The following is a 287090-nucleotide window of genomic DNA, read 5'->3' as shown; positions in this document are numbered from 1 at the left end:
GAAATGTAGAGTTTATCTGGCATTAGCATTCATTCAGTTCTGTCTCTGACCATCTGACAAGTATAAATCCAGTCTTTAGAGATATTTTGCTCTGTCATGGTCAAGTGTGAGCTGCAACATCTTCTGTCTACATTTAGTTTACGAGACCCCCCTTTTTCCCGGAAATAGGATATGAACCCAAATGTGCACATTTGTGTTGAAAGCAGGGTTAGCGAACCAAAACACAGAGCTTACAGAGGCAAAAAAGCTTAATATATAATAAAAGCTTAATAAAAGCTTGAGATATAATCTGGACAGTATTTTGGTGGGGCTATGATTGAAAATACAATTTATTTTGAAGCACAGCTTTAAAATATTTTGCGCTCGGGTGTCACAGTGGCACTTTTCATGGTACCTTTAAAGCAGTGAGCAGAGCAGCATGGCAGTGTCAGTACAGAGAGTAATTCAGGCTGAGTAAGAGAACAGAGCTTGCTTGTTCATGAACAAATTTGAGTGAAAGGTTTGGAAACAGTGGCGAAATGGATAATGATAAAGACAAAACAAATCAAGTTATAGCCTTCAAATACAGGCTAAAACACTGCTGTTGTTAGAAACATCTGCCTCATCAAGTGGCAGCCAGTTCGCGTACTAGCTAACATTGGAGACTATACACGTTGCAAAGTAAGGTACATGCGTTGCTACCTTAGCTAACGTGGCTCATGTTAGCAGGCAAACTTTAACAATGATAATGCAAGCTAACGTCAACGTCAATAAACCTTGCAAATGTGACACAAGCTGGCAAATGGTGCTAAAGTTAGAAACTAAAGTAAATTATGTTGCTACGTTAGCTAATATTGCTAATGCTAGCAAGCAAATGTTAACATTGCTAACGCCAGCTAATGTAAACGTAGATAATCATAAAGCTAGCTAGCTGATGTTAGGCCAGTACAGTATGCTGTAGATCTATAATAGCAAAGGGGTTACACTGCTGTTAGAATTCTTCCACAGGTCATGACAACACAACAAAACAATGTTTTTGTACACATTTTTCAACACATTGTAAAATGATAAATTAACATTCCTAATAATGTTTTAGAGGAAAACAGATGCTTTTATTCTTCAAAATTCTGAATACTCTGTAGATGTATGTAAAAAAATAAAATACAAGCTATTATCAATATGACTTATAAACAATAATATGCCTGTAGTAACATTGTATAGCCTGATGTTATAACAAAAATAACTTTCACATTTTGATGTTACATTCATACATTACATGCTTTTGCGTCAGCAGTCATACAAGTTGAGTTTTCTACTGGGCAATCCAATAAAACAAGATATTATGTAGGACTGAAAAGTAAGTAAAGTTAAGGGTCTGGTGTGTAGAATTCAGGGGCAGAAATGGAATATAATATTTCATTACTGTATTAGCACCTGAGACTAAGATAATTTCATTTTTGTTAGCTCAGAATGAGGCTTTTATATTTACAAAGGAAGCAGGTCCTCTTCCAATGGAGCCTGCCATGTTTCTACAGTAGCCCAGAACGGACAAACCAAAGACTGGCTCTTCTGAGGGACTTCTACTATTTTCTATTCTCTATTTTTCACATTTTTAGCACAGATACAAGGGCTGTTCAGTTGGTTCCAATTTGCAAACTCACCCCTAAATAGCACTAAAATCCGAAACAAGAATTATGAAGTGATTTGATAAGAGATAAATGAATTAAATGAATCTGGTATCTATTTAGGTAAAAGCCTTATTTTTGATGCATTCTGAGGGGCGGGTAGGTAATAACGAAGCTGCTTCCAGAAGGAGGAGGAGGGCGACATGGAGCTTACGCCCTTCCAGGTGACGCAGTCTCCAGCCTCGCTCAGGAGCTGTAAGGCCTCTGATAATGAACCTGATCTCCACACCTCGGTTGCCTCGGTTCTGATGAAAACCAGGTCAGTCTGTCGCTCCACAAGGGCTTCATGGATGACACTGAGGAAGCCCGCTCCTGGACCAGGATCTGAAGAGGATGGAACTAAAACAACCGTCCGGCTCTGCTGCACACAGTCTAACACAGCCTCCTGTACAGCTGCAACCAACCAGAGAACAGATTTCACATTACTCCATGCAGATGTTTAGGAAGACTTTCCTCAAAGTATATCCCTAAGCGGCTACAACTTTCATTTTTTCTGGGTTGATTCTGGCAGCCCCTGTGTCTAAAATTGGTATGAGCTTTTTTTGTTCCTTTTGTTAGGAATCAGTATTAAATCGTGACAGTCAATAACCAGTTAAAAGTTCCTCATAGTACATTAAACACATACCTCTACCCGGTAAGACGTCACGATCAAAAAGACAGAGGCTGTAACTAAATTTCTCCTCCATAACACTTTCTAGCCATTTTCTGTCATCATCATTCAGTCCTGCGTCCGTGTCACTCTTGTAACACATCAAAAAGGCGTCGTAGCTCTTCCCATCTAAGTGAACAACAAAAAACAACAGCTTTTTCACTGATATCACATTGCCCAAAAATGTATGAATATGTACCCCCTCAAAGGTCCAGTGTGTAGGATTTAGTGGCAACTAGAATTGAGGTTGAGGTCATATGTCCCTTTGTAAATGTAAAAGGCTCCTTCTACACAACCCCAACACGATTCTTAGTTTCAGGCGAGTCAACCATGTTTATGAGTACCATATTACATTTTTTCCAGTAGATCCTGCTATATCTTACACAACTGACCTTAAAACCCTCTTATAGTAAAACAAAGTCAATAAAAAACAAATACCTGAGGTTCTTCTGTGGCAGCCAAGAGTGTCTCTTAGGAAAAGAGTGATGTTTATCTTGAACTTCACATAGATAACCACTGTCGAAACCATCACCACCACAAAGCAGACTATCCCAAGAGACAAGGAAACGTAAGCAGGGCGAGCTGTAGGGAAATAACAGAGAGAATATAATTATGAAACAGTAATTTAACACTCATTAATGGTAGATAAAAAAGAAAATAAAAAAGCTGGATTAAATATCATGCTGAAATGATGAGTCAGTTAACTGATAAACAACATTTGACATTTGCAAACTCACAATTATTTATTCTGAAAATAAATTAAAAAACACATAAAAAGCAATTATGAGAATAATTGTTAGTTGAGGCCCCATTAAAAAGTGAAACCAGGTGAGGTGATTGAACAGGTTTGAGATTTAAAGATGTAAATGTATGAATTTCAGTTAAAAAGTTTTGAAATCGACTTCAATCCTAAACAGAATGTGAAGAATAATGGTTTTGAAGTTGTGATGTCTATATATTGTTTGCAGAGATCTACTGAAGATAGCATGTTAACCATCTAGCTCCAACCTGTTCATTTCCAAGCTCCAGTGCTTGCGGTGTAAAAACTAATTATCTTCCGGTCCCCAAGCTCCCTGTCCGTATGGTTGGCTGCACAGCTAACTGAGCTAACAAGCTAATGGCTGCTACAGTTAGCAGCAGTTCACAGTTACTCTGGTGGTATGCTACCCTCCGAAGTATGACTTTGCCAAGTGGCTAATTCTTACATCTTGCACCTTTAAGGTATTTAACACTTTTGATCTGTTCATCCATCATACATACGTTTTTGAACCAAGTTGATGAAGACATAGCTTGAGGGTTGGCTCTCACATTGCAGCATACAGGTGTAATTTTTTAACAGATCCTCTTTCGACACTTTTTTGAAGACCAGAGATGCAATTAGCTTGTTCTTGCCAGGACCCCTTTTTTGAAAAGGAAACCAGGGAAAATAACGGAGGAAACAAAAAGGGACAAAAGGGAAGTTATTTGAGTGTTGATGTGGCCCTCAGTCACATTTACATTTCCCAATGCAGAGAGGGAACATCTGTGTGAAGTGTTTACTGTGTGAAATTGTAGAAAACTGGTGAACTGTTGTCTCTTGTCACGAATGATCCGTCCATTAACCAGAACACCTCGTCAAACTCTGAGTACGCAACAGCTTGACAGTCAATCATCACTGTTGAGCCTAGGAAAAAAAGACACACAAGATGTAAAAGTACTAATTTACAAAGATAGTGAATACTCGTATGTTAAGTTGTGATGCAAGATTGAAGCTCACCAAGATCTACAGGAAACACTTCACTCATGCGCGGTGAAGTGATCTCTGCAAGTTTCTTAGGTTTTTCTGCTGGAAAAAAAGTAGACAACACTTTAAATCTTGTTTTTGTTTTTTGAATATGAACTTCCATGAAGATATCTTAAAAGTGGTTTCTCTTACTCTCTGGCTGGACTTCAAGCTTCACAGTAGAGGTCATGTTGTATATTTGACCATGATACAGGTAAGATCTGGTACAGGTGTAGACACCTCCGTCATTCTCCTTCACACTCGAGAAGTAACTAGCTGTTAGGGATGAATCTCCTTTCTAGAAGATGGAAAGAATGACCAAAATCAGCTTTTTCATCTTTTCAAAAATATGGTAAACCATAATGCTATAGAAACTAATTATGTATCATGCAAAATAAGCTTCTTTAACTCTCATGAACACTGTGTTTTAATACCTTGTGCCATATGGTGCCACTGGTGGTAATATTAGGGATGTTTTCAGCAGGTATATTTACATCAGGGCATGTCAATGTGCAGGACTCTGGTGTGTAACATGTCATTGGGATCGTTGTCTTCTCTTCATACTCTCTGGTCTGTGTTGTATATACCATCAGCTTGAACCAGTACTTTCTGCTGGCATTCCTGTCATTAAAGAAGAGATTATTATGAAGATTTAAAGGATAAGTTCACAGAAAATATTATTATCACAATATTATTTTAACATTATAAGGATATAAAACAAAGTCAGGATCATTGTTGGACTGTCGGCACCTTACCCATGAGAGCATGAGTAATTCCCATGATGGTTTACAGAGGCATTGAGAATCACAAGACTCCTTCCATGAACCAGCACGCCCATCTCCATCTGCTCCGCTGATGACATGTCACTGGTCAGATCCACCTCCTGGGTGGTGTGACTGGCCCAGATCAGTCTGTCATCCCCATGATCGTACTCGTAACGGGGGCACTGCAGCGCCACCATCTCACCTGCCCTGACATACTTCTCTTCAGGTCTCCGGGGACACACACCTGCGAATAAGTGTCACAAATGTTTGTCCGTTTTAGCGTGTAAAACTATCACATGAACTGGTTGGCGAAGCAAATGTTACAAATATCATTGCTGCTTTGTTGTACAGAGAAACAGAGACATTTCCCCAAATGTCAAATTGTTGGTAAATTGAGAATACAAAACCACTATCGTCGGAACGCTACACTAAATTTGTTATGGTTACAGAAAAAAGGACCGAATGCAAGAGACTAAGGCAGATAGGAATATGTAACAAAAAGCGAGACAGAGTATAAACCAGGATGACGTGAGGAACACAGGCAGTGACCCGGGTAAAACACAAGAAGCAAACAGGACCAGAGAACAGATGTGAAAAACAGAATGAACCAACCAATAGTGAAGAACAAACACAAAGTTAAATCCACACAGGCTGATTAATGAACAAAACACAGATGTACACATTAAACAGGGATGAAGAGATGAGATAGAAAGATAAAGACAGGAAGTGAAAGTAAAACATGACACATGATATTATCTACTTTATCAGTTCAATTAAAAAAACTTAATTTGTGCCTGGGGAGCAACTGAAGGACTTAGTAATTAGAACTGTATTTAGTACAATTTTGAGGAAGTGGCACTTTTGCTTGAGTAGTTCCATTTTTTGCTACTTTATACTTTGTGCACTACTTTTCGGGAGCAAAAGTGTGTGTCACATTTATTTGATAACATTAGTTACTAGTTACTGTGGAGTGGAGCATTTCTTTATTGCTAATTCAATAAAAAAATATACATAATTCTGATAAAAATAAAAATGCTGACTATTGAATCCAACAATCTGCCAACCAGATAATCCATAGAACAATATCAACATACAGGTTAATATCTAATTTAATTTTGATACCTAAGTATATTTATTGCCATTTATTACTATAAGAGACTTTACTTGGGTACTACTTGTATGGGTGACTGTCACTTTTACCTCAGTAAGATTGTAACACACTTCAAACTTGATCTTGAATATGACTTTCGGGTACAACATGTTCCCATCAAGCAAATCTTCATTTAGAAAGACATTTGCCGTATACTTTAGGCTGATAAGAAATAAACCAGACCAAATTTCTTTTCTGACTGAAAGAGCTTAGTGGGTCATATTTGAAACGAGCTGGGCAGATGATACTGTCAAAAGTACATTTGGGGGGGTGTTCTTAACCACATCCTAATTTCTAGGCGCCTCGAGTCTTGTGATTTCAGCTGATCTACTTTGTGGTGAGTTCTATGAGAGCTGAATATTACATCTTCGTGCCACAATGTTACATAGAAGCAACTGTCTGTGTTGTTGTTTTCAATTTTGCAAGAGTAAAGCGACATTAATGCATCAACAACTATAAACTACTATCATCATGTGAATTATTCAGAAATGCTTATTCTGCACAATTAGTTCTTCTACTTTTAGAACTTTAAGAAGCTTTGCACATAAGTGAAACATTCATGTATTTATTCCATCATCTTCTGCATATTGCTGTGTTAAATCCAGTCTATAGTGGATTATGTATTTAAATGTAATCTCCAATGTTAGATTGAATCTTTGGGGTTTTTTTGTTTTGTTTTTGGTTTCCTTCTTTTTCTTCTTCCTCTATTTTTCTTGTTGTGTCCAAATTGTGCATTTTTCTCCCTTTAACACCACCGAGAGCACTCTCTTACCTGTTAATGACGAAAGGAGGAGAAAGAGAGGGATCATCATCATCATGTCAGCCTGCAGCAGCGCGCACCAAACTCTCAGGAGCGTCGTCAGAAACAAACGCACCCCGGAGGAAGTCCCGCGGAATTAAAAGTGGAACATTTCCCCAATCTTGTCAAACCACATGGGGTGGTGATGACGACAAATGAAACTTAAGGAAGAGCGTCATACTCACGCGAAAATATTAACATCCCCTGAATCCACCACTGACATTTTTTTTTCTATCATTAGTTTCATCTTAAGTACTTATAGACGGATTTCAAATATAGCGTTCTTGATAATGATCTTTCCCCTCCAACATAAATGACATAAAATGAAACTTGCGCTCACAAAATTTTCCTTTGTAGTAGTCTCGTGGCAGCCAGGGAAACCCAGATCACTGCCCTGCGCTGGTGCGCGAGGCAGTGGGTGATGGAGGCTCCTCCTGATTGGACAGAGGACATTTACCTTCTGTCAGCAGAAACAAACAAGCTCACAGTGACCCCGCGACCCATCCTCTTAATGAACAAGGAACAAGTCCAGAAATAGTTGCAGTGATGAAAGAGAAAATAAGGATGTGCATTTGAATGTTACAACACAGTGGATCAGGTCAAAGGTGGCTGTAGAACTTTATATACTTTTTATATATCTATATCTATATCTATCTAGATATATACATATATACTTTTTTATGAATGTGTGCAATGTGTTGTTCATACAGCTGTTGATGAACTGATTTCTCATATGTAAGTAAAATAACCACAACATCAAAAAACTATACTTATCATCAGCAAAATGTGCATAGAGAACATAATGCAACTTTTTCACTTTAAATAACAGCTTCGCCTCACAATCAATTTGATGGTAGTGTGTCTTGTGATAGGCTGAATGGTGTCTCTGGCACAGCTATCACTTGATTCTGCACCATGTCACTTCAGTGGGAGGGAAGGATCACAGTACATGTTTACTTCAAGAAACGTATTACATTGTTATGACGTAGAGAGTTCTGTTTGTGGTTAACGCCTTTATCATCTTTGACAGACTGTTCCAGAACTGATATTTGTTTTTACAACAGTGGTGTCACACTGTAGTAGGAGGAGTACTTTATTTTCTTCTTTTTTTAAAACTGATCATATAGGTTGGACCAACTAGATCTATCCACGGCAAGAAGAAAAAAGGCTTAGCTTACCTGACTAAATCAAGAGGAGTAAGATTGACACAACTCAACTTTCCCTCACTTCAAAGTTTCTTTATTTCAAATGTTTCTGCGGTCCTGTGACAGAGGAGATTTACATTCTGATGTACTATTTAATATGTACCCCTGAAATGAACATTTCATCCTGTGTTTCAAAGGGCATCCATTCTTTGTAGCTGCACTTATGGATCCTTCCACTAGGTGGGAGACAAACATCAAATAAACTGACACAGGAACTGCACCCATGTCATCTGCTTGTAAGGTTCTTAAAAGGTGATGACCTACTTATTCAGGAAACATGGAGCAACAACGTGATTCCTGTCACCTGGTGAATATAAGTTAAATGTTCACCGGCCTTTTGGGTCACTTGTTGTTTCCCAAAATGTTTGGGGCAAAGCTGCTAAATGGATAACATGGATCACACTCAATATTATATTTGATTTTACTTGACGGGACACAACATAGTAACTTCTGACTACGTAATTAGTCATTTAAGTTCTACTTGGTAACTACCTAGTATTCAGTGTTGGGGAGACTTAAACTGCATGTAGCTGAATAGCTTAACTACAATTTGCTGTAACTTGCTGGAAGTTAAACTACATTCATGTTTTGTGCTGCGTCAAGTATTTCAACTACTTTTTGGGTAATTTTTTGTAGTTTAACTACTCAATTTACAAACTACATGGACAACCCTCCTGTTGCCCCAGCTGCACCCCCAAACGCGCCAGCCTAACCATGGCCATATTTGAGCATGTACATGTTGGATATGGAACCATCTACAGACACGACCTACGTGTTCATGTGTTCATGCCTAAGTGTTAGTGCCTCTGAAGGTCCTGTGATGTTGACCAAAAATGTCAGCTTTTGTTCTTTAAAAAAATAAAACTTGAGTTGAGAAGCATATTTCTGCTGGCATGTGAATTTTTTGTAGGCTATTATGTTTTGTTTCATATACACCATATGGTGATTTATTAAATGCTGAGCTAAATGAGTATAAGTCAGTGTGTAGTTGATAATTAATCAGGAACAGATCATTCACAGATATTTGTGAACTAATCATTATCCAATGATTCATTAACATTGCATCTCCCTGTCTGCTCACTAGTTACTCAGTATTATCAGTTTTTAAGAAATAACTCATTAATGATTAATTTCTCACTTGCTCCTCAGTAATGATCACATTTTTGTACACCTTATTGTAAAGTGTTCACAGTGATTTATGTGAATTTAACATTTTCATATTACTCTTACTAATTCCATTTGGTTAATATAAAAAATATTTACTCATGTAGGTTTAAAAACATTGGTACAACAGGATTTACAGAAAAATAAAAACATTTACTGTTTTGTTTGAGGGGCCATGGTGTCCACTGTGAAGACTGGAGACACTCAGTTCTGCATATTTTCAATCTGTCCCTCAGCTCCAATGCATGAAAGGCCCTTTATCACTCCTATAACATTTTGACATGTTACATTCCCATTTTGACATGCAGCCCACAGGAGCATATGCGTGACACCTGTCAGCAGAATCAACGCTTAAAGTTGTGCCCCCTGCACTCTAAAGGAGCACCTGAGTCTCCTCAGCAGACACAGTCTGATGGATCATTGTTTAAACTGAGCTTTTGGTTATTAATTCAAAACAGTCCTGCAGCGGAGTCTTTCTACAGTTACAGTGCGGACACTTTGCACAGCACAGCTTATGGTCAGAAACGATGATATGATTTTTTTTCTCAACAGCTTCCATGTCATGTGGCCCACTGACTTCCGAAAACAGATTCTGTTTCCAAAACACATATATAATAATAGAAACAATAATGGTAAATAAGTTCTCTAATGCTCAAGAGGTTAACATATTTTCAAGCAGCTATGTCAACTTCTACACTGTTTTGTCTCTTCATGTCTTAGATTTTGATTTTTACTAGTGTGGTTTTCTTTTCATACATATCGTTTGATCATTGTTGGAGGAAGCACAATATGAAAAAGGAAAATTATGAAGAAAAAACAAATAAAACTAGATTTGAACAATGTTAGGCAGGACTGTTCAATGATTTAGGCTCACTGAAATTTGATCACCAGTAGGTGGCGATAATGTAAATAAACTTGAAAGACAGTCACATTGAGCTTGGAAGAGTGAGGCAGTGAAGAAGACTTGCTTAAAATGAGGCGTTTCAAAAAAGGCCAGAGGTAAAACATTCACCTCTGGCAAAAGGCTGGAGGTAGGGATTCTGTTGTCAGGTCCTTCATTTTTAATGGATTTAATGAGGTAAATGTTAATCCTGAGCAGTGGTCCTCAATTACACTTGCTTTTGCAAAAACCACAAAAGGCAAGTACCATGATTGTTTAAAGTGGTTGAGGGTCATCTGGCATGAAGATAGAAGAGGAGTCTGCACAGAGGTACTTCATGCAGGTAGGCCTACAGTTGTAAATGTACTTTGTTGAGCCCCAGAAGCTTTGAAATATTAGTCTATTTTTTGTTAGGCTACATCAAAGTATAGTAATTTGAATGGAATGAATGAATTTCTGGCCGTCTGTAAAGGATTCATGATCTCTTTTGTTCAGGAAAGTGGATCTATTGTCATGTTGAGATTTATACTTTATGACTTAATTTACAAATTCAGTGGTGTTTAATCTCAAAGTATCATGTTAGCCATCGCTCCATTAAAACCAACAATGTCCTGTTTTTTAGAAAAGAAAAGGCAGAGAACAAGCCATCAGTGTACTGAGCAGGATGGAGAAAGGGAAAACAAGAAAGATGAAGGGGAAGAACAGATACCAAAAAGTGAAGAAGACAGGGACAGTACGGATGATAGAGAAATATGTATTCAAGCGTCTGACAATGAGACTGAAGAGGACAGAGAAGGTCCTGAAAAGACATCAGGGTACTGAGGAGGCTGGAGAAGGAAAAACAAAAAGATGAGAGCAGATACCAACAAGTGAAGAAGATGGCGACAGTATGGGTGAAGAAACATGTATTGTTCTCCCTAAAAGTAAAATTTTGAAAGGGAAAGGACCAAAGTGCACAAAAACAGATGGTCAACAAACAGGCTACAGAACGTGCAAAGTAGGGCTAAAAGTGCAAGTGCAATAACAAAAAAAAAAATGAAACAGGTTGAAACCCAAACATGGGAAGAACAATCTTCAGTCTCCCCATTGACTGATTTTATCATGAATTTTTGAAAAAAAAATGCATGTTGTACATTTGCTTTCAAATACCAGAATGTTAAGAAAAGGTATTGCCATAAAAATAATTCCCCATTTTTCTGTGCCTCAGCTCACTCCACATTTGATGGATGCAAGGCTGTCTAGTTTTTTTTTTTTTTTTTAAAAGCATGCCAAAATCAACGGATAAAAGAATATGTTTTAAAATGATGCGAAGAGGCAAGATTGCCAAAGCTGTAAGCAATGGTGTCAGCTATTATTATTACAGCATGTTGAAAAACACACCTGTCAAAGAGATCATGGCTGGCAACATCACTAGAGGCCTCATCAAGGATGTTTTTGAAGAAAATATCCTCTGAGGTGAAGAAGAGTTCAAGGCTCCATGATGACGTGATGCTTGAACTCATGCTGACTCGAAAGGTAATCAAAGAGAGTAGCAGTCATGCATCGTCAAAAGGCTATCTTCAGCACCTACAAACAGATCCTTCTGGTGGGACAAAGACACTGGAATTAAGATTTTAGCTGAACACTTAAAGGAGAACTTCGGTCGATTTAAACATGCAGCTTCATTGCTCAAGCTACCCTTGACTTGCGAGTTAGCATTGAACGCTAACTGCATGGGGTCAGAACTTTACACTGTGTTTTAAGCGTCTTAACATGCTCCACATCTCACACCAGAAGTTATGCAACATCAGCAGACACCTTAGCACACAGCACTGTAGCGTGTATGACTCAAACTGAATAAAAAAGTAGTTAAAATAGTGTGTTTGTGCAAGCAGCTACTTACCTGTTTGTTGACATCCGTGTGTTCCGGTAGCTAGACCAAACTAGTCAATCCGTCGAGCGTGCACTTACTCCCTCACTGGCGGAGACGGAAACGTATTCCAGCATTTTCGTGTGTATGTTCATAATGTACATGTCCATGTTACAACCTGTCATGAGCCATGAGCCTTACAATAGCCTGTTAAGCCTGTTAAGTGCACACTCGGTGGATACGCTAGTTTGGTCTAGCTACCGGAAGACGCGGATGTCAACAAACAGGTAAGTAGCTCCTTGCACAAACACACTGTTTTAACTACTTTTTTATTCATTTTGAGTCATACACGCTACAGTGCTGTGTGCTAAGGTGTCTGCTGATGTTGCATAACTTCTGGTGTGAGATGTGGAGCATGTTAAGATGCTTAAAACACAGCGTGAAGTTCTGACCCCATGCAGTTAGCGTTCAATGCTACATCTCCGTTCACGGAGCTCTGTAATGGCTGGACCAAATTTGTTCGCGTCTTTGGTACTCGCAAGTCAAGGGTAGCTTGAGCAATGAAGCTGCATGTTTAAATCGACCGAAGTTCTCCTTTAAGACAATCCCCCATCACCCTCTACCTTGATGCCACAGGTGGTGTGGTGTAGAAAATCCCTAATCAAAACAAACAAGTGTTATATGCTCTAGTTTTGCCAGCCATGGGCAAGGATAAGCCTCCATTGCCCTTCACAGAACTGATAACCAGCAGCCATTCCATTCCATCAATTTCCCATTGGCTCATTGAATTCAAGAGGAAGTTGTCTTACACAACAAAAAGACGAATGAGACAGGTTGAGACTGATAATAGTTGGGCCCTAATTTACAGTGTGCTTCTATCCTTCAACAAGGAGAATATTTCAGTGTACCTCACCAGAGCATTTGAAATAGTGTCGGGACAAACTGAACAGATTCCCAACTTCACTGTGCTGCATCTGTGCTCTGCCCATATCATGAAGGCTGTGTCACAAGCATTTGGCAAGAAAACAGGAGACAGGCATACAAGAATATGCAACATTTAGTTTTGGTTACCTCTTCAACTGCACAAGTATGCAGGTAGCCCTTGAGGGTTTTTATCATATGTGTGTGCATTTTGGTGCAGAGGAGTAAAGTCATTTGGTAAAACAGAGCAAAACATAACTCGACAAGTGTGTTTTGAAAACCCAGGACATGAAGCTGGAAGAAAGTGGACATATAATGGGAGAGGAGAAAAGCACCAGTGAGAAATCTGCTGGAAGTGCTGTTGGAAAGTCACCTTTTACACATGCTTTTCAACTCAGACGGTACCAAGCGGAGATTGACATCCTTTCAGAAGATGCAGCTGTCATAAAAAAAACATTACCTCTGTCCTGGTGTCATCGATGTGCCTCAAAACAGATGGAAGAGAAAAAAACGGGGATACCAACTGCCATGTTGAACTCTGGTTTGGTTTGGTCAAACACTCCATCCTGTTAAAGAAAAAGTACCTGAGACCTGCAGAGTTAATATCCAAAATGTTTGCCTCAATGCAAGGAAGATATTTAGAGCACGTTGGGAAACATAATCTGCCAATGCAGATTCTGGATAAAAACTTACCAAGTTTTCGCAGGCCAGATGATGACCATAAGAACAGTAGAACAAACGGGACAGCTCTACTGGTCAGCCCAAGTCCAAGTCAAAGTACTTCGGTCCACCTGAAAAGTTACCAAACCCCAGGAGCCCACATGCCAAAGTGAAGATAAGAAAAGTGGCTCAGGATAAACAAGATACAGATGCACAGGTAAATATGGTTTCACACATGAGGCAATATGTGTTTAAATTGTTCTTTAGATATATAGATATTGTAAATATTTCTTTGTTGTGCTCAAAATAATAGGCAATGGCAGTATCAGATTCAAATAAATGTGAACATTTTATGAAAGGCAAAACTTAACTTCCTGTGGTTGACATGGGAGGTACATGATTGTGTGTTTTCAAGTATCAGAAGTTTCACTCTGCTGTGACATTTACTTTTTCCAGCATTTTAAGATTCATATCAAGAGTGTTCAGATACTTGGATACTCTTTAAGTTGCTGGAAAGCTCAGCCAATTTTAGAATGTGTATTATTTGGACAATTAACATTATTATTTTTGTATTTTATTTTGTTGTTTTTGCCAGGTTTGAGGGCATTGAGGGCCTGTTCCATGTTGCTTCCTATACCTTCAATTTTGGGGACACATCTACATTCTGAATCATTACTCAGCAGGTGGGATTTTGTACGGTGACAGAACTGAGCTACCTCGTCACAGTTTTACCAATGGTAATGTGTGTAGTGATTGTAGGTCTGTTTGTGCACGGTGATGATGTGGGGTGTGGTGGGGTGCGATGGAGAATGAGTGTTCTATGTGTTTATCAGTAAGAATCACCTCATGAAATTTCTGGTTAAAGAAAATCAACCTGCTATTGGACATCCATACAACACTTCTATATAGTCCCTAGGCACAACAAACAAAAGTGCACAACAACAGTTGTCATGGGTGAACCATGAATTTGTCATTAGAAGTCTGCTTGTTTATATATTTATACTTTTTTTATTTTTTGGGTATTGTAGGTAAACTGAAAAAGGAGAGGAGAGATCTGGCTCTCGAAATCCTCAAGGCATCAGGTACATATACTGCAAAGCACACATATAGTGTAATTACAATATACTATGTAAATTAATAAATGCAAAAATGAATATTTTGTTTCAGTCTTTGACGAGTACACTGACACAAGCATGTAAACACATATAAATAAATAGCAAAATAACACATTTAAATAATAAATTATTGTTCTGTTTTTTCTTCACTTTATCAGGTCCAGTGTGATGACTGTAAATGATGGTTTCATGCCCAGTGTTTGGCAATGGACAGCAACAGTTTTGAAAAGACCAAGAAACGAGACTGGGAATGTATCTCGTGCAAATAGTGTTTCCATTTGCCAGTTCTCACCAGAACCGAAGAATTATGCTGTTCTTAATCTATCCAAAGATAGTTTCCCACTCGGTGGTGCCTGTGTTCAGAATGAAACTTTGCACTATGTTCTGTTCACACTTGATGTAAAAACTGATGTAAATGATCTGGTTTGTCTATATATTGATTTTATTATTGTTAAATAAACCCTCCAAAGTATTTCACCGACTAATCTCCTGGATGCTTGAGCTTGACTTGCTGGATATATCTCCACTTTGTGACCCACTCTTAGGCCCCAGAGAGTTTTACAGCTGTTTCTCAGCTAGAAGGTCAATATGCATGGTCTTGGTTTTATGGTTAGGTAAGACTTCAGAGATATTATTCCTAGTGTCAGTAACATTGTCAGTGTTACTATGCCTGAGTAAACTGTGCTAAAGAAAGGGGAACATTTACATTTTTATAGTAATATTGTGACATGTCTTACTGGTTGTCAACAATACAACAAAAACCAATCCGACCAATCCAAAAGCTGACCTGGTGTGGGCAGAGTGGGGCAACTTGGAAGATATGCAGCACTGGCGATCAGCATACACACCAATACACTTTTTACAGTTAATAATTAAAACTCAATATAATATTGAGTTTTAAGGGAAATAAGTTACGAAGGGATGGAGAGCATCAATACAGTGGAAAGAGTAGTCCCAAAGTCTTTAAAACCTGTTTACAAAAACAGTCAATCCTACTTTAAAAATGTTAAACTATTTAGCAAAACTAAAATGTTAAAACTATGAATTAACAGAATTAAACACACTATGTCATTTCTGCTGGTCGGGGTGTTTAAAATAAAAGAAGCTTGCCGTCTGTTTTTTTTAGGGGGGCTGGCTGAAATGAGGATAGAGCTGCTGCTTATGTGCTCACAGGCAGAGAATCCAGGGGCAGGGCCAGAACTTCTGGAGGAATAAACACCCAGATTCACATCGGAGCCATTTACTGACAGGGAGATCTGTGAATACTTTTTTAACTTTTGGGATAAAAAAATGGATTTATCTTTGATCTTCACTCCTGTATATCAGCCTGACTGCAGCAGCATTTTCAGTTGTTTATGAGGTGTAATGTTGTCTGCTGTTGTCGGCAGCTGGGGCAGCAGCAGCTGAATATTTTGAGTGGTTGACCTGAATTCAAATGCTTGACCTCACTCTGGCACAGATATTTAGGGAAAAGACAACATTTTAAAGTTTTATTCAAGTTACATTTAGTCTTGTTTGCCATTTCCCTTCCTCAACCGGTTGGAAACAGTTGGGATAAAGTAAGTTAATAACTCATCAAAATATATAACAATAATGCAGAAATGTACATGTTACATGTCATATCTCTAGGTTAAATAATAATTCTCTGATATAAATAGTATCAAAGCTGTCAGCCATATTGCAGAGTGAGCTTAAAAACAGTGTATTCATTGGTGTATGTGTATAGCATTGCTTAATATTTTAACAGTTCTCATCCTGGGTGTAAAAGCATCACTTTGTCTGCCCTTGAGGCAGGCAGGTAAATCTGAAGATCCTTCCAGAAGGAGGAGGAGGGCGACATGGAGCTTTTGCCTCTCCAGGTGACACAGTTTCCAGTCTTGTCGAAAAGCTGTGAGGCCTCGGATAATGAACCTGACCTTGACGCCTCTGTGGCCTCAGTTTTGATAAAAACCAAACCAGTTTGTTGCGTCACAAGGGCTGCGTGGATTTTCTTTAGCATTCCAGCTCCTGGACCAGGATCTGAAGAGGAGGGAACCAGAACCACCATCCGGCTCCGCTGTACGCAGTCTAACACAGCCTCCTCCACAGCTGCAACCAACCGGAGTCCAGATTAAACACTACTTCATTTAGATTTTTAGGTAGATTTATTCAGTGTCTCTTAAACGCGTACCTTTCCCTGGTAAGATGTCACGACAGAGACTGTAACCAAATCTCTCTTCCAAAACTCTCTCCAACCATTTTCTGTCATCTTCATTAAGTCCTGCGTCTGTTTCGCTCTTGTAACTCATCAAGAAGGCATCGTAGCTTTTCCCATCTAAGCAAACAACCAACAACAGTACTGTCACATTTTGATACAGCTAGAGAGGACTTCACTGACAAGCCAAAAACATGAATCCCACCTGAGAAGCTGCTATAGGAGGCGAGAGCGTTTCGCTGGAGAACAGCATTGCCCATTTTGAACTTCACACAAACAACCACTGTAAGAACAATCACCATCACAATGATCACAATGCTGAGAGCCAGAAGGAGGGAGAAAGAAGAAGAAGCTGTAGGGACATAAAGGACAAAGTTCCCCAAAAATGACAATCTATTTTAAGTAGGAGGCACCAGATGACTGGTCCCTGTAACTTGAATGTACAGATGAGATAACAGTAAGCCAAATCTATATCCATGTATCTTGTATACATTTTTGGGCCAAGGTGATGGTGACAAAGCTTGAGGGTCCAGATTCAGATTCCAGTTTACAGCTGTAAGTCTTTGCTAGATCCTCTTCTGACACTCTTCTGAACACCAGCGATGCCGTCAGCTTTGTCTCCTCAGCATTACGTTCACTGGAAAGGAAAGGATGAGGGAAGATTCAGATGGACAACTGTAAGCAATAGTGTCTATTGTTGGTGTGGCTGTGGGTCACATTTACACTTCCAAACTGTAACATCTGTGTGAAGTGTTTACTGTGTGAAATTGTAGAAAACTGGTGAACTGTTGTCTCTTGTCACGAATGATCTGTCCATTAACCAGAACACCTCGTCAAACTCTGAGTACGCAACAGCTTGACAGTCAATCACCACTGTTGAGCCTAGAAAAAAAAGACACACAAGATGTAAAAGTAGTAATTTACAAAGATAGTGAATACTCGTATGTTAAGTTGTGATGCAAGATTGAAGCTCACCAAGATCTACAGGAAACACTTCATTCATGCGCGGTGAAGTGATCTCTGCAAGTTTCTTAGGTTTTTCTGCGGGACAAAAAAAGAAGACAACACTTTAAATCTTTGTTTTTGTTTTTTGAATATGAACTTCCATGAAGATATCTTAAAAGTGGTTTCTCTTACTCTCTGGCTGGACTTCAAGCTTCACAGTAGAGGTCATGTTGTATATTTGACCATGATACAGGTAAGATCTGGTACAGGTGTAGACACCTCCGTCATTCTCCTTCACACTCGAGAAGTAACTAGCTGTTAGGGATGAATCGGCTTTCTAGAAGATGGAAAAAATGACCAAAATCAGCTTTTTCATCTCTGCAAAAACTATAGTAAACCATAATGCTATAGAAACTAATTATGTATCATGCAAGATAAGCTTCTTTAACTCTCATGAACACTGTGTTTTAATACCTTGTGCCATATGGTGCCGCTGGTGGTAATATCTGGGATGTTTTCAGCAGGTATATTTACATCAGGGCATGTCAATGTGCAGGACTCTGGTGTGTTACATGTCATTGGGTACGTTGTCTTCTCTTCATACTCTCTGGTCCGTGTTGTATATACCATCAGCTTGAACCAGTACTTTCTGCTGGCATTCCTGTTGTGTCATTAAAGAAGAGATTATTATGAAGATTTCATGTTACTTACTACTAACATTTTGCAGAGGCTCTGAACCTGAAAGTAGAGACGGAAGGACCAGTCTCCAAATAAAAAATCCTCTTCGCGACTAAGCTGTTTCTACATCCAGATAGTTTTGGTATTATTTTTCAAGGCCTGTGGATGTCTGCCATCAAAACTTTAGAACATAACTATTTGTCAGGTTCACAGGTTTATTTTCGGTTACTACTAGAATAGGCTTACATGCTTTAATGCTAAAGAAAGCAATATAACATTTGTTCCGTTAGGTACAGCATGTATTGTCAAACATATGGGAAAAACTCCATATATTAAAATGTAGTTTTTAATATATTACAGTATATTTTACATTTTATGCAACATATACATGTTGTATACCTTTTGCTACAACAAAATGCTTGTTCTGTAAGGGAGGATTGCTGTTACATTACAAATATTCATGTTGCAATCCCTTACTTTTCATTCAAGTAGCTTCATCCTGGGGTCAGATTTGACATTTTTCCAACAAGTTCCTGCAAATCAAAATTTGCCATCAGCCTCAGCGGTACTTTGTGAGTCAGGGGCTGAAAGCTAAACTAAGATGCTGAACTTTGTAAACATTGTCCACTTAACATCAGCATGTTGGCGTTGTTATTGTTAGCATGTTTGTGCTCTGACTTTAACTTTTAGCCGAAGGAACCTAAACTGAATCATTTGTGCTTCTTTTATAGTCTTGTTTAGCGTATGACTCAGTGACAAGCCTCTGAAGTTGAATTGTGATATCTCCCTTGTAGTAGATGAATGGTGTTTATCAATTCGGGAATGTCTCTGCTTTACCCCTGGGAGCATGAGTAATTCCCATGATGGTTTACAGAGGCATTGAGAATCACAAGACTCCTTCCATGAACCAGCACGCCCATCTCCATCTGCTCCGCTGATGACATGTCACTGGTCAGATCCTTCTCCTGGGTGGTGTGACTGGCCCAGATCAGTCTGCCATCACCATGATCGTACCCTCTGTAACGGGGGCACTGCAGCGCCACCATCTCACCTGCCCTGACATACTTCTCCTCGGGTCTCCGGGGACACACACCTGTGAATAAGTGTCACATATTTTGGTTAATGTTATTGTGTAAAAGTATAGCATGAACTGGTATGTAGTCACGAGAATAAAATGTCAAAAATATTACGTCTTCATCTGCCATTTTCTTGAATCTGTTGCTACAGTTTGTCAAGATGCTGCATGCAGGAATGGCCCTCCTGATCTCTGATCAACATTAATATTTATTAAGTTTTGCATTTCCATCTTCTATTTTTTACCTGTTAAAAGGTTTTTTTTCTCCATCAACATGGCAAGTTTTTCCTCACTTGAATTGAGGGACTAAGGACAGAGGATGTTGTTCACTGTACAGACTGCAATGTGATTGTGATTTTGGGCTATATAAATACATTTGATTTGATTTGATTTGATATGATTTGATTTGATTAAGTCAGTACAAGGTTTGATCCCCATTATTCACATTTCAGCAACACTGAAAGTAATAACAGACTAGAACACTGGTAATGGATGTATCCATGGATATGCACTTTTCAAATTCCAACTTGTATTCGGTTGCAGTTGTGGCTCTAATTTATAGCATTTTAACACAAAAACCTCAAATGTCATGACGCTGATGATTTATTATTGATATCATTGTGTGATGTTTTTTGCCAAAGCAAAGAGAAGTGAGAGAAGTGAGAAGCATGTGGCAATGCCAAGTATACTAACAACCAAAACTGTTGGCTGAAAGTGAAATGTTTACTGTGTTGGCTGATGAAACTAAAGACTTACAAAAAAGGAACAGATATCTTTAGTTGTACATTAATATTTCCGTGATGCCATCCATGAAAGCTGCAAGATTTGTATTTCATGTGCACTGTAATGCACACTACTTGAACTTGGTTCTTGTTGATGTGGTGAAGTCAGTGTCTGAAGCTATCGTTATTCTGGACACAATATTTTCCTTTATTAGTATATGGACCCCCTGATAAAGCCTTGCCCACCCTCTGGCCACCCCTTGGGTGAAAGTCTAGTTCCACCGCTAAATAGTGATGGTTGGCCCCTTGTGAGAGTAAATCATGAGGATGTGACTATTACGAATCATTGTGAGCAAAGCGACCACATCCCTCTTCTCCAGTGGCTAATGGTCTTGTGATTTCCATTGTGATCAGAATTAGGTCAACCTATGTGGAAGTACTCTGACTAATGAACGTTTATTCATGTTACTTGACATGTCTCATAACCTGCTGTATTTCCACAAGGGGATTTCCCAATGTGGGGTTGTCGATATTGTGTGTAATTAAGAAAACACTATGTCTCTAGTGTTCACTTAATTGAAAACTTTATTTTTTTTTGCAGTGTAATATCTGTGTTATCATGAAGCTGGAATGGCACTGAGTGGACAGCATACATCTGCCAACAGTCCCCTTTGATTCAACTAGGCTTAAACCAATATCAAATGAAACATAATTAAATCTGCTGGATCCAGATTTTTATTTGGATCAGTATCAATGTCAAATGGCAGTTTTTTTTTCTCAAGAAACCTGAGAAACGCAATGTTAAAGAAAGTGAGACAATAAATTCCCCAAATCCCATTTTTATCTTCTCGGCTGTATACAACAGTAGATTAATTAATTAACATGACTTGGACCTAGACAAGTATCTGTAAATGAATGCATGTGGTTGTCCGCCGGAAAACTTACTAATGCCTCCTCACGCCTGAAGGGAACTGAATTCAGTGTTTTTAGATGCAGATGTAATGGTTAATGAACCACTGAAATAATGAAAAATGATTCCATTATAAGTCCCAAACTACTATTTACATCAAAGTCACAGCAAAATGCTAAAGTCATTGAGCTAGAAATCCACCCCTGTCAGTGATGTATCACCTGATTTTTAATTTGATGCAATGCGCAAGTAGCATTACACTGCTGCAGTCAAGGCAGAGTCAGTGTTAACTACCTCATATAAAGTTCAATACATTAGGCTAGTGGTTTTCAACAGACAGTGCTGAATGGTTCAGTGAAAGATAAAACTAGGGGGGTTGTGAGATGATTAATGAGGGGTAGAAAAGGGAAAAAACTAAGTCCGGCTGCATAAATCTAATCTAATTTCTCTGAATTTCTCTGAAGAATTGACCATTTACTCCCTTGTGTGCGGCTGGGTGATTTATTTACAATGTAAGAGGATAAGAGGGGCGATATCTCTCTGGTGACAATGAAAATAAGTTGTGAAAAACAAATGTGAAAAATGGGGAATGAGTGGGAAGGTCGGGAACCACAGGTTTAACCTTCAAAGTGTGAGGATGTATATGTAAATCTTAATCAAATGAGTTACGAACAACACTTAAAATAAATGGGGTGAAGCAAAAGTACAATATTTCCCTCTCAGAAGCAGACTTAAAGGAGAAGAAAATAAAAAGTAAAGTATAAGTACCTTTCCACCACTGTGTATTTATATTTAAGTACAGGACCGCACATTCATTAACACCCACTTGATCCCAACTTTAAGTTTGGAATATCTAACACCATGATCAGTTTTGATTAGTCACAGCTGAGAGATTTACACAGAATTCAACCTGTCTGACTGCTGACAACTGTGATGAAGGTGTCAGTCACTTACCTGTCAGTAAGGTGAGGAGGAGAAGCAGAAGAGAGGGAAGTAGTATTGCTCCCTTCATGGTGACGTCTCACAACAAGGACCCGGACGTCTTATCGAGCCTTCATGGAAAGGACCCGCCTTTTATAGCCCGCAGGCTTCTGAGGAAATGCAAAGGTCATTCTAGGGTGTTTTTTTTCTTTTTCTTTCAAATAGTTTTTCTACTACAAGACAGCTTTCTGAAACTGAAAGTCGGAGGTAAAACAGGTGCACCCTGAATCCCTCTCTGCTCGACTGAGTTTGAAAAGCCCACACAATACATTTCGTGACAAGTGTTCAAACATTTACGAAACGGCACCAGCACATCGAAAAGCCTCAACAGCCCACCATGAATGAACGAAGATTGCTTTCTCATGCAACGTTTCATTCATGATATCTCAACATTGCGTGTTGTGTAAAGAGGAGGTCTTATCAGTGTTTGGCAGCTGCTGCAGTTTGCTCAACATCCTTCCAGTTCCAGCACCATAGCGTAAAGTTTCTTCCTGCTGTCACTTCCTCGGCAACCTGTACCGCCATTTCCAATAAGTTAAACATTAGGGTGATTTACCGTAGACACAGACAGTAACATGACCTTTACTTGAAAAACCGTGACGTTTCCTTGTGAATTCATAGGTACTTTCCAGTCTTTACTATTATCACTTTCATTTAATTATTTTATCAGTAATGATAGTTACAATTACATTAATATAATTATTAAGTAATAAGTCGTGCTAATTATCATAACCATAACAAACAATTATAACCACAATACGTGTAACAACAACAACAACAACAATAATAGTAGTAATAATAACAACAATAATAATTGTTTTCAATTATTAAGAAACGCCTCTTAATATGTATATAATTTTTTTGAGCCTCTTATTGTTTTGTGTTCTCCATTTTATTGACGACACCTACCAGATGAAACTTTTCCTGGGTCGATTGAATGTAACTAAGTATATTTACGCAAGTACTGCACTTAAGTACAGTTTTAAGGGAACTTGTACTTCACTTGGGTATATCTATTTTCAGGCACTTTATACTTCCACTCCACTGCACTGGAGAGGCAAATACTGCACGTTTTGTCACTCCACCACATTAGTTGCTGGTCACTTTTCACATCACTGGTTCCAGTAATCACTGTGTTATACTTTTGATACATTTAATACCAGATGCTTCAGGAACCTCAATCTAGTACTATTTGTATGAGTGACTTCCACATTTAGCAAAGTTATATTTTAACACGTTGTCTTTACTTGGACTGCAGTGTGACTTCTGGGTACTTCACTCAGCGCCGCTCAGCCTGAAACCTGCTCTGCTGTATCCGCAGTGACGGAGAGGCGCTACGACGCACCGGTGCGCTCTTCAGAGCCCCTCAGCGCATTGCATTGCATTGCCAAGGGATACCGATGCTCAGGTGCTCGTCTCGATCTCCGGCGATTGTAGACGAGCAGGAAAAAAAAATCGAGCAGAGACTCGTTTTGAAGCGTTTCACCCTGTGAGGATTCTTCCAGAGATGGCTGACATACTGCGGCTGGTGTCAGAGGCGGACGGACGGACTTTACCGACTCTCTCCCAGCTGTCTGAAAACGGTCCGATTAAAACTTCTGTCTTCTTTAAAGCAATGAAACTTTGTCTAACTGTTCGTCCAGCTGCTGCCAGTGTATGTCCTGTGTATACAGAGCCAAGAGAGTGCGCATGTGCCATTCACGATGCCAAATAACCAAACATCGTGCGTTTTTTTTTTTTTTTTTTCAGATATTAACTGTATCTGGGCAGATGTATCCTCCTACATTGAACGTCAGATGACCTTACAGAGGGTTAGTCTATCTATCTATCTATCTATCTATCTATCTATCTATCTATCTATCTATCTATCTATCTATCTATCTATCTATCTATCCACAAAACCTACCTACCTATCTTGTAGGGGGTCCACCTGGCAGGACTGGGGACTTTCACCTTCTCTCAGCAGAAGGTGGACACAGGAAATAAGTTCACAGTGATCCAGAGACCCATCTTCCTCCTGGCTGGGAAACTCGCCCAGTCTCTGGGTTGGAAGCAGGTCAGACCCCTGGCTGCAGGTGAGCACATTTAAAACAAATGTACAGCCTATTTGTTGTGATATATTGCAATATAGGCTGTATAATAATGTTTTATAATGCTTTAGGTGACCCTATTCCTATATTCATATCCTCTGGAAAATTGGTGGGAGAGTAATTGTAACACATGTTTCAGTGTCCCTTTGTAGATGGCATCATGGCAATAGCTCTCAGGTGGACTTCAATGAATAATTCCAAAATCTGGGAAATACAGTCATTCACTTTCTTGCAGATATTTAGATGAGAAGATTGATATCTTTCTTGTATGGTAAATATGACGCTAACACCTGCCACCTTAGCTTTGCACAGGAAGTGGAACCAGGGGGAACTGTTAGCCTGGCACGGTCCAAACATAACATCACATAACATGCATCGCTTGTCAATTCTGTCAAAGTCTTAAAAAAAACCAAATTCACCATTTTACTGGTCCACGACCAGCTGAGCAGAGCTTCAATACATTTAAAGCTAAATGTCAAACTTTTTATTAGAAGCTGCTGTAAGCGTTGTTTTATTATTAAAATAACTGTAAAAACTAACAAAAGTAACAGCAAAAGACATTTTCTGGTGTAACTGTCGACTCAAACCAATCAGGACAGAGAAATGAAGCGACGCCTGCGAGCCTAGTTCAGGCAGTCAACTCGAGCTTCACTGCCATATACACACGTGATATGCTTCTCTCCCCCGACCATCTCACAAACGCACCCTCTCTATTGAGCGGGTTATTTAAACGCTTGAATTTCCCTTCTCTCCCTCTGGCTCGTCAATGCTGCTGTTGCTCTGCACAAGCATCACCGCCCGCTCTTTCAGCCCACCACCACCCCAGCATCCACCTGCAGGCTCTGTCTAGGGGGAAATATATTTAATCATCACTCCCCAACATCTCATGTAAACATATCCTCGGGGAGTGGTGAGGTCAGAGCCTAGATGGCAAAATCTAACATGTTCTGCTTGTAATAAACATTTCAAACGTGAGTTGTCTGACTGAACTCCATAAAGTGGCGGTCCTGTCTGCTGCTGAACTTGCAGAGAGCAGGATCCTGTTTACCATCAATTGTGGAACACGGCAAGCTGCCAAATCCAGCGGCTTATACTACAAAATAGGACATGCAAAGAAAAAGGAGAAGAACAGGGGCAAAGAAAAAGAAAAAAAGAAAGAAAGAAAGGAGTCCTGCAAGTGTGGTGACGTAGAGAGAAGAGAGGGGATTGCTAAAGGCAAAGAGAACGGTAGCAGCGGCTTTAATTAGTCTGCAGATGAAGGAAGTGTTTGTTGAAACTTTTCAAGTATTAAAAGGGCAATATGTAAGAGTTAAGATACAACAGTTTTGAAATCATAACATCTATGTATTGTGTCGTAGAGACGTCTACTGCAGTTAGTATGTTAACCAGCTAGCCCTAGCCTGGCCTGGTTTAAAACTTCTGGGCTGGTAGTATGAACACCAACACTTCCCCAGTGCTCGGAGCTCCCAGTTCAGGCTGCTAGCTGCACGGCTAACTCAGCTAACTGCAGCTACAGTTAGCAGCAGTAAGCTGTTTCTCTGGTGATATGCTGCCCCTTATTTGTTTTGAGTACGGATTCGACATGTGGCAAATTCTCACATATTGGACCGTTAAAAACTGACTTGACAATAACTGAGGATGTTATGTAATACTGCAGAGAAATAAGAAGCCTTGATTTAAGTAAAAACAGAGAGGATACGCTGGAAAATAGCTGCCCTCATGACTATAGATGCTCATTTGAAATTCTGGGAGGTGGATCAATCACATTATCTGTGTATGTATGTGTGTGTGTGTGTGTGTGTGTGTGTGTGTGTGTGTGTGTCCTCTTCAGCAACACATCTACCAGTGGTGCAACTGAACTTTGCGGCTGTGTCACGAGAGACTCCGTTCAGTCGGGACGTGGTGGAGGGCTGCGTTAGAGAAACTCTCCTGCTCCTCTTCAGAGCTTTGGCCTCTGAACAAAATGTGTTCCTCACCTTACAGGGAATCGGACTTCTGTCCTTTAAGAACAACAAGGTGCTCATACTGTATTTCCCGTGCTGTGATTCACATTGTTTTCCGACCACGACCGCTGTTTCGTTAATCTCATGTGATGTTATTGAAAGGTGAGGATGAAGTTCAGCAGAGATTTTATAAATGCCATGGATGGAACTGGCAGGCTGCTGCTAGACTTTAACAACGTGAGTATAAAGAAGTGAATGGGTGTGTTTGTACGGATGTACATTAAGTGTTATCGCAGATCGTACATATTTTTGCCCCTCCAGAGACCTGGCAGCAGCGTGTCTTTAATGTCGGGTGGACTTTCGAGGCTTCAGAGGCCACAGACTACTAACCCCATCACCCTGCCAACTGTCTGCTCTCCTCTGCCGGACGACAAAGGTGGTGACAAAGGTCTGTGGAGCTTGTCACCAGCTCCAGACCAGAGGAATGCAGGAGGTGAGAGAGCTTTTGGCACAAGGCTGACAATTTGGGATTTGGTTGCAATGAATCTAAATTAAGTCTTAACCAAGTGTTGAATCAAATCCAAACACTTTGAAATCGCTTATCAACTTTCTGCAAAAGAAAAAAAAAGGTATTTGTTCCTCACTGTGAGGTTGAGCTTGAGGAGCAGTGGCAGTAGAAGCTGAAATAAGCATGGTGCAATGTACTTTTATACATGCTTATAAACACATTTTATCTTGTTTGTTTGATATCTAACAAAGAAATTTGACACACTCCCTGAGAGAAATCACTCTCACCATCCGAGCCACTGATTGGCTGTTCAGCTAAACTGAAAGCCCCCATACTGCTGTATCATCCATAAATACACCAGTGCCATAAGTTTTTATCAGACATATTCTCGATTAGAAGTGGATGAAACAAGTGGTTAATACTATGGCAACAACAAGTGTTAAGTGGCCACTTCATATTTGTCATACATTCATGAAGGCAGTAATCTATCTTTATCAGGAAAGCAAATATTTTTCAAAGTGTCAAACCAGTGTTTCCTCTACATTCATTCAGAAGTGGTAGACCACCACAGTAAGAACATTACAACTGCAGCTAGCTTAAATGGGACACTGAATATTACAGTCTAGATAACGAAACAGAAACACACATATAGAAGAAATGAAACAAAGTTTACCTCCTGACAGTACAGCTGCAAACAACTAACGACAAACAACACTGCCAACTACTCCTTTAAGCTGTGACCTTGCAGTTCAAGATCAAGTGGTTGCACCAGCAGGCTGAGGTGGAGCCCTGTTTCAAATAAAACGTCAAAAAAGCTTTTAGTTTCTATTTGTTGCATAAAGAAAGCTGATCATGGTGAAAGTTAGATAAGAGATTAGGTGAGGCTTAAACTTTGTACCAAGCTGGAGCTGGCTACTGAAACTAATCTCTCTTCAAAACACAAGTAACAAGATGTAGCAGGCTGAGATACAGAAACGAAAGTGTAACTATTAAGTGAGGAATGACAGAATCAGGAATGACGGGTGTGGAGCATGTGAAAAGCAAATAAGTGCAGCTACTTTCAGGAGCAGTGAACCCACTCAGAGTGTTGTGTGTCTCTACAGAAGTTCCCCAACGGAGCGAATCTAAATCCCATCAGACTCCGCAGCCTGCCAAGATGAGAGCTGTCAGCCTGACTGAAGAACCGAGTCCAAAACCCCCAATGGAGGCCGCAGACAAGTACTTCACACACAAAGACACACACAGAGAGACAGACGAGGACACACGATCAACGGAGAGGTTCAGTTTGCAGTGCACAGAGCTGTTGTTTGCAGGTGGATGAGTCAGTGAGAACTGAGAGCTCAGTGGTGGTCTTATATTGTTACTGGCCTGAGGCCCCTTCCAGCTCCATCAATGATGCACAACAGGCTGTGGGACATATTCCTTCTCTGTCATCACTTGTCTGCACTGTCAGCCTCCCCCAAGGTGCTTTACTTGAGTATTTCCACATTATACTTTAACTCCACGACATCTCAGAAGTAAATATCATACTTTTTACTCCACTACATTTGTCTGACAGCTTTAGTTACTTTTCAGATTACCTTCATGCCCAGTTAAAACCACACATCGTCAGATGTGTTGAAGTTAAATGTTAAATGTGATAACCTGACAGTGTTGTAAAAAAAGTACCCAAAAGTCATACTGGAGTAAAGGTGTTAAAGCATCTGATGTTAAATGTACTTAAGTATCCAAAGTATCAGAATTAGAATAATCAAATACATTAATTTAATTTTTTTTTATTTTGACTCTGTTGTAGCATGTAATCTCCAAAGTAACTAGTAACTAAAGTTATCAAACACATGTAGTGGAGTAAAAAGTATTAAGTAGCAGAAAATGGAAATACTCATGGGAAGTAACCACAAATTTTACTTAATGACAGTACTTGATTACATGTACATTGTAAGAGCCACAAGATGAGAATTTAAAATATGTTGCATAATTTATAATTTCAATTTATTTCATGTGCATACCAGGGAAACAATGTCAAAAGATTTAAAAAAATAAACTCATGTTGATTAATATAATTTATGCTCCCTCTCTGATAAAACGTGCATATTGTACCTTTAATTTGGTGAGTCATGTGCGCAGTTGACTGATGCTTTGAGCTGCGGCACGTACGGGAGCATATCGTTTTTCTACCGTGTGACGGACTGTATTTTTTATTGAACGTTTTAAAATGGATTACATCTGAAGTTACTGTGCCTACAGCTCAGGAAGTGGCTTTTTTGACATCCAGAAGAAATGCCACTACATACATGTTACATTCCATCGCTAAAGAAGATGACACCAAGCTGTATGCGTACAAAGCAGACACTGGACAGTTTGCAGTGGTAACGAACCTCTCTACTCACAGGCCCACCACCTCCATCTCACCAACAGAGGTTGCTCCCAAACCGGAGGAGCCTCGTGGGAGTGTTAGCTGCTCTGGCCACGCTCGAGCCGGACAGGTGAGTGAGTGTGTGTGTGTGTGAGTTATGTGTGTGTGTGTGTGTGTGTGAGTGTGTGGGTAGGTGCAGTCATATATCTGTCCTGCACCATCCTTCTGAAACCATGCAAACGATGTAAGTAGTTTAGAAAGTGGAGAATTAAGTTAAATCCACAGTAACTTCGGGAAGTAGAGCTTGACAGTACAGTGCCTTTATTGCTGTAATAGCTTTATTGCTTTTACAGGAGCACAGGTCTTTGTCAAAGGAGCTGTGGGGATGTAACCAAACAAATGCATTCTCTACAAATTGTTCACATTTAAATGCTTGTGCGGAAAATAATAGGAAATTGTTCTATAATTATCATTTTCCTGTGGCTTTCATAGGAGCTGTGCTGCCTGTGTATGCAGCGGGCCCAAAACAATGTTCCGGTGTACCTGAGGGAGCAGCAGCAAGCAGAGGAGAAAGCTCAGGAGAAACTCTTACTGCTTAAAGAACAACTGAGAGACAAGCAGCACATGGCTGAAGAACAGGTGAGATAGTTGGAACTTTGAGTAAATGCTTGTGCCAAATAGACCGCTACAAAAAAACAACCAGTAACAACCAGCGCGTTCCCAGGGTGAGGGTCACACACCGGGACCAGTTTAAATTTAGGTGAAATATACAAAATATAAAGCGTTTAAGGAGTATAAGCAAAAAACAGTGCCTAATGGAACAACGACAGCAGTTAAGATAAGGAGGTACCAGTGTAACTTAAAAATGAACTGAAATAGTAGGAAGTAATATTGGAAATGAAATTGAAAGTAATGTTGTAACAAAACAGCCGGAGATATCTCTAATATCTGGATATTGTTACTTGTTTGTTTCAATCAAATTCTTTTTAATATTCTTATACAGAAAATAAAATCACATGGCGTCAAACATCTTGTCTAACTACTGTAAGTCACCAGCTTGTTGCTCTTATAGTAAAAATGCACTGTGGGTTATATTCACCTCTGGAGTGACACTTATGATGGCAGCGGAGAGGATGAGGGGTCAACAATGCTAATGTCAGCATCCTCATAATGACAATGCTAACCTGCTGATATTAGCATTCAGGCCACCATCTGAATCGAGCATGCTAACATTTGGTCATTAATGCAAACACAAGCAGGCCTACAGCTGAGCGCCGAAGAAATGTAATTGGTTTTGCAGGTATTTGGTCATACACCAAATGTTGTTATTAAAGTACATGTGGATCTGTTGATGGCGACAAAAAGTACGGGGGTGACCAGAGCTGACTACAAGATGGAGCTACACTAGCGTCCCCAGAGCTATGTTGCTAGTGTGGTTAAAACTGTGATCATGTGGGCCAAGTGGGCGAGGGCTTTCTGACTGTAAAAAAGTAGTATAAAAGCACTTAAAAGTGCTCGAAAAAATATAGCCATTTTATATGATTTATATGGCTCTATTTAAGTACCTACTTCATGCTGTCTGCTGCGGTGACTAAAGGTGTTTTGTGAGTGACCCGGTGGATTTGTTAGGAGGTAAAAGTTGCCATAGCAACTGCTTAACCAAACAAAAATGTAAAAGATTAAACACCTCAACAATTGAGGAGTAAAGGGTGTTTCCACACTGGTCAGGGCCAGAGAGCTGAGCAAACAGCGTGTATCCCCTTGTGAGGACTGAGGAAGATGTCTGGAACATGTGGAATATTATAAATTCAAAATTAAACAACCTTAAGTGTACGTTGTTTTTGCCAACATCAACAACATTCAATAAAACAGCCTCAACAAAACATGGCGTCCTTAAGAATTGGTTAGGAGCCAAATAAAGTCATTTTGTTAAAACCTGTGATGATATGTTGTGTTCTCAATGTCTTAGAACAAATAAAAATAGAATCAAAGGCACCTGTTTCTTTGTGTTCATCTGGCAGGCAAAGCTGAATGAGCAGCGTGAGCACGCAAAGCAGGTTGCAACATTCAACCTGCAGATGTCTGAGAAGAAAGAGAAGACTTACTGTCCTCTTTACCCTGTGAGTAGAACCTGGACATTCAAGTTTCAGTCTTTGTCAAGAGAGGAGCAACTGTTTTATTGGTTTACAGTGCAGCCAAACACGAAAGACGCCAATTTGGTTTTCCTGCAACTTTATTTCATGCTGCACACAGTGCACTTTCAGCAATGAGAAGTAAAAGTGCTCCTAATAACAAAATGTGGTTTCTTCTTCCTGTTCTATTACTTCCTGAAACATTTAAAACTTGAAAAAAAATTTTTTTTTAACAAATGCTGAAAATGTCAATGTCTTGTTTTTCAAACACATGTTGTCTTGTCTGTTGTCCACACAAGTGTAGCATGCAAGCGACGGAAAACAGTTTACCCCGCGCCTTTGTGCAGAACATCATGGACTTGCCTTGCACGGTCTTTCACTTTTACATTAATTTTGTTGTCTAATGTCAGGCGTTCATTTCATGTCTGCATCCTCACAAGCAGAAACAAGGAAGTGAGTAAATTAATGGCTCAACATTTTGCAGAGTGGACCGCTACGATTGAAACTATGTTTTGTGGTCGATTTGGCAGTGATCGGACCAAATTGCAAGGCTGCGCTGGTCATAAGAACTGCATGAATTTGGGGTAATTGTTTATGAACCCAAAATCGCAACTTCCTGGAGGGATGGAAATACTTTGTGTTACCTGTGACTGCTTCACAATAAAGGCCACCAAAGTGCTTTGAATGTGAAGAAGCAGCAGTGGGACGATTGATTTAACCAAATACAGTTCTGATAGACTGTGGGAGGGTTAATAGCAAAGAGTGAGGGTGAAAAGTTTTAGGATTATGACTTTTAAAACATAAAATCGTACTTTAAATATTGCAGTTTGTTAAAATTCAGTGTCTTCTCTGTGCTTCTTGTGTTCAGACTTCATTCATCTTCCCGGCTCGGCCTCTTACTCCTGTCAGGACGATTCAGCAGCATCGCTACATGAACGAGCTTCAGGGTCAGATAGAGAGCCGGCGGCAACACGAGGTTCGAGACCAGCAGACCCGTCTTCTCATGGAGCATCTAGACCACGTCCAGCTGGTCCAGGAGTGAGTCTGTGACAACGGTACTGCTCAGGCATTTCAGATCATCATTTGTGGTGATAACTAGCGCGTCATCTGTTGTGTGTGTTTTAGGTTAGCTTTGCAGAAGGCCCAAAAGCTCCAGCAGAAGCAGGAGAGAACTAAGTACTACAAGAGGGCTCTGGACACCCAGGTACGAGCAGAGGAGGTTACGTAGAGAATATTTTTTCTCAGAGAACATTTCAAAAGTAGCCGTCAAGCCAACAATATACAGTAAGACATCCAGTTTTGTATTTTTCTCTAAAAGAAGACGGGACCAGCAGTTCTCGAGAATACACAGTGATTACTTTTCCCTTTTTTGGTTTTGTCCGTAATGAGCGTTTGGTTGATAAAACAAAGGCTGGTGTTAATATGCATTTTAAATATATATATATAAGGTGAATTTAGACTTGTATTTCTCTCTGACAGTGCTTATTTTTTTGAAGAATCTCACTTCTAAATATGGATGATGAAGGATGTCCAGATGTGCTGTAGTGTTGTTCAGGCTGAGGAAGGTTGTAGGTCAAAGGAAGGCAGCAGAGTAAAGCTACCGCCCATCCTGCCAGTCAAGGGCCCGAGTGCAGGCAGGTTGCCCACTCTTCATGCATATACTAGAATATAATGTACTTCTGTCACATATAAGGTTCTACGTTTAACATCAAACTTTACTGTCCAAATTGTTAAACAGGATGTGGTTACTTGGTTTGTTGCTGTGTTATGTGTGTGTTGCAGAGTTCGGGTCAAATAATCCTGTCCTGGAAACAGTACTAACTTCAAAATTAAAGTCATCAATTTCAGGGAGAACTTGATTTACAACATTTCTAAATATATTTGGAAATATTAACAAACAGCAACAACATTTTTCTTTGGCTTTGTTTTGATATTTTGGGTGAGAAAGGACTTCACGTCACAAGGCCACATCTGGCCAAGGGGGAGTTTTTTGCACAATCCGCTCTGTGTTAATCAACATCTAAAATGAATCTGTTCTGTCCGGTAGGTGGGAGATAAGAAGTACACAGACCCTCCAGAGTGCCAGGCTGACAACTGCAGGTTCAACCGCTGTGAGACAGCAGCCAGTAACACCGAGAGCCGAGAGAGGGCGCAGAAGGTCACCTCTGCTTCTCATTGCTGCCATACATATTGTTTTCCAGTCACAGCCTTATCCAGATGTCAGAAATAACTACAGTTGAAGATGTTTAATTAAATGAAAAGTGTATGCTTTGTTTTGTAGTGGATGGTGGAGTGGGATACTGACTGAGAGGTGCAAAACGTCTCAATTGACCGATTTTTCATACTTGGAAAAAAAAAAGGATATCACCAGAGTAGCTCAACATAACGTCAAAATCTTTTAAAACTGAAATTCTTACATATTGCACCTTTAAGTAAACATAGTAAAACCACAGTGTAGAAATACTCTGAGGTAAAAGTCTAAAGGTGCAGCGGTATTAACAACAAAATGTAGTAAAAGTATCAAAAGCAAAGTTAAACTATGCCAACCATGTTATATATATATATATATATATATATATATATATATATATATATATATATATATATATATATATATATGTATATATATATATATATATATATATATATATATATATTATATTGCTGGTATTATTAGCACTGATGCATCAACATGTAAGCAGCAGTTTCATGTTGCAACGAGCTGAGGTTTGGCCGTAAGACAGCTTAAACTTTAAACGTCCACCAGATTTGATTTATCTAAGCTTTGTATAAATTCTTAACCAGCATTTAGTGGAGTACAAAGTACAATACACAATAAAAAGGTACTCTGAAGTGTTGCGACCTTGAAATATCAAGCAGCATAAGTACAGTAACATGCTCATAGATATTCCTTAAATCCACATGGTTTTATTCTACATGACAGCTCTTCCAGGTAAACTTCGGTGCTGCCACTCAGAGGAAAAAGGAAGAACTTCATAGCCGTCAAGAACAGCTGGAGAAGGAGAGAGAAATTCTGAAACAAAGCAAAATGGAGTGAGTAAACAAAGTTGGAAGTGAAATAGATGCCAATGAGAAAGTGTAACTGATAGTAGTTTGAAATGTTTCCTGTCCAGGTTGCTACTGGATCGCATTAATCGCTTCGAGAAGAGGAGGGACATCAGTAAGTCGCTGGAGGAGGAGTGGAGTCGCAGTACGAGGCTCAAACACCAACGCGAGGAGGAGGAGAGGCGGTTTCTGAGGTGTGTGGATGTAGGCTCACCCTAAGCCACCATTATTAATAATGCTTTAATTAAAAGTTCAAATTCAAAGTTTAAATGCAAAGTTCAAATTCGAAAGTCAGAACTGCCACAACACTTGTGATCTACTGTACTTTGATCTAGAAGATACATTCCGTCCTTCATCATTCATGCAGGACGACATGATTTCCTGTTTTGTTCTGTCTCCCGCCGGTCAGGTCTGCTGGTCAGCTCCTGGTAGATAAGCTTGAGGAGTACAGGCGCTGCTGCCAGTGTAAGAGGAGGACCACCAACTGTGGAGAGACCAACATCTGGAAGGACTCCCACTACCTCTCTGGCTCCCAGTTCATGATCTGATAAGCAGTGGAGCCTTCAGCAGGACTTGAACATCGAAACCTCACAAACTAAACAGCACCTCAACCCTCGTAACTCACCATGTGACGGCAACTAATGGTTGAATTTGCAAGTCAAGCGTTATTGAAGCGTACTTGGATGTTTTGGTGTGTACTGTCCTCTCTTCTTGCTCTTCTCCTAAATCAGTCTGTGGAGTTCATGTTTGTTGCTCTGTTATTTTCCCTAGTATATGGTTGTTTGTGGTATTTGTATGTAGTCATCCACAACATATTCAGCCAATAAAATATCTGCACATACACACTGATGGTAGAGGCTTCTGTTTACCTGCTCATCGGGGGAAACCAGCGATTCCTATGTGCTATTTTCTTTCTGCCAAAGTACTCTAGAAGGAAGCTTGCATCCACTCATGGACCAGACATGGTCACTACTGACATGTATCGAGTCCTTCTTGATGGAGTTGTACCATCAGTTGTAACGTCAGCTAAGCGGTGATACAGAATGAAAAATAGTTCCTACATGAAACTGCTCACAACAAGGTCTGTGGGTTATCTTGAGTAACCCGGTCGTGATTTCTGGGAAGAGACATTGCTGTTTTACATACATATATATATGTTTTTAGAATCACAAGTGGAATGCAATCTAGTTGTATTATATTTAAAATAAGGCAGACATCTCCACTCAGATACTCACACCAAAACAATCTAGATGGATAAATAGCACCACCTACAACAAAGAATATATTTTCTTATTTCGGCAAGAACTGTCCCTTTAAGTATTTCATTAAAAAAAAAAAATGTAAGAAGAGATAGCATCATCAGTCAACAAGTAAAGCCTTATGTCATTTAGCATACACTCTGTATGCTGCACAAATTTAACAGCCTCAGTAGATTTCAAGTTGTATAAATAAAACTGACTTGACTCCAGCAACAGATTTGGCCAAAGCTCACAGCAAATAAAATATATTTTCCTCAAAACATTAAATGCAATAAGCCTCTTTTTGGGCTTTCCCCGCTCACCTGTTGTTTTCTGTATGTGTGTTTCTTTAGGTTTAACCCTTTGTTGCCCACATTTATGTTTCATTATGTATAGTGCAAACAGATAAGTAAACGAACAAAGTCCTGCGGTTCTCATTTAGTTTGGTCAAAAAGCACAGTGTGTCAGTGTGGGACTGCACTTTTGGAGGCAAAGTTCGGAAGAAGCTAATCACTAAGTAGCTACAGTAGCGAGCATGTAACCTGCATGAGGGCTTCCATGCAGTTTGCAACAAACACGAATTCTCTCTCAGTGCCGTCTATGAGAGAATAAAGAAGGCTGGGTCATGTTACATTTTTGACCATGAAGTTTTCTTCTCACGCAAACTATCATGGTGCGCTACGATAAAACAATGTTTTTAAATTCTGAAACGGTTTACAAATTTTGTTTTGTTTTTTGTCAGTGCCTGTCCTTGTGTTAGGACTTCACATACTTCGAAGGCTGGCTGTCCCGTTTCTGACCCTGACGAGTAATGAGGGAAGTTCTCTCTGCTAGAAGACACACATACAGACAAGTACATTATTTACAGAGAGATCAAATGCAAGAGGACCCCAAGAGGCCTCATGTTTCTGAGCACTGTGAGGACAGAAGAAGCAAAACGCAAGTCTTCATCAATCATTGTTGTTTTTCGTTATAAACGTTGATTGGATTAAAACAAATTGGAGCGAAGAGAAAGTGAAGAAAATAAAAGAAGATGAGGATGAAAGAGGGTTTGTGTATTTGATATAGCAGTGTATGCAATTTCTCTGGATGATAAATGTGTAGCAGGATCATGACAAGAGTCTTCTGGATGAAGTCCCAGTTCTCTGTGAAGCCAAAACTCCCCTTTTAATCAGTTCATGGAGGCATTTCGAAGGTCTTTGTACTGAAACAGAACTGGCCCACACACCAGCTGATTAATGTGTTATCTGGGAGTTGGATTGTGTGTATGGACGAAGCGATGTGTGTGTGTTTGCATGTGTGTGAGACATATCTTATATTCTTATAAGCTTATAAATATGATCTGATGAGCTACGCATGGGGAAATCCAGACAGGAGTCACAGATAAAGTCATAAATGTGCCAAAGAGCAAATCTGAATCCAGTCAAAACTCCCACGTCTCTGTGGTCCTCAGCCTCAAGTGTTTGGATGTAACTTTGTATGACCCACCCAAAGTCCAGTGAAGTGTTATTGTAGAGATTTAACAAGCCTTTGTTGACTCTCCCATAAGCATTGGCCCAAAACTCTCAAAACCTAAGTGGACTTGTTCGAGATGAACCCTTGAAGAGGGAGCGACCCTGTCATTGTGACCATACCTATGCTGATGTTTGGACTTGTGCTGGAGGAAAAGTGTGTTTAAAGGTCCAATTTGTAAGAAAGTAGATTTTTGAGTCTCATTCTCAACTCGTCAAATACTGAAACTTTGGGTTGGCAGCCAACCTGACCTTCAATCCAAAAGCGTCAGTATTTGACGCACTGGGAATAAGACTAAAAAGACTTTCTTAAAAACTGGAACTTTAAATGGACCCGGAAATAAGAAGTACATATTTTTCCTTTTACCTATACTGCTATTTATCTATCTAGACAGTTGATTCAAGTTGCAGAGTTTGGGAGATAATCGTGCAGCTCTTTTGGACTCTCCAAATGTTATTTGGAGAGTCCAATGAACGTATGCACTGATTTAAGTCTTTTCTGAGCCACAGTGCGTTAAGTGACGATGTTATTTCACAGTTTGGCCACTACAACAACTAGCTTCCCAGCCTAGCGCTCTTCCTTGGTGCTTGGGAGGAAGTCATTTATGTTTCCATCCAGCCCTGTTACGAACACATGCCTCTCCTCCATGAGTGGAAAGATGCTTTCTTCTGTGCGATGATACTGTTGGTGAGTGTAGTTCAATAGAAAGAAAATAGACCCTACACGAACCTGCTAACAACGAGGTCTGTGGATTATCTTGAGTAACTGGGTGATGATTACTGTAAAGAGACATTACTGTTGAGTTTTAGAAGCAGAGTATCACCTGGTTCCATCACACTGGAGAGAAGACAGACATCTTGATGGCCGATTTCTCCAAAACTACACAACTAACCCCAAAACAAGTTGGATGAATATTTCTAGCGGAGATCACATCCTCTCCTGGTCTTTTGGACTTCAAAGTTTTAAATACTGAGGGTTTAAGGCTTGGAATCAGTGACACAAACATTAGTTGTGTGTGAACTCATCAGGAGTGTCTTTGATTAGGCTCAGTGAGGGGATGTCGTCTAAGCTGAGTCATTGGAGTGCATTGTGGGGCCATCAGAGGGGTGGAGGGCACCGCCTCATAGGGCATCTGCGCTCCCCTCTGAGAAGCAGACAGCATGAGACCGACGGCAACATACTTTAAGTTGTTTGTCATGCACACAATGACTGTGAACTCTCACAGGGGGGTTATGTGAGGACGGGTAAAGTTACATTTGGCTGAAATGTCAACTTGTTTCCTCTGGAGAAAATCTGTGAAATGTGGGAAATTAAGGAATCTTGTGAAAAACTAGTGAAGACTGTCCATTTCCCTTTGTTTCTCTCGTCCATCACCCTTTTTTTGTGTGTGTGTGAGTGTGTGTGTGAGTGAGTGTACTTCCGTGTTCCCAGATTCCCAGGCCTAGTTGATATCCTTTTTAGTTTTGCTGGCAGTCAGAACGTAGTTGGCGTTTTGACAGCTAGTGTCCAGATCCAGATGTTCCCACCCTGCCCACACGCCAGCCCACAGTGACAAGAGCACAATCCCCGTTAGCCAAACATGTCGTGAGAGTGGGTGGGCCGTGTCACTGAAAGACAACCAACACATGGTCACTTGTTTATACTCTTAGAGACACTAATGGGGAGCAACATGTGTTTATGTCCGCTGTATGAGCAGCCACTGTATGGATCTTCCAATTTTTGAGGCAGTGTGAATGGGACTCTGGAGAGCAATACAATCAAAAACAAAAACACAAGAGCAACAGTGTATGAAATTGACTGTCTATGACTTCTTTAAACTGCAAATATTAGCATATCCGGATAAGTAGGATCATCTACTGTTGTAACCGAGGGTTACTAACAAGACCAAGAGCATTATTTAATACGTAAAAGAGCGTCCCAGTTGCCAGAAAGAAATGTTATCAGTTAATATTACTGCAAACCACAGACACATCCATTCTGACATTTGGACAAAACATGCCTTATCCGGTTAATATTCAGTGTGTATTAACTGACTTTGACATCAGGCGGTGGAAGGAACAGTGGTGGAGTTAGAGTTGATGAGGATGTCAAATGGGACGGCAGTTCGAGTCTGCATTGTGACATTTGTAAGCGTGACACCGCTGGTTATTTTTAAGGAGAGATGTTTGTGGCGACCACAAATAGGTGGTTTTTAAGGACAGCTCGGGACATTTCCAGCCGTGTTTGTGCCGTCCAAGAGATGTGTTTTAAGCCAAGCCATGATGTTTTCCTAAACCCAACAAAGTGTTTTTTGTGCCTAAACCCAACCAGAGCATAAGCAAAACATTGTGGGAGCAAAACAGAAAATTGAACCTAAACAAAAGTAAACTTGCAGCATAAAGAAATGAACAGCTTGAACTTATCTGGTGGTTTTGCAGAAAAGCACTTAGCTAACATTATTTATTCATAGGCTAAAAAAACTTGATCAAAATCTTTCTCACGGACAAAAGAATCAAAAGGGCTTTAACATATCAGACAGAACTGATGCAGATTAGAAAAGACAAAAGCCTTCAAAAGCCAGATCTGTTATTGATTAAACTCCTTTTTAGTTTGTCTGAGAAACAAAAGCCGTTTCCTGTGATGGAACCAGTGCAGACCAGAGCCCAGAAACAACCACGCCTGCTCCCTCAATCCCTGAACAGTGTGTTTTACATATGAACACGTGAGTGCGTGCAACACACTCACACACACATGCATGTGCACACACAAGATCAACAGCACACGACCAGAGGGCATGTCATGTCACCCACTCTGCATGTGAAAAACTCTAATTTCCTGTAAAAAATATACTTGTCCTGTTCTACTGAAGCCTCCCCCTTTCCTGTTCCTCTTCCGATCATAAAGGTACACTCTAATGGTTCACACATGAATAACCTCAACACACGTACACACACACACACACACCTACACACACACACACACACATATAAGCACTCAGAAGTGCAGCTCACCCCTCCCCTCCCGATCTCTATCCTCTTATCTACAGTATCCCTCTGCTTCTCCTTCTCGTCACCTCTTCTACTTTTTGACTTTGATAAATCTCTTCTTCCAGATGACTGCCGTTCCTCCTCCACCACCTGTCTACATATTGATCCCATCCTATTTCCATCTATCTCTTTATGATTGCCCATCCCCTGCACGTTATCTGTGGTTCCTGTCTACCTTAATGCAACACACATGTATTCAGTTATAAGCACAAAAACACAGCAGCTGCATGGAACCGATCTTGGCAGCGCCGCAGAGAGGTCAGCGTGGACGTGCCAAAGCGGGTGCACATGCTGTGGTTTTGTGGGACAATGCCACTGAATTGTACAGCACAGGGCGGTGTGTCATTAGAAACTATTTTTTAAGCTGACGGGTGATGTGTATGTGCATGTACTGCACATGCGCATGTGGATTCAAAGAGGGGGGGGTCGGCTACCCTACCCCTATTTAAAAAAAAAGAAAAGAAAAAAAAAAGTGCCCTCCAGGGTGCCCACCCAGTACCTTTTCTGTCTCACCATATATAGCTGGTGCCTTTTTTTATTTTTCTTGCCCCTGCCAATCAAACATCCCGAGTACATGATGTGTTCGTGTGTAGCTCAGAATTCAGCCCTCTCCCATGCCTGTTTATGGTCAAACTATGCTAGCAGGGTCTGTCAGAGCACAGCCAGAGGATATGGGAAGAGCGAGACAGTGACTGAGTGAGTGATGAGAGAAAGAAAGAAAGAAAGAAAGAACAACCTGCCTGTGCAGTACAGTTTAGCTGCTTTATGTAACCTAACCACAACTCCTCCAGATTTTTCATTAGATTTGTCCTGCCAAACATGAGCGAGCTAAAAAGCTAGCGATCAAATTTAAGGCTCCCACTCTTACTAATGATCTCACTCTGGTTTATACCTTATGTCCTGGCTTGAGGTCACTTCAGAGCTTTACACTTCCACAGGGGAAATTTCACAACATGTGTAAACACAAGAAACAACAATTGAAAAATGTAAAAATTACTCATTACATTGAAAAAAGTGATTGCATTACTTAACTAATTACTCAAACGACTCTAAAGCATGCACACCCACGTTATTACGTCTCCTAACGAGGTTCTTTTTCCACCCTGTAGGTTTGTTTTTTGGTTGGTTTGTCAGCAGGATTGCACAAAAACTGCTGCTCGGATTTCCAGGAAACTTAGATGGAATATGGATCTCGGCCCAGAATAGACCCCGTTGACTTTAGGTGCAGATCCAGGAATTTCTCAATTTTCTTTACTGATACAAGATTTTTTTTGCAAAATTATCAATCATTTCTCAGGGAATAATGCAGGGACCTTGATGACAAAATATCAGGTGTGTTTAGCTGAGTGAGTACAATTTAATGCCTTGGCAGAGGTATACGCTCTACTGAGAGATCTTCTAGTTTCATACATGATGATGTGGCTCATCAGCAGCAGAAGTACAGAGATCATTAACTAAGGTAAAAGTACCAGATACAACAGTCGTGAAAAGTAGTACCACTGTTAGAGTCTTGTATAAGTAAAAGTACAGAAGTATTAATGGCTACTATAAATGTACCCTGAAATAAAGTGCTCATTCTTGAAATTGGCCCCATGGCATATAATTATACTGCATATGGCATTATGAGATGGTTTACATTTGTATCAACGCATAAGATATTTTACTTGTGTAAGTCAGGGTCTGGTACCCTCGTTCAGAGGGTCACCAGATAAATGTGAGGGGCTTTTAAGATGAAAAAACAAAGTTTATGTCTTGGATTTGTGATTGTTTTGGCTGGTCGGATATTTTACTTTGAAAAATATTTGACTTCTCGTTCTTTATATGAAATCGTTCAAGAACATCAGAGGTACAGTATCTGAGTGTGAGCCTTTCCACAAAAACATTACTTAATACTATACCCCAGGCTAAATACATATCAGCCCACTATCTAACTCACGGTAAGACAGCAAACAAACCCCCAAAATATCTGATGCCGTGCTAAGGGGATGAGTCACTGTAATGTAACATCTGAGTTTCAAAATGAATCCCTCACACTGCTCGTCACATTACCAGAACACTCTGCGAATACATAACTGCCAAACACCGAACAACACTCACACACATTGACCTAACAAGCCTGCATGGAAAACTGTCAGTGACAATAAGGTTAACAAAGGCATGGAAGGCTCACACACACACACACACGCTGAATTGCATGCAGGCCAGTCCCCGTGTCATCGCTTAGTAATCAGCTACACTTCATTCTCTCCGATCCCTCTACACTAGCTCTGTGTCCTTTAATAACTGAGACAAAGGGTGTCTCCTGGTATCATGAAGGAACAGCGAGCTGCAGTTTCAGGTCGAAGTCTGACAGCACAAGGAGGAGATACTTTTGCAGCAGCAGCAGCAGCAGTTTGGCAGATAACAATGGGGAGGAGTCTCTAGAGATTTGATCCAGCTGCAAGCAGATCTTAGTAAAGGTATTGCAACAGCATGACTGATTACACCGCTGCTCTGCCTGAACACAAACACCACATTCAATGTCAGTGTGTGTCCATGTGCTAGCGTGTGTGAGCTTGAATGGGATTCAGTACAAAAAGCCCCCTAATTGCCTGCCGCTAATGAGTGGAGTCTTGATAGATGTGAACAGCTGGGAATGAAGGGGAAAATAAAGGAAGATGGAAATATTGTTGATAATCTGCCAAAACTGAGAAGCAAGGGCACTGTGTGTGTGTGTGTGTGTGTGTGTGTGTGTGTGTGTGCGTGCGTGCGTGTGTGCATGTGCACATGCACGTGTGTGTGTGTGTTGACAGGCTGCTGAAGAAGATGTCTCAAGTTGAGAGGACATTTGGTCATTCTCCACAGCGTGAACATTTTAATTCAGGGTTTAGATTAAAATTGTTTACGGTTGATTAAACTTGCACTAATCCCTTTTGTTTTGGCTTGATCAAATGTGTATGTGACAGTTGCCATTATCATCCGCAGTTACTCTCAGCTCATATTGTCTGACCCGCAGCTTTACTGTTTTAGTTCACTGTCACTGCCATACTTGTGTTAAAATATAAGAAGAGCGCTTTAGAGTGAAGCTTAATTGAATATTTGATATTGGTAGGTATCGAAATTGTCGATGGGGATCTACCCTCCAGTCCTATGGCAGAAAGTTGTTGGGGTTGTTGTCGTTATAAAAAAAGGATCCAAATATGAAACGTTAAGGTAGGCAAGAGGACGTTACTAAAAGTGATCGCTATTAATGCAAACCTGAATCCAAATAAGAATCAAAGGCAGGCAACATAACTTACAAAAACAGTCTGCAACGCAAGCACGATGCAAAGAAACACGAGGGGCAGAAAACACAGACACAGAAAACACAGACACAGTGACGGAGAGAGGGAAAAAGACTTAAACCCACAAGGGCTAATGGACAAATGAAATGCAGGTGTGCACAGAAAAAAGGCAGGAAAAAGACAAGGGCAGGAAGTGGAAAGTCACAACACAACACATGAGGATGGATTCTACAAAATAAAACAGGTAATTAAGTGACTAAAAGGGGACACATTTTTAAACTGGCCCAGGGAGACTGCTGTGGCAGACATGGAACAGGCTGAATAATACTGAATTGTGCCCCCTCAAATATGCTACTCGAACCCTTAACGTTACCCTTGAACATTTAAGATAGGCACAAGCACAGTTTCAAATGAGTGCTATCATTGTTCACTTTCAGCAGACACGTTTGCTATATCAACTTTCCAAGTAATAATGATGAAATTACAACTTGTTCTGCTTCTCCCCAGTGGCTGATAAATCGATTTCTGCTGTGTTAAAATAAGGGTTCGGCAGTGTGTCCTCGCAGCTATCAGAAAGTCACACTGTGTGTGTGTGTGTGTGTGTGTGTGTGTGTGGATTGTAGCTCAGGTCCAAGATCAGCATGTAACATAACATGATTACTCATTGACCTGAACTCAAGCCAAACTGGCTGCAGGCCATTTCCTGTTGAGCCCCTGATTCAGACTGTATGTATTCAATAATACAACACTTCAGCCGTAGTTTGATAGATTACTGTGAAAACATGAACTGCAATCAGAAACATTTCAGGCCCAGATCCTTGGAGGAAATGTTGGATTACGTCTGAATTCTACTGGGAGACAAACTGTAATGTGCGCATCGGTCTTTGTCAAAAACTGTCTTAAGATTCTGCCTTTTTAAGCGAATTATTTTGCCAGTGGGGAAAGTCTTGTTTCCACTGCAGTTACACTCTCAAGAAGAGTTAAGAACCTGAAATAAAGCAGGAGGAGAAAGGTCAATTGAGCCAGTTGACATTCTTTTAAAAATGTGAAATACCTGATGCGATAAAACAAGTGGAACTTTATACAATTTAGTGCGATGATCCTACTTTATCAAGTACACGTAGTTTTGAAGCAACAGAATAATGTCCACACTTTGGTATGTGGAAAACATGTTTAAGATATCGCACCAACAATAGACTATACATAGCCCAGACAGGAAAAAAGAAAACACCTGGAACATAAAATGTCCCGGTGGTGCTGTTCGTACCAGCAGAATAACATTGGAACAACATTCCCAGTGTCATAAAAACATGGAAAACCCCTTTGTCAGAATGACGCCGAGGTCTCCCTCCTGCTGTGACGCACCCCTTCCCACACGGAAGCTCTGAAATGCTCCACACTTCCTGCTGGTCAGCGACTGTGCCCTGGTCAATGGGTTACTATGGCAACAGTTGTGTTGTGGGAGCAAGAGTGTCTGGGTAGAGGAGCAGGTCAAATGATGGCTACAGAGACATGTTTGTCCGGTGTGGACACTGCAGCAGGCAGTATCGTAGCAAGTTATGTTTGTTTGTAGCTCAGCATCAAACAGCTTTACAGGAGTGATTTAAAGATCGGTAAATACTGCCGATATTTTCTTGTATCCATATCTCATTGATATGAAATATATATTTTTTTTTCTTTAATGTAATAAACAAACTGTTCTCAGAGGAAAAACAAGTCCCCAGAACACTGTTTGAAGATAGAAAGGTGGCAGGGTCCGCCAGACATACACAAAGTGAAATGGTATGAAATTGTGCCGTCCTCTAGGGTCAGTTTGTTGATTCAGTTTATTCAGTCCTGAAAACAATGAGCATTTGTTTATTTAGTATGAAACTCTTTCTCTTCTGATTACAAATTCTTCCCCAAAACTACAGAATGCACCTTTAAATTTCATCAAAATTAAATACTTTTTTAAAACAGAAGCTCTTCTGATAAAACTACAAAACAGGCAAACTCCTTTTTGACAGTGTTAAAATAATTTATACAGTCACTTTACACCCATGCTAACTGTTGTGTGAGGCTGGAGTTAAGGCCTTTGCACACCAAGTAGGTTTTTTTCTGTATATCATCTAATAAAAAAACATGAGTCCAATGCATTTATCATTCTGTTCAGTGCAAAACACAACATACATTCACGATATGAGATGAAATGGAGTTGTCAAGCGGCAAAGATGAACTTTTGGTTTTCTTACTTCTTGAGCAAATAAAGAAAGAAAGAAAGAAAGAAGAAAACACTGGGTCCTTTCAATCTTGAAAAAAAGACAAGAGCAGGGAGAGTTTCACCTGCTGATTAAGGAGCTGCAGAAGATTGAACCTGTTCTGAATATCAGCGCGTAAACATGGTTGACACTACAAAGTCATATTTGCTTTTAATCGTGCGGCAGTTTCGGAAAAAACAAAAAATAGATGGTGTTCAAAGGTCTTTAGACACAACGGTACTTGGAGCTAAATGCTAACATGCTAATGTTTAGCAGGCATAATGCTAACCATGTTCACAACCTTAAACCCCTTTTATACATGCACTAACTAGAAACTATAAGAGGACGCAGATCCTGATCTCTGGAGGGAAATTCCTGTAAGTGACTAACCCCGAAAAGAAAATCACTTTTCTTGCACTTTATATTACTGCCCAAGAGGGGCACTTTAAGGCCTGATGCTAGGGGGGTGACTACAGCGTCAAACATACAGCCACTGACCAGGCTGCTGCATTTGATGCGCTTGGAGTCAGAGTCTGAGTCTTTCAGATAGTTTCAATGGACCAACATGTACATATAGTGTCCCTGCAGCTATGTGTACAACAGCCCTGTGTAGCACACGTCTCATGTGGAGCAGTTGTCTGGCAGCAGTATCCTGCCAAACACCAGCTGAGTTAATTGTGTTAATAACTGTGAAAGCGGCCTTTATTAGGCCAAGCCTCCCAGGGACACGTAACACGTAACTCCCAGGGACACGTAACTGCACGAGCGCACTTCTGTTTCTTCTGTTCTTACAACAATCACATCATCAAAATAACATTATCAAAATAACATTATCTTTGGGAGGACTGCTGATGGCAGCCTTTAAAAAACAAAGTCTGCTGCCAGCTGCCTACTGGATGCTTGAAATGCTTGAAATATGAGAATTTAGGCTGATAGTCTATTGTTCTGTACTGACATTGTTCTGGGTGACCCTAACTGCAGAATGTTTGTCTCTCCAAAACCACTCCAGCGAAAAAGGAAAGCAAATTACTCAACTGAACTCATTGATTATTTCTGTGACATATATTTAATGGACTGACAGTGATGCCTTTCTTTGAACATAGATGACAGCAGTGGACTCCCACACGGCTGTATGGATGGCAACGGCCATTCGGTCCACCACTGTTGTCCAGACAGAAATATCTGATAAAATTATAGAACTACATGTATATGACTAAATGCAAGCTCAAATACATTTCCATCATCTGTGCTTTGTGTTTAGTGCTGATAGGACAATATCAGCTTACTAACAAGCTAAACCAATTGTAGGCTAACCAAAGAAGACGGCATCGCCCTTTTCCCACTCTCTGTGGCAAACACATATTGACACGTCATAACATGTTTTGTTCAGTAAGGTAACTGTCAGAGATGAACACCACTTTTTGAAGCCTAAATGCAAAAGCCAGAGGAAAAAAGGCTAATTTTAAGCAAAAGGTGAACAATCTCCAATTTCTTTGACACATGACCTATGTTTGTGTCTGCTCCACCGGACTGGCCTCATTCAAGTGAATAAAAGGGCTTCGTTTGTTCAATCAGAGCTGAACGGACCTGGCCTGGAAGTGACTCACAGGTCCCAAATCCCAACCCCCATCAGAAACATCCCCCACACCTCCCACAGACACACACACGCAGTACTGTGGAGATAATTGGGTCTGGACCAGAGAAATGGAGATCATTTCATCATCAGAAGTTCATAATGGGGAGATTGTGGTCTGCTGGGTGCTCATTATGGTCAGAAGTGATCTTGCTGGTATGCTAGTACACTCCATGTTCAAGCTTGTGTCGTGTGGTAAGACCACCTCTGCCTGGCTGGGAGAGTTTAACCTCTGACCTCTGATCTGTGAGGTCATCAGAAAGAGAAAAATAATGTCTACTGTCAGAAATGAATACATAACAGGAAACCTGCAGCTGAATAACAGCAATTGTGTCGATGGTGCTTTGGATTATCTGAGTCACACAGCTACAAAAATGCTACCAGGCACTGTCCCTGCAGCTCTGGAAAGGACATTTGAGAGATTAATACAGTGCCTCCTGGGCAACAGATGCTCATCTCCTTCCTGACACTGTTCCACACACTGAACCACTTGTTGCTCCCTAAAAACTCTACGAGTACACACACGGCTTGAACTGCTGTGGGGCGAGATATTATCTCAAGATGTGCTCGACTGTGAGAAATTAGTATCTTAATCACACATAACTGCTACGGACTCAAAGATAAATAGCTTTTGCTCAGAGAATGAGGCAATCCTTGGATGAAAGCCCTGAAAAATTCCTTTGTGAGGACTGTGAGGACAGGTTTAAAGATGGATTTGATTCACAGGAATTCCTGACATCTTGGGTCTCTCTGGAGCCGACGGACTGTCACTTTTCTCAGTGTGTGGTTGTTCTCTGAGGGATGGGTGGATGCTCGCAGTGACTCAACTTGGATCAGGATGGGAGCAACCAGTCCCCCCAGCGTCCTTTGGCATGCAGCACAGTGGGATTCATAAAGCATGTTGCTTATATGCTTTGAAAATGAATGTAAACAGTATGAATCAAGATGAAAACAAGATGAAACAAAAATGTGATAATCTTTGGAAGCGGGGTTATAATGAAAAGGTTTATAACTAGATTTACTTTTGTGTTTTGTTGTGAAGTATATGTAATATGCTATTCATGACATCCATCCATCCATCTGTTCATCCATCCATCCATCCATCCTTTCCTCCATCCATCTATCATTCATACATCCATCCATATCAACCATCCTCCATCTGTCGATCCATCATCATCCTTCCTTCATTCATCCATCCATCCATCCATCCATCCATCCATCCATCCATCCATCCATCCATCCATCCATCCATCCATCCATCCATTCATCCATCACAAACGTCTTCTGGTATGAAAGAGTACACTTATTTGCTTTTTTTCCTACATGTATGATCCTCATGACCTCATGTTTGTTTGTTGAATATGTAGCTGGAGTTAGGAAAACATGGAAAGCATAACAGGAAAGCCTAATCAGATCATTATCATTATGTCTGGGAGTAAAGATTCCAGTAAAGCTGTGTGTGTGTGTGTGTGTGTGTGTGTGTGTGTGTGCGTGTGTGTGTGTCTGTTTGTGTGTGTGTGTGTGTCTGTTTGTGTGTGTGTGTGTGTGTGTGTGTGTGTGTGCGTGTGTTGTTTCTGTAAGGTGGGTTTTCGCACTCAAAACTGTTGATTGGATGTTTTCAAAATGTTAAGGAAATATAAAAATAAAAGCCATGAATGCCTTAATTATACCTGTATATACCTGTATTAGGCCAGAAACATTATCTACGCAAGAGGCAAATGCAAGAGTGTCTCCATGACTGCAGTACACAAACATGGTGCCTGAAGGGAATGTGTTTTGCTGTACCTACTGAGTTGTAGGAAGAGAAAAAGGGGAGAAGAGAGGAGACAAAGTGTCATAAATAGGTCTATGCACACAGACAAGTTCAGCTAAAGCTTTATCAAACCGGTAAGCCATGGTTGTTTTGAGCGGAAGTGAACCCTCAGGCTCCAACACACAATTTTTGAGTGCGTGTTATCAAACGCAACTATGCGTGCCATTGATTTTGCGTTACTTGAAGCATCTTCGCTACATATCCGTATAATTTCAAGGACACTATTTCTTGCCTTACAGTTGAAGGTGTGGTTATTTTAGTAGCCACCACTGGAATGTTTTTTCGGCCTCTGGATTATTACCAGGTGCCTTGGTCAAGGGCTCTGAATGAGGAAATTACCCAATAAACATGCTTTGAACCAGAGCCCCCACAAGGAGAACATGCACACTTCGCACAGTTACGTCTTCCCCGAGCTGGGATTTGAACCCAGCACATTCTTGCTCTTGGGCACCAGTGCTAAGCACTCAAACACCCTGTTGTCCAATAAAACATGACAAGCATGAAGCAACTCAAACATATTTTACACTTGAAAATGATTATGTAGGACAAAGAATAATACAACTAAAGGCAGATTTAGCAGCAGTCACATAATTTGACATTTATTTCTTTAACCCAACCTCACACACACAGGACCTCTCAAAGGACTTGAAAGGGTCACATCAGCCCTAACTGTCAAAGAAGACGAAAAGAAACGGCACAAATAAACCTCAGCAGAGATGAAAAAAATAAAGAAATCTCAGGAGAGGCAATGCGAAGTGAGCCAGAAGTGCGTCTCCTCCTCATCATTCCCTCTGACTCATCTGTGATGTCAGATCATGAGCCTTTTTTGAAACAAATTGTACCCACGACCAGCATTCCTATTACTGAACGGTAAATACCACAGAACTTTGTATAATGAAAGGCTCGATGTTTTGATTAAATTACCCTCTCATCGGATTATGTGCCCTGGCCTTAGGAGTGAAAAATGACTTCAGAGGAGTTCAAATAATCTTTACCTTCTAGATGAAACCAAATTACGTATGCAAGGACATCAAATTACATCGAATTGTAAACCACACAAAACTTGCAACAGAAGACCACAACTCCTGCTGGATGTCGTAAACGTTTTGCCATATCTTTCACAAGGATGTGAGTCATTTTTCCAGTGAGCCAGAGTATCACATGTCATGCCAAGCCAAGGGTTTTACCCTTAGTCACGGTGCAAAACTCCTTTCCTGTAGGCGAAAAGCTGTTTAGAACGCCTCGGCCATCATGTGAACTGAGGACACTGAGGGAGAGAAAGACTGTACTGTACTGTGTGTACGTGCACTTTGACATTAAATTTCTTTTACTTCCTCTATTTAACTTGAATGCCATACAGTGATGTGTGCGTGACCTTTTGACAAAATATGATTACTGATGGAAATCCTGACACGTTGACCCCAGCAGTGATGTCAGACGCTGACCACACCCTGGAGTCACGTCTACATCACTTCTCAACTGCTGATTGATGAATTTCCGTCATACTTAATAATCGTTTCAGCGATGAAGCCCACAAAATATAAAAGTAACAAAACAAAAATGTAATGAGAATTGAAGCGTCTGCCTATGCCGACAATCTTTTAACTGTTTTTAAGTTGCTCTTTGGAGATTTCCTTCTCATCTCGCTGCAGTGATGTACAGGTGGCCTCCCCACAACATCACCGTTAGGTGTGGTTACAGGTGCAACAGGTCGCACCGCTGACCACATCCAACTCCACCTGCTGGGTGTGGCGAGACATGAAACAAGCCTGGAACTTTTAATCGGAGAGGGCAGCAAAAGACAGCCTGCTGTGAAGTTACTCTTCAAAAATGAACTGTACCCTCAATTTATGCAAGACCCATTCCTTGCATCATATCTTTTCAAATATAAGAGGGAGTGAGGGAGCTGTGACTGTAGTTGGCTACACAGTGTGTGACGTATATGTGGTGCGGGATGCATTGTCTGAACTGTAGAAAGATGGATTCATGGTGCTTTGACAGGCACCAGAGGTACATGTGTGGCCCTTTGAGAGAGTTACTATGAGTGCAACCGTGCTGCTGGCTATCATCTCTACTTCGAGATGTGTGTTTCTGTGAGGTAGAGCCAGCAGACAGTAGGAAGTTATACAGCTTCACAACATTACTGTTGGAAAGTGCTAAATATTTTGTTAAGCTGTGAATACAAGAAGCTCATCGGCGGATCATGTGTTGTGTTTGCTGCCACTAAGGAAGAATAAATCTCGTTCGTGTGTAATGTGATCTCTCCACCAGCACTTCTCAGGCATGCTAAGCCTACAGCTATGCAGCCATGTTTGAGAGGCAAACAACGCTCTGCTTTATATGACTGATACTGCAGTTATCAGGGCTCCAGACCAACTCTTTTCATCGGTCGCACTGGTGCGCCTGAATTTTTCATCTTGGTGCACCAGCACATAACCTAGGTGCACTGAATAATACGTTTGAATTCAATTCAACATGTCATGTGAATGACTGTAAACAGGAATAAAGGTGCATGCAAGCAAATGTTTTCAAACACATACAACAAGCAATATGCAATGAGGTTGCAATAACCTCAAATGTTAAGTTAAAAAGTGCTGATGTTTAAAGTGCTTGACAAACTCAAGTAAATCAACCGCAAATCTACAGAAAATATGTTTATAGACTAATATATGTTCTTTAAATAGTCCTGCCGAAAGTCAGTGTGACCATTAGGAACAAAATACTCTGTTGGGCCTTAAGGATGAATAGCATGCTAAGGGAGAAACACTCAATCTAAATCTAAACTCTGTTTAGAAGTAAAGCCCGTAGAGTCATTTTCAAATCTGTCTCCACCAAATAAAACGTACATGATGTCATGTCAACATTAGATCCCAAACAACAGAGACAGCCTTCAGACAGTTTGCAGTCAATGTGTAAAGCGAAGGCTGCACCGTGAAGTGATTGTTGGGGCAACAGGATGCAACTTATGTATGCAACAAAAACAGGAAACAGGAATTCACAGAATGGCATACGTTATACATGCATGGCAGAGGAAAGTCAATACTCCAAACAGTAAACTAGAAAATAAGTGGAGGAAAGGAGCGTCAAGAGTGGAAATTTCCTTTAGCTTCAGCTGAACGAAATGGTGTTTACCATCTTTTATATGAGGCGTTAAAATTTATATATCAAATGTCCTTGCCAACAGTTATATTATCTTCCTTTTGGCTTTCTTTGCCTTTAGCTTTAAACTTGGCTTTAGCTCCCAACTTGATTTCACAGCAAATAACTTCTCAAAGGAGCTCCGTGGCCACTCATTTTGCCAAACAGCTGTCTCATGGCCTCTTAGGGACGAGCAAGAGAAGAGAGGAGAGGTCCAGGACGGGAGAGACGATTCAAACGAGAGACAGAGAGGCACAAGGACGGGGAAATACAAAGACAGACAGACAGACAGGCTGACTGACTGAAAGGCAGGCCAGCAGACAGATAGAGGGACGTAAAGAGAGAAGATTCAAACATGTGAGGACAGCCACACTTGCTTGATTGTGTCTGTGGCCAGAGGAGAGAGGAGGAGAGTGGGAGGAATAAAACAATTAACATGAACAGTACTCCGGGGAATGTGGGTTTCCTTGACAACAGCAGCCATAGCCAAACAAACGGGCCCTTTCATAACAATTCAAAACAAACACAAATGTCTCTCTTAATAACACCCAGGCACTGGTAGAAAAGGGTATCCCTTCCTGTTGTCCTAAGGATGAAATAAATTATCATTTTTTTCCCCCAAAATTGTTCTTTTAATCTAATTTCAGCTTCTGAGGCCCGTGTTTAAAATGTGCACAGATAAAAAGGGAGAAAACAAATAGCAAAAACTGACCTGCTGGGAATGTAAGAAAACACCTCCATAGAGTTTGGATATAAAACTTCAGGTAACTTTGAGTTGATGTGAAAATGTGAGAAACCAGCAGAGCTTCGGAGGAGGATGAGATGCTCCTCAGAACGTCCTGCCCCAGTTACCGCTCCAGAGAGAGGTTTGTGTGTGCGAGTGCTAATTGTACATTTGTGTTGAGGGATGGGTGGGGTGTTGTGTTCTTCAGAGTGGTGTTTGATGAGCCAGCAGGTCCACCCTGTGTCCTGGCAAAGGTACAGGTCTATAATCATTTGCAGGAGCCCTTGAACAGGATTTGAACCATTTTAAAAGCAATAGTTTCTTTGCTTTTCAACACTGAGATGAGAGGATTGATATCACTCTCATGTCTATATGGTAAATAAAGAAGCGAAAGCCTGCATCTGGTTAGCTAGGCTTAGGATAAAGACTGGAAACAGAGAGAGACAGCTGGGATCTGCCAAATACTAAACAACATGACCTTTGAAGCTTACTTATTAAAGTGTGATCATTTTGAAAAATCTGTACAGAAACTTAAATGTAAGAACCATTATTCACCATGTTATGGATTTTACGTGCTGGACTATTTCTTAGCCAGGCACAGTAACTTCCTGAAGACGACCCCAGTTGCCTGGCAACCTTATAGTGATGAAAAGACTGAATAATGATGTGTTAATAATTTTAGAGGCTTCAGGCGTCTACTAGCTCAGTTAGTAGAGCAGGTGTCCCATGTACAGAGACCCTGTCCTTGCTGCAGCGGCTCAGGCTTGTATGTGAACCTTTGGGCATAGTCAAGCTAGCTGTTTCCTGTTTCCAGTTTTAATACTAAGCTAACGGTGCCATGCCATTCCCCTCGAGGTCAACAAGACACACCGTGGTATTACAAACATACACACTTAACTGATAAAAATAAATTCATTTTAACCCAAATTATGATCTTTCCCGAAACCAAACCAAGTAGTTCTGATGATTAAAACTTACAAAACTGCTTACATTTCAAAACTTTAACCAAACGTTTATTATTGTTGTCATGATGAAAAAAGTTAACCTGACTATTGTTACCACGACAACAGAGGTCACCTGACTTCGTCCTTTCCTGCACGCCCAAATACACTAAGACCACTGTTTTCTAATCGAAGTAGGGCAAGTACCAGTAGCAATCTTCCTCCAGTGGAATGTGGAGGAATCCAAGAAAATTTGTTTTATTTTGAAAGAGAAATAAGTACATTTCAAAAATATATATGGTAAAATACTATCAAAATACTACAGAATATCAAATAAGAATACTGAAACTGATATGTAATTTAAAATAAGCTTTTGTCTGCCCTCAGATAGCATAGCAGATGCTATCCATGACTAGTTCAAAGCTAAACTCAAACTGTGATGGCAAGATGGTAAGCGGAGGTTAAGTGAAAGGTTAAAAAATACTATAATTAAGGCTCTGAATGGCAACTAACGGGAAGACATGTGTAGAGTAGGGGGAGAATATTTTACACTACTGTATCTTAACGTCGGTCATAAACTAGAATATTGGACATACATATTTTCTGAGGTGGCGCACGATGTAAAAAGTTTGAGCAACAGCTCACTAAGATTTTAAGGGTATAAAACTCCAGCGAGAGTGTCTTTTTTTAGAACAAAATTCTGATCGGCCTTTGGAGGCTTGCACTTTTGTTTTAGGGATAACGGGCTGCTGGATAAAGGGGCTTTCGGTTAAACATTTTTCAGACTATTGGAGTTTGGAATAATAGGCATGGAAACAATGGGCAGTCCCCGAGCTAACTGCCTGGTGGCTTCAACTACAAATTAACCTCATGAGAGTTGCCCTCTCATCTAACTCCCTGCCAGAGAGTCAATAAACATAGTTTCCAAAATGTCAAACTTTTTGTACTAGAACACTCCACTGCATGGATATTCTGCAACGTTTTCATGACGAACTCCACTTATGAACAAACTGCTGCAGGATAGGGAGAGATGGGTGGAGGTCGGCTAACTGTTCAGCCATGCATGAGTCCCCACTCACCGCCCCCACCCCTCTTGTTCTTTCTTTCTATCTTTCTGTCTTTCTTTCGGTCTTTCTTTCTGTCCTTCTTTCTTTCTCCCTCTTTCTGGTGGCAGCCGAGCCTAATGAAATCATTACATGGCATAATTTCTACCACCAGCTTGCACATTTTCAGCATGGGTGGGTCAAGTGGAAAAAAAAAAAAATACTTCCGACACTGGCATCAGAGCCGCATTCTGCCCACTGAACTGGTTCCCAACCGAGGAAAGGTCGCAGCAGGAAAGAGGTTGCTTTTGAATGTAAACGTCATATTTCAGAGTGCTGCATGATCCGAAACGAGCTACGTCTCTGTTGTGAGATAAGCGGCTTCCTAGCAAGTGAACCGTGTTTGTGATTATGCCGAGATGAGTCACGAGGGCGAAGCCAACAGTGTGAAAGTTTGTTTAGGCAAAGCAGCGATGTATGTGTGCTACGTAATTATTTAATGAGAAGTTTGATGCCGTTTGTGTGAGTGACACAAAGCCAGAGGGAAAAGAGAGAGAAGGGGGGGTCTGTTCGAGTCCCCACCAGATAAAGAATGAATGTGGGTCAGTGTTTTGTGTGACGAGTGGGTCAAAGCATTCGCAATGTCGCAATTTTTTCCCTCAAACACAAGCACACACACACACACACACAGAAACACACAGAAACACATCCCTCCAGTTCCTTGTCCATCATCCTCTCTGCACTCGCACGTTTCTTGTCTCTACGACCTCGGCTTCGGACGGGCTGCACATGTTTCCGTCCAGCTGTTTTGGCCTGTCCTGTTGATAACAAAACGTCAAGCGGGCTGTAAACTCTGAGCAGCCCCTCAGAGGATCATCCTCTGTGAGACTAAAGCAAAAATATTGTGACGAGACTGTATTTATGTAATGAATACCCAGTGTTGGGGAGACTTAAACAACATGTAGTTGAACTACATAGCTTAACTACAATTTGCTGTAACTTACTGGTAGTTAAACTACATTCATATTTTGTGCTGCGTCAAGTAATTCAACTACTTTTTGGGTCATTTTTTGTAGTTAAACTACTCAATTTACAAACTACAATTTTGACCAATGACATGAAATATTTTTTATTCAAAAAAGACCTATATAATATAAATTTTATTTTATTTTTCTTTGAAAAAAGGCATGAAACATGTCATGACATGTCAAGCCAACACTGCCTCTGATTGGCTTGCCCTGGCAGCACTCAAATGCGTGGGTCTTTGTGCCAAGTAGGGGTGGGCAATACTGCAAATTATCGTATCGATCTGATACCAAGTAAATACAGGGCCAGTATTGCCGATACCGATACCGATACTGATACTTATACTTTTTACTTGAAAATTCCTGATCAATTAATGATTTTGTACTTTTGCCTTTAATTAGTTGACCATGATTATAATAACGATAAACACAGGACAAAGATTTTAGCCAAATAAGAAAATTATATTTAACATAATTAAATCTATAACCTATCTGCATGTAGCCTAAATAGGAATACTACTGTTCCTTCAACAGACACACAAAAGGGTTATTATATTCTTGAGGTAGGTTATATATCTTAATATAAGTATATATTTTTGAGTTACAGTTACAGTGAACCTGAGTGAGCGGAGTGAGAGAGTTGGAGAGGACCGCTGCGCTTTAAGGACTGAGAGAGACGCTGTGCTCACACAAACTCTGTGAAGAAATACAAGTGATTTGCTGAATTTATAGAAGAGAAACTACAACAAAAATATCGATCTAATCATGCTAGTATCGATCCGATACCAATACTCACCTTGGTATCGATACTATCGATATTTGGATCGATCCGCCCACCCCTAGTGCCAAGGAAGGCAGTGCTCATATGGCAAAGCACGTCATAGAAAACCCTCCCGCTACCACCGATGCGCCCCCGAACGCACCAGCCCAACCACGGCTATATTTGAGCATGTACATGTTGGATATAGATGCATCTACAGACACAACCTACGTGTTCACATGTGAGCCCTGCAAACCGAAAACAACAATAATTTTGACTTTTTGCGACTTTTTCCTCCCGAGTTGAGAGGCATATTTCTTCTGGCATGTGAATTTTTTGTAGGCTATTATATTTTGTTTCACATACACCATATGTTGATTTATTTAACGCTGAGTTTAATGAGTATAATGAGTATAAGTAGTTGCTAAAGCTACTTTTTTTAGCAGTAGTTTTACAAACTGCATTTCTCCAGGGGTAGAAATGTAGTTTGTTCAAACTACTGCCAGGCTGAACTACATAGTTTTACAAGCTATGCTTGCAAAGTAGTTTCCCCAACACTGTGAATACCAAGCATGACTTAGTATCTATACTAACTGTTACCTTTTCCTGATAAATGAATACATAAATAAAGGGTGTGTAAGGTGACATAATGATTATCTCATTACAATAAAGATAATGGTTAATAAATTTTTCAGTTACCTTTTTCTTTTTATATCAGTTATAAGCCACAAGAACAACTTTTTGGGGTGCCAGGTCGTGAAGAATCCTTGTGACAGGAGTTGAACCTCCTGCAGAGAATCTTGAACAATATCTATTTATAAACAACATATCTCCTTGTATAACTGTGGGTTTACTGGCTGTTGAAATGTTTTCTAAATTGATGTTATATATGCTATTTTGTCATGTTTGTTAACTGCTGTGCATGTTTTGTAGATTGCCCTGGCTAGTAATTTTGTAATTTTAATCAAATTTTTTCTATATTCTGTTCTGTTTTTAGGGTGACTTTAACATCTGTCTAGGGACTACAGATGAAAAATAGCCTCTTGGCTAATTCTGGCGCATTTACAGTAATGTTATTAATGTGCACTGTCCCTGTTTTAAAATAAACTAAACTTTAAACCTGAGATTTTCGGAGTTGATTACCATGGTGGAAAAAGAATGTCATTTTAGAAGTCTTGGTTTGTGTGTTTGTTCTTATACGCCCCTGAAATTGATTTATAGTCATATTTGTTGATTTTTTGTTTCCTGATCTTGTTTGCACTGGACTTAGACTTAGAGACACTGCAGCTGAATATTGCGTTCATTCATTTGTAGTATGCGACAGGTGCATGTGTTTGTTTGTATTGTGTTTTCTGCTGTTGTGCGCCGATGTCAAGCTACAGGCCACACTAAAGAGAAGAGGTTTTAATCTTTATGAGGCATTTACCTGGTGAAATAAAGGATACATTTAAGGATTTTTTTTAATGGATTACCAAGATTTAAAACTAGTACACAACAGCAAGAGGAATGTTTCCAAACCTGGCAACCTACAAGTGGTTTGGATCAATGGTTTACAACTGACTTTAAAGCACTGCATAAAATAGGTAGTTAAACATCAATAAAGCTATTAGTTATAAATTATAAATCTCTTATAAGACCTGCAAGAATAAACGTAACATATCATTCTGGCAATTTCTGTTAAGGTCATTGCTAAAATTAGTTGTTAAAACAGCCAATCGGTCATTTTTCATTTTGCAGTATTTGCATTGAATCACTTATAGATGTTCAATTATTGCTCAGACAAAGAAAGCAAACTTAATACGCAGTCTCGGTTGCTGGGAACTTGCCATGTCATTGTTTCTGAAATTCTATAGAGGAAACAATTAGGCCTCAATTCATAAAGGGGAAGAGATCCCTGAATGTAGCCCTGATGACATCTGAGTGATGGGTAATACCTGAAGTGCGTTGAAAATTGAAAATTGTTCTGAAAACAAATGCATCAGTTTTTAATATTCAAAAAATAAAAAAAAAATTAAAAAATTGATTCGGTCCTCATTAACCTTCCTGTTGAACCGAAGAGAGAGGAGTCGCCTGAAACCAACACGAGCGCCAGTAAGTGATGGGATGTGTCACATGACCGTGCTGGGATCAGCTAGACTCACTGTGTATATCCTCGTCTGCAGATGTGACAGTGTGAGCTCAGTCAGTCGGGAGACCTCCTCCTCCTCCTCCTCCTCCGGCAGCGCACGATGATCCAAACCATCAGCTCTCGGTCGACTCCAAACTGTGCATGCGGATGAAATAACGCCGTCTGCTCCTGAGAGAAGAGCCGAGAGGTCTCTTTTTGCAGCAGGACTGTTCACCAGCTCTACTCGCATCGCGGGCTCTGCCTGTTCTGGTTTGAGGGTGGTGGTGGTGGTGGTGGTGGGGGGATTGCCCCTCAGCGTTCAACCAGCAGCTCACCTGCAGATACCAAACAAAACCATGCGCTCCCCGACTGCGCTCCCGCGGTAAGTCACCTCTCAGTCGGGTATGTCTGTGCGTAACGGAGGATTTACAGAAGCTAGAAGAGTCCGAAAGCAGGGAAGAAACGTGCTCAGGGCATGAGAGTCGTTTAGAAGATGCAGTGCTAAATGAAAATGATAGATTAACAATACTTTAAAGGGGCACCATGTGGGTTTGGAGACGAAATTCAAACTCAGCCTTGGAATATTTACAACATTAATGAAGTAATAATATAAACTCTAGAAAATATTTATTTGTTTTCAATAACTGAATAAACAAGTTGTTCTCTGTGTTAAATAAGGTCCTCAGAACACTGAGGCTAGAAAGGTGGCAGGGTCCGCCACATGCAAACAAAGTAAAACTGTATAAAATTGTGTTTGTTTATTCAATCATGAAAAGAAAGACAGTTTGTTTATTTAGTCTGTTCAGGCATAAAAAAAAATCAGTCAGTGTAGATCTTTCTCTTCTGATTAAAATGACACAGTGCATCATTACAGAAAATGATTAGTAATTCCCCTACAATAAAGGAGCTAAACATGACGCAGATAAGTTGCAGATATGCCATTCTAGAGATTTTATGAACATGATGCTTTAATTTTTTATCTCTGCACTCCTTACCGATGTCTCCTAATTGAATATTGCCTGTTGAAGTGCGGACAGGGCTGTGAGGTGGGGGAAGTCTGGGGAAACGAAAGCGTGACTGTGTTCAAGACACCAAGCTTTAATCACCCATAGCCCATTTACAAATAAGTAAAGTCCATATTCAGTGCAACAAAAATGTTATTCAGCCACTCTTGCAGGCTCAAGGCCAATCCCTCAGGCCGCTTCAGGAATGTTCCATCGGAGCCTAGTAAGGCCTGATCCTCGCCCTGTCTGTCATGTTTGCAGCATTAAAAACAGTGGAAGTACACAGCAGCCACATTCCAGCGCAGATTAAAAAAAAAAAAAAAAAAAAAAAAAATTCTTAGGGTTGAAACGCTCTCTCTCTACTCTCACGCTTGTAAATCCATGACACTGGATTTGGAATGGGAGAGTATTTTCAGGGGAACCAGACATCCGGTCACGTTTAGCAGAACCACTTGAGGTCTGCAGCAGTGTTGGGTCTGACGATGGATGAGTCAGACACTCTGATGAATCACATTTCATCTGTCTTTTTCTACATCCACAGGTTTACCTCCCTCCTGTCTCTCCTTATCCCTCCCCTTATTTTCGCCTCCTCCTCTTCCCGACCCCAGTGGGTTCTCCAGCGTGTCCCTGTGGTCCTCCCACAGCAGACGGAGGTTCGACCAACCCCTCACTTCCTGTCTCCGGCCCGCTTGGATGTCAGCTCGCCCTGTGACCCTGAATGCCACAAGAAAGCCCCTCGCCCGAGCTACTGGGAGCTGCGGCGTCTTCTGGCCTACGAGACACTTAACTCTGATGGCCAGCTTACCGAGACTGCCATTGGGATCTACGGCTACAACCCCACTTCAAACACCAGTCCGGCTTCCTCTTCAGGGCCATCTGGGCGGGCTGAGAGGCCACATGTCAGGAGAAAGCGCCAGATCTTCGGCCACGATGGGCGTTTCAGCATTGCTGGGCAGGACTTTCTGCTTAAATATCCGTTCTCAGTGTCGGTGAAACTGTCCACTGGGTGTTCTGGTACGCTGGTGGGGGACCGTCATGTTCTCACAGCAGCTCATTGTGTTCACGACGGTAAAAACTATGTGAAAGGAGCCCAGAAGCTTCGGGTTGGGTTTCTAAAACCCAAGCAAAGAGAAACACAGTCGCCCTCCTTTTACCTTCACTCAAACTTCACCAACCATGTTAAGGGTGGCCCTGCTCCTTACGCCCCGCCAAATAACGACAAAATGAAGTTCCAGTGGATCAGAGCCAGACGCACCCACGTCCCCAAGGGATGGATTAAAGGGAACGCTAATGACATTGGGATGGACTATGACTATGCACTGCTTGAACTCAAGAAACCCCACAAACGGCGCCACATGAAGTTAGGAGTGAGTCCCCCGGCTCAGAGGCTGCCCGGGCGACGAGTCCACTTCTCAGGATTCGATAACGACCGCCCAGGTCAGCTGGTGTATCGGTTCTGTCGGGCCGGGGAGGAGACGTCAGACCTGCTGTATCAGCATTGTGACGCACAGCCCGGTGCCAGCGGATCAGGAGTCTATGCCCGGATGTGGGATGGGCGGCGCCGGCGCTGGGAGAGGAAGGTGATAGGTGTGTTTTCCGGGCATCAGTGGGTGGAGCGACAAGGGGCGTCTCAGGAATTTAACGTAGCGGTGAGAATCACGCCTCTCAAATATGCTCAGATCTGCTACTGGATAAAAGGAAACTTTGTGGACTGCCGAGAGGGGTGAGAAAGAGGCGGAGACTGAGGACGAGACACCATAGTCCTACATTATCATCAGACATCATACTGATATACTGGGGCCACAAGAATCTTCACTTTTCGTCCCACTCCACAAAGCACTGATGTAACTAGAGCTGCAACTAATTATTATTTCTCGATTTATCGATGAGTTGTTCGGTCTATAAAAATGGAAAAAAGAAAGGTAAAAATTTCAGTCAGTGTTTCTCAGAGCCCGAGATCCTCAAATGTCTTGTTTTGTCCACAACCCAAAGATATTCAGTTTACTGTCATAGAGGAGGAAAGAAAACAGACGATATTCACGTTAAGGAAGCTGGAATCTGATCATTTGGACCTTTTTCTTAAAAAGAAAAATAACTGAAACGGATTTAAACAATCATCAAAATAGTTGGTGATTAATACAACCATTGAGAACTAATTGATGAATTGTTGCAGCTTCAGATAATCAATATAAGAGCTTTGCTGCTACTATCAGTGAAGTAAAAGGCAGACAGATTCATTAATGACACTAAATTAAATTCATTTCATTTAGTTTTGCATTTTCACTCACATTTCAAAAGTATGAAAAGGCGACATTGGTGTTAGCTGGGGAGACGCTATGTGGTTTGACGGAACAGAAGCAGGTTTATCTGCTGCTTGGAACATTTATCTGGGTAATAAAGTTATCTGGAAGATCATCAGACCTGGAATGTGGACTTATGAAGAACAAGGCGCCCTCAGATTACAAGGAGCATGACGGTTCAAACTGTTTCACTATAGCCTTTTTTATCGTGCTCATACTAAAGATTGCACTGTTAAAACTCTTGAAGTTTTTCTACTGAAACTGATTATTTGTGTGGATGAATGTACAAGTCAGCTACCAAAGGTGCCAACAATTTATCATGTATCTCCCGTCACTGGACACGCTACTTATCTACAACCGCTGTGTACTCTGCCCGCTAAATTAACAGTGTTTTGGAACGAAAATATATTAAATGTTTGCAGATGACTCTTGCCACAGCTAAAGATTACTTGTCATATGAAGCACATGCTGTTGAATGTTGTACTTTAATGCTTAGCTCCCTCTGGTGGCAAAGATCAAACATTACAGGTGTCCTCAGTGAACATTATGCAGACTTAGAGTAGGCCTACATAAGCACTTTTTATTTTCTCCTCATTTAACATTTGTGAAAATGCATCACAAGACTGCGGCGATTTAATGAAATATATGCTTTGAAATAAGCAACTGCGTCCCAGATTTTTTCTCAGTCTTCTCATCCAACATATCACACACACACACACACGCACGCAGCACAATCTTTGTTTAAACACCATTTGTTTTATTTCAGATTTCAAAAAAGCATTTTTCAGAAATGCTGTGGGGAAACTGAACACTGTAAAAAGCCGAAATATGAGGACCAGCTCCTATGACTTCTCCAGCACCGACACATTCATCAACAGGCTCAACCATGACTCTGAAGCTACATCCTGGGATATGGCACATACAAAACAAACTCTGCGACTCAAATTTGACAACTTTTTTTATAATTATAGGGCAAACAGATCACAAACTTGTCTTTCAAAATTCATGGAGGCTGGAGGAAGATTCAAGTACACTTCGGGGCAATGTGGTCAAGAGGAGATAGAATGTGAAGTCTTTCCAAATCTCGTTTCATCAAACCAAAGAAATCAAGCACGCGTGTTGATGATGTTATTTGAGACTTGACATTCAAGTAATAACTGTCAAAGAAGAAGGATTTGTAGCAAACAATGCATCTTATGAAAATATTTAATTGCTGTGGATGTTCACAAATGAAGGATGGTGCTCCCAAATACAAAAACATGCCAATTCAAGTCAGCAGCATTCAATTAAAAGTTATGCTACATTCAAGTGGAAAACGGACGCAAACAAAAAATGTAAGCACCAAGGGGCCGATTTTGCAGAGAAAGCAGAATAATGGGCCCGTGTATGGTAGTTGTGATTCATCAAAGATCCCTCACACATCTGCTGAGGCACAGAGGAGCACCAACGATCTCATCTCAAAAGTACTTTCCTCCACGTTGTTCACACTCGACCTGAAACCGAAATCAAAACGGTCAATGTGAAATTTGCACCGGAAATGTTAGCTGCAGTGGAATAGTCATTTTTTTGTTGCTTAAGGTTTCTAACTGAGATGACCTTGAAGTATCCAAGTGGCAGCCATGATGCAAGCTCGCCAAATACTCTAAATGCTCAGGAAAGGAGATTCAATACTCCCTTTCTTATCTACTTCAATATAGCATACATGCTGAACCATTAAGCCGACAAAGCTGTACCACAACTTCTGGCGACACAAGTGTGAGTACAGTCTGATTCTCTTAGCACCGTGGTTGCCTTTTTCTAAATCCGTACTTATTCTCCTTCACGTCTTTTCTTGACCTCATGGCGATTTCCACTGAGGTCAAGCAAAAAGGTTTAAGAAAAGACACTCTACCTAATTTTATCGACTATCCGAATGCAGCCATTGATAATCAGATGTTCTTCAGCTGATCAGGTTTACAATAACCCTCAATACCGCCCCAAGAGGGATCTACTTGAGAGTAAGACGATGTTCAACAAGCGTGACTTAACAGAAAGGCAACAACATGCAAGGCAACCCGTGTGTAACACCATTCTGGTAACTGAGAATACATGAACTGGTAACAAGGTCTTCTTCACCCTTTGATTTTCATCGCCCATGGAAATGTCACTATGAAAATTTCCTCTGCTGTCTAATCCGAAAGGGAGCGTGGGATGATTGCAGTGGGAGAAGGGTTAGGTCCTGGGATGTACCAGCATTAATCTTTATTACTGGCCACATTCGTTCTGTTAACTACATCCAGTCCACAATGAGATAGACACCGTGTCATGTGGTCCCATTGTGGTTTACACATTCAGCCACCAAAATTGAATAAAATAAAAGTGAGTGGGTGACCTTTCAGAACATAAATGAATCATAGAAGATTTGAGCATGTCAAGTGTGGTACGACATCAGTATGATTTTGTACTTAAATTATCACCTGGTACAGCAGCAGCCCTTCAAAGTAATCACAACCAGGGCAGAAGGGCTGTGTGACAAGATAACAACACCTTCTGTTTTTGACATTTTAACCGTCAAACCGACATAGTTTAAGGTGTGCTTTGAGTTCAAGGATAGTATCTCAATCCCTCCTCAGTTGTTGAGGCCCTGGTGTGCGTTTTTAAAGGCTGGTACTGTAACTGCCCTCCAGATAGCCAATGGTGAGAGACAAGCAGACACTCATAGTAAAAACACAGTAACAAAGTGAGTGAGGAAGAATACAGCATTCTCTGCAGAGGCAGTGGACGAGAGTACCTAGGCCGTTTTTCCTACATGCTGATCTAAATAGGCCAGTTTGAGGGAACTTTTTAAGAAACCCCACTGACGCTCTGGTTAAAGCAAAGTTCAAAATCTTGGGAAGTACAACATTTTCTTTCTGGCGGCGAGTTAGATGGAAAATTTGTGCAGATTTCATCAGCACATCAAATGTGAAGCTGAAGCATGCAACTAATTTACTCATCTGGTAACAAGGGGAAACGGCAAGCCTGGCTCTGACCAAATGAGGTCACAAAATCTGCCTACCAGCACCTTTAAAGCTAACTGTATCAAGGGATCAAACATTTTCTATTTTACAGGAGAAAATGTATCATTTACCACATTAACTTAATGGAGTCTTTGTGGTTGTCTAGCAATGGCAGATAAACTCTGTAAAATTGTTACACTGTTATTTTTATTCGGATTAAACAAAGAAGACTTTATGTGTTAATCAGTGAGTTTTAAAGATGCTGTAGGCCGTTGTTTTCAGCATGGATAGAACTAGGCTAGCTGTCTCCACCCATTTCCAGTCTTTGTGCTAATGATAAATGGTACGCTTTTGTAGTCCTCAAAACATTTCTGGAGCTTATATTGACAGATAGTAACAGATATATTACACTGTAGCTGCTGAGCTAGAATTAGCAGGCACAGAGCTTGACTAAGGGTGTAAATAATTCCTTTTCAAATCAACTGGATCTCTGGTAATCCGCAGACGTCTTGCTGGATGAGCTGTATGGCACCATTTTAAGTTTTTTGTGAATCAGAACAAGGTCCCTGAAGCTTCTTCAGTTGCTTAGTAGAATTCTACTTGCCATTTTGCTGAGAAGCTCCAGAAATGTTTTTGTGGACTAGAAAACTTCACCCGACTTTTCATCGGCATGAAGGCAAGTAATTGATGATTACATTTTCATTTTTGTCCTTTAAGCTCCCTGTCTGCATGCTGTAGCCTCACATCTAATTATTCTCTATCCTCTCATTTAACTCTCAAACAGAAAGCAAACAGCAAATTTCCAACATATACTGCTTTAAATTCCCAAGGAAAAGGTGCCTAGAGCAGTGACAGTGTTTGCGTACTGCTAACATCAACCCAAACATCTGTTTCACTGGTTCTAGTGCCTCAGGGTTGAAGCAGAACGGCCCAATCAGGATTCAGGATCTCCGGCACAACTCCTTCCACTGCTCTGAATTGCTCGTCTGGTTGAACTGACTGTCAGAAGCCAAATACACTCTGTGATTGGCCACCTGCACTTAAAATATCTTTGGTGAAAGTCACCTCCTGGCATTCCCTGACCTCCCTGTCACCTAGCAACAACATAACACAACATGCTAATGTCGTCAGCGTGGTAATGCCCGGCGTAACTCGAAATAGTATACAAAATAAAAATATTCTTTTAAATAGGTATATATAAACATTGCATTAAAAATAGAACCGTATCAAAACACGATCAAGAGTTCACAGTCTGTCCCTTAACCTCCAAGCAAGAGCGCCAAATAAACCCCCCGATCTTTACCAGACCTCCACCCAGCTCCCCTCCACGTCCAGAGTTCGTAGGTGAGGTCTCAATGTGAAGAGCCTTTACTGCGACTTCAGCCCCAAACTGTTGGAGGACAGCGGGTATGAGTAGGCTTTGCCCAGCACTATACGGTCTCGGAGCAGTTTAAAAAGGACATAATAGTTGCAGCAGAGAATAAGGCCCAGAGACAACGTGTGGTTCCAGCGCTCAGAGCGCAGCAGAGAGTATAACTGGTACAAAACCACACTGGACTCGATCCAGATCAGCAGGTTCAGGATCCGCAATGGCTTGTGGAACAGGAACTGAAGAGAAGATCAGAAAAGAGAACCATGTCAAAGATTCAGTCATGTGATATGCAGGGGGTGGACATAATAACATGGACGCCTGTACTATGTAAATCACGGCAAGCTTAAACAGATTTATACAGCCAGTCACTGTATTCACTCTGTGAACAGGATGGATTAAACCCCAGAATCTGGTCTGGAAAAGCAGACAGTCAGAATTTATTATTATTGATTCAACAGACTGCTCACATTAAATTAAAGCTGAAATGACCATTTCTGATAAATAAGTTAATCAGCTGATCGACAGGAAATTATATAGCAACTACTTTTTTTAAAAAAACACTTTATTTGTGTCATTTCAATTATCATATAAAACCACCATATTCTCTATTTTACAAATGACCATAGAAAAAACAATCCCAACAGAAAAAAGACAAAGACAGACCAAACCCACAATCGACCTGACAAACTTATAACAGACAATGGACAGACAGAAAAGAAAACAGCAACAAGTGCACCTAACATTCATTATTACAGGTGTAAACATTCAGAGTTCCAGTTCCAGACCAGGTAAATTGTTTACATATGTCATTAGAGGGTCCCAGGTTTTGTAGAATCGGTTGAAAATGAGTCTACGTTTGGAAATATTCTTGCCAATTTAACTTTTGAGAATAGTAACCTGTGTGACACTTTAAACTGTATTAAAGCCTGTCTGGAACATATGGAATAAGAGTGGACTCTCGTAAGAGCCATATCCCATTCCTCATCGGACAGCTGGGCCCCACATCATTTTCCCACTGTTCTCGAATATGTGAAATAGAGAGGTTGCAGCTATCCATGATATAGGAATAAATAAATGATATTCTACTCTTATTCAGCATATTGACTAGGGGTGCACCGATCCGATATTAAGATCGGATATCGGCTCCGATATTGACAAAACGGCCGGATCGGAGATCAGTAAAATGAAACAGATCCACGGGCCGATCCAGTTTTTGTTGTTTTTTTCTCCGTCGCAGCACATCCTACGTCATTCTTCAGCGTTAGTGTGTCGCATGCTATAATAGCGCAAGTTGTTGTTTGACCAACTCTTTATTAGTTTATTCTTAGGTTCAGCTGCTACGTTTTATTTTGTATTCCTGTTTGCAGGACGTTACACTTACTCACGTCACATTTCTCCGCTGATTAGCTAGTAGCCCCGCCATCAGCTGTTAGCCTAGCAACGCTAACTTTCAAACCGACGTACTCAATACTCCGTGGGCTGTCCATCGTTGCTCCATTGGTCCTCCCTCCACCACAACCTCAGGGTTATTCACCGCCGGGCTGCTTTGTCTCCTCCTCTGCTGCTGCGGTCTCCCCGGCTCGCAGCGATGCTGGATGGTCGCCCCCGCTGTGTGCACGGAGCCTCCAGACGCTAGTTTGTTTACGGACGGTGCTACTGACTTAGTGCTAGTTTTCCCTCCGTGCTGACTGACAGGCGCTCCATTCATTCTTTGTTTTGTTTGTTCCACTTTGTTAGTGTGTCCTTGGGTACCCTGACAGGCGCTATATAAATTAAATGTATTATTATTATCATTAATATCATTATTATCATTATTATTATTATTACACATGTTTACAATGTTCGGTAACTGTTTGATTATTTTGTCTTAGTTAGGAAAGTCTGGTGCCTTTAGTCCCTTTCACATGGTGGAAGGTATACAGTTTATTATTAATTCAACAACGGTATCGGATCGGTATCGGGTTATCGGCCGATACGCTCAGTCCAGGTATTGGTGTCGGGATTGGATCGGAAAAAACTGGATCGGTGCATCTCTAATATTGACCCTTAATAAAGAGTCCAAACAGGAAGGAGGGGGGAGCGTAGGAAAGTTAGAAAACTATAACGAGTAAAAACTTTGAAGCCATTGTCCAGTAAGGATGGTTGAAAAAGATGGTTAGGTATTATTGGTGAGTGAATAGAAATACTCTGAATAACCAGACATCCTTTGAACTGATTTATGAAGCGTAGTGATTGAGTTACAATTATATTATCCTTGATACTGTTAACTAGTGGTGGTAGAGGTGCACAGAGTAAGGCAGGGAGTGAATGTAGGCTGCTTGTAACCTTTTCAATCTGGAGCCATGCAGGGATCCTATCATTCCAATCTTTTAACCACAGAGAGATGGCATTAAAATTCGCAGCCCAATAATACGTGCGCAAATTTGGAAGTGAAAGCCCACCTACAACTTTTGGTCTTTACATAAATTATTTTCTTATGCGAGCTGATTTATTATTCCAGATAAAAGGAAGAAATCATTTGATTAAATGCCTTGAAAAAAGACTGTGGTATGAAAACAGGCAACGCCTGAAACAAATATAGAAACTTTGATACAATATTCATCTTTACAGAATTTGTTCTCCCGATAAAGAGATAGTGGCAAAATAGACCATCTTTTAATATCTTCTTTGCACTGTTCCAACAGAGGAGTGAGGTTACTTTTAAATAGACTGTAATAGGATTTGGTGACTTTTACCCCCAGATACGTAAAGGACTCGGCGGACATCTTAAAAGGCAGATTGGGATATTCTCTGGCATTACTACTAATGGGGAAGTATTTGCTTTTATTAAAATTTAGTTTATACCCAGATATGTTTCCAAATTCCTACAAGACTCTAGGGTTGGTGATGTATAGTAACAAATCATCTGCATAAAGTAAGACAGTGTGAGTTAGGCCACCACGTGAGATACCTTGTACTATTATTGCATCTAAGGGCTATGGCAAGTGGCTCTATAGCTAAAACGAAAAGCAATGGACTCACTGGATCCCCTTGTTTCATCCCTCAGTGAAGAGGAAAGTACTCAGATGAGATACTGTTGGTATAAACTGAGGCAACTGGATCAGTGTAAATAAGCTTAATAAGGTGAATGAAGTTCGGGCCAAAACCAAACCTGTCAAGTGTATGAAAAAGATAACCCCTCTCAACCTCTCAATCTAACGCCTTTTCGGCATCAAGCAATATTACTGCTTCTGGGGATGGAGTGCTAGATTCAGTATAGATGATATTAAACAATCGTCTCAGGTTAAAATAAGCTCGTCTGCCCATGATAAACCCAGTCTTGTACTCTGAAATGATATGAGGAAGAACTGCCTCTAGCTGGAGTGTAATGGCCTTCAAGAACACTTTACCGTCACAGTTTGTCAAGCTGATTGGTCTGTAAGATGAGCAATCTAGAAGGTCTTTATTCTTCTTTAATAGCAGTGTAATAGATGCCTGACGGAGCGTGGGCGGAAGAATATTATTCTCCAGTGCTTCTGCATAGACTGAAAGAAGAAGAGGGGCAAGTTTATCTTTGAATTTTTTATATAAATCAGTTGGAAACCCATCCAGGCCAGGGGCTTTTCTACTCTGAAGGGACATTATTGAAAAGTTAATTTCTTTCAGCGTCAGACTAGGAAAAAAAAAGCATCAAATTGGTTGTGATCTGGTGCTGAATCTGAAGAATATAATTTAGAATAAAACTCTTTAAAGCAGTTGTTAATAGCCTGATGATAATACGGGACGCTGCTTTTTAACGGAGCTGACTAGGTAATAATTTGGAAGGTTTATCCCCCTCCTCATAGAATCGACTACGGGATTTATAGATGAGCCTCTCCACTTGGGTGGGAGTTAAGAGATCAATTTCAGTTTGTAAGCCTACTCTCCTCCTATTCAAATCAGGGGTCGGAGAACCAGATTTGAGTCCGTCCAGAGCCTTAATTTCTGAAGATAGCTCCTCAATATTCTTATACTTTATTTTCCTAATATGAGCAGAGCGAGAGGTAATCTGTCCTCTGAGATACGCTTTAAGTGTTTCCCAGAGAGTTGAGGCTGAGATGCCCTCAGTCCTATTTTACCTGCAAAAAGAAATCTATTTGTTCTGCAATGAACCTCACAAAGTCTGAATCAGCCAGCAGGAGTGTTTCAAGCTGCCATGTCTTTTTTGTCCTCTGAGTCAGGAGAGTTACCTTAATACTCACCGGGGCATGATCAGAAATAATGATTGGGTCATATTTACAATCTGTAATAACACTAAGTAAATAGGGGTCAACCAAAAAAAAATCTATCCTGGAAAATAGGGATGGGAATCGAGATGGGAATCGGTTCTTCAGAACCGTTGCCCAGTGAGCCAATTCCTCGGAATCGTTAGCATGCGTGCTAAACAATTCCGCTTATCGGTTCCGCTCGTTGCAAATGCGTCATGACGTCACACACGCGCTGCGTTGTTTGGGTTCAGAGCGCAGCAAACATGGCGTCGAGGCAGAAGCGCTCTAAAGTTTGGGTTTTTTTCACACGAAAAGACGACAATACGGTCACTTGCAACACTTGTAAAGTTTCCATTTCATCAAAGGGGGGAACTACCTCCAGTATGCAGGAACAATTGGCCACACAGCAATTCATTTGCAGGACTGTCGCGTGTTGATACACTACTACTTAGCGACGCAAGTGAGACAAGCAGCAGCAGAGCTAACGGGACGCCATCTGTTATTAATGCCGAAGGTAACTTTAAACTCTCCAGGCAGACCGGGCTCTGTCTACTTAGTTAATGTGAGTGCCATTTCAATGTGTAAACTTTTACTACACGAATAATCTCCTTTGTCATTGTCCATCAAATTTAGATGATGTTGACGGCCGGAGTCTGGCTGGCTCAGAGGCTGCAGCAGCTCTCGTGCACCTCTAGCTACTCCGTTCACAGAGGCAGGGTTACTCAGGTACGGCACTCTTGATCATCTGTCAAGGGACACACTAGCGGAGAGTTTAGATTCTCTGCCCGAGTCCGACCCGACCCGACCCTCGGGCTTGTTTGTGTTGCTGCGTGGGGTACACGTGAGTTTTCCTCGTGCTGAAAACGTGACTTGTGGCATACGTCACATCACTCCCCGAGTCGTAAGAAGAAAGCGAAAATATATATTTTTACTATGGAAAATGACAAAAAAATAGTAACGCACAGTGACTTGAATAAATAACTTCAATCTGATCACTGTTTTGGAAATATTAACGCGTTAGATTGCTTGTTACTGAAAAAAGTGGTCAGATTAGTAACGCGGTACCGGCATTACTGATTGTGTAGCTTAAGTGCAACATGGAGCTTGAAGATGTAAAGAAAAAAAGAAAAAACAGGAGGATTAACTTTGAGCAAGTTTGGAGGAAAGTCGGAGGTATGGAACCATTTTAAACAAGTGTTGGGCAGTGACAACAACTCATAATTACAGTTAATGTGTCGGGCCGGCCGGGCTCGGACACAACGTGCACAGGCTCGGGTCAGGCTTGATTTTTTTGGGCCCGATCTAAGCTCTACACTAGCATGCCATAGCATACTGGTTGAGAAACACTGCCCTAAGCTACGAGTCTCTCACTTTACTTTGAGAAGTAGCTCACCTACTTTTAGGTTTGTTCTGAGGTTGCTACACTTAATTTGTGTATACTCTGTGATGCGTCTTCTGATCAGATATTAAAAGGGAGTTAATACAAACAACCAAATTCATTCTTATTCCCTCACCCAATGAGAATCGATAAGAGAATCGATAAGGAATCGGCTCGATAAGCAATATCAATAATGGAATCAGAATCGTTAAATTCTCATCAATTCCCATCCCTACTGGAAAATCACTTGTGTACGTTAGAGTAATACGAGTACCCCCTTTTAGTGGGATGTTTAAATCTCCATGGGTCTGTAAGTTTATGTATATCTATGAACGACTGGATTGTTTGCACAAATTTAGACGGTCTTGGTACAAACTGAGAAGAGCAACCCCGGAGAGAATCCATCACCAGGTTGTAATCCCCAGACATAATCAAGTGATGACTATCCAGATTAGGGTTGGAGTTTAGCATCTTTTTTAAAAAAAGGATCATCAACAAAGTTTGGGCCGGAAATATTGACCAATACTAAGCGAAGTTGAAACAGCTCTCCCACAACTATCACGTATCTGCCATTTGGATCCAAGATAGTGTCTGATACAATAAAAGGAATCTTTTTATGAATGAGTATAGCTACTCCTTTACAGTTACGGTTAAACTGTGAATGGAACATTTGCCCTACCCATTCTTTATGAATTTTAGACTGGCCTCGATTTTGAAGGTGGGTTTCCTGTAGGAAAGCAATACCAACCCCAAGATATTGTAAGTGAGAGACAACCCTTTTTCTCTTGATTACCTGATTCAGACCTTTCACATTCCAGCTTATAATTTTCATATCATCTTTACCTGGGACAAGATGTGAATTACTCTGTGTCATTAGAACCACTCGATTCAAAAATACCGGCGTCTGCCCCATCTAGATGATAAAAAAGCCAGATAGGTGCACAAGCTGTATATAAAACAAATAGCACATCAAAACTACTACATACAACACATAAAAAGGCCTTAAAAAGGCTATCGCCCCTGAGAAAACTTCAAACTACTGCAAACCTGCATTTGCATGCTACCCGCAATGATGAATATTTTTTTTCCAACCATTGATGAACTTCTTGAACAGAATATTAAATGACCTGTGACATCATTTCTCATTATTGAAACCACAATATCCATAGGCCGTAGAAAGTCAATCTAACGAGACGTCGGTGATCATAAAAAGTAAATAATAATAATAAAATACATTTAAAAAAAACAATTTAGCAGGGCATAAATATGAAGCGTTGCGTGTGATGTGTACACACACATAAAACGTTCACTGCCACATAAATAATATTAATAAAATAATACTATCAAAATTGAAAATACTGTCAGAAAATATGTCTCTTTTAAGTGATTACTGGAGTCATTGTCCCGATCATTAATGTTACCTCAATCACCATTAACTGTAGCGTGTGAGGCAGAGCGTCCGTCATCAACAGTAACATTGTTATTAACGTAGGTCAGTGCCTCCCCGGCGTCGGTGAATTTAATGCGTTTCCCGTTGTGTGTGAACTGCCGAGTGGCTGGATAGTAGAGGCTGAACTGGATCCATGTGGGTGGAGCTTCTTTTTGGACTTGGAGAAGGCTGTGCGTCGTTTGTTGACGTCCGGGCTGTAGTCAGGAAAGATGTGAAATCTTGATCCGTTGTAGGAAAGCGGGCCCTTCTGTCTGGCGAGGCGTAGGATCAACTCTTTGGTTTGAAAGTGATGGAGCTTGACATTGAATGGCCATGGTCTATTGTCACCACCTGCTGGTTTTGGGGCCAGACTCCTGTTTGGTGATGAATTCTGTTGGTCTGCCTTCTGGTGTAGTTTTCCAAGTACGCCACCTTCTCCCTCAAGGCGTTATTCTCTTTAGTAGGGATGAATATTGTTAAGAACCTCACGATTCGATTTGATTTCGATTCTTTAGGTCGCAATTCGATTCAATATTGATTCGATTCCGTTGATTCGATAGAGGCTTGCACAGCAGTAACTGCATTCACCAGCGCTTCCATGCTGTTAGCATTAGCACCTGGTTTTGCGCTTACACTAGCCAAGGAGTTTGAGTCGCCCCATGTAGTTAAGCTGGTTTGGGAGGCATTCATCCAGTCATATGGTAGTAAAGTCATTTGGTGCGTATTTCCAACGAAATTTGAACAGTGACGAGGTCCAAAATGTATAAGTTTGATAGATTTCTGCGGAAGCTGTGGGAGACACGCCTACTCACTACTCATACTCAAGTACCGCCCTGCGCTTCACATTTTTTAAAGGAGTCATCACCCGGAAATCGCAATTTCTCTCGTTAAATCATGCATATTGGTGTTGGACCTCTGTTGAAACTTGCCTGAAAAGCTGGAGTCTGAAAGTGGCTTATTTTTTTCGCTTTGGCTCTTTTTCCAAACAGGAATAGCGCACAGTAGTGCGCGTTCCTAAAGCACGAGATTTTGACTCTGCTCCTGTGGTGACGTTACCACAGGAGGCTACTTGCATATGCATCGGCTCACAGCCGTCCTCAGCCAGAGTGAGCAAGCCGAATCTGCTTATTTCTCTGTCATTTTCACGCCATACATCGTCACCGCCAGCATTAAAACTCAGGTCTTACATGTAAAACACGAGTGTGAAAAGTAAGACGGAAAAAAAAAGAATTTACCATTCAGAGACGTCCTGCTGTAAACGTGTCTCTTCCACCGTCTCTGCCTCTTCACTCTCCCGTTCGGTTTCCGACTCTGTCTCGTACATAAATGCCTGAATTCCGTAAGGTTCATCATTTAGTGTGTGCGCCATGACAGGGGGCTGTTTATGTTTTGGAGTCTGTGTGTGCATGCAGGCTCGCCCCCCATTCCGGCTCTGTCCTTCCTGCGGCCAATCAACGCGCGCCTCATTACATATTAATACAATGCACATCCGGACCGGTCAAAACCTTGCGCATAATCTCGCGTGAGAAAGTCGCGGTATGAAAAAGTGTCAGAAGAAGCTCTATGTTTGATTTTTTTACTTTTTATTTTTTCTAATAAGTTTTAAGAATTGATCCAAAGCGATCCAAGAGGGAATGGATATGCAAAAAACCAGGTGATGACTCCTTTAAGCAAAAAACACCTCTCATCCTGGTGTTAGATAAAAGCATAAATTCCTTACCTTGGAGAAACTGTTTTATATCCTTATAAACTTTAGTTTAGTTTAGTGACAAAACATCTGAAAGCATCACCTTTGACTCTGGAAGACTGGGATTAAAATTTTAACCACTTCATGACATTTATGGACTGAACAATTCATTTAAGAAGAGACGAAAAAAATTATGAAAATAAGCATTAGCTGCAGCCCTACACTAAACAGGCTTGCTGGTCAATGTGTACCTTTGAACTAACTTAAATTTATTGCAGACCATATTAAGTAAAACTTGTGTTCAATTAGCAATTACCAAACTACCTTCAAGGAAGTGTTTGACCTGCTTTGCTGCTTGTTATTCTCTACTTTTTTTCTGCTATTTCTTTACAAAATCCCACTAAAATGGATTGATTGAACCATTTGATGCAACACATTGCTTTTATTAATCATTATGGAGTTGACATGATCAATGTCTAGGGTGAGCTAGAGTTTTCTGAGGATAAAATGATTTAACAGTAATTCCAGTGATCTTGGTGCATCTTCTCTTCTCTCCACCACTTTGAATTGATGATGCCATATCTCAAAATGAAAAGAGATATAAGGATAATAATAATACAATAGAATTGCGGGTTTGCCACTTGGTGGCTGAGACACGGCCCTCCAGCTTGATTTGTAAATACGGTCTTCAAAATATCTGTCCACGGCAGTTGACACCATGCATGAAAGGATGTGGCTGTGTGATCAAAGTACAATTCTGCTGACATTAACAGGAGTGGCCTTTCACATGTGTGACAGAACATTTATCCACTTATATGTTTCAGTCAAACACCTCAATGGCTGTGAACTGTACTGTAAGAATATTCTTACTATTGTGAATAATGTACAGGCTACACCTAAAGTTAATTTGATATAAAGCAGAGGTACTCACATAAAACCTTGCATGAGAGACATCAGAGGGCAGAGCGACATTATAGGGCCCAACTGCTTTATAAAGAGATCGACTGTGTCGTACCAACACCCCCTGAGGCCAAATGGTACTTTCTGACCACCTGCAAAACATAAAGAACCCGGTTATACACAAAACACTGACAGTAATTGTAAAACCTCTGTGTGTGTACAGAAAGATCCACTCACACATGCTGAGGTGCATTGCTGTATGAGCCGTGCTCCAGCTTCTGCCAGCGGCCCAGGTGAGCCGCTGAGCGATGAAGCAGGTCGCAGTAGCTGGGGGGCAGCAGCTGACTCATCAGCATCACAAACGCATTGATCCACACCATTATCAGATGCTCACATGACCAGCGCATGTCGTAGTACTGGGTGCTCTACGGAGACAAAGTGCAGAATTAGAGACAGATGAACTCAAGAATGTAGGAAGGTGGTACTGAAGGGATGGTGGAGCATGAAAGCAACCTCAACAATAAAATCTTAAGGGAGAAGAACCACAAGTGGCGGATACCAACCTTGACAAAGCAGAGAGGCAGGAAGGCGACATAGTAAGCACTGAACAGGGAGTTGAACAGCACTTCCTTGATCCGCCGGTTGAAGTCGCTCTTCAGCTCCTCCACCTCTGCACGAATCAACTCCGGCGTGTGCGAGTGTGTGTGTGGTGGACAGGTGTGAATAGGCATGTGCGGGGGGCTGGAAAACTGCTCTCTGAGGTTCTCTCGCAACAGGAAGAGGAAGTCACGTGGGCGAAAGAACGGGGTCTCCGTTAGTTCAGACTGCTGGTGGTCGGCTGGGTAATCGCAGTCAGAGGGCGCCGTTTGGCTTTTCCCCCCCTCCTGATGGAAACAGCAGAGCGGGACATACACACCAAATCTGGCATGGGAGAGAGGGAGGGGGGGCAGTGTGTGAACAAGGACAAAAGAACAGAGCGGTGAGTTTTAGTTTCAAATGACTGCAGGGTGAAAAGGAGGTGTATGATGTGAAAAAATCATGCATATTTAAAATGGTGGCACACTTTACAGGAGGGTCCACAACTTCCATTGCCACATAACTTATTACCTGTGAATGTTCTTTTTTTTCAAGTTTGTTCCTATTATGTGGAACTTTTTATGCTGCTTTCTTGGCCAGGGCTCCCTTTGTAAAAGATCATTTGAATCTCTGAATTATAAAATAAAGGTTAAATAAAAATAATCAAATAAAATTATAATTTGCTGACTTCAGTTCGATTCAAATTCAACAAAGATCACCTGGGTGAGGTGTTACGACAATTGTGGTTCATGTGCAACAAGAAGATTTCACATGTGGGTTGGCAAAATAGATTTCAATTTGGCTAAAATCCATACATGTGTATGTGCATGCAGGGAGTTAAAGCATCACCATCCTATATTCATAAAAGCATGGTCATAGTCCAACTCTGGTATAATGCATCAAATGGAAACATTTACTGTTAAATATTGTACATGGTCCCTCTACAAATAAAGATGAATTAAACTGAAGTAAATTATCAACTTGGAAGTGCCTGTCTCCACCAAAAATATGGGCAAGCAGGTGGAGCATCAAAGCAGTAACACCCACAGTTAGGCATAACTTTAAGACTTAATATAATTTAAAAGAGAGAGTAAGATAAAAAAAAAATTCCCCCCATACAGTAGTCATGAATGAGGAAATTAGCTATAGGCACCAGATCTCTTCTTCTTACCAGGCTGTAAATATGTTTATTTCTGCTGTCAAGTTGAGCTTTTTGACATTGGGGTCTTATCGGGTCAAATCCTTTTAGGAGCATTTGAGGAACTGCAGTTTTTTTGGAATTTTTGTGTTGGCTTCATTTTTCAGCCCCAGAGGTTGCAGCTTGGTCACTTTGCTTCAAATAATTTGCTTATTTGCTTGCCAAACAACCGACCAAACCCTACATCTGCACGAAAGTGGAAGACGGGGCTACATTCAAGAAATTATTTTCGAAAACAACAATTTGACATCGCTGCACAAAATGAAGAAGCAGAGGTGAGAAAGTAAGCAGAGGCTGAACTTCACACAACTCCTTCAGTTTATGTGAGAACAACTATGGTTACATTTATACCCATTTGTATGATTTATCTTACACCTCAGGCCTTTTGTCCCTTCAATTTGGGCCTGTACTGACAGCCTGTATAAGCACATCCTGGCCTTTAGAGGGTGGGGGTTGGTGGTTAAGAAAAACTCACGGGTATCCCAGGAAGAGCAGGTTGAGCACAGAGTGGTTCTTGCAGAGGTTGACCAGCGTCCAGCAGAGAACCCAGCCACACATGGTCAGCAGGCTGAGCCGAGCTGCAATCAGAACCACGTAGCGGAGCAGTGAACCACCGCTGCTCTGAGAGACCTTGGGGAGACAGATGATAGAATTAACTCAGAGCTTGCAGAGATACTGTGGCACTAACTCTGCCCTGAGTAGGGTTTGATTACCACAGTGATATGTGGACTGAAGTTGGTTAGGCGGGTGGATAAAGGTCTGTGTGTTTACCTCTGAAACTATTGTCCAAACAAGCCTCCTGGCTAACATGACTGTGATGAAAATAGCCAAGTGGTAGTCCATTAGATGAAAGTTCTGCAGGAGCAAAGCAGATTATCAGTTTTCCATGAAGACATTTTTAATTTGTACATATTAAACTTAGACTTGAATCTGCCTAATAAAAACCTTTTATGTTCCCAAAAAAATAAAAAAAAATCAGTGTATGGGATATTTTTCTAAAACTAAAAAACTGCATAGAAAGTGAAGAAAAAGCAGCTGATTTAGGTGCAGTAAAAACAAAAAAGAAAACAAATATTTCAGTTGTAATTCATAGCTTTTTAGAAAGACAAGGCAGTGATTTCAAGTCACCAGCAACAATATAGCTAGTGTGTGAGTTCTTACAAGCGAGGTAGAGGCAGCAGGGTGGCTGTATGGGTACCACCAGACCGTCCTGTAGATGTTGATGTACTGGACAAACAAGGCCACCAGCAAGTAGAGAAAGAGCAGGAACTCAAACAGCAGGCTGCTATCCAACGGCAGCTCGGGGATCCTCGAGTGGCGGACAGGCTCTGGAGTGATGAGGGCCGAGAGAGGGGGCGCGGACAGACCCACCGAGTTACTGCTCCTGAGAGAAGACATAATTATTACAAACTCATAGACAGATGTATCTGTGATGCAGAGTTTGTTTAGAACAATGTGTCACACCACACCTTCTGCAAGTTAAAATAACAAACATTTACATAAAAACAGTTTCTACTTCTCTAGCACTGTAAATTAATGTACTTTAATGAGCTCTTATTGTCAAAGGAATTAAAGGAACAACTACAGATAGTAGTTGTGTTTTCATTATCAATCAGCCAACTCACATGGAAATGATTAAATATGTGAATGCTGAACATGTGTAGGTGATGTCTGCTGTTTCCTCCCAACTCCCCACGAGGAAAACCCTTGCTCACCTTGGCAGGGAGAGGGGAAGGAAAACACCAACATCCCCCATAGGTGAGGATGCCTCGGGGCCTGCAGGTGGATGCTGGTGTGTAAGTGGAGCTTTTGAAATACTGAATGAACAGCAGCAGAGTAGCCACTGATGGCTAAAGTGGACTGTCTTGCTTAAACATTAGCATCAGATATTCAATGAGAAAAGTGAAACCTTTCAGGGTTGTGGCAGACTCAAGTTTGCTGTGTCAAAACCAGCCTGCAGGTTTGACCTTAGTAGTCATTTTTGTAATTTAAATGATTTGTGAAATCATGAAAAAAGCTTATAGTCTAAGGTGACATCTTTAAAAGACTTGTTCTGAAGGACTCAAAGATGGTTTATGATGGGAAAAATTAAAACAATTAAATGAATCACTTATCAAAATATTGTCAAATAAATGTCCTTTTCTTACGTTAATCAACTAATCATTCAGCTCGAGCAAGAATTACAAAAAGTAAGATTACTTAAGATTAATTAAATTAATACAATTTCTGAAACCTTTTTTTCAAACAAAGAGGACAACAAAGAGGATTAAAGCCTTACTGTCACAAGCTCTACAGTGTGAATTAAAGGGTTGGACTGTTCAGATAAATCGTTTGTCGTTATGAAAAATAATTTTAATTCATCGGTGTGCTCACCTGTTCCTGAGTCCTGTACCATTGCCAAGGTTGCCTCCAACAAGAGTCTGCAGGGACGGCAGAGCAGAGCGACTTAGCTGCTGTCTGCTGGGACCCCTGCGACCTCCTGGCATGGTCGCCAGTTACCGTGGCAACCTCGCACGCCGCCCACCAACCAACAGCCGCTGGGACTTCCCTCGTTCTCCTCAGTGAGCCACCGTGTACAGCCAGGCCACTGCAGAGGAAACCAAAAGACAAAAGAAGGAGTCAGAACGAGAAAAGATTAGATTAGATTAGATCAGAAAAAAAAACAAACAGACCTGAGGCTCCATCAACATTTACAAAACTACAGCGGATTTAAAAATTACGCATTTAGAGACCAGATCAGTCCCAACGCATTTACTTTACATGACAAATAAGTAAACAGTAGTAATTCTAATTAGGCAAGGATTACATAGCACTGGTCCAAGCTGTTTATTATTACTTTATATCTTATACTTTATTTAGTCAGCAAGGTCCCATTCAGATACAAAACCTCTTCCAGTGAATGCATTTGTTAGTCAGCAAAATTGCTTCAAAATGTATTAGATATATGAAAGGGGAAATTTACTGTACTACAGTACTACTGGGCTTTAACTTAAGCATCTGCTTGAAATACTTAACATGTTCCATCATCGCTGCTGTATGACAAAAGATAAAGCCAAACTGATTTTTACTGCGTTGTGTAATTTGTGTGCCCTTGAAAAAGGCATAGCACCTGTGAGACAGCCTTATGTGAATCTGCTGTATTCGGGAACACCTTTATGTTTATTCATAAGAGGTTTAAAGAAGCAAACTGATTGTTGGATTCAAAACCAAACCACTTGTCTTGTTTGGCACCGCTTCCATCAGTCCTTATCGAATCTACTTTGGTTGACAGACATGACAAGTTATCATGACATAAACCATGTCAGACAGTGGTACTCTCAACCCTCTTGAACCTGACAGGGTTTTCCCCAGGAAATTACTTATCAGGGGTGGTGAGCCATCCATATCCTGACGCATCTTGTTTCATGATCAATTTAGTTAGCAGATGACTGCCAAAAACAACAGTAACACTAATTTAATTCATGGTGCTGGTTGTTTAAAATGTTTATATTAGATTTTGAAAAAGAAGATTTATTTATGATGTAAGAAGAGGTTGTGTTTATTTCAGTATTTTACAACACTTGCTGGTTTTCTTAGCCATATATGACAGAATTTCACTGGGCTTTGGAGTGTTTGATGGACAGAACAAATTTGTGTTTGGTTTTGTTGGTTTGATTAATTGCCATCTTTCAATTAATAGTTTGATTTATTTTTCAAACATTTTCATTGTCCAGCTTCTTCTCTGCTTTTTTGTTGTCACATATGATAGTAAATTAAGAGTTTTTGGATTTCACAATTTTTGTAATAAACTAAATTATTAAACATGAAAATAATTGACAGATTAACTGATAATGAAAACAGTTAGTTGATGATTTTAGATCATTCACTCTCAAAGGCACCCAAAATCAACTTTTCAAGTGAATTGTAGAGATCCGGTAATAAATGTCCTCCTACTTCTGTCTCCAGTTACATGAATAAACCAATAGCGTGATGTAGTAAACTTACCTTACTTACTTATTATCTATTCTATCTACTTTTATTTATGTATTCTGAGTCCAGTACTTGAGTGCACCTGAAATTTTGTTGTATTTTGTACAATGACAAATAAAGTCTCTATCATACGGATTTATAAGTTGGCCAATATTGGCTGATCACAGTAATATATATTGGATAATATGTCGAATATTATGAGAAGATATAATAAAGAGACAGATGCATGGTTTTTCTAAAATGATCTAATTCCCAGAGAAGTTAACTCTTCCAATAATCTGTTATTTTGGACAATAGAGTTTATTGTTAGACTGTAAAATATCCTGCATCCATTTCATGTCTTTGTTATAAGTGTTTGATAACCACATTTAAGGTGTTGTTGCAAAAAAAAAAGGTGTTTATCGTCCAATAAATCGTAGAGTTTTACTCCCTAATGTCAGTATCAACATTGGCACCTTAAATCAACTATTGGTAGACTCTAAGGCTGACTGGACTAATTACTTTCTGTGTCTCATCCTTTGGTGATGTATTGTAAATAATGCCACATGAGGGAAGAGCGATCTTCGATGCAATATTCTCTTTTAATGGTACAAATGGAGAAATGGAAATCGGGTGCTGTTTAATTGGTTTGCATTTTACAGAGAAGTGTTTCTAGTCCAACCACACTGATATAAATCGGGTGGAAGAAAACATTAGACACTCCACTCAGTATAATGCATTAAAGCTCTATCACTACAGCCTCTAAATGGTCATACAGTAGAATCAACATCTCTTCAAAACAGTTTTGACAAACACTAAACATTTTAAACTCCATGAAAGCTCTTGAATCAGACTGCATTTATTTTAGCTCAGTGCTCGTAATAAACTGGAAACTGAGTGAACAGAAACTGAAGTAATTAACTGCCCCTGAGGTTTCACTTCATAGAGTCAGTGTACCAGAGAACAGTCCTGAGGCCTTCCTGGTGGCATCACTCCTGGCCAATGTCAAACCATCTCTTAACAAAGCAAATATACTACAGCTACCCAGAGTTTCAGGCCTGTGTATGTGCAGTCTGCCTGCTTAAGGCCACAGTGAGGTCCTGGAAGTGTTTAAAGAATATTTCCAAGTGTATGTCAACGTCAAATAACTGACAAGGAGTATGTTTTCATTCATTCAATAGCTAACATGTGTTTCAGTGCAAGAGCTGTGAAAAGACGCTGTCAGAATGTTTTTTGCAAGGATAACTGACCAAGTCAAATACTGAATGTGTCAACACTACCTGGGGATTATACCTCAGCCACTCCCTGGTGTATCAATAAATGTTAAAAACAGGCCTTCGTAGTCACGGCTCACATTTAACCTCAACATTAACATCAACAATGGCTCTTAAGGTAGTAAGTAGTCTTCAATAGTAAAAGTCAAGGTATCAATTCAACTTCTTTACTTGGGTAAGTGTAAGAATGTATCCCTCTGAAGGACATTTCTGTGCAAACCTAACTGAGCCTCATATCATATAAACTTAATTCAAAGGCTATTAAACTTAAAAGGTAGACTCAGTCCAAGCTGATTGTAAAAGCACCAGAAAGATAGTTGATTGCTGAGTCTCATTCCCAGACAGTCAAATACTAACATTTTAGGTTGTGAAGGCATTGGAAACAATCAATAATTTCCCTCAAATGTATTAAAAGTAATAAGCGCTGTAGTTACAGGCCTGTTTTGGAAATGTAAAGGGTAGAAAGAAATGTGTGGAAATATAGAGAGTGAAAGTTGCATGAAAATAAATACTAATAAGTACAGATACCTGAAAAATCTACTTAAGTACTGTATCTGTGCTATATTACTTTCAACCTCTGGTTTTTAGGCAGTAATGCCGACAAGTCTCTCGTTCCAGCTGCTTGAGGCTGAGGATTTGCTCTTTATGCGAAAGTGAACAGGACATTGTTGTGTCTCCTGGACTCTGGTGGACATTTATTTCATAATTTTCTGTCCATTTAATGAAAAAACTATGATGAAAAGAATTCAATACATTTAGTGAAGTTCCATCTGAACTAGCATTGCAACCATATGTCATGGTACTGCACAATAATATCATGTCCTGACAGACATGAAACTTAAGATAAATATGATTGATAAAAAATGCAAATAATGGATTTATGTTTTTGATAATGATCATATATCTGTAATTTATTTATTTTCGTAGCAGCAAAATGTATCATTTTCATTTCACCACACATATTGTTATTAGCTTGCACCGTTTTATTTCACGTATTGACCTATAACCTCTTGGTTTACCACACCTTTTAGCACTGTGAATTATGACCTGTCCCAAATATGAACTGTTGGACTTACTTTTGCACAGTGACCTCACTGATTTATGGGAAAGTGTTTGTGCAGAGTAGCACTCTGTGCTCACCGGACGCATGTCGGCTGTTGTGGGTACATCCAAGGCTGTCTGGCCAGCTGGATATTGTTTTCACTGGTCTGCTTTTCTTTTAGATTATTTTTTGTTATTTGTTTTTAAACTATTAGTCTCGTCTGTCATTTCTTGTTCTTATGTATTGGAAATAAACATTTCCATATCATAGCTCTCTCTGAACTAGTGTAGCTGTAACTAAAACCCATAACATTTGGTACAACCTCTTTTCATCACTGTTCAGTGGGTTTGAAAAACAAAATAAAAGTAGCCCTGCACCTAAAGTGGAAAACAAACCTGAGGCAGGTAACATCCAGCCTCTGTGTATATCATCATTTCCTATCTCCAGATAAGCCTTGATGGAGATGATACTACAGCATGCTCTGTAGACACTGTGTAGCCCAAATATTAAATATCAAAGTGGAATCTTCAACAGGAAACAGCCGTTAACACACACACACGCACGCGCACACACACACGTTGAGTTGAAAGTCAAGACTGAAAACAGGAACTGTGACATAGAGAAATTAACTACAGTGGAGGGATTGCAGGATGGTATTTTGCCATTTTGTGGAAGTGCAACACGTTTCTGGTTTTCACCACAAGTGCTTTAAAAGTGTGACAAAAAGCGACCGAGCAGCGGGAGAAAGGTGTTTGAAAACGTGGCTATGTTGAGCTGGTGTGTTTGTTGGACTGCACTGACTTTTCTTCGGGGAACACTTTGTTAAAAGGTGGGTTGTTTTTTGTTTTTTTTTGTTGCAGGGACCTGCTAAGACATGTACCACAGCTGCCTGTTTGAATCATGACATCAGGCAGCGTTGTCATTTTGTCCACCACGGAAACTTGGAGCACACTTTAGCAAAGACGATTAAAATAGACAGACTGAAGCTAGTAGCTAGCTCTTAGCTTGCAGAATCAACGCTAGGGAGTTTAAAAAGCTGTGTAAAGCCACGGCTACTCACACAACATCGACGGCATACGGAGGGGTGAGCTGAACGAGGATGCATCAGTCAGTTGTGTGGCTTCCAGCCTGACGAGTCCAGACAGTACCGAGCATTTCTCCTCCTTCCAGCTTCAATATACCCGACTGCACTGCTGTGGCGAGGAGCTACGACGGCACCGGCGATGCTGGAGGGTCGCTTTCTCTCCGGCTGTAAACATATAACGGGTTTAAAAGTTAGCCCTGGGGTTCACGAGCAACAGTGTAAATGCGTTGCACAGAGACCGACGTGGCAAATCCGCACCTCCTCTCAGTGCAACGTCATCAGAGCGCGACTTAAACGAGACTGCACTGCACAGTCGCAGTTTGACAAACCGCACACGGCTGGTCTGGAGTCAGTGCCGCTCACATCCTTTCGACTTTTAATAATGGTTAATATGTATTTATTAACAGTGACATTTATCGGCGTCTTTCAACTAGCATTTTTCCATTAATAGAAATAGCCAAAGTAGCATTTTTATTACTAGTTAAGCTTATTTGTTTATTAGGTATATCTATTAGTGTATTAAATGGGAAATCCACCAGTTTTACAGGTCTTGGGGAGTTCCACTGCATTATAAGCAAAAGTAGTGTAAAGCATTTTGTGGCTCTAGAGTAAGCTGCTTGTGGCTGATAAAGTACTATGTAACTTGCATTTGCTGTGCAATAATCTTTGTTAAAATGTGTCCTGCTCTCACAGTCAACATTAAAACGTGGTTCCCTTCATTTTGAATTTGGCTATTGATTACCTTTTCTTCTCTGAGGATTGCAGTCCGTAGACACATGATTTATTTAACACTCTGCCAAACTTCCAACGGTACCAGTGAAACCAGTTTAAGAAGTTAGTTTTGAGTCCTGATTGGCAGCTATTGTGGTTATTGATTCATCAATTTTACCTGAGGTGTACACACAGCCTTTACTGAATTAGAAGTACAGATACTTGTGTAACAGTAGAGGTACAGATTAAACTTCTTTACTCCAGTCAATAAGAAAGTGTCCCTCTGAAGGACATTTCCGGGTCATTTCTGTGCAAAGCCAACTGAACCCCACATCATGTACACTATGAAACTTAAAGGTAAAATCAGCTGCTCATAAACATTTATCAGATCCTTTTGTCCAAAGTGACATACAGTTATTCATTCACTGATGGCGGAGGGTGCAGATGCCACCTAGCACATCAGGAGCAGTTTAGGGTTCAGTATCTTGTCCAAGGATATTTTAACATGCAGACCAGGGGAACTGAACCAGCAACCTTCCAATATCAAGATGCTGACCCCTAAGCCACAGCTGATTTTTTGTCGTTTAGACTGTCCATAATGAGTCCAACAGTGTTACAGGAGATAATGCTGGAGTAGTGGACTGCTTTCTAAAATGTGGCGCCTACATCACCCACAATGCACCTTAGCTACCAAGTGACATCACTAGAAGCATTTTGTCAGATTTCATGCAGCTTCCTCTGGAGCCACAAGATGTGTTATACTACTTTTTAACATATAAAGTGGCCAGGATTTTAGAAATATTGAGATCCTGCCCCCCACCCCCACCCAAACATCAAGGATATTTTGAAGACTATAGTATAAATCTATAGATATCTCTTCATTTTGACAGGACCAATAATTTGGAGTTGCACTTAAAACACATAAATCAGGAATCATGAATCAGTTAACAAAATCAATATACAGTAAGAACTGTTATACAACAATAAACTCTGAACTTCCTTTTACAGTCTCTTTGACGTTTAGGCCTTTCTTAAAGTTTTAATAAAACATTTAAACAATCTGAATTTATTACACACACACACAAAAAATGTATTCAATTAATTAGTTTCATGTAATCTAGCTTTATAAATCGTTGAGGATGTATCGTGCAGCTTACATAGAGAAGATCCCTCAGTTAATACTCTACAGAGAAGTGCCTCTCCTGATTCTTTAAAAAGGAGGAACTAATATTCTGCAATGACTCTGAAACTCAGAGCTCACATGTGTCCTTAACGACTCTGTACGGAAACCAACACAGAGTTTAAAAGCCTGCAAACTCCCCTCCAGTTAGTTGGAACTGAAGCAACCTCCTGGGTGAGAGGTGAAACGTCTTCAAGAAACTGAAACAAGTTCAGTTGCCCACGATACAGCACTCAGAAATACCATGACCTGGATGACTGAGAACCTTCATCAACACTTCACTTGTATGATTAATTGTCAAAATAATTGAGCAACATCCAAACATTTGCTCAAATTTAAGGATTTGTTTTTTATATCTGGCATTTTCCCAATCCTCTGACAAACAGATTCATTAATAGATGACACAGATGATAAATAACGTCCCAGCCATAATTGACGTTAACTTAAAATCAATGGATGTGATGGATCTGTATCAAATTTCCTTGACAGTTGACCGTCTGTCCTACTAATTTAGACAACAATTTCTGCAAAAAAATAACAATGAAGGTAACATCTTGAGTTTCTTTGTGTATAAAAGTGAATTAATATATATAATATATCATAGTAATCTAGTTTGATGACAGTAAACCAATAACAGGTCAATTATTACATCAAAAACAACTGTTTGGTCAATTCTGCACAGTTGGTGTTTTTGTACCTGAGGGTGCAGAGCTCTGTCTTAAGCAGGTTGGATAAATGACGCCACTGAGTGTCAGTCAGGACACAAAACTCTACACGAAACAAAGAGGAAATACAATATGAAAATAGCTTAATTGACTAAAAGTGACTCCAAATGTAAGAATATATATGAGAAAGAATATAACAATATTTCTTGTAATAATCATATACCCACAGTGAAGTTAATTTAAATAAACACATATATGCACATTAAACCTGACAGCTACATACTGTAAAACCTTTCATTCAGTACGGTGTACACACAGCTCACCACAATTTTCTAGTACTGAATTAAGCTAAGGAGTACGCAGTGACATGTTGTGGCTTTAAACAGGCACGACAGCTAAGAATCGGCCAGGCAGTCCTTAATTAGCAACACTTAATTTACTACAGACTGACATGAGCTGAACACATGACACAATTTGTTTAGCCACTTTTAAACCATAACTCACATTTGACAACATGCTATATTCAATCTAATATCAATGCACACAAACAAAAGTAAGGGGGAAACTATATCAGTCAATAATATCAGTAAAACTGCATGATAATTAGCATATTGGCATTGGACAGATGAGGGCATTACCCCTGGTGGAAATAAGAAGGGAAGGGAACACCTCAACAGTTTTTACATGTAGACCAAAGAACAAGAACTACTTACCGTAGGGCATCCCCACCTTTCAACACAGCTAATGTGTAAAATAGGTGGAATTATCACCTTTGATACAGTCCAATGCAATGTTAATTTTTGTTTTGTTTTGTTTAGGATAGGTGTTGATTTAATTTTATGTTCATTTTAGAGATTTGAATAATAAAAATCGTAATCAAGAAAAAAAAAAAACCTTATCTACACAGTGTTTTTCAAAACTAAGTTAAAAAGGGTCTACAAGATTATGATCGAACCAGGAGGGAAACATTTCAGTCCTGCAATAAAAGAATTGGTATAATACAATAATAGAATGTAAATGAAATAAAAAAAGAGTCAATTGAAAACCTAAGGAATTTAGGCATATTGAAAGTAAAAGGCTGTACTCACATTTATGTCTTTAGAAGTGATTAAATGATGCCTTGATAGCCATTTAGGGTTAATATTGTCAAGATAACACTCACAGTGGGGATAGAAATGGAGAAATAAAGCCTAAAAACAAATCCTAACTGGTTAACATTCTCGGCTTATAGCTTCAGAAAATGCTAAAACTTGTCTTTGTTCAGACAGTTCCATGTTGTTCTCTATGTCGTTATCACTGTCATGTAGCAAACAACACAAGATAATTAAAAACTGCTATCAAAGTTCAAATGGTAATAAGGACAGTAAACAGTTTTGTTATACCAGAAGGTAAAACGTTTATTATCAATATTCGTCATAAAGACAAACTGACTGTACAGTGTAAAAAAACAAAACAAATGAAAAAAAAAACATGCTTCTAAAAACATCAATGGGACATCCAGCAAGTCAACCGCTTTGAATCCATGTGGATGTGATTTTTTTTCCACTGTTAACTTCTGAAATTAACCACGATACAAGAACAATGTGAAGAAAAGAAACCAGGTTTCCAGACATGTACACTAAAAAAAAAAGAACCCAACAACCATCGTGCTGACGTTTCAAAAGAGAAAGAAAAAAAACTTTTTAACACATTTATTTCCTATGTCAACACGATTCAACTTTTACTTATTTACACACTGTGTTTACAGTTTTCTTTAAAAGCACTGAGTATAAATACTTAAAAAAGGTTTAAACCACTTTATCATCATCTGAACAGAGGCTAACAATGCTAATTAACACCTTTTCTGAAATTACTGAAACATATACATTACAATCACTTCAATTTACCCAGGAGACATGAAAAATAACTATTTACAAAAATGATAAAATGCTACAAACTTATTCAAGCATTCACAAGAGTCTATTCATATTTATATGGGTTTAAACAGTAGTTGGCTAGTTTTTACTTGTTAATTAACTGGCCCTGAGAGTCAGTTCTTCTTAATGTTTATCTTTTATGGCTTCATCAAAAAGTAAGAATTATCTGTGTAACTGCATCACAAATAAGTGTTTTAAAGGAGAAAACGTCACTTCTAAAATAGACCAGAATAACCGGACAGGAAACTTTTAGTCTAAATCTCCTCTGAAAATTTTAATTACACTGATGAACCAGCAGAGGGGAATATTATCCCAAAAATTTGTTTAGTAGTCACAGTTTTCTTTGAGCAATATCAGAAAAAAATTATATTTATAGGCCACAAAATAGGTCACTTGTCAATCTCTCAATCTTACATTATATAAGTCCTTCTGCCAGCTTTTCACTTGTGATAAAAGATAATAAAAAAGTTGGCTGGTATTTAAATACATAAAAATTGTGTCATTTAAAAGTTTACCAGAAGCCAACAACAAGGCTCCCGGTTCTAGTGAGGTGTGCATGTTCTCTGAAACAGAGGTCGCAGGCGTTTCACAGCTGGAGGGCTCAGATGACGACGCTGGTGCCACTGCGAGAACTCTTGGCCTGAGAGAGACACACTAACTTTAGATTCACTTGACTTGGAATCAGTTTAACTCAGACTGTCTGTTGTAATTGCTGTTATTTGAATGCGTGTGCATTTGTCTTGATGTAAGTGCATTGCATGAATGTATGTCTATCAACTAAAGCAGGGTGTTTCTTACGGAGTAGCGTTCATTCCTCCGTGCACCTGGTTTGTGTCCAGGCTCGTACTCGCTGTAGGTGGGAGGATTATCAGACCACCCTCCACCTCCTCTCCTTCCTCCTCCCCCTCTCCTGCTGCTGTCCTCATCATCTGAGCTCCAGGACCCTCTTGAGCGCGAGTAGTTTCCTCTGGACCTGGTGTCAAAAAGGTCATCCCTAGAACGGGAACGGGGGCGGTCCATGCCTCCTCGTTCCCCATTGCGACTCAGCCCGTCCAGTAAATCCTGGCTGTGGCTCCTGGGAATGCCTCTAGACCTTGGTGGTGAAGGGTAACGCCTGCCTGCTGCTCCTCGTTCATCACGGCGGCCGAAGCCACTGCGGCTGCTCTCGCTTGAGCTCGGGGGGCGAGTTTTGGGTGCAGGTGGTGGGATTCTGCCCTGTTCTCTTATCGGTGGAAGTGTGATGACACGACGCTCCATTGGGCCATCATCAAGGGCAGAGATCATGCTGGGAGGGCCGGGGGAAAATGGGATGTTGGTGGTCATGTGCTGTGGAGGAGGTGGGATCTGCTGCATGTGGAGGGATGGAGGTGGCTGGGACTGATGGGAAGAAGAAATAGATAGAAATAACTCATAAATACAAATGACAACCACCACTTGCACATTTCAGTGAAATTTACAGGTACAGTATAAACTGTTTTGGCAGTTATAGGACAAAAAAATGCTGCAGTTTAACATTTTGTACCAACCGGAAATGCACACAGGAGGTCATAATCTATATAGGCCATCTGTAGTTTGTTATTTATTTTCATGAGTAAAATTGTTTCAGAACATCCCACTCAACCCCAGCAAATAATAATTCATATATAGACTTTTAGCTCTGGCTCTGGCAGTCAGAATGTTGCCATGGAAATGATGTAATGTTTTTAGGGATGAGCAAGGAACGCTGTCATGCTGATGTAAGCATGCTGTAAATGTCAAGTTGACCAAAATTACTTGATCGGAACCTGTGTCTCTAGAGCTTCTGGGAGAGGTCTGTGAACATTCCTGCCAGAGTCACATAGATGCTTTTTCATCAGCCAAGTTGGTTGTTAAACAACAAAGACAACTCCCATGATTCTACACTAACTACATCTTCTGTTTTTTGAATGAGAGATGACCATAGTGGTAGAAATTACATACTGTGCATTTAACATACCAATTTTAATCAAAATTAAATGAGAAAAAAAGGGTTTACATACAAACAGTTGTGAATGACAATGTGAAAAAAAATTTTGATTTGAGATTTGAGAACATCTTTGTTTACGTACCTGTAGCAGTGGACTGTTCATGTCCAACCCCCTCATCTGGCCCTCCAGGTAATCAAGCATCTGATTGGTGTTGGCAGGCGTGTGGTTGCCGTTGGGAGGGGGCATGCTGTAGGCTGAAGACTGAGGAGGAGGGAGGGGCATGGGCTTCATGGGGATACTCTTGCCTGAAACAGATCCTGGAGAGACATTCACAAAATAAAGTTAGGTGGTACCATGAATGTCCACCTTCAGCCTGAAAGTGTTAAAGCTCATTTACTGACTTACTGTGTAACATGGTGTGTGTGTGTGTGTGTGTGTTTGTGTACCTGCATAGAGCAGCGGGTTCATCTGAGATGGATGGCTCATTGGTGCATAAACCGGCTGTCCTCCTAACCAGGGAGCCATGGCCCTCTGAGCCTCCTTCATCATACGGTGCTGCATCACCGCTGAAAGATGAGGAAGCACAATATTCTTATTTATCAATACAGGAAGGTATTCTCTTAGTATTCATGCTACAGAGCGACATCTGCAATGTGACGGAAATGTAAAATTCAGCTGAAGCTATGAGCCTTCAGCAGTCTGAATCTAAGTTTCGTGTTTTATGTGCAAAATGGTTTCCTTGCTGAGCTCCAGTGGAGGATTAGCAACACAAAGAATGAATAATGTACTCAAAACACATTTGATTTGACTAATACAGACTCATGAAGACTCAACTTAAAAATGAAATTTTACACAGAACAAGGACTGTAGATTTAAATCACCCATCACTTATATTGAAATCATGTTAGGAAGTGATGTCAGGGCCAGTATGGACACGAGGAATGCCTACAACAATAAATAATTTTCATAATGTACACATTGTCATGTCAGTATTGTTTTGAGATGGAACTGTTAAAAAGTTAATTTATCCCTTCAATGCAAACAACACAATTCAGAATGTGTGTTTTTCCGCTTGAGAGTTGCACTTTTGTTTGTTGTCTATGTATTTCTGACAACAGAAGTTGTGAATTTTATGTTTATCACCAGCCCCATGATTTGGATGTTTTGAATGCCTTGTTCAAAATGTATAAGAAAAATTTATAAACACAAACATTTGTACATGTACATCAGAGTGTTTTAGAAAAAAAATATGTCCCCACATGAATTGTAAATGCCCATTTTACAATTCAGGATTTGGGGATTTTAGGCCTTATAAATAAAATTGACTTGTCATGAAAAAATGACTTGTTCCTCTCTGGTGTTGTGTCTATTGCCACCTACTGGCCAGGCCCAGTGTGAACACATTTTTTTTAAATAAGGAAACAAAAATATCAGTTTGGGAAAATCCCCATATGGATGGCGCAGAAGTGTTGGTACCTTTCTCAGGGCAGCAGCACTGCTGTGGGCAGCAGGGACAGCGAACATAGCAGCAGCATTTCTGAGGGCAGCACTGGCAGCAGCAGATACCGAAGAGGATGATGAGGAGGAGGGCACCGATGATGATGAACAACACCGTTAACCAATCTGAGAGAAAGAGGAAGAAACAGCATTACTGCAGTGTGCTCAAGAAATGGAGCGGAAGACATAGATGGGCATTTCTGTTACTTTCGTTCGTTTCTGTTACTGATTTTTGGTATAGCTCCCAACAGCAAACCACACATATTCGAGCCACTTTTCAGGGCTACAATAAGATCAGTGAGTGGATCTTTGACTATGTTTTTTCTTCTTGTTTCTTACGGTAAACAATGAGTTTGATTTCTTTGTCAGAATCTCCAGAGGTGTCTCCGGCAGCATCGACAGCGCAGAAGTAAACCCCGTTGTCCCACCACATCACCTCAGTGATCACCAGGTCTGCCTCTGTACAAACACACACAGTTCAAGTTAAACAGTGGCAAAGTAAACTCTAAAGCATTTTTTAAACAATCAAAGTATCTCCTTGTATTGCAATAAGCAACACATTGGTTAGGGTACAACTAGCAATTAAAATTTTTCATAAACAGTTTATATGTGGATACATTTCTTAAGTTGTTTGGTCTCCAACATGTCCAAAACTGACAATTTTCTTTTATTCGTCTAACTAACACTCAAAAAGACAAAAACATATTCACTAAACTAAGCAAGCAAATAAGACAATCAATGAATCTACTTTTCCTTTCAGCTCTATTGTGCAGTATGAACAGGCAAAAGTGAAAAACCCACTATTCTGGATGGTGATCCTGCGCTCACGGTACTCTGCTCCCAGTGTTGGCTCGTTGCTTCCTCTCTTCTGGATCACCGTGCGCACCGTCCGCTGACGATCTGGACAGTCATTGGACGGGTCCTGTCCCAGCTGTAGTGCAGACTGGTACGCTGCAAAAACCAGAGTCAAAGTTTTCATTAAAAACATAAATGACAATCATTCCGGTGATTGGCAACCACACCACCCTCTTTGATTTATACCTTTGTTCTTGGTAGGTATGATTATCAGAGCATTTTTACTGTGGAGCATCACAAAACACAACAGCTGCTATGGATGAGTTTTGACTATCCCAATAGTGACACCAGGGAAAATGATGGAAATGAGTCCAGGCAGATTTATTACTAGTTGGCTTTGGGGGCAATCTCAGTCTGATGGTCGATCCACAACTTTGGTCCAGACTGAGGTTGAGATGAAATTTCCATTCGTTGACATTAAAGAATGAATCCTACTGACTACAACTACCTACTTTAATGAGTCTCTCACTTTTCCTCTACATGTGTTTTTTAGTGAATTTCCAAATGTCAGCATTCAAACCAGTATGTGTTAGCATTTAACTCAAAGTACAAAGTACAGGTACAAGCCTCACAGAGATGCTTGCACAAAATGGTATTGTGTTTGGTGGATGGTAAAAACATGGATAAGGAGTGCTGATTAAATAAGTTAGCTGGTTTCAGCTTGATGATGTTTGTTTATATTTGTTTCTTTATACAAAACAAAGTATTCCCTCACATAAAATTTACCCCAGCAATGACTTTTGATTTGACATTTCTCATGGTGCACTTGTGTATATCTATATACGGCAATAATAGAGGTGAATCCTCATGTGTTGACTGTGAGTGTTTTTTTTTTTTTAATGGGAATGTCATTCTTTCAGATCAATCTCAGGAGTGCCTATGACCTGCGAGTTCCTTATTTCATCAGAAGTGTGTCATGTGAGTGCGGGACTTGTGGCACTGGTCTGATCATGGTCTTGACTCCATCTCAGTTTATGTGATCTTGACTACAACACTGATGTGTTTGACTTATAGCTATGCAGCTAGAAAGTCTGTTAAACAAGGAGGACTTTGTGATGCAGAAATCAGTATTTGTCATCATCATCAAGTGTTTACGATTGGCAAGAAGAGAGTTGGAGTCTACAGTTAACACATGGTCCAATTACCAAAAAGAAATCTAATATGCAGATGAGGCTGAAAACATACTGGAAGTTTTTTCCTGTCTAACTCTCTTTTACACAATGCTTTTTTCTGATGTTGCTCATTGTACCTGTGGAGTAGTACTCCAGCACAGGGTCCTTGCAGAAGGACTTGAACCTCCAGGTGACCAGAACATCCTGGAGGTTTGCTGAGGTGGTGAAGTCACAGCGGAGGATCACTGAGGCAAACAGAGCCGTGCTGCGCTCCTGCTGGGGAACAATCACCTGAATGCACACCGACACTGTGGAGGGACGAGAAACGTGTGTTTACTTCTGCAAGCGCGTAAGAATAAAGCCATCTCGAGAGTCCAAATTTTGCGGGCGGCTCACAGAAACATTGGCCTGTGTCTTGTCAAAATGCAGGGGGAGGAAAAGTCAGGTCAGACGGAAACAATGTGTGTGTGAGGGGTTGTTTCTCTCATTACAAAGTGGCAGAACCAGAAAAACAGGTGACACAAAGACAGGAAATGGCTTACTGTGAAACTACCACGCAAACATTCAGAGCCTGGAATGAAACCTGTTGAGTCAAACTACCCCTGACTGTGGACAGGTCACAGTGATTCACTGAAATATTTTGAAGGACAGAAATCTTTGGTTTTGGTTTAAAAAAAACAAAACACAACAGGATCATCTGGTACCAAGCTGTACAGCACTCTAAATCAAGAGTGGACATTATTAATAAAACAGAAGGGAAAACTCTGCAACAGCGGCCTTTATTGGCTCCATCTTAGCACATTTCAACTACACACATTAGCATAAGAGCAGGCTGCTATCAACAACACGTCCATCTCTGTGCCAGATAAACAAAACTGTCATGTGACCGATACCTGCTGTCTGGCTGGTGTCTCTCGAAATTTTGACAAAGCTTTTAATCCAACAAACAGACAAACAAGACGGCATTTTAAACCAACATGAGTTAAACGTGTACAGAAATGGAGATTACCTTTTAGAAGCGACAGCAGGAGGACCGCGGCAGGTATTCTCCGCATCATGACACGAAACTAAAGAAACAAAAACTCCTTGACTGGCGGTGAAAGAAGAGGAAGACGAAGCTTTAGCTCTAAACTGAGCTCAGAGCCAGCTGCTCGCCGTGTCGGTCTGTGTGTTCACCTGTGGGTATCTTTGCCTCATTCCACAGACCGCAGTCATCGTCTCATCTCTGGCCACACCCCGAAACAGGTGTATTCATCCCGGCATGTGACGTAGCCAGGTGCACAGAAGTCCCCTCCCCCCAAAACCAGCAGTGGATGACATCAGGAAGGGCTGATGCTAATTTAGTATCACATAAATAAATAAACAAACAAACCGCGCTATAACGAGGATTTATACTGTAAACATTCGTGTCTCTGGTCTGGGGCTCGCGAAGTTGTTTTGTGTATCGATGCTGCGGGCAATTTAGGCCACATTCACATTCCAGTACGATTAGGACGCATTCACGTTGCTTTAAGATATTGTCCGGTTAATTAGGATGAAATTGTTTAGCAGATAATTGTAAGTCCTAAACAGCAGATTACATTTTTCCAGTTAAAACTCGCATTTAAAACTCAAATTCAAACTTCAAACTCAGAATTTTGATATTTACAATATTAACGAGTTAATAATACAAATTCAGAAATATTGATTTTTTTCCATTATAGGATAAACAAGCTGTACTCAGAGGAAATTAAGGTCCCAGAACACTGTGTGAAGCTATGAATGTGACAGGGTCCCTCACATGTAAATAAAGTGATACAGTACTGTGGAATTGTGTCGTCCTTTAAGGTCAGTTTGTGTATTCGGTTTATTCAGACATGAAAACCAAGATAGTTTGTTTTATTCGATTGTTCAGGCAATTAAAAAAGAAAAAAAAGGTCAGTAAAGATATTTCTGTCTTTTGACTTAAGTGAAGAGGAAGTAACATGAACCGCTGACGTGTGTTGTTTACCTCTTCTCTGCTGTCATCGGCTGATGTGATGAAGCTGCTGGTTCAGTTTCAAGGCTGCCTCATATTCAGTTTGTACAGACGTGACAGGGTGAACATTTTTAAATCAGTTCTTAAAGCAGATTTATATAAAGCTTTTTTGACGCCTGATTTAGATGATTACTTATACCTATGTCTGCAGTTTGTATTTATATTTTTGTGATTATTTATGGGACTCTTTGTTGATAAGTAACATTTAAAGCACTACGTACCTCCGCTTTTAAATATGCTATATAAAAAAGTTATAACTATTATTATTATTATTATTATTATTATGAACATTGTGGGGGCCCTTGTTGCTGTCGGGCCCTGACTGACAGTCCGACTCCTTCACATGTCAGATTCATTTATATGCGCAGAGGCCAGGCTATATGTCTGTGTTTGTGTATTTGTTTTATATTTTTGAACAGCAACATTCATGCAAAGATGAAGCCTGAAGTTCTGTGCTGCTGATTTGACATGTAAAGAATGAAGGGCTTTAAAGGCCCCTGGAGGGGTCTGGGACCCAGACACAGTAGGTCATTTAAAACAAGCGTATAGAGCAGCATAAATGATAGAGATTTAATTAATCTCTGATGATCAGTTTCAAGAGCAACCTGTATGCCTATACATCAATTTCTTTGTGAAAATCATGTTTATGACATATTTAATGAAGAAATGGTTAAGCATAGTAAATATTTTCAGTTTCACTTTAAGTTCTGTGTTTATTGCTTAAAAGAAGAACTTTTACCACAACTGACAAAAATCACAAAAATCACCTTAGAGAGGAGGTCAGATTCATGAAACAAAGCTTAGAATTAGGCGTAATTAAACAATAAAGTATGACCTACATTTAAACATTGTCATATTCCAATTCAGCAGTAATCGACCAACCCTAGAATCAACCTTTAACATTATACATACTGAGTCACAAAGTATCTTTTGGGTGGGATAAACCTTTTAAACAAAAAACACTAAAATAAGGTCCTGAAAGTGCAGTCTACACTCTGCAGGAACGTAGTACTGGAGATGTTTTCTACATTCATCAACTCTTGTGTGTGTCTGAAGTATTACCACTAGATGTCAGCCTCAACGTGGTCTAAAACCAGTACTGGATCTGGATTATTCTGTCAATTCTGTTAAATTCTCTTCAGTTAAACTATAAAAACCAGGCAGTTTAGTCCCTGGAGGAAAGACGCTTTTCAACATGTCCTCCCTCGTAAACGTCTGGGCCCATCTGCATTTGAATCGCAGTACTCTACCAGCAAGTTGTGCTGAAGTACTTACCGAGTCCTTCAAATTGTCAGACATTGTTATCCCTCTGAGCACTGCACCCAGTCTGCACCTGCGGCTTTTCTTTCCTGGAAACTCTGCCAAGATCCACTTCTTCTCCCTTATATCCCGTCTGTCCCTCTGCTGAGGCCTGAGAGAACAAACACGACCTCACTCATTGTTCACTTGAGATGACTGCAGGCAGATGAAGTTTAAATTGGCCTAAACACTCTGCCGGCTCATCTAAATCCACATACATGCTGCAGCTACTGTACCTATGTGGAGTCTTATAATTAAAACAACTGTCACTTAAACATGAACACAAATCAGTGATTGAAATGTTCATTTTTTTGAATGAAATTAAATCAAACTTCATATTTTTTATGTCACACAGGTTTTTCAATCAAGAATCAAGGGCCTGCCCTAATTTAAAGAAAGTGGGAGATAACTAAGTAAATGTAATCAATTATTGTACTTGGGTACAGTATTTTCCTTTTCTGCTACTTAATACTGCCACTCCACCACAATTTGGCAGCAAATATTGTTAATATTACCCCACTGCATTAATTTGATAACTTCAGTTACTAGTTACATTTCACTTTACATTAATTGATTTATTTTATCTGTCATCTGTTTTTAAAAAAGAAAAAACATTCCGATTATCAGAAAAATGCTGAATATCAGATTTGAATAATTGTCCGGCTGGGTAATCGGTGGACCTGTAGTATGGAGTACTTACATACATGTACAACCATATGTATTTTCTAATTTAACTCATACTTTTGGTACTCAAGTACATTTATTGTATGCTGTCATCAGCAGTTGGTGGCGACCATCCTGACCTAGCATCCCAAAGCGTCAGTATTTGATGAGTTTGGAATGAGACTTAAAAATTGACTTTTCTTACAAATAGGAACTTTAAATGATTTGCTAATCAGCCATCAGGACTGTGTGTTTATGGTTTGATCTGGTTTTATCAACAGAGACCAAACAACCCTCCAAATATCACCAGATTTTGATTCAAACTTTAATTGCTGATAGGTGCACAGAAGTGCATGGCATCACGTTTGCCCCGGTGAGCCCCGTCCCTGTCAGCCCAGTGAGGGGAGCGCCAGCAGAAATACAAACAAACCTCTGGCAATATGGTATATGGTGATGTCATGTTTCCTTGCTGATGCCTCTGTAAAGCTCAGGAGGGAGTTGCTCAACAACATTCCTGACATACTCTCAAACTGTGAGTGGTCACTGTCTGAACCGATCCCTCCCATCACAAACAGACGCTACATGAGCTCACATGTACATACAGCCTCTTCTCAAACACACATAGAAGACTACAGATGAAACAAGACCCAAAACAATGAGTGTGAATGTGATAATAAAACAATTCCTCTTACAGTGGCTAACTATCAAATCGTTCCTGCCATGGTGGAAATAGGATTCAAGTCTTGAACGGAGGTAAAAGAAGTCATCCCAAGTAGAAGAACTGAACGGTCATCAACTGTTCCTGCTCCTTTATAAATTAAAAAGACAATTTAAAGGGGATTTAAAGGTGGAACTTCATTAGTTGCATTAAACTACTTAAACAAATAGTCCACAGGCTGTATGGGCAACCGAAAGTCAGGAAAGGTCTCATTTATCAGTTACAATCCGCTCACATATGTAAATTGCTATAAATTGTGATATAAAGCCTCTTTAAAGTCCCATCAGATTGATCTTCTCAACAATCGATGGTCCATGGATGGTGACAAATGACTGGAGTACAGTATAACACTCTTGGATTGTTACAACTTCTAATGCTTTAATATGTAAGCAGCATTTCAATGTTGTTGGTCAAACTGGAGTTGATTTTGACCTCTTCATATACTGTTGTGTAGTTGCCTTTAAATCAATATACTCTTTATCTGCAAACACTTCAACTCTAGAGTATCATGGAGAAAAAAACCCACAATATTTAAAGTAGCAATATAAAGTACCATGAAATTAATGCTCAAGTAAAATACAATTGTATTAAGAGGTGTACTTCTAGCTTCTAAAAGGAACTTTGATATTTTGCTGTTTTTGGACTAAAATCTACCCTACAGTTGACAAAATCAAAACCAAAACCACAAAATTTGATGTCAAATACCCAGTGGCTGTTTCATAACAAGTTAAGAAATCCTGACAACAGCTTTAAGTACAGTTGTTAAATAAAAGTGCTTAGCAGAATCCCACCTCTGTTTGTCACATAATTCCATGAAATAATTACCTTGGTTTCATGATTTATGCTAAGCTAATTTGCTAAGAGGACAGAGATATTAAACCGTTTTGGTCTTCATTTTTGCGTTATGCCAAACAGGATCTTGCCAGTTTAGTAAACAGACACTTCATGAACATAAGTGTTGTAAGAAATTATTTATGTGGATGACAGAACAACTGTGACAGATAACTGTGGCTGAGCTGGCAGAAGTGATATGTGAGTTTTGACACAGCTGTGCAGTAAAGACAGGCAGTCAGTCTGTGATTAAAACAATGAACAAAGCCATGAGTCATACTCAATTACACATTGTCTCCTTTACAGAAAAGTAAAGACTCATCTCTCTCTCTCTCTCTCTCTCTCTCTCACACACACACACACACACACACACACACTTGTCAGTACCAGACAGCATTCAACCCAATGAAAGAAAATTAAACACTGACATTACACTTTTCTCGAGACATGCTGACCCAACGTTGATGCAGGAATGATAAAATACTGCATGGTGTAAAAACAAGTCACACGACTGATAGAGAATCAGTACGCTAATGTGTGTTTTCTTTTGTGCTTGTGTGTGCGACTGCTTCGGATAACACATGAAGGAGTTGGTTCAGCTGTTGACTCAGCAGCGATAAGAAAAGACACTTCATCTTATGTACACAGAAAGCTTAGACAAACATAATTGTTTACAAATTACTGCCATCATATCACACTGCACACATAAATAGGTTAAGTTTACAAATGTTTTCATTATGTAGTACAAACAAGTTTTAAAGGCTGTTAAACACCTTAAATGTTTGTTTTTTTTTTAAATACAAAATGTCTTCAGGTTTTAGTCCCTTGGAGAAAATAGTTACTTTGTGCAAACTAACATGTTTTAATAGAAGATGAAAAGCTCCGCTGACATACAGGGTGGAGACAAAATAATATTACAGCTTCATGAATGAGGACTGTGACTTGGAAATCATCATCACTGCAATGCTGCAACACATGTGGATCATACAGGGTCAGAGGCCAGGCTGCAGTATTACCCATATCAATCTGGTACTTAATCAATGTAGTTTTGATTAACACTGCATGTTGTCATGAATTTCAAAATGATTCCCATGAACCAAATACATTTATGACTGGCACTTTGTTTGGGCACAAATTCATTTAGCTCCTTTAAAAATCCTCTCCCATCTTAAGTTTTGCCTAAAAAACGTCCCTTAACTATAAACCAATACACATCTAATCAACTGACTGAATTATTTTCTAGCTGAGAAAAGGTCATTTACATTTATGACTAAGTCACTTAAAGCAACATTAGTTGGTTTCAGGCCACACAGCGGCAATAGAAAAGCTGTAAACACGTTGGGATATTATAATCTTCTAAAGCTGTTAGGGGAAATGTTAAGGCAAACAGTTGCTTATTTACACATCCAGCAGTTACAGAGCAACATTATCATTCATTTGGAGTCATGATTCTGTCCACCTGATGAATTCAGGTCCAAAGTTAAATATTCACTTTCATTTTAGTTTAGTTTTGGAATAAATGCTCCACAGTTTTTACCTGCCAAAAACAGCAGAAAGACAAACCGCAGATCAGCTTCTTAACTTGGTCATGAAGCACTGCAGCAGGGTTATAGAAATCAGAGAAGCTAGTCTGCCTGAGTTATTCAAGATGAGACAAGCCAACTACACACAGAGACTCTCCCCACAAGTACCCGTTTAAAGGTACAGAGTGTTAAAACAAATAGGTGCAAGCGTCTGTTGTTGCCTTGCTGTAGTAGCGCTTTACTGTCATGCACTTTAGAAAGAGTGAACCAAAGTTGCAGGCTGCAAAATTAAAACAGTGAGCTGAAAGAGGCTATGACTCTCTGTATAGTTGAGGGGAACTGCATAAAACAGTCAGCACCGGTGATACTTGAAACATTTAAGAGTTACCAGCCTTTTCCCTGTCTGCATTATTTTGTCCACTTTAGATACATATCATATCAACATTTGGTCATATTAGTTACTAATTCCAGTGTTAGTCAACATTAAAATCTCCTTGCAAAAGCCTTGTGAATTAGGCCCTTTAGTCCCTGAATATGTCACTGAATGACACAAGTGAAGCTACAATATGTCCCGTACAATAATGGTGTTGTCATATACCTTCTGTTCAACCACTGAGCTCTTTAAAATGCAGATATCTCATCAAATGGAAATGAATGCGCTCATTGTGCTGGAAGCTTAAAGCAAGTCTCTCCGTCTCAGAGCCTTTTCTATAGAGACGATGGGAGACAAACAGTGTCCTGCTGGGTGGGACAGTCCAGGTCATACACCCCGTCTACATCGGTTCAGTGTTAGTCCAGCCGAGATACATATGAGGCAGTCGGTGACAGAAACTGAACAGTGGTGACTTCATCATTCAGCGACGTCACAGGCAGGAACCCCAGTGACAGCCTCGATAGTCAAAGTCATTAGTCCATGTCTTCATTCAGCTTTCCTTCAAAGTTTGCTGTTCTTTGCATAAATACTCCAAGACATTTCTATCAGCAGCTGACATACAGTTTCTGCAGAGTCTGTTCGAAGTGCTCAGTTTGAGCGGCTTTCAGACGATGAGGGAATCCCGGCTGAGAAGAGTGCTCTGGTGAAGATAAAAAAAACAGTGTAAGTGATCGAAACAAGACAGTTTACACCAAAGTATGAAGATCTTTTCAGTAAAATGAGAGAGTAAAGTGATAGTAAATATTAGCCAAACAGGGTTATATGGTGGAATAGAACCTGGGACAAACTGCATTTCAACTCCTTTTTTCAAATTAACTGAATATTTGATCAAAAGCAAGCGAATCAATTGATCTTATACAGGACACCTTTGATGCTGAAATCCTATTTGGCCCAGGTTTTATCAGGGAGGAGACAACCAGTTATGATTGTTATGGAGTAGTTGGATACAGAACAGAGTTTTCTACCTAGTATTCACTGTAGTAGCTTCTGAACCTGACCTGTCAAAGGTACAACAACAACACTTACTGTGGGCCTAAAAACTTTCTCAACCTTAGAGTTCACGATGAGTTTGAGTACTCCATTGTTTTTTAATATCAGCAGATTTAAAATACATCATCCAATCCACATGATGAAAATTTTAGGGGTCTCATTTTAGTTTTATTTTCAGAAATATTTTAAATAAGCACCAATTACATTCATTTGCATCATCTTGAAAAAGGGATTAAATGAAACGCAATCTTGGATCACATGTACATCTAAATGTTCAGAAGAAAGCCTGACTAAAGATACAGAACAAATAAACTTCCTATTTAAAGCATGTTTATACTTACCTGCAGCTTAAAGCTGTAGTTTAGTTTGTAGCAGTACGCTTAACTTTGATCACTTTGTGTTCTTATGTTAATTGACGAGCTAGGCCTCTTCCAGCTTACTTCATGGATGTCCACAGGACATGGAAGACCTCTATAGTGCTGTATAAATAAAGCTTATCATAATTACCACTAACTACTGCTACTTCGTGGAACAACTCCAGGAACATTTGAACCAGATTGTGTGCCCCTTTTGTGCATTCTTGTTTGAGATTTGAAGGCATTTGAAAATAAGACACTTAGATCTGTGACTGATAAAACATTGCCGAATTCTTTTGAAGAAACACTTGCTTTTTAAATTAAACTTCACAAACAAGAAAGCAACATCACAGAATAATGCTGTTGTTCTTTGTAGTTACTGTTGTGGACGACCTGTTTGATTAAGTTTATTTAAATCTGCTTTGAGCCGTGATGACACAATCAGCAAATTAAATTTTATATCTATGGTTTACTTGTTTGTTCTCACATCATTGCTCCCTCTCGGGACTGACTGCCTCTCTCCTTGAAGTAGCTAATGGGTCTGTGTAAACCAGTCAGCCTCCTGCAAGCGTCCCCCCAATAGTTCCAAAATCATCAGAAAACTACCTGTGGTGTCAGGACTTTTTTCTACCTGGAACTATCACGTAAGACCTAATATGATCTCTGGTTTTACAGTTTAATGCACAGTTTACTTCCTAAATTCCTCAAAATGTTCTTCAGGAAAGGTCCTAGTATACTCCCTTAAAATCACGGGAATACAACACTGAGTGTTAAAGACTTTGTAGTTAGCCTAGTGTTAACTTTTTTTAACATTTTCGTAAGCACCATCAACTTGTTTTAAATGACTAGAAAAGATGCAAACTCTACTCACTGCTGTTGATCTGCAGATAAGTGTTACTAGGATACAACACTGACAATAATCTAGAGGCCGAAATGCAACTCACCACTTTGCGGCTCTTGTCTCTGGGTTCCTCTCTGCGCCCAGGCAGGGAATGAGCAGGAGGTTGAGGTGAGCGAATGCTTGCCGGGGGCGGCCGTGGAGACGGCCTGTCAGGTCTGCTTCGCTCTGTCTCTGTATAAGGAGGCAGTGACTCCACCTCAGGTCTGTTACTAGGAGAGCGACTGCAGTGCCGGCTAGATTCCCCGCTGCTTTTTTTCGAGCTGCTCTTCGAGGGTGTGTCTGAATCATCCTCACCCCGGGTCCCACTCTTGCCCTGGCCGACCCCTCGCAACTTAGCCTTACGCTCAAGCAGGCTGTTTAGGAACGTGCCATCATAATCCCTTTCTTGAGAAGAAGTAGATGGTGGACTGACTCTGGGAGGAGCTGGGACAGGGCGCTCGCTGTCCCAAGTGCTACTCCTCTTTTTGGGTGATTGCAGTGGACTTATGGCATGTCCGTTTTTCCTGTTTCGTCTGGGATGATCTTCGCGGTCGCTGCTGTCTTCAAGCTCATTTTCATCATTATAATAATGCTGGGCAGGACAATTCCGGTAGGAAGGATATCGACTGAACTCCAGAAGCTCCATGTCATAGAGATCTCCCCTGTCTTCCTCTCTTTTCTCTGCAGCTCTGCCTCCTCTCTGATTGTAAGTGGCAGCAAACTCCTCCAGCTCATCCAGTGAGCCGGTTCGTCCTGCGGTACGGTACGTCTTTCTATGCAGATGCTCTGAACGAGGGTTCCACCTGCAAAACACAATGCCAAGAGAAAGTCAGTAAGTTTGTGATTATTGTGTGTGCCAAAAGAGAATATGTGCTTGCAGTCATATGCTGCTACACTTTCATGCAGGCAAGTAAATGGGTTACAGTTAACTTTTTCCAAGAAGTTGAATGCTTAAATGTCCTCTATATAAAGACAACTTGCTTTCTGTAATCTGGTAAAGAGTGGAGAAACATCTCTCCTAAAGAATGCTGATTTCTTGGTCACATATACAGGATTTTACTGTGTTTTTATGCAGGACAAATAATTAACTCAAAATAACTCCACTTAAGTCCAACTTGAAAGAAAAAATAGATTACTGAAACAGTTTTTTCCACCAATGAAAATGTGAGTATTTATAAAATTTAGAAACATTTGCAAAGTGAAAACTGTCCTCTCATTTCACCCTCAGTCTGCTCTTTCTTTCTGTACCTGTTGGGGTTTTCCTCCTCGCTGTGATTCTGTTGCCGCTGATTTCGTCCGGGCCTGCGCGACTGAGAGGAGGACGGAGGGTCGTCACTGTACCGACGTGGAGGAAGGGGCTCCTCCTGGCAGCGGCGAGGCTCCGAGTCAGGGTCCTCACGATATCGTTGCGGTGAAGGGGGATTGTCTCGATAACGCTGGGGCTCTGGGCTTCGGTTGTCTCTGTAGCGTTGGGGCTCAGGCTGAGGCTCGTGGTCTGGGATGGCAGGGAGAGCTTTCTTCTGGACGTTTCTGTATGTTTGGCGGAAGCCGGTTTCTCCCTCGTGGAGGGAGCTCAGCTCAGACATGCTGCAGGCTGGACGTATGAAAATGAAAGATTAATAAATGACTGAGAAATAAACAAATAAATCAGAACATTTCTCTGTGAGGAAGCACCAGATTTGATGAAATGAAGGGACGGCAGAAGAAGAAAATCCGAATAAAGGCCTGCAAATTTGAGGGAGAATTATCAAAATGTATCGTCTGCATGCACACCTGCTACTATGCACATCTGAACTATAGGAAATTCAATAAGCAGATTTGTGCAGAGAGGCATGCCAAGACAAGCTCAAGAGTGCAAGAAGGTAAAAGGCACTAACAGTAGTAGATGTGCAGCATGCATTGTCTATTGATTGCGCTGACATGCAACAGAAGATCCAGACAGCATTTTCAGAGAGTAAATCCACAGGATGTTTACAAGGCTTACACTGGTGGCTGGTGGACCTTGCAGGGTTGAAGTGAGCCAGTTGTTTCTCTACATACTGTAGCACCCTGAGAGAGTTCTGATCCTGAGGTGACGGCACGCGGTAGGGAACCCCTACAGCATGCATGGGCACTGCAGATATAGACTTGACCCATCAGCATGTAAAACTTGTGTTTGTGTTAATTGTGGAGCGAGGATCAACCTGTTTTTTTTTTCTTTATTTTTTATTCCATTATCTCATGCCAGTATTATTGTTTCTGGACAAGATTACAAAATAAAAGAATCAATACACTAGTAATAAAAGAATAAACACACACATCAATTTTTAACCATCGCATGTAAAAAAAAATGTGCGTAAAAACTCAAATGTGGTCTTTCAATTATGTTTAAAACACAAATTCGCTCGTTAATAAAGAAAAGGACCTCACTTGCTGTAAGTAGGCTGCCATCCGAAGGGGGGACAGAAGACATCTTGTCCACCAGGGAGGGGGGGGCGATGGGAACCATCGTAGGGACACCAGTGACAAAGTATGGAGGGTAGGCAGGTGATTGAGGGGTGGAGGTGCCCGTCTTTATACCCTTACCTGCCTCGTATACTACAAAAATCGCACACAATCCCATTCAAAGTTACTTCTTTCAAACAGCGCAAGTAATCTTTAGCATATCCGCGTGTGTGTGTGTTTATACTCACGGTGTCGAGGGCAGCAGCATGTGTCAGGGCAGCACCAGCAGCTGACGTAGCAGCAGCAGGAGTGGGGACAACACTGACACCAACAAATACCAACCAACAGCAGGAATAAGATGCTGCCGAGCGCCACCGCCGCCACAAACACCCACTCTGGAAGTACACACAACACAGAATCCTACATATAAATCGACACAGTAGAGCATTCACATACAGTCCCCTCCAAAACTATTGGAACAGCGAGGCCAATTCATTTATTTTGGCTTTACACTGAAAACATCTGAGTTTGACATGAAAAAAAAATATGAGACGAGAGATCAGGATTTCATCTTTTATTTCCACGTATTTACTTCTAAATCTGTTACAAAACTGAGAAGGTGGCATCATTTGCAATGGAATACCACTTTTTGAAATGAGCAGAATTATAGGAACAGGTAGACTCAAAATAGATTAGAGTGAATAATACTTAATATTTAGCTGCAGATCCTTTGCTTGCAATAAGTACATCAAGCCTGCGACCCATTAACATCATCAAACCTTTGCATTCTTCTTTTGCGATGCTTTTCCAGGCTTTTTCAGCAGCCCCTTTCAGTTGTTGTTTGTTTTGGGGGGTTTTTCTCATCAGTCTCCTCTTTAGCAGGTAAAATGCATGCTCAATAGGGTTTAAGTCTGGACATTGACTTGGCCAGTCTAAAACCTTCCACTTCTGTCCCCCTGATGAACTCCTTGGTTGTTTTGATAGTGTGTTTTGGGTCGCTGTCTTGCTGCATGATGAAGGACCTACCGATCAGTTTGGTTCCATCTCTGTTTAAATTGGCAGTCAAAATGTTTCTGTAGACTTCTGAGTTTATTTTGCTGCTGCCATCATGTGTTACATCATCAGTGAAGAACCCAGAAGAAGCCATGCAAGCCCAGACCATGTTATAACCACTTTGTTTCACAGAAGAGCTTGTGTGTTTGGGATCATGAGCAGATCCTTTCTTACTCCACACATTAGCCGTTCCATCAGTTTGGTAATCTTTGTTTTATCAGTCCATAAAATTTTGTCCCAGAAGTTATGAGCCTCGTCTCTGTACTTTTTTTTTTTTTTGCAAAATTCCAATCTTGCCTTCCTTCTCTTTTTGCTAATGAATGGTTTGCATCTTCTGGTGTGGCCTCTGTCCTCTTGTTCCTGAAGTCTTGCAAGTCTGCGAATGGCAGATTGTGATACCTTCACTCCTGCCCTCTGGAGGTTGTTGGTGATGTCAGTGACAGTTGTTTTAGGGTTTGTCTTCACAGCTCTCACAATGTTTTGTCATGAACTGCTAATGTTTTCCTTTGTCTACTAGTTCGACATCTGTTGCTGAGTACACCAGTGGTTTCTTTCTTCTTCAGGACATTCCAAATGGTTGTACTGGCCTTTTCTGGTTATGGCCAATGTTTGTGCAATAGCTCTGATTGATTTTCCACCTTCCCTCAGCTTCAAAATTGTTGCTATTCTCTGATAGACATCTCTCTGGTCTTCATGTTGGTTACACCAACTATAAATGCAGTCTGCAAACCCAAAGCTGAAACTGAAAGTAGACATTCAGCGCTATTTATTGTTTGAATAATTAGTGTAATAGGACACACCTGAGCAGCAAAAAAACACCTGTCAGTCACTTGTTGAAATAATTTTGCTCACTTGAAAAATGGGCGGGCTCAAACAAAAGGTGCTATCTTCTAAGTGTTTTAACATATCTAAATGTACCATGTTCACACCCGGAAATGGATGCTGACATACTGATATCTAGTCTCATATTCATCTTTTGGTATCAAACCCAAATGTTTCAGTGCACAGCAAAAATAAAGGAATTGGCCTCGCTATTCCAATCGTTTTTGAGGGGACTGTAGATACACACATGTTAACAGATTGATTTGATCAGATCACTCTGTATGTTGTTTGGCTTCAAAATGGCTGTTATCATTCCTCATTTTACACCATGAATAATGTCGGACTCACAACAGACAGTTAAAAGGGATTATCAAAACGGACGGAGAAGGACCTGAGATATCTTCTCTTTAATCCCACACATTCCTCTTCAGTGTCAAAACCTGCTGCCTGCATTACCCACAATGCAACTTGCTATTAGTTTGGTCAGTAGCAGCAATTGTATTCTCAAACTTACATTAGAGGTGGCTATAGAGGTCTGGTAAACTCACTTCTTTGTAACTCCACATCCCCAGTTTATTTTTTTGTAGTTTTCATATTGATCAGAACAAATTCAATCTTAGCTACGAGTTAAAAAATAGGAAGAGATGGTTTTGGTATCAGAGTGATCGGCTGTTGAAGTGACTGATACAGCAAGTACAACAGATAAACTACATGTATCTGTCTAGAGGGACAAAGCAAAGGAAAGGGAAGGAGAGGGCAGATAAGGAAATCTTTAACAATGTAAAACCAACAACAAACACACACACACACACACACACACATACACACCCACCCACACACACACACACACACACACACACACACACACAGGAAACCTGATTTTGCTACAGGAAGGAACTGGACAGTTTACACTGCTCTGTAAGATACTGACCATTTGGCTGTGACAACAAACTAGCTTGTAATGTGATCTCATCTGCAACTATTATGACCCCTACACACACACACACACACACACACACACACACACACACACACACACACACACACACACCCAAGAATTATAGCTAACACATTTCAAGGCACTGCACCTTGGAAGTCGATGTGGACACAACAACATGTACTTATGCTACACTAACACCAGAGATAAGCATGCAGTAACCATTCTGGCTGAGTGAATCACACCATGTCTTTTTGGTCGCCCTCCATACAATTCATTTATTCATCCATCCTTTCCCACAAACTCGCTGATAATTAACCCTAACTCCCCCACCCCTCCAGTCTCCAAATGATGTGGGATGACATGCTAACCACAGCCATAAATAACTTTAATGACCATAATAGCTGTTTTCCAGCACAGCTCATCTTAGTAGGAGTGAAGGCCAGCTTATTATCTGATGGGTGTGGAACAGACGGTTGGGTTAAAAAAAGCTCTGAATTCATTCTGGCAAAAAGTAGTTGAATCACATACAGGAAAATAGGTTAGAGAGCATCAGAGCTGTTAGCATAGGAACCGTTATACAACCAAAAAACATTTTGTCTCCCTCTCTTCATCAGATCAGTTGTCAAATGTCGAGGCCATTTTTTCTCCTAAATTCCCTAAATCATGTGCAAAAATCCATCCCAGAGTGTACCCCACCACCACCACCATCCGAATGGTCCTACACCCATGATTAGAGCAGTAAGTAGTGTTAGTATGAATGGAAGGAAGCAGGTGAGGAGGGAAATACATTATGCCCATACCTGGCATAATCTTCAAATCAAAGTCTGGCAGGAGATCTTCAGGCACACCTGAGAAACCTGGAGAGAGACAGCAGAGGTGACAAAGGGAGGAGAGGAGAGGAGGTTGATACAAATTTGAATGACTGATTCAAAGAAAGTTGCAGCAGCAGCATGCATGAGAAGAGAAAAAGACAAAGACAGAGAAAATAGATAAATAGATAAAGATAGCAGCATGCACCATAGGACGTCCTGGTCTTGTTCCAGAAAGTCTTCCTATCAGAGCAACTTCAGAGCAACTGAGCAACTAATAAGCAGTTTTATAATCTGGTTTCTGATTTTACAGTTATGGCTGTGAGATTATCTGTCTGGTAAGAAGACAGACTGGAACATGAATCATTCTCACAAAGAGAACATGACGAACAGGCAGGAGCTGTGAGTAATGTTACATGCAGAGCTGCAAAAATCACAGGTGGGAACATTCCTCATGTTCAGAGCCAGAAGCCAGGCTGCAGAGAAACATTTTGTTCCTGAAACTTTTTATTTGTCTCTGACTCTCTGTTGCCAGATGAGAGCAGTAGGTCCTGAGTGAGACTTGGACAACAATAAGTCTATTACTTCTCTTTATAATAGTTTTTCTCTACTTGACTCTACTCTACTTTCTTTTATCATGCTGGAGCATGTTTCTAGGGTTTGCTGTCAATTATCTGAGATAAATTAGATGTATTTACAACAGGAATGCTTAAATTTGAACTGTACATCATTTTAACAAACATAAAAAATGACTAGTTCTTGGCTGAGAACAGTGACTTCCTGGATCTTGCACTGATTGTCTGGCAACCGCACACTGGCGACAAGACTCTTCCTGAAGAGTCAAACTATTCTTTTAACTACAGTTCCCATGAGGCTTCGGCAGCATGGCAATGGCCGACATTGATGGAATATGTTGTTGAACGTTTAAATAATCATAATTCTATCATGGTTAAAACTATAAGGTGATCGTTTAACTGTCACTCCTTAAATGTATATTTATCTTGTGTTCATTTGACTTACAGTTTTGCTTCATGTATTGGTTTTATTTCTAAATTATCATACTGCAAATATAGACAATCTATTCTTTAAAATTCATTCTTTAAATGTCTGAAAGAAAATACTTTTAAAATACATTTTGGTAGAGGGTGAGATCGATTACTTCTACACATTCATGTGTTTCAAGACAGGAAACCAGAAATAACCCAAGCCGTTAAACACCATCACCACCTGTAAACTGTTGTCCCTGGTAATCTCTAGTGTTTTGTCTTTCCCCTTTTGTTTTCTCCTTAATTGCCTCAGGTCAGCAGATGTCTGAACCAAACATTAACATGACAGATGAGGGGCAGTGTGTCACAAGCTGGTATGAAAATGTTCCTCGGTATGTTTTGTTTGAGCATGTAATTTGAAGCTTTGTGAAAAGTGAAGAAGCCAGAGTGTGATGTGAGCAGACACTGGTGTTTTACCATTGATCGAGTGATTATCACAGAGGGTAGGTGAGGAGTGGAGGAGAAAGAAGAATTGTAGGAACAGAGAGCAGATTGGACTATCTTGGCCTGGCTCTGGCTGACAGTGCACATACCTCACTTAGTATCTTTCTGGAAGGCTAAACGTGTTCATTGCTGGATTAGAAAACAGAGAGTTTATTGTGAAGCAGCTGAATCACCACATGAATTCAAAAAACTTTAAGTCACCTCTATTTTACATCAGTTTTTTTTTGGCTTCTGTCCATCTCCTGCTTGAGCAATAAAAGGAAGCTCACTTGTGGAGTTCCCGCTTACTCATGAATTTGCCTGCAGGCTGGTGATTCACTGAGATTTATTTTCAACTATTTTGGGTTTGCTTCTCTTCCCCTATATGGTTAGCCAGGCGCAGGGTGGTGTTTGTACACTGTAACGTATACTCCTCCTCCTATAGAGATGAATTGTAAAGAGAAGGTGAGCCTACATGCTGGTATAGTTCTACAGACAAGGGGGTAAATAATAGCTTGTTAAAGTATTGGCCATGAAATAAAACGTATCAGTTGATCCCGAAGATTGTTTACATTTAAAAAGTCCTATCTGATTTAATATTGTTATTAGATTGAGTCCCCCAATATTTATATCCTCAAAAGTCCAGTATCTGCAGACTTTGAGACTGGATACATTTTTTTTTTTTTTTAAATACCGATCTGTTAAAATTGACACCACGCAAAAATTAAGTATTATGGTGGGAGCACACGGCAAATGACCTGGCCTTATACTCCATCATCCTCCATCATTCCCAAGTAGCTTCTGAGCTAAGACAACTCAAAAGAGAGAACAGAGTGAGGCAGAGTTCTTCCTTCTTTTTTCACAGCCACTGATTCCTCAGAGGTCCACATCAGTCGAGTGGCTCACATGGTGTCACCCTCCATCTTTTGTATCGCTGTGCTCTGCTGTCCCTCCTCTACATCATTAAATCATCCCTGTCTCCTTCGTCTGAGGCCGTTTGCTCAAAAGACAAAAGACCCGCTGAGCCATTCGCTGTGGCCCCGACTGTTGTTATGGAAACCCGACAAGTGCCTCACATGCCATATTAGTTACACCAGGACACCAAAAATACATGTTGGCACTGTGATAGACTTAGGGTCTCTCATGCCAGTTTAAAGACTGCACAGGGCAACTCATGTCGCGTAATCTTATCCGGTCTTTGCCTTTAACACGTCATCATAGCAAGGCTGTACCCAACATCTAAACAGATTCAGAACTCACTCAAGTCTTTGCAAACTGTAAAAGCTCACTGTCCAGTGCTTGTGTGTGTCTTGGAGTGTGTGATTGTGTGTGTTTGTGTGTGTGTGTGTGTGTGTGCATACACATAAGTCTCTGAGTGCCAGCCAAACAAAAGTTCAGCCTCACAGTGAATCAGAGCACCAAGAGCCACATAACCTTTCAGCTGTTTCCATGGTAACATTTGTCACGAAAAGAAAAGTACACAAACACTGTAAAGACACAAAACCCATCGCAACTTACTTATACTTAAACACACATAGGCTCAAGTGACATATCAAATTTAAAGTCAAAGACTTGAACAAGCGATAACTATTCTGCATTAGCTAAGTTTTAATATCTTGCTCTATGCAGTGACATACAGTATGAGTGAATGCAGTTGCTATGGCTACAGATTAAGCAATGCCACTGCTTGTTATAAATCAGCTCATTAATGAGCCTGTATTGTGCTGTCGGTGATGAACAAGTCAACGTATAAAGGCCTTGTTATGTAACAGCAGCTCATGGAAAATTCAATTTACACTAAATGATGTATGTTTTTGTCTCTATATCTAATCATATGTAAAGGATCAGTCAGACTCCCCCTCAGTCCTGATTTTAAAATAGGAAAATGAGAGACAAAAGTTTGTGATGGGACACAAATTCAATAGTCTGCCACGTAAATGTACACATAAAAGTTCAACAATGAAGAATGTGCCAGAGCTGACAAAACCTTGCAATTCCAATAGGCATGTTGGGAGAGTAGCGGCAGCTTACCAAGAACCAGCAGCTCCACAGAGGCTTCGCTTGGTCCCTCCAAATCATCAGATATAACCACTTTACAGATGTAAACGCCACTGTCTCCCCACTGGACCTCTCCTATGCGCAGGTCTGCCTCTGCAGGGAGAAAGGGAAGAGCTTATAAATGACAAGCAAAATCTTCTAGACTGAGTGTTTTTGTACCACCGACCACTCCAACAGAGCAAGCTGAACATTTCATGTCAATTTCAGAAGACAGACTCTCCAACTTAAAATTTCCTTCATGTCTTATCAGCAAATCAAGAGCGTGGAGAAGGGGAACATTTGATTCTTACATGCATCACCATTCTCGCTTGAAAGATCATGTCACAATGCAGAAAAAGTCAATAGTCAGAAATGTAAAGCCCAATTCTTGACATTATGAACACCTTTGTGCATGTTTGTTATGGCTGAACCAACTGGAAATTAAAACGCAACAGATGTAAACATGTGCATTGTGTTAATAATCTACACTGGGCTACATCTTTAATTTATTGAGGATAGCTGAGAATGATCAACCAAAATGCAAGTAAATTCAACTGTTTGTGTTTTATTACGAATCATTACTAATTAAGAATGTTTGAAGAGTAGCAAGTACTCCCACAGTGAGAAAATAACAATCATGTATATATGGAAACAAATCTTGAGCTGCCAAGAGATTCACACCTATCTAATTAGATTGACATTTAGCTCTGAATCTTCAGTATTTGGAGCAAGTGGCTTTTGGAAAAATAAGGCTTTTCAAGTCATTAAGATACTGTTATTCTAATAATGAAATAATTAAAATACATGTTTTATTCTTGGCCAAGTAGTGTAATCACATTTGCTCAAACTAGTGCACAAAATTACAACCTCAGTCATTTGTCATGTTTTTTTCTAATTATAGAAGCAAGGTTCCAGAGAAATGCTGCTTCACGTGACTGAGATGCCATAAACACAATTCAAATCTAATTTTGCCAGAGAATCCAACACACAGGACAACACTGGGCCACTGACTCCATTGTATGCGCTCAGACATGTAAATACAGCAGAGAGGAAACAGGTTGTATAATTCACTTCCTTTTCCTGTTAGCTAAGGAAGAGGGAGGAGAGGCCCGCTGACTGCACAGCACATCTGTGACCAGGGTCTCCTTCAACAAAGTGACACCACCAGCATGAAATCTGTTATTCTAAAACGGTCTACTTGATTTTCATTTAAAGCTACTTTGAAATAAATTACATACACATTCTGTTGGTTTCTTTTGAAACTTTTAAATGACCACGAGTGCTTGTGAGTGTGTTGATCTGTCCGTGTTAGCCATGTGATTAACAGAACACCCCCTGCCCGGTGCATGCTGGGACAGACTCCAGCCTCCCAGTGACCCTGAATAGGATTACATGGGTATGGATGACTGGGCGTCTCTAGAGGCAACACAGTTACAGCTTTCATTTTTTGCTGTGCTGACCTGTTTCAGCACAGGAGGTGAAGTGGGACAGAGGAGAAAAACAAAAAGTGAATGAAAGGTCTTACACTGAGAGAAATGGGTGTGTGGATGGTGGGATGCGAAGAGATCTAGAGAGCGAAAATAAAAGCGGGACATTGAAGTACATCAGAGGGAAGGAGTGAGAGGTCAGAATGAATGAGAGGACAGCGTGAAAACCGTTTCTTTTGTCTGTGTTCCTGGCTTGGGAAGAGAGGGTCGATTCTTCAGCCAGAGTTAGAGGTCTATAAATCTGAGGCCTACAAACAGGACTACCTCACTGTCTTCAACAAGCACACACACATACACAAACATGCAGCAACTTTTTGCCAAGTCTCACCTCCAGTATTTTGGGCTGTTTCTACTGACTAACATGCCAGGCTTCGCTATTTGATTGATCAGTGATTCTGACAGGATGGATTTAAGATGTGAGACCATTCTTCTCTCAGAATAAACCTCTCCATCCCTTCCATCTGACATCAAACTCTTTTCTACTCATGCCAAACTGTAGAACTGGATAATAACAGTTGAGTTATGTAACCCCGATTGTTCTGAAAGCTCTGAAGGTTTTTAGTAAAGCCTACCCTGCTTCCCTTCAGTTTGGGCACTTAATCAGGAATCTGTGGGAATAGGGGGGCAATGCTCCAATTTATGGCTCTCATAAAACTTGCCAGGCTTGGCTGCAGGTTTGGATCAATATGTTACAGAAAATTCAGAGAAGCTGCTTTTCTTTTATGCACAAAGTAAACTCTAAGCTCCGAAAAAGAACACCTTTTTGACTTGGTTTCATTATTCGTCTCAGGGGGGTTATTTGTGTTACTTGTTATTTATTTCTTGTCTTAAGTCTTTCTTTTGTTGTTGTTCTCTATTTTGTCTTTTGCATGAGAGGTCTAAAGTATTCGGCTTCAATCATTTTCCAATACAACTTCTAAATTGTAAGCAGGTGAACTGAAATTCCATCTAAAGCTGGTTCAGCTCAAGTTCAGCCTATAACACTTCAAGAAATGTGTTGGCATGGCTATATAGCTGCTGGTAATAAGGCATGAGGTGATTTTCAGCATGGACCCCAGAGAACCAGAACCACAGGTGCAGTTTGTACGAAAGAAGTCTTACTGTTGATGATGGAGATGTCTCTGTTCTTGTAGTGCTCCGACAGAGTGATTGAGGCACCAGAGATTGACGCCACAGTTCGAACCGTCCGGCTGCTGTCAGCGCAGTCGAGGTAGCTCGCCGTCATCCCCGTTTCGTACCCTCCACCAACTCCTCCGGTTCCTCCCGTGAGCCCACCTCCTCCCAGGCCTCCACTCAGGCTGTCGGGGAAGCTGAATGAATCCCGCGTGCGGTCGCGGCAGTACGACTTGTAGACCCACTGCACCACGGGGATCTGGGTGGACACGCTGTTGTACTGACACGGCAGGACCACTGACTGGAACAGCACGGCGTGTCTCTTGTCATCTCTCACAAACACGTGAACGCCCGAGCAAGGAGGGAGGACAACTGTGGGAGGATAGGGAGATAATGAGGAAGGACCAGTAAGGTGTGAAGAAGGAACAGTTAACGAAACTTCTGGCTAATCATTAATTATGTTTTACAACCCAGAAAAAGTCACACTCCTTTGTCTCAGAGTCATACTCTGTCAAATCTGAACACACAGACATGCAGATGTTGTTGGACTTAGTGTGACTTGAGGTTGTCACAACATTTAAACTAGTATACAATACAGTTTCAATACTGTCAAATTAATAATTGACAGAGATTAAGAAAGCATCTAAAATACATTTATAAATGACTTAAACTTTTTTCTTTAAGTTGATGTTTATGACTCCAGAACATGCCTCAGAATCATCACGTATTTAAGTCTATCTTGAGTATCAAACCACTCCAGTAATAGCTTTCTGTACACCATTGGTACACTGAAAATAGGTGCCTCTATTAGCCAATTTGGCATGGTTTTAATGATGCCAGTTTGTTTTTGTTGGGTCACAGGTATCTCAAAATATAGTATATTACACCACCGCTCTGGCAGGCAAGACAGGTAGTAACTGGGCTCGTGTAATGAGAGGGTTTTGAGGATCACTACAGCTGACAGCGACACACAGTGAGTCAGATGCTGAGTGGAGGATTAAGGAGACACCAGTACTTGTTTGCTAACCTTGAAAAAAATCTTACAGATCACATGCTCCACCCACATCATACATGATTAAGTAAAGAAGAATTATGTCAACTTGTGCACTGACTGGAAACACATTTTCTTATTTTCCTTTATGCTGGAATGTAATGAATCATCGTGCAGTTTGGCAAGATAAGTGTACAAAAACAAAACTGTTTGACCAAGTGAAATCTGACTGTGAGCTGAGTTGACCTGACGTTGTTTTGGAGCTTCTGGAGCCGCAGGACTCTGAGTCACATGGTGACCAGGAGCCCGAGCTCAAAAGTTTAACAGTAACACACACTAGAGGAGTGACCATGGGAGAAAAAACACACCCACACACACACACACCCAGAAACATCTGCGTATGCTGCTGTGTATGTGTGTGTTTTTGTCAGGATAAGCAGTGGGAGGTGAGACTGAGCTGGACCAGTGAACAGGGGTGAGGTGAGGGATGAGAGGAGGGCAGCTTCACTTATTCAAGACGAGGCCTGTTGAAAGAGCTTTGTTTTCAAGCGTTTCTAAGAATGTCATGTATACCAAGACTATTTTCTCTGGGTTGTTTAAAGACTTTCATGACTTACACATCAAAGACATAAACAGGGACACTATCCAGTGCTGAAACAATTAGTCAGTTGATCGATTAGTTGATCAAGAGAAAATAAAGCAACCGCATCTGATCACTGATTGATCAGTTAAGTCATTTATTCAGAGCAAATGTCAAACACTAGCTTGTTCTCTCAACAGATGCGAAGATTTGCTGTGTTTTTTCTGTTTTGAATGATTATGAATTGAATAGTATACTGTTATGGCTAATACAAAACAAGTCATTTGAAGGTGTTATATAAAATTCTGGGTAAGATTCTGTTTGGGTAAGATTCTTTTTTCCTATATTTGACATTTTAGTGACAAAGTCTTAGTCATTAGTTGCAGCATCATTACTAACCAAAATACTGGCACCATACAACCAAAGCTTTAGGAGAAACAACTGAACATTTCTCATAAAACACCACCTAACAATTCACAATTACACAGTAAAGGCATAAATATGTCAAAGCGTATCTGATAAAACACAGAATCAGACAGATCATTGATCTCTGTTTCAAGCTATTTGCTGATTCCATAATGCTGCACAGTCAGTTTATACTATGTGAATTTGGAAAATAAAACTTACATGAATTGACAGCATTATAAATACCCGTTGGGCATGCTGTTGAAAATACAAAGACATTGGGCCTCATTCATGAACCGTTCTTACGAACAAATTTGTTCTTAAGTCCCACTTACGAGGATTTTACACTCAGGAGTACTCTTACGCACATTTCAGTGCCGAAATGTTGGCATGGTTGTGTTTTCTTCTCTTGTGTAGTTCAATAAAATGCAATATTACAGTGATAATTCTGTCATATTTATTCATTTATTTATTTATTATATATTTTTGGTAATTTACAAAGAATTTAAATTCTATAATAAATTGAATGTGCCAATGATTTAAGATAAATCAAGTAAATTGGAAACATGCCATCAATAAGTAACCCCCCCACCCTATTTATACGTGGCATTTCTCCATCCAAGGCCCGCAAAACAATGGCATATATATTGCTCCTGCGGCTTTCATCAATGTAAGAACACAGCTGCGAACAATTCTGAGGCTTACAAACGGGTTGGTGAATCTGACTTAGGGTTTTCTTAAGGAACCTCTTAAGAACAACTTAAGAAAGAATCTAAGAAGATTCTTAAGAAGATATTGGTGAATGAGGCCCAATGTTCTTAAGAAGCTCTGAATGCTATCGTTCACACCTTGCATGGTAGTTTTGTGCTTTAACTTCTCTTAGTAGTAAATACTGGCATACTATATACAGTATATCTATTCAAAGGCTTTTGTGTGTCGTCAGAGGCCAATTTGGTTTAAAGTAAAAGTTCGGCTGGAGCCATGTGGCTTTAGGGGGGGAAAAAAAGAAGCATTGTTTGAATTCAGACCGAGAGGAATCAAGCCGACTAAAACATAAATTCCGCAGTGAGGACTTCAGTCGACGGCTTCTAGGAACTGGAACATAAAAAAGCCAGGAGGTTGGTCTTCCTGGGATCACAGGCTGTGGGGCGATCTTGGCTTTATTAGTTTCTCAGGGGAAGCCACCTCCAGAGGAGAATATGAAAGCAAGAGAGGGAGGAGGAGGAGGAGGAGGAGGAGGAGGAGAGATGGGTAGTTACTGTTGTAATATAGAACAGAGGAGCCTTACAGAGAATGTCTGGAAAAATGTGAGCATGGTATTAATGTTTTGTTTTCTTGATTTGTCTGATTTCATGTGGAGAGAATAATTTCATTTTCCTAAAACTTTTACAGAGAGAAATACATAAACACGCTCTTTCACTGACTTCTCACCTCTCTCTCTCTCTCTCTCTTTTGCTTTTCATAGAAGTGTTATGTGCCGCTCATGTGCATTTTCATTTAATACAAATAACACAACTCAAAGAGACCCATTATCAAACACCTAAAGTAGCCTCTCAGCAACTGTAGTATTCCTGTGCTGGGATACATTAGGACGCTACTCCTCCTGTGACTTCCGTGTCATATTTGTATCTTACATTTATTACTACGTCATGTTTTTTTTTATTATTTTATTTTTGCATTTTGTTTTGTTATTGTTAGAACTCGAAAGATCCTTGATTTTGGGGGCCAACAAAGACATAGGGCGTAAAGATACTCTGACATCAAGTAATTTTTTTTTTTTTGCAATGATACCTACAAACGTGGTGATCATAAAACATAAGGCAAAGATATGTAAAGGCAGGATATTGGACAGTTTAACAATGAACCTTATTGTCTAAAATGATATCAGAACACTAAAACAGTCACGTTCACTGGGAATTTAACGATAACAAATAACCCCACGCTTCTTTATAGCTGAATAGCTGCATATTCATTGTTTGCTGATTCTTCTATAACATCAGTCAGTTAACCTGTAAGTTAAGCACAGTCATGAATACAAATCTGGGGTAACATGCTATCATGTTTTGATTTATCTGTAATTAAACTTAATTTACTTCACAGGCGTCTACTATGTCTTTCATCGTTATTCAAAGTATTTTGTCTATTAAAACTAGAAGTCGGAGCTCCTAATCCACAACAGTGGGAGCTTGTGGTCGGATCATTGACACATGACTGAATAACAGTCGCCTGCAGGCTGCTAGCATACCGGACCTGAGGACACCGGGCTACTGCTGCTGCGACAACTTCCCAGTTAAATAACGCAGCTTTTTGGGAGAAAGGTAGTGAGATGATATCAGTAATATGTGGGGAAATCTTTCGTCTAAATGCTTAATTCGTCTGTGAGGTCTCAATCATTACTGAGCCACTACAGGCTGGCTTAATTTCCAGTGACGTTAGTTTGCACTCCAAACTTTAATCAGAGCTGAACAACCTGTTACACCCTCCACACACTCACTGGATTCCATCTTTTCCCCCCTCTTCATCCTCTCTTACCTGTCAGACCAACGATACAAATCCAACACGGAGGCGTTAGAATCATTTTCCAAATCCCGCAGGTGGGTTTCGTCGAGGTTTCGTGATGGACGCCTGCTTCTTTTCTCTTTCGCCTCATCCCGGGACGCTGTTTCAGGTTGAGGACGGCTGAAGTGGCAGATAACGGGACCGCAGTGAGCAGAGCAGCATCAAGCTCTCCAAAATAAAAGTCCACTTTTCCGGAAAGGCCTTTCAAAATTAAGGCTTCGGAAGTGAACGACTAGTGTTGGTGAGGAGAGGCAGAAAGCATCGAGCTGTATTTTACTCAAGGAGAGTTTTTATTTTATCTTTTAAAAAACATTCTAGAATGAATGTGTAGTACCTGTAAGAATTCCTTTTAAATACCTGCCCATTTCATTTGACTATTTAGTTTAATTAGGGGAGAACTGGGTAGTTCGAGCCAGTGGGTAAAATGAGCCAACCCTCTGGTACCCAGTGGTGAGCTAACTTGAGCCAAAATGATAACTGTTGTCATGCCAGGTAAATTCATGTTACTAAAACTGTTAAACCTGTATTTAAACTACTATAGATATTTTTTGGACACTGTCACATGTTCATTTAAGTCAGCGTACGCTATAAAACAAGGCCATAAAGAAGGTCATAATGTTGTGGTATAAAATGTGTCATTGACTGTACAAAAAAAAGAGGCACATTTAGACATGCATTCTGTCCGTAGCTACACACAAAGATTACAGTTTAATCTTTACTGAAAATGTAAATTAGCATGTTAACCAAGTGAACACAAACACGTGGTTGTGCTTAAAAGTATGATGTTGTGCCTTTGTTAGATTGTTTGCAATGATGAAGTTCCAAATTACCTAAAAATCATTTGAATTTGTGTCACTTATACATCAGTATATATCAGTATTTAATGGTGGCCGTTTACCCTTAAAGGGCTCAATCTACCCTGACCCCACTTTACCCCCACCTTGGGGCAAGTTGTGCCATAGGCCTACTTTCGTTTGATTGATTATTGTTCTGAAACCATCAAAATTAGGTCACTTGTTTTAATTTCCATGGGTACACAGTAACCCATTTATATATTAACTATGATAAGGAGAAAAAAAATACACTTTAATTGAGCAGAAAATGAATCATATATAAAACATGGCTCATCTTACCCAGTTATCCCCGATGTACAGCATTTGAGCACGTAGTAATTTTGATTAGTTATACTTTAACTGCACTTACGTAAAGGTCGCTGAGTAACCTGTTTGTGGCACATTATTGTAGGCGATAGTCAGAGCCCATGAACTGTCTTTGCAGTATGTACTCAGTGCTCGGTGGTTGATGGCTATGGCTTGCAAGTTTCGGCAGTCTTGAAATGATAAAGGGACGTTTTTGTAATCTAATTCTAATGTCACATATTCACTGCAAGTTATTGTTAGTAATCCTAACCCTTCACTTTTTAGTCTACGCTGTCTGCATTTATTTGATGGCTTTGTGTACTAATTGCGTGAAAGACATTCAGTGCAATGGACACATTCATCAGATGTATATAGTTTATCCTATCAACATACCTGGTGACTGTGGTCATAACAACAAACCTCATACAGTAATGTAATGAAAAATTAGATATTGAATACGGGCCGATATTCTGTGTAAGTAGGCTGTTTTGTTTTTAAAGATTAGACCCTTTTAAGGGCATGCTTCCCTACTTTTATATTATCATATTTCATTTATGTTTATTTCATTGAGGATTGAACAATCTAAATAAGTAAAGTGAAATGTTAATGGACAGGTTTTTCCCCCACTGAAAAACCCACCATTTAGAAAAACAAACAGACGCCTTCATTTTATATTGCAGTCCAAATGAACCCCATATCCGGTAGTGATTGTCTGGTTGTGTAACTTGACGCATGTCCAAAGACAATGGATGTGTGGCGGTGATGGAGGGGAGCGGGAGTCTGTGAGGAAACTATTTAACTATTGTAAAATGAACGTTTCAAACGTGCAGTAATCCCCCAAATTTTAATAATATGTAATTCTGCTACTACTAAGAATAAAAGTCCTAAAAAATGTTTTTATGTGACCTCACATGTTTGTCAGTGGATCTATCATGTGATGAGAATATGAGAATAAGAATATGAGAATGAATTTGTTGGTAATGTTGCCATCTAGTGTTCAGGATTCATACATCGCGTGTAATTCATTTCAATATATTGCACTATAACAGGACATTTTGATAAATCCCAGAACTAGACAACATTTGTACATTGTCATAATACATCAGTAATATATGTTGAAATATTTCAATTTCAAAAGAAATATGGCAACATTCAAAGTTTCAAGATTCAAAGGCTTATTTGGCACATGCAATTGTACAAGAACAGCAGCAGTGAATTGAATTGCAACTCCGTAGACTGTGCATAAAAATAGTGCAACCAGAAAATAACAAAAATAAGAAATAAACTGAAAAAGGCAATAAAATTACAGACTTAAATTTAAATTAAAAAAAAATATATATAAATATTTTGAACAAGAATTAGATTTAATAAATAAGTATTTACAGAAAAAGAAGACCGTGTGCAAGTACCAAAGTATGTGTATGTTAAAAAATTTGATATTAGAATTTTAATTTTAATTTTAGATGAAAAAAACAACAGAAACAAACAAACAAACAAACTGAGAGACATTATCAATCCTATCAGAGGAAGTTGTGTTACTAATCAAAATTGGTATGGGGAAATAAAAAAACGGGAAGCAGGTAGTAGGTAGTAGGTAGGAGTCCAGGTAGTTTTTCTCTTGAGGAACTGTAAAATGTTTGTGCGGTTTCTAATTGCTTGCTGACACGAGTTTTAGTACACACTAAGGGTGCTGGGCCAGAGTGTTTGTAACTGTTGATCTTACCCAGTTTAAAATGGATCGGATGGGCTTGGGGGTCACCATACTGGAATCATCTCAACTTCGTATGTCCTCCTCCCCATCGCCACTACGACTCTCACCATTTTTACGGTACTCTTCCTCACAAACTCTGGGAAACTTAAGTAAACACAAAACAATCAGCTGTTTGAATGTGAGTTTTTTTTTTTTTTATTATATTGTATTTCTTCTTAAAGCCTCCAACATAGTTTCCTTGAAAGATAATTTGCCTCAGTATCACAACTGATAATTGTCTATACAAAACAGGGAAATTAGCAATATTGCAGTAGCAAAAAGGATAACGAAAATAGAGAGCATCAATTAAAAACAGTCGTAATAAATAACTACAAAAAAGATTATACATACAGATATAAGTTTTTTTTTTTTTTTTTTTTTAAAAAGCAGTAGAAACAATATAAACCATATGAATATTGTTAAAAAAAAAAATTGCACATTGATGAGCAGGGGCGCTGCCAGGGATTTTGGGCCCCATGAAAAGCCGGTGAAAATTTGTTATGCTGTTTACATAAAACTGTGCATTTTAATGATATTTTTGACTATAATTTCCTATATGTGTGAAAAGAAAAACAGGACAGTTACTTGGTAGGGGAAGCACTGAACACTCAGAATACAATGGAATTTAGATTCATTGTCTGCAAGTCTGCAACTTTAATTGTTAAAATATAAAATTCTCTTAAATTAAATTACCTGAAAAATACTAATGCATGACATACATGAATTATATAGAATTTCCTGTAATACCATTTGAAATAGCATCACCATCACCAGATTCAGGTTTCCTCCCACCATTCTGTTTTACTGTCAGTGATTTGATCAAAAATAACTAAAGTAAATGTGATTTTCACAACCAGTACCCCACTGCTCACTGTCTCCCTCTTGTAGCCCTGCATTTAGGTCTAATTTATCTCCAAAATTACTATTATAGCAATACCACACAATTTCTCTTTCAAACATGCACATCACCCCCCACACACACACTTAGACCAGCCACTGCACTCAATGTAAAAACTGTATGCTGTCATACATTATGTTTTTGTTGTTGTTTTTATTAAGTTTGTAATATATGTGTGTACCTATGTACACTGCACATCTGTGGTTGAACTATAAAAAAGCCAGCCTCCAGAGACTGCAAGTGGCATACAATGACGCTTTGAGGATACTTTTAAAAAGGCCCAGATGGACCAGTGCTAGTGAGCTGTTTGTGAGCGCTGGAGTGAACACACTGCAAGCAGTTCTGAGAAATGTAATGCACAGGTTCATCTGCCGGTTAAATGATTCTGAGAATCAAAATGTTGTGGCAATGGTGAACATTATGTATAGTGACACGCGCTGCACGTCTCAGTTTTGGGGGCACTGGTTTAAGTGTCTTTTAAAAATGAGTCATTAGATTATTATGTTTTTATTTTATTGTGTGTTTCTTAATCCTTTTGTACTGTGTGTCTTGCTTTTATTTTTTGTATGGACCTTGAGTCTGAAAATAAAGCTTATCTATCTATCTATCTATCTATATGTTTATATTTTGTTAAAAAAAATATAATAAAATAATTTATCTCTAAAACTGTACGTGGTGGAATTAGAGTTGGGGTGGAAAAAAATACATAAATGAGGCTCTATGATCGTTGCGATTTAATATTGTTAACGTTTCTCTGATTGGATTGAGAGCAGTCACTTAGTCTGCAAGCACCAGAAAATTTATCCTCTTTTCCTACTGCAAAGCAAGGGGTGACAGTCCCAAACTACTGACCAAACATAGTATTTCAGTGAGTTTATAGTTCAGTTTCAGTGATAGCTAAATTTCAACAAAACAAAATAAAGTTATAGGCTATATGCTTTTTAAACCATTTAAATCATTCTGAAATAAATACAGACTATGTTTTTATTTCAGAATGATTTTTATTCATTAATTTCAATTTATCCTTTTTTTCCATAATAATAGATTAATTCAACACAGAGCTGCTCACCTCCTTCTTCAGTTGTGGGTAGGCCTACTGGGGCTGGTTCAGGGGTAGGGGGCTCACAGGGCTCACAGACAGCTGCGGCTGCTGCTGCTGCACTTGACGTGTCTGTTCAAACATGCATCATTTTTGACAGGAGGGGTGGTCAACTGATTAAATATGGGCAGCTTGCCAAACGTGAACAGTGAAATCTAAAAATCCAGAGTTTTCTTCCAAAATATGAGCTAATATGGGGAGAAAAGTGAGCTAGCTTAAAAACCACAAGGTTAAGATAAACAACAGACTCATGTGTTCCAGAACTTTCCACCACATGAACCAAACCCACCTTGTTTCTGGTAAAGCTGGGTGACATACTGACGCCCCGTTGCTTCTCTCTCTCGCCTAATCTTTTTGTCTTTCCTTTTTTGGCTACCCGACTTGAGACATGTTTCCAAAATAAACTTTGTGTTATTACCAGTGCATTAACTGATGTATATTTATGATTATATACTAACAAATTAGTGTCATATTATTTTTGTCAGTATTATAATTTTATTAGGGGCCTTTCTGGGCCCCTGTCAATGATGGGCCCCTAGAATCCTTCCCCTTATCCCCCCCTTTTCGGCGCCCCAGGTCATTGTTAGTAGGATACTATGTTAGTGTTACTATGTCTGAGTAAACTGTGCTAAATAAAGGGGGAAATTTACATTTTCATCCCAGACTAAAATGTATATTAGATTAGACAGTGGATAACATCATGATAACAATGATTACATGCATTGAGATCCTACTGAATTCATTCAGCATCTCCTTGACTCCAACTGTAGCAAAATATATGGGAATTAAGTTATGTACATTGATTCTACAAGAATTTAGTTGACCAGGCAGATTCTTCTTTTGGCCCAGTTCCAAATTGAAACAACAGATGCATTCATTCCTTTATTGAGAGCTCGATTTAATGGAAACAAACATGACCGGCTTGTTTAGTATAATCAAGTTTGACTGTGATCTGGGTTTAAGACACTGGGAGATAGTCCTGTCTTTAAGTCATATAATTATTCATTAGTTTGTCGACTTTACGCAGGCACCTGGGGACTTTGCGGTTGTTCAGAAGGCAAGCCCATTCAGATGTGCTAGACATAGCAATGTTTCTCCGGGATCAGTTTGACAGATATGGCATGCTCCACGGATACAAGATGATGCATTTGAAATGCATTCAGGCTGGCTATGTGGTGACTCAAGAGACGATCAGGAGACTGCTGAAAATATGGATCCGCACGGTGAAAAAAAGTAACTCCGAAAAATGGGGAAAATAATTACTCAGAAAAACAGAAAAAAATATTCAAAAAAGAAAACCAAAAAATAAATTACTCAGAAAAAACAGAGGTTTTTTTTTTTTTCCAAGTGAATGCAATATGCGTCTGTACTTTTAAGGTGCATTATGTAAGAATTGTGTGAAAAAGTTAAAAGACTGACAAAAAATGATTGGCAGAATATCAAGACAAATCATTTTGATGTTATTTAATGTTTATCTAATGTTTTTATTGTTGATTATGCTGTTTTTATTAATGCTTGTTGTTTGAGTGTTTTTGTACTTGATGTAAGGCAACCTTGAGTGCCATGAAAGGCACCATCAAATAAAATGTATTATTATTATTATTATTATTATTTTGACGTCTAGCATGCTAACCAGCTAGCCCTGTTGCTATCCAAAGCTCCCATGCCAGAGGCATCAACAACAACACTAGCCAAGTGCTCTGTACTCACCATCTTGATTTCTACCTGCACGGCTAACTGAGCTTACTGGTCAACAGCGTCTACAGTTAGCAGCAGTTAGCGGTTGCTCTGGTGATATGCTGCTGGTGATTTGTTTTTAACTTACAGGTTGCAAGTTCTTACATAATACAGCTTTAATGGAAAACAGCCAAACTTCCCAAGCTCAAGCTCCTCAGATGTGAAGACTTTCTGGGGTTCTTAATCTTCAACAATTTTTTCAGACTTTGTACTGTTTGTCAAACAAATCAAGACATTTAAAAAATAATGGGCATTTAACAGGCCTAGACCAAATGCTTCAGCCACTGATCAAGAAAATGATTTGATAGACTAAATGGTTGTGATCAGGCGGCCACACCTTGTGTATTCCTTTCTCATTGCTCTAAGGCTGTAGTGTTTGCGTGAGGCAAAAGTCCAAGTTGTCTTTGTTCGCACATGGGAGTTTGCCTTCAGAAATTTCTGCCAGAAAGTCAGGTGATGTTGTATAACAGAGTACACAAAGGAAGGATGTTGTGGTGCATGAATGGGTCAAACGCAGGACTTCAACTAGGGAACCAGTGTTTGTGTTCCCCCATTAAACACAAAAGTAAGAAGAAGCTTCCGGCTCATTATGTTCAATGCCATGGTACTCTTATCGATGTGCCCAAAAAGCATGATGGGGAAACAGTGGGAAATAACTTCTGGAGGCAGTGGTGTGTGTGTGGGGGACTAGCTGTGTGGTACAAAGCTGAGCACATTCAATTTACTTTTCCTGGTTTTACAGGTTTGTATGACGGTCAACCCCCCTCTCAAAAAACAGCTGCTGAACCTTTGCTGTTTCTTGCCCTTCCAACCCTGAAGCTAAGTAAAAAAGAACCATCCCCTGATCTCCCTGTTAGTTGACAGCCTCTGGCGTTCTGCCGTGGGGCTGAGGGGCATCTTTGAGAAGAGGGACTAAGGCAGTGGTACAGCTTGACCTCACAAGACATTAGGTTTCACAGGGAAGCGACTCCTACTGCTGCCATTTAAACCTGTGGGTTTGCTAAGAGAGAGGTGGAAGGATTTGCATCGTGCATGTTCAGATTGCATCCTGCAGCTTTAGGTTTGAAACAAGTCTGATATGCATTTAATATGCTTTAAGGAGATAAACTATTCCATAAGGGCAAGTCAACAGCATATTCATTTCAATGAAATTGATTTCTAGAGCTTCCATGATTTCCAAATTCTAATTTGCTTGCTGTTATGACCACCTGGCTCACGGCAGACCACAACAAAGGGGAGACTACACAGTTAAACCATTTCAATATATTTATTAAAAGTAGGGCCCTAAGTTACAAAGAAACTAAGGATCAGCATAAGTGGCGGCTAACTATGTGTAGTGTGATATGGACTGTTGCATTGAGAATGTGCAAAACTAACAAGAAATAAGAAGAACTGTTGGCAGTTGTCATCGCAGACAGGGAGGGAGAGAGAGAGGCGGCCCTGGAATCTTCTCCCTAAATACTCCCCCAGGCAATCAGACCCAGCCATGTGCACCTGGATTGGACCTGACCTGGAAAGCAAAAATGGGCAAGGCACCGGGGAAACAGCGCCTCCCCCACCACACAGGAGAAGGACACCTATCCCCAGGAATACCGAGAAACATAACACTTGCTTATACCACCCAACAAAGGATGGGTAACAACAAACCAATGCGACTAGAGAATAGACCTATTGAGAGCTCTGCAAACATGTGGCGGCTCTGCAAGGAACAGAGTAAAAGAAACAACAATGAAAATAGTGTTATTTCATACAGGAAAAGTCACCCAGACCGAGCCGAGTCAAGGTAGAGATCCTCCCCTCCATAGCCATTGATTCTTCTGTGTGGTAGGTTGTTGTTTTTTTAAAAATGAAACAGAAATCTTGGCACACATCTCCTGCCATTCAGGTAACATTCTTGACACACTCACCTGGCATGTTTCAGCTTGTCCTCTATGAAGTGTACCTGACTTGACGTTGGACACTCCTTCACATCACATATATGTTTCACTGTTTCCAAACCTGAACCAAAGAAGTCACAATCAAACGTTTTCATCATCAGCTCTAGCTGTAAATCATGTGTCTACAGCCCATAATGTAACTGATCCAGTAAAGGGCCATGTGGCTGCAGGTTTTCGTTCCATCCAAGCAAGAACACACCTGATTTGGATCAGGTGTGTTCTTGCTTGGTTGAAATGAAACCAAGCAAGAACGTTTCATTTCAACCAGCTTGGTTGAAATTTAACGTTCTTGCTTGGATGGAACGAAATCCTGCAGCCACATGGCCCTTTACTGGATCAATTTGACACCCCTCAGAACATAAAAAAGCAAAACAGAAATGCCCATTGTAAATTTGTTTATCTATTGAGCATATATTTCCACAATCTGCTTCACGTTGCAAGAGAGAGAGACAGACGGGGGCCAGAAAATAGGCAACCTTCAGACAACAACATACTGGTGTCAGATTAGGAGGCTGACATTAATTGTGACAGCTCATAGCAGCTGACCACCTGGCTGGGAAACAGCAACAACACTACTGAATGATTATGTTGGGTGGGGATGAGTTGTTGCCTGTTGTAGCAGAGCAATTTTTTCTTATCTGTAGTTTTTATAACAATATATTGGAGACAGGGGGAAATGAACAGACCTAAGGCTGACAGCAGGACACGACTAGTATTCATGTGCATTCAGCAGGAAGAAATTAGCACTTTTTTTATGCATTTATTTATTTATTTTTATTGATTACAGTGAAGATAGGAAGCTCATAGTGAAACTGGGGGCCGTCTTAAGGCTCAAGTCTAATTATTGCCTATAATTCTGAATTCTTCGATTTTGTCTGCAATGTTTGGGCTCCAAAGTGTCACTGCTCCATTAACCAAGAATATCAGTATTACATTTTAACATAACAATTAATTACTACTAAAACTATTAATATATTTGTGTATTTACAACATGCGTAGTGTCATGATGGTGTGATAATGTGAGAAATTAGTTGTTTGTAATGTTGCTATCTAGTGTTCAGTATTCATACAGTTGCAATAATCTTCCTTGTTCATTTTATTTAATCACCTTTATTGATTTTACAGCACATTTGGTGAATGGGATGGAACAGAAAAATGTAAATCTCACTGTAAAACTGATAACATTACTGTTACTATTGCTGAGATAAAAATGATAGTATATGTACATTGTCAAATTTCTCTGAATTTAAACATATATCTATTTAAAATTCGACATAAGAAAAAACATTTTATGCAAAAATCAATAATATATTATATACTGTTTGTCAAAATTTTTAGTTGATTAAAATTAGGAAATATATATATTTAAAAAGAACCCAGAGATCTGTTTTGACATAATCAATCCCAGCAATCAGAGGAAGTTGCAGTACTAGTTTCTAGAAAAACAAAAAAACTGGAAGCACTGACGTGAGCACAGAGGACATTGAAAACTTGTATAGTATTTACGTATACAAGGATGTACAGTACCAAACTCCAACAAGAAAAACAACTCTGTAAAGCATAAACAATGACACAAAACTGAAGCAAATCGCTTCGGTATCACGGTAACTTCCTGAAAACAAACTACCACCAATAACAGTACACCCAACAGCAGAAGCATCTAAAATCAAAGCGCGCACACAAGCGCACACACACACACAGCTTTGCATCCTTAGTAACAATACCAGCATATCGCTTTGATTCAACAACTCATTTCTGAATTAAACAGCTCCCTGAAGTTCTGTTAAATGTTTGTCATGTACCAAAACTTATCATACAAAAATAAGGATATAAAGAACTTTACAACACCAATCACTTAACTAACTGTGATGGAGCCAAGAAGGAGTGACAGCAACAGAAGGCAACGTGATGGCGGACAGCACGAGGCAGGGCAGCACGATTCCAGTCTGCTGGGTGCTACGACGCTCTCTGCTCCGCTGACTGACTGTCAGTGAAGTTGTTACAACTTCGTCCACTGCTGTCCACTGTTTGGGTTTTTGGCTCGCAGCGCTGTCAGCAGCCAGGCAGGATTTTATGACTGAACTGTGGGAATGAAGAGCTTTCTCTGACTGGGTGGAAATCAGATTTTTTTAGATAAGCAAGGCATTAAAATGAGAGACCTACGGATAAAACATGAGACTCATGTCAAAGTTTAGTGTGGCACTGAACTTAAAAACAAGAAGGAACAAATCATCGAATCTTCGTAGCCAAATGCAATTCAACCGAGAAAATTCTACATCTGGTTCAGTCCTATTACACTTCCCTCTTAATTTGATTAATGGAGGCAAAAATTGGACAACTGGACTAAAGTCACTCATTACAAGATGAAAACTAGAGATTGTGGCTGATACGGGTCAGTGGCCTTAGTCGTCGTAGTCCCTCCTTGTCGGCTTATTGGCGGGCACACGTGGTGGTTCACGATCATCATAGGGCTCGTCATAGCGGTCATCATCATAACGGCGGTCCTCATAGCGACGTTCATCATCATAACGGCGCTCACTGTCATAGCGCTCATTGCGGTCACGTCGGTCCGTGTAGTCGCTGCGGCGATCGTCGTAGTCACTGCGGCGATCGTCGTAGTCGCTGCGGCGGTCATCGTAGTCGCTGCGGCGATCATCATAATCCCTGCGGCGGTCGTAGTCGCGCTCACTCCTTTCCTCGTAGCGGTCGCCGCTGCCGGCAGGGCTGGCAGCATCACGACCTCTTGTGTCCTCTTGCCCATCGGCATGGCGACTCTCACCATTTAAAGCTGGCTCTTTGTCCCGGTACTCTTCCTCATGAACTCTGGAAAATCAACAAAAAGACAGTCAGATGTTTGTACGGATGCGCTCTTGACAGGTTGCATTTTGGTCATTTTGATAATGAGGGGGACATCCATCCTTCATCCCGCCTCAGATCACTGGTCATTGGACAAGATGGAGTAAATGTGGCTGTGAAAAAGGAACAAAGTACAAATATGTGAAGTGTGCTGACTTGCAGCTTCTATGTTCACAATATCCAACTCAGTTTCAAGGCAGATCGTAAAAAAGTGATCAAACTCAGTCTCATCCATTTGTCCACTCAAATCATCCATTTGTCGATTTTTTTTTCCAGTTTAAACTGAAAAATTGGTTGATGTGAAAATGTAATTTTTTCAGTATTTCATGAACTGATTTATTACAGAAATCTTCTCCTAACCAAACCAAAGTGAATCTCACAAACTGAATCTATGAATTCTAGCGTGATGATACTGGACTTTACTCCACGGCTGAATCATCCCTGAGACGCTACAAGCACTGTGTTTTATTCACTCAATGAAATGCGACAGTGACGCTGAAAGCCCTGACAACGATGTCAGATTCCTGTCAATGTACACGAATTACGTAGATTATATTGCATGACAATTTCAGAAACTGACATGATGGTATGTAGTAATGTCAGATGGAATAAAGGATTTTTGGAGGAGGTGTCTGTCTTGGTTTATTAAAATGCATGAAGAGGAAGTAAAACTGGATGCAACATGTAGACATCTGTTAGGATTATTTTTGATTTGTCCATGACGTGCTCAAACTTTCCCGTCTTCTAATAAAAACCTCAAAACTTCATTTATGTATCTTTATTACTGAACCAAGCTATATTTGACCTTGTGTCTATGAATAGTTGTCAGATAATTTCTCTGCAACACTATTTGTCTCCGACTATAAACCTAAATGTCCTGATAGACCGACAATTTGCTCACTCAGCCTCATGAATGGGACATATCAGATGTTGACCTCTGTTCACATCCTATCGGCTTGTTAATCAGTCAGTGTGAGCGCATTTGCATGTGTCTTTATGGGTAAAATAACTTTACCCCATGGCATATTCTTCCTCCTTCTTCTTCTTCCGGCAGCAACAGCAGTAGATGACGACGATGAGTACGATCAACGCGGCAACAACTCCACCAATGATTCCTGCAGTCGAGCCTACGTTCATGGAAGCTGCAGGAACGAAGGAAGATGAATTTGGAGAAGAAGGATATATATTGCTAACATATTTACTGGGATAACAGAATTCCCAGATTGTTAGTGGGAAGGCATAACGAAAAGGTTTTACTCACGTGGCATGACTGAGAGGGTTAAATTGCAGGTTGCCGAGCGGATCTTGTTACTTGAGGTGCAGATGTAGAATCCCGATGTTTCTCTGGAGATATTGAAAAGAGACAGGATGCCTCCCTCTGAAAGACAGCAAGACAAACACATATAATTGCTATCATGATTTTATAGATTTTTATAAATGCCACAGTGTTTCAGCTCATCAAAAAAATCAAAGGGTGCTCAATGAATAATTCTATTTATTGTCGTTCCTGAAAGTGTCATTATAGATTTTGGTATAACAAAGGTGTAGTGATGCAGAAGAATGAAATAGTTGGGATGCCCAAGACATTAGTAAGGGCCTCAGATTTTTGCAATAACAGGCAACGGGCTCAGATTTGTTGGGGGAGAGCCTATTAAGTGCCCCCCAATCATCAAATATGCTACTGACTCTTTGGTGAAGTGTGCTGGCCCTCAAAAGTAAAACTCTTAAGACTAGTGAGCACTTTTTTTTCTTTTTCCTTTTTTCCTCCAACTTCATGGTTTGGGGGGGGGGGGGGGCTTAAATGTCGTAATGCTGTACTCCTGGTTTCAAATCGTATAAAAAATTTGAAAATCTGCCAAATTGTTCTTGATTCGGTGCTTTCTGATGACCAGCAATTGAAAAGATAATGGACACTGAAAATACGGAGGCCCATTGGGCCATATTTCAAGGTAAAATAACATATTTGATAGCACGTAACAGTTAGCTTACGTTTAGTATTCAACCACTTCCGAGCCAACGTTACCGTTTGATAGTGTTACATACTACGTAAATGAAGTCTAAAATATCAACACACATCTGGGACACATTAAAGCCAGCAAGTGAAATGAACTGGATGTAATCAAACAGTAACATTAGCTAAGAAGTGGTTGAACACTAATTTTAACTAATGTCTTATCGGAGGTTGTTTTACCATGAAATATGTCCCAGATTTTCACTGTCATCTATTCTGGATTGCTGATCACTTGGCAAGTAAAAAATGTATAACAATTGTTAAAAGTTGCTACGTGTGTAGGGCTTGCAACCAAGAACACAGCAACATAAAATTATTCCAGCATTCAGGCTTCCAGCCCTGAGTGGGATGTCAGAGGAACTCAACACTCCCGTCAGAAACAGTGTCAGTAAACTCACTGTCAGTTGTTCTTGGAGCAGGGGCACGAGGCGTGTTCCTGACGTCTCGACTATCCCACTTATAAGTGGGTGGTGGCGAGCCTTCCTCAGACAGACACGTCAGGTTGATGTTCTGGCCGTACTCTGCCTTACCCTGGATCTTACAGGTGGGTGTAGATGGAGCAACTAGACAAAACAAAAGGAAATTTGAATAAATAATCAAATCATACAACTTTAAAACCTTAAAAAGCAGAATATTTCTGTGAAGGCAAATTAAATGTTACCTAGAACCACCAAACGTGCCGTGTCAGCCCGTTTGCCCTCATCATCACCCGGGATCTGGACACGACACTCAAACACCTTGTTGTCTGCTAGTTTGATGGAGAACAGTTTCAGGTTGGCCTTTCCCGTTGCAACATCTATGTCCAGGGAGACCCGACCTTCATACGGTGATGTGATGTCAGTTTGTTTATTCAGGGAATAATAAGTGAGGATCAGGATCTGTTAGAGAACGACAGCAGAGGAACATTAAAAGAGGAAGAATGCAAAGTTCTCTTGTCTTCTTATTGTTCTTATTCATAATATGGTCATACTGAATTATGCTCACGTTAATAGAGAATCACGCCAACATGCACATACAGTAAATACATATAAAGACAGAACACATAGTAGTAGTCTGACCTCTTTAGCACCAGCTTGTGCACCCTCAGCAGACCATGAGATGATAACTAGTTCAGTCCCCTTTAATGGGGTTTTGGGTGTGAAGCTGCAGGGCAGTGTGATGTTGTCACCTCTGGCATACTCATATAACTCCTGTGGGATGTTCACCTGGACGGCACCAACACCTGACAGCACTGTAAGATTTAAAAAACAGAGAATAACAGTCAACATTTAGCTACAGCTGCTGTGGTTGACTTGATGAAGTCATTATGTTAATCTGACTGCATTACAGCCTGTGTGTAAAATGTGCACATACTGAGAATGATTCAGCAGTGTGACCTGCATCTGTACACATACGATATCACCCCACCCTGCCAACCGCAGACACACACAGCACAGAAACACACTTTTTAAAAAAAAAAAATCTGTTATGTTTGGAGATGAACAGACAGAAAAGAAACAACATTTTTTTTGTTAATCTATACAGCAATAATGGTGAGTAATACCAAATTCCAGCTTGTCAGATGTGAATATTTCCTGGAGGTGTGATCTTCTATGTCAGCAAACTGAATATTTATGGATTTTGTACCATTTGTCGAACAAAGCAAGACCTGTTAAGGCTTCATATGGGCTCTGGGACCTGTGATGGGCATTTTACATGCCTAGACCAAACGCTTCAACCACTGATCAAGGCAATAATGAATAGACTTTTGAAATGGACAATGAAAACAATGGTGAATTGTACCCCTGGTTGAGCTTTGTTGATTACCACTCATGCTTTGAAACGAGTCACACACGCCTTTCATACTCAAACCAAGTTGGCGCATATGAGAAAGAAACCAGGTCGAGTTAAAAGCATATTCATATCTAATGAAGACGATTTAAATAGTTTCCCTTATTTCTAAATAACAATTTATTAATATTATAATTTTTTGTTTTGTATTTTGTTTTATTATTATTATTATTATTTGAAAGAGGTAACTTAATGACAAATCTAAGATACAGGTCACCTGCATTAACAGGCCTGTTGTGAAGGTGCGCAAACAGGTGTGGCAGCTCAGGCGCAAAGACAGAGACAAATAGAAGAGACTTCCAGGATTAACTCACCCAGACACAGAAGAGTCAATGCAGATATCTTCCCCTCCATGGTAAAGACTTTTATTATCTTAATCTAACCGTCAGTGATTCTTCTGCGTGTCGTCGTTCTCTCTAAAATGAAACAGAGATCCGGAGCCGTCCGGGATGTATTTGCATCGAAACCCCGATGGCATCTCCTGAGCGTTGCGCCCGATGGGTGTGCCCGTCACCTCTGCTCGTCTGACGGACAGCGCTCCCGGCCAATCACCGCAGCTCCTTCAGCACAGGTAACATTCTTGATCCGCTCACCTGGCGTGTTTCGGCCTGTCCTCTAATCAAAAGGAGGCTACCTGACTGAAAGGATACTCCCGCCATGAATTTTCTATGGCTTGTTTTTGGTCAACAGGACTGAATTGATTACCCTTTTATTTCCCTGAGACAGCACAATTAAACGTAACTTGATCTTGAGCTCTAGTTATAACTTGCGGTGTCAATAGCCCAGAATACCTACAGAGATACCATATAATATATATATATATATATATATATATATATATATATATATATATATATATATATATATATATATATATATATTTTTTTTTTTTTAAATATCCAGTTTTATGTTACAACAGAGAAACAGACAGGAGCATTAAAGGACAATTTGACACCACAGTGTGTGTGGGGGTGGTGCAGAGAACAACTTAGATGTGCTGCGGCTGGAACAAGAGAAGCATTTGATCCTGTCAGACTGGTTCTACGAGGATTTATCACCTCCAGGCAAACACACACTCACACACATAACGACACAGACTGAGCGAAACAAGGAGAGGGCACACTGTATCAGGCATATCGTCATCTACTGTCTGATGAGAGTTTGAAATATTTGAGTACAAGTCACTAAATGTTTTGGTACCAGCTGAAGGAGCCTCAAGTAAACAGATAGGCCCAAAACAAATTTAGCTATCCTGAGGTACAGGAGAAACATTTGACTTAGTTCTTTAAAAGGGGTTTTTCTTTGCTGGGTACGCCCAGTTTTGATGAAAACAGCACTCCAGATCGAGAATAACAACTAGTCCCTGGCTTCCATCTACTGTTGAAAATGGCATTGCAATTAAGTTCATTTGAATTGGGTTTAAATTTCTCACATACATGTTTAAAAAAGTTTTTTTTTTTTAAAGAAAAGAATACAGCGATCATCTTAAATGGCTCATTCTTGTGTTGTAGCCCACGGTCAGGCTTGGGGAGTAACGGACTACATGTAACGGCGTTACGTAATTAGGATACAAAAAAGCAGTAACTGTATTCCGTTACAGTTACAGAAAAAAAAGACGTAATCAGATTACAGGTACATCTGGAAAAAAAATGGGATTATTAGTTGGATTACAATTAAAATATATGATGATGAATGATTAATAAATATGAATGAATTAATCTAACACTTGCCAATGCGGCAATGCCATATGCACGCGCGCACACATTACTACAGTTCACTACAAGTCAGTCACAACGACGCTCTGCTCTCAAGTGAAGCCAGGCGGCTCATTATGGACTCGAGCGCTAGAGAAAAAAAAATGCTTTCACTGCGTGGAAATTTCGCCATTACTTTGTTTCTAAAGAAGTAAGAGGGAACAACATCACTGTACAGTGCAAGCTATGCCTCCCAGCTGTGCACACACTGTCAATGTCCAAGGACTCCACATCTAATTTAAAGAAACATTTGATGGTAAGCGAAACTGCGAACGTTAGCTAGCTACACAGAAATTCTGTTAGCTAAAGTTAACATTAGTTAGCCTGCTAACCAGGCTCGGGCTGTCATTGTTTCAACTACTGCTGCTGCTGCTACTAGGTACTACTGGGTAGGGCTGGGCGATATGGACTAATAGTCATATCCCGATATATTTAGGCTGAATATCGATATACGATATATATCCCGATATTTTTATGCAAAGTGAGAGCAAATGTTCAGTCAAAATCAAAGCCAAATATGACATGTAGGTGGGAATTTCGTCATTTTAGGGGCAAGTACATTTGGCTTTTACTTTTTTTTTTTTTTTGTCAGGGGCACCAAGGCCACATGACAGGGCACAAAGGCCACTGAGTAAAATTTGTTGATTTACCTTTCAGACTGATACCATAACATCCTAATTTATAATAAGACATGGATTATGTATTAAAACATTTTTTAAATACCAATATCAAGTTGATGTTACATTACAAAACAGTTTTTGTTAAGTAGGGTTAGAGTGAGGTGGGTTTTGTGACACGACACGGAATATTATTGTTACTGAATATTTCTCCCAAATAGAAATTCCCCAAAATTATGGCAAAGCACATTTTTTCCAAACAAAGAAATTGTAGAATAACCAGCAGGAGACCACTGATGTGTGGAGTGATTTTGGTGGCACTACACTCTGAATAATAGTGAAGTTATTGAATATTTTTTGTAGTATCTCTTTTCGGTGTTGCACTTTGTAGACGGTCCCTGCGCCCTCGTCTCACAGCTGGCTGACCATACAGACTAGAGTTAATGTCCAGACGCTCGTTTTGATTAACATACGGTTGTAGCTCGTTGTCTACCGTACTACGGTAGGAAAGAGCCGTCAGTTGTGTTTTAACAAGGTTTCACTTATGAGTTATTGATCCGGGAAGTTCGAATCTGTAAATATATTTCCAACTTTACCAAACTAAATCCTACCACATAAGTCAGTTACGTATCATCGTTACGCTGCGCTCGCTCGCTGTGCTGTAAGTTTCGTTCTTCTGTTTTGAAACGCTGCTGCTGTTTGAGAGGCTTTCACGTGAGATCATCGTGATGATGAGACTCCACCTGCGCGAACCGCGGACTCACTGAAGTTACTGTGAGTGACTACTGTACTATATACGCTGACCGGTGGCCGTGCGATGTTTTTTTTTTCACGGGGCATCAAGGCCAAAGTGCGGGGCAACGGCGGCCACCAAAGTGTTTGTTGAAGAGCGCCGGAGTGTCTATTCCAGCCCCTCCCTTCTCTGTGCATGAAGGTGGAGGGGCGGGGGGAGCAGTGCAGAGAGCTCCGGGTCAGCGGCTTGCCCGGGGCAAGGATCACAGCGCAAATTTGAACTATATCGATGTATGCGATATGGTCTAATTCCATATCACATTTCAAAAATATATCGATATAAGTTTTATATCGATATATCGCCCAGCCCTACTACTGGGTCTGTGGGTGGTGCTGCTGGTGACCGGGATGGTGCGTGTTTAGGGTTTTTGGTAGTTTTTAAGGCTCGTTTTCGTTCGCTCCCGTTTGCCCTGTTAAAATAAAGACATTACATTGTTAATACAAACTCAACACTTCCTGTGTCCGTCTCAAATTAAAAGTCCTCTTGCATAAATAGCTCAGTAGGCTTTTATTGTGAAACATTTGCACGGACTTCATCGTGGAAAACTCGCTGACTTTCGAGGGCCCCATAGACACTTGAAATGTAGCTACTGCCACCTTGTGAGGCTTGTACGTTATAAAATTGCCTGAAAAACCTGCAGTGACTGAAATGGGTCACTAACACTTTAGATCACAACAAGGTATTAAAATAGCATGATTATATTAGGAAATTGTATGGGTAATTTTGGGGGACAAATAAGTGACACACATCCTATATGTGGGGGTGTTTTACAACTGCTATTACTAGAAATAGGCCTAGTAGTTACAATAACACTAATAATAATTACTACCATTATTATTGTTATTATTATTATTATTATTATTGTAATATGTGATGTAATTCTTGAATACAGCTGAATAGTAAGTAGGCAAGGAATACAACTGAATAAATCTAACATACCTTACAATTAATTACATTTTTAATTTGCTTTATGTGTTCCTCAGAGGAAGTCTTTATTTGCATGTGTATTGAGGTAATCCAAAAGTAACTTAAAGTAATCAAGTTACATTACTTTAATATTGTGGTACTTGGATTACGTTACTGACTACATTTTTTAACAGGTAATGAGTAACTGTTTCGGACTACATTTTTAAAGTAACCCTCCCAACCCTGCCTACGGTTTATGTGTTGCACAGCACCGCTCAGTGGAAGTAACAGGAACCATGACCTCCATCCTGGCGCACACAAATGAAACAGGTCGAGTGATGATTAAATGCACCTCAACCTTAAAGGATATATTCACCCTACCATGAAAATTCAGCTATTGCTCATCTCCATGCCGATTGGAAAGCCAGGTTTCGTAGTTCACAAAACATTTCTGGAGCTTCACAGACAAACCAAGATGTAACAGTGCTGCATATACTTCATCCAGCATAAACCACGTCTCCAGAAGCCCTGAGATCCCAACTTGATTTGAAAAGACGCAACTTCCACCCTCGACACTCAGTCGGGCTAGTGCACCTTCTTCGCACGCCAAAACCTTTAGCTTGGCAGCTACATTGAAGATTTCCGCTTAAAAAATGGGTGGAAATAACAGATTTGCAAATCAATTTTGGATCTTGAGGCTTCCCGAGAGTTGGATTATGCTGGATGAGCTGCGTAGAGTTGTTTTATGCCCTTTTCAGTTGTTTGTAAAATAAGTCCCTGTCTACTTCAGTTCTTGAGAAGAATGTTGCAACACAGTTTTTTCTGTGAAGCTCCAGAAATGTTTTGTGGATGATGAAACTTCACCTGACTTTCTATCAGCATGGTGGCGAGTAGTGACTGAATTACATTTTTGGGTAAACTTATCCTTCACTAACTTTAAAGACGATTAAAATGCTTTCCTAGTTTGGAAAACATTCCTGATATTAATCCAAAGCTGGTTCGCATGAATGTCATCCCCCAAATCGGCCAAACTGGTAACCATTTTCAAAAGCTCTGGGCCTCACTTGTGCAGTGCTAGATAGAACAGGTACATTTCAGAATAATTCAGTCATGTTGTTCCTCTCTTATTTTCATTCATAGTTTTATTTTTTTTTTCAAAGGCACAATGCAGTTTAACATATAAAGAGTAAAAAACTGATGTGTTGCACAAAAATGATAGATATTGCCAATTTTGTTAAACGCATGACCTGCTACACTAACTTAATAGGAATATTTAAAAGCTGAACATGATGTTGACTGAGCTTTAAATCTCCTGGGAGAAGAAGGATGCATATTGTAATGCATTGCCCCTCAAACTTTTTTCTTCTTGCAGTAGCAACAGACGATGATGATGATGAGTATGATCAACGTAGCAATGACTACACAAATTATTCTTGCAGTGGGACAAGTGTTCATGGATGCTGCAGGAAGGATGAAGAGGGATGTATATTTTAATGCATTTTTGTCAAGATCATTTGAAAATATCAAGTTTGCAGATTATTAATGATGAGGAGGTGTTAAAGTGAGGTTTTGCTCACGTGGCATGACTGAGAGGGTGATGTTACAGGTTGCAGAGCGGATCTTGTTACTTGAGGTGCAGATGTAGTTTCCTGACGTATCTGTCGAGATATCGTACAGAGACAGAAAGCCTCCCTCTGAAAGACAGAGAGACAAACACGCATCATTGCTGTCATTATTTTATTGCTGTCGTATATTATGTCATACATTTTATCAATTAAATACTACAGAGGTTTCTTCTCATAAAAAAGTGCACTTGATGAATAATTGATGCTATTTAAAGTAGTCCCTGGGATTGTCATTGTAGATTTTGGTTATTCATTGGTGTGATGCAGTAGAGTGAGATGGTAGTTAGGTAGGTCATAATCAAAATAGACTAAATTGTGACTACTTTAATGTTACCTCAAGATACTTTCAACATCATCACAATATTTTTTTCCTTGTGTTTCTTCTGCGCAGCCTTATTCTGGATCAATCACCCCGGCCTCTTCAGCCTGTCCCCCAGTCTCCCCACTGCTCCTCTTTGGGTCACTCAACCTCCAGAGCCCCTCTTCACTGCAAAGTGTCCCTGGGCGGCAGGCTGCTGCTATTGCCCAGCTGCCCTGCTGCTACTCTGCCACCCAGCCTGTCTTGCGAGCCCAGAGACACTGCAGCTGCAACAGCCAAAAAGGTCAGTGTGTTTACTGGCAGGGCAACTACTGCTCACAATACGCTGCATCAGCTCTGCCTCTGGCCAAATGCGAGAAAAACCTCAAGTACAACCCATGAACGCCAGAGAACTATTTTATTTTCTCCAGACTCGGTAGTCCCATCAGAAATGGTGTCACTGATACTTACTGTTGGTTGTTCTGGGATCTGCAACATGGGGAGTGTTCTTGACGTCTCGACTTTCCCACTTATAGGTGGGTTGTGGCGACCCTTTCTCTGACACACACGTCAGGTTAATGTTCTGGCCGTACTCTACCATACCCTGTATCTTACAGATAGGCGTAGATGGAGCAACTAGTAAAAAAGAGAAATGGGAATTAATAACTAACTCATACAACTTGTTTTAACATAAAGATGCCAGCTGATAGATGATACTGACCGAGCTTTGACAGGAGAAAGAGGATGTTTATTTTAATGGATTTTTGTCAAGATTTATTGCTAATACTAAGTTTCCAGATTGTTATTGAGACTGTGTAATAAGAAGGTTTTGCTCACTTGCAGGAAGGATTGAGAGGGTGATGTTGCAGGTTGCAGAGCGGATCTTGTTAATTGAGGTGCAGATGTAGTATCCTGATGTGTCTCTGGAGATATTGTACAGAGACAGGATGCCTCCCCCTGAAAGACAGAGAGACAAAGATGCATCGGGTTAGTGGACACCTTATCTATCAGTCCAAAGTGTGATGTGATCTTGATAATGCAAATGTGTAGTGATGCAGATGAGAGAATTAGTTAGGTAGGTCGTAGTCAAACGCATCTGTTTCGGTTAGGTATTTTAAAACATAACATGTAGTGAATGTGGCCAGGCAACAGCCTCTGATTTTTTTTTTTTTTTTGAAAGTCTAGTGAGTGCCATTGAATCTCCAGATTTGCTCATTACTCTTTGTTGGTGTTCAGAAACAACAGTGTAGTCTTCAGCTTCGTGAGAGCTACAGACCATCCTGTGGTTCAGCTTTAAACAAAAATGCAGTTGAGGATTGACCCGAAATTGATTGCGAGACAGAGGTTAAAGTTACAACTTGTAGAGAGTGACATGACCCTCACTCTCATCATGACCACAGGTGAATAAACCTTTCTTATTGTCCCATCAGGGTATGGACACTGAATACGGAGGCCCATTGGGCCATATTTCAAGGTAAAGTAACATATATGATAGCACGTAACAGCTAGCTAACATTAGTATTCAACCACTTCTGAGCCAACATTACCATTTGATAGTGTTACACAATACGATGGAAAAGTCGTAAATGAAGTCTTAAATATCAACACACATCTGGGACACATTTATTTAAGCCAGAAAGTGAGACGAACAGGATGTAATCAAACAGTAACATTAGCTAAGATGTGGGTGAATGCTAATTTTAGCTTGTGTGTTATCGAATGTTGTTTAACCATGAAATATGTCCCATTGTGCCTTTAGATTTTCACTCATTTTTTCAATTGCTGATCACTTGGCAAGTAGAAAATTGATAACAATTTCTAAAAGTCACTACGTTTATAGGGCTTCCAGGAACACAGCAACATAAAATTATGTTGCTTCCAGCCCTGAGTGGGATGTTAGAGGAACATTTGCGCCTTGTTAATATGGTTTATGCAGAGATAAGTTAACCTTTTCTTAACTGAGAGTCAACTGATATTTTTTTCCTGACTCAACACTCCTGTCAGAAACGGTGTCAGTAAACTCACTGTCAGTTGTTCTTGGAGCAGGGGCACGAGGCGTGTTCCTGACGTCTCGACTATCCCACTTATAAGTGGGTGGTGGCAAGCCTTCCTCAGACAGACACGTCAGGTTGATGTTCTCTCCATACTCTACCTTACCCTGGATCTTACAGGTGGGTGTAGATGGAGCAACTAGGAAAAAAAAAAGAAAATCTAAATAAATAAAAAGGTCACCTTATCACACTTAGTTAGATAATGTAAAATGAGCGCTGTGACATAAAGATGCCAGTTGGTAATACAGTAAAGTAGGGACGTTGGCGAAGTGGTCAACACGGAAAGTTTCCTTTTTATAATCAACTTACATTTAAATACAAAACATACTGACCGAACTTTAACATTTTAATTAGATACAGTATAATACCTGATAGTAAATATGCCACACTAAAGTTTTTTATCCACTTTAAAACAATTATTAGAAACAAATTAAATGTTACCTAGAACCACCAAACGTGCCGTGTCAGCCCGTTTGCCCTCATCATCACCCGGGATCTGGACACGACACTCAAACACCTTGTTGTCTGCTAGTGTGATGGAGAACAGTTTCAGGTTGGCCTTTCCCGTTGCAATATCTACGTCCAGGGAGACCCGACCTACATACGGTGATGTGACGTCAGTTTGTTTATTCAGGGAATAATGAGTGAGGATCAGGATCTGTTAGAGAACGACAGCAGAGGAACATTAAAAGAGGAAGAACGCAAAGTCCTCTTGTCTTCTTATTGTTCTTATTCATAATTAGAGACAGAACACATACAAAGACAGAACACATAGTAGTAGTCTGACCTCTTTAGCACCAGCTTGTGCACCCTCAGCAGACCATGAGATGATAACTAGTTCAGTCCCCTTTAATGGGGTTTTGGGTGTGAAGCTGCAGGGCAGTGTGATGTTGTCACCTCTGACATTCTCATATAACTCCTGTGGGATGTTCACCTGGATGGCACCAACACCTGACAGCACTGTAAGATTTAAAAAACAGAGAATAACGATCAATAGTAGCTGCACCTACATCTGCTGTGGTTGAGTTGATGAAGTTGTTTTAAAGATGCAAATGAAATGTAAGAATTTTAGTTTAAAACATCCAAAAACACTTTCAACAGAATGTGAAGAAAGATTTGGTAAATGACACCTATGTATCGTGTTGAAGAGATATCTATTGAAGTTAGCGTGCTAACCATCTAGCCCCGGACTTGAAAACCACCATCTCTATTTTTGAATTTGTACCATCTGTTGAAAAGAGGAAGACATTTTAAGACTATGGGCTCTGGGAACTTGTGATGGGCATTTTACAGACCTAGACCGAAAACTTCATCCACTGATCAAGACAATGATAAATAAAATAAATTCTAAATAATTAAAAATAGAATTCAAGTAATGGTTGGTTGGCTTGCTGAGTTGTATTATTGCTCATATCTTTGCAACCTTATCGAATGTTTTGGTACCTTTAATACCAAAACATTCGATAAGGTTGCATATATGTGAAAGGAAATGGGTCTAGTTGAAAGCATACTAATAACTGATGATGTTGATTTATAGTTTCTATTCCTGAATTTAAAAAAATCCTAAAAAGAGAGACAAACATGTCTTAGTAATAGTAATAACTCACCCAGGCACAGAAGAATCAAGGTAGAAATCCTCCCCTCCATGGTCAAGACTTTTATCATCTTTATCTAACCGTCACTGATCCTTCTCTGTGCGTTCTTTCTCGCTAAATGAAACACAGATTTAATGGCATCGATTGAGCAATGGGCCTTGTGGGTGTGCCCCCAATTCCTGACTTGGCAGGATGTGTTTTTTCTTATATGCAGGTTTGGATGAAAGCTGCGCTCCTGATAGAGAATAAAAGCAAATCCAGTCTCTGGCCTCCATCTGCTGTTCACAGTGCCATCTCAGTGAAGTGCATGGTTTTGGTAAAATCTTGAGCACTCATATAAAAAGAAGAGAAGGTGCTTTTCAAAAGCAGAAAACAGAGATCACCTCAAGTGACTCAGCATCAGGTTGTACTGTGTGTCTGTGCTGTGCTGCAGCACTACCCAGTGGAGGTGACTGGAACAATGCTGTATCCTGCTGTACATGGAACAAGCCGACACATGATAGGAATGTGTCATTAACGCCTCACCCTCATTTCTAAGGAAAGTCAAGTGAAGTTTCATAGTCGACAAAACATTTTCTGTAAGGACTTTATATTATCTATCATATCATTAAAATAAACATTTATACATAATTAAAAACGTCAAATTTGTCGTTGATTAAACTTTATCCAACAGTTATTTCTCTGCTGATGAGCAATGAAATGCTTTATTATTATTATTACTTATTATCAATTGTTTGTTGGAAAGTTACAATCGATGTTCATAATAAGAAATACTTGCAACTAAAGTATTTAACCATTACACTTACTTTATACATGTTTTATGAGCCATGTTACTGCTGAACTATATATTTACCATGTATTACTGATGGTTATTATAAAGTGTTACCCATGTGAATGCTCTGTCTATCTATCTATCTATCTATCTATCTATATATCTATCTATCTGTCTGTCTGTCTGTCTGTCTGTATATCTGTCTATCTGTCTGTCTATCTGTCTATCTATCTATAAATCTATCTATCGGTGGGGGTGGGACGCATGATCTCAATATTTCTGAAATCCTGACTACGGCCCTTCTTCTGGTGTAATCCAAGTCTTCAGAAGCCCCCAAATTACATAGTCTTACATTTTACAGTGGCCCTTTCATAAAACTACAACACTTAATGAGTTTAGAAATACAATAAAAAACACACATACCACAACACATCACCACACATCTAACCAACATCAAAAATACAATTGACTAATAAGTAGACTAATAAACTTTATTGCATGTAACATGAGGGTTCATTTGGGGTGAGTGGACTACTCTTCATAGAAAAAGACAGCAGTATGGAGATGGATAACTTCTTGAGCAGTGCCTGTTGACCACTGATCAGGAAAATATTTAGTTGACAAATTCATGGTAAAGTAATGGTTGGTCAGTTGTAACCCTAGTTGAGTTTGATTATTGCAATTTAGAAACGAGTCTCGTATGCCTTTAATAAAATACCGTTCAATAGGGTTTCTTTTCTTTGTAAGACAAAATGGGTCAAACCAAAAGCATATCAAAATTTGATGATGTTGATTTCAAGAGTTTCAGCTGTGGCAGCTTGGTAAGGTACAAAGTAAAAGAGGGAAATATTTCTTCCAGGAATAACTCACCCAGTGACAGTAGAGTCAAGGTAGAAATCCTCCCCTCCACAGTCAAGACTTTTATTATCTTAATCTAACCGTCACTTATTCCTCTGTGTGTGCATTTTCTCTAAAATGAAACTAAAGAGATCTTGTGGTGTTGTTTGAGCAATGCGCCTTGTGGGCGTGCCTCAAAATGATGCCTTTTTTTGAGAGAGATCTAGCAGTTTTGATGAAAACGGTGCATCTTATAATGTAAATGTATAATTTAGTTATGCCTTAAGTATATTCATTTCCCAAAAAATACTTTTGATACTTAAGTACATTTAATATCATACTTGACTTTTACTGACATACTTTTTGTATAATTGACTTTCAGATTTACCCAGGTAACATTTTAACCCAATAACTGTACTTTTACTAACCTTGGTACTTTTAACAAATCTTTATGTTTTGGACTGCAAATGGTAAAAACAAAGCAATTTGGGGCATGGGGAATTGTGATAAGCATTTAAATCTTTAGATTAATCGACAATGAAATTAACAGTTATTTTTCTGCATTTGAATGCAAAATTGAGGATAGCCGTTGGTACTGCTGATATTGTTGTCATGGTATTCTGCCAAAGGCTGTGGTAAAAGCTCATGGTTTTACTTCCTGAAGCTATTCATGTTGAGAAGCAACCGCACTCTCTCGCCTCGTAACACCACTCAGTCATGTGAAAGATTAGCTAGAAATGATGCCTGTATTTGGAGATCACAAAGATAAAATCAATCATGTAACTTTCAATTAAGCTTCTTTTGTAACTAAGTTTCTCACTCTGGCACTTATGGGTCATCACAGACAGGTGACTCTGAAGGAAAGATGCAGCACTGTCTTAATCCTGAGTAGTCAAGGCTGAAGCCTGTAAACATTTATACTGCCATCCACCTTTTTATTTATCAGTTTGAAGGTTTCCTGTGAAACCTGCTGCCTCGTCCGTCTGACCACATACTGAACTTCTGCTGTAAAATTAAGATTCAAGTGTCTGACTATAGAGTGAGTGTCACAACAACATCTTTTGCTTGATATTTGTGTAACATTTTGTGCTTCAAGGGCAACCTTCTCTTTGTGTAAATTATTAATTTCCTTTATAACCCTCTTATATGGGTTGAAAAGTACAGTTGCCAGGATATGTTAGCAGTCAGTGCTATTTGCTTGCATACATGTATATGTATATATATGTATCATGTATGTGAATGAGACCATACAGGTTTACTTTATCCAGGCCGACCCTCACCTCTAGTTTCTTTTCCCTATCTCTCATCCCCTCCTTCTCCTCTGCTTAACACTATTACCAATTTAATCTCTTGTGCTCCTGGCAGTCTTATCTTGCCCCCACATAATAACTCCAGACACCTTTCATTCGCTATCTCGTACAATAAAAGCAGGCAGAATTGCTTGGCAGCTCTTGACAAACCACAGAGAATACCAGGGATTAGAGGTGTTCTTTCTCTATGGCGTATTACACCCTGCTGGATAACAGGCCACCATTCTTCCTGGGTTTGTACCTGCTGATGATACAATTCAGTGCATAGCCTGCAAGGGGTCTTAATGGATCGTTACTCCACATAGTGCATGCTGATGACCTGTCAGCCCTTTTTCATCTCTGGTACCTGTAAAGTGCATCACCCTGAGGCAGTCGTCCATAGATACGTCACTTTGTACAGGAACCCGCCGGGCTAAAACAGTATGTGAAGCTACTGGGAAATCAGGTAAATTGGATCAGTCAGTCTGTGAAGCCACCGCATCTCGAAGCCCCCGCAGGAGCACAAAATGACTCACTCTATGTTGCATGCACAGTTTCAAATGACTAGACCTGAATTGAGCTCAGATTTTCAGCGTGCAGTTTTAAACAATCTAAGACCACATTTCCTAAATTTTTCTGAAATGATTGCAATTAAATTCGGTACAGATATTCATGGTGCCCAGAGGATAAATCCTTTTGACTCTGGTGAGTTCCTGGCTTGTGTCCTTGCGCCACCAACAGATTAACATTTCTGTCTGGTGGATGTTCCCTCTGGGTTAAGAGTGCAAGTTGTTTCCCCAAGTGAAGAAGTGTGTCAGGCTCTTGAGTTAGGGTAACATGCAGAGTGTGTTTGAAAGACTGTTTGGTGTGGCCTCAGTAGGGATGCAGGTAATGCATCCCTACCGAGGGATGCAGGTAATGTACTGGGACGTCGTGGTGAAGAGGGAGCTGAGCAGGAGGGCAAAGCTTTTGATTCACCAGTTGGCGACCTTTTGGGGCACGTCCATCTAGAAGACAACTCCAGGGTTGAACACGATGGAGAGATTATATATCTCATCTGGCCTGGGAACACCTCGTGATCCAACAGGACATGCTGGAAACATTGCTGGAGAGAGGGCCTTCTCAACCTTGTCAGCCTGTTGCGACCGTGACCTGGTTCCAGGCAGGTGGTAGAAAATGATGGATAGACAGTGAAATATCTCAACACCTGGAATCAGTTGGCACAAAAGTTTGACTTGACCTTGAAGTTAATTTGTGTCTTTTGTGAAAGCTCTATCTTACCTTTGGAAACAAACTTTCATGCCACCCAATTTTAAGAACTTTTGTGATCACTTAACTCGCCCACTAGCACCATCTTCTGGACAAAATGACTGTCCAATATTTTGGTTGATGCGCAGAACAGTATACCTGCATCAAATAAACATCCACTATGCTTTGTCTTTGTTGATATTTAGCAAATATAAACGTGCTCAAATGTTAAACTAAGATGCTGTATATGGTAAAAATTATAGTCTGTAGAGTCAGAAATAACCATTTGCTTCTTTTTAATTAAAAATATTTATCCTCATCAGGGTCATTTCTAATGGTAGCTTACAATAACACAGATAATACACATATTGGAAAGCAAAACATGATCACTGAAAGGCAACACTGACCTTCAGCTGCAAAGCATATGAGGTTTGAAAGAAGCTATAAATAAAGATATAAGATGGATTCTTTTACTCCTCTTTCAAACCATCTGTCATCTCTGGCCAAGATGTTTACATTGCAGCTCTCAAAGGGAGGACTTTTTTCATTTTTTCACTACATGTAGTTTATGCTTTTCAGTGCGACCAGGACTACACAGATGTGTATACAGGGGAGACAAAACAACCTTTCCATAAATGAATGGCACAACACAGGAGGGCCAAATCCTCAGATAAAGACTCTGCCGCCCACTTACATCTGAAAGGGCAAAATCATTCCTTTGAATGTAGTGTAATGTATACATCTTGGCAAGAGAAGACAGATGGTTTGAAAGAGGGACAAAGGAATCTATCTATGTCAAACTGAAATGACTAAGGAGGTGGCCTACGACTATTATCACCCACCTACCATTCACACCTGTGCTCACCTAGCCCTAGCAACCCACATGAAGGCCAGTTAAGTCAACGACCCACATGAAGCCCTAACAACTCTGAAACTCAAAGCTCACATGTGTCCTTAACGACTCTGTGAGGACACTCCCACACAGAGTTTAAAGTTCTGTGCAGAGCTTTCTCACAAGCTGCAGCTAATGTTAGTTCTTGTAAAACAATGAAAAGTGGGTGGGATAAAAAGACATTTTCATACACATGGGAACCTGCAAGTAGTCCGCTGTTTAAAAAATGTGCAACTATGTCGCAATATTCTAATGTATGGTGTAATCTCTGCTGTAGATCCATTTTGCTGTACCGTGATTCTGTAGCATATTGCATGAGCCTTGCGAAGCTGCTTGTAATCAAATGGTGGCATGGTTCCTGCTGTGTAAGTGAGAAACAATTTTCAGTCTAAGGATATGTTCCGCTCTATTCAAGTAATGTCATACTCAAAGGACTGGGGATTAAATGCCAGGGGCCATTGCACCTTTTCCTGTAGATGTACAGGCAAAGTTGCCGATCAGGAAAAAAGCTAAAAACATGCATCGATTTTGATCCAACATTAGAAAAGAGAAAACTTCAGAGGTCAGCCAGGAAAGTGATAGTTTATATTAATGTTCTTGTTATGAGCATTAGTTAATAGGTAATAGGGCCCTTAGAAGTCCTTATTATATTGTTATTAACATGATTAAGGTGTTAATATATGTATGATAACATGTTTATTGTGAGATTATAAGACAGATATAAGCATTTATAAGACACTTGTTAACATTTTATAGACATTTTAGAAAGTCTATAAAAGAGTTTCTTACAAGCAGGAAATACAAACTGTTGGTCTTAATAAGGCACTGCTCTCACACAAGATAGTGGCAAAAAGTATACTCAACTGTTAGGAAGTGCATGATTAACTGCTTATTGATGCGTCATAATGCATCTATTAATATTACTAATGCAACAAAATAAACGTAGTAAATTAAGGCGTTTGCAATAATATTGAACAGCCTAATCATAAAGAAACTCATTAGATGTTTATCAACGTTATCAAGCGTCAAGAAACTGTTAACAACTTTCTTACAAGCGCTTACAAATGCATTACTATAATAATGAATTAATAACTTAAAATCTGAACTGAACACGATTATTGCGCTATTAGTAAAACCGCACAGGACATTATGTTATTTATGTCATGTTTGATTTCACATTAATAAGCATCTTGTGAAAATTAACCAACACTTGTAGCAGAGAACCTTAAAAAACCCAAACAAACATGGCAAACAGAACAGACTGTCTTTGAGTCTTTGAGCACGTTTTAATTAAACAAGACAAATCGTTTTTCATGCTTCACACATATTGATTGTTCATTATTGGTGCATGTTGAGCTCACTGGGTGGGTGGCAGCCCCTGCAGCAGACCCACCGACGAGGTCGCGCGCAACAACTCTGAAGGTGGACACGAGATTGTCACCAGAATACTTTCGCCTTCGGTCGGCATACATATATCCCTCTGAGCTTGAGGACTGTCTCTTCGGCGGTGAACTCTGTCGGACACTTGGAGAGATGGAGCATCTGCACCCAAACGCGTCGCGCAGCGTCACTGCTGCTGTCCAAAGCTCGGCGCGGACGATGTGGTTCACCGGCGTGGCCATCGCTTCTGTTTACGGTGTGATCAGCGTGTCGGGGCTGATCGGCAACATCACCCTCATCAAGACGTTCTGCTCTGCCAAATCCATCCGCAACGTGCCGAACCTGTTCATGTCCAGCCTGGCGCTGGGAGATGTTTTACTGCTGGTGACCTGCGCCCCGGTGGACGCGAGCCGCTACCTGTCAGAGGAGTGGCTGTTCGGGAGAGTGGGCTGTAAAGTCATCCCGTTCATCCAGCTCACTTCGGTCGGGGTGTCTGTATTCACGCTCACAGCCCTCTCTGCTGACAGGTAGGTATGCTTTTTTTTGTGTGTGTGTTATTATCACCATCTTTAACTTTATTGACCCTGTAATCAGTAACTTTAATATGGCTCCGTGGCATCCAGGTGATCCACATGTCACCTTCCCTCTGTCTCTAAAAACAAATACGCGCCATATGTGCCAGATTGATCATTATCATTCTAATGGAAAGCAAATATTAACTGTTTATTGATCAGGAGACTGTCACGCGCGAGGGAGCTGTCAGCCACTGATCGATTGTTGCAGAATCAGTTGTCAATTAATTGCTGTCAACTAATGATCCAACATGTGAGATGACTCTGGCCTGCTCGGGTAAATATCAGCGTGACAGTCTGGAGGAAATGCTTAATATCAGAATGACCGAGGTGATCGTGGATGTTTTGTGCGCCTAAAAATATGTCTCAGGTTGCTTTGATTAAAAAAAAATCAAACAAACAAAAAAAACATGACAAGAGGAGTTTGTTTGAAATCTGAGGGGAAAACGCTGTGGATCACCTGCTGGTGGGAAAATATTGTGTTAGTCAATTGTGCGTGACTGAATGACAAGCATGCACGTGTTTCCTCTCATGACCTCTCTCATTAACCTGCTCTTATAAATAATACATACTGGTGATGTTTAAATCCGAGACTCATTCTTGGAGTCTCATATTCGGTCGATGATTGAGTGTGGTGTGTCTTCGTTGTAGCTGCGTGATTTACACTCAAAGGTAAATCAGAGGTGTTGATTGCCACATGCATCCATCCATTTAATCATATTTGTCAGGCTGAGGCCGCCTCTTTCTTCTCGCAGCAGGAGAATATTATTGTTACATTTCACTGTCAAACTACCTTGGCAGAGCAGCAATTGTTTTTGTCAGTAAGGTAAATCAATCTGGGCTGAATGAGTGGATTACACTGGGCAGATGGTATTTTCTGGCCCCCTTCCCTACACCATTTGGATATCTGGTAACCAAACAAGATGACTAATCTGCCACACGATTATTATTATGCTTGTTTATTTAGTTTAGTTTATTTATTTATATGTTGGTGTTCATTACAGTTGGTCAGTCCTGCGCTCATTGGTGAAGTACTGTCCTTTATAATACAGTTCATTGTACATTATATACTGTATGTATATTAAAGGCGCACTCTGTAGTCATGGAGAAGAAATTCAAACTCAGAATTTTAATGTTAACAATATTAATGAGGTAATAATACCAACTCAGAAGTATTTATCTTTTCTATATCTGAGTAAACAAGTCGTTCTCAGAGGAAAATAAGGTCCCCAGAACACTGTTTGAAGCTAGAATAGGTGGCAGGGTCCGCCACATATAGACAAAGTAAAAGCATGTAATTGTGTTGCCCTTGAATGTCAGTTTGTTTAAAAAGTGTGGGCTGCGGTGGTGACTCACGCCGACGGCCAGCCCGTAACAATCAACCTGTTTCCCCCTCAAATCAAAGCTCAGCTCATGTGCAGAAAGTACTTTTGTAGCTTCTAACTGGATTTATTTAGTTTCTCTTGTCCTGTTTTTACTTTTCAATTATCTGCTTTGTTTTACTGTTTCATCTCTTTCATTTTGAGCTGTTTTGGGAGTCTTGTTCAGTTACTGCTGGTAAAAAAGCAACATTTTCCTGTAATGCTGCTTCATGATGAAAGCTTTTAAATTACCTGGCTTTGAGGAGGCTTTTATTACGAAGAAGTCATAGGAAAGAAGCTAATTAACCAAATTAGCGGAGCCACTTTGTTAGAGGTTTTCCTTTGATAGCACTGCGGGGATCGAGACAAGTGCATCATTAAGACACACCTTCAAGCAGATAACCAAGTGCAAAACCCTGCAACGTTGAGTCAAACCGAGCAGAGCCAGGCTGGCAGATGTGATAGAGGATGAAAAAAAGGGCAAGTTTAAATAGGCTCTATGTAATATATATATATATATATATATATATATATATATATATTTATATATATATATATTTATGTATTTATGTATTTATATGTATATATATATGTGTATGTATATATATATATATATGTATATATATGTGTATATATATATATATATATATTTATTCAGATTTAGATAATAGAAAAATGTTTCAAAACAGTGGAAACCTTGGGTGCTTTCTCCTGACCTTCGATAAGATGAAACCACTGAAATACCTTTTCCTGCTCTCTGATGCTGACCTTGTGTATTTTTAAAAAGAAAACACACATTAATAAATGGATATATGAACACTGAGATTTTTTTTAAACGTAACTAAAAGATATCTGTTAAATATTATTTAATGTAGACAGTTAATGTCTGGACCCCATATTGGCAAGGAGGCCCTCGGCATGTGCTGAATGTGCCTGTGCCTTTGGAGTTCAACCTGCAAACTCGTCACTGAGCTTAAATCATTAATGTGATTTGTCTGCAACGGTATATCAATATCAACACAATGATGTGTGTAGCCTTTCCAGTGCTACCGTGGGTAATCTCAGCAGGCACCACGGACACAGTTCTGGTTTCGAGCCCATCTTCATTTTGCTTAAACACACTCAACACAAAGTAAAGCAACTCAAAGGGTCCAATCGCATCTTGTGCGTCTCGTCTGCAGCTTCTCCCAGCTGCTCTCCCTTGCATCTCCCCTCTGAGGGTCCAGCACACTGCTGGATTTAAAGGGAGACCTCCATCAGTAAACAGGTGCCAGCTTTGCCAATCGCTCACCTGGCGCTGCTCTTCTGAGCCCTCTCCATCTCTCTCTCTCTCCCGCAGCCACTCCTCGACCGCGCTCACCTCAGCTATGTGGTTTCACTAATATCATTAACATGCAATAAAAGCACACGGATCCCTGTAGCCCTCAGCAGTGGCACAGGATGCTGGTACAGTGCATGTGTGGGAAGCAGAGCATTTTGTTGGTGGCTGACGTAAAGTAAGAAGTCAAACAAAGGATGTGTTTCTTTACTTTTCCCGCCAAATTAAGTGAATAAAACACATGTATAATCATCACTAGTCTTTTCTCTACATAGAATTGTGTCTTACGTATGAACCCATTGCTTATGTAAGGTGACTGAGAAAACATGTTTTTTAAATATAAAATGAATGATCCCTTGATGATTAAACACACACATATGGTCATTCTGCAGATACATTGCTGTCATACACAATTACAGGACTTTTGTTGCAAAAGATGGCAGCTCAGTCTCCAGGCAGAGGTACTAAACTCAGCTTGTGATGTGTTATCAGTTTATCTCCTTCATAAGATTATTGTGAGCAAATGATCCTTGAATCAAGTGATGTTTTCAAAGTGTGTTTTTCAAAGGTTTTATCTAAAACGTCTTAAACAACTGCCTTGAACACAGGCAAGTGGAGGACTAATTCAATTAAAACAAGATTCAATGAAACTGCGGAGGTGGAGAGAGGAAACATAAATGGACTTGTCTGCCTTTGTGTTTAATTTTGCGGATCGCTTATCGCATCACCAGGTTTGAATCTGCTGAAGATTATATGAATCATTACTCCCTCCTGAGATTCATAACACTGCCAGGTTGATGTTATGTCCAAGATGAGACTCATTGCTCCACACTTTCTATATTACTTCTTCAAATTCAACAGGACTAATGTATTTACTTCTACTGATTATCAGATCAGGGACATCAAGAATCAAGAACATCTCCTGGTTCGACGGACTGGGGAAAATATATTCGGCTGACATTTATTCCTGTTGGCTTTGTCACTTTGGCTGTAATTGAATCGGGGTGACTCCTCCAGTGATCCCTTTTAAAACACACATTTTTGGGCTACATGTACGTTACTTGAGTGTGCTTTCACGCAAATATTGCGTTTTTACTCAGCTGCCTGCATTTGACAACTTGCACTCTGCAGATTTGCTGCATTAGAACCCGAGCAGCACATTTTAATTTAATCTGTTTAAGCAGACAATCAAATTTAACAAATACAAACATACAAAACCACAAAAACACAGTCTGATGATCAGATAATTGGTGAATGGCTTGCATATTCAGTACATGTAATATCAGATACTTTAAGACTTTTACTCAAGCACTTTTAATATGATTGCCTTTTTTTTTTTTACATAATATTTGAACATATAATTTTCTTTTTTTACTCAAGTAGGCATATGGCGTTTGGGTACTTTTTTTTTTACAACGCTATTACTGCCAAATAGAGTCTTCACTGAAACAATGTAAGGCTTCCAAACTTGACAATGAAATGTCAAGAAATCTCACCATAGACATTTGGCCATGTTAAAGAAGCTATTAACAATATTTATGTATCAACAATAGATTACATGTGAAATGGGTGTTTGCAGTTATGAACTCAAGGAGAATAACCGTCAGCTCTGCTGTTTCCTGCAGCTTTATTTTTGAATGATTTATATGTATTTTTCGATTACTGTTCTGGTTTTGCTGCCATTACAAACTTTACTACAGGTCCGGATCACTCTCATTGCTCTCATCAGCCCAATAGCAAGCAGCTAGAGAACAAAGTGGAACAATAAAGAGCAAAATATTTTCCTTAGCTGAAACCAAAAACAGGACTATAATAACATTTGAATGAATATTAAAGGGCACCAAGTGTTGAGTGTTTGTCTAGAAAGGGGTGTGAGAGTCATAGTGGTTTCTCACATCGAGATACACTAATCTGTTAAAAAGTTAATCTCCCCAATATATCCACCAGGTACAGGGCCATCGTGAAGCCCCTGGACATCCAAACATCAAGCACCACTACCAGCATTGTACTGCGAGCGGTGCTCATCTGGGTCTTCTCCCTGCTCCTCGCTGTCCCTGAGGCCATCTACTCAGACCTCCACACCTTCAACGTCACCTCCACTAATGAGAGCTTTGTCACCTGCGCCCCTTATCCCCACGCTGGGGAACTGCACCCCAAGATCCACTCCATGGCCTCCTTCCTAATTTTCTACGTCATTCCCCTGCTGGTCATATCCATGTACTACACCTTCATCGCCCGGAGCCTGATGAGGAGCGCCTCAGACCTGCCTGTGGAGGGGAACGTGCAAGCAAGACAACAGGCCAGTGTTAAAACTGTCATTACCAGGGCTGTAGCCTGATTTGGGATATACTGAGGTCACGAGTTCCCCCCATCCCTTACTGAATTTTTTATCTATTAAGGTAACTGTTTATCTGATTTTTCAGATATTTCTTGTTACAATCCGAACCAGTATGGTCATACTTATGGTTCTAAACCTTCAGAACAACACTGACTAAAATTTCCAATGACTGAATCCTGTCAATTAGGTGCCCACCATCTGTTTGTAGTTTTTATACAACTTCATAACCTCAGTGACCTAAAGGTGAACTATAGCCCTGGTGATTAAGTGTTGTATTTTGTGTATGGTGCATTCAAGTATCTAAGTGCTTTCACCAAAATACTGCACTCAAAGGTGCATGATGTAATTTTGGGGGAAGACATTTTAATCAGAAGAGAAAGATCTTGATTTCTAAAGAAACGAAATAAAGCAGCTCTAATTGTTTTCATGACTGAACAAACAGAATAAACAAACAGACCTTAAAGGACATTACAGTTTCATACTGTTTTACTGTGTTTATATGTGGCGGACCCTGCCACCTTTCTACCTTCTAACAGTGTTTTTGAACCTTATTTTCTTCTGCGAACAGCTTATTTATTAGGTTATGGAAAAAGTAAATAGATCTGAGTTTGTGTTATTACCTGATTAACAACATAAATACTAAAATTCTGAGTAGTATTTTCCTCTCTCTTTTTTCTCTTTATCTCTTCTCTCTAATTAATCTGTAATAATAATCCAATAATCAAATATATGATGATCCAATGGTGTATTGGGTTATTCTGCTTCACGATTAATACCTGTCAACACATCCATGCCAAAACATCAGAGCATCTGCCATTACCAAATATGTATGTATGTATACGTGTATGTAAATAGTAACTTACATTACATTATGTCCTTGATGCAACTTGTTGATGAATTAGAAAAACTCACTGTGGACCTCAGGTTTCACACTGGACACAAGCAGCGGTCCGATTTAATCCTGAATAAAAGTCCTGTGCTTTTTAACCCATCTTCCATTACCGACCACCTTCATTTTATGGATTTGTCACCCTTTATACTACTTCTCCTCACTTTCGTCTTTCGTCTCTATGTTACAATGATTGCTGCAGACGCTTGGGGTAATAAGCTGCTCTTCCCTTTGCACTTTCTCTCTTTGGCTCCACAGGTTGAATCGAGAAAGCGCCTGGCCAAGACGGTGCTGGTGTTTGTTGGGCTCTTTGCAGTGTGCTGGCTTCCCAGTCATGTAATCTACTTATATCGCTCCTATCACTACTCCCAGGTAGACAATAAGCACTTTTCTTTGATTCTAATACAGTCAGTGTTGATCTGTTTTGATCAGTTTGAATATACTGCTGTGTAGCTTAGAGAAATCCGTGTCTTTTTACTTAAAAAAATATAAGAATTTACATCCACAGTAAAATGGAAGATAGAGGCTTCATTTACTTTATAAAATTGTTTTCTAGCCATTTGTATTCCTTATATTTATAAGTTTAGCTACTTAATCAAGATAGCATAACAGTTTATCATTTGGAACATCATATTTTGATTATGTCCTTAGATTATTGATTCATTGGCTGTGTTAGTGGCAAAGTTATCAGTCAGTTTAATGGGAGGCTTTGATGGTTTTAAAATACAGCCGATAAAGTAAACATGAGACATATCTATGAACATGTCTTTGTTGTGTTTTCGATTGAGTACATGTCAAAAAGGAATATGACAATCTGTTTTGTTCATTTTTTGCAAAGTGTCCCACATTTTGGAGGGAATCAGAGTTGTACAAGTTAGAATTTCTCTGAGCCACATTGCTTGATTATTCTTAAAAAAAATGGAGGATCGTTTCTGGGTGTAACTGAAGGCAACCCCGAGATGAAAAGAAAAGTGTCTAATGAATAACACTCAGAGCACATTCCCATCTGAAGGATGTCTTCGTATTTGTTTACACCCCCAGTATTCACACATCTCTATTTCCTTTCCTCTTATAAACCCTTTTCATAATCCTCTCCCCTCTCACCACCAGGTGGACACTTCCCTGGTTCACTTCGTCTGCAGCGTTATTGCTCGTATCCTGGCGTTCACCAACTCCTGCCTCAACCCGTTTGCCCTTTACCTGCTGAGCAAGACCTTCCAGAAGCAATTCAATCAACACCTTTGTTGCTGCTGTCGTGTGATCCTGAGACGCTCCTCGCAGAGCTCAACACATTATAACACACGGGTGACCTCTGTCCGCAGCACACATCACTCCGTGGCAAGTCTGAGCATGATCAACGGTGTGCGGCTGTATGCCGTTGATCATGAGGACCAGGAGGACTGTGTTTAAGTGAAGTGACCAACATTATCATAGCCTATCCCAGATAAATCACCGTTGATGTACAGTACTGCTTTGTCTAATTTCGGCCTGTGTAAAATCCTTTCCTTTTTACTGAACATAATACAAAAAAAGATGCCAATGAAAGGATTTTTCTTCTGTGAATATAATCATCTCTGTGCAGTTCGATTAAGTTTGAAGACGGCTGCGCCTCAAGGAGTTATAGAGTGCCTTTAACAAGGTTTGATAACTTTATTGATGATAAAACAAGGTGACATGCTTTTGTAACGATGTTTCCAAAAGATCCAAGTGAATTCAGTGTGCTTTAATACTGTTTGTGGTATCTATTTATATTTGTATGAATATAGTGTGTAATGTCCTGTTGCTGTATTATATTTTATATATATAAGTGTTAGATGCTGTGATAACTGTGACATTTCAACTGTATCTCTAGATATGTATTTTGAATGTTGGTTGTCCTTGGTTACAGGATGTTTATTGAGATGTTTTTGTACACAGTGTGAGAGACAAATCACATTTGTAATTTGTGGGTTCATATTTGCTGGTTGTTTTGACTCAATTTTCATGTAGTTCTCACAGGAATTAAACAGACACTGAGCCTGTGTCACGCTGAAACATATTGCATCATGCGTTTTTCTTTGCTACAGAAGAAACGTCGTACAAAAAAATCTATAAAAACGTCTGTCAAATTAGTGCGCACGACACTGATCTCTACATTACGTCTCATAGTGGAAGTGGAGCCTCATGTGCATCTTTGTACTGTCGTTATGTTTAGACTGTCAGTCCTGTTGACTGTGTATACACCACATAGTTTCGGCATCACTGTGTTCACTGGACATGATTATTCTGCACAGTCACATGCTACGTTTACATCACACCGCAATGTCCTAATTTGGTGCTTCACAGACAGAGAGGATCATGCCAGGTTGTGATGAGTGGGAGTGTAATTCAGTCTGGATACTGTTTGTTTAATTGTGGTGTAAGCGCCGTGCCAAATTTCAGTCCTGTGCGGTCTCAACTGTCTACTAAACATGTCGTCTTTATGGTCAGGCTCATTCTTCGGGAGGTCTGGAATGTAAATAAGGATTAGTTACTATCTTTTGAATTTGAGGAATGAAACACACACAAATCAAGGCTGATAAAAGGGACGAGAACACGTGTTTGAGGTCCCTAAATAAAGCCTGACAAGAATCCTGCAGAAACAGGGAAAGGACACCTCACAGTCCTTACAAAGACCTGCAGACCTCACAGATTCATGAAAGACATCTGTAGGTTTTTTAATTCAGCAGGAGTTGCTACAGGATGATTAATCCTGCACAATTCCTCTTATGTCCTTTGAGATTCCACGGCCTCCTTCAGGAACTCTCATGCTTGGATGTGTCTCATGCTTGAACGTGGGGACGATGACAGTTACCAATCAAGTTCATTAAGTGTTGTTTCAGACATACAGAAACGTCTGCTAAACACACATGAAGTTTGCCAAGACGACACAAAGCTTACAGCAGCTTTGAGTTAGAACCTCTTATCAGAATGATCTCAATTGGACTCCAGAAATATTATCAATATTGGCCACAATACAACAGTGGATCTGCCTTATTTACAGTCTGTTTAATCACAAGCGTGCACATGTGCCCCCTTTTCACTCGTTCAGTTTTTAGGGACTTGTTAAAGCGAGAGCCAGTCCAGACAGGTGAGATTCACTCTCACTAACATGAAGTTCAGTGAGATGTGAAGCTGGTTTTCCATTAGATGTGTCGGTCTCATCGAACGAAAGAAATTTAAGCAGAAACACCTCCAGCCGCACTGAGCCTCCCCTCAGACAGTCACAATAAAGGTCAGTATTGTGTGTAGATGTTGCACCTGTTTGCTGCTGGAGCTGAAATAACCAAATACAAAGTGTCAGAACTTTCCACGGACACCGGTGGATGGAAATGTCATGTTTTCTATGCAACAGTCGGTGTCAGTGTTGCTTTATGGGAAACTGGAACTCACAAGTGACTTTTACAATGTTTCATCTTGTAACAAAGCGATTAAGAGTTACGGCGAGATGTAACTTTTAAATGTTGTTTGAGTCTTTTAATTCTGATGTACCTCGTCTTCACTTACTGTGAATAGAGGATATGTTGTGCCAGATGTGGTGGTGGCAGAGATGTTGCATTGAGGAAAAATTGTTTAATAAAATGAGTCGATAAAAGTGCTGTGATGTTTTCATTTGATTTGTGACCTTGTCACATTGTTATTTCCACAGTAATCTTCTCAGCGTTTTTGTAATCTGCCGACCTTTATTAGTACGTTGCTGTTGGTTGGAACGAGGACGGTAAGCTCTTGTCTTTTCTGTCACTTTGATGTCTTTTTAATGAGTTCTCTGGCTTCCTTCCTTAAGAAAATCTGTTTGTTAACAAAGCATAATGTTTCTCTCATTGGGATGACCGGGGAAAATTTCAGAATACTTTTGTGTAATTCGGTGTTCTGTAATAAGCAATGACTAGTTCCTGGCAACACTCATAGACGTGGCTACTTGGGCACCTTGGAGACTTAAAGAGAACCTCTGTGACAATGTGTGAACATCTCTAACAGGTATTTCAGATGGACTCACAACAACACAGTGCCATAAATAGCGCAGACCTTTTCTCCAGGCCGGTGACACAAGAACCAGTTGTAGCCTTTTTTGAAAGGCTCCGGCCGTCACTTGTAGTTCATACACCATACAGCCAAAAGTATGTTGACAGATCTTTGTATTTTAGTGCTCAGTTCCAGTGAAGGGACATCTTCTACAAATGAAAATAATTTTTTCAGACAGCAGGTTGGCGAAGGCCCTTTCTTGCGGTGTAGAAGAACTTGACCCAGGATCAATTGGACTCCCTTTCACCCAACATCAGTGGCCGTCCGTATTGCAGCATAATAAACGTGGTCCAATGTTGCAACTATTTTTGGCTGAGAGCTGTGGCTTTCTAGACTCTTCACTGGCGGCCTGCAGACTTCATGGTGACAACAAAACACCCAAAGTCACAGAGTCACACCAAGAAATATTCCCACATATAAATAACTTATTTTAATTTGGTTTTGGTTGATTTAACAAACAAGATGTAATGCATCAGTGAGTTTTAGAGGTTCCATTAGATATATTATTTTGTTTCCCCCTTAACATTACATTATTAGACTTGAAGGTGCTTCCACACATTATTTTTCTCTACTACAACAGCATGTAGCATTTACTGTAAGACCAGAAGGGGAGATGATTAACACTTCGATCACTTTACTGTTTGTGTTCCACTCAAATCTACTTGCTTTTGTCTCATTTGATGGTCAGTTGTTAAACTTTTTTGAACATCTGGGTAACTGAAACTATCTGATGTCTCTATGCTCTATCGAGCTGTTTTCATTATGATTGAGCTCCTGTTTTAATTCAACTTGTGTGTGTCAGTGACAGAACAAAAGTTCTGCCAACAGTGTGACACTAAGACTAAAATACGCTATAAAATGGGGAATATACCTTAAATAAAACAGGAAATAACTGACCTAAAACCAAGAGTGGTAGTAAACACTCAATGTCAACAGTAATTGTATTTGTTTACAAGAAAACCTCAGACAAAGATCGTTGTCTCATACTTTTAGATAAATCTCTTAGTCACACATTTATCTCATATCTTCATATCACACAGTACGCTGAACAAAATACATTCAAATGTTCATTTAAATCTTTTGGTATTTGGGAAGCTTATTTCAAATTTGTACTTGAAGTTAGAGTGAGAAAACAGGAGTTCGTAAAGAGTGCAGCAAGAGGGAGACAGATCTCCTTGTAACTTCAGTCCTGTTAAGTATTTTGCATCACTATAAAATCTGGAATATGCTGTATTCAATAACCAGTTCAAATTTTTGCGTGAGATACACGCAAAACTTGCTTTGCCGGGACATGTTCAGGAGCTAAGAGTCTGAACCCATGTGAGGACTAAAAGGTGACAGTGGGTCTGTTTGTGCCTGTCGTTTTCAGTTGCTGCACATTAAACATTATTGTGGCTTCCTGACATTTCATGATTGGCGCAAGATCAATTCTGGTGGCGACAAAAGGAGGAAGGATACACTTTACACTTTACTGTTTGCAATGAATTGATCAGCAGCACTGCAGGGAGGGAAAAAAACAGAAATAAAAGATGGGAGATCAATACGTTCTCCCAGCAACGACAGTAAATGATGCACATTTGAAAATGACGCACGTGTTTCGTCTTCAATAAAGCAGAGCTGTTCCTGCTGCTGTTCTTCAAACATTACTGGACAGGCTCAAATAGTTTACATTAAATACATAACATATGGAAGCATAGATCTGTATCTTCTCTGTCATCTGGTGAACAGAAGGTCTCAGATACTGATCAGATACCAGCAGATCTCATGTCAGCTGCTTGTATACAAATATGTAAAAGTGTGTGTTTATTGTATAGAATGAAAGCAGATGTCACGTGTCTTTTTTACACTGATAAACATGAAGAAAATCCTTTTAAAATTGTGAAACTTGATCTTTACAAAAGTGATCAAAATTATTGACAGCTATGAACTGCTTGTCTTCACGCTCTCAGAGCACTCAGCAGCCGCACCTATGGCAGCAGCAACAGCTTTGACGCTGTGCGGAGACGCTGCAGCTCTTCGTTCATGCAACACTGCACTGCAAGGTCTTTCAGGTTGCATCACCTTAAGTCATCAGTGTTTATTGAAGTCCAATGACACTGTCTCATACACCGAGGCCTGACTCACCCACTCAAGGACACTGATGTTGTTTTCAAAGCCTTCCTGTCTCTTCTCATCGTTGGGCTCATCGATTTCACCCAAATGACAGGTTCCATGCAGACTGCGTCAGGTTTTCCTCTAGAGTTTCCACCTTTATTTTGGCACATTTATTTGCTTGTCTGCCCTCAAAAGCCCTTCATCTTAAGGTGTTTTTTCTATACAACAATCCATTTGAAATCCCTTGACTACTAACAGGTACCCTCCATTTCACTAATTCTGTGACTTTTAACACAAACTGGCTGCATTACAGATCATTCAGTGTGTCCTACTAATGATTTTGTGTCCCATTGAATACTCAAATACTAAATACTCAGGCAAACAAGTGTTTTGTGTTTTACATTTGTAACTTTGTAACTAGCTTTTTTTCCTTTTTCTTGGTTCATATTGACACTTTGTGTTTTGCCTTCTTGTTTTAACTTCATTTATTGTTATTCAGAGTATCCTGCTTTTGCTTTATCTGTCAAAACACTTTGTAAAGGCTGTTCTAAAAGAGTTGTTATAAACATTTAAATAAAGTTATTATTATTGTTTTAACAACAACAACAACAACAACAATAATATAATAATGATAATAATAATAATGATGATAATGATATTTTACATATTTTTCTACGTTGACATTTTCATTGTGGTCCCCAAACCCAAAGATCCTTTCCATCCTGCCCTACCTCATTCTTATTTCATGTTTTGAGTTGGTGTGGTAGTCATCTTCTGTTCTTTATAAATTCAAATGTACAAGTATTAAAAAAAAAGTGCAATGGCAAGTAAATAATTTAAATTAGTTTTTAACCTTTTTGTTTTATTTTTCCAACCTCTAAAAGATAAGCTCAGCACACATATGAGTTCTGTACTCAATCATTTTAAATAACTGGAGTGACGTGTCCACCAGAGGTTAAACAATAATACGTAAATTCAAAGAAAGTTAGTCAATAAGTATTCAAAAATAATCTTTTAATATCAGTGCACAAAGAACAAATGTACAAATAATACACATCATAAACTTTACACATTGATTGAAACATAAGGTAAGCATGTTAAAAAAAATCAATTAACACGGTCATGTGAGTTAATATCTTAATTAGTCAAAGTGATCGGCATAAATAGGATTGTAAATAAATTATGAGCCCTTTTTTCTCTGCCTCCAAACATCCTTGGAGAGCAGGTTGTCGTATTTCATTTCCCCAGTGGATTTCTACTTGGGCCATTTGCATCTGTGGATAAAGGAGTCAGAAGCTTAAATATGATTTTAAACACAGTAGGGCTCAGAACGAGATTTTTCATGTGTGAAACTGAGTGAAACAGAGCCTCTCTCCAGCCTACCTGCAGGTGGCGGGATCGAAACGTTGATGTCTGTGGTCACAGATGGAGGAGTTGAGTTGACAGCGATGGGCCGGTCTCGGCGGGAGAGGCGGCACAGGTCGAGGAAGACAGTCACAGCGCTCCACGTCTATCTCACAGTCGGGCATCCATGAAGTGAGGGGAAAGTCTAAACAGGAGGTAATAGTGGTGCATTTAAGTCACAAAGACAGTTTACGTACAATACATGACTTTCATCTTTGATAAGGAACGTGTCCTATCTTAAGTTCTAAGTTCTATTAAGTTCCCCCTAATGTGTCAAATCAAAGTTTGCAGATTTTTAAATGATACAATAAAGTGAAATTCATTTCTCTAGATATAACACACTTGGGTATTAGATCATCACATGGTTAGTGTTTTAACAAACTGCTCTGTGAAGCTCCGTTTTTGATCTAACTGTTGCACAATACTGCTGATGCTAATAAGTTTTACAGGGATTCGGTCTTAAAGCTGGCTAATGATTCCTGCTCACTTTTTTAAAAAAAAAAGTCTTTTGGTAATTGATTCCTTTTCACAAAGCACCATCATTTGTAATGTTCCTCATATGTTATGTACGTATATATTCTTTGTAAAGTAACTCTACGCTATGGGGGATATGTAGTTGAGTAAAAGATATTTCTCTCTGAAATGTCACAGAGTAGAAATATAAAGTGTGATAAAACCAACTTTACTCAAGTAAAGTGCAGATACCTCAAATTGGTACAGTACTTCAGTAAATTTACTTAGTTACATTCCACCATTGTCAAAAGTGTCAATATTTTGGCTTCCTTCAGCACATGTAAAGTGTAGTTGTTGTACATAAAACTGTGCTGTTTTTAAATGCTGTTGCACATGTACACACACACACACACACACACACACACACACCTGGTGTACTGGACGGGTAAGGTATGCATCTGTCAGATGAACAATCCCAGATCAACCCAGTGGCACAAAGTCTCCTGGAGTCCTCGACCTCTGACAGCTGGCCCATCGGAGAGCAGCTGCCAACGAACCAGATGGAACAGACAGAACAAAACAAACATTGCACCAAATGAAGTTGACTAATAAGACTTCAGACTGATGTTCTTAGACTCACCCACTGCTCCTGTGAGGCTGAGCATTACGTCGTATTATGGCGGGCTCCATGCACCTGCACTCTGTGTGATTAGCTACTTTTATTAGCACTGGTTCTGGTACAAACTTAAATGGAATGACACTGAGGACCTAAAACGCAAAAACACACACACACACAAAGACATTGGTGTAAGTGTGTTTGACTGCTGAAAACTAGTGCTGGATCTTGAAACACTCAAAACCTCAGCGGAAGGTTGAAACAAGGTAAATTTACCCACTTAAGACACTCACAGTTTTATTCACATATACAGTAGTTGTGTTTTTGCAGGTGATGCCCTCTTGATTGCAGCAGCCACTGCACCTGTCATTGAAAAAACAATAATGACTGTATGAATTATAACTGATAGTGTTATGAAACATGATTCCCTCTCTGAGATAAGAAGACCAATACCACTCTAGTGATTGTGATCCAGGATAAATATGTATCTACAGCCACTAGCACAGTTGTTTAGTCTAGCCTAGCACAATTATTGTAAACAGGGCGAAACAGCTAGCTCGGCTCTGACTAAAGTTAACAAAATCCACTTTATGGTAAGTAGATTTGTCAGATTTTAGCAGGGTATAGCTCGCTGTTACAAACTTTGTCTTTATGTTAAGCTAATCTGATCAGCTTCATATTTATTCTACAGACATAAAAGTTAATTTCTGCTCCCTTTATGTCCGTTTCAAGCCACATAACCGTTATTGCCCACATACTTCCATGCATCCTTCATCTGGGCATGGATGTTAAGCAATACAACCACTAGACATTACTTTAACAATATGATTAGAAAACATATTATAATAGCTTTACAAGTAGTTTGGAACTGATATGTAAAATATTTGCTGTATCATATTAAACACAAAATGCTTTTCCTCAATAAAGCCCCTCAGGTCAAATATGGATGTTGTTTCAACATCTGTCTTCACTTCAAGGTCTATTCAACATGACTGTAAACATGTTGATATCACAGAAACGACTGCTGAGATGTATTGTCAGTTTGAATGCCATTGAGCTTGGTGAATGATGTTAAGGTTCGGGTGTCATGTGAAACGAACCTGTGAACGGACACACAAGGTGGCTTGAAGAACATTGACGGGTCAGTGCCGAGCTCCTTGGCCACATCAACGCACGTTTCCCTCGGCATGCACTGAGTCCGCTGCCATTCTTCATCTATGGCTGAATGGGAGACACTCAAAGTTCATAACTGTCTCAACACACAGACTCACATGTACTTTATGTTTTAGGCATCTAACCTTTAAGTATCTCCAGGCTGTAGGACTCTGCAGCGTAGCGTGTAGAGCGATGTGAGCCTCCTGACGGAGGAGATGAGAGGGTCTCCGGCTGCTGCAGTCGCAGGCGACACTTCCACAACTTCCAGTCAGGAAAGTCTGCAAGCCTCAGTAGCTCATCCAGGCTGGAGGCTGAGCGCACCTGCCTTTCCCACTCCTTCATTCCCTGCAGGGAGCACAGTCAGTCAGCATTTTATTATTCAGCTGACATCACTGTGTCTGAATTTCCCATAAAAATTAAGCGTGTTAGCATTCTGATGTTAGCATTTAGTTAAAAACTCTGCTTTGCCTGAGTACAGCATCACATAACTGCTACTGTAGCTGTGGACTGTGGACAGCAAAAAAACAAATGACGTGCAAGATACAGGTTGGATCAAAACTACATTTGAAGGGGATTTAAAGATTTCTACAGGTTTGCCTTTGTCCGGACACTCTGCCCGCTGATATTGGATTTCAAAGTGTCTTTGGTGTCACTAGTAGTGCGAAACACAACTATGATGTCAAGTCCACAGGGATGGAGGTTAAGGTGCCTCAGAGCACCTGAGCAGAACCTCTGCTGCTATTTATCCCAAGCGGTCGAGGCAGATGGCCGTCCACCATTGAGTCCGGTTCTCCTCGAGGTTTCTACCTGTTAAAAGGCAGTGCTGGCTCACGTGGGAAATGTTGGGGCTCTGTAAAAAATGAATTAGGGGTAATTGTTTAGACCTGCTTAATGCTATACAACGATTGATGTATTGATTGATTGAGTCTATCAGATAAAGGGACGTTGTAACCAGCTGACTAAAATTATAAAGTGCGGTGCATGTTTACTGAGAATTGATTGATTGATTGCGACAAGCAGAGCTGTGTGAATGACAACACAGAGGGCAGTGGGCGGACAAGCAGGAATAAAATCAATTATTTGTCTTTGTCTTGTTAGAAAATAGTCTTGCAAAACAAGTTGAATATACTGAAAAAAACAGAATCGGGAAAAATGCAATGGACAATATGTACATGACTGATGTCACAGCCATTAGTCAGAATGTGATTATAAACAGCTGCAGCAGCAGATTTGTGTGTCAGCTCCGGTATGCCTTTCACACCTCTCCGTCTCTGAAACGTGCTTCGTAGTCCCATGACCCTGCTAGCAACGAGGACGTATTTTTATAAAAGGGTGACATGCAAACAGATTTATCAGATGATTAAAGTATCAAACTATCTCTGGCACGTCTCCACAGAGAGGGGACGAGCTGTGATTCAGGGGTGGGAGAAAAATCATGAAACCACCTGTCATTTCTACCAGAAGTGCAAAGTTCCCATGATGACACAAACCGGAACAAAATGGAAGCAGAATAGACAAGATGTGCGATGACAATGCAGAGTCATCGCTCGTTCCAAATCTAAAATGATATCCTGAAAGATTTGACTGTTTTGTTTGTGTTTTAACTCAAGCTGAAACAGAATAGCCAAGAGTGGGATTTATCTGAGAGCAGAGACGAGAGGTTAAAATCCACAACTTGCCAGGCTCGTTTTTGAGGCAGTAACTCCAAAGGCTGGTACAAGGTGGTAGGCCTACAACCAGGGCGGAGGCACATCAGAGGACAGTCAGTCATGGAATATTGCACTTGTCTGCACAATGTTTGCTAGATTTCCTCTGGACAACTGTAACGATCTGAGCCCTCTGATGTGTTCAGTATGTTGCAGAACAGAGGGTGGGGCAGTTTGGCTCACTGACTGCTTCCACTTAAATCAGAGAAGCAACAAAAGAAAATAGGGAGGTTTCCCCTCCGCAATTTCTACCAGGGGATAGACCCGCTAATGAGAAACAGAGAGGGAAAGCAGCAGAGGGAGAGCAGAGAGAAAGTGAGGAGAAAGTCAAAGGATAAGCCAACCAAAAAGGACATTTCACCCATTGGCTGACTGTCAAGCCGATGGACAGTTGGGTAAAGTTTTGTAGTCCACAAAACATTTCTGGAGCTGACTGATTTGTTTTTTAAAACAGCTTAAATGGCTCCATACAGTTCATATGGTAGAATCCAAGAAGCTCCGGGATTAGAAAAAATAACTTGAAAGGACATCATTTAAATCATTTTTAAAGCTGACATCTTCACTGTAACTGCTGAGTCAACCACACATCGAGGGTGCAAATTTTGTCTTAGGGCCATTTTATTTTATTTATCGTTTTATCTTTATTTTTTCGGTTGTTCTACTTCAGTTTCAGAAATGTTTTGTGGACTGTGAAACTCCATCCAACTTTCCATCAGCTTGAGGGGGAGAATTTTCATCTTTAGGTGAACTTACAATTTGATTAATAGTGGTGAATGACATCTATAAAGAAAATCAATTCAAATATTCTCTGAAGCAGGACTGATGGTGATGTGCATATACTCTTAGCGGCACGCAAGCGCAGACGTGATTACTGTCAGTTTTGGTCAAACGGTGAGCGCATGTGAGTGTGCTGCGCTGGCAGCGACCAGACAAGGAGTTGAGGTTATGAGATGGTGAATGAAAAGAGTTAAGAGAGGCTACAAAACACTGCAAAATCCTGTCACATCTTATTTATCTAAATAACATAAAACTAAAAGAACACATTAAATTACTTTTAGTACCGATAAAATCTGTCATGACATCAGCTACAAAAAGCAACTGCAAGAGGTTTCTTACACAACTACTTTGATATATTAAACACTCTTAAAGTGTCACGCCACACTCACCCTGATGCCTCCCTCCCTGGGCATGCTGTGGCCCACGTTTATCCAGCTCAGCTCCAACACCAGAGTCACCAAGCAGGAGATTCTGCACAGAGTCCGTTTTATCTTCATCATCATCCTCTCGGCTCCACTCGCTCTCTCTGAGAAACACTCGGCAGTGTGGACTTGTCTCTTTCGACTGCTGGCAGAAAGAGAGCTGGCTGCCTCTCTGACTCACTTTCCCAGACCAGCTGAGAGCCTCAGACCACACACACACACACTCAGTCCTCTTAGTGCAGGTTATGTGCAACACAGACTGTTGATCTTACAGCTGCACAGTAGAGAAAGCGTGAGAGTGTGTGTGTGTGTGTGCACGTGTGTGTGTGTGTGAGAGCTCGTTGTAACCTGTCACAGCAACCCAGACACCCACAAGCCAAATGGTGGAGGCCGAGGAGGCTTTAAAACACGCTCCTATTACTGCAGAGGCTTTGATGCAGAACCAGAGGTGTCCCGTTAAATAAAAAGGGCTACAAGAAGTTAAAAAGCTGGAAATTACCTCAGAAGACAGAACACAACTCAGGATTCCCTCTTGTCAGCACACTCTGTTCTATCCAAGTGGATCCTGGAGCCTGTGAGATTTTTCAAGGGCTCTGAACAAATTCCTCCGCGTTCAAGCTCTGCTTTATTTTATCACCTCCTGGCAGACTGCTGATGTCTTGCCTTTACTTAACCACTGCTAATTTCAGTGGTTACAATATCTGTATGTGTCAGTCCTCACTTCTCCAGACAAAAAGGCCCTGAGGTGCACGAGTAGCCACACAGTTCCTTCCTCCTAATTCAGGAAAAAGCCTTGTGAAGCTGTCTGTCTTGCTGTCTGCCCTTGTGTCTCTCCCACTGCTGCTGCCCAGAGCTCGCCCTTTTATTTGCTTGTAAGTTCCCGTCTTCCCTTTCTAATGTCTGTTTGTCAAGTGATCAAGTCCCCCGCCTGTTAAATCCCCTATCAGTGTCTTTTCCTCAGGAACTGCCAAACCGCACACAGCCGAGGAGCAGTAACATGTGTTTTAAATGTGATCCAGACCTCCGTAACGTGTGAGGGGAAATAAGAAGCCGGCACCACCCCTGTCCCGCCAACACCCCACCCACTTGTGCATCCAGGCCCATTTCACTCAGTCTGCGAGGAACATACATAACGGAGGAAGCACAAAAACAATACTTGGTATCTGTATGCAAATGAGGAGCAGCGGCTTTGCAAATATAATAATGATAAAACGTTCAAAAAAATGTTTTACAATATTTTAATGTGGTCTGTAAAGGTCCTTGGTTATTCAGGCCATTTGCTGTAGCAGCTGGAAAACCTTTTTTGTTTTACACCAGCTGGATGAATTAGGTCAAATTAGGTTTCATTAACAATTCTGAAGCAAACATATCAAACCCTTCATGCTTCAACTTAAAACAACATTATGTAGAAACACTTTTTACCCTGTCATTTTTGCATCATTTGATGCAACACCGCTGTCGTAAATACGAAACCCAGCTCTGTAAGAATTTCATTCTCATTACGTGTTCACAATGTTACATCCTGAGAACTTGTATTTTAAAGTAAATGCTGTGATCCTACACTCTCTACACTGAAGTTATATAGTGCACAAACAAGTGATAGCTGTGACAGAGACACCATTCACTCTATTACACTTAGACACTCCACCATCAACATGATTTTGAAGCTGTTATTTTAAGGTAAAAAAAAAAGTTAAATAATGTTGCTTTAATGGGGCAAAATGTATGAATTATTTTGATGATAACATTCAACAATAATCTATTTGTATCAACACAATGTTAAGAAATGACAGAGGTAGTGGTTTGTTTGTGGAGTCCAATTTCGCTGCTTTAATTTGCAATTCCATTACTAGTTTTACTGCAGCGAGTTGAGCCATGCAACGTCTGGGACTTGCCTTCTCCGTAGTGCGTCCAAAGTGCGCCTGCCCTGCTCCCAAGCATGCAAACCCTTGACAACTCCCTTCTCTCCCTCAAACGAACCTGTGTTGCAAGAATAAACTCATGTCTGTGCATGAAACCTGAGAGAAAGACGTTTTTAGTTTTTCTCCAGTGTCCCTGTTTGTACTTCAGATATCTGCTGTATTTTACCGATTCAAGGTTTCTACTTGTGTTCGTGTTTGACATAAATTGTAAATTGAACATTTAAATAAAGTTAGAAAAAAAAAGATGACTCCGATAAGTCGCCAATTCTTACATATTGCCCCGTTAATTAAACTATTTGAAATTGAAGAAACAACCTGGTTTCACAATGTCATGGTAATTCTGCAACAATGGTATTTTTCCTAACAGCAAAAGTAAAAATAAAATAAGGCTTAAATTCAAGTGTCTGGGGCTGCAAGAACATTTTAACCACACAAATCTATATTTTACATGGAAGAAGGGGTAAACTACAACACTGCAAACAATGGAGCGCGATATCCACTCCCACACGTAGCACTTGGATGTGTTACAACATTCTATAGCGGTAAGGAAGGCAAACATTTTCAACAGGGAAAAGAGTGTGGTGTTCAGAGGGAGTCTCTGATCTTGGACCTCCAGTTACCAGCTCTTTCGAATCCATTTCTGCATGTCTGGTAGTCACTGATAGTCTGTCTGATCTCTTCCTCTGTGGTCATTACAAATGGACCTGAAGGGCAAGACACAGCACACATTACAAGTTCAGTGACTTCTGAAACACATGAAGCAGCTCTTTTGTTAAGTAATTTATTGGCAACATGAAGGGAATAGCAAATGACGCACCGTGTTGTACAACAGGCTCTTTGATAGGTTCTCCAGCAATTAGCACAAAATGGGAAGCTTCAGAGCCCTGAGGAGGAAATGTCATCTGTAATTTTATGAATTAGTGGTTCCCAAGTGTGGGAAGTCCTCAAACAAGCACACCAGTAAAATCCTCAATTAGGATAACGGTAATTGGTGGACCACTGATCATGATATAGAGGAGTGTATCACCTTGTTTTGAACTTTGACACAGTCTCCATCTCCAAACACCACAGTGTGATGGGGCTCTACCTTCTGCTGCTCCTGATCTGGACCTTGAAAACAAGAGGTCACAGTTCTGTCCTTAAGCAATGCTTGAACTTTTGACTTATTCAGTTTTAGCTGAAATCTGCACCCACTTCACTTCATGGTGAATGCAAATTTGACTCAGCCTCTGGCTAAAATCAAGGCTGAGGCTTTAAACCTCGACTCTGTCAAGTGGCCAGCAGGGGTCAACTCCATCAGTTTAAAAAGGAAGTTCAATTGTACATAAGCTTGTGTGAAAATGACTCTACTTTTCACGTGATTTAACAGTTTCCTGATAAGATCATGGTCTCCACTGCTAGCTTGAAGCCTTCTCCAACAAAGTCTGATGTTCAATTGGTAAATTATGGTCCCATTTAGACAATTAAAGCTAGGGTCTGTAATGTTGTTCAGAGACACATTTTGTTATACTGGGTGAAATGATCCTGTTATCTTGAGAGTAGTCAATACATTATGTATTCAGAAAAAGGCATGAAAATAATCGGACCTCTGTGGCAGCTGCAGGACTGAGAAAAAGCTGACCAATCCGTGCCATCCGGCCCGGATAGCACGGGTTGGTCAGATGCCTTCATGTCTCGTTCTGTCCCTCCCTCCTCCGCGTGTGCACACATTACGTTTCACTGATGCCAGAAATATTCAGCACACTCCTCTGCAGAAATACGAGTTGCAGGAGAAGACGTTCATTTGGTTACAATGGCAGAGAAAATGCAGCCAGCGTTACTTGTAACAGTTCACCCCGCTAAAAAAGCAAGGAAAAGGAAGCCTGAGGCAGAAAAGGCTGCGACGAAAAAGGCTCTGGATAAAGAAAGAAGTCGGACAGAGTCATCATCGGTGCAGCGTTTGAGCGGTGGAGACAACTGGGGCATGTGAAGGGCCTGAAAAGTGATGCAGAGGTTGCTCTCTTTCTGTTGGACAGGTAATTATTTGTTTTGTTTCAGGGGGATTTGTTATTTTAATGAAATATGTGAGGTTTGCCAACTTACGTTTGTAGCTCATATTAGCCCAATGCTAACGTTAGCTTCTTTGTGTGTTGTTTTTAGCCATGAGAATGGCTAATGAGTCAGCCCAATTTCCACTGGATCGGGTTCCGCTGCATTGCGGCTCCGATCCGGTTTTGCTCCGCCTTCTGGCAATCCCCACCGGTTGCGGTTTGAGTCCGCCACTGCGCAGTATGGTAGACACTAAACAGCTGGCCTCACGATGTGTGCTGGTGTCAACACGGAGTGTTTTATTTTGAAAAGTAACCGGATGTAGTTTGTTATTTCGGCGCTTGACTTCCTGTCTGCTCCGTGCTAAATTCAGCTGAATTGCTGCGTCTTGCTCCGGCATCTCCTTCTCCCTGCTGAGTCCCACTGCAAGCACAACTCACCTCTGCAGCAGCGTGCTCGTCGTGGGGACGCTCTGACGAGTCAATTACCAAGTGCAGTAGAGTTCTGCAGCTCAAGGATGAAAATGTATGGTTATTCCTCAATTAAAATGCAAAGTTCATATGTGTCTTTCCTACCAGTTTATAACAGTTATTATCGAGAGTGGACAGGGAAAAGGACGGAATTGAGCATTTCTAACTGCACTCGGTAATCAACTCACCAGGGCTTCCCCACAACGAGCAAGCTGCTGCAGGAGAGTGGTGAGTTGTGTTGTCTTTTCAGTAGAAATCTGGCAAAGCTAGCAGATGTTTGATGCCTCGAACTATGTGCTGGGACCCTATTTGTACTGTTGCTGAAGTTTGGTGCTGTTCTGAGCTTTATTTGTGGCTATGAGTGGCTTTTTGATGGCAGTTTCTTGGTGGAGGTATAGACTGCAATGTATTGTTATCATGTGGTCTCTTCTGAGGTTGCTAAAATGACATAAGCTAGCGGTCAGAAAACTTGATCTCTCAAGGGGGGGTCTTACTCAGTGTCACGGTGTGTTAGACCATGGATTAAATATACACCGGAATATCCCTTTAATCCAACGACAGTGAAATGAGGAGAAAATTAAACATTTAATTTGGACAGTTCTTCTTATTCATTTCTGTCAAAATGGGCCAGTTATGTGAGGAAACAAACCACAGAACAAACATGTTGATTATGGTTTGAGGTCTTGGAGCTGTTTTTGATATACTTGTGAAAACAAATGGGACTCTGTGACTTCTGGGAGTGAGAGCTTCTCATTTGGGGAAACCAAAAAAAAAACATGATGGCCTAAAGTCAATTATGGTCAATTAGTGCAACGGGGAAGAAAATCGGATGAAACCTGTTCAGAGGTTTGTATCACTACGTAAATTTCCCCCCCAAAACTAGATTATTTGCAGTTCATGACGTGCATCATTGACAATAATGACGTTTGTACATCATGCAAGTATGTAGCTTAACAAACCCACTGAGAGTTAACCAGAAATACAGGCAAGGCACCTGCGTCTTTCAGACTTAACCTGGTTTAGCACTTTGTTTGCATGCTGCAACACTTAAAGTACTGACATTAAACGCTGAGAAAGCCAGACAACTTCCACTTGTGGTCGATGCATTCATCAAAGCCAGCTGGTCCTGATTTGGCCAGACGACACGCAGAGTCGAGACTTCACATTCAAATAACTTTAATCCGTGCAGCCATTTTCATCCGTCTCTTCTCATCAAAACATCTGCCAGCAATAACCACCAGTCTGAGAGATCCTGCGGTGTAACGATGGAGAGGAATCAAATCGTGATGAAATTTTATGAAATAATAAAAGGAGGGGAATTCTGACGGACAACAACGGGTTTGACCGAACTAAGAAAGCCTCTGAAAATGATTCCACTGTCTGGAAGGGTTTGTTCTCATGCAAGGGGAATTCCCTGATCATGTAACCGGGCAAATAAGCAGGAAATGCAAAATTTAAGCTGTCAAACGGACACTGATACTTAAGGCCCCCACACACTGCCCAGACGTCCAACTGCCTTATCCGACCACTCTCCGACCACTCTGTTGCCTCTCGTCTGACCCGTTCGGCACAAAAGTTGCATTGAACACACCGCTTCGATGTTCTGCCAGCTCCACAGTAGCGTGTACATTCTGTGCTTGCGCGAGATGCAATAAGCCGGTGGCTCTAGTGTTAAAAGATGCTGGACTAGAGGTTTATGCACGCAACTCTCTTTACTTTCGATCTAAACGAAACTCAACTATTTCAGACAAAAACAGCTGCATACTAAACATGCAGCGAGGCATTACCAAGTGAACGCAGATTAATTCGTCCTGAATGGACATAATATCAGCTAGTCTCGTGCCAGTACTCCAAAGCATGAAAACAAGAAATGACGGAACGGAGTGCGTAGAAAACCAATGCGCACACAGTATTCCGCCTCTCCCACACACCAGAGAATCCAATGGCTCAGACGTCCGACGGCCCACCTCCTCAGACTTCGCATGCTCAGTCGGATCCGACAACGTCCGCGCGGCTCCGAAAGCTTCCAACGCACTTGAACACACCAAAAATATTTGTTCCCGACCTCGTCCGAGACTCTCCAAACGCTTCAGACGTCCAACGGTTGGGCCGATGTGTGGGGGCCTTTACACCATGTGGGTCAGGTGATTTATATGAGGGCAAACTCTGAGATGGTCGTAATTTATATACAGTAGCACAACAATTTTTCCATAGATGTTGGGTAAACTTCAGATCGGACTGGAGTGGTCAGAAGTCTGAGGAGATCAGTGTCAATATGAATCCACCACGTTTAACACATGGGCCTTTTAAATGTAGAGGGGGGAGTAATGATAGGAATAAGATCACGCACATATCTGTAATGTGGACATAGCAGCATGAGGAGGAGCGAGGGAAGAGTGTAACGACTGTTGTGGTTGTATGGCTCCCCACATCAGTCAAGTTACTGTTCCAGAGCTGTGGCTTTGAATAATGGCCACAACAGTTTTTGCGCCGATGCCACTACGTTGTCCCACGTTACATTTAACCCCTGACCTTTTAGATATCAAATGTCATAACATCATAATTCTATCCTATAAGACATTCGTATGTCAAATTTTATTGAAATGATTAAGGGTCAACCAATATAGCTTTTACAAGGTCGATACAGATGGTGCTTATTTGAATTCAAGGAGACTGAAAACTGATATTTGGGACTGATATTCATCAGTGAAATGAAAGTCTTTGTGTCCAAATTTCTAACTTAAGAACAATTTACTTATGTACTGTTGTTAAGTACAATTTTTTGGGTCGATAATAGGTCTACCCAGGGTAATTGTAGCATGAATTATTGAATTATGACCAAAAATTGTGTTTTCTGAGGTCACGGTGACCAAATTCTAACCTGTTCATCTTTCAGTCATAGAGGACATTTGTACCAGATTTTGAAGAAATTCCCTGAAGGCCTTCTTGAGATATCACATTCACAGGAATGAGACAGACAGATGGAAAAACAATACGAAAACATAACGCCTAGGGCTATGGCTGTTGCAGAGGCATTATAATAGTGAAACAAATGCATAAATAAATAAAAGAAAAGCACATTCTAGCCAGATCAAGATCTTTACAACATGAATCAGTGGTGCTCACACCACATTTGTCCACAGGGGGCACCAGAATCAACAAAAAATGTAATTTCCATATAGCTGCTTTAACCCGAACAGCGACAGGCAGTGTCCCGTATGTATTCATGAGAGAAATAAAGTATCTCTTGGTTTGAAAGTTGGTATACAGTGGGCCTCTCTGTTTTGAGATTATGAATTAGACTCACCAACATGAATGGATCCTGATAGTGTGTAGATGAAGGCAGTCCATCCTGTCAAACACAGAAATATTAACTGTAAGTATGTGTGTAAAAAAGTAAATATCAAACGCTGCCCACTTACAGGTGGCAGAAAGAAGCTGGAGAACACAACACTGAAAGATCATCACCTTTGGCACAGTCCGATATTGAGCCCAATTTGTACTATTGCATTATGTTAAAATTGATTATTTAGATGAGAAGTAGCTTCCCCTGTTTCTTGAGTTGTAAAGCTCTCGCTCTCTCCACGTCACTCTTAAAATGCTGAGCTGTTCTGTTAGAACTGTAAATGTCTGCTGATAACATTTTATCCGGATTACATTTCTCGTACTCCTCTAAAGAATGCAGGCCTTGATAAAACTCAAGGTTGACATTAGCTGTTTTATCAAAGCCTGCACTTTGATAAAACAGCTAATGTCAACCTTGTGCATACTGACCTAGATACAAAACACGGTACTCTTTCTGTTGTCTGATGAAATGTGAAGTGGAGAAGAGTTATTAAGTAGAAGTTACAACTATTTCTTTTTGACCTAGTGCTAGTTTTGCTAGTTTTTGACCACGATGGAGACACGTTTCACACTTTTACACTGATCTACAAACAACACGGAAACAAACCATGGTTGTGTTATAAGAGCGGGTTACAGTGCCATCGCTTTGCAATTTTTGCTAGTGGCCACTTATTGGATAGCAATGAAAGTCCTCTGTGTCCCAAAAAGCATTTTCTCTTTAGACCACCATTGTGACATGAAGCCTCCAGCTATAAGCACGCTCAAATTTTACTCTTCTATTATTACTTTGTATTGGATATTTTCAAACCATGGGAGTTTAATCTTTGGAAAACTTTTCCAAAGTGGTTTTGTGCTTATTAAATATTTATTCTTTAAGTTACTTTCATGGCTGGAAAATCATGACTGATCATTTAACCTTCCACCCTAGAAATGCAGCTACTGCCTCCAACCTTTAAGTATCTTCAATTTTCTTCTTGTCTTCTCCTGGAGAAAAATCTCAATGAGAAAATGTTTTTTTGAGAAATGTTATTATAATTTTTTTTTATTTAGTTGCGCTGTAAAATTTACATCAGCTTTCTTTTAGAGATAAATGGCCTCACATGATATAACCTAGTCCCTGTCTCAGCATAAATAAATATCGATCCCATTTAGATCATGAACACTAGAACTGCTGCAACACAATTAAAAAGTTGAAGTTACATTAATTATGACTTGGCGACATACAGTAGTAGTCAATGTAACACCAGATGTAGACAACTATGAGTTTTTTAACATTAGCCAACATCAGCCACCAGCCAGAAGCTGCTGGTCATGCCAGGTAAAGTAAGGCTGTAGCAGCAGAGTGTGTTGGTTGAAGTGAGCGTTGCTGAGTTGTTGTTTTTTTTTTATCATTAAATTGAACTTTTTTATTTGGAAGGCGAACAGATAGTGTTGCTTTAAATGGTCTTTTTTATTTTTATTTTTTTATCTTTTCTGCAGCTTTTGACCAAAAAACAGGAACGAATCAAAAACTAACAAAGTAGGGTAAGCTGCTTTTCTTTTCCATTATGAGTGCCCTGGTTCATCTCAGGGAGAGGACGCTTGAGAGCAAACTAATATTTTCTACAACAGGAAAGAAAAATGAGGAGGCCATCAAATCAATACAGTATCTGCTTTTGATAAAGCAGCCTTACAAACCATTTAGAAGCATTTACAAAGACACTACGGTGCATGCATGAATGTTTCTCTCCTACCTGAGGGGACAGGCTGCACATGAAAAGCTCCTGCCTGCAGGGTGAAGTCAAGGTACAAGGTCGGTGTCCTCGTAAAGACCTTAGACTGAAAGAGAAAAAAGACAGTAAGGAAATATGCTGACTTCCTCTGACACAGCCACAAGCTTGAAATATTTTAGAATTTAACACTTGTGGCTTTGCGAGTGCGTGTGTGAGTGTCCAAGAACACATTGAATCTGTATAAGACAGAAAACACATTCATGCAAACTCTGAAACAGTGGCGCCAGTGACTGTCATGGTCATTTGTTTATGACCTCAGAACTATCTGCACGTCTGTTCCCTGTGAACTGCGCTGTGTGATCTGCTCTGTTTTGTTGGACATAATCTTGTTATCTGGCTCGACACTGCTAAGAATCACTTGGGCTTTCAAAGATATAATGTCAGAATCATATTGGAGGTCTGAGGCTTACGCTTCCTTCACTACACAACAGTTTCCTTGTGCGTTTTTATATTTAAATTTTTTTTACTGTGAGTGAGACATTTCACCAGAGAGAGTCAGTAATGGATGGCCTCTTCTAATCCAGAAAACGTCTGATAAAAAGCAGCACATGGCGCTGGTGAAGGGGCAGAGGAGGAAACAAGGAGAAAACAGCACTAAATGGGTGAAATCATGGATACTACACCTCTAGGCTCAGGGGGCTTTCCCTTTCTTTTCCTGTTTCTTTTTTCGTGTACTTATCCACTTACCTGAACAGCCAATCAGAGTGATTGAACCTGGGCCCTAACACTTGCACAACAGTAGCAGTAAAATATCAGCGCACAGACAGTTAGAGACTAGCTGGTGAACATAGCGGAGCATTTATAGTCAGAAAAGTCATATATTCCCTTAGGAGTTGGTTCTGAGACATGACATGTTAATGTTGAACAAAATTAACAAAATAATGACTAAACAGATGAAAACTGATGCTGGCTGCTGACTTTTGCCACTAGGCGCTGCCAAAGTTTGTCATTTGTTTATCTTTTACCGAGGGGATTTTAAGCAAAGTCTGTTTTAAAAGCAACTTTTAAGAATTTTGTTTCATTGGAAACATTCAATACTTCAAATTCTTTCTTAATTTGAGGGACTTCGGTTTAGTATTTATTATCAGATATAGGTTGCGATCTCAAGTTTATTTCACTTAACGTCATCTGCAGTTTGGAGTGTTGTCTTACTTTGGGGAACAACAACATTTTATATAATTACGGCTCAATGACCTGTTTTAAACCAAGAGTTTTTAATGCCAGACCACAGCTTGCTAAGTCTCATGCCCTGCAGTAACCTCTTCCATTGTAGACACACACCCACCCACACACACACACGCACATCTGCACTCCAAGTCATCCCTCGCAGGCCAGGACAATCTGCTTCTCATTTGCTGTTTCCTCTTTTCAAACAGACTCTCCTTACACTCACACTGGTCAAATAGTAAGGTTAATGGGCATTCACACACACACACACACACACACACACACAGGCATGCACAAATGCATGTTTATGTCATTGTTTGTCAGTTTTTCCTGTTTGCCTCGAGCATCCAGTGAATGAGCAATCACCATGAGACCAACAGCTACCAGGAAAGTATACATCATGTTCAGTTTCAAAGTGCTCCTCTGACTGCGGCTTCATTTAATGATGCTGCAGTGACATCACGACCCTGTAGGAGCTGAATTCTAAACACACACACACACCTTTACGCCTAAAGCCTCTCCGGATATCACAGACACCGTGACTCCTCCCTCGCTGGGTTTGGGGATCTCTGAGCCTTTGAGCTCCTGGTACGCTGGTTCCACCATCTTGTCTCGTCTGGGCAGGTTCACCCACAGCTGTAAGCCCACAACCGGCTCCTCCGACACGGGCATCTCCGCATGGACCACCCCCTTTCCTGCAGTCATCCACTGGTGGACAAGGAGACACGACTTACACACATAAGCCTAAATGCTGAGTGTGTTCACAGATTGTGCTATCTGTATTCGCATTGTTAATTGTTGAGGCGTGTTTGTTATTGTTTTAAGTAACCAGAGGTGAGGGGTGTTCATTAGCAGTGTATGTGGCACGGCACGGTCGGTGGACTGGTCCACAACTTTGGTCCAGACAGAACAAACTCAACAACATTTTGAGGATGACACTTTATAGACATAAACTGGTAAAGTGTTATTGCAACCCTGATTCTACATCTTGTGAGATCAGAACATTTTTTGACATCTACAAGGAAGTGCACACAGTTTGGTCACAGTCATACTGTAGTTCGTTAAGTAATACGTAATAACTGGGACAAGCGAGCACACCAACATCTGTATCTGTTCAAACATAAAAATTGTCTGTATTCATACTTGGAATGGGCTTAAACAAGAAGTGGGTGGTGCTTAAACAGGAAGTGGGTATGACTAACCAGAAGTTGTTCATTCAAGCCTGAAGTTGATACAGGTTGATCAGAAGTTGTTATTTGTATTATTTATTAGAAAATAAAAATGACAGAACAGCCTCAGAATTGAGTTTTGCATCCATGTTTTTGAGAAAGAAAAACTATTAACAGAACAAGTTCTTTTTATAAACTTGAATGAATAAACTTCAGTCAGCTACCGAGGGAGGATTTATCTTCATCCGGTGTAACGATATTGACGCATATTTTTTGATATGCATAAAGTATCTCTTGATTCAAAATGTATTGTGATTCACCAAGTATTGCAATTCAATATAATGATTTATTGCAGTTTTTGTTTGTTTTTCTAACACTACACCATGGGTAAAAGTTTCACTATACACTTCTGAAGACTGTATATCAAGAGCCATATTCTAAAAAATGCACATCACATGACAATTAGTCCTTCTGAGTTTTATTTCGGCAGCATCGTTGCTATACTGCATATAAAAGTGGTAAATCAAATAATCTTTGTGTGCTACATTTAGCTGTTCACGCTCACGAAGCCAGTGCTATTAGAATACTAAATAAAATGGAAAATATAAATATACAGTCTATAGGGATGAATTCTCATAACTGGTGAACAGGGTAAACATTATAGACTCTAAACATTGCCATGATGACACTGTGAGCATGTTAGCCTGCTGATGAAGCTCACAGAAAGTCTTTGAACACCTGTTGTTGGTCTACTGATGCATGTAATCCATTTTCAGCAGTATCATACAGAAGATTTGTTATTGTCACATTATGCATAACACCAGTCTGGACTTCTAAGTAAAACATGATAATCAGTAAAATAGAGTTCCATTTAGATCAGCTCCTGAATGTTGTGATATAATGACTTCTTAAACAGGCAGCTGGTTTCAGGGATGAAAGTTAAACTGCTTCCGCTTCTCCTTTAGGCCAGCTGTGATTTTCCACTCTCGTTAAAGCCTCGATTTCAGGCAGCCGGTCACTGATAATTCATCTGTGACTATTCATTGTGATGTTTGGTTTCTTTGATTGCCGAGTGCTGGGTACTAACTGTCACAGATCTATTGGGTAATAAAAAATGCAGAACACAAAACCATAGCTAGACACCCAAATAACAGAGGCAACACAGATCTGTCCAGTGTTTGATATTAATCCAGGTACATTTAAAATACCTTATGTTGTAATACACATGCAGTCTAATTTAGAAATGAGCTGCCTGTTTGGTTACATAAAGACCTGAAAAAGATGGCCAGTGTATGTGAAAATATTTTGATATTCTTAATTTTGATGTAAAAAGTGTGTGATTTAAAAAACAAACTAAAATGTACATACAGTACATAGATTGAGTGAATTCTCAAACAATTTCTCTGCCACCCATTTCCTTTAATGAAACCCTGCTCTTATCTGAGGACTGTCTGAGCGTTCCCTGAAGGACCCACATGACGTCTACAGAGGGTGCACGTGGTGTGTTGGCGTTAAATTCAGCTGAACTGACTGAACCTCTGCTGTGGATTAAAGCTGAGTCAGCAGCCTGTGTGTGTGTGTGTGTGTGTGTGTGTGTGTGTGTGTGATATACTTTACTACTTTAAAAACAGGAAACAACCCTCAGGGCATGATATCCAATTAGTGTGAGTGCACAACATTTTAATGTATATGTAATGAGTTTGTGGGAATTTGTTTGCTTATGTCTGATTCTGCTCTTTTATTTACAAGTGGGCTGAATGCTTCTCATTAATGTTAATGACTGCTACTTTACCATTAGAGGAGTACATTGACACATGTGGACAACAATAATGCACTGTGAGATAATGTGTGTCTCTTCAACATTTGACTTTGCTCCTCGCTCTCTGACGGGATCATCTGCTGTCACCTGTGTTTCATCAGAAGTTATAGTGACATTACCTTGAGCAATGTTACGGATTTCTCAGGGATGGAACATCTTTGGAAACATTTGAGAAAATAAGTCCAAATCTCATCAAAATGTATATCAAAGCTCAGAGATCTTGTTTCCCCCTGTTTCCCGTCTTTGTGCTAAGCTAAGCTAACTGATCAGGAGCTTACTGCACAAACATGAAGGTAATATCAATCTTTTTAATCAAACTCTTTTCTAGAGGTCATTCTTTAAAGGTCCTTGAAATTAATCACAAGATGAACACAATATGCAAAAATTCAGTACTTGCAGATCTCCAGGTTTCAGTCGTCCTGAATGACCACAGAAGTCTTCATGGGCCGTGACCCCTTCCAAGACATATGTTACCTGTTCGAGGAAAGATGCACATGTCTTCAGCTATTTCAAAATTGTATGCGCTGACCTCAAGCAGATGACAGATGAAATGGGTAATAAACTTTCTTTCGCATCAGTGGTCCAAGTTTTTCTTTAACTCATGCCATGAGCTTCCAAAAGCATGTGTGCGCTCGTTTCACCGCCCCAGTGGTCAAACTGGACAGGAAGAGAAGTGCTGATTGTGAGGTCATCGGTTCAAAGGTGAACATCTGTCTAAGGGAGGAAAGCTGGGGCCCCTGCAGTGAGCTGCCTGTGATCTGTCTCCACAGCTGTGTGATCTCAAAAGTCATGCGAGTGCGGGCAAACACACCTGCTGAAAGGCATGCTGGGAGTGTAGCCGAGTCCTGTCCACCCACACTGGGAGATTTAAAGTTGCATCTGCCAAATAAAATACACTTGGAGGATCGTCTGGCAATCTAAGGACAATATCTGGGTTTTTTAAGATACAAATCCAACCTTAACCCGTTAATCACTGTAGTACCAGTATTACTGCTAAAACCACACTATAGAACTAAAGAATCATTTTTAAAAAAGCATAATAGACTTGTGGAGAGTTTCATGTACAGCATTAAGATGAATAAGAAGACAAAAACCGTAACAAGAGCAACCATTACATTATCCATTCACAAAGATGAGAAGTTATTAAATTAGGCAACACGTCTCTTTATTCAGACACACTGAATAAAAAAGTGAAGCCCAGGCAAAGCTCAAAGACTGTACATTTCTAAAGATGCAATTAAATGAAAAATGAGTAAGTAGTACACACACACACACACACACACACACACACACACACACACACAGCATGTACTAAATGAATGATTGAAGCAACTACTCGCTTTCAGAACCCTGCTCAAATGTATCGGCCCCTTACTAAAAGCATCACTGATTGATTTTGCCACATCAGGGAAGGGAACAAGCTGTAAAAGGAACACTTATAAGGAACACTACTATCGGACTTATTAGCGCCTCATGAAGTCAGTTCTAGCATGTAAGCCAAAATCATGATTCATCATTTTTTTAGAGAATTCAAACGATTAAACATGTATTTACAGACAATCAGAGATCGACACAAACACATCAAAACATATATTTTCATACTAGAGAAATACTTATCAAAGTACTTATATACTGGTATGAGGAAATGTATTTCACTGAAATACAAGGGACTTTTAAAATACAGATAAACATTCAGTACAAACTGATATTATTCATTTTCATCCATTTAGTAACTCAGTATTGGTTGGATTTTGTTGGCCCAATTGTTGGACAGCATCAAGTAACTCTGTGTTTACTTTGCTCTTCACATATTGTTCTTTTGGCTTTCTCATGGATACATGTCCAACATATTTTATATATTATTAATGACTACCCAATACTCGATTCTTTAAGAAAGCTCAAACCTCAGTAAACTTTAAAATGTGCATTCCTACTACCAATACTTAGAGAAATGTCTGGCATGTCTGTCATGTTCACCAGGTAGTCGCTAACTTTGGCTGTTTGGTGCTTAGAGCCCCAAAAACAACATCTTAAAATTATTTCATTTGTCTGACACACAGCCCCCAAAATGTATATGTCTGAACAAATCTTACATTAAGAAGCTGTAACCAGCAAAACACTTTTATGACATAAGAAGTTGTTTTAATTATCAATCTTGTCATTAAATACTCCATTAGCATTAAATAACCGATTATTTATTTTCAACACTAATCTAAAGTCCATCGAGAAATAAAGACAGCAAAAAATTACAAAATACAGGGAAGGAAAAGTGGAAAATAAAGACAGAAGGGAAGCTGTGGGTTATGAACGAATAGAGAAAGTTATAAATATGTCATAAAACACATCATGTCATGGAAAAGGGGCAATATGAGTAGAAGTCTGCGTAACATAAGTAATGTATGCAAGTATGTAAGGATTCAAAAACAGACTTTCATCAGAAGAGCAGAGCGTTGTTTCACAGGGAGAGAACAAAATAAATGTAGAGATCAGTTGTTTTTCTTAAAAAAGGCTGCTGCAGTAATTATCATATTTCTGGGTCCTACATGTGTTTGAACTCTCAGTTTTTAATAATCTGACCAACATGTCAGTATGTCGGAACAATGGTCAGGGAAGACTCTCTCTGGTGGAGACATGACGCAAAAATGCCAAACTCCTACAAGAACAAACAACCACAAGACCAAAGAACAGGACAATTCCTCTCTTTCAAAATAGGGGATTTTTAAAAAAAAAAAAAAAAACATTATGAGTTAGGTCATATGTCATCATCAAATCTTTAGTCTGAGGCTTTCTGGGTTGGAGTTGATGCTAGGCAAACTTAACAGCACCATCATTTGTAATATACCTGATACATTTGACTCTCTGCATGATTTCTGAAGTCTATAAACCTGAAGGCAAAGTGGCAGCACAGCTTCTGTCCGCACACCGTCGCGCTGTCTCCATCTAGTGGTCAAAGTAGGAGCTTCACCCCCTGGGTATCAACTCTGGGTCCTGTGCTTGTGAACTCATGCTGCTTTGTTAGATCTTTGGTCAGAAGAGCTGTATTGGTTCAAATTGTAATGCAACGCCTGTGCTACCAATCTTAGATTCTTCTTTGGCCTGAGCTGAGTTGTGAAGTTTGAAAAATGGGGATTGCATCCTCGATAACATATTCTGCAAGTGTGGCTGTCATTTCATGAGGTTTCAATTAATGATTTTTTTTCTTTTGATTATTTTTTGGATAATGTTCTTGTTTGGTCTATTTAGTGTCTTAAAAAAACAGAACCTCAACGCCACCGAGGGAGAAAAATATAGGTAGCATTTTGTAAAAAGTATTTTTAAAACCTCATGATGATAACATGGTTAATATGCTGTACTTCAGCACAGCAGAACAGATCTCAGACAGCTAATGAAGGCAAAAAATAGCCCAAATTTCTTGGTGTAGTCAATAAAATATGGTTTCCAGGTAAAGGAAATGATTTAACACCCACTTTACATGTGTTTAATAGGCTACAGACTCAAATGTTGACGTTTCTCCAGCTTTTATGAAGATTTGTAGCCTCAATTAATGGTTTGGAATTCTTAAAATCTGAGTCAATACTTACTGTCTCAAATCCTCTGTGAGGATGGTCCGGGAAACCTGCCGGCTTGCTCACTCGGAACTCATCCAACATCAGGAAAGGATCCAAGTTTCTCAGCTGGAAAAAGATATGTACAGTTGAGTTTCCATTACATGGTGTTGACAGTTGAATTATATCAAAATAGTTGAGGAACTCACCTCCTTTCTACCGATGCTCCTGCGGACATGAGCACCAACTCCCTCCGTCTGCTCCACACTCAGTACTGTCCTCTCCACTCTCCTCACATTCATCGTGCTTGGAGATCTTTCACTGGTCACCACAAGAACAGAAAATATTCTTTAATGTTCCTTAATCAAGGACAAACTCTTTTTTGAGATTGAATTTTTTTAAAAAAAGCAAAACAATTTAAAATGTTGAAATTGCCAGTCAAAAATGAGAGGAAATATCATGTCAAATTTGTGATTAGCACCTGACAGAAACCCAATTTTTGTTATAGATAGATGTTGATATTTCAGCTGATAAACACACATTTTTTTAGTGATCCCCTAAATGTGGTTCTCAAACACCAAGAAGTGACCATGACATGTGACGGAGGCAGGATATATTACAGTTTAGTCATAAACTTTAGTCTTAATCTTATAATCTGGATTGCAATATATTCAAAAGATTATTGTAGCTGGTGTTTTAATTGCTGTATTATTAAAGTGTTTTGTTATAAGCAGACAGAAGGACATAAACTTGATGAGCAGGAGAAACCTGAAAACAAAATACTGCAAAGTTGTGTGACGCGACAAAACAACCGGTAATGTCACACAATCACAGGGTTTTCCCGAATTCAGGACACTTCCTTGATAAAGAGGAGGGTTGCCAGGTTGCTTCTCTTGCATGACACATAAACTGATCTGACAGCTGTGCGTGAATCAGCATAGCGGTCAGCTGAGCGGATCAGATGCTCGTCAGCTGATCTCAGCGGGCTGGACTCAAAACATTCGCTAAAGTCATTACAGGGGAACTTTGCTTGAAATGTGTCACAATTGCATCATCTGTGAGCAGGGATTTTACTTGCTTCGTGAAACATAATGAGGTAGACCTGATCCCAGATCTGTTGATAATCGTCTGCTCCTTCATCATGGTGTTGTATTAAAAAGGTGCCGAATCCTTCATTGTTCATAGTACAAGTGAAGCCTGTTATTCAGCTTACTTTACGTGGAAGAACAGCGTTTATGTCAATGTCGAACGTTAACCCACATTGTAAAACACACCCACCTACCTGAAAGTATACGACAACGAGTGTTTTTTCCGTTTTGTATGACGATATTTAAATAACTACCAGTTTATTGTCGTGTCCTCCGCCGTCTCCACCTCCCCAGGTAGGATTACAACCCGGAAGTCAGGCAGAGGGCGTGGCTAAAGAGAAGTCCACAGTGTGATGGACAGAGCTGGAGATTATTCAACACAATCAACAAATAGTTCAAAATAAATAAATAAATAAATAAAAAGTTCTAACCAGGACCAGACTGGACAATCAGTGATCCAAATATGACCTTGGATTAACTCCACCACCTGCTCAGGACTGGAGCTGAAGCTCACAGTCAGTCAGCTGAATCAAACAGCACAGATTCATTCATTTATTTCAGACAGCTTCACAGTATGAGTCAGTCATCATTCCACCTTTGATTCAGATAAACAAAAACTCTATAAATAACATATTCCAATGTAATGCAATGTTTGCTTACATCCAGGGCTGGATTACATGAGTAGATATGACGTGGTAGACTGTATATTTATACAAAAAAGATATATATGTACTTAAATGGTTCATGATTATCATGCTCATTCATTTAGTTAGTTATACGTTTTAGCTTGTGTATCAATATTTTTGTATACAATTGGTTAGTCTCTTACTGAGATTCTGAGATTTTTTGAGGAATCACATTTTTTAAATATTTTGATATACACTGCTCAATATTAGTTTGGGATATTGGGATATTTTAGTGTTTCACTTGAATGTTTATTCTGTGTTATTTTCATTTTGCATTCTGTGAATAATTTGTTCTCCAAAAATAATTAGACATGTTTCATTTGACTTTTTATTACATATCCTCCAAATACTTAAAAAAAAAAAAAAAAAGTATGCTGGAGTTAAAGCCATAGTAGGCCCTGCATGTGTTGAATATATTCCTCAGTTGTCGATTTTTCCGGACACAGCTCTGAACACTCTGCATCGTCCTGTCGCTGACGGCGTCTGATGTTCTTGGCGATTCGCATACTGGCAGCCTGCCCGCCAGCCAGGTTGACTGCATGAGGTCCAATCTTTGTGGAGAAAAAAAGGTAATGGACACGTTCTCTGTCAATGCATTGTATAGATTATTGTTGAGACCTACTTTTGCAAAGACGTACCTGGAGAGCGGTGTACTGCCCCATTAGGTAGAGCGGGCACCCTTCTGCCCACTGTAAGCTTTCTGATATGCACGGCCAACCATCCATCACCTTCAGGGCAGGATGACACAGACACATTTTTAGGAATTTATCTGCATGGGTCAGGTTACATCACGAAAATAGAGCATGTGGGTTGGTCTGATTAATACATTGCTCCCATCTCACCATCCTTTTTTTTTTTAACCCCACCAAATATGGATATTTTGCAGCTATCTTTGGGGCAACATAACCAGGTATTTTGAGTCCAAACTAGATCCTTTCCTGAAACTAACCAAGTGGCTTTTGTGCCTAAACCTAAAAAAACAAAGCTTTGTGACAACATACAATAAAAAATGTAAACATAAAAAAACACTGGAATGTTTCAACATATCTGTACGACAAGAAAAGTTCAAGTTAAAAATACGATGGATGGGTACAATTAACATACAATGCCAACTTTTATCCTGGTGATTGGGTCGTCTATGCACACAAAATAAGACAACACGTTTGCTTGTCTAACCCACCTGAATGGGGAATTCCTTCATCACCGCAGAAAGCAACGGGTCTTGTCTGACATCAAGTTTGCAGCCAGTGGCAAGCCAAATCATATCTCCAGTCCAGCGCTCTCCTGTGCTGAGGGACAGACTCCAGGCTTGGCTCCTGTAGCACCATCTGGCTTCACTCACCTGCACAGTTGCATGAGATTCAATTACAAACCTTCTACATACCTCACATGTTACATCACCTGTCATGAGATGACCTTATCTCACCTCTTCGAAATTACCCCATCTCAATACACCCTCAACTCATGCTCATGTACCTCACAGTAAGTCTTGACATCCACCTGTCCGCTCAGGATGAATGGCTGCAGGTGGATGTAGGCCTCTGGGGTGACGGCCCCTCCTTTCCTCGCCTGGCGGATCATAGCCAGCCGTTTGTGGAGACTCCGCTCGTTATAGAATTGTCGCAGGTACGCTTGGCCGTCCATCTTGATGCCGTGCTCCACGTGGGAGTAACGACCCACCAGGCTCTCCACATCGCCCACGTCAAACTGTTTTAACTGTTGAAGAACCAGTGGAGACGGATACATGTGTTGGAGGCAGACGGGTGTATCTACAGCAAGTCTTTATTGTTGGTCTACATGCAGTTTCACACTGTCACTAGACCTGCAGGTGCTTCCTCATGACCCATGTCACATGGCCGGCACCTTGCTGCAGGGCGATTGAGACGACATGAGCGCTGGTCAGACCTCCACCAACTACCATTACTCTCTGCCCTGCCTCACACACTCCACACAGTTCTAGACACACATAAGCAAGCGAAAAGCAACGGAAAAGAAAGGAAAGTGTTGCAGCGAGGATGAGGGATCAGAAGCATGGAAAACTCAGGTGAAAGCAAAATATTATTGTCAGGTCAGTCACCAGAATAAAATGCCGGCATTGTACGTTTCTGCAAACCAGAGGTGCATTACAATAATTTAAGCAAAAACATTATGTTTTCCTAATCCTAACCAAGTGGTTTATGTGCCTAAACCTAACCAGAGTGAAAGCACAGCATTATGACAAGAGAGAAATAAAAAATGTAACATAAACAAATGCAAAGTTGCAACAGAAAACATTCAGTTATAATCTGTGGTTCAGTAGAAATGCACTTAACTAGTTGCTAGACAAGAGGATGGTTTAGTAGTTGTTATATTCTAACTTGATATCAGGACACTTTACAGCTGTTTGTAGCGACACAACCAGGTAAGCAAAATGATGTTTTCCTAATCCTAACCAAGTGTTTTGTTTGCCTAAATCTATCCAGATCATAAACAAAGCAGTGTCAGAAAACAAGTCAATATAAAATAAAATTGAATACTGAACATAAAGAATCCTGAAGTTGTAACATATCCATAGATGCAGAAATCACATTACAAACATTAATTATGGCAACTGAGAACAGTGTTTCCATGCAAAGTTTTTTTGTATTATTGTGATTTTACGTAAAAATGTCTCACCTTGAGTTGAAAATGTCTCACTCTCTCTCTGACAGTCTTGAAGTTGCTGCCGAGCAGTTGTCAGGCGGTGCATCAAGTGCACCGTGTGCTGCAGACGCTCCTCTGGGTAGCTTTCTTCGATACTTTTCACCCATGAAGGGATGTTCGCCATCTGGGCACGGGTTGGACCTGTTGCCATAACGACCTGATTGGCTTTTAGGACGAGGCCCTCTTGAAGTTGGACTTGAAAATATTTCACTCTCTTTCTCAAACCGTCTCCACTCCTTTCAGTCACTCTCAGTTCACCCTCTGTTTCCCGCTCCTGTGTCCAGTCATTTTCTTCTTCCATCACAGGTGTGATATGCTCCACTGTTCCCTTCACCAGCGCTCTGTCCAAGCTGTATCTCTCCACCTGTATGTTCAGATTCACCCACATAATCATCTGGGAGTTAGCAATGTTCTGATTTAGGGGCTCCTGCTGCTCAAAGGATAATGTTGGCATTAGACTCACACCAACAACACCCCTTTATTCGTACAGAAGACAAACCTTTTATGATTTTGGAAGTGACGTATTGCTTTGAGTAATATATTGTTTAATGCAGTTACTCTCAACCCTTTTGAGTCGTGACCCCCTAGAAGGCTGACTACCATCCCTTGGCAGATGTGTGATTTTCTCTGTTTTTCCATTATTTGAAATAACTAACCTCAACATCGAGGTAAGAAATAACTCTAGCAAGCACAAAGCAAAATTCAAACTACAGCAAAGGTTATTTAGATGCAGGCTGCAAGCTATCTTTTCAAGCCATTTTATTGAGCATATTGTAAAGACCTGAGAGTGACGTTAGAGAGACCAGTAATTAACACAAAATTATTTACAAACAGGTCAAGTCAAGTCAAGGTCAATTGTTTTTAGTATCATAGTCCATGTGACATTAAACATACCATGCAGAACACACACACACACGCACACCTGCTCTTTAAAGAAATCCACACTTAGTTTGGTTCCTGGCAGACTGAAGGATAAACTCTTCTTGAGTGTTGATGTGATGTTGAGCCGTTTCCTCTCCTTCTTGCCGAGCCTTGTGTCGTTAAAAAACGCATTGTCGTCCAGAATATAGACCTGGTCTGGAAGACTGTGAAGTTCGGCTGAGCGATTATACTTTAAAACAAACTCCTGCAGAGCTTTCTGTCAAGGAAAACATACACACACGTGTTTCTTTACATTCAAACGAAAGCAAGTTCTCTTTGTCTGTTTTTATACCTTATTGAGAGGATCTGTGTGCACCAGCGTGTGTGAGCGCAGGTGAGGGATGTTAAGAGCTGTGAACTGGCTCTCCCACAGAGTGGTCCACTCTCCGTAGGAATCTACCACTCGGAAACTCAGCGGGGGGCAAACAACCCTCTCTAATGTCGCTGCCTGTGCTAGTTGCTCCTCCAGTGCCACACCTGTAGAAACCAACAACAAACCACATGTGAACTGAAATATGATCTATGAAAAACACAATATTCAGACTTACTTAAATGGTTTAGCATTATTACAAATGATGAGAACATACTGATTCATAATTTCTGTGCCCAGTTTATAATTTGGATTATGACTTCAAAATGATGATTTGAGACCAATTTCAAAACAGGATGACAAAAAACTAACAAATGACAACCTGTCCTAAAAGTTTGTCCTTAAAAAATGAATCACTGTCCTAAAACTGAAACCCAATGAGAATGACTCATTATATTTCCCTTAAGTCATTTTTTTGCCACTAAATCACAAGTTGAATTATGAGTTACTTAATTTCATATTGCACTTTCGGATTAATTGTGCAATATGTACAAAAGAATGAACACTTTTGACTATTACGTCTGTGTATCATCTTGCAAAAGTCAGCATGCTAACAAGCTAGCCCCAGCCTGTCCCTGTCTTAAGGTCCTGTGCTGGCAGTGTAAACACTGACGCTCCACTGATTCTCTGGTGGCCAGTTCTTACATACTGCACCTTTATGACTAGAAATATGACATTTTTCAAAATTTAGAAACATGATCTTGAGAATATTTGTCAGTTTCACTTACAGGTGCAAAAAGTGATTCCAGAGACAGCTGGTTGATTGTTGTCTAATTCCCATGTCTTCAAACACCGATTTTTTTGGGCTTATGTCAAACCCTAAGTGTCAGAAACTGACATGGTAATGAGGCACAACAAGCAACTATCTCACATATTGCACTTCCATCAAAATAGCTAGCTGGTAATTTTCAGCCCTTCAACAAACCAATTAATCAATGAATTTCTTTCAGCTCAAAGTTGAGCGTACCAGTTGTTGCTCTCCTCTTCTTCCTGCCCCTGCAGCGTTTGCTGTCGGATGTTTGCGGGTTTGCCTGAAGCCCCAGAGGGTCCGAGCAGGAGGGGGAGTGGGCTGAGTCATGACCATGGTCTGAGTTTGGAACAGGGTCAGAGTTGGATAGCAAGGTAGCGAGGGTCAAGGCATGAGGGCCTCCCCCTATTATTAACACATCGAGTAGCACCATCTGAAAACACACACAGAGACAGTACAGCAGAGTGTTAAACTGTATGCAGTTAAAAATGAGTTGTGCTCTCAAAGCCTGGTTTGTAACCAGATGGTTCCTTAAAATGCAACTTTCACTCAATGGTGGTTTACTTTTGTGGATCAGTTGCTAGTTTACTCATGGTTAGTTCAGTGTTCATTAAAATTCAAAAGGGGATGTTAATAGATGGCATAAATTAGTAGATATCTATCTTATTTTGTTGTATTTTCTATTCATATAAGTCAAAAACATCATAGTTTGTATTCCAGTGTCCTTTAGATCATCCCACACATTCGAGCTCTAGTTTCACTCTGTTGAAATCAATGAGTTGTTCCTGGAGAAGTTAGGTTGTGAAAAACCACAGCAGTGAGTCACACACATCATGCACAATGCACAGTACCTGGCTGAGTTTTGATCGTCAGCTCACGCCAGCCTCTGAGATGACGTTGGAGGGTGGTCGGTGTCTCAGCTCAGTGTGTGCTGGCAGACCTGAAAGTTTGCGACAGTGGCGCGCGCCTCGTATGTAACTCAATCCACCTCAGCGTCTACAGATTTAGCAGGACTTCACCAGCTCGACAGGGAAAGCTGGAAATAGCTTCAGTGTGTGTGTGTGTTTGTGTAAATTTAGTAACACAGCCCATCACAGTATAAAGACAGTAAAGGCGCTGCACCAGCTGATATGTTTGCAGGCTAGAAGTATCATTGGGACTGAAATATACAAGACAACATATTTTAAGTATTACTATTAAAACAATAAAAGACAGAAGAAAGGACTACAAAGCTGGGGGTTGGTAAAATTGTTGAAATCAGCAAGTGCAAGCTAAATTTTCGATGTATGTAAGAAAATCCCACCCCTAGTGGTCAGTTTTTTTTTACCAACCGCCTCAATTGATAAAAAGAACAGTTTGACACTTTATAAAATATGCTTATTAAAGGGGCAGTTTGCAGGATTCAGGGGCAATATTTAAAAGTAAGCTGTCATCAGTATATAATCATCTTAACAACCATTGTGTTCCTTGAGAACAGTGTTCGGCAAGTTACTTTCAAAATGCAATATATGAATTATTACTAGTTATCTTCATTTTACAGTAATTTATCACCTTGCAATATTACTGTTTGTAAATAAATGAATAACTTATTACGCTACTTTTTAGTAACTTAAAAAAAAGCTCAATACAGACTAATTAAATAGCCAAGATTTATTGGAAAAGGTCCAATAACTTTTGAAATCATACTTAAATTTGAAAGAACGAGCCTAAGGAGAAATATGTATCCAATATATTAACCTTTAAATTAATTAGCTCCAGTGATTTTATAATACACAATAACACATCAACTGCACCAAACTGACCGTTACAGTTTGTGAAGAGCTGTTAGCTATTCCTTCCGTTTCTTGTTAGATGGTCGATTGTAGAGCCACACAATACATAAACACAAGTCATTTACACCCAGCTGCAGAGTACATTACAGTCACAGAGGAAGTATTCATGTTCCAGTAGTTCTCATGTCTAATGTGTAAAGTGGACAGCAGTCATTTCCTCTTTTCTCTGTTCAGGATTTTGAGTCTTTATGCTAATGTTTGACAGTAAGTGTTTGTGTGTGTGTGTGTGTGTGTGTGTGTGTGTGTGTGTGTGTGTGTGTGTGTGTGTGTGTGTGAGAGAGAGAGAGAGAGTGTGTGAGAGTGTGTGTTTGCTCTTGGCGTTTGTTTACATTCAGTTTATCACTCTTCCTAAAGACCCACTGCAGGTGATCATTATTCTGCTCATCATTGCATCTTTGTGAAAAAGGTGGGTCATGTCAGTAAGATATAACATGACATTAAGAAGTGTTTTCCATTCGTTTATGTAACTGGTAATGGTAACATGCCACCACACATCACTCCTTTAGTCAACTCGTCGTTGTTTGGATCGTTAAAGTGATTGTGAATGCTCGTGTTTTTGTATGCACTAAATCTGAGGAAAACACCTTTAAGTTTTGTTTGTTGGTTGGTTTGTCAACAGGATTAGACAAAAATTACAGAATGAATTTCAGCAAAACTTGGATGGAGGACGGTTCTCAGCCTGGAATAGACCCAGTTCACTTTTGGTGCAGATCTGGATAAAGGGACAGAACCAGAAGTTTTAATATTTTTGTTAGGCATCTCTCAGGCTCTCAGGCAATATTGGATGGATCTTGATGAAAACTTTTATCAGAAAGGGCCGATCGCATTTTGAGTCAAACCAGTGCATATTTGATAGGACATTTGCAGGATATTTTTGCCAGTTTATGTGGTGTCGAAAGCTTGTTTTTTTTAAGGAGACTTGCAGACATTTCCAGCCATTCCTCTGACTAGCATATCAACTATTTTTCATCTCCCCCTAATATCTTTAACCAAACCATGAATGGTCGTACCCGAACCAATGTGTTTTTTTGTGCCTAAAACGAAGCAGAGCATAAGCACAGTTTTGTGACAAAAAAACTATTGAACATTTTACCTACACAAACATAAAGTTGCAACATAAAGAAACGTCCAGGTTTGACTTATCTGGTTTTGTGGAAACGTACTTTGCTAACATTTATTCTGGTGATTGGGTTGGACGGGGTCTGTTGAGGGATGCGCTCTACTGAGTTCCATTCTAGTTGTGCTAATTACAAAAATACACAAAGCACAACATTCTCTTTTTTTCATTGATAAGTCTTTCAACCATGCTGTTTAAGTAGAGCAGAGAATCCACAGGAATTGACAGTCTCCTCTTAAGATTTTGTTTTCTTGTACTTTCGCATGTTTAATATTCCTTTTTCAATTGTGAAAAAGAACAAACAAAGCAAACAAATTCCAATCTTTCTATAAATGTAGATGTTACAGAAACGACAAGGAAACAAAAAGAGAACTCGCACCTGGGAGAGAAAGGTTCTTCAACTCGAAGACCTCTGACGTTGAGTGGTGAAAGCCAGGAGCTCCTGGAAGCCCCAAGACTGACAACCCTTCTTTCAACCGGGAAGAACATTATCATTTGAACCTGGAATGTAAGGACTATGTACCAAGCAGCTCAAATAGCAGCAGAGATGAGAAATTACAACCTGGTGCTACTGGGAATTAGAGAGGCAAGATGGACACAAGCTGGTCAGAAAAGGCTCATGAGCAGAGAAATGCTGCTATATTCAGGCCATGAAGAGGACAATGCCCCACATACCGAAGGAGTTGCTCTCATGCTATCCCAATCAGCACAGAGAGCACTGATAGGGTGGGAAGCCCATGGGCCAAGAATTATTACAGCGTCTTTCAGAACAACGAAAGAGGATATAAGCATGAATGTAATCCAATGCTACGCACCAACCAATAACCACGAAGAAGAAACAAAAGATGAGTTCTACGACAGACCCCAGAACATCTTGGACAAATACTCAGAGAAAGATATGACCCTCCTCATGGGAGAAAAGAACGCAAAGATAGGAGAAGACAACATCGGATATGAAGAAGTGATGGGAAGACATGGACTGGGCGAAATGAACAACAATGGAGAGAAGCTTCTAGATATCTGTGCATCAAACAAACTTGTCATTGGGGGCAGTATATTTCCCCACAAGAACATACATAAAGCAACATGGGTAACGCCGGATCATGTCATGGTAAACCAGATAGATCACATCTGCATTAACAAGAAGTTCAGAAGAACACTACAGGATGTGAAAGCAAAACGAGGAGCAGATGTCGCATCAGACCACCACCTGCTAACAGCCAGACTAAAACTCAAACTAAAGAAGAACAGGACAGCGCACACGGGAAACGGAAATAAATACAATGTGAACCTGCTAAGGGAAGAACAAATTCGGGAAGACTTTAGCGTGAAACTCTTCCACAAATAAGAAACTCTGCGAGATCTACTGGAACAGGAGAACAGCACTGACAAGCAGTGGCAACATATCAAAGACACTATAACATCAACGCGCCAGGAAGTCGTCAGCTACAAGAAATACCAGCAAAAGGAATTTATATCTGTTGAAACATTACAAAAGGTCAAAGTAAGGAAAGAAAATAAAATTGCATTTACAAACAGTCGCACTAGAACAGCCAAAGCTAAGGCCCAAAAAGAGTAGAGCAATGCCTACATAATAGTGAAAAAAAGCATCAAGTCTGACAAGCTGAACTACATCAACAAACTAGCAGAGGAGGCGGAAGAAGCAGCAAGAAACGGAAACATGAAACAGCTATATGACACCACCAGAAAGTTGTCAGGCAAATACACCAAGCCAGAAAGACCAGTAAAAGATAAAGAAAGCAACACCATCAAGACAAAGGAGGGCCAACTCAATCGATGGGCAGAATACTTTGAAGAGCTGCTTAACAGGCCCCCACCAGCAAACCCCCCGGATATCCAACCTGCAGGAAACGATCTCCCCATCAGCTGTGACACACCTAGCAGAGATGAGATTCAGAAAGCAGTACAGAAACATGAGTGTGGCAAAGCAGCAGGGCCAGATAATATTCCAAGCTTTAAAGGCTGACTTGGACACTACTGTAGAAATGCTATATCCACTCTTCAGAAAGGTATGGGATGAAGAAAAACTGCCACAGACTAGAAAGAGGGCTTTATTAACGAGATCCCCAAGAAAGTTGACCTTGGAAATTACACCAACTATAGAGGAATCACACTACTCTCGGTGCCAGGGAAGGTGCTAAATAGAATAATACTGGATAGAATGAAAGAAGCAGTGGACTAACAATTAAGAGACCAACATGCAGGATTTAGGAAAAAACGGTCATGTGTCGACCAGATTGCCACCCTTCATATAAGCATCGAACAAACCCTAGAGTGGAACTCCCCGTTGTATATCAACTTTGTTGACTACGAAAAAGCTTTCGATAGCATGCACAGAGTGACTGTCTGCAAACTATTGAGAAACCATGGAGTGCCCACTAAACTTGTGAACATGATCAAAAGCTGCTACGAGGGAATGACTTGCAGAGTTATACATGAGGGACAACTCACCAACCAGTTTGCCATCAAGACAGGGGTTAGACAAGGATGCCTGTTATCCCCTTTCCTGTTTCTCCTAGTCATCGACTGGGTAATGAAAATTACAACTGAAGGAAGGACACATGGAATCCAATAGACATTATGGACACAACTTGAAGACCTGGATTCCACTGATGACCTGGCACTACTGTCACAAAATCACCATCAGTTACAAGAGAAGACGACTCTACTTGCAGAAACATCAGCCAAGTGGGCCTTAACATACACAAGGGAAAGACAAAAATCATGAGGATGAACGCAAATTGTGGGGAGCCAATAACACTCGAAGAACCACAACTGGAAGAAGTGGAGTCTTTTTCCTACTTGGGCAGCATCATCAACACATAGGGAGGGACAGACGCAGACATCAAAGTCGGAATAGGAAAGGCAAGGACAGCCTTCATTCAACTGAAGAATATATGGCACTCTAAAGAAATATGACAACAAACAAAAATAAGAATCCTCAACTCAAATGTAAAATCAGTCCTATTCTATGTAGCCGAGACCCAATGAAGACCTGTGGACGAGGGCAAAGCAGACACCAGCTAGAGACGAAATCGGACGAAGAAGATGGAGATGGATTGGGCATACCCTTCATAAACCAATGTCAAATACCACCAGACAGGCTCTGACGCGGAATCCCCAGGGGAAGAGAAAGAGAGGTCAGCCTAGAAACACCTGGCAGAGGGAGTTCCAGACAGACATCAAAAAGATGGGATGCACCTGGTCAGAAGGTGAGAAGAAGAAGAAGACCCTCTAAAATCTCAGTTGAGCAGGCCGGTCAGTTTAAAACCATGATTACAAACTATTAACTGTATTCTGATGCTTCTTTGTTTCATCATTAATTATTTTCGTGTCTATCCATTCTTTATTAATTGTACTCTCAACATTATCGAAAATGTGGTCATGTGCTTAATGATCCTCCAAGATTTCAAGCAACATTATGTAGAAATGTAGCATTTCGTGTGATGCGTTGCCCACCACAGTTTCTGAGTGCGACACCACTGTCGTAAATACGAATTGCAGGTCTGTAACAAACAAAACTCAATGCGTCATAACATTGTTATGTCTTGAGAACTTGTGTGTTGAAGTAAAACATGAAGTTGCTTTAAATAAAGGCTCAATGAATAAGAAATGGTGAGGAATGAAATGAATGTAACATGTAATAACATTAACAATGCTTTATTGATAAATTCTCATCTCTTATTCCATTCTTGTTCCAAGTTCTGTTTTCGAACAAAGTGACAGTGTGCACCGGGTCCGTTTTTTTATTTAGGATTCGCTAATCCTTATGGACTTCCTCTTCTGACATGAGTTCCCCGTCCACGACTGTGTAAGTGACCCCTCACTCTTACTTCCCCTTCTGTTCATGCAAAGCAGAAGCACAGACACACTGAGGGTTTAAAAGAGCACCGCAGTCACTTCTGCCAGCTTCAGTCGTTTGCTTCATCGGCAGTGAGCACAGCTGGCACCATGGATCTGAAGGTGGGTGACAAAATCTAACTGCCTTTAACACAAAACACCACTAATGTGTAAGACGCATTTTAAAGGCCTGTTTATTTATTCCAGGATTCTCTGGTAAAGGGAGGTGTGCTGATCAACCACCAAATTCATGAGGGAAAGCACCAGTATGAGGTGGAGAATGTAGTGAAGTACAAAAGAGCGAGTGGAGGAAAGCCGTTTGCCAGGTACATGTCAGACACTGGTGCAAATACAGACTGGTGTATTTCCGTGGCTCAAAAAACTGTACTTTACTGTGAGAAGCGCAGACCAGTGTGTTTCCTTCAGGTGCGGGCGAAAACACATTTAAAGAACAATGAATAAGTAGATTGAACAAACACGTCACACAAAACATAGGGAGGCTCAATGACACTGAAGAAAATCGGTAAATTAGAAAATCACTAAACTCATTGATCAACAACCTATAAATAAACATTCATTCACGTTAACTGCGGACCTGAAACTTGTGACCTTTATTGCACAGAAAATAGAAATACAGAAGTCTCTAATGTGAAATAACCCAAACTATTCCCACTTTGGCAGCAAACAGTGTGAATGTAGGGGCCCATTGCCTCATAAGAATTGTTTTAAGATTAAAACGTTGTAATAAATGGGTTTTGAGCCACAAGGATGCGTTAACTTCTTGACTATAAGCGACAGAAGCAAATCTATCTGTGTTTGAGATACATGGTCCCATCTGGGTTCCAGTGAGACATGTTTCGATTAAAGAATAATAAATGGGACTTGGAGGCACTGTCGCTTTAACTGACAGTTACTTTATGACTTTCCAAACAAAATGTTTCCTACTGCAAATTACTGTGTTATACAACAGGACAGAGAAGTCAAACATCAATCACAGTAGGGGGTTGCTGAGCAGTCAGTCTATAGAATGAGGACAATGTAAATGGTGCAATATTCATGTTTTTGTATTAATATTAATGGCCAGGCTAGCTTATATGTAATCTGCATTTATAATAATTTGGAACAATTTGAGAACATTTGTTCAACAGCGGACCATTATCTACAGCAAGGAGATAAAAGGAGATAAGTTCCCCAGACTACCTTATTAAATAAGTAAGGAGGAACTTTAGAATTGTTGTTTAACTGCTTTTATGACAAATTCTGAATGACTTTGGCCTTTTTGTAAATTCAGCATAAGTTGCATATTGTATTCTTTTTTTTCTCGTGCAAAAAGCCTTGTGTCTATTTGTCCCAGTGATGTTTATTTGAATCTAGAGCAGGGGTGTTTTTCCACTAAAAAATGGCTCATTATATTAATATTCTCATAAGCTGTAACTAATGTATACGCCTTGATGTGTTTTATTTCTCCTCAGGAGAGGAGACAAACTGATGCAGATAAACGGGATAGACGTGCAAGATCTTACACCTGAGGAGTTGGCACAAATGTTAGCTGATGGTAATCCAAAGCTGGTGAGTTCAGGGACTTGATGTGTCGCTGTATAAAACTATTCCTCATTATTTCACAAGAAAAATTGGTCAAACAAAAAAAAAAGAAGTTCCTTTACACGTGTCCAGATAGAATCGTTGTTAACTAATATGGATCCTCTAAACAAATTAATAAAGAAGTTAGTGATTGTATCACCGGCGGGCCTATTTATATTGTTCCCCCTCCTCCCCTCTTCTGGTCCTCAGACGGTGCACAAGAGCGGCAGGATGAAGGAGCAGCCCGAGCTGTCCTCCCCAGCTGAGGAAACTTTACGTCCATTCTCCAAAGAGTCCACAGTGCTCAGTTTCAGCATGGAGATGAAGAGGGAGGAAGACCTGGAGGAGGATGTAGAAGGAAGAGGGAATGTGGGTATGGAGGATGCTTGTAAAGATGCGGAGAATGGGGAGGGTACATCTGATCTGCTCATTGTCACCATGACGCAAACCAGCATCTCCGTGGTGAGCGGGAGGGGCTGCGAGGACGGGAGCCCCTGTCAGGGGTGTCATGGATCAGGATGCACCTTGAATGACGTGGTGGTGGTGGCAGAATCCAGCACGGTGGTGCTTGGTGAGTAAGTTGGGTTTTAGTCTACTCACTTCACTTCATTTTACTTTTCTCACTAGAGTTAATAATCATCAGATAATTGTTTTGATTTCACAATTTGGAATTCATTATGCATTCTAATATAGTTATTGAAATACAATGTACCAATATAGATCAGAATACAGCAGGCATTTGGTCCGAGTCTTAGGCTAGATGAGTCCTTACTTAGACCAGTATCTGATCTATATGAAGAAAATCGACAAAATATAGGTAGCTGACTGTCAAGGAAATACAATTAGTGAGGACCCAGTGACAAAAATCCAAACAACAAGAAATAAAAAGGAGAAAAATAAAAAGGCTGGTGGCACTAAACACAAGACAGGCAGGGGCATATCCATGAAATAAAGAAGTAAAAACAAAAAAAAACTAAAACTAAATCGAATACAAACCAAAGAAGCACTGGGAACACAAACAAGAACACAAGGAACACAGGAATGAAGTGAGATACCTCAGTGAAATAAGAACAAACAAGGATCAAATCAACCTTGATGAAAGCATAGTTATATTAATTTTTTTTCCCAATCCAAAAACTATTCCCTCCTGTTAAATATTAACATACTTTCAGCCAGAGTGAAAAAAACAAAAAAACAAACAAACTGAGAGCGTGGAATGAACACAGACAAGTCATTTGAGTCATCACGTCTCAGTCATGGGTCATGGGTCTCTAACTCTAAAGCCCAAGTTGAGTTGCATTTTTCGTTAAGTCAACAAAACAGCAGCTCTAGTTGACCTCTCTGTATTACAGTATAAAAGTATGACATTGCTGGTTGTCTCTGACCAGGAGTCTCTGTATATGGGAAATGTTTTTTTGTATGTATATTTTGTAATGCATTTTTCAGAGGAACTGTTTATTATGGGTTTTTGAAAAGCCGACCTCTTAAGATAAATAACCGTTCAATAATCTCATGAGAAGTCGACCTCTTGGAGTTAAGACAGATCTGTGTACAGTGGAACTCTGCTCTACTGGAAAAAACTGCAAATACTCATTGAGGAATTAATCACCTGTGATAAAGTCAAGATCTTTATTTTCTAAAGAAAGAGGATCTAACTGATGAACTATATCCACTCTGTTTGATTGTTCCCTGTGTCACTTCAAGTTCCAAGAGGAAGTGGAAGTGGAAGTTTCAGAGTGGAGAAGCCGTCTGACGTAGAGATTGAACATGTGGCCACTCACTACTACCTCAGAGGTCTCTGCTCTCAAAGGGCCCTCTACGCTTCACCAAATCCAGGTTTGTCACTCAGCGCAGTGAGCAGCAACCTGCTGCGTACCCATCAACTGAAAAATGAAACTATCAGCCATCACAGATGTGAGACTCTCCTCAATCATTCATCATTATGTCATTTTTGATTCTTTCGCTTTCAGAAAAGATCACCATCTACTCCTACAAGTCAAACTTTGTGGAAAAGATTTTCAGAGGGATGCCAGTGGTCCTTAACTTCACTGGCTCCAACTGCTTCGTCAGGTGCTGCAAGGAAGGAGACAGTGTGCGGCTACAAGTGGAGGTAATTGCTATTACTGAGTCATCAGCCTGTTTTATACAGATCTAAGTTTCATGGACACAAAGTTTTATATTATATTTTTTTATATACGACACCTTTTGAGTTTTGTACGCTAACCTGTCAGCGTCAAGGCTATCTGTTACCACAAACGTTGTTTGGAAAAGTAGGTCTATATGAAAGTCCTGCAATAAAAACAAACTGTTTTTGACCTGATGATGGTGCTCGAGAATAAATTCAGGTGATCACCAAAGTCAGGAGGAAAAATGTATGTCTATATAAAATGGTATGACAAACTGAATGACCAACATCCAGCCTTAGAACTGGACAAATTAATGGTAAATACATGTTAAATGGATGTATGTTGTCTGGACTTTTGTTTGTCATTGTGAGTTTAACTAGTTGATCGATATTATTGTCACATGAAGAGCAAATAAATCAGGGCACTACCAGGATGTTGAACAGCCACAGGTGCTCTCTGTGATAAATACCACATCTTTGTTGTTGTAGACATGTGAGAAGCAGAGCCTGATGCAGATCTCCAAAAGTGATGCGAACGCCCTCTCCTACGTCTTCTACATGAAGGCTGACCGGTCAAAACAGAGGAAATTTGAGTCAGCGCTGCATCTCGGCTGGTTCATCCAAATTGTCAACACAGACTTCGTGGAAATGGGAACCCGGGATCCAGCTGAGGGAGAGCGGGCGTTCCTCTTCATCATCAAGAAGTGACAGAGGGTCACAAATCTTCATACTTACTGTCAGTTCTCAGTCAGGTCAGTATAAGGGGAGACACTAAAGGTGAAATCATTGTTTTTTCATGCTCTGGGAAATTTGAAGTTGTTGGACTATTGTCTCGTCTTTCTTTCAAAAATACACATTTACGTGTTTATTTTAGATTATATATGTTTTATGGAGCTTAGCTGTATTTAATCAGACAGCCTTATTTGCAAATGGAAACTTTCTAAATTATCAGAAAAATAATTGGTTTAATGTAAGGAATCAACTCTAGTTTCACGGTGTAGTGTCTCCCCTTAAATTGTTTAAATCTCTCGTGAATTTTGACTTGAAGATGATGTCAAACAAAAAAACAACAGACGGAACTCTTTAGCATGAGCCACCCAGTCCAGTGATAGAAAACAGTGTCACTGTGTCAAATTCTGCTATTGCAGAAGAGAGTAGATATGTATCATACAACTATATTAAATAAAAAAAAATGTTTTGCGTATGTCCAGACTTTCATATGTGATGTCACTCTTGGTAATCAGTTATGTTGTTTAAAGTGACCCTCCAAGCTAACTGTTTTTTTGTTTTAGTTTTTTTACAAACATGAATATTTTGTATTCAGGATATAACTTTTATTAAACATATACTGTATTTTCAAAACAGGTAGAGCAAACAAGGGATTTTGATAATAACTTTATTTAACACTTTCTAATGTACATTTTGGGGGATTTTGTGAACACAATTAAACTATAAACATGAGTCTGAATGACTAGTTCTTTGTTTTACACTGGAACAACGGGGAAACTGAATTCTTTTACTTTGTGTTATTACATTTTCTTATGCTTTGACAACATTTAATTTGACATTTCAAAACAAGTAAAAGTATAAAACAAGTAAGAATTATGAAAAATGTCTTTTACAGAATATTAAACATTAAAAAGTTATATTGACAAACACAATTCTTGTTCCGTTGATTGATTGTCCAGAATTGTAGCTGCATGTCACTTAAACATCCACATCACAACAATGAGAGGAACGGTACGATATTTAAAAGAAAAACACAGTACAATCTAAAGAACTTCTACAGGAAACATTTACAATTAAATAACTTTTTTATGAAACTATTTTTAAACTTAGTGTTTACATTAAGTATATTAAACTCATATTTGCAATTTATTAAACGTTATTAAACGTGTATCTATATTTGTCATAATATGTTCAGTTCATAGGTATAGATTTGTAAATATACAGAAGCACAAGGTAAATGTCCATCATTATTACAAAAAGTGTACTTAAATACACATAATTCTAACTTAATGATGTCTCAAAGTAACACAGTTATAGCGCTATATATTGTTAAAGGTGCAATACATAAGAATTAGCCACCTTGAATTCGTGCTCAACAGTTAGGAGCAGCATAAAACCAGAGTAACTGCTAACTGCTGCCAACTGTATATCTTATACACCAGTGACTGTGGCGAGCTTGTTAGCGCACTTAACTACCGGGGATATGTTGGTGTTTAGACAGTTAGAACAGCAGCTTTGGACTGCTGGGAGAAAGAAGTTTTTAGGCTCGGGGCTAGCAGGTTAGCATGCCAAACTTCAGTAGATAACAAAGAAACACAACATGATATGGCATACCTGTTATTTCATTACATTCTGTTGATAATTTTTTTTATGTTTTGACCTAAAATTCTTACATATTGCACCTTTAAAAAATAGCACACTTGTTGGACATTCACATGGGAAGTATCGTTAGTATATTACAATTAAGTACAATTAGGTCTACCTTTCCACAACCTAAATTCACTATACAACTGTCTGTTAGGGTAAAAATCTCGGACAAACTAAAACTTTCACAAATATACACATTAAGCAGTTACACTGATGGTAAATAAGAGGCCATGCAGCACTGATAAACAAGGGAACAGCCTTATCAGAGCTAGAGTTTTAACGTAAGTGCTGAGGACACCTTCGCTCTGTTCCTCAGAATCCAGTTTGTTCATCGTCACCCTCCTCAAAGGCTTTGTTAGTTTGTCCTTCAGCGGTCTCATCATAGGGATTCTCGACGGTGGCCTTTGCAGGCTTCCTACAAACACACAAGAAATACAGCACATCTATAAGTTATGCATGTTTTGAGCATACATGTCGTATATAGGTCACAGTCTCAAGGGCAAACTCACTTTTTGCGCTCTCTGATGCCAGAGAAGATGAGGTAGGCGCCCAATAGCACCACAATTCCCATGACCACCCCAAACACCACCAGCCACACCTCCACTGGCTGCTTCACGGGAGAGGCCAGTGTTGGGATGATTCCCTCGAACTCCAGCGTCTGGTCATCCAATTGGAAGGCATCGTTGATTCTGGCTCGAGATAACCTGGGATCAATATTAGAATGGGTTAATTATTGCTCACATTTATTAAATGTCTCAACAGAAAGGACACACACAATGAGTTTAACATATTGTTTTTAGCAGGGGCAGTTGAAGGAAAATCAATAAGTTAGTAAGGCTCTGTTTGCAGCTCTGTGAGCTAATTGCTAACATCAGCATGCTAACATGCTCACAATGGCAATGATATGCTGATGTTTACCAAGTATTATCAGGGTTCATACACATTTTTTAAGGTCAAATTCAAGCACTTTTCAAGCACTTTTAAGGGTCATTTTTAAGATTTTCCAGCAACTTATTGCTGGGGTGAAATACGTATCTAAAGGAATATATATACTTGTGATTTTTTTCTTCACTTTTTATCACAGTTATGTACATTGTATCATGCTGTAAACATCTAAAATTATATTTTATAATAGCAAAAACTTCAGAAATTAATTATCCAGTCTGATCCCAATTTTGTGAAAGACACAGAGTTATAATGTCAAGCACTTTCAAGCACTTAAACTAAAATCCAAGCACTTTTCAGACCTTGAAAACACAACATTGAAATTCAAGCACTTTCAAGGATTTCAAGCACCCATACGAACCCTGTATTATGTTTCTCATGCTCATTGATTTGGTTTATTGTATCATGTTAACACGCTAACATTTGGTATTTAGAACTAAACATAGTGCAGCTAAGGTTGATGGGAATGTCAATAGTTTTGCAAGTATTTGCTAATATACAAATGTAACTTTTGCCCTGACAATGGCACTTATGGTATGTTAAGTCTGGAGTCTTTGACCAGCTTAATTTGACAACTTTGGTGTTCAGATATTTCAGTTTGGACCGAAGTGGTGGACCAACAGACCAAAATCTAGCCAACCTTAGAGCAAGCATTACTAAAAATAATTTAAAAACCAATTAACTTGGCCAGTACTGTTGCTCATGGTGAAACAAAAATGAGTTAATTGCAGTCAGTGTTGTGGAAGATGCTGTAAAATAATCAAATTACACTTTTGGATGTGTTGAATAACACCACAGCCTCACCGTATAGCAGCCACCACAACATCCTTTGGGATCAATTCGTTGAGGGTCTCTGGGTTTTTGACCATCAAGTAGAAGGAGATTCTAGGAGTCCAGGGAGTTGTGACGACGTCCTCTGATGTGAAGGAGTGGCTGATATTCCATTGGGCGTAGTACTGCCTCAAAGCATACGCAACGTTGGCCTTGAACAGGTACATCTCATTGTCATTCCAGGGATACTGAAACATATTGTAGTAGATTAGTATTTTCAATTAGATTGCAGTTCACTTCAAATAAGCAAAATGAAGTTCATGTGTAGTTACATCATCTTCTAATAATGGTTAATAGTACTCACAGCATCATCGCCCAGGGCAGCCTTCAAACTCAGTCTCACTTTAATTTGATTCTTTAAATCTGTAAAAAGTCAAATCATGAATTCAGTCTGATAACATTTGTTGCTTCCCATTTTTCATATTTCATCAGATCAAACGTGGCAGGTGACCGGTCGGCTGGCTCCGGACAACATGCGTTTGTTGTTGGATGTCACCAACAGTTTGTCTATAACTGGTTAAAAGAAATTGCTGCTGTGGCTAAATACACATGAACTGCCATAACTCTTAAACACATCATCCAGATGCGACCAATTTCGGATACCATGTACAGACAGGTGTATAAAGTATAAATTGAAATTCATGCAATTTTTAACATTAATACATCAAACTCAAATTGTCACAGTCCTGTCATTTTGGCTTTATTTCTTGGTGTTGTGGTGTATTTTGCCCTTTTGTCTTATGTCCTCACCAGCCCGATCTTCCCTCCACACCTACACTTCATCTCCCTCATTACCTCATTAGTCTTTCCCTCCTTCCAGTGTTTTTCCAACCTATCGCCCCTTTGCTGTTTTGTAGTATTTTTCCGTTCATGTCCCTCACCCTTTAAAGGAGATATAGTCAGCTAAATTCCTGTTTAGTACTTTATAACCACCGCTAACATCAACAGAGCAGCTGTGCCAAACCAATTCTTACATGCCAAACTAGATGCTAGGCATAAATTATGCAAATGTGTGACATGGTAGTGTAGTGTGATGTCACAAAGTCACAGCATTAAAGGCAGAGCTACTGAAAAGGCATTTTGGGACATTTTTCTGTAGGAGAGAGGAGCTTCTCTTGGCGTGGCCTTTGACCTTTTTTAACTTTCACGATCTTTTACAGGCACAAGAACATAGTTTATAAAAACACTTATGGAAGGGATAAGAAAAAAGAAGCATTAAAAGGTCTCCTTTAAGTCATTGAATCTGGGGTACAGAGTAAAAACTCATCTTGCTCTATACCCCAACTGCACGCAGCAGCAGTTTGCAGCCATCACAGGCTTTCTCTTCAGGAAAAGTACTCTCTAGGAAATGAGTGTAGTTTGAAAATGAAAACACTGGTGACTTAAGTCTGTGTTTTTTCTACTTCCTTAAAAATGCCTTTAAAGTCAGTATCTTACTTTCAGCGCTCTTCACCAACTTTTGACAATAAGGCTCCAGTAAAATACTGACCAAATAATAGTCTCCCCACAATGTGTTGTTTTGATATTTTGTTTTTCGTAAAGGTTAAACAAACAAGACATTGGATTGTAAGACCATACAGACATGAGAAATATTCCTGTAAGAAAACTGATTGTTATTTTAGTGTCAATAAGATTCAATATGGGTATCTTTACTCACATGGAGATATTTCTGGGTTCCAGCCCACCATCCTGTTGTGTTTTGCGTTATCTGCCTTAAGCCAGTCATGAAGCTTTTGGAAGTAGTCCAACAAGGGCCTAGCGTCCATCCTGGTGTCACCAGATATCGTATGCAAAGCCTTGGTCCAGGACTGGGACCTTCCCAGCTCTAACATCTCCCTAACAGAAAACATTGATGATAATAATGAGATGTATGCATGTGCACCACAATCACACATATAAGCCACACTCCTGAGTTAAAGAGGAACAGAAAGTCGTCCATACCTCAGCTTGGTTCCTGCTTCTTTGGAATTCGTAATGTCACATGTGGACAAGGCTCCTGTATGATTAGCAGCATCACAAAGCGCCTTTTGGAACTGAAACTGGTAGATGGTTCTTGTAAAATACCTGCATTCACAACCAGGGACAATCACACACACACAAACACACACACACACACACACACACACACACACACACACACACACACACACACACACACAAATACATAAGGGGTGATGTCTCACAGCGGAAATGGGTTGAAAGACGTCATTTTTACACATGTTACACTGCTTTGTTCCAAGACAAGTGAATCAGCACCTGAAAAGTCATGGTTTGTGAAAACCCAGCAGGAAATGTGTCCAAGTTGTGCGTAGAATTTTAATTTTTTTTTCCTTAAGTATCTCAGTAATGTTAAGTCAGAAGTGGTTGGATACTAACTTTAGCTGTTGTCTGATGGTGGCTAATGGGTTATCAAATTGTTTTACCTTGAAGTACGGCCCGGCGTCCCTTCAAATGTTTACTGTCTATTGTCTTTTTCAGTTGCTGATCAATCAGGAATGTTTGAATGTGCAAGCACTTCTTTTCTGCCCTCCAGCTTTGGTTGCCTGTGCCATGCGAATGGCGGTGCAAGTGTTTAGATCGTGAAAAATTTTGAAATTAGATGTAAATAGGTGACATTGTGATTGAACATGTTCAGACTAAAATATCCTGTTGGGTGTCTTTGGGGTTTAGTGGGTAACCAAAAGACGGGTTTTACTATAAGAAGCTAGAACTGGCAGAGCAGAATAGAATGATGTGAGTTTTATTTTAACAGCACATGTGAAACTGCTTCAACACAAAGATGGCAACACAAAACTTGGACTCTAACTAACAGTCATTTTTATTATCGATTAACGCAGATTTTTTTTTTACGATGAATCATTTAGTTATAAAATGTCTGACACACAAATTGCTTCTTTTCTCCATCCAACAGTGTCCAGCTCAACTCAGAGACTCTTCATTTACAATCATTCATAACTTAAACTTAACTTTCACTTAAATAGGTTTTACATATATCAAGCCATCCAAAAACCAGTCTAAACTCAAACAGAAAGTCCATGTGGCTAGAATTAAAGGGTAAATCCACTAATTTGCCACATTAAAGGTGCAATATATAAGAATTGGTGTCTTGTCAAATTCATACTCATACTATTCATACAAATACATACTTACAAATAGGGACAGCATATAACTAGAATAATCACTAACTGCTGCTGACAGAAGCCATCTTTAGTTTATAAGCTCAGTTAGCTGTGGTTAGCCAGCAGTCTGGATTAGGAGTGTCTGACTTTACAATGCTAGCACAGGAGCTTTGGACTGAGACAGGCCAGAGCTAACTGGTTGGCATGCTAATTTCAGTAGATATCTCTACAAACCAATACATGGAATTTTTAATGCGAAAACTTCACATGCCGTTGGTAATTTTAATTTAATTTTTGGATGTTTTCACCTAAAATGTGTACAAATTGCATCTTAAAAGTGTGCTTACAGGTCTTGGAGAGTCCTACGTATGTAAAAAAAAGTAGCCAGACTGAAATCACTAGAGGCTAAGTGTACATGCAGTTTTCTCTGGATCCACAAAAGGCTTTATTCTGTTTTTTTTTTTTTTTTTTTTTACAGATGCAGTAGTACTCCCTAAGCCCAGCAACCACACTTTTATGGATGAAATTGTTTGAGTTACACTTTAAGGTGTCGTGCTTTTATGTCTGTGAAGTGCTGTGCTTTACAGCAGGAATGTTACCTGATGAAAGAATAGTCTCCAGACACATGGAACAGAGCGGGCGGGTCACAGTAGGTCTCATCTCTGGGGTACGGCTCCGCCACCCCGACCAGCTCCCTCCTGTTGTGACAACAGAGAGTCAGCACTGACGCAGGCCGATGCCGTAACTAAGAACCCGCAGCGAAGCAGCCGCTGAGGTCACACAACATGAAAAGTCATGATACTTTCCACTCCTGATGTCTCGACCACATTTGATGACATCAATATTAGATGTTAGCAAGTCTTTATGCAATTAACCTGTGAATTATCACGGGCTGCGGAAGCTAACTGGCTTATTAAGAGTGCTTCATGTACGTCTCTGCTTACTTCATCTCCCACCACTGCTTCATCCATTCATCCTTGGGGATGTTCCCCTCAAACACCTGCCACCTCCACTCCTCAAGCATGTAGGTGAATGGCAGTGTGGCCACGATGGTGAGCGCCTGTTTCAGGAGGAAGTTGATCTCAGTCTCTGCAAAAAACAAAAAACACAAAATAGTTGAAGATATATGAAGAGAAAAGGTCAGGGAGCTGACTGCTTCTGCTCCAACATACAAGACACGTTAGCGTTTTGTTGATTCTGGTGACCCCTGTGGACAAAAAGCATTATGAGAACCACTGCCTTGTGTCAAAGAACTCCAATAATTATACAGAATTAGCTAATCGTCTTGCTGATGGTCTTGTTTGCTTCAGTATTAAATTGAGACTGTTTCATAATCAGTTAAAACTTCCTTGAAGTACATTAAACTGTGTCTGAAAAAGGACATTGATTCCTCCTTTTTTTTTCAACAGCAGACAGCCCTGTTGTGTTGCGATGTTCTTTTCTGGGAACATTTTGGTGGGTTTACTGCAAGACCCAGAAGTTGACGTGCTATTTATGACACCTAAGTCAGACACTGTAGCTAGATGACAGTTTGAGTAACAGTTAGCAGAGGGGCCCAAGGTCGTGTTATTCCTCTGGTCACTGAAGTAAGCAGGTGAAAAAACGAGTGTAACATCATCTATCCGTGTCATTTGAGGGCAGTAACTCAGACATATTACTCATACTTTGACTACTACTCTGATTCGGCCAGCTCTTTCAATTCATTTGTCACTGATGTGCATGTAGCCTAGGAAAACAAAGACGGACTGCGTTCAGATAAGTGATATGACAAACCAGAAACAAGACAGTTGAAATGACAGTTGTAACATTGATATTGGATGGATTGTTATTATAAAACTACTGATTAAAGCAACCTTTAAGCATAAGGTCACCCATTGACAGAGAATTCATTTATTTTCTACTTATCCCCATGCCGATGGAACGTCGTGTGAAGCTTTGTAGTTCACAAACAACAAAACAGTGCTGCAATATTCTCCTAGACAACTGAAGGAGATGGGAGTTTGTTTCGAATTGGAAAATACAACCAATCCAAGCCTCTGGAAGCACAGAGATTCCAAATTGATCTTTTTTTTTTTAAATGTAAGTCTAAAACTGTGCGTCCTCAATGCGCAATTGAATTTGTTCCACGACTTCAGAGGAGATGGGTGCTAAAGATTTAAGCTAAGCAACACAGTGAAGATTAAAGGGATATTCCGGTGTAAGTTTAATCCATGGTCTAACACACCGTGAAACTGTGTTAGACTCCCTTTCGAGAGATAAAGTTTGCAGACCGCTAGCTAAAGTAGTTTTAGCATCCTCAGAAACGACCGCACGACAACAATACATTGCAGTAAATGGGTCCAAACATAAAACCGCCATCAAAAAGCCACAAATAATGCTCAGAACAGCACCAAACTTCAGCAACAGTACAAATAGGGTCCCAGCACATATTTCGAGGCATCAAACATTTGATATAGTTGCCGTATTTGTCGGAAAATATAAACAAATCTCACCACTTGAGAAGCCTTCCTTGTTGTGGGGAAGTGCTGGGACCCTATTCCTAATGTTCCTGAAGTTTGGTGCTGTTCTAAGCATTATTTGTGGCTTTTTGATGGCGGTTTTATATTTGGACCCATTTACTGCAATGTATTGTTGCCATGCGGTCGTTTCTGAGGATGCTAAAACTACCTTAGCTAGCGGTCTGCAAACTTTATCTCTTGAGAGGGAGTCTAACACAGTTTCACGGTGTGTTAGACCATCGATTAAACTTACACCGGAATATCCCTTTAAGTCTTGAAAAAGGGTATAATCAACAACTTTTCAAATCAATTTATGTTCTTGGGGCTTCTGGACACTTTAATTACGCTGAACAGGCTTTGTGGGTTTTTTTTTTTTAGTTGCGTTTTCTGTTTAAAAGAAAGTCCCTATCTGGTTCAGTTGTTTAAGAGAATGCTGCAACACTGTTTTGCTCTGAAACTTCAGCTGACTTTCAGTTCATATGGGGGTGAGTAGATAATGACCGAATTTGAATTTCTAGGTGAACTTATCCTTTATCCTTTACTTTGGTTCGATAATTGTCAGTGTTCTACATCAATAGCTCCGTTCATGCGAATCGATACATACGCTCATCATAAGCAAAGTCAGGCGCTAGGAGCCCCAGGCTCTGCAGGTGTTTGGGAGTCGCAGCAGAGAGGGACATGATTTCTCCGACAGCCTCGTGGAAACCCTCGTTGGCTCCGTCCCTCAGGAGGTAGGTCAGGTTACGGTAGGCCATCTGGTACTGGTTGTGACCCATCTCATGGTGCACTGTGAGGAAGTCGTCCATGGTGACCTTGGTGCACATTTTGATCCTAAAGAAATCACAGTAGAACTGTTGTTGTCAGCAGTTAGAGTGTTAGGCACAGACATGGCACAATCATATCAGATATACTGCACCAATAAAAAAGTCAGTGCAATAGCATGTTTCTGATGAGTCAGATGTAATAAACACTGAAGCCCAAGTCCAAAAAAATTAAATAAGTCCTTTTCTAGGGACTGAAGGATTTCTTAAAGAATATCTCTGTTGCTTTTTTTTTTAGTATATATCACCCAATCTGATACTAGAGGAGCAATAATAACTGACTTTTTGAAAGAGTAACATTTTAAATTTGGACAAACTTTTAGACACTCAAACCTCGAGTATTGGATCAACAATATTGATTAATATTTGACTTTGGTTATCTTTATCAGCGGGAAAAAATGACTCAGAGAGACTGATCAAGATCATTGTTCCAACTAGTTCATATTTATGGCCCTCATGTACTGATCTACAGATTACACTTCTCAACGCAGCACAAAAACTCCAATAAATCATATCACATGAAAATATGATTTATGATGACAATTAATCAACCGCTGATATAGATTTGCCCATCGAAGTTTTATCTTAGAGTCAGCGTTTTCAATATCACAGAGTCGCCTGGATTGACAATGTGACATTTGTTTTCAGCATATTTATGTGTGGATTTTTTTCCCTACCTGAAGTCCTCTCTGTTTCCCATGTCCCAGGCGGTGGGGTGACAGACCACATTGCGTCCATCCGTAGGCTTCGTCAGCATGGAGTTATTCCAGAAGTTCGGGAACATCTCGTAAAGACCCACAGACATGAAGAACTTCTCTGCTTCTTCGAAAAACTGAAGCTCCGTCCAGCCCTGAAATTCAATTTGGCATCTGGTTTCAGTTCCAATATAAGTTTTTTTTTGAACTACAATAGAAAGGTTGATTTTGTGTTTCATTTTGAGTTTTTATCATGCAAACAGGGGCAAAGAATCAACTAAAGTGCACTGTACCTTATCCACCATGGTTTTGCTGACGTCAATATCTGGTTTGTCAGGGTAGGGGATTGACAGGCGGTACAGGTTGGTCCAGAATCTTCCCCACATGTCACCTGAGGGATCGACACAAATGTGAGTTTGTTTTTTTTTTTCACTGGCGAACACAGTGATGACCTTCCTACAGCAGAGTTTAGTTACAGCCCTTTCAAATTGTGTCATTATATTACAACTGTTTCAACTTCTATCTGTATTTTTTTTACCTTTAAACAACTGAAAAAAGTCAATAAGTAACATTGTCCTGAAGGGCAGGTGTCTGTCTTTACCAAGAATCAAAAACAGAAGCAATTTAATGATTCAGAAAAAAATATATAAAGCTTGTTTCAGTTATGAACAGACTGGTAGTAATACGATGTGGACAGTAGAGGGAGCCAAACATGAGTTCTGGACTGTGATTAAAATTTACATCAACATCCAAATCCTACCTTTCTTCATATTGTCACATTATAAAGAATACCTATAATGCACTGTAATGATATCATAACACTGTTGCACACCTGACTTACATGGGCTGGAAAAGGGCCTGAGTACAAGATGTGAGTTTTAATATGGGGCAGAGATTCATGTTTAGTGGTGTGTGTGATCTTGGGTTGGTTCATCAGTTATAATTAAAACCTCATAAAGTAAAGCCCTTTTTCCCAACACAGGGATCCCACCCACAATGCCAGTAAGCCTACGCTGGAGAAACACAGTAAAGAAAGAAAAAGAAAACCAGGGGTGCAAACAGGAAAGAGACAAAGAAAAGATGATAATACCACAAATAAAAGAAACTGTGCAGAAACTTAGGCAGATGTCTCAAAACTTGAGATATTATGAAGGACATCAAAATGACAACAACAAAAAAAAACAACAACTTTCTTTTAGACCTGTGTGCTCTATGGATGATAAACAGAGAGGACAGCAAGTGAAGAATTTAGACATTTAGACATCATAAAACTATGATGCATTTCTGTCATAACCTCATCAAACATAGAAAAGAAAAGAAAAGGAAAGGAAAGGAAAGGAAAGAAAGGCAAAATGTAATATATAGAACAGTGATCGCAGCAGGGTTGATAGCTGTAGCTTGATGCCTCTGATCTGATGCCTAGCTCTGAACAGAAACCTCCACATACCCAGCAGGTGGGCTGGCAGAGGTCCCTCTGCATCAATGTCCCCTTTGTAGACCTCCATCAGCCTGGCTCTCACATAAGCATGCAGTTCCTTGTATAAAGGCATAATCTGTGGAAATGACATCAAATAATTGTAGTTAATCACTTTGAGACATACCATCCACTAATAGGGACATTTATTAGACGTACTTGTTTGTATACGGTGCGGACGTCCGCCATCAGCTCATCTCCAGTGTAACGGTACAGAGGGTCCTCGTCGATGGTCTCATAGTTATATCTCCAGTAAGCTCCATAGTCTTTAAAACCTGCAAGTGTGTGTGTGTCAGAGGGGGTTAGGCTCACACTACCATTTGTGTGTGTACAGGTCTACTATAGTTCCTTGATAACTTAATAAATAGCCTGAGTATTTCCACGTGGTTTTATGGAAGTGCAGGATTGATGAAAGCTACATTAAGTTTCCAAGCAGAATTAACAAGGACACCAACCCTGAGGAACACTGCATCATCTCTGACATTTACACACTAGAAACAGTAGAAGGTCTTCAAAATAAAAGCCTAACAACATCAAGTGGGATATTATGTTTGAGCATTACCGTTAAGTTTGGAAGCTTCATTCTTCAGATCCACGTAGTCTTCATACAGAGGCCTCATCTTCTTCCCCGTCTCTCTCCTCCAGCCCTCCCACACATGCAGACGCTCAGAGTAGTCTTCGCTGTTCGCCATTACATGTTCCAGGCCTGTAAACAGACAAACACGCAAGTCAGATCACATTAAGGTCAGATAAATATTTGGCTTTCCATCGAATCAGCCAGAAACGTGCAAGGAGTTAAGTTAAGACTCAAATAAAAATGATAGAGCAGAACGAAGGACATTTAGTCATACAGTAAGTACAGCATATATACTATTTTATGATAATTCATACTGCTATTCAACTACATTTTGGAAAATATTTATATTGAATATTGTACTTTTTACTCTAATCTATTTTTCATATATCAACTGTTAAACTACTCCACAGTCTATAAAGCTGCTAAAATTATCTCCACTTTGATAACACAGAAATCTACGTGTTGTAAAATAGTACCTTAAATTCATAAAAGTAGCTTCAATCCAAAGTAAAGATATTGTGTTAACACATTACTTTCGTAAAGGTGAAAGTCACCCGCACAAAAAGTACTTAGAAGTCAGTATCGGATATACAGTGTAGGCTACTTAAATATCAAAAGTAATTTTCTGGCAATAACTGTACTTCAGTATCAAAGTACAATTTATTTACAAGTCTGTATATATTGTATAATATGAGTTCATCGATTAAGTATTCGATCAAATTTTTTCTATTTTTTTTTATTACCAGACTGTTTTTTTTCGTTTTTTTTTCCCTCTCATTTAAATATTTATTGAATTCTTAATAGCAGAGTATATGAGTACAGGGTTGGTCATACATTTCAGAATCTTGGCATATGACATGAGGAAAAATAAAACTTGAAAAATAGAGAAATATAAGGGGGAAATGGTGTGTTTTCTTTAGTTTTAGGGTTTGAGTTGTTGTATTTGTTTTATTACTGTACTTGAGTAAATGTATTTAGTTACATTCCACCAGTGAAATTTTATTATCATTGACAATAAACATGGTAATTAAAGTGCTGTGAATGGAGCTATATTGAATAGATAATAGTTTTCCAGTACATTTTCTCAACTTTTACTTTAGTGAAATTTTGAATGAAGGATTTTTAGCTCTAATGGAATGTTTTTACATTGTGGTACAGCTGTGGTATATACAGTGTTGGGAAGATTACTTTGGAAATGTAGTTGGTTACAATTACAAGTTACCCTGTTGAAAATGTTATAGTAGTGTAACTATTTCAATTACTTTCTCAAAGTAATGTAACTAATTACATTTGATTACATTTTGATTACTTTTCTTAATTTTGAATGAAATCTCTCAACTGCTAACCATTTTCACATTTTAAGACCTATAGTGTGATAAACCTTTCAGTTCAAAGGTTTAACCATATATTATGAGTCTGACCATAGGCCTGTACTGCGAAGGAGGCTCACTTCCTCACTAAATGGAGCGACAACGGGCTGATTTCAGCCAAGAGGAGCAGGTTGTTTTAATGGAGAGACTATGAGCGATACAAAAAAGCCTGATCACAGCTGAAGCAACAGTGGTGCTGCAAATATGACAAGAGGAGGCTGATTTTAATTTCTGACAGCTCTGCATTGAGCTGCTTTTAAATATGAAGCTTTAGAGCAACAACAACTGTTGTTTTAAACTGTGTTTTATATTGTTTTCATATATTTCACTGATCGCAATTATAAAATGCCAGTGTGTGTTTTATTGAAAGCGAGGCTGGGTGAGCGTATGAAAATAGGTTACAGTGGGTTTTTTAGGTGCTGTAGCTGGGGCAGCGGGCTAATATGGCGAAAGTACAGCAGCTATTGTTCTACTTTATGTTGATGTAGCTATTGTAATGAAAAGCACGGGCGCTGGTGTATTGATTAACTGATATTTTATTCCAAAGGTCGTCAAAAAATAAAGGCAACCACCACATTTAACAGCCTGGAGGGCGGAAGTAGATAAACCCGGTATAAAGAGTGCCCGCCCCGCAAAGAAGCGGGTGTAATCTGATTGGTCAACAGTAGCCGGCCTTCTATTGGTTGACAGTGTTGATACACAAGAAAAATCCGTGAGCAGAGGAGAGATCCGAGAGCAGAGGCCTGTACTGCGAAGGGGGCTCAACATAGCCAGGCTTTGTGCTCATGATGCAGCTCAACAAAGCCCCAAGTCCCCAAACAGAGTTAAACGGTACTGCGACGGTGGTTATCAACTTACTTTGTCAAGTCCGGTTCTCTGCTTTGTGCTCTGCGCGCGTACATGTAAAAGGGGGCGTTTGACGTCATATTATTCTACTTCCGTGCGAAAATGGATCGATCCCGGGCCACATATTTTACTCAAGATGAGCAGATTCTTATTATGCAGGACTATGAAGAATTCAAGGACACAATCACGGCAAAAAGTAACACTGTCGCCGCCAGTAGAGCGAGGGAGGGCTGCTGGCAGAAAATAGCTGACCGTGTAAATGCGTAAGTTAACAATGATTAATATTAAGATAAATATTATATTAAGCCCTTAGTGTTTTAATTTCTGAAAGCTCAACATTGTGCAACTTTTACATATTAACCCTCATCCATTTAAAAAATAAATACACTGAGGTGACAACTATCTTTTTTCATTTTTGAATGATGTCTATATTGTTTTCACATTTTACTGATCTCAGTTATAGAATGCGCGTGTGTGTTTTATTGAAAGCGAGGCTGAGTGTGCGTAGGCTCGGTGTTTTTTTTTTTTTTTATTACTGTGTCGGGATGAACAAGCAAATGTAGCGACTGTCCCTGTACAATGACAATAAAGAGCTTCCTGACAGTGAAAATCGCTCAAGCCTGTAAGATTTGTGTTTGGGTGTACACTGCCCTACAACGGGTGAAACATTGATCAGTTCATCAGTTTATTCAAGCCACATCAAAGAAATAATTAACTTTGCTCATTATCTGTGACAAATAAATACTAGGTTGGCCTAATTAATATTTCATATTGCATTTTATTAAGATGTGGAAGCAGCAGTCGGACATGGCAGCAAGTTAGAGCCAAATACAAACACATCATTCAAAGTGGTATGTAGCCAAGCTGCCCCATCATTTTGTCAGTGTGGATAACATACTGTTTCCCATTTTATTTTAATATATCACTATCTTAAGCCAACAGGAAGAAGAATGAAAAGGGGAAGATTTCATTATGCAAGCAAGTAATACTGATGATGTAGAGGGGTATGAAAGTAGCTTACATTACCAGATATTTTATAGAATCCTTCCTTAACAAGCATTGTGCTCAAATGACTTGGGAACACTACAAACACGCAACACGCAGTGTTCTTGCTCAGATTTGCTGCATCACCAACTGAATGTAAAAAGGTTCCCGTGGCAAAAAAAAATGAAGGGCTACACAAACAGTTTGCCTTACAGTGAGCGCACAGCTTCTTCGAGTGGCATTCCTGACACTCGGCTCAATAAGTGAGCAAATGTTCCGTATTCCCTCGGCTGAAAATCTATATCGCTCATAGAGAATTTCATCAGGAAATGCCAGCGGATCAGCGCGATCTCGAAGAAGCCGCTCACATCGTAGTGCTGCCAGAATTATTCTTGCTCCCAGGTCCACCGGGTTCTCAATGAATGGTGACGCCATCTCCGAATGATTTACACAGTGAAACAGCGGCGCTTTTATAGCCGATTTTAAGCTGAAACTCTGAACATAACCTGGTCGGGACCAGGTTATGAGCTAAGCATAAGTTACCATGGTGATCTAGCCGGGTTAAAAGAGAGCCACCTTTGTAGTACAGGGAAGCCTGGCTTTAGACTCAACATACCTCGCTAACCCACTAAACTGGCTTCGCAGTACAGGCCTCAGAACTTGACCTGTGAGCAGGTGTGTGTTCTGAGCGCGTGCACTTTAGATCTGAGCGCGCAGAGGGCACATTTGAATGCGAGCGAAATTTTTGTGTGCAAGAAGGAGAAATGTGAACACGGGCATGTGATTTTTGAGTTCAAGCTGACATTTTGAAAGAGAGCAGAAGAAATTTAAATGCAAGAACAAAATGTGAGCATGAGGAGAAAAAATCTGAGCACGCGAAAGAGCTGTGTCACTGAAAAGGAATGAAATCATGCTCTCAAACTGAAAATCTATGCTCTTGATTAATGACAGGATTTAACTTCCATAAGTAAATAGGCTATAGCCTAATAAATGACCTCCTGACGCGAGTCGGATCATCAGCTGAGCAGCATATCTCCTCAGCTGAACATCTGTAGGCGGAGACCTCAGAGAGAAAGTAAACAGCAGCGGATCAGCGCGATCTCTCCCTCCGTTCAAATGTTCTGATCCAGCTCCACTGGACTTTCAAAGTAAAGGTGACGTCAGCTGTAAATGAGTTAAATAGTGAAACAGCGGCGCTTTTATAGCCGATTTTATGATTAAACTCTGAACAGAACCTGGTCGGGGCCAGGTTATGAGCTAAGCATAAGTTACCATGGTGATCTAGCCGGGTTAAAAGAGAGCCACCTTTGTAATACAGGGAAGCCTGGCTTCTGTCTGTATGAAGTGTTTTTTGTATTTCCAGCCCAGGCACATCTTGTGCGCCGCCGACACTGTTGCTGCTGAGTCTGACTGCCGCCGTATGGTTTGTCGGTTGAGTCGAATGGCACATGACCAGAGAGAGCCAATCACAAGCGTCAGTTTTGGAAGGCGGGTGTTAAAATGAAAAAAACTAAAAACAAACATGAATCCAGGGGGGCGAAAAACTATTTGATAAATCCGAGCTTTTGCGGCGATTTTTCAAATGTAACTTAAGTTGTAATCATTGAAATTTCCAAAAGCAACTGTAATTTAATTACATATTTTCTCCCAGTAATGTAACGGATTACAATTACGTACATTTTGTAATTAAATTACGTAACGTCGTTACATGTAATTCGTTACTCCCCAACGCTGGGTATATACTTTGACTTACAAAGTACTTTTTTAACAACTGTATGCTAGAGGTCTAAAAGTTATGAATGTAAATGTTTTCGAAATAAGAATACTAAAAATGGACAGTGACAGGTATAACTAGTAAATGCCATTATTAGATTTTAATAATGTTGTAGCAGGTTCAGGTGGAGTTAACTACTTGACGACTTTATATTCAGTTGAATACTTTACATCACCGCAATGGACTACATAACCTCAGGTCTAAAACTTGAACAAAGCCATTTCTATTTTCCTCCGTTAATTATAAACTGCTTTATCTGACTGTGGCTGACAGTAGCAGGCAGCCACGTCAACATAACCGGCCCTTATTAACAGAGTTTACCTGGCTCCAAAGTCTGGCAGTTAGATGGGTCGTCCTTGAGGCACACAGTTGCGGTGCTGTAGATTGTACTCATCTCACTCATGGCCTTACTCAGCTGTGAGCAGATTTTAGAAGATTATAGAAGATAGTTAAAGACACATTCAAACACATATCTACAACAGTATGAAATGAAACATGGAGTGATTGTCTTACATGTGCAGCTTTCTCCGGGGATAGGGCACCAGAGCCTTTGTCTTGCAGTGAGATGAGCTGTAATTTTAATTCTCGATCTTTGATCTGGTCGATGGGGAACGCCTGGGCCTCTTCTGACATCTTGCTGTAGAAATTGCCCCAAATTTGCCCCTCTTGTGTCTGGGTGGAATGAAAACAGACGGATCAAATCATGAATTTCAGTAACATCAGGCCTGTATTTTAAAAGTCATCGAATGCTTACCAATTTGTCTGAGTTCTCCTGAGTGATGTCGGTATTGTACGCCCATGATGCCAGCGAGTACTGGTACATAAGTTTGGTGGCCTCCTCGTCGAACCTCTGAAGGAACTCCCTGGCTCTGTTCTCCAGGTCTGACTGGGCAGAAACAACGCAAGACACAGCCAGCAACGCTACAAAAACCCTAGGAATCATCTCGGCTGCTTCAGCTCCATCAACATGCACGCACTAACTGTGAGGAGGACGGGCTCTGCACTCTGTTATACAGTTTCAATAACCTTCGCTGCTGCCTTGGCCTTTGGACAGTAGAGCCATAACTGAGGGTGTATCCGAGTTTTCATCTACAGATAGGATGTTTATAAAGAACAGCGAACAGTCTTGACATTCAGTGTTAAGCTTTGAATCGTTATCAGATACAAAATAGACACATCATCTATTGAGAATGTATAAATCACAATACATTCAATGTGTCCACACAAGTCAAACATGGCACCCTGATAAACACCCTGCACCTTTCAATCCATCTGATGAGTGGTGCACTGGATCGGGGTTAATGTTTGGGGTAACCAGCGACACATCAAACTAAAAACTCACCAGCTCCTAGGAAGTTTGGGCCAAACGTCTACAATTTAACACAGGTGTAGTAAACATGTTGTAAAAGGTGAGTGGTGGATTTTCATAGCTGTAACATGGAGCAAGGTCTTGTTAATACTACTCAACAATGAACTACCGCAATCATGTTTCTCTCATGGCTAAGCTGATGTAGCATAGGTTGTGTTTTAGCCCCACATGAAATCAGTACATTGTCACAAACTAGTACATGTTGCCTTTCAAATGAGTACCCATGAAAGCATTTTGGCTTTGCAGTTCTTCTGCTACAAGCTGTATTGTATCTGTATGTACATTAATGTGATTTTAAAGCGGTTAAAGTGCAGAAAACCTATAGCAAAATGATATTTTCCCTAAAAATATAAGACAATATCTTATCAAATACTTTTAAAACTATTTTTATCTTTCATTCTAATTATTTTTCTCAACTGATGGAGTTTGCTGAGATTGGTTTGAATTATTTCAGCTCATTGTATTTCTAAAAGGGCACTATGTAGTTTGGAGACATAATTCCAACTCGGAAATCTATTATTTACAATATTAATGAGGTAATAATACAAACTCGGAGATACTTATTTTTTCCATAACTGAATAAACAAGCTGTTCTCAGAGGAAAATAAGATCCCAAGAACTTTGTTTGAAGATAGGAAGGTGTCAGGGTCCGCCACATAAACAAAGTAAAACAGTATGAAATTGCGTAGTCCTTAAAGGTCAGTTTGTTGATTCAGTTTATTTAGACATGTAAACAAAGAGAGTTTGTTTATTTAGTTTGTTTAGTCAGTGAAGATCTTTCTCTTCTGATTAAAATGAAATTGTAAAATGTCAAATGTAATTTAATTAACCTTTTTATTTATTTTCAGTCAGTGAAAATAAAGTTAGAAGAATTATGATCTGAGCAACAATAATGTGAAAACATGTTTTGTGCTAATGTGCACTATCTATTGATATTCCCCAAGAGTCATTTGTCAAACAAACATGACCCTTTGAGGATATAAAATGTCAAGGAATCAGGAAACAAAAGCTTTAGACGAGCCTCCAACCTCCTTATCTGCTGGAGGTGGATTTACCAGCAGCAGATAAAATGCAAGTCACGCACTGTTAAGCCCTAAATGCTGATAAGAAATCAGCCACGAGGGCAAGGTTTATTATTGAGATTTATCATCAACACCGAAAGGTTATTTAATACTCTCTCTCTCTCTCTCTCTCTCTCTCTCTCTCTCTCTCTCTCTCTCTCTCTCTCTCTCTCTCCATTAAACCACCAATAAAAAAACAACAACATTGAAATGATTCATTTCATTTACACAGGCAACATATTTGTGTTTCTTGGTGTCGATCTTTTGTCTGCGTTTCATATTGGGTCTCTATCTCGGTGTATTTCCAAGAAAATAATTTGAACTATATCTATTTTGTGTACTTTTGCATTGCCACTATCCAGACTGATCAGAGCAAAAGACACACCAAGAGGAAGTTTAAATGTTCAACACCTATAGGAACATCACACAACAGCGCCTTCCTGTGGAGGTGGGTGGTACCATCATGCTCATTAAAGGACAGACTCACATTGAAGTAATTACACCTGTCACGTTATCAAAGAGGAGCAAAATGTACGATATACTACTCAAAATTAGTCCAAATTTTCAGAAAACAGAAATTCAGATGTGTCACAGAACAAACAATCAATTGAAACACTGAAATATCCCAATATCCCTAACTTATTTTGAGTATAGCGTGTCTCTGAAATGTAGTGAAGTAAAAGTACAAAGTTGCATAAAATTGAGATACATGAGTAATGTAATATACTACTACTACTTGAACTCAAGTGTCAGCTGACTTCTCCAGACATCTGAGACTTTACATGATACAGCAATAACACATAACACATAAATAGTCTAATTAGATTTAAAATGTCTCAATCATAGAATTAAATGAGGCACTATGTCGTTTGTTTATTTAGCTGGTTTAGGCAATGAAAAAATCAATACAAATGTAATCCCCCGAATTACAGAGTGCACCTTTAAAGTACTGATTAAGCTGTCTCACAGTCATGACAAAGGAGGAAGGTGAAAATGTTCATGTAATGAAAAAATGTGCAAAGACTTTCACACTGTCTGTACAAGAAACTAATACTATCCCAATATCATTTTAGTTAAGTTTAGTTTTCTTGCTTTTTTTAATGCTTAAACAAGAAAAGTTAGGAAAAAATGTTAAAAAAAAAAGTCAAATACATGTGGAGGTATTAAGAAACCCATTACGGACTAGGACTTTATATGTATCTATAGGTGGGAAGAGTGCTTGCCCATACAACATCACAGTAAAACATTAACATTAGCTTTCATTGGCTGGTTATGAATCATATCCATATGACGTTTATTGTTTGCTGGGATGTAAATGGGGGCTATTTTACAACTTGTAGCAGGCTCGTCTTCTTGGCAGCTCAGAGTGAGGCCCGTGACAGGTTACTGTCAATCTGTGCTGCCTCAAATTCGCTGCAGCAGCAAGTTTATTGCGGACATGTCTATATACAGACTGAGCCTGGAGGCTATAGGCTAATCACTGTGAATGAAACACACAGCGGCCAGGCTTAGCAACCTGGAAACTCACATTCAGCAAAAACAAAAACAAAAATCTGTTCGCTGGACATCGTTCAGCTGCAGTATGGGCTCCTACTGTTAATGAACTCTTCAGAGAAGATTGAAATTAGAGAGTCAGTGTTTGACCGGGTGGATGAAGTGTCTCACAACATAAACAGTTTCCTGTAATTCTGCTACATTACATTTTATTTTGTCCCTTATTTCTATTTCTATATCAGTGAATTTAAAACTGTCGGTGAGCGAGGCAAACAGATTCAACACAAATCTCCTGACTGTGTTATTGTTTTGTCATGTACATCACGGCCCAATATCACGGCACCTGTTAGATAAAATAGAAGTGTGTTGGTTTATCAATGGGTGTGGGGACCATCCTTATTTTTTAGTTTGGAGTCTGTGTGAAAGCCGTAGAACCCAAATTGATTTGAAGCGCTGTTATCAACACCCTTTATTATGCGTACATGCCGCCTGAGGTGGGTGCACCAGGTCTCCCTTGTCTTCAGGTTGTAAATGATGTCTTTTCAAATCAATTAGGATGTCTTACTTCACATGAGAATACAATCAATCATGCACAAACTGTTATACAAGTCATTGTTAAGTTCCTACACAAGTTATTTCTCCAACACCAAAGTTGGCTGAGAGATGTCTTTAGTGCTTGTTTTTTCAAACAAAAAAGTACATGACAATGCAGATAACAAAAATATAACATCTTAACACAAAATTTGAATTTCTTTATAGCAGGATGCTGTGAATATAACATCCCCCTGCCCTCCACTTTAATACACGATAGTCCAGAATATTTGGATTAAAATTGCACTTGCAAAGGGTAAATATAGAATAATTTATCAATCTATAAGGTAAAAGTGTGAATTTAGTGTCACTACAAAGTGTCTCTCCATTCTGTCTTTATAATTTTTTTAAAAAATTGAAAAAATAGAGCATGTGTTTTTTTCTTTTTTTCTTCTTCTGAATATTTGAAAAGTATGGAGAGATGTATTGAAATAGTAACTCTCCTTTTTGACACCAAACATGTCACGCACATTTGATGAAGGTGACAAAATACAGAAATAACCACAAACCATTGGATCACAACAGGTGATGATATTTTTGTTTTTTTTTCTGTGTTACACAGGCTGAAAAACCCCCCAAAGATGTGGCTATTTTGTTTGCCACAAAGTAAATCACAAACGCAGATGTGTATAATATCTTATCCTTCGAGGTGGTTTTATTTGACTTTGAATAGATCAAACTGCTATTCAGACCTCTTAATAACAAGCTGTGTGCCTATAAAACTCCAAATTCAAAGTTTTAAACCTGAGCACTTTGAACAGCAAAGAATAATGTATTATTTAATCCTAAGGTATTTCAAAACCTGCAGAAAAAACATCACAGCTTCCAGATTATATTGGGAAATCAAATTGGTTATATTGAAAATTTCATGATTAAAACCACCTGAAATTCTCAAGTTAAAGTTGATTTTGGTTGTCTGCTCCTCTGAACATATTGCATAGATCAACCGATCCAGGGGTTTGCTTCTCATGCGCAACGGTTTGATACTGAACCCTATTCTAAAATATTTCAATCTATCTTCCAAACTGAAAACTGACCACACACATCAGGGTTAAACAGCAGACTGATTTTCATCTCTGTAATAAATGAGCCCTCTGTCAGATTGTCTTGACAGGATGAAAAACTTGATTTTCACGACTCTTGCCTCTCTGCACACATCCACATCTCTCATCTCCAGGTTTTTACCTCAGTATTCTCCCTCGTCCTCTCAGCCTGCTCGCTGCTCAGGCAAAAGAGCCAGGCTGCATCAATCCCTTCCACCAAAACAACCACAACAGGACCGGAAACGGAGGACACGTCTAAAAATTAAAAGCCTAACTCGTGCACTGTAGTCCAGAAACTATAGATGTGCGATAGAAAGGAGCCCTTTCAACGTGGTCTGTGTTTTTGCGTTTCTATGTTTCTATCAGTCTCGCAGACCTCGGTATTATTTTATCATACTTCTACTCCAGCCCAGGTTCTTATTTTGAAATTTCCAAGCGGCGCTTCCTTTTCGCTCCGGCTGGCTTGACGCTGCACGGAGGCAACCCATGATCGCAGACTCAACACGCATCCTCACACCACTGACCTGAGCTTAGCTGTGTCCTGCATGTGTGTGCATGTGTGTGCGTGTGTGAGCGGGAGTGTGAGTGATCCCCAGAAACCAGCAGCAGGATGGAGGATCTCAAGGAGAACCTGGGAACTTTGGATTGACGCCCGGGGATAACGCGCGGCTCGGCCTGAACCTCACCGGGGTTTCTCGTGGATTTATATATTTGGATGTTGTCTGTTTCCCCCTTTTCCCTTTTTCTTCTAGGCAGTGGGAATTTACGCTTGGCTTACAACTCCTCTATTATTTGTGGCGTTCAAGATGCCATTCGCCAAAAGGATTGTGGAGCCGCAGCTTCTGTGCAGGCACCAGATCCCCAACGATGAAGGTCTGCTTTTCGAGGACCTGTGTGCCATCAGTAACGTGGTTCTGTCCCGGACCTTGCGACAGCTGTCCGACCTGGCCCGACACGCCTGCTCCTTATTTCAGGAGCTGGAGAACGACATCATCAGCACCAACCAGCGGGTCTGGGTCCTCCAGAACAAAATAGGCCAGATACAGCAGACCGCCAGTGCCCTAGACCCTAAAAAGGAGGCAGTGCGTAAGTAGAACACCACAAGTGTATAAACCCAGTCTTTAAAAAAAAAAAAAAAAAAAAAGAACAAGAAGAAAAAAAAAAAAAAAACAAGTACAAGAAACCCCATTCTGATTTTACACTTGAGCAATGTGTGATTTTTATTCGTCTTTCATGTTCATGCTTCGAAGGGCGCCCACCTCAAAATTATTTTTACCCAGCTGCACGCACGCATGCACGCACGCGGCCGCGCTCTCCCCCCCACCCCTATTGAAATGTGTCACACGGTTACATTTGCACATTTTGCCATCCAGTAACATCGAGACGCGTTTTCACAGCTCAGGGTGCTGTTGACTGCTCATTCATTTGGCGGTCCAGACTCGGATGTGTGCGTGCCCGTGTGTCGACGAGGGAGTGGGGACGTGTGTGTGTGTGTGTTTGTGTCTGACAGTGTGTGCTCATAGGCAGCGCGCGGAGAGGAGCGGAGGGGCGTGTGTTGCCGCTGCATTGGCTCAGCATCGCAGTCTCGTTACTGCGGGTAGCGCACACCTGAAGCATGTTCAGGCGGTGCGTTCAGAGCCACACAAATATAGCGGGGGGGGGGGGGGGCTCGCTGAATCGGAAGTGTGAATATTTCAAGTTGAGCCTGTAGGGTGTGTTTAAAAAAAAAAAACCCTCTTTTTGAGACGTGTGTGCGTGCGTGCGTGTTGGGGTTTTTCACAGGCGACTCCCCGTGCGCCAAACCCACCCTTTCCACATGCAGCGGCACCAACACAGCATCAATAATGAATCCAGATGTCGGTGTTGCGGGGGTAAATGTGGACAGATCGGGACTAGATCTTTCGGGGGGATATCGCTGAAAAAAAAAAATCGCCTCACGTGAGAAATAAGCCCGACTGGCATCAGTGAGAGTCGCTGCAATCCCGTGTAACAGCGCGTTCTGTACGGCAGCTACATATTATTTATGTCCTCTGCAGTCCCTTCAGTGTGAGGCTTCTCGCTCCAGACGATCCCTTTTAGTGCTTTCAGTCCGATTGTGTGCAGCTGGATTCATCACAGCTGTAGGTTATAATCTGGGACAATCAAAGAGCATTTTGGGGGCCTAAAGCTACTGTAGGCTCATGAACTCCCTCTTTAGACTCAACTCCCCCCCCCCCCCCCCCCCAACAACACACACACACACACACACACACACACACACACACACCAGAGCATATGTGTCAGCGAGGATGTCTTCATTGGATAAAACAGTGAGGCCTGTTACTGTTGTGCTCTGCTTACTGCTGCTGTGAGAAGGGTTGTTTTGCATTTGGTCCAGCAGAAAAAGGGACACACTTGTAATTTCTCATGCTGAATCTTTCACTTTTGAACGTCTCCTCACACAAAACACTCACTCGCTTGTCGCCATTCTGAACTCCCTAAACCTGCCAGCGACGATAGACCCAGAAAACCTGCCTGTCTTTTACACCTGTTGTGCTCAGAAAACCCTGAAATATTGATTTGTTGAGTGGATTGCGCCTCCACATCCCTGCAGCCGACTCGAGACATGCAAGATAAGTATCACATAGCACATGCTTTCCCACAAATTCTTGTGAATCTTAAACCAAAAAGTAGTGAGCTCACCAATCAAGATGTCATTTGAGCGAACGCTTTTTTCTTGAGGCTGTTAGATGAATGTAATGGGTTTCCCAGGTAGGAAATTTGAAAAATAAATAAGAAAATAAATTCCTGATACCTTAAATTATACTCATATTTCAGGATTTTCTCTTATATTTTCTTTTCTCTCTCTCTCTCGTTTTTACCTTTCAGGCCTCTATTCAAAGGAAACCATGCAAGAGCTTAAAATCCCCCCTTTTAAGTGTGTTGTCAATCAAAAATGTTTGAGGCCGATATCACTGTCAGCACAAACCACTTTTTTGGCAGAAAACCTGAAAGTCTGTCCTGCAAAACACATGAAATGCAATTTTTGGATCTAAGCGACGGCGGTGGTCTGAAATGAAATCTGTTTTGGATTTCTACAGATACTTCTCAGTGTGGACGCTCTGGCTGCTCAAATCTGGCCGTGTCTTTTGTTGTCTTTTTCTTTTTAAAAGTCCTCTCGAAATTCTACCTTAAAACATTATTTGGAACTGCAAAACCTTTAACGGGAACATGAAGTGGACAGAATTCCGTTTTCTCTTAACGCAATGGGTCGAAGATGTAATATGTAGGAATTCTGCATTCAAACATCTTAAATCAACTTGAACTTTGTTATGTATTTTGTGGAGGTGTGCACTTAAAATATTCCACATGTCTCCAACGATGTTCAAACTCAGAGAATTCTTCTAGTTAACTCAAGACTGATTCACGTCTGGGATAGGGCAAACAAAGCTCAGCTCAAAATAATTAAAACGTTAAAACCTTCCCTCATCTTTGAATGTCAAGTTGAGTCACGTCAGATAGATTTTCATCAGCAATGGTAGTTGTTTGATGGTGTATTCCCCACAAACAAAGTGATCATTTGTGTTTATTTGGGTCACTCACGCAGTGTTTATTGGCCTCAAAACAGCCAGATTTCTTTACTACGTTAGCCATAAGCTAACAATAGTGAGCAACCTGCAACCGGCTGCAGTCAGGTTGATAAACAGGACTGAACATAATCCACTTTTTAATCACAAACATTAACATTCTGAGCAGCGACTTTTCCCAGAACCTATCCAAGGGTTAGTGTCCAGACTTCACAACCCACCTGCATGGGTTGCTTTGGTAAAAACAAAGGCGTCTTTCATTATCTATGTACGCTAACGGCGCAGCTACCCAACATGAAGAATCCTCACGTCATCATAACGTCACAAAGCGGATCATTTATTTCAGCGTGACTACCAGTGGACGGTTGCTCTCTGTCTTATCTTCCATAATGCTCTGCTAGTAGCCGCCTGGATTCTGCTCAGCCGCTCTGACACACTTCCCAGAGCGTCCTGCCTGAGACGCCTTTGTAGAAATCCGGTTTGAATTGTATTTCAAACTCCCTCTGATTGTGGCTCGGATCTGATTTGCAAAAATCTAATTTCGTGTGATTTTTGGCTGTCTAGACTTTCTATAATCTATCTGGATACTACCTGAAATGCAAAAATCAGATTTGGGCTGGCAGCCTCAAACATGTCCACCATTGGCCAATTGACATGTTGCTGATTTTGTCCTGTTTAGATTTTAAAAGTACAATTCAACAATTATCAATCATATGTGGTACATATGTCTAAAGGTTCGGTAATACAACATCTGGGATCTTTAGTCTAATCATGCATTTGTATTTTGGCTAGCAGATATTTGATTCATCACATTGTCATTGTCAAAATAAGATAAAATAAACCTTTATTAATCCCACACCAGGGACATTTGCAGTTCTACAGCAGCAAAGGGGATAGCATAGTTACAAAAAGCATCAGTAAAAAAGCAAGATATAAAAAGTAAGTAAACAGACTCAACAATTGAATTCACATTATTGCACATGAATATTGATATTGCGCAGTTTAGTATACAAAATGAAAATACAAGTAAAGTGAAAATAAAAGCAAAGTTGAGAAAATACTCTTTGGTTGTCTGTGTGGGACAGGGAGAGTCTGATTCCTCTGTAGACCAATGCTCATACTTGGATACCCACTAAAGTTTTTGCTATTTTTATTCAGCTTTCAAAAGGGCTATTATCTTCTCTCTTGCTCTCAAATGGCAGCAATAACCCCGAGGAGCTGAATATCTCAGTGTGTACACACAGACTGAGATAAAATGTCAGTGACAACAGAGTTATCCTCACTTCAGTGCAGAGTGTATCAAGATTCAAGGCAGTCAATATGGAGCTAACTTGGATTGATGCTGAACATGGCAGTAGGCCGTGTTCAGATGGTGTTGAGACACTTTTGTCTGTCACATTCATGGAAAACAATGTGTTGTGTTGGATATCCATCCAAAAACTTGTTTGAACAATCTGTTCTAGTAGTCATCTCTTAGCACTAGCAGTAGTAGCAATAGTAGCTATCTATCGACACATGGTGTTAACAGTCAAGTATAGTGCATGTTTGATGATTTTTTTTTTATGTATTGCAGTGGTGCGGGGAAATATACATGTTTTTTTCAATTCAATTCTACATCAGCATTTATTTTCTGATACCTAGCATCAAGTCTAAGATAATCAGTGCTACATTTAGGACTTAATACTTTGGGAAGACCAAACAACTATTCTTAGTTTCAGGTGATTATACAATAATGAAGACATGATAATGATTATAAAAGATGCCCTTAAACGTCAAGTGTATAGGATTGAATTGTATGGCAGGTTGTGAGGAATACTGGTTACAGTTTTAGTTCCGTTTTGGGTATCTACGGAAAAAAAAGATATCAAATTTGTTATCACAGAAGTCTAAGAAGACCGGCTACTATTTTTATTAGGGGGCTGTGGCCAGAGAATGTCCTGCTCTTTTGCTTTTAAAGATTGTAATTAGGTGCCTGTCAAAACAGTGGCAGCACGGTTCTCTGTTGATCGACTGGTTGATTGGTAACTGTTTCAGCCAACCGATGGCTGACCACTGTCCCAGCATTAGTCAGACATTAGACACTGACATCATGAGAACAAAACCTCTGACAGGCTGCAGATTACTCCAGGCTTACCTCTAAACACAAAAGACTTGTTTGGATTTTCTACATGTTACTGTAAGAGCACAATGCACATGTGGTGATCGTCCCACTTTTCCTCTAGCGTAAAAATTTTTGTTTTTTTATTGAAACATCTTGACAACTAACGCATAGATTGCTGATTGGTACGACATTTATGTCCTCCAGAGGATGAATTGTGCGAACCTTGATCAGCTGGTTGCATCAGCAAGTCAAAATATGTTCCATGTTAAAAATAGCAAATTTTGTTATAATGTACCTCTTGTCTGGCGTGACGACGGGGCTGGAATTGAGTGGTAACCAACAACACAACAACAGCACGGTATCCGTTGCTCGGTATCTGGCCTCGTTATTTGTTGTTGCATAATTATATTTTGTTGCGTAAATTAAGCTTAATTACTTACATGCGAAACTCTGCTCATACTCAGGAGTTCAGGGGCAAAATTACACACAGCATACACCAACTCATTGCACTGCACGCATGCACGCACGCACACACGCATAAATGTGCACACACACGCGGTGGAATGGATTTTAATGTGAAAATATTGGTCTGCAGCAAATATATTGTTCTGCTCTGGCAACACTGGCTTTTCCTGATATGCCATTAAAGCAAATTTGACTTTGAATTTGAATTTGAGAGAGTATGGCCTGTGGCAGCGGGGGGACTGCTCTATCTCACTAGTCTGCATAGTAACAGGAGAGAGAGGGAGGCCTGCTTTAACCTTTCAGCTGAGTCAATCTCTCTGTCTCTCTCTCTCTCACTCTCTCTCTCTCTCTCTTGCTGGTCATACGTTTTAACTCTGTATCTTTTCTAGAAGAACCAGCATTTTCTTTTGCATGCATCATACAGTTGAAACAGTTTGTTGTGGACAGAATGAAAAGAGATGAGAATAGAGAGAGACGGAGAGCCAACTGTGCAGTGTGTGAGCCTCAGTGGTGTGGAAGCAAATGTGTTTTTTCTTTCTGTCTCTCACTCGCAAACACACAAAACGCTCCTGCAGTAAAAGCAGATGCAGAGACATATTTACCAACTTTATATTGTCCATCTGGCCAACAGGCTCATTCTGTTCGGTGCTTGTTACTCCGTGTGGTTCGCGGATCTGATTTCAACCACATGAGGCAGGTTAGGATGCTCTCTGTCCAGGCACATCGTGTCCGTCTCACACCTAGCCACAGACACACACACATCTCACACACCAACATCATCAATTCAGATGTTTTCCAAATCCAATATGTGTGATGATTTATGGGCTCTTGTGTGTCTCTCACAGCTTCTTCAATGTCTCTGCCTCCGCCTCCATCTGTCTTTCCCTCCATCTATGCATATCTGTGTCCATTCTCCTCCTCCTCCTCTCCATCCATACCTCTTCCCTCACTGCCCTACTTTCCCCACCATCATCTGCATGGAGAGACTTCTGCCTCTTGACAGCGTATTTAATGTTTAATGCACTTTGATTTCCACCCAGACACTTACAAGCCTTAAAGGAGAGGAGAGGAGGAAGAAAGTTTAATAACAGAGTGAAAAGGGGAGAGACAGAGAAAGATAAGGGAAGGCCATGGTTGTAAAGGCTTCTGATGTGAAAGGAGAGGAAAAAAATACATTCTGAAAATGGATAATCTTGACAAGAATATTAAAGAGAAATGCCTCCTTTTTTGTTTAAACATGCCAACACAGAGTCTACAGCCATGCTAGCCATGTCACACTGCTGTTTAACAAGTAATGTTTACCATATTCACAGTACTCAGTAATTAACACCAGACACTCAATATAGCTGAAGCTGATGGAAAATTTCACTTTTCCAACTGTTTACAACCCCCAATCAGCTTTGGTCTGAGTTCTGCCATGACATTAATGGTGCTATTATTATGGATGGGAAAAAATACTGATATGGAAATATATCATATGAGAGATTAATTTACACAGAATAGAGTGAGCTATAGTTGTACATTTTAACTCCAGAACTGTCCTGCACTTCAGTTTGATAGTTATTGTAATGTAACATTAGATCATTGTCTTGCTATGTTTCAATTATTATTCAATGGGAATGTATTTTGTATTGTATCGTATAGTGATTTACTCCATCACCGCTTTTTCGACCGAGGCGTTTCAGGTGACCAGAAACACAGCTGTGAGTAGAAGAGGTTGGTGTGTTTACTGGGAAAAGGACAGCTGGCAATCGGCTCTTTCACCACTGCTGGAATTCTTTGTCCAGTAACTGACCTCTTTTCAAGTTTGAGGCGTCCGTTAATGCTTTCACAGACATTAAAATGGTGATAAATAGATACAATGCTTTTTCGGCCGCATGGCATTTTTTCATTACAGTAAAGGAAGTGGCTACCGGGACAAATTGGCATCCAGGCTGTTTGAAAGCACTGACTCAAGCTCTCCCAATACATCCTTGCCCACAGACAGTCAACTGTTAGCGCAACAGTAAATAACAGGATTTACACTGACCTTTGGTTCTTACCAATAGTGGGCCAAAAGCACAATACTCAAAAAGTTTCATCCCCTTAATATCTTGTGCAACTTCTATGGCAATATGCTCGTTAGATTTTGTTTGAACATTTTAGCCGTGGAGGATCCAAGCCCTTAGGAGCAGTTTTGATGTAGAGGCCATCATCTTCACTCCAATAAGAACCATTAGGCCAATTTTTTAAAAGAGACCATTCATTAATGTGGGCAGTGAGCCACTCTGCCATGGCAGCACACTGACTTCTGTGTGCACTGGATGAGCAGCTTTAACTAAAGTGAACGGACACCTCATTTAATGATTAATACATGCATGGGAGTATCCGAGTGAAAGGGGCTCATCCTCTGGTGAGCATGAATGTACTCATTAGTGCGATTAACTGACTGCACTAACACAGCATATGTGTTGATAATTTTGAGACAAGAATTTAGAGACAATTCATCAACAGTGTGAACACTGTGAAGGGCTCAAGTTGGGGTAATCTTGCCTTATTTCTCTGTATTTATTACCCATCTTGTTTCGCTGTGTTTATAATGACAGAGTAAGAGAGAGAATTACACAAACGTCCTCGACCAAATCAAAGCATATGGTCAGCATATGTCCACTTAGGTTACCACAGAAACATGTGGGCACGACATGTGGGGAGGTCACAAGAGAGGGATGTGATGACATTGCGTGCGCAGGGATGTAAACCTACACTGTTGCACATTTTATTATTACGAGCACAAGACAACAGAGCACCCAGCTGCAGCGCTGCTTGATTTACACACAAACACTATTCACTTATGTCATGGAGAGTAAAAATCATCACTACAAATTTTCTGTTCTCATGGCCCAATTACCTCTATGCTAATTTGGGCCAAAGTGATTCCACTGCCTCATATACAGTAACACACACACAGAGAGTTGACATGCTTTCGCATACAGTAAGCCGTCCACGAGCAGCAGGTAAACACTCGCATAGCAGTCCACACAAACACACTTGCAGATGAAAATACACACTCACACAGGGGCATCACATGCACACACAACCCGCTGAACTCTATCGAGCCTCTTCTTTTGGTCTCTCATGTTATCATTTGAAATTCCGCTTTAAGTGCCCCTGTCTCTGTTGCTGTTGCAGCCTGCTATAAAACATGCATGCAGTGCAGAACCGCTTGGTCTGTACATCACAGCCGGCTGGATGGCGGGCATGCTGGCTTTGTGGAGATGATTCCTCGTCTGTGAAAGCTGGCCCCTGGCTTTTTTATGTTGTCATAGTTCTGCTATAGCTGAGCAGCTATGCCAGAAATAAACAGATCCACCTCAAATTTTGGCTCGTATCATCAAGGACAGAATACTGGCCCTATCCACCCAAAATGGCAGCTGCAAACTGTGTGGTAAAAGACATTAACAAGAAAACAGGTATATGTATTGTATTTATTATTGTTATATTTATTGTTATGTGTTGATGTCACATTCACATGCAGTCAACAAGGCATTTAAAAAAAAAAACAAGTCGAAATTGTACTCCTTATCTCGAGTTAGTGATTGCAAATGTACTTTAAAATGACAGAATCAGGTGTTGGTGACACTTTTTTGCTTTGTAAAACTTGACGCTTACAGCTCAGTTTGCTGCTCCTTTTAGTGTGTCTGTGTGTGCATCCAATATGTCTTTCCATGCATAAATGCCTCGCTGATGTGTGTGTGTGCACATTTGTGTGTCAGCCTCCTGTGACATGCTAAACTGAACTGTCCTGAACTGCTGTCATCTCTGTCTGGAGACCCCATCATCATCACTATTCCCCCAAAAACCTTTGACAGATGGCTGGGGACCAAACAAAAAAGGAAAAAAATGCAACTCAGCAATCTCTCTGGGTCAGTGTGTGTATGTGTGTGTGTCCGTCAGTGTCTGTGCACTGAGTGGACGTCTCTGTAATGTTGTGACTCCAGCATGTAGCATAGTGTTCAGTGTTCTAATTCCAGAAGCAGCAATGAGTAACTCTTGTCCTCGTGTAATATTACGTAACAATCGACCTCAAGAGTCACTGCACTCGGGGATAGAGAGACTGACAGAATCACATACATAGATGTTGTCTGTTCTCACATTAACAGAGTCACTAATGGTTTGCACTTTGCAACGACAGTGTATCTGGTGTTTAAACAATATAAATAGGTTTATCATTGGCTTCAAACTTAATTGTTCATCACGTTGGCAAAGAAAATAAACTGTTGGTGAGTTAGCTATTTGAGTTATGGCTTTACTTGAGCAGTAAACAAGGTTTACGCTTGTCTCAGCGTGAATAATAGTATTCAAGGGGAGCTGAAAAAATTAATTCATCAACCGAAAATTAAACAGTATCAATTTCCATAATACATTTTTAAAATTGTCAACAGAATATCTTTGTGTTTTGGACTGGTTGAGTTGAGCAAATTAAGGCACATGTAAATCTTTGAAGACTCTTCAGCCAGTAAAAAAGATGCTAGGACGTGTGCCAATTGGCCAATATTGACATTGACTTAGATTATGTACCTGAGTTCCAGTTGACTTAAATCTCCCGCTGCTGGGTGACGTACTGTGAGTTGGGGGGTGCTTTGTTTTGGCTCTTGGGTCCATTTTAAATAATGGTTTGGTTTATAGTTGGTCAGCAAAGCCTAACTTATACAGTTTGTTGAGAGTTTGGTCAGACACCCCTCACTCGATCCAAGACAGAGGGGGATGACTTTCTCAAAATTGGTAGAAGTTTGTATTTACTACCAAAATTGTAGTGATACAAAGCTGGTTGAAAATGTAAGTTTAAGTTGCTCTTCGACTAACACATAAGGATTAAACAAAGATTCTGAGATCAGTCATCTGATCCACTTCATACTACCTATTACCACTTCTTCACCTGAAAAATGCAGTGACAGAAAGTCTCACTGCCCCTGCCATCGCTGTGCCAGTGGTTTGTTTCAGCTTTAGGTTTAAGCCAAAACTGCATTCAGAAGGTATTATTAAAGTCAAATGAAAAGCCTGCAAATAAAAGCATTTTTGAATTGAGATATATTTACAGTATTATGGATGGCCAGTCGTAGTAGACAGACAAATAGACTTCCATTCTCTTCATCTCCCTCCCTCCCTTACTCACTCAGTGATTTCCTCCCAGCATCACAAGAAAGTCCCACGCAGAGGCTCTCACAGACGGACGTTTTTGTACTTCACAGGGGTGCTGTTGGCAAAGAGCAGTCATGTTAAAACAGACAGAGATGAAAAAAAAAGAGTGATGCAGAAGAGACCGAAAAGAAAATACGAATATGTGGAAAAATGAGAGTTCATGATGAGTGAGCACAAAAGAAGGGCCAGTTTCAGTTAATCTGAACATTAGACATGAACTCCATGGACTTAAGACTGATTACCGTTGTTCTTACACCAGATTAAATTAGATCAACACACTTGAACTTGTGCCTACAGGTTTTTTGTAGATGTAGTTATTTCTCTTTTGGCTCAGCAGGACTGTTATTACTATCCCTATAGCTGGAATGACCCGAGCTGTCAGTTGTTGTAGCCTGGTATTAGCAGATGACAAAAATAGGATGGGAAGCCAATTATATCAATAATGTAGTGACCATGTGCTTTAGCAGGGTTCAGAATATGGACAGCAGAGATTATGAGTATCAGCTGGGGATTTAGGGGCAAAGCATGGACAGTTGAGATCATTTTCAACGGACGAGCTTCTGGGTGGACTTAGTCAACTCTCAGCGTAAGGTGGAAACAGATGGAGTCAGAAAAAAGCTTAGGAGAGGTTGTCTGCTGCTTGTTTTAAGGACTGAGCTGTTCTTAAGGAGTTCCTTAGAAACAGATTGTCTTTTGTAAGAACCTTAGTGTGCCATAAAGAAGAGCCAGGCTAATTGGACTACTAGCAACCCCTGCCTTGAAAGGTCGACACGCTCACAACGCGGTGCAGACATGTGTGTTTGTGTGTGAGAGAGTGCACATTGTGCAGCTGTACAGTTTGTGAACATGCATTGTAGATGAAACAAAATTTTAAACCCACTTCTATCTAAATTAAAAACAAATCTGTGCTTGTTAAAGAAACTTGTGATTGGTTGAATTCCATGGCTGATACAGTGTATTAAGGCAAGGTAAATTAATCCAATTTCACAGCAGGCTGGTGAGAGGTGAGGACAGCCAAGCCAAGGCTGCACTAATTAGCCATATATCTGTCACTATCAATTGTATCAGGGAGCCTACCAAAGCCAACCACTTTCTTCTGCATTGCACACAAACACAGACATATATATGTACACACACACACTTACACACATGCACTGATCCCAAATAGGCACTTCCTTTTTTAAAAAAACCTCTGATATCAGAATACACATTCCTGAGCCCCACACAAACGCTGCAGTGAGGACTGACACAATAGTGTGAGTATGTACTGTGTGCAGGCTTTGCATGCTCGCTGTATGTCCTGCTTGATGAGCGCACTAATGTACCTCTGGATGACAAGCCAGAGATGCGTTAGCTAAACGCTGCAGGCAACCACAGCTGTTACAAAGGAGAGGAGGGGAGGGGAGAGCAGAGGTTAGGTGAGGATATTAGGGGGAAATGATTGACTGGAAAAAACTGTTAAGCTATACAGTAAGGTCAGAGATGGAGTCGCTTTTAACTGCACCCTTGCATGCGCAGAATGGCTGCCTCGCGTGCCACTGTTGCTAAGACGCACAGGTTGATGGCAAGCCAATTGAAAAGTGAGTATTTCTCCAGCCTTAAAAGACAAAGAGTCTACAGGCACGCTAGCAGCTCTGTGAGGATGTGCTTGGACACTAATGCCAACATGCCTGCAGTGATGATGTAAAAGTGCTTAGCAGCTACTATCTTTACCATGTATGCTAATGTATGCTAAGCATGCTAATTCTATCCTACAGCTGGTGGCCTTAAAGGCACCTCTGTTGTACTTTTATGCTGTGCTGAGAGCTTGTCGTTTGTTTAAGGTAACAGATTCCATTTCAAAACTAAAGTTGCTACTGTTGCTCTCTGTCAGCACGAGAGAGGCACCGAGATGAGGAACTCAAGAACATCATTCGACCTGAGTCCTTCATAGAAATCCACAGTCCAGCACCATTACACAACTTAAAGAAAATGTCCACAGGCTTTTTTAGGCAACCAAGAGAGACGGAGAATGTCCCATGTTTCACATGATGTTTCAATCCGCTCACAAACGCCCAATAAAAAAGGGATTGATACTTGTCAATTGCTTCAAATCTACATACAGTTAAGGAATCTCAACAGGACCACCGATATTGTTGCCCATGCCCATGCCAAGATCGTCTTCAAAGGCCAGCTTATAAAATTATTTTACGGGTGTTCACCAAAGATATAACAGTCAATCCTAACTGGAACATGAATGTTTGAGCCAAATTTGATTGTAAATAATTTAGAAGTTGTCCTAGAATATTCTCTAAAAGCCCCAATGTCAACGTGATTATGGGACTAGACACAAAGTTGAGGGATCAGTAAGATTCATCTGCTGACCATGAATTTCAGTACAAAAACTTATGCCGATGCATTTCTGCTGTTAGCGCTAGTGTAAAAGTCAGGAGATCAGCAGATTCATCTGCTGGGCACCATCAACGTTTTTAACAAATGTGATGATAATCCATCCAATAGCAGTTGAGATATTTCAGTCTGTACCAAAGAGGCATAGTGTCGGTCAAAAAAATGGAAAAATCATATCCACGGTGAGGAGAGGAGTGAGAGACTGTTGTTCTTCCAATATTACGCAGTACTACTACTCCAGATACAACATGTGTAAAATAATTACAGTATCCTGACAGATTCTGCTCCCATTCTATGATCCAGTAATTATCACCACACAGTCGAATAATTACAGTAGCAAGAAATTACAATTAACCAATTGTGCGACTTACTGGGGACTTCCCAGCACTATTGTGTGTGTGTGTGAGTGAGTGTGTGTGCTTTACCCAGCAGATTACTCCACTGAGGCCAAGTCCCTACAGATGACATGTGATAGCAGATTAATAGCCTAACATATTAAAGTCACAATCCCTATTATTTCCCCTTGTATCGGTGCTTAATCAGTTAATATCTAACAGCTGAGGACTTCTGCACCACTCGCTGCTCCTCTGCGTCACCTTCAGCATAATCAGAAATTAATCACAGTAAATTGGCATATGGTTCATTTTTTACGTTCAGTTGTTTTCCAGTTAAGGGTATAATGTAATTAAATGTGCTCTAAAATGTTCTTATTAAGAAGAGAACATTTCACACAAAAGGCATAACAAAGTGCGTAACATAGTGCTTTAGAAATGAATGTCAGTTGTTAAATATCATTCACAGCAGAAATGTGTAAAGACAGCATTGGGAAAGAAAATGAAACCAAAAGATGGTCATTGCAATATCTAATACAATATGAAAAAATGTACGTAGTTTTATTCTATTTCAGTTTAGTTTTTGTTTTATAATTCCGTCAAATCAGGGAAAATGTGAATCTAGATCAACTTTAAATGGTGTTTAGAGGGAGACTGTGTGTGTTTACATTCCATCGTTACAGACAGGTAGCAACCATAACAATAGTAATCATAATGAACTTAATTTCTATTGGACAATCTATGCAAACAATGCATTGCAACTTTATATATTAGAAAAAAAGGGGGAAAAAGTTGATTTTGATCAACACATTTGATCTAATTGTGATCTCAGTTTAATTTCCAATAAACCCAAAACTCCTTTTTGTCTAATAGTAAACAGATTGACAGTGACGCTGTTACTGTGTTCAGTCTGTCTCAGCCTCGAGAAAAATAGGAGATTGACAGCTCAATACACAACACACCAAATATCATTTAAGTTTCTGAAAAGCAAGCTGAAAGTTTATTTCTTAAATTATATGCCATATTTGTAATAAAAGCCTGAAATAACTGTTCATAGAAGAGAACTTTTGCTGTTTAATGTAAACAGATTGTGGTTTGGGGTTCAACGAGACTGATGATAAAATTGTCTACCAAACAGAAAACCTGAACCTTCTTCTAGCTGTCTTATTCATCAAAGAGAGTGGTGGTTTAAATCCCATCCCAGCATCACAGGATACATCTTATAATGGACATTATTATTAGTATTTTTTGTACAGATTTCAACATAGTAGCAATAAATATGCACTATTTTAGGCCTATCTTGAATATATGTCAATTCCGAAAGCAATGCATTACAACCAATATTTACATTTGTTGTTAGGCAGAGACATCTAGCTGCTGTAGTCATTACTAGGGCTGCAAAGAAGGAAGCAAGAAGTAGTAGACCAGTGTTCATGACCAGTGTGAAAGCCATTTCTTCTAACTCTCTAAGTAATAACGTAACCTAAGTTAACGTAGGTACATCACTAACTAAAGGTTAAGTAAGTAACAGTTATTCAAACCTAAACCACAGTGTTCTACTGAACCTAACCAAGTAGTTTTCCTGCCAAAACCTGAGACCTCGTTACGAAGGTCTGGTAAGCTTATTGCTGGTATGCTGCAATGGTCATCTTGTTTTGGGAAGGGTGGCAATAGACTTATTCAGTCATTTAGGTATGAGGATGTGTTATCTATTTAGCTTGTGCATTGCGGTGAAAATCAAATCCCTTTCTGATAATGAAGCAAAAAAATAACAATAAGGAGCTGCATTTATGCCATTTGGGTTTTGATTGGGCTATTTAGTGTCAGTCAAATCTGGCAAAACTGACTTAAATATGTTCACATTTAAATTTTTGACTGGTTGCCATAATTCATAATGAAAAAAATAAATAAAGAGCTGCACATACAGTGATACTGGCAGATTCAAATCAAGTGTCCATTGCGGGGCAAACCAGACCTTTAATCCATGCGTGTTAAAGTGAAGCGGAGCCATATGGTTTGCGGTGGATCAGAAGCAGTGATCCCGAGGATGATACTGCCCCAGCTGAACCTTTGTGCAGCGCATTTACACCATCTGATGTTTATCGTTGCAGCGTGGTCACAGCCCTGATAGCACTGATCTCACACAATCACATCGCTCATTATCACAAATGGAAACAGCTTATGCATGTTAATGTAGTTTCTGCATTTTGGCGCTTGCACCAAAATTGCAGTATCAAGAAAACAAAAATGATGTCTACATGAGGGATGGTTTCTTTTCCTCATGTTTCTCAAAGTGAGATCTCTCACGAGAAGAGACCAGACCCTTCTTTCTCTTTGTACACAGATGTATAAAAGATTTTATACAAATACACTGAAACATTTACATGCGTGAACCTACACACAAACACTGGTACGACATGCTCAGACAAACACAGAGATGCACAGATCCATGACCAAGACTTGGATGTCCCACAGAACCTGGCCTTCCTCTCATCCTCAGGATAAAAGGGGAGATAATGCATTATACATTTTCTTCTCTCTTCAATGGCTCATTATGGTACAGTCAGAGCCTGTGCCTGAAAACAGGTCGTTTCTAATGAGAAGAAGCTTGCTACATAACCTGTTCCCTATCATTCATTTAGAGTGTAACTCTAAAATGATTTTCTGGGTGTGTTGTTGCCTGCTTGTCCTATCCTGCACAGATGCCACTGATGTTCACTCACAATGACCGAGTGGGTTTTTCTGTTCTTTTTTTGTTTTGTTTTTTGCAGATGTTTCAGAGCATTTTTTCCCTCAGCATTTTACTTCTGTAAATTTAGAATAAATGTACGACTGCAGTGTACAGAGGGCTAATTATTTATACCCCCTCAGCCTATAGACTGTGAGGATCGCTCTCGTTCCATGAAATGCACTGAAGAGGTGAATCCAGGTAAAAGCCATTAATCCTCCCTGATTTATTACAGTAAGTCTATACCCATCACAGACATAGATAAAGAGAAGTTGATGAATCAGGAATGGAGTTTTAAACTTTTAGGATTATTAAAATTAACATTATGCAGAATGGGCTGCTGCTCAGTATCAAGGACGGGGTATTTAGTTTAATCACCGACTATCTAAGGCTCAAAATGAATCGCTTTCAAATCTGTGGGTACGTACAGCACATACAAAAGCGGCTATGTACTCAAGTGCAGTTGGGTTGACCAACATAGATGATGGCTTGAGTGTCTCTACCAAAAGTTACCTGAGACTTGTGTTATACTAGGGGATGTCCCTATAAAATGTTCTCACCATGATTCACGGTAATGGGAAATTGTTGGCAGACAGACAAAATATGATCCACAAAATATTTGGAAGTGGACAAGCTGGGCTGTCTTTTGCGCCTGCGCCACGTTCCTTTGAGTGAATGAAACACAACACTTATGAAACTTGCTGGAATCATAGTGCGGCAGTGGTGGTGGATCAGCATCCAGGGTTTTCACTGAGTCTGTGTTTAGGTTGAGGGAACATCAGAAACTGTGTTTAAGGTTGGGAAGATTTATTTTCAGTTTGCGAAACAGTCACAAAAAGAAATCAGTAAGATTTACCTTGGTTAAGGTGAGGGAGAGATCATGATTTTTGGTTTTATGTTAATCAGGGACAGATTGGGATTTTGGGCATATGTTAATCATAATCAGTCTGTAAAATAATGAAGAAATGAAATCTTTCGGCTTTATGTAAAATGGACATGCTTGTTCCATTTAAAGTGTCCATTTTGGTGTCACAAAAACAAATAGATAATATGTGCCCATATGTGTGAATCCTAGTGAAAAAAATATGTTAACAAATATATCTTTCACAAACTGATGTGATACTGAGTCAGTTTTACGTGATTCTTATTGCAATGGATTATCTTTTCCCCTAAACATTTGCTAGGATAAATTGTTGGCAGTTCATGTTTCAGGCCACTGACCGCTGTTCAAGACTGCGTTTCAGCATTCTTTCATAATTTTCCAGCTGTATTTGTGAAGACAAAGGCTGGAGTTTTTCAGGAGAATTAATGACATCTCCAGCTAAAACATGCTCTTTTCCAAACCTGCCTGAAGCTAACCAATAAGCACAACGCTGTCACAACATAAAATTGAAAATCGAACCTAAAGAAACACAACGTTGCAACATTTAGTTATGAGCTGCTTTTCTTTACTCCACTGTGATTCTGTAGTTGCCTTCCTTTGTGCTGTTCGGCAACTTAAATTAAAAGAAGCATCTCAGCTGTCAATGTTCATACATTTTTCCAAATACTGAGACCAACAGAGTCTCTCCATACACATTCATGGCTAGACTCCATATGGTTGGAGTTTAGTGAGTTTATGTTCTTAAAACTGGGGTGATATGTAACCAGGGCTATGGTTTCAAAGCCTTTGAACAGATTTAGACTGTAAATACCTTGCTTAACTCCACAGTAAACAGATAGATTGGATAGGACTGACACTGATCTCATTATGTTGTGTCCTTTCGCAGGAGAAGCAGAATTGAGAGCAGGATTGAGAGCAGGATTGAGTTTACAGCCCGTTAATACAGCTGCATGAAAGCATACTGCTGGGAGCTCAAATGTTTTTCCTTTTGCTTTACTTTTGAGTCACAGCATTCAACATTTGATACTTTGATGTTTTCACCTGAGCTAGTTCTTATTCATGCTTTTGATTTTTTTTTTTGATTGTGACCCACATGTATGGTAATACATTATTCTATAATACTTTATTTGCACATGTTACATGTTGAGGTCTATTGATGAAGAACATGGCAAAGATTTCTGTGATGTGTCCATTTGCGACAAACAATGACTAGCAAGTGGCCGTCACAGTCTGACACCTCTGGTGAAATGGGGATTTCAATGGGACGTAAAGTCCCTTAACAACACTTTCTTATTTTCTTTGTAAATTGAATGAATTAAAATGACATTCTTGAGCACAAGGACAGTCTAGTGAATACACCCTTTCTATTTGTGTTATTCAATATCTGCTGTACTAACACTTGTGCAGCTATGTTTCCAATTTCTTCTCTTTTACTTCTTGTGGTGTGAAATTGAATTCCAGTTAAGGACTGTTAGCAAAGTAAGCACTTAATTTAATTAAAGCAATTAAAGCATTTAATATCTGTGGAACAGATGGTAATTATTTTATAACCTGTAAAATCACAATTTTTAACACTATACCTAATAAGTTGTCCGTGGATCAGATAGTTATCTGATCTAGAAAAGTGTAAATGTAAGAAGCATTCAAGGCAACATTTAAAAAAAAATAAATTCATCATTCAGTTGTTTATAAAGGTATAATTGCATCAGTCTCTGCAAACTACACAGGTTATCTTTACACCTGGTGTAGTCTAACTCAGTAATTAGTCTACAGACAAAAGCCACTGTCTGATTTTGTTAATACATCAGTGGTTGTTTACTCCTTGTGACAATGGCAGCAAGCTGAAGAAGAAGATTACACATTCAGGTGTAGTGTCTTTCACAGCATATAAACATGATTAACAAATTAACAAATACATATGTAAGCAATATATGGATATATGGTTGCCAGTAGTCCTTATTCTTTCTAACTTCAGCAGTCCTAAAGGCCACACTGACCTCAGCTGCCCTGGTGACTGATGCTTTTTAGATTCCTTGATCAAACCATCTGCCTTCAAAATTGCAGATGACGTGCAGCATTTAAGCTGCTTTTTTACTTACCGCTCTCATGTAACTAAGCTTCCAAGTGAGAGCACTTGAATTGTCTTGAATAGTTTTCAAATTGAAAGTCCACCGAAAGAAATTTAGACCTAAAATGTTTTTGCCATAAAACGGAAAAAACACATACAGAGTTACTAAAAGATTTGATTACTAGAATTTTCTTTTCATTCCAATTTTCTATAGATATCGCAAAAATATAATTATCGGAAATGAGTTGCAGGCCTAATTGGAAAGTTTATTCTTTACAACGAAGATCCACTTAGTGGCTGTTGTGGAGCATTCGATTGTGTTGGCAACTGTGCAAACTCTATCTGCTGAAGATCATCATGTGATATGATTGAAAGTACCAGAACAGCTGCTAAATTGACCTTATGGTGAGATTTCTGCATCTGCATTCAAGGATAGGGATGAACTTTCAGTCTTCAAACTGTCAGACTCAAGATTGTCAGTTTATCAAATTCGATGCAGTAGAATAAAAGAGTTTGTATCAAAACCTGACCTCCAAATGCATTTAAACTGCTGATGATTCTGTTGCAGATTCAGGTGCGTTATGCTTGCCTCAAGAAGTGATGAGGAGTGAGTTGGCTAATGATATCTGTTAAGTCCACGCCCTGAGATTTTCATAATTTTGTAACTTTAGTCTTTATATTTATTTTAAGTAGCATCATGTGAGGCAATTTATCAACTGTATAAATTTTTTCAATTTCAATAAAAGCCTATATGGACCAGAAATCATCAAAAAAATGAAATCTACAGTTCAGCGCGATTATTATGCGTTCAGACAAACTGAATGGAGTGTGTTGAGAGTGTTTTGTTCGATACTTAAAGACTTTCAAAGCTGCGTTAATCATTCCTAAACATCATGGATATTTTCATATGTAGCATGCCCCATTTTATTCCACTGACATCTACTCGAACTCTCAGGGGATTAAATGTGAATTAAATCCCCTCTTGTGGTTTAAATCTGTGTTTGTATCTCCATCTTCTTCAAAGCTGTCAGAATTGTTCAGTGAATTACAAAGGTGATTATCCATGTGACCATCCTCAGCCACATCTTCCTAGACTAACGCTGCTCTCTTTGTTTTCATCTGAACTCGGAGGGGTTGTGATTTCCTTTCAAAAAAAGACCTTTGAAAACACATTTATTGAGTTTTAATATGGATAAGACAACGATGGCACATTTATTTAGGTGTTAGGGTGGTGTGTAGTTCTGTTCAGTGCAGCAAAGACTGTTATCAACCATTTCATGTGCTTCTTCATCTTCTGTTTCTCTGGACTAAACGAAAGTTCTCTTGTCAACTTGCTATAAAGCTAGTGAGCTGGAGCAGCATACACTATATTACCAAAAGTATTCGCTCACCTGCCTTCACTCGCACTCCTATTCTTAATCCATAGGGTTTAATATGACGTCGGTCCACCCGGTCCACAGCTTCAACTCTTGTGGGAAGTCTTTCCACAAGGTTTAGGAGTGTGTTTATGGGAATTTTTGACCATTCTTCCAAAAGCGCATTTGTGAGGTCACACACTGATGTTGGACAGGAAGGCCTGGCTCGCAGTCCCGCTCTAATTCATCCCAAAGGTGTTCTATCGGGTTGAGGTCAGGACTCTGTGCAGGCCAGTCAAGTGTATCCACACCAAACTCTCTCATCCATGTCTTTATGAACCTTGCTTTGTGCACTGGTAATATATTAAAGGGGTGGCTCAGGGAAACAAAAAACATGTTCCTCGTAGCAAGGCGAACCCATGATAGTAGCTCTGTATCACAGCTGATATTTGAACACACACACAAACATGACTGCAGTGATTACACAGTAGAAGCGTGTCATTCACAGTGTTAAAACCTAATGAAATAGAAGTTACTGGGATGTAACTCCAGGTCCATGGGTACATGCACAACACACTGAGTAGTTTTCACATGATCTACTCTATGTGGTTCTGAGTGGATCATCTAGAACAACGAGAACTGTTGTTTCTGGAAAGAGATGTTGCTGGGAGCTGTGGCATCTGTTGGTGCTGCACTGCAGGTTTGCTCACACATGACCCAACAGTGACATGTGTACCAGAGCCTCGTCGTACAGTATGGTCACAGTTTTGGTAGTTTTGGCAAGAAAAAAGTTGTTAGTTTTGGAATAAAAATCGTGGTTTGTGTTCAAATCACTACATTACATGTAACTTCCATTACAAAAGAACCTATGTTAAGTATGTGCTGTTATTTCACTACATTAGTAAGTTGTAATATTAATACGTACTACAAATGATTTTTCAATATGGTCCTTCATCTAAGGAGGACAGGCTCAATGTGAAATCGATGAACCTACAGCGAAATATTCCCTGAATTTGCGGCTCCCCTCAGCTTTACTGCGCTTTATAGTGTGTTTCAGCTTATTGTTTAGCGCTCGGACCCACAACTTTAATGTTATGGTTCATTCACACCACTCTTATGCTGTTTAGCTGCAGCTGAAATCTAAAAAAAACAACTGTAGACATCCTGCTCATCACAAAACAGCAGACAGAGCTAGTGATTTGGTGGTGAACAAGGAGGTTCAGTAATTAGCATTTCTGAAGCTTACGACAATGGCTGCAACCAACAACTGCCCATTTTGTCCTACCCACATTTCAAAACACAAAGATGTTCAGGATAAGACAGTAGAAATCTAAAGAGATCGAACATTTGCTTGAACACATCACATGAACCCAGAATTTCACTCGATGAATCCTGAGCTACCATTCAAAAGCTCCAGAAAAAGCTTTTTACCAGGCGAACTTTGAGTTAAGAATATCTCATCACACGGTGCTGATTGGCTAAAAGCCACTGGTATTCTGTCAGCTGAGGAGGCGGTGCGGACACAATGCAATCATCACAGTTGGTTGGCCGCCGGGATGCAGCCGTGTTGAAGCACAGAGAGAAGAAGAAGGGGCGAGGGAATAAAGAAGGATTGGTGAAGGGAACAAGAGATAAAAGGACGGCAAAGGAAGAAGATGACAGAAGGAGATAGAAGGGAAGGAAACTGTAACCATTGTACAGTGTGTGTGTGTGTGTGTGTGTGTGTGTGTGTGTGTGTGTGTGTGTGTGTGAGAAAGTGAGAGACAGAGTATGTTATGGATGTGAGGGGGCAGTGTGTAAGAGAGGAGCAATAAGGCCGGGGTTCCTTGAGGAGACTCACTCTCACAGTCACATCGATCAGACTACAACATCACAAACACTCACGCACCCAACACCCGCTCTGCTCTTTCTGCGCTCTTATTAAGAGCTTTATGGAAAATATAGAGAGGAAGTGAAGCTCTGATGCTGTCTTAAATTCAATAGATTTGTTTTCACCCTGAGATATGGCTTTAAAAATAAAAATCACAATATTGTTTGGCCATATTTAGATAAATGATATACATGTTGTGTTAATTCACTGTTATGCAAACCAGGAAAAGACAACATTTACGCCATATCACGATGTATTTATCCAAATTCAAAGACGATATACAGTATGTCTCTGCAGACGTTTGATGTCATCAGCCAGACAACAGCGTGCTGCACATTTTCCAAAAACACTGTCTTGTGTTTATTGACAAAACGCAGATCAATCTTAGAGGATCAAGCTGCCACCTTCCTATCGGAGTGCACAGATGCTGCACTCGTTAAAGCACCAATGGGTAGAAATTGATTTGTGTGATTTGGCGCCCCCCACAGTTTAAGTCAAGGGATAATATACATTTCCCTTTAAGGAGACAATATTTATTGTGCATCACTCAAAAATAAGCTTTAAAATAGATATGTTGACCAGCCCTATAATGACTGAATATGTGGCTTGGGAGCTGTCCTCACTGGGGACAGAGAGAGCTATGTTATGGTAGTTCTTTCTTAAAAGTTTAATAAAAGACTGCAAAAGCCACAGAGTCACTTATAATGAGATAACAAATGAGCAAATGGCTGTTTGCAGGGACATAAATAGTTTTTTCATAGGCCTAGTTTTGAGCTGAAGGTGACAGCTTGAACCTGCAACGTACTGTACTGACGAAAGTCAAAGTATAGTAATAAATGACGATGCGTTCATTTTTTGTAAGTTAATTTGATGCAGTCAGTTAAAGACAAAACAAAGTCAGATTTTACGCTAAAATAAGCTAGGTAAAGGTAAACTAAGCTAAACTAAGGTAAGCTAACTGGCTGAAGCCTTTCACTGAATGGACGGACATTAAAACAGCATCATCTGACTTAGCAAGCAAACAAATAAGAAACATTTCAAACTATTCCTTTAAGACAAGATCATTTGGCCAACTTTGTTCTTTTTCCCACTAAAGCCTCTAAAGCCTGAATCGTCTGCTGCAGCTTGCAGCTCTTAAAAATAGCCCAGGTAGGAAATTCATAAATAACAGCGTCAAATTTTAAGATTCGCACAGGTATATGGGCTCATGCAAAAACTGCAGAGGTGGGAGTGTTATTTATAATGCAATGACAATATGGGTACAGAATATATTATGCTTGTTGTCTTTGTTCTGCATCAGCTCCTGGGAGGAGATTTAAAAAGGGGGCTGGGTAGATGTAAAATAAAGGAGGCAGGAATTTTTAGTTGAAAGGAAATATCTTGTCTTTCAAACATGTGCACAAAATATATAAATAATCACAAACTGAGCATACACATTAATTTTATAGGCACTGGCACACGAACACACACACACACACACACATTCGCACAGGGCTGCAGGGTGTGCCCAGCATCAGCGAGAGTACTCCGTGTGCCTGCTCTCTTCCTCCTGGTGCCCTTATTGGTTCCTGCCCAATCCGGCCATCCAATCACATCAGCGGAAGCGAGTCTGTGCATAGACTTGCAAATAATCTGCAGTTTTACAATAACACCCCACCACCACCACCACCACCATTATCCCTATTTCTGTCAGCATTTTCATTCTGTAATCCTTCAAAATAGTGAAGAATGTCATGTGGTGAATGTAAATTACCTGCCAGCTTACACTCCTTACTGCTACATATAACTTATATCCTTTTGCGCCTCCTTTTGTACACTACATATACATATATCCTATCTTACATAAAGGACACCCTGTATGTGACAGTTTTCTATTTATGTGGCTATGCAAAATGCATCTGTAAAAACTGTTGTTGTTTTCCTGAGCCTGTCATTTAGTAGAGTAGAGGCTTATAAAGCTGTAGTGAATTATTAAGCAGGGTGAATTATGGGGCTGGAGTGAGAGAGAGAGAGACAGAAAGAGAGAGGAGAGAGAGAGAGAGAGAGAGAGGTCTGGACAAAAATAGGTCAACCTAGCAGTGGCAACCCAGGGAAGTAGAAATGATTTTCTCTCTGAGGAGGAGCTTTGTTTGTGTGTGTGTGTGTGTTTGTGTGTGAGGGGAGGCTGCGTATTTGTCAGCAGCTCATGGTGTAATGCTAATTCATATCCTACAACAAAGCAATTTAAGAGGAAAGGTTCCCCCCGTAAGCAAAGAGAGGTAAATGTCAATACACAAGTAGATCTTGGCTGAAAAAATTCCGCAAACATTAGCACACACACATAATTTGAGTTAGGACAAAATTAGTATTAACGTAGTATTTAATTTTAGGGCAGTTTTTATAACTTTTACAACCCCCGGTGGAAAAGTAGCCAATTAGTACCTTGAGAGTTTTGGTTGGGTGGGGCAGTGCTTTAGTTTCTGCCCAGCCCCTCTCACACATGTTATATCTCAACTGTTATGATGTGATTTATGAAATTTCACGAGGACTTTAGAAAATGATTTTTTAAAATCTATTTTGGATCAGTACAGCACCATAGTCAAGTGTGAGCCTAACTGCCAGTTAGCCCAATTAGCCTTTTTAGCTTTAATGTTACCTTTTGGCTGTGAGGTACTGGACTGATATTTAGTCAGTTTTACTTCCTCTTTGTAACTTTCTTTTCTCATTCACTATTCCATTGTCATTGAGGGAGTACAGACGTTAGACATACTATGTCAGTAACAATAAATCTTAAAATGTAAACAAACAAACAAAAAAATGAAATGGCATGTGGTAATGGCCAAATAAATACGACACAAAATTTGAATTCTAAATCTGAATTTATTTCCCACAAGAGCTGAGGTCTGCTACTGGTGTTGGGCTAGTCATTCAAAAGATCTTGGTTAGGTCAGAGGCATATTCTTCAGCACCAAACTGGGAGAACAAAACACAATTTTAATTATGTGTTAATTTGTGCACAGGGTTATTGTGTAATGTTGAGACAGGTACAGGGTGTTGCCCAAACTGTTGCCAAAACATACTGAAACATGCTCTTGTCTAAAACATTATTGTATACAGATGCATTGAGATCTCACTTTACTGTAGCTAAGTGGCCTAACCACAAAAAGCAGCCAAAGGCCCAAACTATATATAGTTTCTAGTGTGAATTTTAAGTGGGATAAACTAGAACTAGTGGCAACCTCTTGAACTCCATAAGGGAATAAAGTTCAAATGAAGTCTCCTTATTATCAGGGCTGTTGACACCACTGAGGATGGAGACCAGTGATATTTCTGGAAATGTAGGGACTGATAACAACATGAAGAGGTTGTATGATTGATTTTTATCTTTTTTTTAATGAATTTGACAGCAGACCATGCAGCAGACATAAGTATTTTTAATGTGATTTTTTTTTCATATGTTAAAGAGTTTTGTTGTCAAAGAGTTAATCATTTTCTTTGCTGGATGGGGTTCCACAGGATAAATTTGGACTCATGATTGTATTTCTTAAGATCCACCAGTACCTCATAAAAATAAATACATCTCTCTAATATAAAATTAATCTATTGAATCATTTTCTAAATCCAGGCTGACTACTTAGTTCAAGTCTCTCATTTACTGTGATTTACCTGATTTACATATAATCTGCCGGCTTCTATGGCTGCTGTTCACATCAAAATCCTGCTTGTGCTGTACTGCAGCAGAGACAGAGGCAGTTCAACAAGGGTTCAGGGGAAGGCAGAGGGAGTGGTTTTTTGTTTGTTTGTTTCGGCGTGAATTTACTCCGTAATCAATTTTTTATCATTGGTGAAAATATTGGCTGCAGTGAAAGAATCCCAGCATCTTGTGAGCCGTGCGTCCTGTGGGGAACAGATCCACCAGTTGTTACCAAACAGCTGAGAGTGTTACCACCGAGCAGAGTGCCACCCCACCCTGACTGAGACTGAATGTCTCTGTGTGTGTACGTGTGTGCGCGTGTGTGTGTGTGTGTGTGGGGATGGACTGAATTGTGTCTGAATGGGTGTTTGTGTGAGTACACATTTGTGTGTCTGTGGCTGTGTGTGTGTGTGTGTGTGTCTATGTGATGAAAATACACTTTCTTATCTGTTTCCTGTGCATGCGTGTGTCCGTGAAGGGGTGAAGAGGTTTATGTATATGTGTGTGTGTGTGTCTCTTAAAGTGAGAGAGAGCGAGAGAGAGCGAGAGAGAGAGAGGAGAAGCATGACCTACATTTGGCAAAGCTCATCGTATGAGCATGAAACTGCCTAACATCACCCCAGAGCTCCTCAGCACAGAGCCACCCGATTGGCTGCTTTCAGCTCCAGCCTGACAACAGCACTGGCATCACCCAGGGGGAGGGGGAGGGGAGAGGGAGAGAGAGAGGAGGACATGGGGAGGAGGTACATACATTAAATCCAAAGGAAGAAAAGATGTAGTTGATTGGATGGAAACCGAAAAGAGGCAGAGAGTGTGAGAGTGAGGTACAGGCTACAATTAGAGACAGTGGTGCTCATGAGTTTGTGTGTGTGTGTGCGCTTGTGTAACTATGTAGTATATGTTTGGTCACTACCCGTTCGGGGACAAAAAATAAAAAGAGTTGGATTTTAGCCATGCATTACAGAAGCCCTAAACGGCCATGCATTCATGTATTTTATTTCCTCCGTTTTCCCATGATAACGAGGTAATTTCCTCCGTTTTCCCGAGATAACGGGATAATTTTCTCAAGATCTTGTGATAACGAAACTTTGTTTTCCCGAGATAACGGTTTAATTTCCTCTGTTTTCCCGAGATAACGGGATAATTTTCTTGAGATCTTGTGATAACGAAACTTTGTTTTCCCGAGATAACAATATAATCAATTTGAGATATATTTTCAATCAAGGCCTGACACAGGCTGATATAGCATTATGCCTTGCTATTATAGATAATATTCATATTAATGTGCGTAATCTACGGAAGCCCTAAACGGTCATGCATTCATATATTTTATTTCCTCTGTTTTCCTGTGATAACGAGTTAATTTCCTCCGTTTTCCCGAGATAACGGGATAATTTTCTCGAGATCTCGTGATAATGAAACTTTGTTTTCCCGAGATAACGATATAATCAATTTGAGATCTCCAGAAAACAAAACGATAGTGTAGTATATTAAATCATTGCAGGAAACATTATTCAGTGTAGCAATGTCAGAGGAGCAGGAACATATCGATCACGCATCACATATATTTTCAATCAAGGCCTGACACAGGCTGATATAGCATTATGCCTTGCTATTATAGATAATATTCACATTAATGTGCGTAATCTAAGAAGATGGTTAGCGAGGCTTCAGCTATATCGGTGGCGCAGTCTAAGTGGGCCTGATGTTGTTGTAGCATCCCCGCTGAATGATGGTCAGACTCTCTAACTGATGGTCCAAAGTGTTTATTACAGGAACCTTGTACACTCGAACACACCTTCGGACACACCGTAAGAGCTTGTACCCTTTATCAGCCAGGTGCACAGTAAATCATTTCATCACGTTCAGCAAAAATCATGCAGGCACACTTCAAACACGCACACACACGATTCACAGGAACACAGATGTTCTCGGTTCAAAATAAAATAAAAGTCCCGCATTTAGTGTCTAATATAATTAATGAAATCATAACCTGACTTCAAAGAATATCAGTTAACTAAATGAAAACAAGATGTTCTTATGAACAATTATCACATTAAAGGTCATTTACAGTCGTTACACTAACTGACTGACTCATTCACACACACACACACACACACACACCTTATTATATCGTTATCTCGGGAAAACAAAGTTTTGTTATCTCGAGATCTCTACAAAAATTATCCTGTTATCTCGGGAAAACAAGTGAAATTAACTCGTTATCACGAGAAAACAAAGTTTCGTTATCTCGAGAAAATTAACTCTTTATCACGGGAAAACGGAGGAAATAAAATGTATGAATGCATGGCCGTTTAGGGCTTCCGTAATGCATGCAGCATTGGCTTTGGGACCGGAATATCAGTCAGTCAGTGGTGGGCCCACTGCTTTGGTTCCGACTGAAATATATTTCAACTTCTGTACAGACATTCATGGTTTCCAGAGGATGAATCTTAATCACTTTGTCAATCCCCAGACTTTTCCGCCGGTGCAACCACAAGGTTCACATTTGTGAGTTTGACTAAAATATCTCAACAACTGTTGTGTGGGTTGACATGAAATTTGGTCCACACATTCAAGTCCCCCTCAGGATGAATTGTAATAACTTTGGTGAACCATTTTCTAGTGCCACCAGGTTTAGGACTGTACACCTGCACTGCACTGCACCTGAACAAATGACAGTCCTGTCAGCATCAACAGTACTTTGTGTTTCGTGCTGACCGGCAGATGGAATACTATTATGCTAAATATACACAACTTTTACACCACAATTAGTGTACATATCCAAGTTTTTTGAATGCATTAAAAATAAGTGGGACATCTCGCTTAGTTGCACATGCGCAGTACCGAACAGGCAGCTGACAAGCATTGAAGACATTAAAGTGAAACTCTCGCCAGAAAGCAACCGAGGCTTTATTTGTGATTTAATATGAGTCAAACCTTCATGTAAAAGCATAATTACGACGAAAGAGGCACTTTTAAGATTTACCATAGTTTCGTTTCGGGCAAGCTAATTTTCAATGGAGTGCGGGGGCACTTTTACACTAGCATCAAAATCGCTATTTTTAAAACATAACAACATAAAGAAGGCTCGACACAACATGAAACTTTGCTCGTATCACCAGGGTCTCTACACATGAACACAAGCATTGAGAACATTGTTTGTGTACACAGAGTTTCCAAAAAAGAACGTTTTTGGACAACTCACGTTAGCAGTAGCATCTCCAGCGCGTCGCCGTCATGGCAGACAAAAAGTGTTGGTCTCCGTGTGCAACCTAACAGGAAGGCTTCAGGAGCGGTCCACCATTACTCTCCTGCCTCCTCCTCCATGCTACTGCTAACGTGAGTTGTCCAAAAACCTTTTATTTAGTAAACTCTGTGTACACAAACAATGTTCTCAATGCTCGTGTTCATTTGTAGAGACACTGGTGATACTACGAGCAAAGTTTCATGTTGTGTCGAGCCTTCTTAGTGTTTTAAAAATAGCTCTATTGAAAATTAGCTTGCCTGAAAACGAAACTACGGTAAATCTTAAAAGTGCCTTTTTCGTCGTAATTATGCTTTTACACAAAGGTTTGACTCATATTCAATCACAAATAAAGCCTTGGTTGCTTACTAGTGAGAGTTTCACTTTAAAGGTGAGTACTTTTTAAGTATCTCCTTCTTTAGTTCTGCATTCAAACTCAGTGCCGACTGCACGGATTTAAAAGTATTAGTAGGCCACCGTCAGTATAAGTCATAGCATTGCGCCTGAAGAGGGGCAAACTAGTACGTTCACCCGGGTGTTTAGGTGGGATCACATCTGATTGAAGCCAGAGCTGATATAAACACCCGTGACTGTTGGGAGTAAATGCTGATTATACACATTCACATTGAAGACAAAAGCCAGATGTTTGCTGTTTATGGGATTTTTTTCCAGTATGAAAGGGGTAAACTTTACCTGCTAAACATCAACATGCTAGCATTTTGAGCATGTTAGCATGTTGATGTTAAGATTAGACTCTTAAACTAACACTCACAAAGCTCTGGTTATTTCCTTCAATGAGACAGGATACAATCGACTTAAAATGACTGTGCAGTAGTTGCTGGTGTTGATTGGCTCCAGCTCTGATGCGCAGAGATGAAAAACACAACATCCAGGAAGACACAGCCATTTTCGTCCAATTACCAACTTTCCATTTCCATTTCATCAGTGTTTGGACACTGTTGAGTCGGTGTAACGATGTCAGTAACCTTGTCAGTGCACTCAAACATAACACACACACCAATAATAACAAGAAAGGCAAACTCCTCTATTTGCAATAAGGATGAAGTCAAGACCCACGTCAAAGAAACCGCATATGCATGCTAATGTTGGTGTAAAAATTTTAGAAGTCTTGATTGATTGAGGTCTAGGGTTTAGTTTTGGTTCATGTTAGTCTATGGGTTGGGGGTTGGCATTAAGTTTTTATGGTTAAGGTTAAGTTTCCAGGGAATTATTCTTGGGAAGTCAATGCATTGTCATCCTGAGGGACACAAACACGCTTCTGTCAGTGTGTGTGTGTATGTGAATGTTAGTGTGTGCACATACTACACTTGTGTGTTTGTGCATAGATGCTGAGTTTGGTATCTTTGGTCATGTGAGCTGTCACGATAGAGTGCAGATTTGTAGCACAGCACCTCCAGAGCTGACAAACACACAGTGGCACACACATACACACACGCGCACGTGCGCGACCATGCACTGCCTCTCCTGCGTCCCACTCTGTCTGTCTCTCTTTTCTCTCTCTCTTTCCCTTAGATCCCCAGGCACAAAGCATTATGGGAATCACTCTGGCATGGCTCTCGCTCTTCACAGCTTTAATCTTTAAGTTGTTTCCATAGAAACGACTACGTTCACTCAGTTGATAACTGTTGGATGGTTTCTAAAGCTATAGAAAAATGCCCTCACCCAACATAAACCTCCCCCACAACCCGACGACAGAGGAACGTCTTAGTCACTGTAGGTTCATTGATCCATTAATTATAAATAATGAAGAGTCAGTATTGATGATGCCAGAGACACAGGACCAAAATGTACTGCCTGCCGTAATCACATTATTGTGTCAGTACAGCGGCAAGTTCTTCAATGGAGGTGTCATAGTTTAGGGAAAAGGCTCAGTCACAGCTCACCTGCATGTCGGAAACAAGGCAGGTGACATTTGTTAGGTCGTGTATTTAGTACTCGTAGCCCAGCCCGGGTTATTTCAGGTTGAGGTAGCAGAAGCCCCCACCACCAACCCACCCACCCTCCACTATCAGGTACAGCACATTGGTGTTTCCTCAGTTGCCTCAGAAGCCCTTTCCCCTCCCTCTCCTTCCTTCTGTCTCACTCTCAGGTGTGACATATCTCCACACACACACAGATGCCTCAGACACTGTAACATACTAATATAAAAAGAAAGGCTTTTTATTTGAAAGACTGTATTAACACATGGAAAAAAAAAAAAACAATTAATAGACTTATACACAGATGTGCATGGACCTGTACACGCACGCACACGCAAAATCACTCTATGACCAGCGGCAGGAATCTTCCTCAGCACACGCACAGCAGGAGATCACCCCCTCCCCGCATATGTGCTGGTTTCCATGGAGACACGCAGTTAAAAATAACATGGGCGATGGCTTGTCTCGTGCCATTCCACCAACATGGCTGAAGCATTCACAAACACACACACACGCGCATACACACACACACACACACACACGCTCTGAAGCCTGTTTGACAAGCACACACAGAGAACAATATGAAAACACACACACACACACACACACACTGTCACCATCATTGTTGGCATGATAGTGGCGTTTATTCCCACCCTCCTGCTGCTGGTCTATACAGAGATGATATCCGGTGTTATGATGGAGGGAAATGGAAACAAGACGCCTACTGCAGAGCTGTAAACTAAACTGCTACTTCAAGCAGAGTTATGTTATAGTTAGGTGGGAAGTATGTTGTTTTAAAGTTTTAAGGATAACACAGACAGTAGTCTGTATTTTCTTGTTTTTGTTTTGTTGTCCACAAACCCCATGAATAGGTCAAAACAAACAATGTGTTCCCTATGTTTTTTTTTTTGTTGTTGTTTTTTTTCGGGGGGGGGGTGTCCATGATCATTAACTTTAACTTAATGAGTCTGTGTTTTACATCAGCCCCCAGCCCATTCATTCCTACAGAAGATGTAAACTTTTGAAAATTGCTCACAAATATATTTCGTTTTCAGAAATGGTTTCAGTAAAATCTAGAGTAAAGAGTGCTTTTTCGGGGGACTATTTTCAGATGCGGATTAATACACGTTGAGTGAATATTTATGTCAGCAGGATAGTGTATGCATGAGTTACTCAAAAATAAACAACAGTGCCTATGGTCATTGTAATGAAGGAACATGTCAGCTCATCGATATGATATTACCGGCATTGTTTTGGACAAAAACTGAGCTCTATGGTGGCACAGAGGAATAAGATATCCAGACTTATACCACACTGACATTACTACAAAACGTGGCACATCGCGTTCACATTACATTTTCATGACCTGACACTCATATCTGGAGGTGGAGGGGATGGTGATGGAGTTACAGGCCAGAAGTCTGCCAAGCCAGCGACTGCAGTTTGAGACTGCATTTAGACATGTTTACCAAAACAGCTGTTTTAGGCCAAAACACGATAATTTCGTCACTGATCTGTGATCAAGCAGTTATTAGTGAAGCTAGACACTGGGAGAACCGAAGGATTTATTTCCTCCCCTGTAGCCATTAATGGTTTTTTCACTTAAATCCATGTTAAGTAACTTATGTGAGCAGACGAATGTACAGCGTGCCATTTACCAGGAATAACATTTAATCCAAACACAAAGACCCCAGGTAACCCTCTTGTTAGCTCAGACACTGTGTGTGCTTAACAATGTGAGTGTGTGTTTGTTTGTGTGTGTAAATTATTAGTAAAAATGAATACAATGTTCAAACAAAAGAGTCAGGACTCATATAGACCATTTTATTTAGTTTATGTGACTCTATTATTCCCGGTATTTTTATTCCTGTTAACTGCCTCTTTAGGAACAGTACTGCAAAATTGATGAAGTCTGGGGAAATGCAGACGCTTCAAAACATATGAGCAAGGAGATGAGGTCCAATGACAGCATGACATGATAAAACATTGATCTCCTGCTGCCACTTATGTCCACTGACAGAAACATATTAGTCAGTTAATGTTTCTGTTTCTCACACAAATTGCAAAATATAAAGGTTCCAACAGCTAGTAAATATGTTTCTTTTTTAAACTTGAAAAGTTAACCAACCACTTTTGTTATTAACTTTTGATTTTGCCTACTTCTGCATCTGAGCCAAAGCAACAATAATTTATTTGGATTAACAGAACATGGCAAAGGCTTTTCTTACCAATTGTACTCAATATTTACTTCTCTATAATAATAATGACATACTTTTTCACTATTAATTCCATGTGTGCACCACACATATTGCATGTGTAAGGGAAAACTTAAGGTATATTGTCGGGTGTGTATTGGATCAGGCAACAAACTTTCTTAAGAGACTACCATTTCAACACCATGTGAGTCTTCAGCAGACTCAGAAGTTAAAAATTGTAAAGTGAAATCGACATTTATGGGAAACCAATCTAAATGCAAATAGTGTCATTATTCATTATATTGTGTAAACAACATCAATTTCATAATTATAACAATGAAGTTAAGAGCAAAAAGCTTGTCTTGCTAGTTTAACACGTTTTTCTTTATCCGAAATTAGGATCTAAGTATACAAGGTTTCATATGTTGTTGCTATTGTAAAGTCCTCTGAGACAAATCTGTGAATCTGGGCTATAAAAATGAAATTGATTTGACTTAAAGAAATTGTTTCACATCTTGGTAAATGCACATACTCACATTCACCACTCCCATGTCCCCGTGTTAAAGGACTAGTTAGAGAATATTTGGAACGTGTGCTTATTCCCTCTTGCAGAGTTATATGAGAGGTTTAATACCACTCTTATATGTGTACAGTAAATATGAAGCTACAGCCAGCAGCTGTTTAGCTTAGCTTGGCTGGCTAAGACTAGACCAGGGAAACAGCTGGGCTGGGTCTGTGAGAGGTTTTAAAAATCCATCTTCCAAGACCTCCAGAGCTCACTGAGTAACATGCTTTAAATTGTTTGCAATACACAATATAGTTATACATTTTGCATTTCTTTTTTTTTGTGTTTGTTTTAGCACCAAAGTGTAAAACGAACACATTGTGTTGACACAAGGTGTTTACGTGTCATGCATTTCTTGGCTTTATCATTTCCAGCCTTTGTGCTAAGCTAAGTTTACCTATTTACTTTACAGATCTGAGAGTAGTATCAATCTTCTCATGTAGTTTGACATACCCAAAATTGTCAAAGTACTCCTTTAATGGAGAACAAGGAGGTTCTATTACAACGGCTGTTCAATATTTCCAGCCATCATTAAGAAACATGTTGTTTTGTTCCATAGTGACCTTATTTTCTCAGTTTCAGTGTTTCTCATACGACAAATACTGCAGCTTTTTCAACTGGATCATCCCTTCTCACATGTATACACACAACATATAGAAAGCAGGTGATAAACATTTAGCAGCAACCACAAATCCACCGAGCGCTTCAGTGATGTGACTTCGAGTCCACACATGCAGAACAGACAGCATTGTTGTCTCTTGCTGTGTGTAGTGTTCATGCTGTGCCACTAAGGGGCAGCACAGGAGCACCTTGAGTGGAGTCTGTTAATATTGAGTAAACAGTGTATGCAGAGCCAGGAAATAATCCCTTGAACATTTAACCTGCTGTTATGTTGTTGATATTTTCTCTGGCTCGCCGGGCTCACTGTGACGTGGTCGGTGCTATAAATAAGACTTTTGGGCTCTATTGTAGACACTGTGACTCAACTCTGCTAGCATTTACAGGGAGGCCTCAAACCCTTATAGACATGTACACACACACACACACACACACGCTTGTTAAAACATGAATGTTGTGCAGGTCAGAGGGACTGAGGAGGGAGCCTGAACAATAGTGCAGGTGTGCAGCTGGGGGAAGAGGGATGAGAAAAGGGAATGAGGGTAGCATGATGTATTCATTTTGTGAGGAAGGAGAACAGAGACCAAAACACAGGAACACATAAAGAAAGGAGGAGGGAAAAGAAATAGAGGAACTGATACATATTTATTCATCGTCATGGCTACATTTATTACAAATTCTCCGGAGATCAAACTGAAATCTAGAAAAACAATTGAGCATGATCCCTACATGAAAACCTGCCTGTAAACGTGTTAAGTGACTTAAAAGATGATACTGAACCTGATTTGACCTAAGCTCCTCAGGCAGGACGAGCCATAAGGGTCCTGTCCAAGAAGCTCAGGTTACGACGCAGCTCATGTGCGGTTGAAAGGTCTGTGATCAGGCTCTGATGTTTCATAGATCACTCAATACCACAACTGACAAACAACCCCAGGGACCACAAGCTATTAAAGGCCGCCCAGCAGCCCTCTTCAGACAAACTGCTGTAAATAACTGTGCCAACCCAAGAGAAACATCCGTACATTTAATATTCACAAGCACGTTCTCCTCTGTATTTGTGCTGATGTTGACCACTGCGGCGAAGCGTGTGTGGACACGTGGTGGGGTTAGCATGTGTGTGCAGACATTTTTTCAGTGTATGTGTGTTGTTCCCAGCCACGGCGGGAGGCTGAAAGCTCCTCGAGCAGACTGCCAGCTCCACCAGCTCTACTCCAAAGTCAGTGAACTGCCAGAGCTCCAGATTACAGCAGATTACCGTGCGGGGTGCTCATACACTTTCTCTGTTTGACTGAGAGTGTGTGTGTGTGTGTGTGTAACGCTGTTTATTTTGCAACCACATGGGGATGTTGAGTCCTCATAATCAGTGTGGACAAAGACAACGTTTTCTTTGAAAAATTTGCTTTAGCTTGAATTTTTTTTTGTTTGTCGGAATGGTCCAATTCGTACTTGTTTTAATGTTCATACAATGTTTGACTGTAAAAATGAATGCTTTTGTGCAAATACAAAGTCAGGTGTTATCACATTCGTTCACACTCACACACACCCTTAGATCATTATTCTTTGGTGGCAGCAATAGAAGGATTGAACACGTGATACATATTCCCAGCATGTGGTGGATTAATACATTAATACTTTGTGGCTGAACCCCCCCACCACCCCTCCCTCCACATATTACTGCATCATAAAGAGATTACGGTCAGGGACAGGCCATGCCCAGGCAGGATCCTACCATCTGACATCAGCCGACGGGGGTGACTCATGGAGATAACAGTGACGGGACAGAGAAGTGTTTGACTTTGTGACGAAGCGTAGGTGCATAATTCCTTGTGAGTGCTGTGTAGCTCTCGGCGAGTCCAAAGTCAAGCACGTCAAAACGGACATAAAAAATGTTCCTTTTCCAGTGACGTGTTGGGTCAGCTGAAGGGAGGAGAGAGCAGGGGACAGCAGGTGGATGGGTGGGTGGCAGAGGAGATGGAGGGGGAGGGTCTGTGTCTGCAGATGTTCCTCGTCTGGATGCAGGACTTGCACAGGAATGTTTCAGAAAGATCTGTAAGAGTGGAAAATGTGGCACTGAGAGACAGATGACAAGGAGTCTGCAGAGGAAAGACAAAAAAGAGGGAAAGAAGAAGGAGAGAAAGTAAACAGCTGCAAACAATGGCTTTGGCTTGTCTCGGTCTAGGCTGCGTCCCTGTGCGATCCAAAGGTACTGTGTGCAACACCAGTGTGTTCCTTAAAACTTGTTATTACCTGTTAGCAGTACCTGTTTTTTTCCTTACAATGTTACATTACTTTGAATGAAGACAGGAATATGACTGCAGTGTCACTGTGATGATGGTATCAAGCTTTATATTTTTCAATGAATCACTGTTGGATCATTGTTTGTGCACACTACACAGTTGCTGAAGCGATTTTTTTTTGTATTCTGACTGAAATAACGAGTGATGAAAAGCCCAATCAGAACATTTGCATAGAACATTTAGGGCTGAAATGATCAGTCAATTAATAGATCAGTTTATGGACAGAAAATTAATCTACTAGCTTCATACTCTAATGAGAATATTTTCTGGTTTCTAAAAAGTGGTTCACAAAAGCAAACTGGATACTGCCCTTTTCTGAAACAAGTTAACACAAGCATGGGGTATTTTATGTCTGGAGCAAAACATGAAAATCTCTTAACCTTTGTTAACCATAGACCTTATTTCGGGCATTTAACCGAAAATCCATTAAAAAAACAACAACAAAAAAACAACACTGACTTCGAGCCGAGGACTACAGCAGCTGATTTAACAGTTGAGGGCACATAAAAAAACAAAGATATGGAGACTTAGCTCCTAACACACACTTTCAAAGACTTCCATTGAGCACATATCTACTGAATGAGAGTGAAAATGACTACTACTACAAATTGTATTTACTGCACGTTTCACAAACACACTATGTGAAGTAAGAATTGATGAAGAGGTACAAAGTATTTGTTCATTATGTGCAGTAATCTATTTGGGTTTTAGATCATTAACACTTGAAGACACCACCTTGTATTCTCGGAACTTGTAAGTTTGTTGCAATTTATTGACAAAATGAGTGCTTGATCGATTAACTAAACGTGGAATACATTTTTAGTGGCAAACAAATAACCAAACAGCTACAATGATTTATGACACTGTCAGACAGGGTTGGAATACTGTCCTTTGCACAACCTCAAAGCTAGTTAAGAGGAGCGACTGTATGTTAACTGGTTAATGTGTCATGTGATTATTATGTATTTTGTCAGCAGTCCTTTTCCAACCTGTATGCCCTGCCAGTGGGGAGTTTGTCTAAAACTATTATTCCTGAAAATCAAAGTGTTATTCCTGCAAAGTTGGCAACAGTTTCAACACTGTGGCTGGAACATGACAAATATAAAAAATGAATAGCACTACCATTGATGAGATGAGGTAGTGTGTGGTGTGACTGCTGAGCCGTTGTATGCCCTCTAACAGAGCTAACAGTGCACAGTTTTTTCCTCTGCAGAACTGGCCAGCCAGTGCTTCTTATATAACAGCTGTCTACTATGACAAGATTCTGCAGCTACTGCCATAGGGAGTGTGCTGCCTGACCCAGATACACCCTAATACATTCTCCACTAATGACTTACATTCACTCACATCTGGACCAGAGAGAAAGACAGACAGACAGAGAGATACAAAATCATATATCTGTACCAGAACGCGAAAGAGCAGTATCAAAGCAGTGACATGTGGAGAGTCAGCGTCCTCATTGCAAATGTCATGGATGGTTGTGCCTGGTTGTCATGTTTTTATTGTCTGTTGGCATGGCTTTTTATTCCACTATAGTGTAACGCTGGATCAATTTTGTTCTTGTTCCCTCATCTCCTCTTTCTTTCTCGTCTGCTCTAAATGTTTGGGGGTCTCAGAGACCATAAGGATCACATAAGCCAAGCCTCCTAGATATTTTGACAAAACTCATCCACTTGGATAACGAAAATTAGACCCACAGCCAGATGAGGTGATAGTGATGCCATAAAAAAAACACTCCTACATTTTCGCCAATGACTGAACATGACACATTTAAATCCTCTGCATTAACAGTGACAGTTGTCAGTTGAGATTGCTCTCCTCACACCACACCACATAAATTATCACAAATTTAGGCTCATCGGGCTGTCTCCTCATATTTGATGTGTTTTGTCTTGATCAAAGATTGAATGAAGCGCATTTGTAGCAAAGAAGATTTGAATATGTTGACTATATTGTGAATTATCTATATTAGGGTGAGTCTGGAGGGATGTCCTTACTGGTTGCCAAAACCAGTAAGGCCACCTGGCCCTCTTAGTGCAAAACAGCAGCAGTTTGACACAAAAGTTCTTGGAGTTTCTGTACTTTCGATTTCGAGTCAGGGTGATTGTACCTGTCAGCTCAATTAGAGTGTTCTGCACAGGACAGCCAAGTTTTCACCTTTAGACTTTGCCTGTGTGGGCTAAGGATCAGCTTCCATTAGCAGCACTTGGTCTGGTTTTGGGCCAATGTCAGCCTCTGGGCTGTTCCTCTAATCTTCTGGAGTCTGAAGGTACCAAGTAGGATGCAAGCTGATATTGCGCCAAAAGGTATAAGACCACCAGTCCACCATGTCACTGTCGTGTTTGGTCTACCCATCAAAACATGTTCTCTTTCCGGGGTCAAATTAGCAATAAAATATATGCAACACCCCCTTACACTAAAATAAAGGCACCAAAACTACGATCATGATTCGGCTTAAAATGACTATTTCCTTAATTTCACATAGGACTGGAAGCCTTCCAGGGTCAAAGCTCTGTGACTGACTGAACACTTACAGTCTGTACCTCCTCCCTGTGCAGACTTTCTGGTGTTTTAATACTACATTCATCCTTTGCCGCATTCATCACTGTCGGCTGGTACTGCACCTTTATACATGTGCGTACTTTTTGTGCATAGGTGAGGGAAACCACTACCATCGCACGCTGACCTGTAGTTGTTCACCCGGTCTATTACCCACTTTGGGTAGAGTGGCACGGAGGCAGAGTAGTATGACTCCATGGGAGTTTAAACACACCTTGCTGCCATAATACTTGGGGTATTCAAGAACAGAGCTCATTTGTACCACACGTCGACAGATAATATGGAAAGGCATCCATTTTCATAGTAGGGCTCGAGACCAACAGTGTCTGGTCTTCCTGGGGATGATAGAAAAAGGGTTGAAAGGGGTTTTTGTATGTGTAGAGTACTTATGAATATCACTTAACAAATTATAATAACAAACCGAGCACCAACAATAATGCTGCTTCTCATGCTGTCTCACCGCTGCGCTGTGTCAGGGCCAGCTGCTAACACTGGCTCGCAACTTAGCACGAGACTCAGTAAACTCACCGATTATGCTATACTGTAAACGACAAATACGTGCTAAGTCTAGGAGAGCTAGGTTTTTGTTAACAGTTAACGGAGATAAATACACAACAGAGTTTGTGTTCAGAGGAGGATGAAGCATAAACAGTGACCTGCAGTTTAACGTGACAACACAGCAAGAGAGTTTTACATACATTAACACAACCTTCTAGACTCGAGTGAAGCAGTAGATTAAAAGAGCGAAACTAAATTGCCTCTGTTACTCTTAAGAAGTCTAATTAATTAGAAGATTAAGTACTTTCCATGATGTCTTTCCTTGCAGATTCTACAATGTGATGTAGTGTTTTCCATCATTTGGTCTCCTAATGTTACAAGCTAGCTTCTTTCTTCATCCTACGTGTTGCAATCTGTCGCTACATGTTTGACAGAGTCTTGAGTCTGGGTTTATAGCTGCCAGTAACAGCAAAACTCGGAGGTCATGAAAAGTTAACCATTATACAGATGAGCAAGAGTTGAAAATTAAGTTTAATCGTGGGGAAAAGCTAATATTTTTTCAGACAGTCTTTCCTCTAAGATGTTCATAGTGTTGTACTCGTCTGTTCATATGAAAAGTGACAGAAATTGCTGTGTAAAGAATAAAAGAAGAGACCTTGAAAGAGATATTCAAATGCTGCCTCACAACCACACACCTGGCCCTGCACAGCGTGAAGTGAGCATGACCGTTCGATTGTGACAGACACACCCGTATCCACCATTCCACCGTCAGAAAGGTGTGGGTGGACTGGAGTATACTTGCACCTTTAGACACCTTTCCTCAAGCATCTGCGTGTACATTTCTTTCAATTCTTTATCCATCCCATCCATCCATATCGACAGAGTGTGAAGAAACAACTGAGGTGCTGTTATGTCAAACATGTCTATGTGCTGCATTGCAGAGATGTTAGCATGGTAACCAGCGAGCTCTGGGCGCGTCAATTCTTGTAATAACACTTTCTACCAGCACCACAATAAACTCACACAATGTCAAGAAATGAGATACTCTTACTACTCTTACTATATTCTAGCTTCTCTCTTTTACTGAACTAAGACAAGTGTAATTGCGTTATTAATGCTCTTTGGTCAAACCCGCCATAAACAAAATCAAACTCACCAAAACGATAAAGTTCATACACAACTTAATCATAAACATTTGCTTTGCTTTGGTGTAATATTTGAGCCCTTTTAGAACGCATGTGTGCTGCTGCAGGACTCCCCTCTCTGTATTGAACTGCATCTCTTTTACTACATAGTGTTTCCTACCGCCGTTGTCTCCTCTCTTCTCCTCTCCTCTCCTGGTGCTGTTGGCAAGTCCTGACGACGACAGTAGAAAGTTGCTGACGTTGCACCTGCAGACTTCAGGATGAGGAAGAACAAAGATGGAGGAACACAGTAAAGAGTGGGATGACAGGTGAAAGACAGACAGAGAGCAAGGGAGACAGGGTGTGTTTTATATGAATGTGTACGTGTGCTCAGCCATGTCTTGACTGGTTCTGGATGTTCGTGATGGGTAACTCCCAGCAAAAGCTTTATTACAATCGAATGCAGATGATGAAGAGGAGGTGCAGGACAGTGACAGCGAGGCAGCAGCAGGGCAATGCAGGTACGGAAGAGAGGTGAAACCAAAAGATGCTTAATATCAAAACTTTGTTACATGCTGCTGGTCATTTTTTTGGAGGGGGGGGGGATGATTTGTATTCCTGGTGGAGTCTCTGAGATATTATATTGAATCCAGCACTGCATTGTTCATGTTTTGCTGAGTCTTTTTGCGGCTTGTGAATTGCTGCCAGAGTTGGTGAAGTAGTGAGCCGAGTGGTAATGAGGGAAACGTTACTAGATTGAACCAGTTTGATGTTAAATATAATTCATTTTTGCAGTAATTGTACACATTATTGGTATATATTCAAGCCCTCCAATTTGACTCTGCTTATTGCTGTTCCCTTGGATGTTTGCGCTTCCCTGTGCAGACTGATCTATGTGGAGAGTTTGGTGCTAGAAAGCTGTTTTCACATTCATCTGCTGAGGGATCAAAGTTTAAGGGTTTAAGGTATTTACATAAAAGCATGATTTTGTGACATCACAAGGTTTTTGGAGCCAAACATCATTCAGTATGCAACTAAAACAAGAGTGATATGAAAACATGAAACCATGAGCACACAATGGACTCTTCGGTTTTCGCATACTCATGAATTCTGGATTTTTCTTTGTGGGAGAAGGTGCAGATCTATCTGTCTGTCTGGCTCTCTCTATCGATCCATCGTTCTATTGATTGATCTCTGACGCCGTTTTAGCACTGTAATTTGAGGACAAGGATGGGAAGACACATTCATACTCTGGCGGCAGCAAGAGGGCAAGAAAAGGTACAAAGAGGAAGAAGAATGGGGCAATGAGAAGGTTATTACCAATCACAGTCACAACCGGGAAGAACAAAATATTCAAAGCGTGTTTTCACAGATTCTGCGGATCTGTCAGTTTAATAAGAAGAATAGCTCTATGAAACAAACTGAAGATCTCCCAGAACTTTCTTAAACATCCCATCATTTCAGCTTTTAGAAAACAATGTCACAAATGACATTATGCTCATTTTCATAAATTTCTAAATTAGCTTCAGTGTGTCTTATAATTGTTGCTGTTTAACCTCTACAATAGTGGATACAATTTAATCTGCCACAGGAGTTTGTACAGCTCTTGGTTGTATTTTATGAATGTTATCTTCATCAATGTTAAAGACACGAGGTTTGATGTGCAAAACAACAAAATGACTTTATCTGTATGTGACAGTCTTTGGGGCAGAAAGCTGTATAATTGTTTATTTAGCTCGAATAAGCTAAATAATAAGCTAGCCTGCCGTGCTTCTTTAACTTTGAAGTTTAAATTGGCCGATTGCTGCTGATGTGAGTTCGCTGATTTAATTGCAGACAAATATGAGCCTTGATGCGCAATGAAAGGTTGCCTGGCTACTGATGTACTGTGTGGCTTTCAAGGACACAATTGCATTTTGAGTTCTGAGTTAAAAGAGGGGAAATAGAATTTATAATAAGAGCTAAAGGGGCACTGAGAGCAGATAAGAGAGATGGATGATCACAGTCCTTCTCTCTACTCGTCTGTAAATCAAATGTTTTAATCCTTGGAAATGAAAGTTAGAGATTCCCAGTTGTACATCATTCATGATGACAGGCCTGTTGTGTTTTCTGATGGTAATATGTTGTGGTGGCAGTAAACATGGAGGACTGTGAGAGATGTGCAGTGGTCTGAAGGTATATGCAGTGTTGAAGTAGTGAGTTTAGCTGCCACCTGCTGGTGTGTCACAGCCTTGTCTCACATTTTATTTTGCAGAGGTTTTTGATGTTCCTTTCATCAAACTGTCCTCACAGTTTTGTGTGAATCAACATTGTGTATTTGCATGTGTTAACTGACTTCAGTGCGAGGCATCTTTGTGTAGGTGGGAACTTGTAAAACCCTGGATCTAAGCTTATTGCCGTTTTCTCTCTGATGATGGTAGAACAGGCATGCTTCAAGAATAACAACATTAACATCTCTGGTATCTTCTCTCTAGAACTACTATGATATTATATTAATGCATAAACAAGATTGGACTTTTTTGGGAGGAGAATACTCACGACTAAAGGGCCTCATGGTGGATCCTGCGTTCACTTGAGTCCATGTCCTGTAGAGGGGTCATATGTCAGAATGTAGTTTAAACATATTCTTTTCATAATGTAATGTATGTAATAATGTAATCATATTCTTCACATTAAAAATATTGGACTATTTGATATGTACAAAATACCTCAAACTAATAGACGTGTGGCAAAAGGCAGAGTTCCAACAAACGTACAGGTTTGTTTCAGGAGCACAGAATGGATATAAAAATGAGAGCAGGAAGAATTGGGGTCATGTATTTTATTTTTTTCACTCCAGCCTGCTGGTTGGTCAATGACTATGGGTCTTTAAGGTTCAAAGATATATTCTTAGATCCCATTGAATGGACAAATAACAGAAATGTTTGTAAGTTTGGAACAGGGGCAAGACAGACAGATTAATACAATGTACAGTGAACATTGAATATCTCAATGTGCAGACCAGTTGTGATTTATTTGAACCAAGAGTCCATAGAGATTTAACACGTCCACTCTCTCTCCTCTCTCATCTTAGCGGTGTCGAACCTGGATATAGAGAGTAAGCTGTCACTTCACTATCAGGCTCCATGGCACCAGCAACACAACGTGTTTCATCCCTGTTCCCGACCACCATGTCTGGAGGAGCTGCACAGAAATGCTCAGCTCAGTCTCAGAGCCCTGCATCGAGGTGAGAGAGACTGATACCACCTGCATGGTTGCATACACTGTGTACAAATTACATGGATTGTGAGTTTTCAAGTGCTGGTGTTTGGGTTAACAGACGAACAACAGCATCACCGCTCCACGAGTCGGGAAAGGAACAGGGTGACCATCTCTATCTCTGTGGCGCCCCCTATGCCCACCTTCCCCTCACCACACTCCATCCGGCGGCAACAGAGGAGTCGCCTGGCACGAGCGGTGAGAACAACACACTGTGCACAAGGGAAAATATGATATATCTCACAATCAACCAATCAGGGGGTAGTTATCTAGGAACAGATTCTTATAAATGGCAGGAACTAAAACTGTCTCATGTAAATGTAGTTCTCATCAAGCATTTCACACTTGTGGGTCAATAAATTCTTGGTTTGTGTCACTTTATGTGGCTCAGGTTCCCTTGTTCATGTTTAGTGAGGTAGGAGATAGTGAGGAAGACAACAAATACAATTTCAGTAGATAATCACTGAAATTAATCTTGAATTTTTCCAATTCACGTTTTTTTTATTTTATATTTTCTGTGCACCTTTAGTCTCTTCTTGAATATGTGTTATAATAAACTGACACAGTATCTCATTCTGATGTTGCCATGCAGCAAGAGAGAGCAGAGAGGGAACGAGAGTTAGACTATCAACCCAGGAAGGTAAAACAGATACTTGTGTGTTCATGTCCATTAATGTCGCTTGTGTAAGATTTATGTTATATCCTCCTGTGTGTACAGTTACTGCTGTATGTCTGGGGTTTCATGTAACACCGTCCTACAGCACTACATTAGATACCACTGTCAACATATTTTCCCTTTTATTATGTTTGAGTGTGTGTGTTTGTGTGTGTGTATTTTGGTACCTGTTGACTGTATGTGTCAATTGTGGTAATTTTTTGTCTAGAACTTTTTTGGTGCACCAACTTTATCATAATTTCTTCTTTCTGAATCTCTTAAAGGAGAGGACTGTTAGAGAAACAGAGATCCAGACTATTCAGAGAAAAGTAAGAAAAACTCACTCACACATACAGAATCACATCTAGTCTCTTAGGTAAATATTTTACATGCTAAGCAAGAAATGTTAATATATGTGTGTTTCCTGCTGCCATAGGAGAGGCCAGGGAGAGAAGCAGATATTCCGACGATCCAAAGAAAGGTAAGAAAGCCTTTCGAAAGGCGCAATAACAACTATATCAGATTCTATTGTCATGATACTCTGGTTTTCCCTAGTGTTGTTTTTAAAAGACGGGGTAAATGAGCGCAACAAAAGCATTAAAAAGTAGTTTCAAACATAACGTGACGATGAGAATATGTGATGTGGAGTGGAGATTGTTTAAAATAGTTTGAGAGGTGAAACTGGAGAAAAAACAATGTTGTACTCATTCATTTCATCTTTTTAATTTTTTTGCTTTCCTTTAATCATCACAAATTATTTTATCTTTTGAATACTCATGTCATCTGTTTCTTTTGTTTTTCTTTTTTTGTATTTTGTGTTCATAGTTTGAGTGCTTTTACTCACTTCACCCTATTGAAGGTTGCATCTTTATTCCATGGATTAGAAAGGTATCAAGAATTTGTGTTCTTTTAACTTTCTGTTAATCCTTTATTCACACTATTTGTCCAGCATTTTCTTTTGGATTTAATTTTCGATAGCTTCACTCACCCTAACCCTTCACTACCTTTGGTTGTGTTTTTGCTGTGACACAATACTAAAATAGTGACTGCTTCATGTTACACTGCACCATTGTAAATAATTCCTTTTAGTCTGTGCAACTAAGCAACTTGTGTATTAAAAATGTAGGACTGTAACTACCACAGCACCTACCATATAATGTTGCTGCTGTCTGCCTCTTTCTTCCAGGCTACCTCCACAGGGGAAGGCGAAGGTGGTGAGGTCCTTAGCAGCCACAGAGCCAAGGCCTCAGCCCCCAAAGCCCCCTCGACCCAGGACAAACAGACAAACTGGTCCAAGGAAAACCTCCCACCATCAGATCAGAAGTCAACTGCTGATTCTCACACCATATCCTCCTGCATCATTCCCATCAACGTTACAGGTAAGACAAAGAAGAAAAAAGGAAACAAACGAAAGAGCAAGGTTAGCCCTAATGAGGATCAGGTTATTGCGAAGTAACATACATTTTTTTTGTATTTTGTATATTTTTTCTTTCTGAAAATAGAAAGTACTGTTACCCTCTACTGCGTAAAATAGTCCACTGAATTCAAAAATATATTACACTTTTTTATGGCTTATGTCATCTGTGTTGTCATTGCAGGAGTTGGGTTTGATAGGGAAGCAAGTGCTCGTTGCTCTCTCGTCCATTCCCAGTCAGTTCTTCAGAGGAGAAGGAAGCTGAGGAGGAGGAAGACTATCACAGGAATACCTAAAAGAGTACAACATGACATGGGTATGTTATAGAGCACACCTGGTCATTTAGTGGGAGATTTAAAGACAATCTACTGTATGTTTGTAGGTCTGGCAAATTGCTAGTGGTTTTATTAACATTTCACCAGTTAGAAAATTAAGATCCAGGGATGAGGTGACTAATACAGCCATGAGTTAAGTGGGGCAATCTAAATGAGCAGCAGCACTCGTATGCGGACAAAAAAAAAAACATGGCAGTCGATTAAATCTTCCCAACCCAAACTGTACTGGCTACTTTAGATCTCCTGAGTTAAATTCAACCCATATACCTGCAGTTACACATACATGCAGTTTATAAAGCAATGGACAATTGTCAGGTACATTTCAGATTATTTTGTTTTGTTTTTGGATCCAAAATATATGGATTCAGTAAAATGGCTTTGTTAGCTCTGGATTTGTTTACAATCTGATCATGAACAAGGGAGGTCCCGATTCTTAGCAATAAAGCCAGTGTGTAAAATGTTACCATTACTTGTACAACTCAAGGCCATAACAACAAAAATAAGATTTTGTTGTAATAAATAGATGAATAAATCAATAAATACAATTTTCTTTTAAGCCTTGTTGTTTAGTGGTTCGCCTTTCAATGTAGGGACCACGTTTGGTAATCTTTTCCATATATCCTCTCAAGAAAAGTTCTGTACATGATATTTCAGACACTCAGCATGCTTTGTCTCTTTGCATTCAGACTCAGATGAATCACCCGTAGCAAGAGAGCGCACAGTGATTGTCCATGCCAACCCCCACCAACTCTCTCTCTGTCATGAAGACCTCTCAATTAGTGGTCGTCTACATCACACGCGTGACTCTGGCTGCCAGACAGATGATTTCCTTATAGCATGTAAGTTTCTGAGAATGGACAAGTATTCTTGTTTTTTATTGCCGTTATTTTTAGCTTATAAGGCTCCTATATTTGTTCAACCAACTTTATCAAGGAGAACTGATCTGATGATTTGTAGGATAATGTTTGGATCTAATCCTTCTGCCATTCCTAAGGTTGCACAGGACAACCATATGAGAGCTGCCAATAATATCAAACCAGTAGTTTCATCTTCATTTTAGATTCATCAAACTGAAATTCAAATTATTCATTTATGAAAACTACATCAATGTGAATTAAGAAATGTCTTGCCCTTTTCCCTCTCTCTCTTCTGTCTCTCCCTTCTCAGGTACAGCTGCTCCCTCGAGAAGGCGCATCAGAGCTCAACGGGGCCATCAGGGAATCCCTGCCTCTTTATCCCATTCAACCGGAAACATTTCTTCCCTGGGTGACCAGTCAGACTCCACATATACCAGTGTTGCAACCCACAGTGGACGCTTGCGTTCTCGTAGCCTACCACGAGAGGGTGGTCGTCTGATGGACAGTGATGAGGATGACGATGATGACAATTATGATGATGATGATGAAGACGAGGAATTATCACCATACGAAGCAGAGGACTTTATTCCACCTGGCCCTAGTCCAAGAATGAAGATGATGATGATGAAGGATGAAGAGGAGAGTACAGATGACCAGGCAGCTCCTGAGCCACTGCAACTTGGAAGCCTAAAAAGGCTGCAACGATCTGGGGAAAGAGACAGAGGGGGTGGAGGAGGAGGAAGCCCAGAGCACAGCTGGATGGAGAGGGGCCGTTCTCGTTTGCCCCGCAAGGCTGACATGGGCAGCTGTGAGATCTCATCAAGTTCAGATACTTTCAGCAGCCCTATTCACTCTGTGTCTACTACAGGAGTTCTTGGCAGCCATGTGGACCACAAGGAGGACCACCAGTCATCAAGCGGGAACTGGAGTGGTTCCAGCTCCACCTGCCCCTCTCAGACATCTGAAACCATTCCCCCACCCTCTTCTCCACCACTGACAGGCTCATCCCACTGTGACTCAGAGCTGTCACTCAACACTGTGCCCAATGCCATTGATGAGGGATTCTCCCTGGATCCCTCATACCACTCTGACCTCAGACCCCAGGGGCAAGGCCACAGGTCAAGCTCATTCACATCCTCAGCCACAGACCAGCTGGACGATGCAGGGGTCAGTACGGCCAGTGAGGGGGAGTGGACATACCCTCCGGACCAAGACCAAACTGACCCGGACCATGACCCTGACCAGACCCAAAACCTGGGACAGAGCCATGGGTTAGCCCAGGAATATGGCTCCAAAGGTCTAGAAGACCAAACCTGTTTCAGTGAAAACAAGACCACCAACACTGAAAAAGAGCCTGGCTCTCATTACCCATCTGATACAGAGGCTTTCTACTCCTCTTCTGTGCATTTTGGGGAGTGTAACCAGAATTACAGAGGATACATGTATAACTATGCAGACACAGGACCTGACTGTGGCCAATCCAACACTGTGGCAGTCCCACTATCCCATGGAGTTTACTCCCAGCCCTCAGCTGACTTCAGGGCAGGCACTATGACCCTGGGGAGGACTTGTCGTCCACTGAGGAAACCAAAAGCAAAACCTCCACCACCTAAACGGACCACCTCGCTGAAGGAAACCAGTATTAGTGTTGATGTTGGAACAGATACACAGGCAGATCAGGATCAACCAAAGACGGTTAGTGAACAAGAGCTTACCTTGTCTTCCACAGATATGAAGCTGGAACTGGAGCTAGAGCTTGGAGGTGCTCCAGAACCATTACAGACATCTTGTCTAGTGGCAGAGCCATTGGGAACTTGGGGAATGGGACTGAGAGAAACCGTGGACATAGTAGAGCCCATGTCCTTCAGCTCTGCAGATACACACTCATTTAAGGATGAAGGTGCTGTGCAATCTGACTATGCAGACCTGTGGCTTCACAACACTGAGCTTAAGTCCAGCAATGGAGAGTACACATCCATGTCCAACTCAAGCACAGCTACAGGCACTACTGTAATGGAGTGTATTAAGTCACCAGACAGCTCTTCCTCCTCCACAGAAGCCCAAACCCAGGCTCTTGCCCAGGCTTCAGAAAACAGGGCAACTAGTCCACCTCTCCCGCCTGGAGACTTCAAACTTGGGTCACCTGAGAAGCTGGCTGGTCTAGCCTCACCATCAAGTGGCTATTCCAGCCAATCAGAGACTCCTACGTCAACCTTGCCCTCATCTTCAGCAGCATTCTTTCCAGGACCTCTGTCTCCCTCAACTGGCAAAAGAAAGCCGAAGGTGCCCGAGAGGAAGTCTTCTCTCTCGTCACTGCAGCACTTCCCCAGAGATGGAGCTTCTATTTCCTCTGGTTATAAGAGAGACCCAGACTTCCCACCTCCACCATCTCAACTTGATCTCAATGTTCTTCATGGTGGTTATGTCAGACACACACTATCCCATCGGACATACCACATGCACACGCTCCACCACAGCAAACACAGAGTTGCAAATGTTTTAGCCACTGGAACAAAGTTGTTGGCCCCTGAGGCATCAAATACCAACCCACCACCACCAAACATTGCTCCGAAAATTTCAAGCTCTAATCTATTGGTGATAACTCCTTCTGCTCTTCGTTCAGTGCAGCTCCATTCTGTTAGCCACTCTACAGAAAGTGCTACCGCTCCAGATCAGGAAACAGCAAGTGGAGCAGAGACAGTTACGAGACCCAAATGTCCTCCAAGTGCTTCTACTCTTGCTCCACCGCCTGTTAACACTAGGCCTCTACCACCGCGTAGACCACCTCCCAGACCCCCAGCTCATGACAACACCTCCTCCCCTGAACACTTGCAACCACCTCCCCCTGGCCGCCACCCTGATGGGCCTCCATCCTATGAAAGCCTGCTACTCAGACAGGACAGATATGGACCTGGAACCTTCTGGGCAATGACAGCCTTCAGAACCCGGATGGACCCATCATCAGAACTCTCAGATGAAAGTTCACCATTGCATCGGCCTGTGCCACGTGCTCCTCATCCTTCGCCTGTGGATCTCCACACGCATATCCACTCGCACACAGAGTTCAGAGGGCTCACACACTCAGCTCATGCACACTCTGAGTTTAGGGTTTTGGGAGAGCGTTCATTCTCCCAGGATGATGATGATGATGAAGATGAGGAGGAGGAAGAGGAAGAGCAAGTGAAAGAGCCACCGAGGGTAACATGTTCCAGAGGAGGCATGCGATCGGACCACCCTCCACCCCCAGCATATGAGTTGCTGGGGGGATCCCACTTAGACTCAGGGCCCTGGGCTAGTCCAGTCAAAGTGCCTGGTACCATAATGGAGACATCGCATCCTTACCTAATCAGCGATGCAAGGAAAGGAGGACAAGAAGATCAGGAAGAAGAGGAGGAAGTGACATCAGGTGCTACCAGAAGTGCCCATCAGCATCAGCCACATGAGAGCAAAGATGACTCCACCACTCCTGACACTGAGGATTACTTCAGTAAAGGTAAGATTTTAAACAAAATTTATCTGACAGAAGTAGAAATCATTTCTAAAGATTACAGAAAATACATGCTGGTATGTATTTACATAAAAAAGGAGCCGAACTGCAATAGCTGATAAACCATGTTGTAAACTTCAATCATAAATTAAAAGCTTGGTTAAAGAATGGTTATTTCACCCACTGTATACTAAATGATCAGACAACCAGATGACATGTGATAGGGATCTTGTGTGCTGCAGATTCCACGCCCAGTGATAATTCACTCTCCCCCCTGACGGATGACACCAAAGTGGATGATGACGTTATCATAACATCACCCAACAAGTCCCGCACAACTGAAGACCTGTTTGCCATGATACACAGGTGTTGTAAATTTTGTAGTGGTGGTTAATCTGTGTGACTCTCCGTCTACAGTATTTTTCAGATTTTAGTGCTAATGCTCATCCAATGTCTGTCTTCTTCCTCATTCAGATCCAAGAGAAAGGTCCTGGGACGTAAAGATTCAGGAGACATAAATCAGAAGTCTCGTCTCTGCCCTACAGCACCAGTGGCTCCTGTCTCAACTGTCATTATCCCACCAGCCCCTCCTCTCAACATACCAGCCACCTTACCCACTGCTGCTGGGTCACAACGTGCCCCTGTGCCAATTTACCGCAGCGCCAAGAAATCCAGCACATCAAACGAGGAGTTTAAACTCCTGTTGCTGAAGAAAGGTAGCAGGTCTGATTCTAGCTACCGTATGTCAGCTACAGAGATTCTGAAGAGTCCTATAACCCCTAAAACCCCAGGGGAGTCCATTCAGGAAGGGCCCATAAGACAAGCTGAGGAGCCACTCTCTACACTCCAAGAGCCCCCTATTCCTGGCCTGGACCCAATCCAGATACCGGGCCTTTTCCCCAGGGCCAACTCTGAAAGTTTTACCCCTAAAACCTTGCCTATGTCAGCTGCATCGCGACAGGGACGTTCTCGGATTCCCCCTGTAGCCAACAGCAGTCGCTACAGTACACGCAGTCGCCTCTATACAGCCCCCATGCAAGCCATTTCTGAAGGGGAGACGGAAAACTCAGATGGGAGCCCCCATGATGACAGATCCTCCTAAAATCACCTGATGAGAGATGTCCTCTACTCTTAGCTGTGTTCTGCATTTGAAAAGGCCCCTCTGACTTTTCTAATCTTTGATGTGTCAAGGCCACTAGCGTAATTCTTTTGACACACAAAATCTGACTGTTGCTATACTGCACTCTGCTATTCTACTTAAGGGTGTCATAAAGAGTGTTGTGAGATGCTGAATCATAAAGGGATGATTATGAAACTTTGAGGATATACCTAAATACTGTATCATCAAAAGAATGGCTCCTTCATAGTTGAAAGAGCAAGACATAAGACCTATTTTGATTGAACTGTCTTTTTTTTAAAAAGAAAAAAAAAAAGTCCCAAATGTTTGCTAAATTATGATGATAAAATACATTTTGTGGAGTATGGAAAATGTGCGTGTGCATGTACAAACACATGCAACATCCACTGATATTTCTACTTCTTGTGTTTTGAATGGTGTGGGTGTGTGTGTGTCGCTGAGGAACTGCTTTGTATTAAAATGAGAAATTCTTAAGAAATGTAATATTCTTCCAACTTTTGGTGCCCAAAGCATTGATCAGACTTCCTAGAGTCCATACTCAATATTCCTGCCAACAAGCAAGGGTTTGTTCAGTGGTGGAAGTTATTAACAAAACAGCACCAACTTATCTATTATATTTCCATCAGCAGACCTGGCATAGAAAGTATATCACACAGAGCCAATCATATATTTCTTCACATTAATTATATCCAAAAAGATAACATGATGCATGTATTTTTGTAAAACTGCGCCTCAGAACATGATGATAAAGTTTCACCATGTTGCATGACCCTATATGGAAACATCCCCTGGATCCTGGTTTCTGTCAACATTTTTGTGGTTCCTTTGTATTATAAGAATGATTAGTCTTTCACTGTGAAAGGTTTTATTGACATTTGTACCACATTGACAGTAATCTAAATTAATTTGTCTTGGATTTGAGTGTCTAGCAAGAAGGAACAAGGGCTAGTGCCTAGACGGGGCCCATCTGATAAAGATACAGGCTAATTTTGGACAATCGCACAGTGGCCTTTCTCTACTAGAGGTGGTTGTAAGCAGGGCATTAAAGCATCCCTGCACATAAACATGGACCTACGCCATGTTCCACCAGAGTTCAATCACATACTATTTTAACCCAACCTTGAAATTTAGTATGTTTAGACTGATTAAGCTTTTCCAGCAGCTGGCCAGTCTTGCTGTGCTGACTTGAAGTGGGAAAGTGCATTTTAAAACAGTTTTAAAGATACCATTGAGTGCAGACGGTGAAAATGCTTTAGAGGGTCCTCAATCGGTTTGACTAGAGGTTAATTTGGAAAGGTTTCCAAGAACCAACCTCGCTTTTGCACTTCATGATTCTTCAAGAATATTCCTTGAAAAGAAAATATATCTTATAATGAAATTGCATATGTATATTTGTACTGAATATAAAAAGTAATATCTATATAAAACAACAAGCAGAAATTTTATAGGGAATCAACCTGAGTGTAGCAACGAAGAACAGGTCTCACTGATACTAACATTACACATGACTCTTAACAATGTACACTGTACTCCTCTCCTTGTTGCCTCTCCTTCATTTGCACTGACCCAGTAGCATTAGACAGGTGAAAGCTCAACCCAGTGGCTGGTGTACACCATTTTGTCTTACCCCTCACACTTCATATCACAAAATCTGAAAGAGAGGAGGCAAGAAGAGGATAGGACAACAAACCACCAACAATTGTCAGCAGTGCATCCACTGCATTGCTGCAGCCTTTTCTACCCAACACCAGGGTTAGAGTACGATCTCATCCTTCCAGTTAATGTTATGCATGTAGAATATCCAGTGTGTAACAGAAGCAAAGATTGAACTCTCACCTGCCTACCACAGCAAACACAAAACATACTTCTTACATTCAGAGACCGTACTTCAGAAGAAACCATTCACTGTATTCTGTGAATACCTCAGCAAGCATATTACTGTTTTATGTAAATGCTATAGATAGATAGATAGATAGATAGATAGATAGATAGATAGATAGATAGATAGATAGATAGATAGATAACAAAACCACAACTGTTTGATACTCAGCGAATCTGAATTGCAGAACTGACACTGTGTAAGATGGAGAGCGTAAAAAGCTGTGAAATGATTATTAGAATTTTACATTCATCATACCCATATTGCTGATGCGCACTTGTTCCTGTTCATTGTTTTATTTGTTGTGTTTTCTATCGCATGCAATAAGTAAAGAAAAAAAGAAGAAAAGAAAAGGACACCACCATATCATTATTTTTATCTGAGGGATGTCTCCATACCACTAGAAAAGATTTTGTATTTTCTGTTCAAATGTCAAGTTCAATAGTGTGTTCTATAGATGTACAAACTGTCTGGCTAATTCTGTTCTGTATAGTCGTGATCACAAACAGGGGTTTATCTTGTACTGTATATCTACTCACTGGACAATCATACGTTTAACAGACTGTAAAGAAAAATCTGTTGGGATGGAGAATCTGAATACTTTTGGTGCTGGGTCCTAGTCTTGCTGGAGCTGCGGAAGTTGGAGTGAGAGAGATATTCTCCAAGAGAAACTGCTGATTCAGTTTTAAGTGCATATCTGGACAAGCAAATTTGGATTAAATGTATAAATAAAATAATATACAAACGAAGAAAAAAGAAAAAATCCATTCATAGACCCGGAAACTATCTAGATCTGATGAGGTCACTGTCTTTACTTTTGACTCATAGCAAAATATTTTGATGCCCACACAACATTAAAAATACACAAATCTGTAGGATTGATACAGTATTGCGTGAAAAATGCAATGTGACTCTATGAAACACCATTTAAAAGATAAAAAAAGAGAAATACTAACAGTATTTGACAATTTGTTTAGTGGAATCTTTCTGTACTGTACCTGGCATTGATGCTATAGAGGTTTTTTAAGACTGTTTCCTTTATTTGTTAAAGCAGGAGATAACTGATAGACTGACACAATTTAAATAAAAAGACAAACTATGAGGTTGCCATGCAGAATCTAGTTTAGCCCCTTTAATCTTCAGTCCTCAGTTCCTTGGGAAATAAAATACAATAAATAAAAATACAAATATATAATCTTTTTAAAGTCTTTGTCTTTTTCAAATGTCTGCACGCAATTTTGCCCAAAAGGGAAGTGTGACAATAACCACTGGATAATTTTGCTCAAATGTGTACAGTATGGAGTAACACTAAACAGAATATGAGACAGAGAACAGAAAAACAGACACTGAAGAAACAGTGTAACTATCTATTTAAAAAGAGGCTCCATGTTTAAAACTAGCTAGGACTTAACAGATTTGAATCACTTTTGTATTTTTGTATAAACCTGTAAATAAGTTTTTAAAGAAAAAATGTTTCAAATTCTTTCTTTTGTAAAATAAACCAATAAAAGCATAAAAACAAAAAAGTTTTTTTTTTTTTTCAAAGTTTACATGATTATTTCCAAGCCTTTGTATATTTTGGAGCTGTGCAACACCTTCAGTCTTGTATTTATTTATTTTTTTTGGAGGGGGGGTTACAACATTGTGAAAATTCCATCATTCTATATCTAATTCATTTTAACAGCTCATCAGGCTGCTTAGTAACTGTGCATAGAAAAAAAGCCAATAAATGTGATTGCGTTGAAACGGAAGGCCTTCTGTGTGACACTTCATTTCCTCCCTATCAGGACCAAGTGCAGTGAGACAACCTCTCCACTAGATGGTAGTGCTTCACTGTTGTCTAGTTTCAGTCTACCACAGTATTTCTCTCAAAACTGAAGTTAATGATCAGATTCAGTCTCCAAGGAGCCCATCATTTAACACAATCAAAATAATATTGGTGTTATTCACTGAAATGGGGCTGTCTCATAATTCTGACAAGGAAGTAGACTTGACTCAAGTTGAGGGTTTGTATGAGATTTTCACAGTATGAAAACCATTTCAGAAAGTATCACAGTTATGACAGTATACTGTATTAATTCTCATTATTAAAACAATTAAACAAGTTTATTTTTTTCATGAACATACTTTGAAATTATTATATTTTTAAGAACACTTATTATATAATTCAATACCTGAAATCACCAAACCATGTACATTGACCATAGGTTTCCATAACATGGTATGCCTTGAAACTGGTTAATTGCTGCAACCCTGGTCAAATAAAACTAAATGCGGAACTCAGATTGGACTTAACTTATCTGATTTTTTTTACAAACTTTAAATGATCTGAGAGAAATAAACATCCAGGTTTAACAAGTTAATTGCTGGGGTTATGCATTAAATTGACTTGGTCACAGTCTGAGCTGTTGTGAAACAGTTGCAGCTATTAACACATTTTGGTAATCATATGAGTCTTTTAAATACTTTGCAAAGAACTTCTGCTTTGCTTTGCAAGCATTGTGATGGAACTAGACTTATAC

At 40.2% G+C, this 287090-nt stretch overlaps 16 protein-coding genes and 1 long non-coding RNA gene across 30 annotated transcripts; 6 read left to right on the top strand and 11 right to left on the bottom strand.

Annotated features, from left to right (window-relative positions):
- Window positions 1-1590: 1590 nt before the first annotated feature.
- Window positions 1591-11546, bottom strand: LOC115579823 (interleukin-1 receptor accessory protein-like). 2 transcript variants are annotated; one of them, XM_030413507.1, is made up of 10 exons: window positions 11418-11546; window positions 4831-5083; window positions 4510-4696; window positions 4229-4373; window positions 4070-4138; window positions 3853-3976; window positions 3574-3713; window positions 2752-2895; window positions 2290-2442; window positions 1591-2057 (listed from the first exon to the last, which is right to left on the bottom strand). In XM_030413507.1, the coding sequence occupies exons 1-10, from the start codon at window positions 11458-11460 to the stop codon at window positions 1720-1722; spliced, it is 1596 nt and encodes a 531-aa protein (XP_030269367.1). In that variant the 5' UTR covers window positions 11461-11546; the 3' UTR covers window positions 1591-1719. The 2 variants fall into 2 exon arrangements, with proteins under 2 accessions (XP_030269367.1, XP_030269366.1); XM_030413506.1 differs by lacking the exon at window positions 11418-11546 and adding an exon at window positions 6762-7186.
- Window positions 11547-12481: 935 nt separating this feature from the next.
- On the top strand, window positions 12482-15054 carry LOC115579826 (uncharacterized). Its single transcript, XR_003983742.1, has 4 exons — window positions 12482-13684; window positions 14063-14150; window positions 14496-14549; window positions 14741-15054. It is a non-coding gene; the product is annotated as an uncharacterized LOC115579826 (long non-coding RNA).
- Window positions 15055-16057: 1003 nt separating this feature from the next.
- On the bottom strand, window positions 16058-23425 carry LOC115579821 (interleukin-18 receptor 1). Of its 2 annotated transcripts, XM_030413504.1 has the most exons (11): window positions 23335-23425; window positions 22061-22197; window positions 19237-19492; window positions 18196-18382; window positions 17914-18058; window positions 17752-17817; window positions 17535-17658; window positions 17268-17413; window positions 16982-17128; window positions 16753-16896; window positions 16058-16670 (listed from the first exon to the last, which is right to left on the bottom strand). In XM_030413504.1, the coding sequence occupies exons 2-11, from the start codon at window positions 22116-22118 to the stop codon at window positions 16333-16335; spliced, it is 1611 nt and encodes a 536-aa protein (XP_030269364.1). In that variant the 5' UTR covers window positions 22119-22197; window positions 23335-23425; the 3' UTR covers window positions 16058-16332. The 2 variants fall into 2 exon arrangements, with proteins under 2 accessions (XP_030269364.1, XP_030269365.1); XM_030413505.1 differs by lacking the exon at window positions 23335-23425 and having other exon boundaries at window positions 16982-17059; window positions 22061-22895.
- Window positions 23426-23538: 113 nt separating this feature from the next.
- LOC115579820 (coiled-coil domain-containing protein 81) lies at window positions 23539-35027 on the top strand. The gene is made up of 16 exons (XM_030413503.1): window positions 23539-23670; window positions 23837-23898; window positions 24009-24162; window positions 26009-26193; window positions 26283-26357; window positions 26442-26613; window positions 27732-27846; window positions 29021-29114; window positions 29477-29623; window positions 31006-31104; window positions 31985-32154; window positions 32242-32320; window positions 33164-33274; window positions 34061-34170; window positions 34251-34376; window positions 34592-35027. Exons 1-16 carry the CDS (start codon window positions 23595-23597, stop codon window positions 34728-34730), a joined length of 1914 nt encoding a protein of 637 aa, XP_030269363.1. The 5' UTR covers window positions 23539-23594; the 3' UTR covers window positions 34731-35027.
- Window positions 35028-58663: 23636 nt separating this feature from the next.
- LOC115579825 (serine protease 23-like) lies at window positions 58664-62609 on the top strand. Its single transcript, XM_030413511.1, has 2 exons — window positions 58664-59024; window positions 60188-62609. The coding sequence occupies exons 1-2, from the start codon at window positions 58999-59001 to the stop codon at window positions 61371-61373; spliced, it is 1212 nt and encodes a 403-aa protein (XP_030269371.1). The 5' UTR covers window positions 58664-58998; the 3' UTR covers window positions 61374-62609.
- A 73-nt stretch (window positions 62610-62682) lies between these two features.
- Window positions 62683-85372, bottom strand: tmem39a (transmembrane protein 39A). Its single transcript, XM_030413508.1, has 10 exons — window positions 85297-85372; window positions 85015-85203; window positions 80064-80277; window positions 78852-79074; window positions 78462-78545; window positions 78166-78320; window positions 76480-76837; window positions 76154-76341; window positions 75948-76068; window positions 62683-66532 (listed from the first exon to the last, which is right to left on the bottom strand). The coding sequence occupies exons 3-10, from the start codon at window positions 80174-80176 to the stop codon at window positions 66293-66295; spliced, it is 1482 nt and encodes a 493-aa protein (XP_030269368.1). The 5' UTR covers window positions 80177-80277; window positions 85015-85203; window positions 85297-85372; the 3' UTR covers window positions 62683-66292.
- A 3593-nt stretch (window positions 85373-88965) lies between these two features.
- ildr1a (immunoglobulin-like domain containing receptor 1a) lies at window positions 88966-96142 on the bottom strand. Its single transcript, XM_030413388.1, has 9 exons — window positions 95930-96142; window positions 95058-95228; window positions 93755-93904; window positions 93293-93412; window positions 92933-93079; window positions 91903-92022; window positions 91598-91773; window positions 90309-90887; window positions 88966-90150 (listed from the first exon to the last, which is right to left on the bottom strand). Exons 1-9 carry the CDS (start codon window positions 95976-95978, stop codon window positions 90112-90114), a joined length of 1551 nt encoding a protein of 516 aa, XP_030269248.1. The 5' UTR covers window positions 95979-96142; the 3' UTR covers window positions 88966-90111.
- Window positions 96143-100573: 4431 nt separating this feature from the next.
- LOC115580783 (immunoglobulin-like domain-containing receptor 2) lies at window positions 100574-121500 on the bottom strand. Of its 4 annotated transcripts, XM_030415431.1 has the most exons (11): window positions 121293-121489; window positions 116773-117156; window positions 114179-114298; window positions 110670-110726; window positions 107303-107449; window positions 107040-107207; window positions 106615-106743; window positions 105879-106224; window positions 104695-105433; window positions 103370-103402; window positions 100574-103044 (listed from the first exon to the last, which is right to left on the bottom strand). In XM_030415431.1, the coding sequence occupies exons 1-10, from the start codon at window positions 121408-121410 to the stop codon at window positions 103370-103372; spliced, it is 2241 nt and encodes a 746-aa protein (XP_030271291.1). In that variant the 5' UTR covers window positions 121411-121489; the 3' UTR covers window positions 100574-103044. The 4 variants fall into 4 exon arrangements, with proteins under 4 accessions (XP_030271291.1, XP_030271289.1, XP_030271293.1 ...); XM_030415429.1 differs by lacking the exon at window positions 103370-103402 and having other exon boundaries at window positions 121293-121488; XM_030415433.1 differs by lacking the exons at window positions 103370-103402; window positions 106615-106743 and having other exon boundaries at window positions 121293-121500.
- A 9469-nt stretch (window positions 121501-130969) lies between these two features.
- Window positions 130970-137056, bottom strand: LOC115579705 (cell surface A33 antigen-like). Its single transcript, XM_030413308.1, has 7 exons — window positions 136891-137056; window positions 135805-135977; window positions 135408-135624; window positions 135145-135309; window positions 133997-134113; window positions 133751-133877; window positions 130970-132702 (listed from the first exon to the last, which is right to left on the bottom strand). Exons 1-7 carry the CDS (start codon window positions 136928-136930, stop codon window positions 132282-132284), a joined length of 1260 nt encoding a protein of 419 aa, XP_030269168.1. The 5' UTR covers window positions 136931-137056; the 3' UTR covers window positions 130970-132281.
- Window positions 137057-141760: 4704 nt separating this feature from the next.
- On the bottom strand, window positions 141761-147897 carry LOC115579833 (cell surface A33 antigen-like). Its single transcript, XM_030413520.1, has 9 exons — window positions 147858-147897; window positions 146228-146329; window positions 145408-145580; window positions 145062-145278; window positions 144595-144759; window positions 143407-143526; window positions 143041-143205; window positions 142224-142340; window positions 141761-142106 (listed from the first exon to the last, which is right to left on the bottom strand). The coding sequence occupies exons 2-9, from the start codon at window positions 146283-146285 to the stop codon at window positions 141997-141999; spliced, it is 1125 nt and encodes a 374-aa protein (XP_030269380.1). The 5' UTR covers window positions 146286-146329; window positions 147858-147897; the 3' UTR covers window positions 141761-141996.
- Window positions 142334-161145, top strand: grpr (gastrin-releasing peptide receptor). 2 transcript variants are annotated; one of them, XM_030413519.1, is made up of 4 exons: window positions 142334-142873; window positions 157832-158183; window positions 159370-159483; window positions 160222-161145. In XM_030413519.1, the coding sequence occupies exons 1-4, from the start codon at window positions 142599-142601 to the stop codon at window positions 160519-160521; spliced, it is 1041 nt and encodes a 346-aa protein (XP_030269379.1). In that variant the 5' UTR covers window positions 142334-142598; the 3' UTR covers window positions 160522-161145. The 2 variants fall into 2 exon arrangements, with proteins under 2 accessions (XP_030269379.1, XP_030269378.1); XM_030413518.1 differs by lacking the exon at window positions 142334-142873 and adding an exon at window positions 152638-153160.
- Window positions 161146-166258: 5113 nt separating this feature from the next.
- vegfd (vascular endothelial growth factor D) lies at window positions 166259-172852 on the bottom strand. 2 transcript variants are annotated; one of them, XM_030415522.1, is made up of 8 exons: window positions 171747-172852; window positions 169018-169219; window positions 168820-168940; window positions 168013-168082; window positions 167744-167871; window positions 167533-167648; window positions 166630-166795; window positions 166259-166520 (listed from the first exon to the last, which is right to left on the bottom strand). In XM_030415522.1, exons 1-8 carry the CDS (start codon window positions 171858-171860, stop codon window positions 166502-166504), a joined length of 936 nt encoding a protein of 311 aa, XP_030271382.1. In that variant the 5' UTR covers window positions 171861-172852; the 3' UTR covers window positions 166259-166501. The 2 variants fall into 2 exon arrangements, with proteins under 2 accessions (XP_030271382.1, XP_030271383.1); XM_030415523.1 differs by lacking the exon at window positions 171747-172852 and adding an exon at window positions 170554-171723.
- A 151-nt stretch (window positions 172853-173003) lies between these two features.
- On the bottom strand, window positions 173004-190420 carry pir (pirin). Of its 2 annotated transcripts, none has more exons than XM_030415524.1 (10): window positions 190299-190420; window positions 189226-189337; window positions 189053-189145; window positions 185865-185945; window positions 182985-183191; window positions 181278-181362; window positions 179507-179551; window positions 174729-174811; window positions 174519-174585; window positions 173004-174405 (listed from the first exon to the last, which is right to left on the bottom strand). In XM_030415524.1, exons 2-10 carry the CDS (start codon window positions 189316-189318, stop codon window positions 174287-174289), a joined length of 873 nt encoding a protein of 290 aa, XP_030271384.1. In that variant the 5' UTR covers window positions 189319-189337; window positions 190299-190420; the 3' UTR covers window positions 173004-174286. The 2 variants fall into 2 exon arrangements, with proteins under 2 accessions (XP_030271384.1, XP_030271385.1); XM_030415525.1 differs by having other exon boundaries at window positions 190359-190402.
- A 741-nt stretch (window positions 190421-191161) lies between these two features.
- On the bottom strand, window positions 191162-196447 carry LOC115579990 (uncharacterized). Of its 2 annotated transcripts, XM_030413793.1 has the most exons (10): window positions 196363-196447; window positions 195731-195944; window positions 194686-194870; window positions 194395-194610; window positions 193446-193836; window positions 192613-192746; window positions 192267-192506; window positions 191971-192132; window positions 191429-191518; window positions 191162-191341 (listed from the first exon to the last, which is right to left on the bottom strand). In XM_030413793.1, the coding sequence occupies exons 2-10, from the start codon at window positions 195942-195944 to the stop codon at window positions 191171-191173; spliced, it is 1803 nt and encodes a 600-aa protein (XP_030269653.1). In that variant the 5' UTR covers window positions 196363-196447; the 3' UTR covers window positions 191162-191170. The 2 variants fall into 2 exon arrangements, with proteins under 2 accessions (XP_030269653.1, XP_030269654.1); XM_030413794.1 differs by lacking the exon at window positions 194395-194610 and having other exon boundaries at window positions 191164-191341.
- A 5939-nt stretch (window positions 196448-202386) lies between these two features.
- Window positions 202387-207488, top strand: LOC115580750 (uncharacterized). The gene is made up of 7 exons (XM_030415377.1): window positions 202387-202444; window positions 202529-202647; window positions 203794-203890; window positions 204113-204473; window positions 205607-205738; window positions 205873-206012; window positions 206517-207488. The coding sequence occupies exons 1-7, from the start codon at window positions 202433-202435 to the stop codon at window positions 206733-206735; spliced, it is 1080 nt and encodes a 359-aa protein (XP_030271237.1). The 5' UTR covers window positions 202387-202432; the 3' UTR covers window positions 206736-207488.
- On the bottom strand, window positions 207410-225321 carry ace2 (angiotensin I converting enzyme 2). Its single transcript, XM_030415376.1, is given in 18 exon segments — window positions 207410-208818; window positions 208913-209107; window positions 210153-210367; window positions 210484-210542; window positions 211837-212015; window positions 212121-212243; window positions 213898-213996; window positions 214243-214387; window positions 216401-216627; window positions 217295-217467; window positions 217606-217703; window positions 218760-218865; window positions 218946-219061; window positions 219349-219492; window positions 224659-224752; window positions 224851-225009; window positions 225092-225282; window positions 225285-225321. Coding segments are annotated over 18 exon segments (2448 nt in total). The 5' UTR covers window positions 225307-225321; the 3' UTR covers window positions 207410-208715.
- A 5027-nt stretch (window positions 225322-230348) lies between these two features.
- nhsb (Nance-Horan syndrome b (congenital cataracts and dental anomalies)) lies at window positions 230349-286319 on the top strand. Of its 5 annotated transcripts, none has more exons than XM_030414776.1 (12): window positions 230349-230981; window positions 274619-274771; window positions 274865-275001; window positions 275396-275443; window positions 275743-275787; window positions 275895-275939; window positions 276645-276837; window positions 277057-277188; window positions 277894-278046; window positions 278375-281557; window positions 281794-281917; window positions 282026-286319. In XM_030414776.1, the coding sequence occupies exons 1-12, from the start codon at window positions 230702-230704 to the stop codon at window positions 282651-282653; spliced, it is 5121 nt and encodes a 1706-aa protein (XP_030270636.1). In that variant the 5' UTR covers window positions 230349-230701; the 3' UTR covers window positions 282654-286319. The 5 variants fall into 5 exon arrangements, with proteins under 5 accessions (XP_030270636.1, XP_030270635.1, XP_030270637.1 ...); XM_030414775.1 differs by having other exon boundaries at window positions 281776-281917; XM_030414779.1 differs by lacking the exon at window positions 230349-230981 and adding an exon at window positions 266373-267270 and having other exon boundaries at window positions 281776-281917.
- The last annotated feature ends 771 nt before the right edge of the window (window positions 286320-287090 follow it).

The sequence above is a fragment of the Sparus aurata genome, chromosome 4 (assembly GCF_900880675.1).
Source record: "Sparus aurata chromosome 4, fSpaAur1.1, whole genome shotgun sequence".
Lineage (NCBI taxonomy): Eukaryota > Metazoa > Chordata > Actinopteri > Spariformes > Sparidae > Sparus > Sparus aurata.
Note: the sequence above shows the minus strand (reverse complement) of the source record. Positions and strands in the feature narration are given on the sequence as shown.

What these genes read in the sequence shown, in the direction of transcription:
- LOC115579821 (XM_030413504.1), bottom strand. Translation starts at nt 22,118, where the DNA reads ATGAAGGGAGCAATACTACTTCCCTCTCTTCTGCTTCTCCTCCTCACC. An exon ending in CCTCCTCACCTTACTGACAG is followed by an intron (nt 19,493 to 22,060) that starts GTAAGTGACTGA and finishes ACTTATTCACAG; the next exon opens with GTGTGTGTCCCCGGAGACCC. An exon ending in GCGGCACCATATGGCACAAG is followed by an intron (nt 18,059 to 18,195) that starts GTATTAAAACAC and finishes TCCATCTTCTAG; the next exon opens with AAAGCCGATTCATCCCTAAC.
- pir (XM_030415524.1), bottom strand. Translation starts at nt 189,318, where the DNA reads ATGAATGTGAGGAGAGTGGAGAGGACAGTACTGAGTGTGGAGCAGACG. An exon ending in CTCACAGAGGATTTGAGACA is followed by an intron (nt 185,946 to 189,052) that starts GTAAGTATTGAC and finishes TTCCTCGAACAG; the next exon opens with GTAACATATGTCTTGGAAGG. An exon ending in ATCAGGATCCATTCATGTTG is followed by an intron (nt 174,812 to 179,506) that starts GTGAGTCTAATT and finishes CTTGTTTTCAAG; the next exon opens with GTCCAGATCAGGAGCAGCAG.
- LOC115579820 (XM_030413503.1), top strand. Translation starts at nt 23,595, where the DNA reads ATGGCTGACATACTGCGGCTGGTGTCAGAGGCGGACGGACGGACTTTA. An exon ending in GGTCAGACCCCTGGCTGCAG is followed by an intron (nt 24,163 to 26,008) that starts GTGAGCACATTT and finishes TGTCCTCTTCAG; the next exon opens with CAACACATCTACCAGTGGTG. An exon ending in AGACCAGAGGAATGCAGGAG is followed by an intron (nt 26,614 to 27,731) that starts GTGAGAGAGCTT and finishes GTGTCTCTACAG; the next exon opens with AAGTTCCCCAACGGAGCGAA.
- LOC115580783 (XM_030415429.1), bottom strand. Translation starts at nt 121,410, where the DNA reads ATGAGGCGAAAGAGAAAAGAAGCAGGCGTCCATCACGAAACCTCGACG. An exon ending in TGATTTGAAGATTATGCCAG is followed by an intron (nt 107,450 to 110,669) that starts GTATGGGCATAA and finishes GTGTACTTCCAG; the next exon opens with AGTGGGTGTTTGTGGCGGCG. An exon ending in GAGGAGGAAAACCCCAACAG is followed by an intron (nt 105,434 to 105,878) that starts GTACAGAAAGAA and finishes TGTGTTTTGCAG; the next exon opens with GTGGAACCCTCGTTCAGAGC.
- nhsb (XM_030414775.1), top strand. Translation starts at nt 230,702, where the DNA reads ATGCCATTCGCCAAAAGGATTGTGGAGCCGCAGCTTCTGTGCAGGCAC. An exon ending in CATTCCCATCAACGTTACAG is followed by an intron (nt 276,838 to 277,056) that starts GTAAGACAAAGA and finishes TTGTCATTGCAG; the next exon opens with GAGTTGGGTTTGATAGGGAA. An exon ending in CTGTTTGCCATGATACACAG is followed by an intron (nt 281,918 to 282,025) that starts GTGTTGTAAATT and finishes TTCCTCATTCAG; the next exon opens with ATCCAAGAGAAAGGTCCTGG.
- LOC115579705 (XM_030413308.1), bottom strand. Translation starts at nt 136,930, where the DNA reads ATGGAGGGGAAGATATCTGCATTGACTCTTCTGTGTCTGG. An exon ending in CACAAGCTGGTGCTAAAGAG is followed by an intron (nt 135,625 to 135,804) that starts GTCAGACTACTA and finishes GTTCTCTAACAG; the next exon opens with ATCCTGATCCTCACTTATTA. An exon ending in GAGGAAGAATATGCCATGGG is followed by an intron (nt 132,703 to 133,750) that starts GTAAAGTTATTT and finishes TTGATTTTCCAG; the next exon opens with AGTTCATGAGGAAGAGTACC.
- LOC115580750 (XM_030415377.1), top strand. An exon ending in CTGATGGTAATCCAAAGCTG is followed by an intron (nt 203,891 to 204,112) that starts GTGAGTTCAGGG and finishes TCTGGTCCTCAG; the next exon opens with ACGGTGCACAAGAGCGGCAG. An exon ending in ATCCAGCACGGTGGTGCTTG is followed by an intron (nt 204,474 to 205,606) that starts GTGAGTAAGTTG and finishes TGTCACTTCAAG; the next exon opens with TTCCAAGAGGAAGTGGAAGT.
- LOC115579825 (XM_030413511.1), top strand. Translation starts at nt 58,999, where the DNA reads ATGCGCTCCCCGACTGCGCTCCCGCG. An exon ending in TCCCCGACTGCGCTCCCGCG is followed by an intron (nt 59,025 to 60,187) that starts GTAAGTCACCTC and finishes CTACATCCACAG; the next exon opens with GTTTACCTCCCTCCTGTCTC.
- tmem39a (XM_030413508.1), bottom strand. Translation starts at nt 80,176, where the DNA reads ATGCCAGGAGGTCGCAGGGGTCCCAGCAGACAGCAGCTAAGTCGCTCT. An exon ending in CTGCTGCCTCTACCTCGCTT is followed by an intron (nt 78,546 to 78,851) that starts GTAAGAACTCAC and finishes TTGCTCCTGCAG; the next exon opens with AACTTTCATCTAATGGACTA. An exon ending in TTTGGACAATAGTTTCAGAG is followed by an intron (nt 78,321 to 78,461) that starts GTAAACACACAG and finishes TGTCTCCCCAAG; the next exon opens with GTCTCTCAGAGCAGCGGTGG.
- LOC115579823 (XM_030413506.1), bottom strand. Translation starts at nt 6,807, where the DNA reads ATGATGATGATGATCCCTCTCTTTCTCCTCCTTTCGTCATTAACAG. An exon ending in AATTACTCATGCTCTCATGG is followed by an intron (nt 4,697 to 4,830) that starts GTAAGGTGCCGA and finishes CTTTAATGACAG; the next exon opens with GAATGCCAGCAGAAAGTACT. An exon ending in GTTTTCTACAATTTCACACA is followed by an intron (nt 3,714 to 3,852) that starts GTAAACACTTCA and finishes TTTTCAAAAAAG; the next exon opens with GGGTCCTGGCAAGAACAAGC.
- ildr1a (XM_030413388.1), bottom strand. Translation starts at nt 95,978, where the DNA reads ATGATGCGGAGAATACCTGCCGCGGTCCTCCTGCTGTCGCTTCTAAAA. An exon ending in AATCAAACTCATTGTTTACC is followed by an intron (nt 93,080 to 93,292) that starts GTAAGAAACAAG and finishes TCTTTCTCTCAG; the next exon opens with ATTGGTTAACGGTGTTGTTC. An exon ending in GGAGGAATGAACGCTACTCC is followed by an intron (nt 90,151 to 90,308) that starts GTAAGAAACACC and finishes TGTCTCTCTCAG; the next exon opens with GCCAAGAGTTCTCGCAGTGG.
- LOC115579833 (XM_030413520.1), bottom strand. Translation starts at nt 146,285, where the DNA reads ATGATAAAAGTCTTGACCATGGAGGGGAGGATTTCTACCTTGATTCTT. An exon ending in CACAAGCTGGTGCTAAAGAG is followed by an intron (nt 145,279 to 145,407) that starts GTCAGACTACTA and finishes GTTCTCTAACAG; the next exon opens with ATCCTGATCCTCACTCATTA. An exon ending in GGCACGTTTGGTGGTTCTAG is followed by an intron (nt 144,760 to 145,061) that starts GTAACATTTAAT and finishes TTTTTTTCCTAG; the next exon opens with TTGCTCCATCTACACCCACC.
- LOC115579990 (XM_030413793.1), bottom strand. Translation starts at nt 195,944, where the DNA reads ATGGTGCTACTCGATGTGTTAATAATAGGGGGAGGCCCTCATGCCTTG. An exon ending in TGGATTTCTTTAAAGAGCAG is followed by an intron (nt 193,837 to 194,394) that starts GTGTGCGTGTGT and finishes CTGAACATACAG; the next exon opens with GTGGAGAGATACAGCTTGGA. An exon ending in TGAAGGAATTCCCCATTCAG is followed by an intron (nt 191,519 to 191,970) that starts GTGGGTTAGACA and finishes CCTGCCCTGAAG; the next exon opens with GTGATGGATGGTTGGCCGTG.
- vegfd (XM_030415522.1), bottom strand. Translation starts at nt 171,860, where the DNA reads ATGATGATGAAGATAAAACGGACTCTGTGCAGAATCTCCTGCTTGGTG. An exon ending in CAGCCTGGAGATACTTAAAG is followed by an intron (nt 168,941 to 169,017) that starts GTTAGATGCCTA and finishes TCTCCCATTCAG; the next exon opens with CCATAGATGAAGAATGGCAG. An exon ending in TTACCCGTCCAGTACACCAG is followed by an intron (nt 166,796 to 167,532) that starts GTGTGTGTGTGT and finishes CCTCCTGTTTAG; the next exon opens with ACTTTCCCCTCACTTCATGG.
- grpr (XM_030413518.1), top strand. Translation starts at nt 152,787, where the DNA reads ATGGAGCATCTGCACCCAAACGCGTCGCGCAGCGTCACTGCTGCTGTC. An exon ending in ACAGCCCTCTCTGCTGACAG is followed by an intron (nt 153,161 to 157,831) that starts GTAGGTATGCTT and finishes TATATCCACCAG; the next exon opens with GTACAGGGCCATCGTGAAGC. An exon ending in GCTCCTATCACTACTCCCAG is followed by an intron (nt 159,484 to 160,221) that starts GTAGACAATAAG and finishes TCTCACCACCAG; the next exon opens with GTGGACACTTCCCTGGTTCA.